The sequence below is a fragment of the Streptopelia decaocto genome, assembly GCF_964273445.1.
Source record: "Streptopelia decaocto genome assembly, chromosome: Z".
In the NCBI taxonomy this organism is placed as follows: domain Eukaryota; kingdom Metazoa; phylum Chordata; class Aves; order Columbiformes; family Columbidae; genus Streptopelia; species Streptopelia decaocto.
Window position 1 is genome coordinate 61,260,998 of NC_138657.1, and position 224,479 is coordinate 61,485,476.

The 224,479-nt window shown below is 36.9% G+C and overlaps 1 protein-coding gene and 1 long non-coding RNA gene across 11 annotated transcripts; one reads left to right on the forward strand and one right to left on the reverse strand.

Annotated features, from left to right (window-relative positions):
- Positions 1 to 3,227: 3,227 nt before the first annotated feature.
- NIPBL (NIPBL cohesin loading factor) lies at positions 3,228 to 153,689 on the reverse strand. Of its 5 annotated transcripts, none has more exons than XM_082074256.1 (47): positions 153,275 to 153,685; positions 95,759 to 95,902; positions 92,793 to 92,958; positions 91,487 to 91,617; positions 86,065 to 86,164; positions 84,504 to 84,655; positions 83,354 to 83,514; positions 79,421 to 79,514; positions 69,830 to 70,462; positions 55,458 to 57,050; positions 42,210 to 42,392; positions 39,148 to 39,345; positions 38,159 to 38,230; positions 37,983 to 38,072; positions 36,690 to 36,793; positions 34,324 to 34,410; positions 32,801 to 33,032; positions 30,904 to 31,055; positions 30,044 to 30,124; positions 28,117 to 28,217; positions 26,416 to 26,554; positions 26,139 to 26,221; positions 24,990 to 25,122; positions 23,937 to 24,080; positions 22,108 to 22,197; positions 21,684 to 21,898; positions 21,490 to 21,592; positions 20,518 to 20,616; positions 20,269 to 20,415; positions 19,009 to 19,143; positions 17,524 to 17,622; positions 16,282 to 16,335; positions 15,243 to 15,351; positions 14,530 to 14,666; positions 13,106 to 13,246; positions 12,693 to 12,786; positions 12,432 to 12,586; positions 12,068 to 12,158; positions 10,561 to 10,734; positions 9,946 to 10,136; positions 9,091 to 9,198; positions 8,349 to 8,549; positions 7,791 to 7,937; positions 6,052 to 6,347; positions 5,584 to 5,758; positions 4,806 to 4,991; positions 3,228 to 4,242 (listed from the first exon to the last, which is right to left on the reverse strand). In XM_082074256.1, exons 2-47 carry the CDS (start codon positions 95,820 to 95,822, stop codon positions 3,877 to 3,879), a joined length of 8,406 nt encoding a protein of 2,801 aa, XP_081930382.1. In that variant the 5' UTR covers positions 95,823 to 95,902; positions 153,275 to 153,685; the 3' UTR covers positions 3,228 to 3,876. The 5 variants fall into 5 exon arrangements, with proteins under 5 accessions (XP_081930382.1, XP_081930384.1, XP_081930386.1 ...); XM_082074257.1 differs by having other exon boundaries at positions 4,105 to 4,242; positions 4,765 to 4,991; positions 153,275 to 153,689; XM_082074258.1 differs by lacking the exon at positions 69,830 to 70,462.
- Positions 153,690 to 154,905: 1,216 nt separating this feature from the next.
- Positions 154,906 to 175,808, forward strand: LOC309450974. 6 transcript variants are annotated; one of them, XR_014186143.1, is made up of 7 exons: positions 154,938 to 155,074; positions 157,291 to 159,068; positions 160,258 to 160,315; positions 161,050 to 161,084; positions 163,885 to 165,051; positions 167,240 to 167,308; positions 173,953 to 175,808. It is a non-coding gene; the product is annotated as an uncharacterized lncRNA (long non-coding RNA). The 6 variants fall into 6 exon arrangements; XR_014186142.1 differs by having other exon boundaries at positions 160,258 to 164,501; positions 164,777 to 165,051; XR_014186139.1 differs by having other exon boundaries at positions 154,906 to 155,043; positions 160,258 to 165,051.
- The last annotated feature ends 48,671 nt before the right edge of the window (positions 175,809 to 224,479 follow it).

The window sequence follows — 224,479 nt, forward strand, 5'->3', positions numbered from 1 at the left end:
ATAACAATAACACTTTAACATTTAGTCAAGGAACCATGAAATCTAAAAACTCACTACTTACATTAAAATCTCACCCATTACAACTCAGTACTTTAATGACGACAGATTCTCTGAGGCACATGGAAACTCTGTACGGTTGTGGTGTGGCTCTTTGGTGAGCGGAACCCACCCGGGACACAGGATTGTGCCTTGGGCTGTTTCTAGGGCACGAGATTGAGGAGTGTTGGGCATGTAACAGAAGCATGAGGTGCTGGAATTCAATTCCACCAGTACCCAGGGTCTGGAGATAAAACATGTTATTTTTACAGTAAGGATCAGCTGAACTCAATCCACTTACTACCTGGAACATCATCAACACCTGCATTTGGGCAGAACACCCTGCTGTGCAATGAGCACCACAGGACTCGGTCTCCATTACAAACTTGTTTGTCATGAGCAAAAAACATATTTACGAACTATTTCAGTGCTACAAGGTATTTCACGTTAGAGCTAATGTTCAGCACAGCCTAATTATTCCATAGTAAAAACATTCTCACTAGTGACACCACAACAGCAAAACAAAGGTTTTACTCAAATTTTAAAATATTAAATAGCTTTTTTAAATGGCCACACCTCACTAAAATACGTATGCTGAAAATTGCCCATGCCTACCTTTATACATGTTAGAGTTGTTAATATAAGCAATAAAGAACCTCAAAAAAATACAAAAAGGGCATTACTGAGTCATTTAAAAAAATACTTATTTATAATTAAAGTTTTTTCAAAAACTATTGTGATCTTTTATAGCTGCAGATAATGAAAATACTCAAGAATTATTCTGCAATTTTACAGTACTGAAGTGGAAGATTAAAAATAATCATTTCATTCTTATTTAGATTGTGGAAGTGTCCGTGTCTTCTTAAAAAGTACAATATGGCTAGTGTTAGTTCTAAAAGCCTGTCAATATCCCTTTGATAGGTAAGCTACCACAAGTTTCTGTATGCAGAACTTGTATTCAAAGGGAGAAAGTAGTAAGAATAAAAAAATTCAATAATTGTTATAGCTATGTAGGTAAAAATCTATAGCCATACAGTGAAAAAATACTACAGAGCTACGTCAACATAAAGAAATAAAATTCTGTCACTGTATCCATTACTGCACTGCAGCACTTAAAAAGAAAAACAACAAAACCAACAAACCCAAACCAAACCAAAACACCAACCCAACCCAACCCAAACCCCAGAACACTTATTTTTTAATGTAGAAAAATCCCTATCTCGGTGCGTGCTGCTGCCAATAACGCGGCTGGTGCCGGTGCCGGTCACAGCTGCCACCTGGGGCTCTGTCCCCCCTCAGCCCAGTGACAGCAGGAACCCCCTTCCCAAAAACAAACACTTTGTCATTCACGGCAAGTAATCTGAATGTTTGTGACGCGCTACACAAAACTAGACATTACTCTAGTGCTACAGAAGGGGAAAACCCAACTCTCAACTAGTGAGAACCTTCTTTAATTTATTCTGTAATTAGTGTGTATTATATTATAGCCAACAGATCCCATCAAAGAGCACGTATCCCCTTTGGCATATCACATAATAACAGCAACGGTCCAAATCCTCTCAACTAAAACAACTCCAGACTTCAGGTTTCTATTGATTAATTATAACTTCTTTCTGATAATTTTATTCCCATAAATACCAAGCAAATTGAATTAAAAAAACCCCTTATTTGCTACTGGAAAGCCACATGACAAGGAAACAACTTGTTTATGAACAAGGAAATACTTGTGTTACCTATTTAAAATAAGACACTTTAATAGAAATAGCATCAGAAATGGCTAACAGACAACTTCATTTTAGACTCTATCTGCATTAAATCCTTGTTTCCATCATTTCGGAGTTTCCTTGTGAAGCATTTTCAGCTCTTTCAACTCGTAACACGTTACACGTCATACAATCCCTCTATTCTCAAAGTATGAATTTCCCACTACAAAAGCTGCTCCTGGCCCTGAGAAATACAGTATTACATTGTTTGCTACAAAAATGTTCTGCTTCCAGAGCTGCAGGGGAGTGATTTCGGATTCTTCTACTTCTCCCTACTTTAGCAACACCTAACTTAGCCTGAGAAGTGGCTTTTTATACAGTGATGAAAACACCATTAACAGTGAAAACAAAAACATGCTAGAACATTTCTGTTCAGAAAAATTCCAGTGGTAAAACAGCTAAAAGGCATTTCCCGTAGGAACAATTACTAACTAGATTCTGAGGAGTTATGAATCATTTCAGTTTAATGGTTTTGTGTTCTTTTTTTTTTTTCCACGTGAGAATATTTTGGAATACTATTCCTCACAAACTGAATAACATATTTGAATTCTGCAAGCTACTTTGATAAGAATAACCTCCCACCATAAATTAAATTTGGAAAAGAAACATAATACAAAGAATTATCTACCTATCGAGGAACACCTGTTTTAGACAAGTTCATCCGAATACACAGCAAGGTTTAACAGTCCCCAAAAAAGATGAACTTTTAGATCTTTTCTGTTTGCAAATGCTGCTTTCCTTACTCTCTAGGAAGGTGAACTGTTTCTGAAAGGCTGTGCCAACACAGTTGAAGCAAATGCTTCTGAAAGCTTGCATCGGACTTTTCTCAATTTACAAAATGCGAAAACATCTTCCGGTTAGTAAAAAAATTAGTCTAATGTACAAACATTTTTTAACAAATTCATTTGTGAAGGAATGTGGCGTAGTTGCCCAGACATACCCATTCACTCCTCAGATACTGGTAGCTATCTCCCCTCTCTGTGTGAACCCAGAGAAATGCAGACACGGCCAGTCAGCCCAAGCACAATAGTGACTCAGCTTTCCCCAAATTTAATCTGCCATAAATTGCCATTTGGACAGCACTAGAAAGAAATTGAAGCATACAAGGAAAAAACTATAGTTTCTTTTTATATCAAAATGTACTCTTGAAAATGTGTTTGGCACAGTGCTAAATCATATAGTTAATACTAAATATTGCAGGATACAATAAAAACCTGGAGTTAACTTGTGTTTACACCCTTCAAGGGATAAAAATAAAAAGATACCAATTATTCAGAAGTCAGCCTATACAAACTGTATAAACAATATTTTATGCCTTGTTTTGAAAACCACTGATATAGTAAATTTTACATAAAAGACTGCAAAATAATATAAATGGATTTAAACAGATCTTTACAATAAGAAATTCAAATGGAAACAGACAAGTAACAAAGAGAAGTAAAAAAATTTATTGCAGTATTTGTTCCACCAGGTTTGCTGGGGATCCCTTTTCTTGTATTATTTCAGGGTGACCTAATACATCAAAATCTACATTTACAAAAACTCCTCCTGCAGATAGGTCATAGATACTGCATGCTTTTTTTTTTTTCCTTTTTTTTTTTTTTGTTCTTTTTCCTTTTTTTTTTTTTTCTTCAACAGAATAAATTATATATCCAGGAGATTCTGCCATTTTACAGCCTGGAAAAACAATGCTTCCCTGGAAACTGGGCTAAGCTAAAGAAAGCCATCCGCTGCTAGGTTAAACTCCAAGAACACTTTATTAAGAACATTAACAGACTAATTTCCAACATTCACTTGTTTATTTTTTTTAAACAGAAAGTTTTTTTCCAAGATATAAACAATTCTTTTGTTAAACTATAATACAGTGGGAGTAAAAATGAACTGAGAAGTTTCTGCTGCACAACAGCGAAGGAAGCTCCCACAAAAATGTTTACCAAACATTTCCTTCTTTTTTCCTGCGTCGCAGGTTCCATTCTTACTCTTCATTTAACTGATTTTTTTTTTTTGCCAGAAAGTTGGTATTTCAAGTGTTTCTGTTATTTCAATTCCTGTAAATTTGGCTGCATGTACAAATTCATTAGCTGGAAGTTCCATCCTTGGCGGCATACAGCGATCGTAAAGTCTGCACAACTTTATTAGTCAGCTTATTAGCACTCGTTAGAGCAATTTTTTTGTAAATAATGTCTGACTCTTTAATAGTGTCTACCCAAGGCACCAGTTTGCGGCCATCACGGCGCTTAGCCTCAGTCCAGGAGCCACTGTAGGAGCCTGCCATCCACTGAACACTGAAGCCATTGCTGGTTTTCTGTACTACTCTTGCAATTTGTGGTCGGTCTTTGTACTTTGGACAGCAAATAGCGATGACATCCATGACATCAACACTTTCATTCATCTGTGCTGCCAACTCCGTAGAGTCTGAATTTCGTTTTGACCTTCTCAATGACTAAAACATTGGGGGGAAAAAAGACCAAGTGTTACACAAAAGAACTTTAGTGAAATTATTGCTTTTATTGCTTTTAATCCCTTGACGCCGGGAGTTGGGATTTCCCGGCACACATTCCATTGCCGGCAATGAGACGCACCGCGACCGCCAGCGCCAAGGGGTTAACATATCCTTGTAAAACCACATACTCTTAATTTGTACCCGTGTCTTTATCTCTTATTGATATATAAAATTATATATACACATGAATCATAAAGCTACATATAAACTTGGCAACAATAGAAAGGATAACACACAGTACATTCCAAAGGAAAATTAATAACTTTTTATATGGGATAAATCTCATTGTCTAGGTTTTTTTTTTTTTTATTGTCTTTTCTGTTAAACTTTCTACAAAAGTTGTATAAACGGTTAAGTAGAGAATCTCTATCTACAAAATGCTTTCTTTCATGTGGATTACATTACTTGGTGTACATTTAATATAATAGACTGACATTTATAAGCACATAAAAATCATTTTACGTAATACGCTGCGAAATACGTTGACTCCTCCTCCGCCTCACCCCTGAAGTGCCTCCTCCTCTATCCTCCCCATCACTTTCATCGTCCTCTGTCTCAGCTGCATTGTTTTTAGGGCTGCCTCCTCCAAGCAGCGAGGTAATTGCTTTGTTCCGAGCATTTGTGCTAGCTGACACCTCTCCATCTTCTTCCTCTTCATCAGGATCCAAATGTTCCATAAGGAGCTTGAACTATGAAAAAACATCAGATAGGTCCACATTGTAACTTCAAAAATAGACAGTTATATCACAGTTATACTAAATAAAAAACAAATGGAAAGGTAAACAAATAGCAGACAACTTAAAACTTCAATAGCTTATAGATTTTACTTTCCTCTCTTGTTGTAGTAGATATGTAAAAGCTTTCTTCCTGTGTTTCCAAAACTGCAAGTTTTCTCTAATTGATATTTAAAGACTACGGGTAGGTGAGGCGGCAAATACACTAGATCTGCTCTCAGTTCCTCTTATGGATACAGTCACAGATAAAGTGAACAAGTTTTATGGGAGAGGTATACAACATGGATAACACAAATTAGAAAACACTCCATAAAGATGAATATCCTTTAGCTGAAATTAATTTTCATTGTGTTTAAACTTATTAGAAGTCTTTGAAAGACATATCTGCTAAACATCCTGAAAAGAAGTGGTAGGTTACCAGTACATTGGGTAAGATTGCCAGGAAGTATTAACTTTTGAAACCTTCATCCAATACATCAGCACCTAATTTCACACTTATACTGTGTTACCTAGTTTTCCAGGGTTTCCACAAAGAAAGTTTACTTACATCTAAGTACTGTTTTACTATACTCCTCTTCACTTCTTCAGTGATCTTGGAATTAGCCATATCACTCCGCAAAAAATCCAGAGTTTGTTTTGGATGGAAATGCACTCCTGTCTTCCTGTTTATCGCTTTATCATAAACTTTTGCAGATTCAGATGGAGAATATTTCTGAATTTTACTGTTTAAAGAAAACGAAAGGGAAGGGCTTTTAAGGAAAGTTCAAAGTAGCTTCAAGGAAAAGTTTTTAAAATTCTATTCCATATACAAGAGACATCCTGGTAAGAAATGAAATAATTGCTTTTTTGAAGCCAAAGTTTCATTTCATTCAACTTAGCACATTTGTTTTTTCTCTTATACAAATGTATGGCTTAAACAATTCATTACAACCAACTATAAAAAACACCTTCCAAACTTTATCCTTACAAAGACCCCACTAGATTACAAGATGGACTATTACCTAAATATCCTTACCTATCAGAGAATCCACAGAGGTTCTTTAAATGCTGTTTCAGCATCAACAGTAACAATATGCCTTGGGAAACATTTGCAAATTCAATTAAAGGAGCTGAATTTTCTGGTAAACATTTCATCACAGAATTTATATCATTTTCTTCATCGGAATCTGAATCAGATTCTACTCGTTTCCGTAACCTCCGAGGCTTTGAAGCTTCCTCCTCACTTTCACTGTCACTACCACTGTTACTGTCACTCTCAGTCTCCTCATCTGATGAAGGTTTTCTTTCCTTTTTTTTGTCTTTCACCATAGACTGCGAGACAGAAATTAACACACATTCCAAAATCAGAGTAAGTAGCAACATATATGTTTCTAATTAAAAAAAAAAAAAAAAATCATTCAAAAAAAATTACTGGCTTGAATTAACAAGAATTCCCTGAACAATGTTATTAATTTATAACTTGATATTCAAAACAAAAATTATTTATGGCAAAAAGATACTGAAAATTTGATCCAAAGCTCATTTTTTGCAAGGTGGGTAGAGAAGGAACTGAAGCAATAAGTATCCACTGATAGGTTACTCCTAAAAAGGCTGCTCAAATTTGCTAGGGGTGACAGTAAAATGCAGTAGAGAGGGCCAAACACAATAAATCAGGAAGAATATCTATTTCTCTTTTAGCTGGATATAATTTCTCTGTGTCACATAGATTTCCATATGTACACTGGCACAGATAAGTCCAAGCTTGCTTTAATCCTTGTCTCTTAAAATTCTGCAACACTAAGTACACTGCTGACCAGAGAAACCTTCAAGTGACCATACACAGTAGTAATACTAACCAGTTCTACTACCTGTAGAGCTACAGAATTTCACACGTGCATTATTACACACATAGTGTGATTTTTCATAATATAGAACATAAGATATCTTAAGCAGGATCTCATTCTTTCTGTGCTGGATGGTACATACTGCTCCCCTATTTGAAGAACGTACTGTCTCTTTCTAGCAGCTTAAAATCAACTTGGGTAGGGTGAGAGTTCAAAGCAGTGTACTTTCCAGGCACCAACACTGACTCATACTTACTAGTCAGATTGGACATTCTAGAAACAAGTTTGCTTCCTGACAGTTTGTTACCTTCTATTGTTAAAGTTGTCCAGGAAATGAAGACATTGAAGTCTTTAAGCAGCAGAGGCCTTTTTGTTACAGGGTTGTGTATTGCCATAACAACAGATACCGTATTGTGATTTAGGTTCTTATAGTCTACCTTAAGAAAAGATATATTGGGCATTCTTTTCTTGCAACAAACAATGTATTTCAAGTCTCTCAGGCAACACACATGCAATTGTCATCAGCTACTTGATAACAAAACGAACATCCAACTGGACTTTATTATTAAAATTATAAAAACAATCACAATAAACTAGTATTTCACGATGATTCTGGGTTTATGTGCTTCCAGATGCATGCAATTACTTATTATTCAGCCATATCAGGGAATGATAATAGATTTGATATTAAGATCTCAAAATTAATAATTCTTTTTTAAAACTGTAGGCAGCAATATAACAAGAGTTTTTAACTACTGTCTACCAGATGCAGGGCAGAACAGCATGTGTTGCTTGTTTTTTAACTTCTTACAAAGTAATGCTACTGGTCCATATAATAATAATGGTACTGTATTCACTGAAAAATTGACCAAATTATATAGAAGCTTATGTTGCCACCGTAATAAATATACTGAAATATAAATGTACATACCTCTTTAAATGACTGTAGTAGGTTACTACCAGAAACTGATAGTGTAATGTCTATATGATGCATTATAAACAATGGCTCCTCCTGTGTTTGATAAGGAAAACAAGCTAGATTGTCTGCTATGTACAAGAGCATATTCACCTCTGTTTTCTGGAAGTTAAAAAAACAAAAGTACACATAAATACACATACAAATATCTTAGATTTACACACTTAACCTCTGTTCTTAACAATCTAGAGCAAAAACATGATCACAAAATTTATTCTACTTTCACTCTCAAACCCACTCTAAACAACACATGTAGATGCAAAATTCAGTCATACTTGAAGATGTATTATTTCTGATCAGTCCAAACTGGGAACAGAAAGGTACAGAATAATGGAAAAGGAACAAATGCATTATACTATATAGGTAAATACCTTATATTGCAAAGCAAAACAAAGCACACTAGGAAAATTAAGTTATCAATAATTATGTCATAAAATACATTGTGAAGGGAGAATTTGAGCTTGTAATGCTGTATTTTGGTTTCTTTTTAAGTGAAAGAAATGCCATGCTTACTGCAGTATCATCAAAAAGGTTGAGTAAAGAAATTAGAAATGCTCGTCTGTGTTGACGGTTCCCTCGGATCATGGAGTACAGGTGTGAACACAATGCACTGGATGATTCATCATGTCTAAAACCTCTTACAGGATCTTTTGGGCAGGTATTGATAGCCTGTTGTACTTGGTAAGACATCTTCATACCAGCCACCGCTTTCATCTGAAATGGAAATATACTTATTTTTATTTAAACTACTGTTTTCAAAGCAGTAAAATTTAAGAGGATGCTTACCTGAAGTTTAACTTTAAAACATGCACTGAGGTGATACTATCTTTTGAGTTGTCAAGTAGATTAAAACAGAACTTGTGGCAGAGATCAAAATGTATTGTGAATAGCTTTCACTGTAAATTCGTTTAGAAACATCCCACTGATACAGGAAAATCATTACTAAACATTATGAAACAGATATCCTTACCTCTTATAAAATAAATGCTCTTAAGTATTATTCAGTGAGGAAACTATTATTACGAACTATAAATTAAATTTTTGACTGGAAGAGACACTGCAAATTATTATGTCCTTTTTGTTTCCAAGAACAGAAATCTCTGAACAGGGGAGAGTCAAGATCTTACTTACAAATGCTTATAGTTGTTGTTTAGCTGTTACTTTATATTCTTTTTCTGCAGCTGAGGAATATTCAGGTTTAAACCACTAGAGAACATAACAACATTTTGTATAACATTAAATTAGAATTACTTACGTGAATGAACCCAGCATATTTTTTGTCTATTTCCACCAACTGCTGGTCAGCTTTATTTCGCATAGAGGGCTCTGGATCTGTGCCCATAGCAATTAAGTACGGCACACACTTGAAAAATAAACGAAATGATTATTCATTGTACCTCCTCTTTCTCAGTCTTCTTTCTTCTATGATACTGCTGTTCTTCCTATATTCTGACTACTGCAGAAACTAGATTAGGGAACTATGCAACTTACTCTCCGACTACTTTCTGCAAGCAAATAGTATAGAAGAAAGGAGAGACGAGCATGATGAATGACAGAAGTGTGTGAGGTTTCAGCTGCTATTTCCCTTTAACTCTAAAGTCAATTTACACTACAAAAAAATGCCACTAAAAAAACCCCACAATTATGACTGAACATTCACAATGGCAGCAGTATAAAAAAATAATTACAAAAATATGATGTAAGCAAGGAATAATGGAGGTGATGACTGAAATTCTGACAATGACTCTGGAATTCCACAGTGTTTGGAGGACATTGGGATTGAGGTAGAAGCAAGCTGATGTTTTCCAGGATAAAGAATCAAGTGAAGAAAACAAGCTGGCATACACCTGAAATTTATAACAGAAATATGCTCCAATGTACATTTGTACAGGGGTCTTTAGGCACTGGCTGGGTTTTTACATCTCGATCCAAAACCAGAAAACACAGCCTTTGAAATCTCATTGGCTAAACAATGTAAAACAGATTTAAATACGCTTTCTGTGAAGGCCACTTTTTACAATAAGAAATTACTGTAACATAGCTGGAAGAGAAAAACTGGATATTTATATACCAAGAAAACCTCTGAGAACCTGAGTAACAAATACCATACCTGAACAGGATGGATGAGACCCTGGTTTAACGTCAGTGCAATGACATTTAGAGCAAAGTGGCGTACATTGGACTGGGTATGAAAGAAAGCCTCAAGGACCTGTTTGAGATATAGCTGCATGATGGAACTACTCATCCCTGAGGAAATATCACCCATTTCTTTCAGGTCTTCCTGTTTTGCTACTTTTTTCCCTGTAAAAAGGACAAAAGCAATAGCACACTCAACACAGTATAATCATTTACTTTGCCACTACTTGACACATGCTGATCCTTAAGGTATTTAAGTTAAAATATTTCTTATGTTGTATTTATTATTGTCTATCTGCAAGTTAACCTCAGAGGAGCTTTTGATAAGAAGCACTACTACCATAATTACAGTAATTATGCATTCTGGATTACTTCCAGGATGTATACATCTCTGAAGTAAATAATGCATGTATAATGTGTATATACCTATGCACATAATGAACTTTCAAAAAATAATTCCAAGATACTTTGTGTGCAATATTATCGCTCATAGAACAATCTTACTCAACTCAGTTCACATATCTAGTAATAGTATGCCAGAAAGTTGGATTTTGTGTGCCTCATTAATACAGAAGAACTTGACACTTACAGTCTCTGTCTGCCTGCTGCATACGTGTATCCTCCTCCTGCAAGTAGGTCTGAAGGTTTTTTAATACCTGGATTTTTAAGTTTACCGAACAGTTCTTATCTGAAAGAATGCTGTTGTAGAGAGTCTTCACTTCCTGCTCAAACATTAAACTTGGGTGTTGTATAAATGCAAATCCTAAGGGTGGGGAAAAAAATAGGAAATAATTCCACGTTATTATCATTTAGAAATAGTATTTCTGCTTTTTAAGTCTTTCTTCAAAATAGAGGTATGAAATTTGTCTCCTCACAACAGCATAGCTTTTTTCTAGTCCAAACAGTATTGCTTTTCTACATGGACACCATCCATAGCTGTCAGCCATGACCATTCTATTAACCATGACTCTGATGGATAAAGATGGGGTGTTGACCAAGGGCAGCTGCACTAAGAAGAGTCACATGGGTCTGGGTGCATGTCAGGCTTAGTAGCCTGAACCTGAATGACTAGGAGTTCTCACAAGGACAAAGGAGTAACATTACTAAAAGTTACCCATTGTGGAGAAGAACATCCTGTTGAAACTGTGAAGAGTTATTCATACAAAGGCAGAGCAGATGTGGAAAAATTTATAAATATCACAAGTGTTTCTCACTGAATATCAAATAAAGATTCAGTCTTGGTCCTTATCCTCAGAGCCCTCCCCGCCCTGACCTGAAGCAGGATATCTAAAAAAGCCACTTAAACAGCAGGATTAAGAGGCAAGTTCTTGTCCACAGTTAAACTCTAGAATGCAAGCTCAGGTGCTGGGGAAACAACTTTCTTTAGACTAAGCCATAAACATGAACTGAATTTTTCCAGAAACTGAGGCCTATTTGCCCCAAAATGATTCTCTCATATGTACAGCTTTAGTCCATAAGCAGAGGACGGACATGATACAAACCATTTAATGGCAGTTCATGTACAACTGCAAGTCATTGAAATACCACACTAATGCCTTCAGATAAAGAACCTATTTAAAAGTGAAATATAGCTAAAATCCCAAAAGAAACTCTAACATCTAGACTATGACCATCTCAATGTCTTGTGAAATCTCAAAGCACTACCCGGCTGCTATAAACTGCCTGAGTCCCCTTGACTCCTGCAGCGTATCTGCTCCTACGCTTAAAATGTTCAAAGTTTTTCCAGCACTATTTCTAGGTTTATTTTTTTTTAACCATATTTTGTGGATAGAAAAACAAGATTTGGACTTACAAGATACTTGCATGTAGAGAAAAAATAACATTTACATTATTTTGGAAATCCACTACAATTTAAGACTTGGTCACACATCAAAAGGCATTCACTGTCAAAAGCATCCACTCTGCTGCAGAAGTATGCAACTAGCAACCTTTTGTATAGCCAGTTCTCAAAAAAAAATGCACAGTAAATTCTGGTTTTAAACAAACTCCCTTGCTATTAATAAATACATTAATTCTTACTGATATGCATGTATTTTTGCAATAGCAGAATAATAAGAGCTATTAATATTTCTTACCAAGGCCAATAATAGCTTTTGTCTGTACTTCTTCATCTGAATGCTTTGTAAAATACATCAGCAGCTCAAGTACTTTATCCTTAATGTTAACCTGAGCAAACGAAAACAAAAATAATAGCTATTTGAAAATGAATCAGGTGTTTTTAATCTCTTATAAAAAGTATATAAGTATCAAAAAGAAAGGGAGAAACACAATCTTACTGCATGGTCTTTGCAAAACCATGTATTTAGAAACCAAAAAAAGTATACTGTATGCATTATGAAAAGACACATAGCTTTAAGGGGCTAGGAATAATCTGCTTTCAAATTAAAGTGGAGCATTCAATACATCTAAGACATGGAAAGTAAATGCAAGTTATTTTACCTTACTGCTGCCCTTAAAATCTTCCTGATCAAAATCAAAATGCCGACACAGTGCTCCAACAGTGAAAAGTGATCTAAGGAGTGCTGGTTTATTGGCAGTAAGTATTGTACTGTTGGGGTCTTCTTGGTGTTGACTTTTTAATTTCGAAAGTGCACCTACAGTAAGATAAATGTTTTGATCACAGCAATTGTGGTTCGTCACCAAGATAAGACTTGTAGCCAAAACTGAAAAGTGACAACTACATGTTGCGGTTCTACCTACCATAGTATCTATTAAAACAGGCCCACACAAATTTATAGTTCTGGGTGACCTTGTTCACAACAGCCCCAAGACAGCTCACACAGTGCTGAACAACCTAGGAGGAATAAAGAACAAATGAATTATATGTTTAGAAGTTAAACTGAGATTTTTGTGAAGTTATGTAAGAAAAAGCTATGCTGAACTAAAGCTAACAGTCTACCAGTTGTACTGTCCCTCTCCTAGACCGCTCTGAAAACCTGCTCAAACTCATTAAAATATAGCCACAACACATACAAACTTCAGTAAAACAAGTACACTGATTTCTCATGGCTCGAAAGTTATCTTCATAATGAAGACAGACTTTCTTTAAACCAAAATCATGTATTTCACAATGTGAAATTGAATCAATTGAACAGTAGAAATTAAAAGCTTACCGTCATGCCATATTTGATGATGAGTTTCATGAGATCTTCCTCAATAGTGGCAAGAAAAGTCTCACTTGGGTGCTCCATTAGCGGCACTACAAGCTCTAAGATTTTTGCAACATTGCAGATCACCATGAAATCATTCTGTGTCTGAAACAACAATATTTGTAGCATTTAACATTTCTGGTCATGTAAACTATAAGCTAAATACCTGTAAGCATTATCAACATGCACTCATAGTCAAATATACCAATTCATGTAAGGTATTTGATAATGATCTAGAAGAATGTTTACAAAGTTTGCATCTGCTATGAAATTACATCCTATTATGACAGCTTGTTCTGTCTTCTACAGAACTTCTGGAAAGAAAAAAATCCATACAAGCAGAAATTCACCTTACATCAAGGCTGCAACAGACCTGAAAACTTGTCTGGATAATTTTTTGAAGTTCTACAATAAATCTAGGAACTCTTCCTGACACATGCACACTAGCGAACACACAACACCTGCGAACAGGTATTAGCAACAAAATGAAGTTGCATTATGACTCTATGTGCCTTAAACCAAACAGGCAATAATGTACAGAAACGTAGAAATTACAATTAAAATTATAACTTGTTCACGTTATCATGGCTGTGTATGTACTCTAAGCGAGTAATCTATTGAAAGAATTTATCTATTACAGATATAACCTGCTAGAAATCTACTTTTTTGACAAATCAAGCTCACTAATCAGGATAGGATAATTCCCAAATGCTACTATCAAGCTATTCAACATATTCAAGCCGACAGTGGTAATTCTACATTTTATCTCAACTGATGTAACCCACTATGACCGCAGCAAGTAAATTATCAGATAACCCTTTCCTATACTGTTTGATCAGAAGCAGCTCTAAAAGTCTGTTGCAAATGTGCCTAGAGAACAACTCAAGGCTCAGTCTGGAAAATGCTAGGCTATACCTACAGTCTAAGCTGTTAACAATGACTCTCAAGCCTGTGCAGCTGACCTAATGTAATGGATTGCTGCCACCCTCCAAGCCACGCTCCTCCTTGAGCTGTGGCTGCATGATCCTGCCCTGCTCCTTCCTGCCAGACCAAGGGTTCATCACAACCTCCACTGATCCAGCTGTGCTAATCAAAATGGCAGAATGTGCCACAACATTTCAGAGAATTGGGGACATTTTACTGGAGTGGGTGGTTCAGCATTATAGCTCTTGATCATTTTTGTGAGATAGACTGTCTTACAGGAGAATACAAAAACACTAGCCCTAGCGATCACCAAAAAGATCTAGTGTTTTCAGAAGCCATGATGCCCACAAAATAAACCCACAATTTTAATTTTTCTTTTCCCACCTTCAATTTCATCAAGTATACAAGACAGCCATTCACTTCCATGCTTAATTATAGAGGGAAAAAAAAATTTCTTTACTTACACTACATTTAGTGGTCAGGTATGGCTGCATGGTCATGGCATGTTTGACCATTAGCTGGGGCCTGATTTTGCTGAATAAGAACAAAGTGGTTATGCAAGCAACCAAGCGACCAGAATTCACACCTTTGTTGTCAGAATCTGTAAGAAATTAGAAAACATAAAAAGGATATTAAAACAAAGTAATATTTGAGCAATTAAAAAGACATGGCTTAAGCACCATATGAATATCTTTTTCATATATTTCAAAATCAATACAGAATATTCTTATTAGATTAGAGATGAGAACATAATGTCAATATTTGTATATGACTACAAAATATGTGAAATAAGAAGCAATGCTTTGAAGACATCACTAGCTTTTAAACTACTTACACAGGACACTGCTCCAGTCAATGATTTATATTACAACTGTAGAACATACTAATTTGAATAAAACCTGCCTGTTTGTTTTGGTTTTAGTGATCTAAAAGTTTGAACAAGCTACATTAAAACTAGTTTTGTTATCTGTGGTTAGCTAGTGACAATTATGGAAGCTTTATTATTATAGAGTTCTCAAAAGTTCACAATGATCTCAAAAGCAGTAATGCACTAGCATCAGTTTTGTGACAGGAATTCTGTAACAGTAACTTCTCCTGGTAGTAATGTGAACAACCACTGTTACAGTATCATACAAAATTCAAAGGAGTTTGGGTAAGGGGTTGTAAATAATATTACCTGATAAAGATTCCTCATATTTAAGAATGTGCTCAACCAAATTGTCAACAAGTTGAGTACAGGCTTTCTTCACAGGTTTATATGAGGCATCCTCTTCTGACTTCAACAGCTGTAGCAGATGAAATAGAAAATGATTTAGTATTAAGAGAGCTAACTTTGTGCTTAATGAAATAATGCCAAAACCAATAACATAGTCATACTTGCCAGCAGTAACTAATAGCATTTAGAAGGTTTTTTTGAAATGTTTAGGAAAAAAAGAGCAAATTCAAAAGTAATGTTGTTTTTGACACTAAGAAAAAAAAAATCAGATGAACATGAAACATAGTTTTATGAACATTTTCATCAGTTAGCTGCTTTCTGTATGACTTCAGGTACTGAAATTGTGTCCATGAAGATCCTTTAATACCTAAGAAGGACTGAGACCATACTATAGCCTTTTCTTCAGCACAGGCTTTACGAAGCTCTAGTTTACTTGGCTACCTATTTTCATGGCACTCCAGGCTAAAGTAAAATCACAAGGGTTTTTCGCTTAAAAATTAACCAGTGCATACAAGAGGTAAAGCAGAATAACAACATAGGCTAAGAGATAAAGACAAAGCAAGCTCAATTCTTAGAAAAAACAAAGTATACTATAGAAGCAACCTATACTCTGAAGATTCACTTCTTATATAAACCCCGTAACAAACACATTGGTTGTGAAACACGCTTATCATTTAAAAAAAAAAATTCTACACTACACTAGATGCTTCAGTTCAGAATTAAGTATCTTAGCTGTGGACTTCATGTTCTGTCATTATTGAGAAGACTATGAAATTAAAACCAACCAACCAAAACCCTTCCCATAACCAAGAAGTGAAGCATTCTTAAAACAGATCATACGGAAAGACAGAAACTGTTGGAGAAAAAATTGCATCAATGAAGATTAAAAAAAGGTCAGTATTTAAAGAGCATGAATTGAATTTGTCCACTGTAAAGGATTGCTTTTGTAGTCCTGTAGATATGTTTAAATTCTATCATACATTCAAAATTCATTACTTACATTTTGAAGAAGCTGTTCAAACCAATCATACCCTGTATCTCTACAAGCCGCAACCTAGGAGTATTTTCGAGAATAAACTGGTTAATAAAAAAACGTATCTGAAGGAAAATTTCTTAAATACAGATGACATTTTAAAAGACCAGTAAACAGGTATAGATATATATTCATATTCATTCAGTACAATGATTTTATCTCTTTGGACATACAAAACTGTCTTCTGCATTTGAAAAATATTTCTCACCATTTAAATGACTTCAGAATTCTTATTCTATACAACACAAGGCCTACACATTTTACTTGAGATCATAGAACATTTTGCTTACGTTAAAGCACAAATATAAGCCTGACATATTAAAAATGAACATGTGTGTGTATGTATATATATTTGCATATAAACAAAGCCTTCACTGGTATCATATGTCAGGAACAGCTCACAGGTGCTCCAAAGTGGAATTGGCAGGAGAACTGAAAGTTAAGCTGAAGTCAAATCAACTGACTTCTCAGTCTGGAAAAACACAAGCTGGACTACCATTTTGTAAAAATATTGAAAAGCAGGATGAAGTTTAAACCCATAAGTTTAAGTAGTGAAATGAGTACTTTAGTGAAATGAGTACTTTATTTGATACTTAAATCTTGGTATAATTGATATTAAAACACCTTCTCGGCACTGTGATTTTACACAACACATTTTCATTACAAGTTAAAACAGTTTATCTGAGATAGATTTTGTTATTTTGGAGACATGCTATTTAATTTGCTGCTCCTAAAAACTGCAGACAATTATGCAGATACTGGTTTATATCAAGTGAGAACATGATCCTGTATTTGTTAAAACAGCTTATTAACCTTTCAAAATTAACGTTATCAGTTGTTTAAGAAAAATGTTCCTTTAAGTGACAACTACTTAAGTTAGGCTCAACTATATGCTGCTACTAGCATTTCCTGGAAAAATGTGAAACGTAATAGAAATTTGTTGTGTTTTAACCAAACAAGTCTTTAATCCAGCCTGAATATAGTGTGGCCTCAGTTATCATTGCCAGCAGATTAGTGAGCATTTAAAGTTTCCTACAGCCTGTTCCATCACATGAATATTTTTGGCACATATTAAATGCCAGCAGATATAAAAAGAAAACCATCTGACAATTAAACCACTGTACTTTAAAAAACCAGACAATATTTCAAAGATACTAAAAACATAATCAAATTTTGTACACAACCTAACTCAAATTCATTAAAACATACCACATCAGTGATGTTTAGTATTTTCCTTGTCATTGCTTCCTTGTCATGGTGTGGAGTTGGAGTAAACCAGAGCTTCTGGAATGTCTCATTTACTAATTTCTGAAGGAAAAAAAAAAATATATTAGCAGAAATACATAACTTATCTTGGCATATAGGTATTATTTCTAATACATCCATACAATAGATTTGTTGATTATACATGCCATTTTGTAGGCAATTATTCAACTTAATTCAGACTGTCGTAGCAAATGTTATCTAAGACAGACACAGTTCTACTGCTAAGCTGAGATCTAAGCAATCTTCAGCAAAAGGACCACTTGGAACTTGTGCTACAGAAAATGGAGTTACCACCTTCCTGCATTGATTTGCATTCCTCAGGAAAACACAGCACCCTGAGACTGAGCACAAGTTTATGATTTCTACAGCAGAAATAGCAGCAATGGTAGGTTACTCTGGAGTTTTGAAAACAACTGTGACAAGGTGTGCAAGAGAGAAAAGCCAAGCCTCTCTACTCAAATGTAGGAAGTACATTCCCTTCCTATGTTTTTGGATGATGGAAAAAATGGAATTGAATGAAAGTGAACAAAATTATTCCTATATTACTTATAAGGCATATGATTGTAAGAAGCTCTCCTCATTCATTGAAGATAATGCCTAATTTGTTCTCACACTGTTAGAAAGGCAAAGGGAAGGGGGAGAGAGAACGTCATCTTCCTTTGACAGCAGAACCTTGCATCCAGCTGTTCATCTACTTCTTGATTAACAGTCTTCTCAGAAAGCTACTTGGCATCTCTGTACCTCAAGTAGTAAAAATATACGCTGCAGCTTTAAAGCTGCAGACTTCAAATACCAGTGAAAGTGTGATAAAAAATTATTACAGGTGTGTTCTTAATTACACCAAAATTTTAAAATTATTTTGCCAAATCAAACAAAGCCATCATTGTCAGGTTTCTGATTTAACAAATAATCTGAGTTCTGTGCTCTTCTGCATACACATTGCGCAAAGACTACAGTATGAACAAGCAAGTAACATTTCAGGGGGAATAACTGATTCACTGAGCATTCAGAATTAATGCAAAATCAGCACAGATAAATACTTTATATATTTTATATGCAGATCTTACAAATCTGGCATATACTAACATCAAATACTTAATTTTGACTTAAAGTTTATTTTCTTTGCAGAAAGAAGTTTTATATGCCAATGTTACTTTTTAGAAAATAGAAGTATCAGAAACAACAACTGCATGAAGGAAAAACAACTCTAGAAAATAACTTTTAAAAATGTCCTGATACTCAGTAAGAACTTCAGGAAAATAGAGAAGAAAAAGAAATAAAAAGAAGTTAAAGAGCATTTCAGAAAGCTAACATACTTGCTCTCAAAAAGTAAAAGTGAATAGAAGCAATGCAATACCTTTTTTGGTCAAAAAATAAAAACACTAAAATAATGATAATTGAAATCCTGAAAGATATATTTCATTTTACCTTAATGCCTTCTTCATCATTGACTCTCCGGATCATCTTGACGCACATCTCTGTAATTTTGGGAAATGTTGGTTGTTCAATGCAGATATCCCTAAGTATCTTTATGACTCTTTTTCTGACACTGATACCAGTATCCTGTGAAGAAAAAAAAAAACAAAACACACTCTTTAAACAGATCAGCCGTAGGAATTAATTTATGCATTATATGAATTAATATTTGAAGACCACCCAATCTGACTTCCAAAGTTTACTTAGAAAAGGCATCTAAAATATTCTGGAGTGCCTTTTTACAAAAGGTTAACAGCAATTCTATCAGAGGCCCCAGAATGCTGAAGTGCTTTCCTCCATTTATACCCTCACATCTAAGAGTTCAAGATGTTGCAAATATGTAATTCCACCTGTTAAACTGAGATCTTACAAGATAGATGTGATGATGCTTTAGCCACTTCATTAGAAAACAAAAGATTGTTTGTAGATCTGGACTGTAATACTGCAAGCGCTTTGATAAACATTATGGATAGATACGTGCAACAAATACTTTCCTAGATGGATGAGGAGCTTTATATACCTTATTCAAAACCTGTTGAATCGGAATCTCAGGATGAATTGCTTTACGCATGCTCATATGCACGAGAGGCTAATTATCTCTAAAACCCTTCACAAACATGTTTGATCATGTAACTACAGCAAATGACTAGTATTAGACTAAAAAACTGACACGGCTGTTAGGAGCTAGTGCTATCTTACAGCTAAATTAACATTGTACTTTATCTGAATGCCCACACAAAACCCACTTTTTGTACAAAGGCTCTGATAAGAAGCCTTTTAAAACACCAAAAATAGCACGGAAAAGCAAAGTAGTTTTATCCTTTTTTCTTTTCCTTTTGGATTACAAACAGAAACTTTAGATTACTGCTCTTCATCACCAACACTACTGAACTGCCATCAGTGACACATTGCTTCAGACTTCATAGATGTGGTGAAATTCCTCATTTCACCTCATTTGTGCCTTAATAATGGAATCAAAAGGAATATAATCCCGGTTCTGATGCAGTACAACTTTCTATACATGTTCACCTTTTGATGTAACAAGGCCCCACTGGAAATAAGTGTTCCATCAAAACATGAGTTCTCCATTAAAACAGTAAGATGTAATTTAGTCTTGGGGTCATCATTCAATATTATTAAACAAGTAAATTCAGTTGATGGCAAATTTTCCAATGCCACATATTTTATCATAAATACCACAAGTCACCGTACCAATATTCTTTCAATCAGCATGTCATAATACTGCTCAGCAAGCTGAGGACGACAGAGCACAAATCTGCCAAGAAGCTCTACAGCTGCTTCTCGTACACTAGTGGAATTATCCATTAACCGTCCATGAACACCTCGTTGCATATCCAGCTAAAAAAGAACAAATAAAACAGAGATTCAAAATAAGAAATGAAGATTTATTTTAAGCATGACATAAGAACATATGTGCATGATGGATATTTCATTTTTTACCCTGGCTAGAATACTGGGGTCTACAGCAACAACCTCAGACAAACACTTCATGGCTTTTGTTCGAACAGCAATTGCATTTTCACCAAGTACACGCAGAATCTATTTAAGAGAACAAAAAGATTCAGTTACTTTGGGAAGGTAGCAAACAATGTTTAACAGGCAAAACTGTAGCAAAATAACATGAAAACAATTTAAATAAAATAAGTATATCTGTCTACTAAAAATAGAATATATCTTCTCAGACAGTAAAAAGGTGCATGCATGGCACTCATAACTCAGCATAAATATTTACTAGGATTTCCTACAGGATTTTTACAGGGTCCTTATGTTCATGTTAAGTCCCTTCATTTTAAACTACCTTCTTCATTCAGTTACGGCTTTCACCATTTTTCTTTTAACAGGAGAGCTGGATTTGGGCATTCTAACTTTAGGAATGGCTCTGTATGCAGATCAATTAGAAGTAACACAACTTTACTATTGGAGTTAAGCATGTCACCATGCAACATATTAGTGTTCTACTCTCAGAAAAAGTGAAGAAACAACACTGGTCAAACAACAGCTTCCAAAGTAATAGTAACATGCACTGCAAGCAACTAACCAGCATGGCTTCTATTTTCAAATCAAGTGAGTTCCATGAGTTAGTATTACCCAATGCACACATTTTACAGAAACTGTGAAAGTGATTTCAACATTTTGTAACTATTCTCTTACCATATACATCTAATTATAATGATTTTGCCATACACATACATGGACAAGTAAAATAATGTAAGTAGAGTATGTCATATGAAATGCATACAAGAAACATAATTACTCATGTTGTCAATTCAGAATACAAAAAGCGTGGGGTACTATCATGGGCTGCTAAATACCTGTGCTCAACAATGAACAGATATTGCACACTACTGCAAAAGTGTTTAGAATCAGAAAGCAACTGTGTTTCACTGTTCTAAGACTTCTGGCACAGTTTACCTGTGTCAAATAAATATCGAAGCTCTGGGCAAACGGCCTCATAGAGGCCAAGTAGCGAACAATCAAACATGCATCTTCATAATCCACAGTATCAGAATTCATCCTGCAACAAATTACATACGTTAATAAGGACATGTTTTATTTAAAACATCAAATGTATGGCTAATAAAGAAATAAGTGGTACTGAAACATACTTAAATGCACCAAACTGTGATGGAACAGTTTTAATGATGCTCCGAAGGAACTTTTTGCGACTTTCTGCTCTATGCATGATTTGTCCTGTGGTCTCAACATCTTTTGCATGATGAGTTCCTTCAGATGAATCCTCATCCTTCTGAGATTTAATTGCTTTCTCTGTCTCCATAGTTGTATCGCGGAACCACTGAGCTATATAAAACTTCCGAGAAAACTGGAGAAGTATAGCAGGATGCAAAGAAAACAAAAACAACAGATCAAAAAATGAAAATTAACAGATTTATAAGGAGATTGAGCCAAAAGTATATGTTAGAGTGTGAATTTAACTGAAGCACTAATATGCATAACTGAAAATTATTTTATTCAGTACATGGTACTGAAATAGTTTTTATATACACTTGACAATAGAAAGCTGAAATTTACCACTAAAGATGCATCAGTTTCTGTGTTCACATCCAGATAATCTAGTAAAGCCTTTTGCAGCTGTTGAATTTCATCTTCTCCTCCTGAAACCTGTCAGAAGTTGAAAAAGAGTTATATAAAAACTAAATTGCACAGTAGTAATTATAATGTAAAAATCTGAACGTCCACATACAAAATACACTGATAGCAGTAGATTTGATAATTGCAGAACATTAACAATTTTTCAACAATTCATTATAAACTGCATAGGGACTAAAATAGACTGTGGCTTTAAAGTATAAAAAAGGTAAAGGCCAGGATAAGACTGCTTCCTCATTCTATGGCCTTGGTATGAAGACCTTCTTTCAGAGAGGAAAAAAGAAGGGCTGAAAACACACTTAGCAGACTGACACAAAGTTTAACCAATACAAGTCACTGTTAGCTCTCTCGCCAATACCGAAACAGTGTTTTCTCAGGTGAACAAGTGATAAAAGGTAAAAAAGCAAAATAAAAAGAAATAGGAAACAGCAATAAAAAGGTATGGGAATCATCAAAGAAATAAAAATAACTTATCCCTTTGTAAAAATATTTGGTGTAACTGTTTTCAGGGATAGAGCGCCAATACAAAGAAAATGCAGCAAGTGTGCATGAACTAAAAAAGAACTTAGAAGAGGTTGTTCCCAAAACCACCAGAGCTCCAGCACTGAAGAATCATGCTCTTTGAGATTCAACTAAGTTTCTATCAGTCAAAAAGCTTCTGAACAAACACACATTTATTAAAAAATGTCACCTACTGCATAAAGCCTATCTGCAGAACAGGGCAATATTGATTTTCCTGTGAAGTACTTTTAAGATGCACAAAAAACATTAGATATGAAATACTCATGTGAACACTAGTGGCAGAGACTATATATCAGATTTGCAATATCTAAACTATATGAATTTTAAAAACAGAACGTATTTTTTCCAGAAGGTTATTTAATAGGAAATATATAAGGAAATATATATTTCCCATACTTATTTAAGGCACACCACGAAATACAGGGAGGTGATTCAAGACAATCAGTAAGAGCTTCACCAAGGGCAAGTCCTGCCTGACCAACCCAGTGGCCTTCTGTGATGGAGTGACTACATTAGGGGACAAGGGAAGTACTGTTTAGTATCTTCATCAATGACACAGTGCATCGAGTGCAGATGACACCAAGCTGAATGGTGCAAGTGACACACCTGAGGGGCTGGATCCCATTCAGAAAGACTTTGACAAGATCGAGAAGTGTGCCCATATGAACTTAATGAGGTTCAAGATGGCCAAGTGCAAAGCCCTGCACCTCTGTGATTCCATGTATATCCTGATCAAACAATGATCTTGTACATGATCATTAGACAATGTACTTCTCCCCATGTACAGGTTATATATAGATATCCTTAGGTCCTTGCAGCTGCTAATGTTACAGCATCCAAAAGGATCTAATCTTACAGGTCTAATAGTTTAACTCTCTACATCTGTACATGAATGCCAGAAGCTCAGATATCCCTTTGAAAATACACATACCTATATATTTTTAAGGTCACTTAAGACAGAACCCAACTGTTGCTCTGTTATTTCCTCTGTATTGTCACAAGAAAACTCACTTAACCACTGTAATTAACCACTTCATACAGTCACTATAGAGATGGTGCAATGAAGATGAGCTAACAAATGTGATACTTAGAAACTGAGTATATTTGCTTCAGAAATCTGAACAATGAAGACTGATTCTCCACAAGGCCAGTTTTTCAAACTTATTTAAAATTTTCAAGTATTTGTGTGGATACATTTCAATCCAGCTGGCATGTGATCTCTTACACACCTGTTTGAGGATTCTGGCTATAGAACCTTGATCCATTTTGCTGGTGACAGCATCTTTCCTCAGTCTTGCTGCTACAGTTCCAAGATAGTCAAGTGATGCAACTCTTAATGCCATTTCTGTAGATTTGTTACTGAACTGATGAACCTAAGAAAAACAGAATTAACTGTTAAAGCCAAATATTTATTTATGCATTTGGGATTCTTCTCACAAAACATTGTTTGACCTTATTAAAAATTCCACCTAATGCCATGCTGTATAAAATAATGTAATTTCCTATTCCATCACAGATATGCTATTTACATTAATGTTTCTCCCTTTACTGGGTCTCTATCTCTCCTCCTCCCGAGTATGCCTGTTAGTTTTTTAAATATGTATTTTCATAAAAACTGCACAAATAGTACAGAAGATACCCTTTGCAATAACACAGAGTTTAAGCGCAGTAATGTAACTTTTCCATTATTCACACAAGTACAAAGAAAGCTACATTTTACCAGGAACGGGATCATAAAATATTTTTCCAAGAAACAGCTCAAATTACTGTGTTAATTATAATGTAATACTGAAGAGCAACTCTCAAAAACATGTTAACAAAAATATTCACATTCTGTAAAATGTAAGTAAATCCTATTATTAGTAAAAAACCAAACCACTTAATTGTTTTCAGGTTCTGCACTAAAGGAATACTCCAGAGAAGATACTTAACATAAATAATTACAGCTATTAGTCTGAGTTTACTCCAAATGAATATCTACACTTATTTGATGCTATACAATGGCACTTTTTCAGGTTGAAAATGTCATGGAATAGTCAAAGTGGACTTCCATGACGAACCATATACAGACGACCTCTAAAAAGATCCACATCAATGACCCTCTAACTCAAATCTCATTATCTACATATTATGTAATAGTGACACAGGTAAGAAAATCCTTAAATCCTACATTTGTGTCAACAATCAGAAAGCATTCCTGTAGTAAGTTCAGTTGAAATAAACAGGTCTTATTATAATAACAACTAAATAAATACGATTTGTTAAAAACAAGAATCCCTTACCAACAGCCTTCCTAATAAGCTAAGTAGCAACTCTGCAGCTGGCCATTCTGGCTTATTGACTGTGGAAAGAAGATCTTGAATGAAGTTCTCAAACAGTGGCCTGTAATCTTCTTCCCCTTGTTTACTGCCACATCTGTTTAAAAGAAAAATGCATTTTGTAAGCTAATTTAAGAGTCATTTAAAGCTTTCTTCTAACATAAAGAGAAGCAATCCTATGTTTAATCAGAAAAACTGTTTTATGCAAGTCTAAAAATGTATCTGAAATATTAGCAGAAAAATTGTTTTGTTAATTTATGGAGAAATAATTTAAACAGTTGCACTGCAAATAAAGCAGATAATTCCTGATAGCAGATTTTTTTTCCTACGTTTTTTGCATTTATTGCTTTAAGTCTACTTTAACACGGTAAAATTCTAAAGCTCATGCTGGAGTGAGGTATTTAGGAGGTGTTGTATCTATATTCCTGAAGATTAGCCTGATTTATCTGACAGTGATGTCTCAGTATTATGCCCCACAAAGGTTAAAACCAGAATGTAAAAAACAACCAACCAATCAAAAACAACAACACCCCCCCCCCCCACCAAATCCCCACACCATACCTGATAGCATTTCATTTTTATATGGTGTTCATATAACTCTAATGATACCAGAAGTATGGAGAGAAATTCCTAGATGACTATTAAATAGCCAAGAGTAAAAATTAACACAATAAAAACCTCAGGACTTATTTTTAGAAATCCTTTGGTTATTCAGGTATACTATATTTTTTTTCCTCTGTTGAGCTATTGACATTCCTAAGCTAAATGGAAGTCATTTTTAGATTTTTAAAAATATCTTGGTTATTCTTATGACCGAATAAATATGGTTTCATTGCTTAAATATTTACTCAGCCTCCTCTTCCAGACTTCAGATGAGTAAGAGACCCTTAATAAAAGGATCTTAAATATCTAAAAAACTCCCCACAAAGCTTCTGTTTCGTAAAATTTTTTGTCCAGATGGGTAGCTCTTCCAGGTATCTACGAAGTACACGTAACAAATAACTTTATGAGTAGGTATTTAGCATTGTGAAGAAGTTAGTTTTGTCTTAAGATATGACAGACTTTATTTGGAGTTGGTTTCATCAATATGCTAAAGAATGCAACTGTACTTACTTCTTAAGGAAAATAGAAAGGAAGTTTTGTGCTGTTCTCATGGCTGTTTCATATGAGTTAGTAATAAGCACATCTTGATCCACCTAAAAATAACAAGATACATTTATCACAGGAATATGATTTCCAGATCAACATTTCTCATGCATCAGATAATTACAGCAGACATAAAACTATGTTTGATTATTAGAGTACCATAATACAATACTATACCTACAAACACACAGACTGATTCCTACATTAAAAACAAAATGTATGGCATTTAAAAAAAAATTCTTACTTTTTTATTTGATTCCTCCTCTGAATGAGAATCTTTTTCTGCTGTTGGTAGGTGCACCACACACTGAATAAGCTGCAGAACTAGTGCTGTTACCATCTGAATATACATAGGCTCTCCATCGGTGTCACTACTGTTTAACCTGTGAATAGGAAAGACAGCATTAACACAAAAACTAAACAAAAAAGACAAGAGAAACCAAAAAGTTTTGGTCCTATATGATACCTTTCTAAAATTATTACCACAACTAGAGATCTGTATTCTAAACAGTTATCTAGTCCTTTGCTTCTCTCTTATGCAGTGTAAGATTTGGTCTAACAAAAGCAGTGTTATTCTCAAGCAGAAGAAATGAACTGAAACAGATCACAGATAAGCTATCAGAACATGTGAAGCCCATAATGCCACATCCTTTTCAAATGTAACACAAAAAAAAAAATTACACCAGACCGTTTCCCTAATAATTTATTAGTTATAGATTATTAAATGTATGTGAAATGTGCAGGACTTTCAAACAGATAGTGACCATGACCTGGACTGACTCCTACAAGAGTTATACCTATGACAGTATGAGGTAGCATGACAACACTATGAACTTCAGCATGCAAATGTGTAAGTGTATCTTAATTGTATCTTTAATTTAGTAAGACCAGTATGAACACACTCCACGTTTCTCCCCTTCCAAATTATATAACTTGAGCAACATTGTGGTATTTACTACTGACAGATACACGAACATCACCTATTGTTACCCTGTTACTGTTACCCAGGTGGTAAACCCTGATGTCATCCTCCCCAAATTATCAAAGTACTAAGGTCACATAAAACAGATAGTAATTATTATCTTTGTGAAGTTATCTTTGACTACTTTTTGAGAGAAAAACCTTTAATATCAAATTTTGTGTAAGCCATACCCTTCATGACTGTAGCCAGTTACAAAATGCCCTTTACCAGAGCGGAGTTAAGGCTTTATGAACAGTACAGTCATTGTTGCCTTGAGATAGTGACTTCCTTGTGACACAGCTCCTAATGCAAAAAGCATATATACCATTTATGCTCCTATTCTTACCACCTTCCTATTTGCTAGATCCCTCTGTGTCTATAACTAAAACAACAGAAAATAATAGGAACAAGCAGTCATGTTAATACTGGGGTCACCGAATTCAACTTTGAAGTTTCAGTATATTTCTTTTCCTGGATATTTCCTGTTCATCCACCCTGGAATCTTCAAAAACAGTTAAACAGAGTAGTTCCTAAATGAAACTAATTCAATGGGATATTAGATTGATTTCCTTCCTGCGAAGAGTGTTCTGTGTGTGGCCTCAAAGAAATTAAGTCAGAATTTTCCTATTGAGCTTTAGCAACAAAGAAATTATGTAACTCCATACAAACAGAAACAACAATTGGAAAAAAAAAAATCTCTGAATGCACACTAACATTACACTCATTTACGTCCTTAGTGAGACAAATAATAAGATCTTTCAATTACTTTTGTAAGGAGGCACAAATATGATAGCATAAAACCAGTGACTAGTACAAAACATTTGTCAGGCAGTTCTGATCTCACTGTTTTGAAATATCAACCTCTAATAATGCACAGCTTGTGGAACTGCAGATGAGAAGTAGTTAATATTGAATCCTAAAATCCCACAACTACCTAACTGTAAATAATACTGTCTAGGAGTTATTATCTATTTCAGAAATTACCTGAAGTTTCTCAGACTCCTCTTGCTAGTCGGTAGCCTTGCAAGGGAAGTGAAAATTTCTTCTAGTATTAACTGCCTATGTTTTTCATACCTGGAGAACACCTATTTAAGAGTTACAGGATTGTTAAAAAATTACTTATTGTTTTATAAAATACCACTTGTTAAATATATTGTCGAAAATTATATACAAAGACAAACTTTGCATGACAAATAAATATAAATTAATGCACATCTTGTTTTTTAATATATTACGTTGTCTTTTCAAAGCAAGCATTTCTTTATAAAAACATAGAAACTCTTAAAAATATAGATTTCTAAACATTTTCAAATAACATAAATGTGTAACAGCTCTTAAAATCCCTTAGGTTTTAAAAATTCCTGTCAATGGTAGAGTACATTGTAGAAGAAAGTCAAATGGTGTAATACGAAACTTTCAGTACAGAGCAAAACTCTGTGGTAACACAAATTCCGTGAACAAACGTATGGTTGTAGAGCACACTTGAGAAATCTGTTTTACTTCATATCCTGAGCTTTAGTGTTTGCCTGACATGACATATTCTTTCAGTTTACAGGATTAGGACTGTAGAGTTTGCCCCCCCGTTTCGTTCAGGCAGAATACTGGAGTATTTCATCCATACAAACAGAAAACTCTCAGTGGAACAAGCACATCTCTGTTGCACTGCATTTTTCCTGAAATAATATTTTACCTCACCTGTGAATTTTTCACACTGACACTTCTTCTGAGAATAATTTATTCCGTTACACAGAAGTATCCTACTTGTGCAATCCCAAGTAGGAAAATAATTTATTACAAAGACATATGCTATTTATGCACAAATACAGGCTGGGTAGAGAATGGGTTGAGAGCAGCCCTGACAAGAAAGGCTTGGGGGCGTTGGCTGTTGAGAAGCTAAACATGAGCCAGCAATGTGCGCTTGCAGCCCAGAAGGCCAAACGTGTCTTGGGCTGCAACAAAAGCAGAGTGGCCAGCAGGCTGAAGGAGGTGATTCTACCTCTCTAATCTGCTCTGGTGAAACCCCACCTGCAGTACCACATCCAGCTCTGGAGCCCTAAACATAAAAGGGACATGGACCTGTTGGAGCAAGTCCAAAGGAGGGCCACAAAGATGATCAGAGGGCTGGAGCACCTCTCCTACAAAGGTTGAGTTGGGGTTGTTCAGTCTGGGGAAGAGATGGCTCTAGTGAGACCTTATAGCCACCTTTCAATACCTACAAGACCTACAAGAAAGTTGTAAAGCGACTTTTTACAAGGGCATGTAGTGATAGGACAAGGGGCAATGGCTTTAATCTGAAAGAGGGAAGATTTAGATTAGATATACAGAAGAAATTCTTCATCATGAGGGTGTTGAGGCACTGGAACAGGCAGCCAAGAGAAGCTGTGGATGCCCCATCCCTGGAAGTGTTCAAGGCTAGGCTGGATGAGGCTTTGAGCAATCTGGTCTAGTGGAAGGTGCTCCTGCCCGTGGCATGGAGGCTGGAACCAGATGGTTTTTAATGTCCCAAACCATCCTGTGATTCTATGATTCTACTAGTTCTATACTTTATTCCATTGCATAAATTAAAATCTTAACATAGCAAATAAGGAAAACCACATTGCTAAGATTTATTAAGACAAGAAAGGATAGGTAAGAGCAAGGGGTTTGTGTTTACACTTTAAACAACATAATCAAAACTAAGAAGTTCCTTGCTTAAATAGAATATTACTTCCTATAGAGTGCTCTGCAGACAAGGGCAGCCCAGGTAGATTTAATACTGTTCCTAGATTATGATATCAAACTATAAAACATGTAATAATAACATTAGTTCTAAACTCCAATTCTCCACCAGAGAGAAAATACATCCTATGTGAATGCCCTAGTAACTCTCAGAAGTGCAAGAGCACGAAACCTCAAATTAAAAAGTACTTACTGCAGTCACTAATTTGATGGCACACAACTGTAGTTCACTGACGTTTTCTACAAAGAAAGGTGTTATTCCCATAGATGATACCTATCAATGGAAAGAAATTATTGTAAGTGTATTTGACTAACAGAAATGTAGGCAGTTTCACAAGTAGGTTACTCATTCAGCAGGTATTTAACAAGATTTATTACTTCACATCATTTGCAAATAAAGTTATTAAAGGATATTAGAGAACAAGACTCATGACGAGTACCTGAGGGAACTGGGGCTGTTTAGTCTGGAGAAAAGGAGGCTGAGGGGAGACCTTATTACTGTCTACAACTCCCTGAATGGAGGTTGTAGCATGGAGGGTGTTGGTCTCTTCTGCCAAGTAGCAAGTGATAGGACAAGAAGAAATGACCTCAAGTTGTGCCAAGTTGGAGAATTTAGATTGGATATTAGGAAAAACTTAACGGAAAGGGCTGTCAGGCATGGAAGCAGGCTGCCCAGAAAAGTGGTGGCATCACCATCCCTGGAGTTATTTAAAAGATGTGTAGATGTGGTGCTTAGGGACAAGGCCTAGTGGTGGACTTGGCAGCGTTATATTAATGCTTGGACTTGATGATCTTAAAGGTGTTTTCCAAACTAAATGACTCTATGACTCTACATTTGAATACAATCAGGTACAAGCAAAGCCATTAAAGATTTGAATATCAAAATGTTCTCTTGCTGCTATACTATAGAACAAACTAGTCACTCTGATGTTAATAATTCCAAAGTTCGTACTGACTTCATACTTCATGTCACTGAGACAAACATAATTCACATTCTTTCTGGGAAAAAAAAAGCAAACATTCTCAGACAGAAATTCTTCTGATAAAACATACCTGAAGAATAGTTGTATCAGTAAGAAGCTGTATCTCCAGCAATTCTGACAAGCTGTTGACAATGTCACAAACTTTGTTATACAACATCACTATAACTCTTTGCTTGTGGGTTGAACACTTGGCACGTTTTGCTTTGGAACTTAAAAGACCACCTAGAAAATAAAGAAAATCTTCATTAATATTTCCAATGTTTCAAATAAAATATCAGAAAAACCATCTTCCTCAAAAAGTGTCCCCAGAACAACTGCATGCCTACAGCTTTGTAAAAGCAACTGCTTACAGAAGATCAACTACTTAGTAGCATCTGCTGGAAAGCAAGAATTCCATATATTAATTTTACATAATTGCTCTAATTTTGGATCCAAGATTTTTAAAAAGGTTCTTGAAGTTGGATACCCACATCTAAACACAAAAATTTAAGTTTTCACAGAAATAAATACTTATATACACAGAAATTATAACCATAAATTGATGTATTCCTACATACACTAACTATATCATTCAGAGGGACTTGGGCCCACAAGAACTTCCCTATGTTGAACAAGGCCAAGTGCGAGGTCCTGCACCTGGGTGGGGGGATGAAGGGATTGAGAGCAGCCCTGTGGAGAAGGACCTGGGGGTACTGGTGGATGAAAGACTGGACATGAGTCAGCAACGTGCACTTGCAGCCCAGAAGACCAATAGTATCTTGGGCTGCATCAAATGAGCGTGTCCAGCAGGTCGAGGGAGGTGATTCTGTCCCTCTGCTCCACCCTGGTGAGACCCCACCTGGAGTCCCATGTCCAGCTCTGGAGCCCTCAGCACAGGAAAGACATGGACCTGTTGGAGAAGGGCCTGAGGAGCCACAAAAATGATCAGAGGGCTGGAACAGCTCTGTTGTGAGGACAGGCTGAGAGAGTTGGGGTTGTTCAGCCTGGAGAAGAGAAGACCTTATTGCAGTCCTTCAGTCACTAAAAGGGGCCTATAAGAAAGATGGGGACAGACTTTTTAGCAGGGCCTGTTATGACAGGACAAGGGGTGATGGTTTTAAACTAAGGAAGGGGAGATTTGGGTTAGAGATTAGGAAGACATTTTTTACAGTGACGGTAAATTATGGGAACTTGTTGCCCAGAGAGGTGGTAGATGCATCGTCCCTAGAGACATTCCAGGCCAGGCTGGACAGGATTCTGGGCAACCTGATCTAGTTGAAGATGTCCCTGCTCAATGCAGGGTGGTTGGACTACATGACTTTTGAAGGTCTGTTCCAACCCAAACTATTCTGATTCTACACACAAGAACTGAAATTCACACAGAATCACAGAATCGACTGGGTTGGAAAAGACCTCAGAGATCATCAAGTCCAAACCTTGGTCCAACTTCAGTCCATTTACTAGATCATGGCACTAAGTGCCATGTCCAATCTCAGTTTAAAACCTCCAGAGACGGTGAGTCCACCACCTCCCTGGGCAGGCCATTCCAATGCCTGACCACTCTCTCTGTAAAGAATTTCTTTCTAATATCCAGCCTAAATTTCCCCTGGCAGAGTTTAAGTCCATGCCCCCTTGTCCTATTGCTAACTGCCTGGGAGAAGAGACCAATCCAGACAAACTTCTAAATAAGTTAGTCTAAATACTTTGGTTACACTGACATTATTGCATTAACCAAGAGTTTATATGACTAAGTTATTCAGAGGACATATTTAATTCATTTTGGTTTTATGCTACATTTCATTATCCTCAAACTAACATAAAGCATTAATTCAGGATGCTCTATGTAATGTGGAAGAACTATCAGTATAAGGTTGCATACAAAAATCTTATTCCAGAAACTCATATCACTTGCATCATCATACAATAGATTATGTTTTGATTTTTTTTAATGTGGAAAGATTATTTTAAAAATTTCTTAGCATACTAACCACCATGAGGATCCACTCTATACACAGGATCATACTGAGGATAGAGAGTGTTCTGCAAATGAAATTTTGTGTATTGAATCACTCTTTCTATTACGTCCTCAATATATACAGCTTTAGGCATATTTGGTGATGTCATAATATTGATAGCAGTAAGACAAGCATCAGCAGACTTTGTCACTCTCTCCATAATAAGATCTCTCCATAATCTCTCCTCATCTTCAGTGTCATTGTTCTGTCACAGGCAAGAAAAATAGGATAGCATGAGCAAGAAGTCAAATTTTTATGCTTACCAAGTAAAAGATAATAACATTAGCTTAATATGCTTACATGCACTAAAGTATAAAATGTTGTATTCCCTTTTTGATACAGAAGCAGTTTAGTTTGTTTTAGAAATCAAACGTTTATTTTACTAGTAACCCATTTGTAATATGTCACTGCACTGTTAAAGAACTAAGCTTACTCCTTAGCAGAAGCTTTCTTTGGCGGAATGATTTGAATAATTTCTAAAATGTTTTAGGAAAAATCAAACTTGTTTGGCTAAAGACTGCTTCCTTTTTAAACAAGCTTTGTCTCTGAATTCTAATCATCGTGTAATTTCATTAGCTGCTTAATAATCTTGAGTTTTACTGCAAAATGCTAAAATAAAAATATCACTTTAAAAGCATTAGCATAAAGACTTAATCACAGTGAACTACAGCAGGTAAACCAGCAACTTACTTATTTTTCATATTTCTAAACACATTCGGAACCATATACTGAAACGTTGAAAACCCTACAAACTATCTAAAGTATTTAGTTACAAATTGTGTATCTCTGATTTTCATTTCCAAGTTCAAATTCTTCCTTTCCAATATAATGAATTAGTCCCTATTCCTGCAGACCAAGGCTTTTTCTTCCTCATAAAAATCAAAATAATGTTTTGACTAGAAAGTGTAGAAATAAATAAATACATTAATTGTGAAATATCACATATCAACGTCATAAAAACTCCAAAAGCCCAAGTAGATTCAGGTACATAAGGAAAAAAAACCCCTAAAATCTTAAACTTCCCATTGATTTTGTTTATGTTGATAACATTAATTTTGCAGTATAAGAACAGACTTAAAGCACTTTGTCCTGTCTCAATGCTCAGGAGAAGAATAAGCTCTGCAAAAAAAATGCAGTATTTCTTTCATTGTTTCATGGACACATAGCGAAGTAGCAAAGAAATGTCCAATGGTGCAAATTACACCAGTTACCATGAATATTCAGGATGAAACTGTGACATTTAAATTTAAAACAAAAGAAAACTCAGTTACTCACAATACACCGGCTAGTTATCAGTACTATTGCAAAACTTGTTTAGTATTGAAAAAAATCTATCAACTGAATTTTACTTCAAATCCTAAAATTTGGCAATCATATACATATCAGAAATTCCTTTCACAAACATACACAGTATTTGAAACCATCACTAAACAGGACTCAAGTGAACAAGACTCTATTCTACACATTGATGTGAAATTATGTAATTTGCAACTCACATGGTTAAGTAATGTAGAAAGTTTTGATCCATCCTGAATATTCTTCTCCAATATATTCAGGACTTTCACTGTTTTATCTGCTGAGATCTAAAACAAGAAAAGAAACACATCAAACACTGTAGGAACATAGAGGCTTCCAAAGTGCTAAAAAAAAAAAGTCCATGGATAGAGAATAGAACCCATTACATAATCTGAAACACTTAAATTGTAAGCAATTTGATATAAGGATTGGATCTTGACTTCTCTGGTTTCTGACACCACATGATTGAGAATATTGATTATACAAATAAATTAGGTGAAATATATTCTAAAATTGCAATCAAACTGCGTTTTCCAGCTGCAAATACATAGAAATAGATTTAAAATTGCATATCTGTCATTAATGTCGTATAGTTATACACTTCTGCTTCTAGAAACATAAATCTAACTGACTGCATAAAGCTTTATTAGGAGAAAATCCAAATTCCACAAACAAGCAGAACTAAAATACCCTGTACTTGAGTCCTAATAAAAAGAAGATGTATTCTTACTATTAGTGTTAACTTTAGAGAACCAGCATGTTGAAAAAATTAACTCAAACTTACTCATTGATTTTCTACAGAATTATGATTAAATAATTTATAGAATATGCTAAGCTCAAGGACAGCCAATTTCACTCATCCAGATGCTTTTGGCACTCAGCTTTAGAAGCAACAAAGTTCTGATTTTATACATACATACATACATACATGTATGTATGTATGTATGTGTGACAAACAGAGATTAAGGGTGAGAATTATCAGCAAAGAGAAACAGGTTGACAGGGAAACAGGCCACAAGTGAAGTCAGGGAGACGGAAGCAAAGTCCAGGAAGAATATTTGCATTTTGGATTAAAGAAAAACCTTCAGAGTGACTTTCATAATAACTGGCTTCACAGATGCTCCATAAACATAGTATGCAGTCATAAGTAGGCAAAGTTTTACATAAGACCGCCAGTGCTGGTTTGACTGAAAATGAGTTAATTTTCTTCATGGAGTTAGAAACCTCTCTTTTTCATAGCAAGCACAATCATTATTCGGACTTAGTTTGAGAACAAAAGATAACATGCCAGCACAGAGTTAATGTTTTTAGTTGCTCTGGTCTGAAAGCCAAGGGCATTCTGAGCACTCTGCCCACAGGTGTGAGGCATCACGGAAGGAGGGCCATGGATGGGGCAGAGCTTGACTGACATCCAGACTGGTCAATAAGAGTATTCTATCCCATTAGCATCATGCTTCATATTTAAGGACAGTCGGGATCTTCTGGTCTCACTCTCTGGCTCTTTGCTCTCAGAGCCCTGTTTATGGGTGTTCTGTTTGGGATGTTTAGTCAGCCTTTTGCCATTTTGCAGAGGCCTCTGGGCCTTTCTGCCTATTTTCCTTTTTCCTCTCTTTGGCATCAGCTGTTCAGGACCAGATGCTGTTTCCTGGGACTGTCTGCCCAGTGTGGACGGAGTTCATGAGGAATTGCATTGAGTATCTTTTATTTTATATTCTCTTATATATATATATTTACTACTAGTGTATATTAGTATTTTGTTATCTTATCAAACTGTGTTTATCTCAATTCAAGTTTCTTCCTTCCCTTCCAATTCTCTCCCATTTGGGAGGCTGGGAAGGTGGTGAGTGAGCAGCTATCACGGTTGTATTGCTAGCTAGGCTTAAACCGCTACACTGCCCAAAGCCAAGAGTTCCAGGAAGATAAAGCAAAAACATTGTTTCTAGAAGTGTGACGCCAACAGCCCGCACCAACAAACTGCTCCCTTGAACTAAAGTAGGGAAGAGTATGACAAAGAAACCACAGTATGTGGCCTACAGAAAATGAATCTTATCACCTGTGGTGTTACATCTTTTAAGTTTGAAAGGCCTTTTTGGAGAAATGGAGGAAGCAGGCAATTCAGTGTGATGCTGGCTGGACATCATACATTTACATTGCACTGATGGTGTATATATGAAAAGGTGGATTTGTCTACTTTGCCAGCAGGTTCTGATTTACTGTGGTTGCTCACCAGCAGCTGCCAGAAGCAAACACTATGGGTTGAGGTGCTTTTGTCAAAGTAGATCAATTATTTTAGATTTTATTGCTCAGCTATGGGTATTACATATTGATAAAGAGTCAGCATTGACACAGAGAAGGACGACTCAAAGATGTCTCAGCCTCAGAGACAGTAACAGTTAAGACGCGGTAACTTTTTAAGCACTTCAACTAAGTCAACAGAAGCACAACAGTTTGCAGTATCTGTCAGATGCAAACCTGAGGAGGGTGGAATGCTATTACAGAAGACATAAGTTTTTGTATGCTTATCAAAATTTTATGTTCAAACAGAGTTAAAACTACAGAGATGTACCTTGTCCATAATGCCCATTGCCTTGATTTTTGCAGATTCACTGCCCAACTCACTAAGCTGATGTTTTCCCAGTAGCAATTCCTGTGGAATCTCATCATCATCGCCTTTGAAAAAAATAAAATGAATAATCATATTTCTAATTAGACTTCAAGGAAATCAGTATTCTACAGCCAATATGAAAAGCTAACTGAAGAAAAAGAACTCATTTTCCAAATAGCTAGCATCTAATACTTCCACCTAGAGAAGACTGATGATGACAACTTTTGGTTGTGTTGAAACAATTACTACCTATTAAATATGACTGGTTTTGAAGTATCATTTAACAGCCTAAAATGAGGCATCCATTCCTGAAAGTCATAAACCAAAAATTTTTAATATAGCAAAACTAATTTATTGCAGCTCTTGTGCCATCACCTTCGTTACAGTAAAACGATTCTTAAATGTTTGTAGCCCTAATTTTAAATATCCAATCTAGGGAAGGGCAATAGATCAAAAACAGATATGAAATTAAGTACTTTGGGATACACTATCTCAATCGTATTTACCCTTATAAAAAATAAGGATGTTACCAGACACAGAAATAACTAATGACTTCACTTTCAACTTGAAGGTTGTAAACACTGTTGCTTTAAAAACTGCAGTGATTTGTTTATTATGCTCCTCTCCTTGTTCTAATCCTGGGACAAAGATGGTAGGAAAAAATTAGTGAATACTCCCTTTCAATAGAAAGTCACCTTGGTCAACCTGAACTAATTCCTCAGACACTTATGCTAAGCTGGCTGAATTTCCACTGAAATGGATAAGGAGTATATAGTGATTCAGTGCCTCACCCACAAATACATAAAGACTCTGCTGCTTGAATTGAATAATCAAGCTGTTGGGTCAAAGGCCACAACAGATGCAAAATCATGTGCCTCAAACATTACTACAGACAGTGACATCTTATGCTAGTGTTGTTTACAAAGATGTCTGACAGAAGGTAACGCTCTAATGACATCGCAAAGAGGTATCCTTTCCACTCCAGGAGGCTACTCTTTGTCTCATTATGATTTATGCTCCTTTGGATTCTGCAGGGATGAGGAAGGAGGATTTTCTTCCTGCAGCAGCAAATAAAATTGGAAAGGTAAAGGCCACGACTCGAGGTGCAAATGATATAAATGCACTATGCCCTAGCATGTACCACAGGCAACTAAATCACCAAGAAGGAAGTTCAAAAATACCGACATAATTTTTTTTGGTGTGTTTTTATGTTTCTAATAGTGGAAAACATTTTGAAAATTTCTGACATATTACCAAAAGCTGTAAAATCCATGTCTTCCAAGTTTTCCAAAATATTCTCTATTGAGGCAGTAAACCTCTTGAAAGTTGAAGAATCCATCATTTCTGGTGAAAAAAGAAATTTATAAGTAATTATTTTATATACAAAAGATAAAATAAAAATTGTATAAAAATAAATAGCCTAAAATTACCTTCAGGTGTTAGTTTAGGTTCATAAGCTCTCCTCCTCTTTTGTTTTTCCTTTTTCTTCATTTTTCTAGCCACTAATGAAGAGAGTAAAGAGTGAAACAAATGCTTTCTCAAAAATGAAACAAAGAATTATTTACATTTCTTACACTCGTACTCAATACTGCATGTAAGGATGTTTATTTTAAACTATTTAACATATTGTCCTGGTTTTGTTAAAAACAGGACCAGTTTCTCTTTTAGTGAACTTTCCTTTCAGCTAAGTTCTTCTAAGTAACTGCACTTTTCTGAATCTGTCTGCATGTTTTTCACACACTGTTTGCTCCGGAGGTGATAAAAGTAGCAATGGGATGCAGAAGAGACCTAGGTTTAGACTTATTGCTATTGCAGCCAAGGTTGCTGATAAATTTCGCATGTCCCGTAAGTGACAGGGGTGTATTTGCAAGGAGGGGTGATCAGAACAGGTGACTAAAACTGACCAACTAAGTATTCCATCCCATACATGTCATACACCCTAAAGAAGTGGGAGATCATGAGGGTCTCATTCTCTTTGACCATGGTTGGCATCTGAAGAGCACCCTGCCTGTCATGCCTGCGATCTGAGGCCTGGTTCCAGACTCTGAATCCCTGAATCCAGTTCCAGTTTACTGTGAAATCCAGCCCAGGACTTCCGGGTGCCTACCCTGCAGCCTCCGGAACAACCAGCTCCCAGCTCTGCCGCAGGCACTACCCTGGGAAATTCAAGATTGGTTTTGTATATTTTGTATTATTTTCTCTATTTATTAGTAGCATTAGTAAAGCATTTTTAACTTTTTCCAGCTTGCAAGTCTCTCTCCCTTTTCCTCCTATTGCCTTTCCTTAGTGTGGTGGGTGAGGGGTTAACAGAGAGCATCTGCCATGGTTTACTGTTGCTCGGCAGTAAACGGTGACACATATCCATTAAAAATGCACTAGTACTATAGAATAAAATTAAATTTTTTAAATGATCAGTTACCATCACTGAGGCTAGGGGGAGAAGAATGATCATCCATATCAGAGTCATCGGGACTGCGATTACGGTAACGGCCACTACCAGAAGTCCTCCTTCCTTCATGAAAATGACCACTTCTCCTATGGTCAACAGAACTTCTTCTGTCATGTTCTTCATACTCCCAAGCTTCATCTCTATCCCTTTTATGTCTTTTACGAGAAGCTGGAAAATAAATGCATTTTCATTCTAAGTACAAAAATTCTACTTTTAATTGCTCAAAGTGAAACATTTTTAAACATTTAAAAGATGTGCAGATGTGGCACCCTGGGAGATAGTTTAGTGGTGGACTCAGCAGTGTTAGGTTCATAGTTGGATTTGATCATCTTAAAGGTCTTTTCCAACCTAAATGATTATATGACTTGCAAGTTAAACAGTATTGTATAGCTATTCTGTAAAACACGTGAGCACTCTAAAACTTATATAAAACTATATAAAATTAAACCTGAGGCAACAATAATGCTCTGCATTGCTCTGCATTGCACTGCAGGTGGCTCCCACTTCTGAAAATGTAGCACAGAACTTCTGCACAGAGGCAGTCCAAGTCTTTAAGGTAATAACTCATTCCAGGCTTTGAGCCTGGATCAGACTTGCATCTGGAAGCATTACGGTCAAGATTCATGATGCTTGAGCTACTAACACTGCCTAAATGGCTAGAGTTAACTGCGACTGAAAAAATGGAGGGCCATCTTGGATACCTGGAGTGAGCGTTCAGGAGAAGAAATAAATATTTATGGGAAAAGACTTCACACATATTAACTGATTCTTTTTCCAACATGGGACAGTATTTTGTGGAGGCAGACAACACCTGTCTCTGCACTTTAGAATCAATTTAGGCTCCATAGGATGAATTCTGACTCCAGCTAAATCTCCATGAGAAAAGTAACTTTCAATATTGCTTTCCAGCAGAATTTTAAATTTACGAGTTTAATCAATGTTGCATGACAAACCAGAATGTGTTACAGTTGTGCTGGCTCTGCAAGGCAAATAAGATGAACACAGGAACACCTAGTCACAATCACTACTCTACAAAATATATTTTGAAGTAGATAAAATGGACTAAAAATGTAAGTATTAATAACATGTCAAGAGTTATTATAAATTTATACATAAATAAAGACTATCTGGAATATAAACACTCAATTTCCTTCTAAGTTCTGCTGAACATTTATGCAATAACACATTTAGCACTTATTGGATGAGCACTGTTTAATAAATTTTAAATTTCTCATAATTTATTTAATGGAATCCCCCTTCTTCATGAGATACTCAGAGAAATTTCTCTTCTTCTAAAACAATCACTATTTCAGAATTTTTAAAAATGGAGTTTGGACAATCAAAAGAATTCCAAAATACATATTTGTAACAATACAAATCTATTCAGTTTACTTGCCAGAAATCTTTCATTCTCTTAATCATTTTGTGTTGTTTTACTTCAACTCAGTTCTACAGTACTCCTTGAGAAATATTAGAATTTATTTTTAAGCCAGATGTCTTCACTGAATTGTTTATAATGATGGTCAGATCTCTTTGAGTGCATATAAGGAGCCTAGCATACCTTAAAACATATAATTACTGTGAAAGTTTTCCTTAATTTGCTTTACTTTGTATTTAAGAATTCCAACCGCCACAGTGGTTAATAAGCAGATTAAGATATCTGCTATTCCTGACAATCCTCTCCATTCCCAACCAACTTAAAAAAAATTGCTTTACTTTTTCTATTTTTTAAGTCACTGTTCCAGATTATAAACATCATGAACAGGTGATATGACATGGTAAACAGAGAATATAGAATCCTGAATGAAACAAATCATCATTAATCCTTTTCCATAATCAAGACAGATTACATATTACCTCAAGATCTCATACTCGTAGTCAAAGCAGCACTATTCAGTTACAAGTAAAAGGAAAAACAAACAAAGACATTTTCTGCTTCACTTATAAGGAGCAGAGGTATTTCTATTATAATTTTTATGTGTATGTGTGCATAAGCACTGCATATCTGTTGGACGAAAACACGAAAAATTAAAAAGCAGGACAAATAAGTCTTTTCTTGACCCTAAGAAAGACGAAAAAGCAAAACATTGCGTTTTACAAAAGCTCAGTAAGATCCTTATATAAGTGGAAAGACCCCAAAATTGAGAAAAGATCATTATAAGCAAGATGCATTCCCACGTAACAGTAATAAGCCCTTCCGTAGCGCTGCATGGGTAACACAGCTAAGATGTTCAGTCAGACCAAACTGATTCATTCAAATTTAAGAGTTTCTTTTCAGTGTTGACTAACTGAATGACCATGGAAACAAACTAAGAACACTCTTAATATTATGTAGAAAACCCATTCCTAGCTTAAAGGCACAGAACAATTTTCTGACACTCGGGAATTTCATTCAATCACACAGGAAAATTCTAACAACAAGCTTCCTCTCTTCCTTTGAAAACACTTCATCCAGGAATAGCATGATCAGCAAATGGTATTTTGAGAAGCCATCAAAAGCCACTCCACTTTTTCAAGCATTATATGAGAGAAATAATAGAAGAAGAAATATATTAAGAAACTTCTGTGCAGTAAGATTCTCGGTTTATCATATCAGAAAAATTCAAGAGGGAATCTTTCGCTTATCAATAAAACTAAGAATAGATTAAAATTTCTTTACTGAAATTTTTCTTTGCGTACCAAAGTATGCAAGTTTTCTGTGCTGCTTTAGAGAATATTTTCCTTAATCTGATTGGCTAAAAATGTTCCATAGCCCAACTGAAAAAAATAAAATCTAGGTAGCAGCTTCCCACAAAGTAAATAGGAAAAGAAATTTAACAACCAGCTGCTTTTCATCTTGAGTGACAAACTGCATCTAAGTTATTTTTCTTGTAAAAGAAGAAAAGGGTTCTAGGCCAAGCAGCTGTAAGGACAGCAAACTTGTTTTCATGTGTTTTGTATGTTCAACAACTTAAAAAAAAAAAGTGGACATTTTCATAAAAGCAAAATATTAGCTTTCTTTAGCATTAAGAACAGAACAATGTACTACTTACATTCAAAAGCTTCTTCACTGTCATTGTCTTCGTCAGAACTGATTTCAGCATATTTTGGCTTCTCATTAACTGTGCTACGTTTGCGCTTGTTCATTTTCACACGTTCACAAAGTGGCATGGTGGATTCGATTTCTGCCAGAAGCTCAGGAGGCAACTCTTTTAACACTGACTGATCTATGCTACCTATTAACGAAGAGTAAGAAGAGTAAAAGTGAACCCAAAGACAAAAATAAGGGCCGACACTATAGTCCTTCCTCAGGAACTGCTTACATTATATCCAATAGTAATACCACAGCTAGATGTACCTGGATGTATTCTACAGCCATTTCTAAAGTTGCTTTTATTGTTCAGACTACAATTAGAAATTAACATAATAAATTGCATACACACCTTCAATAAAATATTTTATCAGGTATATAAATATAAAAAATTTCAAACAGTTGAGTTTCCTTTGTAAGAATATATCCTTGCTCTGTTCCACAAAACTTAGGCTTATTTCAGTGCATGCTCTGAATTCAACAGGCTTCCTATTAGTGTAGGTAAATTAAGGATTCTTTGTGCATCATTAACAGTTCTGTTTACTCTCATTTGCATTATTTAGTGTACACAAGACAGTAATCTTCCATCTTCCATCCCTGAATACCATCCAAATCATCAACATCCCAACCTCTGCCTCAGAGTTTTTTCTTACCTCCTACTAGTAGTTTTATAATGCAACTGAGACTTTTGCTTCTTTTTGTTACAAAGCAAAGCTGAAATATTTTATTTAATATAGATGAACAGCAAGCTGGACCACATCAGGTTTCTCTTCCACAGAAGTAAACAGGTAGACAACATCAGACCATTCTCATCACGTGTTGAAACTGTGATTAGACCCACACGCAGCCAGTATCAAGGAGACTTGCAGCCAAAACTTTTACAGCTGACACAAGGAAGCCAAATTAACTCAGAAATATTTCTTGGGGTTTTGTTTATCTGATGTCTTTATCACATAACTTTCTAAAATTTATTTCCTTTTTTTCACTAATATTTGATCTTCTAGTCCAAGATCAGTCTTTTCTTTTTTTCTTTCCCTCTTTAAACATCTTTAACTGGAATCAGAAGAGACTTAATATGAGAAAATAGGTTCCGGCAACAACTTTTTAAAAAGGGATCATATATTACTGGTTTAATAAATATCTGCATCCAAAAAAATTGCCTACAAGCCATAAAACTAATGATCAGAAAATTATTTTTCCTATAATTCTGAAGTATGTTCACCAAGTCATCTGATTCAAATGCATTTAAAAAAAAACCCCACAGAATTTAAAATATTCACAATTTTGTAGGGAAATATCCATAAATAAAACTGATAGCAAAAGTTGTCCTTGCTTCCCCCATGCTGTGGTCTTATTTCTGCTTTAAGTTGCCATCCCTAGATAATCACCATCTGCCAACTTTACCTCAATTCTCAATATTGCTTTCAAAAAATCTAGAAAACACTCCGAGTGTGGTTGACCATGTTGCTGTGACAATTATTCTTTGTGGGCTGGGCACTTGATTGAAAACAGGCAGAACTACACTAGCACGGACAGATCAGGTCCTCTTTATGCACCACCAGCTGACTGGATGATAGTCAAGTGTAACCTGGATGCTGCACAGCTGTCCCTGCATGATGGTGTCCCCACACTGATACTTCAGGTCTTTCTGTATGCCTATAGTGCCTGATGAGTCTTCACCTACACCCAGCCCCAGACTACAGGAAAAATTAACATACAAACATTTTTAACACAATTTCTACAGGTGAAATCGCTAGGTGACCTCAGATCCTCGTTCTCTAAAACACTGTTGGTAATTTTATTGAAATCAGCAGGACTACACACAGAGCATAAGGCCCACAGCAAATCTGGCCAAACAAACACTTTGCAAAACTCAGCTACAAGTAAAGGAACAGAAGTTGCCTTAAATCCCCAAACAACAAACAAAAATCACACTCTCCTGCCTCCTAGGAATAGCTATTCTCGCATTCATTATTGATTTTGTTCCCAGGTTAGAACACTACCCAATCTTTAAAAATCAATCAAGTACCACTGTGTTAATTAGACATCAATGAAAAAATAAAAATGCAACTGCTTTAAATACTCAGAAAAATAACTTTATTTCCTTCTCAAATAGTCTGAGTTCTCTATGTTCTCCTGTGCTACATTCAATTAATGCTTGAATTGCACTCCTTCCTGTTACAGATATTTCAAGTAATAACATAAACTTCCCTGTTTTCTTTTATTAGGGAATACATACAGCTTTCTTTATTAAAGCGGGGAACAGAAGAAAAGAGAACAAACAGAATTATTGTAAAGTTCCCTATAACCTATCTTTAAAGTTTTTGTTTCTGTCACATTTTCTGGAGGAAGTCTGCTGCATGTCCAGTTTCCTGAGCTGCTGAGGATTGTAAAACCAAATCTGAAGAGTACAAAGGAGTTAAGCGTGACTGCACAGGTATCTACAGTTCTGAAATACACAGAAAAGGACTCCCCATCCTTTCTGAAGAAATCCAGGGATATTACTGTGGGACTCCAGTCAAGAGCCTGTTAACAGTTATTTTACTCTATTGCTTTGAGTCACAGCAATCCAATCTTCAATAGAAACATATTACTGACTTCCTTCTTTTATACCTCTCTATTTTATAATGAAAGTGCTGTTAATTTGTTCAGGATAGTAACGAAATACTTAAGGGAATACAGTTCACCATAAAAACACAGGGAAACAAACATTAGCTTATAAAATGCATGCTAATGCCTTTTCAGTTTACGGGATACTTTTCAAAAACAATTAAAAGAATATACAATACAAGCCTCTCTGAAAATATCCACAAAAACCTGTATGACCACCTCCAGTTTTTAAATTTCTTTGATAAGCTGGCTAACACAAGGTGCCTACTTCTATATCTTCACTTTAATCAGTAACATTCACCTCTAGTTTGCATGGGTTTTTAAATAGCTAAGGAAAAAGTAACTTCACTAACAAGTTACTCCACAGGTTAATAAGAATGCCCCAATACATTAGCTTTCTGAAGAGCTGTCCTCATCAATGGAATAACTCATTTTTTTGCAATGTGTGTAGTCAGTGTACACGATATGCCTGAAATGGGCTATAGGCAACAGTGTTCTTCAGGCATCACTTACACACATTCTCAAAGCTGTTGCATCTACTAAAATAAGCAGGAAACAAACAAACAAACAAACCAGAAGAAAAGTACCATCATAACAAAAGCTTTATCTCACTGCAAATAACAGCATGTTAACAAACTCCACATTAACAAAACTGAAGGGCAAGTCACAGAATGAGTGTAAGAAAAATTCATCTCAAAGAACTGCATACATCAGGGGTGTCAAACCCATTTTCACCGGGGGGCACATCAGCCTCACTGTTGCCTTCAACTACACCTACATTTATACAGTCCTAAAATTACATTTGCCCTTTGAAGGCAATGGCGAGGCTGATGTGGCCTGCAGTGAAAATGGGTTTGACACCCCTGGCATACCTGAAGAGCCACTTCTTCAGTGCTTCTCCAAACCTATGCAATGCTGTCCATGACTTACATAATAGTTGCTTGCTGGAGGAAGAACATGTTTTTGTTTGATTGCCATTACCAAAAGGTTTCTTAGAGAAGGTTTTCAAGCATCTTCAGTTGTTACTGAATATCCACTGGCCATCAAGATACTTGTTTTCTCACCACGCAATAATGGGCAAAGTATAATTCAGTTGGAGATCAGCCAGAGGATTTTAGCTAAAAATGAATTAGTCTGTGAGCCTCCTCCTGTATTCTGTTTTCACCTGGAAAGTTTGTCAAAGAGTTTTGCCATGTATAGTAGCAAGATTTATACAAATATCGGCTGGATGTAGTTTTTCTCTTCTTCATGTATGGCTTACAAAAATAATGGAAAGGCATAGAGCCAATTCAAATTTCAGCAATGATTTTTGTTCATAACTTGATGGGTAGTTTGAAGTTTGTAGAACAGCTTTTAGCAAATATTTACACATATCTAATCTTAAGAAGGATCCAAAAATCACCTTGCCTTGAATTTGCAAGTCAACTGTATCTCCCTGATTCAGGCAGATGAATGTCTTCAAAACAGGTTGAACATTAAGAAAAAATAACAACATTATGGGCTTCCACTGGATCCACTCAATACGGACAGCACAATTATTTCTTGACACAACAACCAGTGTGTTCATATTAGTTTCCCCTGGCTTGATATAACAACTTCAAACAAACAAGCAGCTACTGTAAGGGGGATGATGCTTGCTCACCCTTAGGTCAGCTGTCCAAGATCAGAGGGCCATTCCTGCCATAAAATCAAAACCAGCACTAATAAACTCTATTATCTGCTCAGCAATGACTTATCTTTGCTTTCCAAACTGTGGAAAACAGATGTATAGTTTATATTTTGGTGCAACTTCCTATGAACTAATAAGCCATCAAAATTCAAATACATTTAGAAACCTAAACACCAAATTGCTACTTCCATAACTATAAGAGACAGATAATACAGTGGAAACAGTTCTTATCAGTTTGCTTACATGGTTACTTTAAAAATCCTTGTGATGTCAAAATGACCTGTTTGCACATACATCTATTGTGGCAAATGAACAAGTGCTTCAAGAGAAACTGTCTCTGAAGTTCATTTCAAAACTGAAGTTTATGTTAATGAAGTCTTTTGCATAACTTAGCCTCCCACAAATGTTGTGTTTTCCATTTCTGTATGCTAGTAGATTGCAATAAGCAAAACTGCAGTTAATGCAATTTCATATTTGTAATCTCTCTATATATTTGATTTTAAAATGCAACTTTATCCAACTATCAAAACATATGAAAGAACTCACATGGGTCTAAGAAGGAACAACGCCACTTGTTTGAAGTGAGGACATCAATCTTAACTTTGCATTTCTCAGCATTTAGAAATTGAAGTTTAACCGCTCCCCACGTTCTAGAACTTATACAACTGTGAATTGCCACACATCTTCATTTTGACATTAAAAATAAAAATCTAGAGCTGCAGCTCAATTTTGCCCTCCTCTTCCTCTTTTTGTTTTGTCACAGAAGACACCACCTGCTTCTGGACTCGTTTTGCTGATAACTAATATATCCAATCTTGCTGTTATTCCACAGAAGCCAAGCTCACCTTCCTTACATATAGTCCCTGAGCATGTGATAGAGGATGTTCCAGCGATTTTGTGTATACCTCCCCTATGTATCACCAGCTTAATGTGTAACTTTCTCAAGTAATTTTTGGTCACCACTACAACTACACTGATAAAACCTCCTATGTCAGACGTATATACAGAAAGGAAAGATTTATTTCTGGATAAGCTCAAACAACTTTCAAACTCTGTGCTAAATCAAATAAAATACGCTCTGACTACATAAAAAGAGTGCTGCCTTCCTGTTGGATAGCCATGTCAATGTAACTACAACAGCACAGACTCACAGCTTAATTCTATTATGACCACTCATGCAGATAAGGTCCTCTTTTAGATAAAAAACTAAAATAAAAAAGAGGAGATAAAAGTACTTCTGGACATCTGGAAAATAAACACCTCTTTAGAACAGTTAAGTACTGTTACAACATAGCACTTGGGCACCACGGTGCAAAGGGCCACGTGACTACCTGTGATTGACGAACAGCTTACTGGTTAAAGCCAAAAATTTTTTTGCTATTTCTTGGTGTGCAAATTCAATTATATCCTTTCCAGCAGGCTCACCCTTAAAATGCTCCACTATGTTCTTTATATGGTGCTCAGAGTCCTTGGTGATCAAAGTCCCTTTCCCACCAGCTTAACACTCCTTCAAATAATTCTATGCCCTGAAAAGTTTCAAGAACAGAAGTGGAAGCACAGGGAAATGGCAATCCTTTTCTCAAAGAGGAATTCAAGGTATCAGTAAGGTACGTCTGCTCATAAGACTTTTATCTCAATAGCATATCTTCAGCTGAAAAAAACATCATCAAATGAATGCTGGTGAAAATAATCTGAGAAGCAGTGCATTTACTCCAGTGGCTTTCCTCTTCTCCCATTTTTTGCCTTAAAGGTTATAAACAGGATATAATCCTGGATATAAAGGTTATAAACAGGATATAATCCTCTACTGAGACCCTTACCCTCAACTTTTGACAATATCCATGAAGGGATAACTCCTGAGCTCAGCTTGCACACACATATGTCAGAAGAGGGTGGGAGACTGAGATGCTCTCACTATCACCTAAGGGACTGTGCCCATAGGATTCTCTACTGCAACAAATTGGGCAACAGAGAGAGAAACAGTGTCAGCCAGAAGTGTATCCTATATAATTCCATAGGATCTACTTGAAAACATCTTTCAAAAATCACTTTTCCTCATCTGTCCCAATACTGGCACAAAGCAGAGACTCCCAGCCTTGGGCTAAACAAAAGAAGAGGTTCAGACTTGCTGTTTATATCGCAGTCCGTACCTCTGATCTTGAAAAATGAGACCCAGCCAGGCTGGTGTGTCAGAGAAGAATCTGGACACAGCAATAGAATTATTTCATTATACAGCAGAGGTCATAATTGCCCACAGCTAAGCAGCACAGATTCAAAAATAATTGTACAATATTAAAAAATACTCTCAGAAGCAAGAAACATTTTTTGATGGAGGTAAGATATTTCCAAGAAAATCCTGAAAGATCCAGGCAGAGAGCAGGGAATATACCCAGCATGCACTCTCCGAGGATGCCAAGAGAACTCACATTTACGTTGGTATCAGTAACTTCCTCAAGCTACCTGATTGCTGTGGCAACTGTAGCCATAAGTTATTTTATTTCTTATTGCTATTCACTGTCTTTTTTTTTTTTTTAATAGAAGTTCATAAAAAGATACTAGAGCTACTAGAGCAGTCTAGTCTTGCAAGATACTTCACAAAAACCCCCTGGTACTTAGAGTGAAATGGAACAAGATTGGGAATTGAAATAGATGCAGTGGTGCACAAAACCCCTCACTTTTATGAATCAGTGTTGGAACACTGCTTTTAGATTTTGCTGTCACTGCTCTTGAAAATATGCATTGAAATTTAAGCTAACTCAATTTATTGTACTAAGAAGTTACAAAGATTTTTTAGAGCTGCAAAACCCAGAATGTAATTTTCTGTTACTATTAATGTTTGGAATCTGAAATTTACGACTGATGGATTTTCCCAGCCATGCATTCAGATTAACTTAAAAACTGAGCGATAGGGTCTCACCTAAGAAAAAAGGCCTTAATTAAATAAAATCAAATAACAACTCAATTTGTCTTCTCATTAAAGAAAAACTCCTGTATAAGAAATACAATACAATCATGATCTTTGCAAAGAATAAGTAAAACAAATGCCATGATTTACATCTGATCTGTGACTATAAAGTCACGAAGAAGATCTGTTTTCTCTTTATTCTATCACAGAAACATTCTCAGGCTTTTTCTTTGAAAATACTCCTGTTCTCCTTCTTCAAAGTAACTTAATTACACTAGCAACAACAACAAAAGATTGCTGATGTTTTAACTTTTAACATAAAATACTACAGGAAAGTGCTCAGAAGCTAATGAAGCAGTATGTGTATTTAAGGATCCTTTAATCGATACAAACAACAGTTTGGCAGTTTAAAGAAGAAAAAAGGTCTCACCCTTTTCTGTTCACTGCTAATGTTCACACAGAACAAAAATTAATTACAAATTTCAAGTAAACAATTTAAATTTTCTAGCACAAAACCAGTCACATATAACAGCTGAATATATCAAGCAACAGAAAAGCTATTTTATCAAAAGCAAATGTGAGGCTTTCCTTTATTTTAATTTTTCCAAATTTACCCTTTGTTTAGAAGAAAATTCAAACAAAATTTTGAACACATATCCCTGCACATAAGCCAAGAAACAACATGCACATTTAGACACTTGGGTGTATGAACAGGTCTGCATTGTGTATTGTAAGTGACGTAAGACAAATTGCTGGCCCCCATTTTTACTTACTGTAATGCATTGTTGCAAAAATGATTTATGTAAAATAGCCATAGCTATTCCCAGAAGTAAGAGGTACCTGATCAAGCATCCAAGTCTAGGAACCAAAGGCTGTTTAAGACTTTGGCACGTGATAGAAATTTAGTACCTAATTTGTCAGAGGAATTTGTTCACAGTAATTTTTCAAAAATGAACTAATTAAACAATGCACTCCTAAATCTGCAGACAAAGCATCATATTTCAGATGAACCAAAGTACAATGAAACTAGTGACTTTGGTCGAATTTACTGCTGCTAAGAACTAGATGTGTAAAATATAAAGTTCACTCTTATTACCCAGAGAAAACTTAACAATTAAGAGAGCAAGAATCAGAATATTTACTTTAGTTGCAAAGACAAAAGTAGTAAATAACTAAAGTGGCCTCCAGGCAAAGCACTGCGCTGAAAACGTGTCCTACTCTACTGCTAACAGATCAACACAAGAAAGGATTCCAGTATGCAACTGCAGGATTCATTCTGCCTATCAATACCAGTGTATCCAACATCTACTTCTGAAAAACTGGCAGCAAAATAACGAATGCCCAAGAGAGTAGGTACAATGCCCATACAAATCCCAAGAAGTTTTCTGGGATAGGACTGACATGCCATACCTAAAAAAACCCTGCAAATAGGAATGATCTATTTGGGTGAAAAGAATGCTAGAGAAATGAGATCTTCCTAGACTACTGGATTTAACAGGTTACACTTAGTTTGGTTTTGTCTTTTGACTAAACAATGCCTGGAATACTTTTCAAACTATGACTGTGTTCAGTTATTTTCTTGCAGAACAGCTGCTTGCCCCACTGACTTCAGTAAGTACAACAGCATGACTATTTCAGCAACAAGAGACTGGGTTTTTTGGAAATAAATTTGAGTGAAGTCTAAAATTTGCTTAATGTATGAATGTCCACGTTGGTTTGCCAATTTTGTCCTTACAGGAGTCCTATACATGAAAGATGTAAACAAATGTTTAAAACTGATTCTCCCTTTTTTCCACAAAACTGTGGATGGCTGTTTCAGAAAGTATTTGTGAGTAGCTCTGCTGTGCTAACTAGAAGACTGTGAAAGGCATCACAAGTTGGATCACGGACCCAAAACAATCTAGATACAGCTTTTCATCCTGGAATACTCTCTTTCTTGTCACTCCTACCTAGACAAAGAGCATTTATTGACTACGCTGCTTCAGAAGTGAGACTGTTTCCAGCAGTGCTACAGACTACCATGTTACACAAATGCCAAGTTACAGTTAATAAAGGCTCTGTTTTTTATTTTTAATTCCAGGTGACTTTTCAAACTATAACAGAAACACAACAAAATACACAAGCATAGAACACAGAAAAATCTAGCAGCATTGTTTTAACTCTGTGACATGAAGATGATTAAGCAGTAAATTTTTTAGTTCCTCAACACTAGATGCTTTTAAGATTCAGAAGGACAGGGTGCTGGGTTATCTTGTCTAGACTGTGCTCTTGCCAAGAAAGGTTGGACCAGATGATCCTTGTGGTCCCTTCCAACCTGGTGTTCTATGATTCTGTAAGAATATGTATGACGAACACCTTTGAAGAAATGGCAAATCTTGACTCAAATTTCACAGCAGCAGAAAATGCAGTATATTTAGAAAGAATTGTAACGAGCAACAAAAACCTGTGTTTCAAGTTCTGTGTTGACAGAAAAATGATATCCTAGACAATCTACACAATGAAGGAGTACCATTCAGATTTTTTTTTTGAACAACAAACTATTTGTTGGTGATACTGGAAGACCCAAAAGGTGTTTTTGCACAAGTCTTAAAAACACACACACTCATTTGTGCTAGAACTACAACTTGCATTACATACATGATGTTTATTTTTGATGTTTATTTTGGAAAGGCAATACTTCAAACATTAAAAAACTCAGACATCTCCTTGTACAGACAGTTATAACTTCTCTCATTCCTTTGTTAGAGTATGAAACAAATATGAGTAAAATTTGCCTTGGTCAGAATGCAGTAACTGTGAAACTGTTAAAAGCTCCCATTCCCAACACAGCTGATCAGTACAGCTCTAAGAAGCAGCAGACATGGTATTTGTGAAGCTCTGGAAAGCAAGGATAGTAAACATGACCTCCTCATTGCAGGTACAAACTCAAAGGGAAAAGTTTCACGAATTCACCAACAACATATATTTACAGTAAAACCACAATAAAAGGCATTCACAAATGTTCAAACCAAAGGAAAAAGCAATAAAATTTATTCTGATCCACAGGCCACAAAATTTCACCTTAAGACCCCTTAAAGAAAATACTATTTTTAAAAAATCCATAATTTTCATCTGAGGTAGAGTAAATCTTTCAGATAAATGCTCAAAGATCAGGAGAGAGATAAAAAAAGTCACTTCGGCTATCCCTCCCATTCATATATTAGCAAAATTTTAAACCTGTCTGTAAAATTGGATTAAAATGTTACTTTGTCTTTTTGCAGTACAGTTCAAGGCTTGTCCACACCCACAATGAAGGTATGATTTTCAAATTTAAAATCTACTGAAACAATGTAGAAATTGTATAGACTTTCAGTTTGCAAAGCTTTAATTTTACCTTAACACACGTCATAATGAATAGGCATTAGTCCCTTAAGACTGAGTGACTACTAAACTGTACTTTGAATTAGCTCAACCAATCCTATTTTAAACTGGAATCCAGATAAATCACAGCAATGATGTTGTGAGTGACAAAGCCAAGAAAAGACATTTTCTTGGGCGAAGAGTGGATGGAAAAGCAAAAACGAAGGTCAAGAAATACAAGGAAGCAAAATAAAGAAAGATGAAGCAAAATTCACTAAGCTATATGCAATAAGAAGGATGTGAGATGTGGAATAATGATGCTAAAAGGCAACACTAGAAAAGATTTGCTACAATCTAGTAAGAGAAATACAGGATGAACTAAATAGAGAATGTTTATTGAGATCACATTTACTAGTGTATTAAAATGTTTATAACTAAAAATGGCACAGAGTTAAATAGTGAACACTATTTCTCTCAGGTGGAGTGAGGACATGGTGGCAACTGCGTTAATAGTTTCTATATCAGTCAGCTGTTGACAAATAGGGTTTGGCTTATGAAGAGACACCTTTCTAAATTATGAACCTTTTCAAACATTGGCATTCACCTAGTTATTTAGCATAATATATCCTAGGAAGTAAGTCACCAGGAAGCTGAACAGAAAAAATGTACAACTAAAAATACATATGAAATATCTCAAGTTCAAAGACACTTTCTCCCATATCTGCCTGGTTGAACACTCAAAACTTGGCTTGTAAGAGAAACATAATTACAACACCATTCTTTCCACAAACGTCTTTCTAGAACCGTTGTAAGAACCTTAATCTGAATACAATAGCAAAGAGACTTATTTAATTAAAATATTTTCTTTCCCTGGAAAATATGTCCCAAGTAATTTGAGAGTATGTAAGAAATACATGACTTTAGAAAACAAAAAATACACAAAAACATTGCAGAAAAGTTATAAACCTGATCTTAAAATTAATGCCTTGTTCATGTGGCACAGCTACTAGTCATGCCAATTAGACAAAAGTCATTAAAACCTTTACATATTACTAAAATATTCCATTTAACTAACCACATACAATAGAGAATACAAAAAAGTACTTCAGAACATTTTAGAAAGAATACATGCACTGTGTATGGTTCTGAGAGGTCTAAAGATTATTGATTTTCTGCACAAATAATTGTGTGAATTCAAAACTTATCCTTCTGAGAACAGACCTGAGTTCCATCAGAAAATTTTTAGTATTTCCTATCAAGAACATAAAGGTTCCATCCAAAATCTTTAGATTAAACTGACGACAAGGATATAATAATTGTATGTCTAACTCTAGTTACCCATTATTTAAAATGGAATTTTTGCCTGTTCTGTATCTCAAAAAAGGACAGGGGAAATGACTGTATTTCCAGAATAAAGAGAAAATATTTAACAAGGAGGCTAATATTTTACAAATAAGTAATACGCATCCTGAATTAAGAAGTCTTTAAGAGTTAATACAAATGAGTTAGTAGATAAAGAACAGACACGGCACAATAAATTCATTGCACAGATATCACCTCTGTATATGTGCACATAACCACAGGTATACATTCATAAAGACAATTTCTAGGTAATTTCTTATCAGATCAACTACATAAGAAAACATTTTAATCTCAAATTCATGATATACCTGGAACTGCATTCACACATCATCCTGCATACAGCTGAAATGCTCTGCCCTACTGCTTGATTTCTCTATTTTCAGACATGATATGTCTATGAACATAACTACCCAAGAAATTTAAATGCTTTAAATAGTAAACATTAAAAGTGAAAGGAGCCCTGACCAGTTAGCAACATCGATTTCACAATGTGAAATTATCTACTTAATTCTGAAACCAAAGAACTGAAACTTATGGCACCAAAGAAAGCAATCTTATTTAAAAAGTATGAAATCTGTAGATGAGACAATCAACCAGATATTACAAACTATCCTGAATTATTTGCTGTCCATATGACTAATTTGAAAATGCCAGCCAATTGTTTACCAGTTCCTTTCCTCTTTCTGCATACTATGGACCCTAGAGACAATGAAGCCTGAATTCGCTCTCTTGAAGACAGAACCTTTTAGTAAGCTTATGGTCACACAGCCTCAAGTGTGGAGGCTCCCCAGAGCTGTATTTATAGTGTAAAAGAAGCAGATGGCACTCTGTAACTGTGTTCTTATTGCATCATGTCAAAACATGCCTTTGAAAAACACCTTTCAGTTCCAATTAAAAATATTAAAATCTTAGGGCTTGTATACATAGTATTTCCCACCACTTCAGCTATACTCATTTAGTTACAGTAGTATCGGTTCTTATACAGACACACTTAAACCAATTTAAATCACATCTACAACAGTTATGTTTTACTGGATAAAATACCAGGTTAAACTAATATAGCTGAAGTATAGCTTAAGATCATTTATTTAAGTGTTCCAACATTAGGTACTTGCACTGCAGAAAATAAATAATTTCAGGTACATTGTAGCAAGGTTTCCAATAACGAAAAGCCTGCAGATGCATTTCACTTTGTTCCTTAAAATTACCAAGCATATAAACTGACTATCAAATGTCCATGTTTCATTTCTAACCACAGAAGTAGCAAATCTAAAAGAACAGGAGTGTAAAAGATATAATGTAATTAATATTAAAAAAAATCTTACCTTTACTAGATTTTGATGACTTGTTCTTGTTAGGTTTAAAACAAGAGCCCCTTGATTTATCTTCTCTATCCTTAATAAATTTCTGCACATCATCCAAAGAAAGCTTTTGAAGGACAACTACAGGCTTAGCTCCTTTATTTAGATCTTCAACTAGACCAATCTTCTCTACTTTGTCCTTCTGTTCACCTCTAAATTCAGTTTTCCTTGACTCCTGAGTAACATTTCCATCTTTATCACGCTTGATTTTTGGAATGACAAAATGTTTCAATGCACCAGATCTTGCCCCCAACAAATAACTGGGAAACTCTGCTTTATTGTCAGCATGTGCTTTATTACTATCTACTTTACTCTTATTACCATCTGTCCTTCGTTCATCTTTGCTGTTGGGCGACTTAAAACCAGGTTTATCAGGTCGTGATTTACTAGAATCCCCTTTACACTCCTGTTTAATACGAGGGCTGTCAGGTCTTGATTTCTGATCCCCAGAAGAAAACCTTTCCCTTGATTCACCAGACTCATGCCTATGTTTCCTTTCAAATTTCTCAGGTTTTGAAACATCAGATTTAATACCATGCTTAGACTCATGTTCATTTTTGTTTGAGGACCTCAAATATTCAGGTCTTCTGACTTTGGATGGATCTGCTCTGTATCTCTCTGACTCCCCCCTATCCTCACATCTTTGTTTAAGGCTATCATGGTCACGCCTCGGTGTATCAGAAACTGAACGCCCATCAGGCCTTTGTTTTGTTGGATCAGCTCTACTTTCAGGTTTTACTCTTGAAGGATCGGATTTCACATCTAGTTTATTCCTAGATATTTCAATTTTCTTATCTGACAACGGTTTACTGGAGTCCCTCCTATTATCATGCCTATGTTTTGGTGTTTCAGGCCTGCCTTCACTCTTCTGTTTGGGTGTTTCAGGCCTGCCTTCACTCCTCTGTTTCGGTGTTTCGGGCCTGCCTTCACTCCTCTGTTTTGGTGTTTCGGGCCGGCCTTCACTCCTCTGTTTCGGTGTTTCTGGCCTCTGCCTTATTTCCTGTTTGCCATTATTTTGTTTTCCCTCATTTTGTTTCATCTCCATCTGCCTGCTCTCGTTTTGTTTTGATTCTGTCTGTCTGTTCTCATTTTGTTTCACTTCCATTTGTCTGCTTTCAAGTTTAGCTTCTAACTGTTTGTTCTCATTGTGTTTACTTTCCAATCGTCTGCTCTCATTTTGCTGAAATTCCATTTGTCTGTTTTCATTTTGCGGGATATCCATCTTTTGACCCTCGAAGTCTGACTTTCTCCTAAAAATCTCAGGATGGTTTTCAGGTTTAAATTTAAGAACTCCAACAGCGTCTTCTTGGGGAACACACACAAACCCGTCATTATACTGCTTAATTTCTTCAGGTTTTTTGATGGTGTCCAAATCCTGAGTTACCATTGCCTGAGAGTCCGCTCTTCCTGCTTGCTGCAGATCTATACTAACCATCAACGCTCGTCTTGCCCCATTTCCTGCAGAACCTGTCTCCTGAGAAGCTGCTCTATTCCCTCCAGTAGCACCTCCAGCCTCCTGTGGTTTGTTTTCTTGTTTTCGCTTCTTCAGAGGCTTATCTACAAGTTAAAAAAGAAAAATCACAAATTATATACATAGACTGGCAAATGACCAAGCAAACATGTCCATACCCCACCAAATAATCCTCCCCAGCATATATGCACAACACACAAACCCCACTGAATTTAAAATCAAGAATAAAACTTCTCTAGCTAATACTTTTTCATCTATTCAGACTATCATTCATTGTCAGTCTGCAACAGGTGTCAATTAATCATTAAAAAAACTTCACCCTCAAAACATATGAAATCGAAATCCCTGTATAATTCCCAAGAGAACCATCTAATACAGCAGCTGCAATACACAACAATCGAATCCACCTTCAAGAAAAAATAATTTGAAAATCCAAACTAATCAATTATGCTTGAAGCAAAAGTCTGCAAACATGATCTTATTGTACACCTCCACAACTACTTTTTGAGGAATACTACTATAAAAAGATTCTCTTCTGCAGATTCAGCCTGCTTCATTATGCATGAACTAAGCAAGGATCTGCAATGCCTAAGACAGAGGTTCTCCCTACTTTGTTCAGTCCATCAGTTGAACGTCAGACATATTTTAGAGTGGGAACACACAAACAATAAACAAAAATTATTAAAATAACTCCAACACTCCACGCTTCTATTGAAGCAAAGCAGTATACCAAAAGTTGGAGTCTACACCATAACACATATATTAGTGGGTGGCCACTACACACTTAATAGCTTGAGTATTTTCCCTTTGCAACCCTAACGTTTTTCATGGATGAAATAAAAATTTCAGTGATAATTTTATGTACTGTCAAGAGCCTGATCCTCTAATAAGCATTTCAGTTTATACTAAAAAATTATTAAGAGCAGAAAAAACAAAAATAAAGTAAGCCGCCCCAGCCCCCCCACCCCGTAATTTGGTAGAATTCATAGAAATGAGAAGCACACAGAAGTATCCAAAAGCGTATCTTCTTTTCATTTAAACTACAACCTATTTATGTTACTAACATGGTACTCTAAAATAAAATTAATTTCTGCCACGAAAACCAAACACCCTACCTGCACAAAGGTCATTTCTCAACTATCATGGTGTAATTTGTCAAAAAAACAATGACTTTCTCTGTAATCAGGGAATATGACTAAGTCTAGGGAATAACTAAATAGAGGTTGGAAATTCTGTTCTGGATCTATTGTCAAAATGTCTAGACCATAAATGGAATATAAGAAACATAACTTATTTTGTGCCTACATTTGTAGTGCCTTATCACCAGATGCAATGAGCCAGGTCTGTCTTTGGGAGCAGGAGAATGAATGGTATGGAGGATGCAATCAAGGAAAACGGAAATAAACTCCAAGGAAAAAAATGAAACAAAAACCAAAACAAATGCCATCCTCTCAAGTTGTAAACCAGAATTATAACATCTGACTTCTAATTTCTATATTTATAGAGGATTCTTATTTAGAAGAATGGAAACTTTTAAGGACCATCTCCAAAATTAACATCAGAATACAGTAACAAGTAGTAACATGGTCAATTCCAGCAATGTGAAGAGGCTTTTTCCCCCACCACTTTCATTCTTGAATCTATTTGTACAGCTCTAATTTCCTAAAACTCCGAAATTATGTGCAACATTTAAGATAGATGCAATAATCTCCATGCAGACACTGGTCAACTGCAAATAAGGAACTTTCCAAAGTTCAATAAAAACCTGTAGGAATGCCTGCCAACTTTATGATAGACCTGTGAAGCAAAAGAAATTTCCCATATCAAAGGCACAGCTTTTTGGCCTGAAGATTTTTTTTTTCTCTGAGAACTTATATAAATTAATTTCCCTACACTACTGATTAAAATGAACATTTTTTTTTTTAAAACCTTCATGCAATGACAAAAAAAATATTTTTCTCCCTATGACTAAAAGGGCTTCGACCTCATTGAGTTTCATGGGAGGTCTTAGGAATGGTCATGAACTAGAAGCTTTCAGACTAATAGGTTCCAAATTAGAATAAAAAGATCTATTTCTGTTTATATATATACATATATACACATACAGCCACACACATCGTTACCTTGCTTCACTACTGCAACTCTTAGAAACACAAATCGAGAAACTCGTGTTAGGAAAAAGTCAGCTTTTTCATCTGAACACAGCCACACTGAAAAAAGTCCTTTAAAGCTCTGATGGTGGATTTAACAGCAGCCTTTCAGACATTACTGTTATCTGCCCCATTCCTTTAACTAATGTTATCACCTGTAGCAGAAGGGAATACACATTTGTATTTCCACAAGTGCATTTCATCATCCAATGGCACAACCTTACGGCACTAATGAAGATGGCCTGCATTAATCTAGGAGGCTGAACAAGTCAGTTAAGCGCCAAGCAAATGTTTCCCTCTGCTACCCCTACTATAGAAGCAAGGTAGATGGCCAGGAGCTATGATACTTTAAACAGCTGTAGCTGGATGAACCAAAACTCACCTTTCAGAGCCCTCATGCGGAAGGCTCCAAGATTAAACAACCAAAACCATTCAAGTAGGACCAATTTTCTCGCTTGAACTTCTGTAACTGACCAGGCTCAAAATGCCGCTGCTCTTCATCATCCCAAACGTCAAATTGTAAGTTGAGAATATGTAAGTAGATGCTCACATCACAACTTGGCATATATATTCCCTCTAAGTACAGAGCTCTTCTGATGTACCTTCTTCATTTCTCTTGACAACTGAATATTGATGTTTTAGTAAGTTATTATAACCACAACCTATTGACATCTTATCTGAGAAGAAAGAGACACCTTCAAAGTTTTCTCTTCCTATATGGCAAGGTGATTGCAGAGTTACAGTTTACTCCTAGATGTCTTCATTTTCCAGTCCATCTTGATGGTGATCCTCAGAACTAGACTTGATCATTACTGTTTTGCCTCTATGAGATTTCTGAATCTAGGATAAAAAAAGCTGGCCCAAGTATATGAAAATATCAGGTTGTACTAGGGCACAAAAGGTAAGAAGAGTACCTACTATCACTGTGTTCATTGAGCATAATGAAAAAACTCCATCAAATGAGCAAAAAACGTTTTAAGTTGCCATGAGAGCTGCGGAAGTCTGAAAGATGAAATACACCATTCAGCTTCAAGGGCTTTATAAAATCTTGAACTCATTTTGAACTATACGAGAACAAGAATCAGAGAGCCAAGGAGAGAGTAATTAACCTCTGAAAACAGATGTCTTCATGTCTTCTCTTTTACAAACAAACATATGTTAAATTTACGTACATCTACTTTAAGGCATGAGTCCCAAGACTTTCTAGGGTTTTGATGAACAGATGAAGTTTGGAACTTTTACAATATCCATTCAAATATAATTCGTATCCTTCAAGGCATCAGTATTCAAGCTTCATCCACCACTTCATTCCATAGACAGTAGAATTTCTTTTTATTTTCAGGATCTAGGACTTAGCCAAAATATCAGACCAATGTTTCTCTTTCAAATCCTGCAGACCTAGATTCATAGCTTGCCACAATTCTGAACATGTAGGCTCACAAGCTCTTGAGACCAATAAAGTGTGATCAAGATCTTTTTGCTTTGTAACTGTTTTCATAATAAAAGGAACATATAGTAAGCCACAGAAGAGTTTTCTAACTATATTAGAGATCAGGTACCCAAGTTCTTTGTTTTCAGATTTTCTTTTTATGGATGTCTTTCACTCCTGCCCCCTGCCCAGGAATGTAGATACATCCAAAATATTTTTACATTTTGTTCAACTCTTCAAAAAAGTTTATGACAGTTTAGAGCACAGTCTGATCCCAGTTATTCTCTTATTTACACATCCTTTTGGCTTGGTAAATTCACATGGATGTAATCTTTACATTGCAACATGCTTACCAGAAGGCAGTACCTTGGTAGTCAAAGCAAGATCATAAACTACCTTATTCTAAAAAACATTAGGAGGTATTCTGTCAAATTAAATGGGTCATTGTGGTGCAACAAACAAAACTTTACAGGAACCACAAGTTTGAAATGTAAAAAAAAAAACAGATTAGCTGGATTTCCAAATGGTTCTCTCTCACTTGTCGTCTTATGAACAGCATTCCTAGAGACAGGTTGTGGCATTCATCTTTGGAAATATCCGTATGTCAAAACGGCAAGCAGTTTCAGATTTAGAAATTAATTAATTACTGTGGAATATTTGTGCAAAAAACCATTGCATTGGAATAACCACAGATACTGTGAGTCAACTGTGATTTGAAGAATATCCATCCTGCAATTTGATATGCCTGGAAGCTGAGCAAGTGTTAGGGACAGCAGCTGGATTAAGAGAGTTGTATTAAAGAAGTATCTCCATTCTTCCACTTAACCTGCAATCTCTCCAAAGCAGCAATGAGAACACCATTAGTGTTGAAGTCTCTGATGTTACAGTTTTCTTGCAAACCTGATAATTGCCTTAAATCTCAGATTAAACTTGTTCAACAAGTGTAATAGGATGATAGCCTAAAAATTTCTAGAACTGCTTGTCCTAGCAAACTCAGACAGGGCTTTATAAATTTATGTGAAAAGGCAACAAACCTAAATAATAACCACATGCCTGGTTGCTAGGCTCCATTTTAGCAGAATGGCAAGACTCCACTTTATTAATACTGTATGGTAGACTCTAAATTCCAGAGATTTCTGAATGATCTTGAATGATATCGAAGACACAAAAGAAATTATCACCTCCCCATTTAAACCTTGTAAGGGACTCAACTGAAGACTTAATATCCAAGATGGTTAAATGTGAATGTACTCCTTTTCAGACCCACAAAGAAGCCTGATCCTCTAACGCTGAATTCGGGACAAACCATTTTGATGATTCAAGTACAAACTTTACTTTTTTAAAGCATAACAATTAAAAGTCTTGTATCTTAAAGCCCTACACTTTTCAGAAGTGACTGGGATATGCCTCCACTCATTTGAACTATTGAAATCAGCAACAAATAAATTTAACCCAAATATACCATTCCTAGGCAGGTATTACTTATTGCCAAACCTTCCATTTTTAACATCAGAGAGAAGTCAGGAGAGATCCAATTACAAGCTTATCTCCTTTAAGCTAATGGCCAAGGTTAGGAATTTTCAGCAGATAACATATATGTCTAAATAACAAAATTTATGTTTACTTACAACTGTTTTATTTTCTTAGTTATTTTTCTCAGATCAAAGCACCATGTTCCCCACCTAACAGTATTTTGTAGACCACAAAAATCTAAAGCAATCTGGGTACAAAGGGGGTTTAATATTACTTTAATGGTACTGATGGATGACCTACCAATGGAGTGAGGGCAAATATCCATTCTTATCTTTCTGCTACTCCATGAACTTTCAGCCATGAGAGCTTGCTCTCACCTGACATCTCCTCAAAGTCACACTCCAATAAACAAAGAACTGAACAACCAAAAAGAACTCTTTTGAGTTTCCCACAGTACTAGGTCCTCCTCTTGAAGGAGAGACTTGGCAAACACAGGTCAAAAACTATTTTCACTGCTTGCTCCTTACAGAAGAAACTAAGACAGCAGAGTAATGATCCTGGTATAGGAAGCATTACAGAACAAGTCTCTGAAGCAGAGACCAGAGCACAGAAGGCTTCCAGTTGCTGCAGTTCAGAGGATGGGATTTTTAAGAATCTGAACAGAAACAGCTGCTAACTTTTAGTAACCCGTTAAGAGATTTTATCAAACTTATGGTCACTGTACAAAAATGAAAGCCCACCAGGAGGGATGCCCAAACTCCTTCAGGACAAAACACAGAAAGATACAGGAGTCTCTGACATGCCTTAAGGTGTAGGAGACTTCAGAACCTTAATTTTGGTTTTAGTTTTTTAGTTTTGCTTGCTTTATAAAATGTAATAATAATGTGATCAGGATAATGGGAGAATGAAACATGACCTTACGAATTTTTGTACTTAAGGATGTCTGGTAACTAATTATATACTGTCAGCTATAGTAATACAGTATAAACATTAGACTAGAAAATAACAAAAATAGAACTACGGAAAAGTATAATCAAGCACCTACACTTGTTTAGAGACTGGAAGCTGTAACTTAACCTCCCTGAATTTAATAGTACTTTTACAAGCAATACAATTTTAATTCATTTATGAGATAGATTTATCTGATACAAATGCTGGGGTTTTATCCATGTGATTACTTTCTGAAGAATTATAGTTTTGTAAACTCAATTGTTCAAATATCTGACCAAACCTGAAGTGCAATTACTTTTGAAATACATAACACCTAATTTCACAAGAATAATGCAATACACAAACAGCAGACTTAATTAAAGCTACTTATGTATCACTTGCAGATTAACATATCCAATTAGTTTTAAATTCATTTATATAAACAGCAAACTTCAGAAATAAGCAATGACTTTACAATCTCCCTTCCAGATGTTGATTTGATTCTGACAGCATACTTTGCAACCTTCAATTAACTAGATTAACATTTACACTGCATGGTAACAAATAAAAGGTCTGTGTCTTCTTAGGCTGATGTCAAGAGTAATCTTAGTGACTATGAACTACAGAAATGCTGGGCTTAAACTCTTAAGAAAGTTTATTACTTATACACACTATTTCTTTAGCAAGATTTAAATTCATTATACAGAAGTGACTGTCACAGAACAAAATGAAGTCATTACTAGGTAAGAAATATTAAAAACACCCATCAATCTAGCAGAGACAATCAGGGCCATACACTACCTTCAATTTATATTTAATTTTCTAACCTTAGTTTATGCTACAGATTTAAAAAAAAACAAACCACAAAACAAACAAAAAAACCCAAAAACCAAACCAAACCAAAAAAACCCCACAAAAATCAAGAAAACACCAAAACCTCCTTACCAAACTGGTAGGTTTTAGTTGTTTTCTATACCTGCTGACAAGAGCAGGTTGTCTGCACTACCCTCCATAAAGCACAGCCTGCGATAAACAGGGGAATTTGATTTCATGTTACACAGGCGCACCAAAACAAAGTAAATGCCATTAAAAATACACCTCTACTGTTTTTTTAAACCTGTTTTTCATTCAATCAGTATTTCATTCTTTATATAAAATAGAAAATAATGTAATTTTTTCTAGATAGATAGATAGAAATATTGCAACACTTCATTGCAATTTCTCTAGATTGCAGAGGAATTTCTTCCCCTTTTCTTAAAACACATCTGAAAACACACACACACACACACACGCACAAATCTTGCAAAGCTGCTTTTTTCTTGGGAAAGCTATGTGAGGTGCCAGTTTCATCATTCATGTCACACTATGAAAAAACAGACCTAATAAAAATTCATATACACAAAATACCCCATACATAATACTCACATCGTCCTACTACATAGGGCTACAGTGTAAAATATTAAATTATTGTATCATTTAATCTTCTGGTGTTAGAGACTGTAATCTTCTTCAAGATTACTACACAAATGAATACACTTGTAGATCCATTTTTAAGGACATAAAATCCCTATAGCATATTTTTTAAATGAATGCCAATATACTAGTTATAATTCCATGTTCTGTCATTTCTTTAATTGGCTACATAAAATCAGACAAACTATCAATTCTTAGTGTTCTTATCTTAGTTTCCTCTTTGGGGAACTTTTGAGGGGAGATCACTAATGGAGAGAAAGGGATAGGAACTGGATAAGAACTTAAAAGGTAAGAGAAAAAGGTTACTTACCTATAACTGTAGTTTTGAGAGTTTTGCTCCGGCAGATTCACACTCCTGGGATGTGTGTCTCTGCTGCTATGGGCTTGGAACAAACTAAAAAAGAAGGGCCCACAGCAGGCATCCAAATGCCCCCTAACTGATCCAATTATTGGAAATTAAGTTATTACAGCTTCACTTCTTCCTAATTCAAAGAATCCACAGTAAGATTCCAAAGAAGTGGGTAAAATGGATCCTCAGAGACAAAATATATAGAGGAAAAAAACCACAGATACGAGTAGGTTTGTCTCATTTTAAAAACGACTCTAAAGATTTAAGTTTAAAAAAAAATATTAGCCTCCCAACGAAATGGTTAGTGATTAATGATTTCATTACTCTTCTCACAAACTCCAGAGAACAGTGCCCTTTTACAAGTAAAAGTAGAACTCCTTAATCTGTTAAGACAGGTGCTTAATATGAAAGTGTCTTTGAAGTAGTGTAAAACGTACCAGTGAATACATGATAGTATGTATGAAAGAGTTCAAATTAAAATTTAACAATCTGAATAAAATTAAAAAACTAAAGCAATTTGAGAAAGAGTCTCTGAAAATAGGATGGGTTATTTTCTATTTTTTTAAGTAATTTTCAAGGTTTTCTTCCCTCTTCCTCTTCCTAGATAACTCAGAGCTCCTGTTAATATTTGTATCTTAACTATTTTTGATTCACAGTATGTGGCATTTTTAGAAAAACATGAAAGTTCTTGAGCTCAACTCAAACCTGAAAATTAATTCAGTAGCAGGTCTAAATCTTGAATAATAAAAAGAGTTTAATGTAGGAAAGGTTTAAACTGAAACTGACTGACTAGCTTTGAACTACTTCACTATAGACAAAAATAACTGACTTGCATCTGAACAGTGGCAAAGCAAGAGTTAAGGCAAAGAACTGAGGTTACCAAAATGAAATTTATCCCTCAGCATCCCTTCCCAGAGCCAAACAAGAACGGGGCGGGGAGGGCGGGGTGGGAAAGAAGATTCCTGAGAAAAACAGAAACATAATTTTCTAAAACTCAACAGGATTTCCTGTATTTTCTTGGAGTAGTCAACTTTAAAATGTGAACAAAGCACAATTTCAGTTAAGTGAACAAAATACATTCGGAATATGAACCTCTCCCTGTTTCTTAAGTATTCAACAGCACCAAGTACTACAGGAAATATGACTACTGATGGTGATGAGAAGAAAGTGTGCATGAAGCTTCCTTACCTTTCTAAAGGGATTATATAATCAATATATCATGATGCACGTAAGCAGAGGATGGTTCACTTGTTGACTGTTGTGGAAAAATACAATTCCTTTTCTGTATTAGCCCTTCTGAATAACTTTTTTCCAACTCAGATAAAGTGATTCTTTATAAATACTAGTTGGATCTATCTGTAGAACTACACATCCTTTCCAAAGAGAATATATTATCTAGTGTTGATCGACAGTTTGTATCTGATGAGAGTACAGAGGCAACTGTGAGGGGGCAATGACAACTGAAGATCTGAGGCATGCCACATTCCATGGACTTATTTATCTGTTCTGAGGCTATTAAACATAACAGATGTATCAGAAGGTACCATTTTGTGCCAAGTGTCTTGATCTCCAAGATCTCCAACTATTTCTTTCCTTAACAGATACAGACAAATTACTTGCAAAATTAATCAACAGAAAGAGACTTCATTGATGGAAGAAGTAGGAAGAGGAGATAGACTATTGTCCTCCCACACAGAGGACAAAGATGAAACCAGCTTTTTCAAACTTTACATCTATCATGATGAAAAGACCACATAATCCACTGAATTCAAGATCCAAATAGACCAAAAGGATAGAATTATAAAAACAGAGTTCTGAAAAACACTCAGATGTGAGGTAAAGATTCATATTATAAAGTTTCTCCTCGTGCATATCTGACATATGTTAGGACAAATATATCAGATTTTGCATTAGTGATTTTTGCACTAAGAATTTATTTTTCAGAAGGCAAAAGCATGACAATCAGGTTCCAGAAAGCTATGCTGCTCTTCAAAGAAGGTTCTTCTGCTAAACCCCATGTTAGTTTCACCTCTGAAACAGAGACTGCTTCCCACTTTGAGAGGCTTTGTTTGGTGGAAGCTAAATGTTTTAACTGCTTTGTTAGAATTAAGGATTTATTAAGAAAAGTTCTGTAATTACCAAATGCCTCCAGATCCCGATTTCCCACCTGTACCAAGCATTATAAAAGGAATTCAGCATTATAAAAAACAAACAAACAAACCAAACCAAAACAACAACAAAAATCTTAGCATTGCCTTAGGCAAATGTAGCAGTTGTGTAATTTTTAGCAAGAACTCCCCAAAAAATATCTCTGCCTCTCCTCTGGAATAAAAAGTTCTACCACACTACTGGTTCCTCAGACAGAACATGTCATATCATCCGAAGCCTTAAAAGGAAAGCATCTGAAAACCTTTGATGAAGTGCAGTACAACAGAGATTTCATGTCTGGGGTAGACAAAAAAAACTACAGCAGAGACCACTAATCTTCTACGAAAACCTGTGAGTACAAATCTACTCAAAGTAATTTATGGAAGACAACATCTGCCTACACAGAAAGTGTAATGTCACTAATATGTATTCCCATGCCTTACTTACAAAAGCAGTAAAGATGCTTTCATGCAGATTTTAGCATGTGCTGGCAATTCGAGTAAGTTCTCTAGCGGGATGCTTGCTCTTGTACAGCATTAGCTACCACTATGCATTCCCACCCTATTTAGTCTGAGTACATGCTACAGTCACACTATTTTTTTTGAAATAACGTGATCAAAATTTACAGTATATGTACTAAAATGCATAAATGTCAGACTTCTGCATAAATATAGGATGCGGCTTTGCAAAAATGAATAACGTATTAGGAGTTACTGGATGTGTTTCTAACATAGATATTCCCATAGGAAGAATAAAGGAAGCTTCCTCCTGAAGTCACACCAAACCAAACAGCTATAATGAGAACAACCCCAGAGTGCATCAACTTCTTGATATAGTACAAATTTACAAGCCATGACAAAAGTATAACTGAAAAATAAGAACCACGTGCTTCCAAAGACACAACTCTTCAGGAAATCTGCCCAAAACTGCTAAAAATCCTTCTACTCAATACCATTAATTCCTGGCTAAAACCTCAGTGAAAAGAGCTGGTTTCCAGCATACGGGCAATGTAAGTTGAATAAATAGTGATGATTAGTCCCAATATTATACAGCAGCTCTTGCACCTGATTCATTACAATTGGAGGAACTCAGAAAGAACTGAGACCTGGCAGAGGATGGAGGTACAAGGGAATCATAAGTTTGGAATCCTTATTTGGGAAGATGGTTATTACACAGTAGTGAAGGGGAGAGATTACACTCTAAAAATCACTCCTTTCCTCCAAAAGAAACAATTCAGAGTTTATCTGTGTCTATGTAATTAAGGCAAACAAACTCTACAACTAATGTTCAACATCTCCTGAAAGCCATAACAAAAGAGAAATCATGTTTTAGTCTTGTTCTAAGTGTTTGAAGGCTGCTATACACCATCAAAAATGCACTGTGTTTTTCCAGATGCTTCTCAGCTAAAATATGCTGGAGATTCTACTCACAATGTATCAATATAGAAGTAGCTTTTGAAGTACTAGGAGACAAACCACAAGTTTTCCATTAATAAATTTAGAATTAGTAGAAGAGATGTAAGCAAAGTAACAAATTCCCCACTTCATTACATCAAAATTTAAGACAAAGATCTATTTTGAGGTGATCACACATTTTCTTCATCTATTCATAAAAAAGGTTTCCTAGAAAGACTTGATTTAGTTTACCAAATAAGAAACATCTAAGAAGTTAAGCCTTTTACTAACTGCAACAACCACATTTACAAACAAACACACAAACACTCTCTCTTCACCTTCCCCTTCACTCCCCACCCCAGCATACTTAAAAAAAAATTGTTGAATAGGGAGAAAAATTGTGCTCTTTCTGCTGATTAAATACCCAAACTGTACGTAAATTCAGTTGTGTCCACATAAATGTGCAAAATTGAAAACTTTTTCCTATGAACTTTCAAAATAAGAATTTATGCTGTTTTCCACTGAACAACATTTTTCTTGGGAGTATCTCATAAATCAGCATTATGCTATAGAAGACTTTTTTTCTCAGAAGTTAAACACAGTGCAGAAGAAGCTTCTGAAAAATACTTATGTTAACCTATTAGTATCTAATATATAAAATACATCTTCTCTTCAAGACTTACATGGGACTTTGCACTTACTTTTGAGATTTCTGAAGCCTAAGACCTTCAAACCAGTTACCAACAGAGAAAAGTACAAAACAAAACAAACTCAAAGATGATAGATTAAATGAAATCAGTTAAGATGTTCAGTATAGCTACTGAAATGAAAACACTTTAGATGCTAATCTGGTTCTGTGCTAGAGACCATACAGATACATGGTAGTACTCTAAAGTTTCTAATGTCTACATAATAATAAATATCCAGTTAAACAGACAATGGAGACAACATAGTAGTATGTATTACCCAACCATTATACTGCCTTTAAAAGAACAGATATGATTTTGATCTAATACCTCCTTCACATTAAGTTCAAATGGGAATATGAATAGAAATGGGATAAAGGAGTTTGCCTGTATTTTCTCAAATCAGGCAACATGAGTAGTTAATTCATAATTCTAATACCAATACTTATTACAAATTTTGACTCATGGTACTTCTGGGATTTTAGACACTATAAACCATGTCAACTGTACTTCAACCAGTCACGTGGTTCAAAATAAGAGTAGCTTAAAAAGAATTTTGAAACAGAAGAGCTTCAATTTCCACCCATCAAGACCCCAAATAAAGAATAACAGATATTAAAAGTATGCATATATGGGAGATCACAGTTCATTGCTGGAGGGGAATGGAGGTGAATGTTGTAGAAGAACCTATACTGAATAAACAGATTTGAATTATGTGACAGTGACAGGAAGCTTTTACAGATATAGATATATATATATATATATGGGGTTTATATGCATATATATATTTATATAATATATATAGTGTATAAACACACACACAATCCTTTTACCTTTATCTTGCACTTCTTTTGAAAATCGCTCCCTTTCAATAGCTGATTCACGTTCTATCCGCTCAATTTCAGCCAATGCATCCAATTCTACTTCATCATATGACGTTATAGTTCCTTGTTGCGAAACCTGTTGTTGTGTCTGTACCACAGGAGTCTGAGGTTGTTTTGCAGCAACTGAAGTGTTCTGTTGTAAAACAGGCACTTGTTGTGCCTGAAGGAAAGCTGTCTGTTCATGCTGCGGCAAACACTGAGCAGCGTTTAGTGGGCGGTTAACATCCTGTGGAGTAACGGGTGTTTTAGAAGTCTGTCCTGGGTACTGCACATTAAAAGGAATATCACCCTCTGACACACTGCTGTTTTCCAAACCAGAAAGCATATCATCCTGCTGGTCCATATCCGAAGATCTTACACGAGAGAGTCTTAATGTAAGCTTAGTGGAGTCCTTGGAAGGAGAGCTAATGATATCATACATTGCAGCTTTTTCAGTCTGGTCTTTTTCATCCTTGCCTAACTTCATTTTCTTTTGTTTCTTTTGCTTTCTTTCTGGAGAATCTAACAGTATGTCTGGGGGAACATCTCTAGGTGATGAATAAGGTGGAGGCTGAGATTGTTGGATTAAAGGTTGTCTTGATCCTAGAATAATAATTCAGAAAAACTGAAGAGTTATGTTGTTTCAGGTTTATATAAAAACACACTAAACATAACCTACATAATTTTAATGTGTATTTCTATATATATCTGTGTTCACAAAAGGGCTAAATAAGATTGGTAGGAAGCACATCATTCCTAGATCAAGATGTAACCCAGATAGTTGTGGTGTTTTTCCTAGGAATTTTAGCAGTCCGCTGCAGGTAGAGAAGGGATCATTTCAGAGAAGATGGAACAAAAAAGTCCACCACCAAAAAAGAACACATAAAAAACAGTACCTGCATGTTTAGAATATCAACTATTAGAAAATGGTCAATGAAAGCAAATTGACTACAGAAAAAGGAAAGATCAAAAGGATTCTTAATAAGGCCCAGTGATGAAGACTTAGTGATCAGTGCATAGGCATTAGCCATTTCAGCCACACATTTTTAATTAAAGAAAAAAAATACCAAAACATACAGTCCTTAATGTTAATTCTGACAGTTCATTTTTGACTTAAAAAAAAATATATATATATTTTAGGTAAACTTATTCCAACCTCCCCCACTCACTACTATCTAGAAAACACTAATTGTCTTAGGCAAGAAATGGTAGAAAAATGCCTTATCTCCCCCATTCTTCGTATTTTTTTAAAACATATGAATTTTTACTTCTGCATGCATTCATTACAAGCTTTCAGTGTATCTAGAGAAATTTTTTAAAGAGGACATTTTTAATTAAGAACATTCTCCAATTAATCACAACTAAAATTTTTGTTCCTCAAATTAAACCAGCTCCCCATAACTGTCAGCCCAGAAAGCTCTGAAAAACAGGGAAGCTTTTCAACCTGTCCCAATTATAATTTTGAGCTATAATTTTTGGCTTAAAAAGGAATACTGGGTGAAGGGGAGGGTGTCGTGGTGGCGAAGAAAAGCCTGTTGCCTGGACCAATAGGGTCAGCCTCCTCTTGTCAAAGAAAATATTTACCAGGTTCCATCCACCCATTGGGAAACACTGGTCCTCGGAAAGCAGTGACTGAGATTATTATTATTTCCTCTTGCTCAGGTCATCATAGGTCAGTACTTTTAACAACAATCAAAAAAATAATTCGAATACAGGTGCCCATACACTTCCCTCAAGAAACACCATTAAACAAGAAGCATCTTCATTCTGGAGCTTAATTTTTCAACAGATATTTTAAGAAATATCAAGAATCATTAAGGATTTACTGACCTGTAGATGAAAAAAAGAATGGATACGTCTAGCAAAGGTATTCATATGAAAGATATGCCTTTACTGATGACTTCTTTGCATAGACCACTACACTTATTTTCTCTTTCTAGTACATTCTGTGCAAAGTCCTGTAACTTCCATGTGTAGAGAGCACCATATGAAATGGGTTTATGTCACCTGTTCTTGACCATGAGCAACAAATCCATATTCTGCCAATAACACCCACAACATTGGGAAGGCCTGTTTTGACTCATTCTGATTCTCGAGATCTTTCCACTACTTCACCTCCTCAAATTAGATACCACACTCAACCACCAGTACTGAAGTCCTGGCTAAGGTCTCTCACTTGCCTTTCACCACAGTTGCTATTCTTGTGATGCTCCCTCCCCCACTCCAATTACTGTCTCTTTTGGTAACTTACAAGATTATCTTAGTGTAATGTATACCAGAAATCATTAGCTACCGATTTCTTTTATGGTAACAGCTATCACTCAGGAAATACAAGCTACATTTTTATTTTTACAAACATTAGAAGCAGCTCAGAACTTTTCAAAGACATCTTACTGACATCTTACTCTTGAATTACCTCTTAAATGAATACTTCCGAAGTTGTAACAGTGGAACATTCACTGCTTTGCACAGCTAAACTTTTAATAGAGGACATGGATATGATTCTCCCTTGTCATAAACTTTTATGTAAGTATGACAAGATTGTTCTGATTTGGTATTAATCTGGTATTTGTCATGCTGAAAAATAAAACTGCAGCAAGAGATAAGGTGGTTCTTTTTATCTTTCAGTAGACTTGAGGAGGTCAGAAGGATTTCAGTGCATTCCATTGAACATATTTAGAATCCAGTAAATGAAGAAACAAGTAACGTTTTTCCTCTCCTAGGCAGCACTACGAATAGGTATTTGAAAGTATTTTGCTCCTGAAGGGAATTCCTGAAAGGTGTTCATAGTGAGGCCTATCAGCTGTATTTTAGGAGCACATGTTCTGGCAATAATTTCACATATTTCTGAAACGTTGTCTCTGGCAACAAGGAGGCTTAGAAGCTGCAATGCCTATGTTTTGAGGTGAAAAAAAATTGAAAAAGATGAAGCATTCTGGAACAGTTTCATTCTACCATAGACATTAGCATTTTTGAACAGGTATCACACTCTGAACACGTACCACGTTCTTTTGGATGCTTACACTTCAGAAAAAATGTCACCCACTATACAGCAGGAGTTGTGCCTATTGCTGTTGAAGTCAGTCCGGAATACTACCTATGGGAGAAGGCTTGGGCCATTTGTATCTGCGAACAAAACTCTTGCAAGACTTGTTGATGACAGAAGAAATGTTTTTGTGGAAAAAATTCACAGACGGGCATGTATGATCTGTTTGCTGAACCAGTCAAGATTCCAAGCTTCAGAAGGTTTGTTCTACAAAATGCTCTCAATGTAGTAAATCATACAATGATCTTCGGAAACGGTCTTTGGGAATGAACTGCATTTCAGAATATTATCTTAGAACAGAGAAATACGTAGGCATCGTTTGAGTCTACACCTAGGGCTGTGCAGTAATTCAGGAGGAAAAAAAGTCTGATTTTCTGTAGATGATCTTCCATAGTATCAGCAAAAGAAACACGTGCTATTTCTTGTTATATGGCAGGAATATGTAAAATTTGCAAGATATAAAGAGATTCTCCACTGATTGGGAAGGTCATTGTATCTTTACTGAAGAGCAAATACTGATGGTCAATGAGATAACACCAAACATAGCCAAGAAGCAAGTAACATCAACAGGAAATAAGGCCTCTACAGAGAATAAATACACCCATCAACAATACCTCCATAGTCTTTCAGTAACAGTCATTCTGATCACCCATTACCATCCTGGGACTGGTTTTCTATATTAATTAGTGTTCCTGATGGTTCCAAGTGGTAGGTGGCATTAAGTATGGAACAACTTTCATCAATTGCTGTATCAATTTCTAAACACCTTTCTTCTGTGACTCTTGACTGATTTTTTACCAAATCCTTTATAATGCAAGCAACTATAAAATGCATTGCATTGACAGTGACTCAGCCTTCTTAAAAATGTAAAGTTTTAAATCCACTTCTTGTTTACCCAGTACCTCAGTAAATTGTGTAGCAAACAAATAAGCTCCTGTCCAGGAGACTGCACAAATTACTGCCATCTCTATCTTATGGTTTTTGTCGGCGCGCTTTCTAGTTGCACCACAGTACTCGCACTTTATTTAAGCATTCATGATACTTCCACTGATCATCTTTGCGCCTCTTCAGATGAAAGACTACTTGCCTTTCAAAGCTGATGCACCAATGTCACACAACTGATCACATCCATCATTGTGATCCACATGGTTAAAAAACAACTATTAAGTTAACCAGGAACTTGGGAGTCACATATTTTACAGATTTTTAAAGAATTACTAGCTTTCCACATGTACACCAACAACTTCCAAAGCATCACTCAAAACAGTTTCTTCATATTCCTATAACTCCCTTGAAGGTAGATTCCCAGATGTTGACAGAAAGTCTTTCACTTATCCTATATTTTATTTGCCAAAAGTAGGGTTTCCTATGCATGAAAGCTGGAAAAATCTACTAGTGAATAAACGAGGACTAAGGGCTAATACTTGGTTCACAGCACACTGGGGAGAAACTTTAGGAACGTTCAGGTGCTACGCCTTTTAAAATCCATAGCAAAGTGATCCCTGAGACTCCAGGAACATTATTTAAGTGGGTACCAAATTGTTGTACAAACCTGGACACAGCATTCCAGACCTTTTACTGGAAAAGTCTTTGGAAAGAGAGACTTTAAGGAACACATATGTGTTACACATGGATTATTGGACTTCATAACCAAATAATTACAATGTAAACAAGTTCCCAAAGGCAGAAGCTGGGGAAGAAAGAAAAGAACCACAGCACCCATATTGCATTCTTACTGATGTTTGTCTGTTGGAAAAGCCGACAACCTGGTGATGACAGAACCTGAGGAACACACTACTACCAAAAGATTTTAAGAGACTGCAGTAACAATGTGTAATTGGAAGTGTCCCATTTTTTAAATTTAATATGATCCTATTCACCACTCACATAAATTAAATGTTTTCATGAAAATGGGATCAGATAAATTCACCCTGGAACTCTGGCTAAACCAATCTCAGAACTGGCAATAATCATCCTTAGAATCTGTGCCTCCAGCAGACTCAAAATGGGAAACAGTCCCTTCAAAATGATGGTAAAGGACTGCCCAGGGTACTATACATAGTCTGAATGATTTAAGAAGATACTAGAAGAACAATTTCTCTGTAACAGAGACAATAATAAAGAGGTAGTATTCCAAACTGATATTGTTAAGAACAAGCATCAAAGAAAAAAAAAAAGTATTCTCTAAAGTAGAAGGCTTTGTGGATTAATGAGAACTGAGTGTCACATCTGGACTTCAGCATGGCTTTCTATACACCTTCTCATAATAATTTCACTAACAAGCTGAGGAAGTAAGATCTAAACAAAAATACTGTAAGATTCCAGTATACCCTATTCCAAAATTGTGTCCATAGACTATTAATTATTCTTGGTAAAAATGGATTAAGAGAGTATAGATGAATGAATGCAGCTTTCCAGAGCACTGTCTTAAGAATAGTCATATAAATATTTGTCATTAACAACTTCTTGTGTAACAGAATTAAGAGTGGTTTCTTAATCTAAAGATCATAACAGCTTTTGGTGTTGTCTTAGAGAAAGAGGCACACAACTGCATTTAAAATCAGAATCAAAATTTACAATTGTATTGACTAACTTGAATAATGTTTTGAAAAACAAAAGAAATTCAGTGAGAAGAAGCACCAACTTTTCATTCATCTGAGAAACAACTATTGTAACAACATGAGAGGAAGATAAATAAGCTCTACAGAAAGACGGCAATATGTTCAAACCAAGCTGCAATATGAATCTGAGTTATCAACAAAGAGCAGCTATACTGTCATATACAACAATAGTGTCATACAAAGTTTGTGTACCATACTTTCCTGACAACTCATCCTTTAAAGTCTTCAAATAGAGTCATAGATACATCTTAAGACAGTACAACATCAAGACAAATGCAGACCGATTAGAATTCAGATAAAAACATCAAAGACAATTAGAAGCTCAGAAATTATGACTTATGTAAAGATGATGGGAAGAAACCATGCTGTTCAGTCTGTAGAAGATCAGATTAGTGCAAGACAAGATAATGCTCTTTGATATGTAAATGCTTATAAAAAAAAATGGACATTACTTCTTTTTCCTTGCCCATTGGAAAGAAGTCAAGAAGTGTCATGCCTAATTGCAACAAAAATAATTCAGGCTAAGCATTAGAAGAAAAGGTTGCTAGCACTAAGAATTCGAACAGGTTGCATGACAAGAGTAAGGAAACTCCATTACTGAAATTTACAAAAAAAAAGAAGATAAAAGAAGATGGAATTATCTGGAGTGATACTGGTACAGCTCACTCAACATGAGGCTAAGAAGATGGGAAGTCCCCAAGCCCTTTCCTGCTGTATTTTCTGAAAATCACAGAATCTTCCTCTGAAAATCTTCTCAAGTTTTATACTAGATACAAAGAAATTATTACTTCTTTTGACTAACAAACAATGTTGATATTCATTTCCAAAGAGCATAACTTAAATTAAAATTCAAACGTAAAGGGAGAGCATATGAGAGACAGAGAAGAGCATACATTTGGTGAGGGACAGATTGTATTCACTTTGCACATACTGTTTCAACAGTTTTTGGGAACAATCCCAGCTCCTTTCCCAGAGCTTCAAATGCCTCATGAAAAACTCAGCTTTGGCTGTATTCAGAAGCATCCTTGCATTAAAAAAAAAGAAGACTTGAAGAAAGAACCAAGAATGAAAGTTTGGTTTTGCCCTGTCAGAAAAAAAATCTTTGCATAAATTTCATCCACCTTTCTTTTGAAGGAGAGAGAGTGAGATGATAAATTTTCTTAACAAGTATCTTTGAGAGCACTGAAGTCAGCGCTACAGATTCTAGAAGATTCCTAATCTCCAATATACATTCAGAGATCAAGTGTAGAGGAATCCCTCTGCAGAAGTCCTATAAATCCCTAAGACAATGAAAGTAATATTTCCAAATTATTCAGAAAATAATCAAATACCCATTAACAATTTCTGGAGGGAATATAACTTATCTTAGGAAAAGAATGCAAAATTATATAGCTTCATACCGGTTGCTGCTAGTTCTCACAGGTATTTTCCCAGGAGTTTAGGAAACTGTATGGAAACAGGACTAGAAATTATGTGAACTCTTTAGAAAGCAGTGGGCTAAAAACATTGCAGAAGGATCTCCTTTACACTCATCTTTAGAAGTTGTCTCAGAAAAAATAAAATTCAAAAATAAAATTTAAAAAAAAAAAAAAATCTTTTTTGAGGTTCCAGAACAGTAGAACAAAGTGGAATAGTAGAACAAATGGATAAAGGCTTTTGATGAGTAACCAATCTTGAGTAATGGAACCCACAGAATATTTTTATGATATCAACAAAAGGAAAATACTCCTTGTTAATTTTTCATAGATGAATTAATAAAAATGAAGTTTTCAGAAGTCAGATGTGGTAACAGATGATAGCATGAAAGCAGGGTCACTATTCTGTTTACATAGCTAAAAATAAAAAATCTACATTAAAAAAAAAAAAAAGAAAGTATAAAGACCAGCCTATATAGTCTGCATAAAACTTCAGCTGCTCTGGTACCTTTACTGGAGCAGAAATGAAGCAAAGATTTCTATAACAGAGAAATTTTACCTCACCGAGTAAGCAAATAACCAACCAAAATTAAAAAAATGTAACTTCTTAATCTCTCAAATATTTGCCAGAGTTGCAAGCAGAATTTCCTCTTAATTCAGATTCTGTCAATCAGATGCTATGTTCAGTCTTAAAGTAATTCAAAACTGTGCAACCACATTCTCCAAGTCTCCAAAAGTCCTTGCTACTTCCATGTCAGAAGTACAGAAATACAGTTTACCTGTATCTTTGGTAATTGTCTGAAGTTTCTATATCTTTAAGAAAGCTTATATGCTATAACATCCTTCCTGAGATCTCTGTCTGGACTGATGATGTCTAGTGCCATTCTTTTCATCCTCCCACACAAACAATGAAATATTTTGCTAATTTTCTGTGATCTGTCGACCAAACTTTTAAGGGCCAATTAGAGTAGGAGCAAAAAGCTCAGCATAGACACTTGCTGTTTGTTCATCCCTGGAAAATTATCAGCACAACTTTCACTCAAAATCATAGGCCAAAAAACTCACTGACAAGGATCTCATGTTTCAAGTAACACTGCAATTATCCACATCTCTTCCATATATCACTAAAATATGAAACTAGAGGAAGTAAATGTCTGGCCAGATTCCTGCAGCACCCAGAACTGATTCTCTCTTAATTAATCTCTTCAACAAGGCAAAATGGTAGCAACACTAGTAAAAGTATTTCAGTTGTGTGCTTTGGCAATGGGAAAAATAAAGCTAACATACAGGTAAATAAATCAAAAAGCTCCTCTTGCACTTTTTCAACCTCTCTAAAATGCTGAAACACCACAATCTGAACTGAACAATCAGATTGTTTTCAGAAAAAAAAAAAAACCTGAAAAGGTATCCCTTTAAAATGGGGTTCTGAGACAGGCAATTGAAACAGCAGCAACTTTAATAACTCAGATATTCTTATGGCTGAGTGGTAAACGTGTACCTGAGCAGAAATAACTCAGAGTCACAATGTTGTTAAACTGGTGAGATTGACGAAGAGAAAAAAAACAACTAAATTTAGTGTTCGGCATTTACACAAGTCTCGCAAGCCCTTTATCACAAGACCTCCTGAAAAACTGATGCTTCTGGAATTTCATACATGCATTTCTAACTTGCCACTTCACCCACCTTCGCTCTATTATTGTTTAACATAGTATATGCCTACAGAAGATGAACCACAGAGATCATTTAGTAGTCACAGGATCACAGGATAACTCAGTTAAGAAGGGACCTCCAGAGGTCTTCAGTCTATCCTCATGCTCAAAGGAGGGTGAGCAAGGTCTCATTATGCAGGTTTACCCAGCCTGACCTTGAAAACCTCCAAGGATAGAAAACGCACAGATATTCTGGGCAACCTTTTCCAGTGCTCAACTGTCCTGATAGTGAAAGAATTTTTCCTTAGAACAAGCCAGAAATTCCCATTTCAATTTAAGTCCATTATATGTCATCCTTCCTCTACAACACTGAAAAGCCTCACTCAGGTCTTTCTGATAGTCTCCTATGCTATGTGTATTGAGTTAATTGAGCTGCTTTCTAATTTCATGTTCTTAAAATTTGATTATTGCAATTAAGACAAGCATTGCATGTTAAAACACTTTTGAGCCAGTTAAGAGTTCAATACTCGTAATGCTGCCTTTAAACCATTTCCTATGCAGAGCAACTGAAATCATTCTTACAAAGAATTTAATCCTCATATTGGAAAGGATTTAAAATCCTTCTGTCCTCCATGAATTTGAACTTTGTTTTGAAGGATAGTTAGTCAATTTTTGGACCTTCAGAAATTTTTTCTGGATCAGGGCTCAAACTAATTTTGTAACCAAAATGTAATGACATACTCTCTAGTACTACTTGAATACAAAAGTCAGAAGGAATAACTAAACACCTCTTTAAAATCTTTGTTCTTTAAAATGGGGAAATAGACTACCTTTAAGGGTTCCATCACTTCCAGCTGGAGAGCATACTGACTGTGGTGACCTCAAGGAAAAAGATGCAGCATTTCTTATTGAAGGATCGCCATCCTAAAGTGACAATGATAAAAAAAATTAACATTATGAGGATGAACACTTGGTAAAATAAAGACTGAAATAGTACATATACTGATAAAATGGATTGGACAAAAAGGCATACAAGAAATATTAGAAAAATATTTATTTACATTAAAAACTTCATAATTTAGATTCCTACTAGACTACTATATAGGCAATATTCCAAAGCACAATTAGTCCTAATAAAAATCCATAACCAAAACACGCACGCAAAAATAAACCTATGTACCTGTCTTTTAGCTAAATAAGCACTTTTGATTTACATTAATATTCCATTTAGATTTTTTTTTTTTTATTACAAGCACTCATAGTAAAGAGCTGAAAAGTAGATACATGGCCTCTATACAATACCAACTGAAAGAAATTAAGCATAAAATACAGATTTTTGAAACAAATACCATTTTTTCACTTAACCTACCCTTGAAGCTTATCTACAATGCCATCGTACTTTTACAGTTGAACAAGTAAACTCTTTGTATTTATTTTCTCCAGCACACACACATTAGGACAGAAAAAAATCTCAACCACTCCCATTGTAGCAGCTGAGATAGTTTTGTGTAAAACACAGCTGGAGTGACTTTAGCTTGTTATCTGCTTGTCTCAACAGTTAGACAGGAAATAACTCAATGGCAATATAAAGCACTTTCGCAACATGCAAAACATGTTCTCCTCTCTTCTCATTTTTGCACAGAACAACCTGCTTCGATGGAATTCATAATTTCTGACAAACTTCTTCATAATGTAATACTAATTACAATGCAGGGATTTCTGTGGTTTATCTTTAAAAATGTAAATGTGTCCTTTTTTTATTTCCCTGTCCCCCTTCATTATCCTAAAATTAAATATGAAACCCACTATTCAAATTCCCATTTAATGTTCTACTTGTGTTTTTTATTGCTTTAATGGAGCCCTCTGCTGGTCATGAGTACACTCATTCACTCAATGGTCCAACTAGATTCAAACTTCTATACAATAGTATTTCCCATTTTTAACACTGTTTTTTATACAACAGCTACAGCAATGTTTTGCAAAGAGGAAACTGACAACCAATCTATGAAGAAACAATTTCTATTATTATAAACAAATTGCAAAATGTCTGTTCTTTTAAAGACTAAGTCATACAAAGGAAGATTCCAAAGAACTTATATGGTTACTTAATCTGTTTCTTAATTAAATTGGTTATTACAGTAGCTAATATGCTAACATGGCTCCTATTAAGGTATTTTTTCATATAACTTTTATTCCCCAAACTTGAATTTTATCCTTACTTTTTTTCTTACTTTTATCCTTTCAACCTATTTCAATCCAATTAGTAGAATGTTAAAACGCTCAACTGTAATCATGTCTTTACATGTCTGTATGAAAAAATGCAGCAGCTGGCAGTAAGTTAAAAGGCTAAATTGGCATTTCAAGGAGATAGAAGCCAGCAAAGTACACACTCCCTCAGCCAAATAGCTTAGTTCCACACGCATAGCTGTAAACTAAACAATATAAATGTTACCCCTCGTGAAGACATAGTTCACACTGCTCAGGTAAAAGAAGGAGTTTGAATTTTATAGACTGAAGGTGCTTTCAAGTCAAAGACTATAAATCCATAAGAAACTAGATTTCATCACTCTCAACATCCATGAGCACTTAAAAAGCAATTCTATTAGATTTTTTTTTTCCCACAAGACAATGAAGCTAAAACTCAGGCTGTGCTATTAATTACAGTTATTTTTGCAGCATGCTTACAAAAAAGATTTGTTGCCTCACACAAAGAAAGTCTTATATGCAAAGAAAACTAATATTCAGATTCAAAGCAATAAAAAGAACTGTATCTTAAACATACATGTCGTTACTTTAAGTCAAAGTGAATTAATCTCCTGATGAGTTACTCATTTATCTACTAGACTGAAATTACAGAGTTGATTTTTTTTCCAAACCTGACTTATCTTCTATTTGTAATAGATCTCAAAAAATAACCCCTGATGTTCTAGGAATGCTCTCAAGTCTACCATCATCCTTAAATTGAGGGGTGTACTTGCTGGTTTTGTAGAATCATGTATCACAAATACACAATATCCTGTAACTGTTCACTTTTTTTAAAGCAATAAAATCCTAAAACTAAGAAAAAGAAGAAAAAATAAAGAGTTTAAGTTTTATGATTTAATAACCCTAATTCATTACTATCTTCACAGGTCACACTGCTTCTGAAAAGGCAGCCATGTTATGATTAAACTTGTTATTCATACACAGATGCAAAACTTTAATCCAAATTTGTTAAACTGTTTTCTGAATGATAGCTACTAAAATCAGATTTTAAAGATATAATTACAAATAAAATACATGTAACGCATGTGCTCCATTAAGAAAATGCACAAAGGGATAGAAGTGCAAGTTTACTACTACATTGTACATTCAGTATTTCTCCAATTAAACCAACCAATGAGGGTATGCTTGACGTTTTCATAATTTGTACACTTCAGAAGAGTTTCATTTCTAAGTTTTCATGAACTAGGATGTTGTTCCATTTCTTGGATCACAAAATTAGGGATTAATATGTTTAAATACTTCCTCTTTAAAAAATGTGAATTAAATTATCCTAATATTACCTTTTTCTAAAATCCTGTCTTCAACAACAGCAATATTCTCTTAATAGTGTACCTTTAACATAGCTGGGGTATATACATGTACATTTAGTGCCAAGAACAGCTTCCTGTTTTGAAGAATTTGCGTTGCTGAAGCAGAGACTGAAAAAACATCTGATGATTGTATATTATTATAGATTCCTTCATTACAACACCCTCTTGTTTAAGATACTACTTCTTAGCAAATATTTTTAATCAGCATAATTCTCACATTAAAAAAAAGACTATTAAAACTAATAATTCTTTTGACGTTCTACTGTGTTAATCCTGGCAAGGTATTTAGGTAGCCTGGTGCTAAAGTACACTTGTTGAATATAACACTTTTTACTTCTACAAGCTAATTCAGGAAGACAAGAGTTGCCTACAGTTTTTCTAAGCTAAATAAAACATAAATGCAATCACACACACACACACACACACAAAAAGCCTCCTTGCCACCAGGTTCTGACAAAAGAATACAATTGAAACTTAAGTACTCTCTCCCCTGTTAATAAACTGACTGCCCAACTTGTAAAGAAGAATCCCAACAGGCTTAATCTATGGGATGAGATGCTCATTAAGAAGAAAATTAATTAGCAGTTCAAAAAAATACAGGAGAAAGGTTTTGTTTTGCTTTTTCCCTTCAGATTCAAGCTTTATGAAAGAATTTCTCCCACATTAAATAGATTCACTAGGGGAAAACTTCTTACAAAGAAACCAGGCCATAAAAACACATAATAGACCAGTAAGAAAAAATGTCCATAGCAATTTTTGCCTTTGACAACACTACTTTATTAAGTAGGAGGTTATTCAAATATGTCAAGTCTAATTGATGATTGGAGAGATCTTCAGAGAGACAAGTTAACTATGCATCTATTCAGAATCTTGTATTGTTTGCATCAACATATTGCTAGGGTAGTTGTAGAGACACTTCACATTATGTGAAGATTTTTTTACTTTTCCTAATGTCATCAGAATTAATGTTACGGCTGGTTCCAAACTAAAGAGAGATCTAGAAAAAATTAGATCTCACACATTAAGCTTGCATGGTTGTGTGTACGCATCTGAAATTGAAATATATTTTCAGTGGTTTTACACATCAACAACAAAGTAAAATATTTACTTCTAAGGTAGATGAGCACATAGTTACTTTATCATACTAAATATTTGCTTTATGATAATGAATTGATTTAGGTAACATACATCACTACTTAGTCTGTGCACCATCTGTAGGTAGTCTTCACTTGAGCCATGTCTAGAACTATCAGCATGATGATTAGCTGAATTTCCAGACAACTGACTTGAAACTTTATTTTCATGGAGATTCCTCATCCCAGCTGTGACAATGGGACTGGATACTGAAGCTGAAATACAAAAAATATAAGCAACTATACTGATATATTCACATACTCATTAACTCTTAAAAAGTTTCAGAGAAAACACCGTAATAGTGGATATTAATATGCTGGATGCAAGAGGTCTAGAATCTGAACAAGAATTGGACTTTTTTTATTGAATCCTTTTCCCACAAATACCTTCAATAAAATTAGACAACAATTAGTGGATTTATAACCTAAATTCCATGTACAGATTAGTCAAGCTTCTCTCCACATCTATCCCAATTAGAGTCAGTACATACCCTTACTGGTTATAGAAAACTTTGTTTTCCTCTATATGATTTGTATTCAGTACCTCTAGTAACTTCCAAGGTATTCATGAGACATACAAGATTACATACATAACAGCTATATATATTTTAAGCATAATGCTAAACTTTAAGAACAAACTATTTAAAAGAATCCAATAAGAACTGTACTTATCAACCAAAAAATGCCTAGATACTTTAACAGTGTTCAGGTTGTTCAAGATGGTTTTCAGAAAAGTGAAGAACAAGGAAATACTTTCATTCTGAAGGTCATCTTTGCCAGTTACTGCATACCTTGAGCATAATTCTAGCCAACTGCTTATTTGGCCTTAGCAAAAATGAGGTTTTTGCTAGTACAGACAAACGATGTTCACAGCTAATAAATAAAAGTTTTTAGTTTGTTTTGATGTTTTCTATTGTCATGTATACATGACAACTATGCAAAAGGGGTGTACATAGGGGAGCAATGCCACACAAACAGGTGTTTCGCCTTTTCTTCTTTCATTTTACTTAAAAAAATATAGTATATACTACCACTCCGTACAGCCAGAAAAGCAAAGCTTAAACATACTCCAAAAAATCCTCTGCCAACTCAAAGATTTGTGTGAAGCATGTGACTCCTTTGAAGAAATTAGAAAGCCGTGAAACATACATATCAAGGTAAAGCTGATGTGATATCGGAGAATAAAACAAAGAACACAGAGTTACCTTGTTGCATCTGAGGATGTGGTGTATAACTTGGAGGATGTGAATATGGCATGTATCCTGCAGGACTTTGAGGAGCATATGGACTAGGCACTGGACTGTTCTGTTGTGCCAAGAATCTGTTACCAGAGCTTGTCTGTGGTGGCACAAACCGGCTAAAAATACAAATTAAAAAAGCTTTTAAAAGTTGGAAAAGCAAACGTAGACAAATATATCATTTCTTCTGGAATGTTGTCCATTCAGATCATTAGTTTCTTGAAGATACAAAATTCCAACACAATCAAGAATCTCCCTCAAAAGCAGTATTTTAAACTATCAATACCTTCCGAAATTCAGTTATTACTTAAGAGTCATAGCTTAGGTACTGCATTAGAAAAAGGAAAGAACAGATTAATAACCATTCATAAGACCCCCACATCAAGGGAAATGAAACACTGACACAAGAATCTACTAAAATAAGATCTGCAGTTTCCAAAAGTTAATCCTAGAAGTCTGAATTAAAGTGACAGCTAAGTTTTAATTAACAACTAGGTCACTAGGATTAACAAGGAGCCTTGTACTCTAAACATGATTTTTCCAGCAAGATTTTAATTATAACTTACATTCTTATAAATGTAAATCAAATAAACACTTCAGAAAGTAGATTACATGCTTTCACAACCCTCAGTTCTAGATAGCAACTCTATTAAAGTAAGCTTCTATAGAAAGAAATGGCAAAGTATTTAACACAAAAATTTTGCAAGGATTTTGAGAAGACTTTTTAATATTCATTGTAATGTTCATAATTCAGAAAACCTTCTTCAACATCCCTTTTAGATATAAAGGTAGAAAGGTGCAGATACAGAGCATTTAATCTGCTAAAACAGAGTAACGTGAAGTGAAATAAGTTTATTTTATAATGATATTATAGATGAAATCTGTTAAAGCCCAATAACTGCATTGAAACTACATGCAGAACTCTTTATTCTAGAGTATTTTATTATATTAATTAAGGCCTGGATTACAGGTACATGCTACCTGCCGACACTTGAAAGTTTAAAAAATAACCAGAAAGTTGACAAGGATTCTGCTGGAAGACTGGCCAAATTACTTGGCCTATCCTCCTCTGAGTTGCCATTTGTATAACTGTTACAGCAGTACTCCATGCCTTCACAAGCATTCTTTCCCACCTTCTTGTCACATTGGCACTGGTACACGTGCTTGAACACTTTAGCCTCTTCTCTCCTATCCCATGCCACGAGCCACAGCCCCTGCCACAGGCAGAAAACAGAAGGGTGGCAGGAGGCAGGGGAGTCCTTAAGCAGGAAAGAAAGTTTGCAAAAATTTTGGGAGGGAAAGAAAGTAGAGAATCATGACTAATCCTCAGAATACAAGGATTAATTCACAGAAAAAAATATGTTTATTTAACAGCTGAAGAAACTCACTCTGCTGTCAGACAAATGTAAAATTTGTCTTGACAGTGATCACCTTCCACCCACATATTTGCAACATGAATTGACTGTCACCATAGGAAGAATTTGCACTTTGCTGACTCTCTCACCCCATTTAAAAGAAAGTGTTTTACCTGGAAGGGCTATGTGAGATAGTGGTTTGTTGATAATTGGAAGATGCAGGACTACCACGCATGGAATTCTGAGAAATATTAAACTGTGACATCATCATCCCTATTAAAAAGAAGATAGTCGCATTACTTCACACACATTTCCTTTTTAATCAGTGAAATCTCATTTCAGCAATTATTATATTCAAAGAGATTATAAACTTTATAGACACTATCATCATCTGCTTGCAACTCTCAGAAAAATTAAAAATTATCAATTCCATGTAAGTTGTCCATTTTACATCATGACATAAAAAAGTGTTAATTCAGTTGTAAATATTAATAGTAGTTCCTTTCTTTGTTCCTTAGGGCTTCCAAAGCCCAAACCTACTAGCAAATAGAACCATTTTATAACAGGACATATATTCCATACCCCAGCCTGGTGTGTACAGTACTTACTGTGTCAATAAGTAAGAGATTTGGAAACTTCACAAGTCAGAAGAACACAGAAACTTATCTCCCATTTTTAGAGCAAGTACAGCAAACAATCACCTTGGGATGAATGCTTCAAGATATTCTCCTGGCTCCCATAATGCCTTAGTGGTTGCTTTCTACTAAAGGACAAAAGCTTTCTATTCCACAGCCACTACACTTACAAGGAATGTTATTAAAACATTTCAATCGCAAAGCAGAACCAATACCCCAACTGTAGGCTCCCACAGCCTTTAGATCTCCACAGTCGCGCTTTGAAAATTCAGGAGTGGTACTAGTTGGCAAGTCGCAAGTACCAATGTGCTTGAAATGAGCTAATTTAAGAGGCATTTGGACAACACCTTTAATAATTTACTTGAATTTTTGGTCAGCCCTGACGGGGTTAGGCAGTTGGACCAGAGGATCACTGTAGGTCCCTTCCAACTGAAACAGTCTGTCCTGTTCTAATTCACATCATTATTAGGGAGAACTTAAAGGAATCCTTTCTTTCCTCTCTTCAATAGAGGTACAAAGAATTCTTGAATAACAGCATGACACTGGAAATTGAAATGATGCAGAAACATAAAAACTCAGACAAACTTTAAGATATTTTAATGACAGAGCTGAATGTCTTGCAGCTAAACGTGTCAGAATTCATGTGAAAGCTGCTTGGGAAGTCACAAGCGATCCATAGCTGTAGGTAAAAGCACATCAGTGCTACAAATATTTTAAACCAAAGGTTAGACAGAGGGCTGACAGAAGTCCCCCATGCAGAATGTTTGGGAGCTGTCAATCCTTGAACCACTATCACTGAATTCAATTACTGCAATGTTCATACAAGTAAAGCTAGTTTCAGAAATCCTCCTTGTCACCCTTTTTCTCTTCCCCTCTCCCTAGCAGAGAAGAGATATGATAATCCCTCAGGAATGCAGCCATTACTGCCTCCTGGTAGGTGTGAAGTGCTGCATTCCACGTATGTGTGCACACCAAAACTAGCCTAGAATAGAAGTGAAACTCCATGTTGTGCTGGAAAAAAAAAAAAAAAAAATCAGAGATCTTCATACTTCAATAAAGAGCACATTTCACTGTCCTGAGTAACAGAAGGGGACTCCTCAACTCCTGCAAGATTTGTGTAAATGGACACTGGTTGCCTTGCATAGAGGCAACTGAAGAGGAAAGTCCAGGAGTTTTGTGTTGAAGGCAGCATCCAGCAGGCCACTGTCCACTCACCTCTCCCTGCCACTCTCAAGGAAGCTAGGTATGATATTTCAGTCATACTACTAACCCTTAACATTCAGGTACTGAAAGCTGAAGAATGTGCCTGTACAGGCATGAACTGTGAGACTAAGTTTCATTTTATGCTTAAAACACAGACTACACTTTAAAAATAGTTTTAAAATACATCTATTTCCTCCTGCCTACATTTAAAGCATGTTTCGAACCACAAATGTGGTAGTTTTTTGTTTCCAAAAGTAACAGAAATGAATAATTTTTTTAACGGCACTTAAAAACCCATAAAACTTATTCTGTGACAGACAGCTCTCACTTCTCTCTCTCTGTTGAGGTAGGTGTGCAACATGGGAGGCTCAATCTACGTAACTTAAAAGAAAAAAGAAAATAAATAAATAATCAACCAAAACAAAAAAAAAATCACCAACAGTAAAAACAGTGTATCCAAAGTTTCCAAACAGATAACAAGTATGCCTGATAATGATAATGAAAGAAGTAAAAATAAGCCAACATTTAGTTTGAAGAGGACTTGAAATTAGTCTGTGGCCATTAGCACTAAAATATCTTTTTGTACATTTTTATATTGTTGTGACATCACTAAGCAGCAGATTTATGGCTTCCATGTGTATTTCCATACCTTAAATATTTAAGAATCTCTTGAATGTAACCTTATGTTCAGGTTTAAGAAAAAGTCATCCTAGTAGTAACATTACTAGAATGATTTTACTTAACACATACTCCTAGTCTTGACTACAACTTTTTTGCTTGGAAAACAGTGATATGTATAAACGTATTTTATCAATCCCACTAAATGCCAAAGAATGTGCTACATCACAGATTGAGGCCACAGAAGAAATCTTGTATGATTTAACTGTATTACAGCATTATGCATGCTTAAGATAACTGCTCACCAACAGGTGATTTTTCAGTTATCAAACCTGTATGTCTGCAAAGTTGTTCCCTTTTACAAACACACTTGCACTTGACTCCTTGTATAAATGAAAATAATTACACAAGAAATTGACGTTATTGAAAGATGCTTAAGATCTTAATGCCCCAAAATCCACAAGTTCTGATAAATAGCTTAAAGTAAGTATTAAGTCTTTTCTGAACCCTAAGCGATGCTATGAATACTGACCTATTGCAATATACTATTTTAGCTGATATTCCAACACATATTTGCTGAAAGACACAGACAAAACACTGAGAGGAAAAAGTGCAAAAATTATAAAGAAAACTGAAACTAAATAATATCTTAATTTTAAATAAATAATTACAAAGAAATACACTTCAATCATCTACTACAAGATGCAAGACAGATGTAGTTGCAAGATGGCACCCATAACCTTCTATGTCATGTGATGAAAAGTTCTAAAATAAAATTAACATTTTGCCCTTTGTACAACATTAGGCCTGATGCTGCATGGTGATTTGACTCAGTGTATTCAGACAACCTGGTAACAGAAAACAGACTGAAAAATCTAAGTAAAAATCTAATCTAAAAACCTAAGCTTTCATAAGAATTGAAAACAGACTATTTAGCTTTCTGAAGATGTCTTTATTTCCTGACAAACTCTGTTGAACCTAGAATTTTATTCTGTGTTTAATGTAATTTTTTAGCCAGGTGATACTCCTGCTCTTGCATCAAAAATGAAGGCTAGGAGAAATCAGTTTGAGTTCTCTCTGTCTACAGTAATGCTGGAACTGACACTCAAGGGATCATGGTGCAGAGACCCATGCCAGGCTGAGTAAACAGACAGGGGGGATCCTGCTGCCCTCGCTCCTTCTCAGTTGTGGGTATTACAAATATGGGGTCACAGTACCTAGCACTGATTTCACCATATGCTGGACTCAAAGGTGGAAGGGCAACATTCAGAAGGAAGACAGTAAGAACAGCAGAAGACATGAATTTGAAACACTAGAAAAGAGCCTAATTTCATTCTTCTATACCTATGCTTTTCTCCTCTTGCCCCTTTCTTTCCACCTTTCAGATTTCACACTTACTTTCCAATGCTTGTACTGGTACAAGCATTTATAACAACGTAAAATAAAATTAAATATTTGAGATAATTTTAAAGTCTGATATCTTCTGGTTCTCTGAAACCCCTCTGTTAATTTTACTAAAATAACACCAACCATTATTTTAAGTTTCATGTTGAATTATCTTTTATTCTGAACTAATAACTTCCTCCAAGCACAGGCCAAACCATACTTACTAAAGACAGAGGTGCTTTTATTTCATTAAGGATTATTCTTAACCTACTGAATCAAGGTACAAAAGCATTTCTCCTTGTAAAGCACATGAAGAGCAAAAATTAGAAAGAAATTAACTTGCTTTCTCTTTCTTTCAAAAACCTCCGTTGGAACAGATAATTTCAAAAACGATGTCTCCTTTTTGCACTGGCAAAAATTATTCTACTTTATGAAACTGGTGGAAAACTCTAATTCGAATACAAATATTCTTTTGGACCACTCTGCAAACTGGCAGAACAATCACAACTCTTCCCACAGCTGGAAAAATCATAGTCCCCCCCCAGCTACCACCAAACACAGAATCTAGAGACTGTTTTCAGAGCTTGCATTTCAGGATATGTATATATGTATATATGTATATATGTATATATGTATATATGTATATATGTATATATGTATATATGTATATATGTATATATGTATATATGTATATATGTATATATGTATATATGTATATATGTATATATACACATATATGTGTGTTTTTGTGTGTGTGTGTATATCTATATCTATATATCTATCTATCTATATATATATAAAGAAATGAACTTACAAATATTTAGTACTGTCTTTCACATTTCCATTCCAGCAGGTTTCTGCCTTCTTTAAAGGAAAATCATATATTCTGTCCTTAGCAAGTTATTTTAAAATATTGTGTGATGAACAAACCTAATAATCTCATTTTATTATTTTTCGCCTCTAAAAACACCCAACACTTCCTATCCCCTGTGGACTCCAGTAACACTTCTTTCTCTATCACTTCAGTACAGAGACAGCAAAGCCTTTCCTCAGTGTGAGGATAAATCTGTAAATTCTCCTACTCATTTAATAGTTTGGTATTTAAAGAACATCCTTCAAGTACAAGTCTCCAGATCTACCCCTAGAACCTGTTCAATTAATCCTTTGCTTGGTTTCTCTCCTTCTTCATCTTTGCTGTCCAGCAGTGTATCTCACTACATCTGTCAAAACAGTAAAATCTGTAGGGCATCGCGAACTGCCGAGATGACGAATGACAGGGGCAAAACTCTTAAGTATGGGTCATTCAACTTTACTCCTTATCCCAGAACTATTAAGAACTACCACTGCAATGACACACCATAATGCTACAGATTTTCACTAAGATTAAGGCATATTTTTCCAACTTCAATCATTTACTAAAAACAATATATGAACCTAGCTATAAAGAAATTCAAATAAAATAATTTTAAAATAAAATCCAATCACTCATTCTAGAGATTAAATTTAGTAGTGAAATGAAACTTTTTTTTTTTTAAAAAAAAAAACCAACCCACCTGGTAGAGCTTATTTCCATGGTTATTCTAACACAATTGCGCTGAGAAGATGTCAAGGTACATAGCTTTATATAACTATCAAATACAAGGTAGGGCATAAATATCACAACTGTGCTCCATATATATTTGTGGTTAGTATCAGTACCCTAAACTTACAGAACAACATAAAATGCAGTCAATAAATAATCAAAAATCCTTACCGCTTTGTACCCCGTATCTGTTTTGCATGCTTTTCTCCCTGAAAACATTAGGATTCCTTGCCAGGATAGCCTGCAGCAAGACTGGTATATCTCCCTCTGGATCATCACTGCCAAGGTTATCTTTCAACTCTCTGGAATTGTGGAAGTAAGCAAATAAAGAGGCAAATGCATTTTCAAATTATAAGAAACTATGAGTCAAGTAGGAGAAAACAAAACAAAACAAAACCAAGAAACCAAAACGAAAATGAAAGAAGACAATTTACTATTAAAATGTAGAAAAAAAACACATCTGCAAAGCTCTGTTCCCTGCCTCAATTTCTGTTCCACCTTCTTTAAAGAATGGACGAAGAGCTCTTCCTACTAGTCTGCAAAGTTATTTTCTGAAACTAAGCACTTATATATACATGGCTGTCAGTTTCAGACTATTATAAAAAGTTTCCTATGCCCACTTTTATATCGCAATTTTCTCCACAAAAGAATGTTTTGGCATAACATCAAGAAAATTTTATCGTAGAAGTGAAAATAACATACGCATGAATGTGTAAGATTCAGGTTGCAGCTCAATGCTTTGAGAATCTTTTATTTTAAAAAGGGGAACTGGCATTTCTTTGACATGACAGGATTCCCCCTGAATCATTAAAAAAAAAAAAGCTATGAATTTGCTGTAAATGCATCCATGCTTTCACTTATTGTTTGCTTTGAGGACTTTTAAAAGCTACTTCCACTTGATCAAAACAATTGGTTGGAACATGTAGGAAAAATACAGAGTTGGTTGTTGACAAAGGACACTGGGGAAAAATACAAAAATTAAAAATTAAAAGAAAAAAAACCCCAAAGATAATACATTAACATATTTGCTGGTTCAATTCTTAAAATATTTAAGTTGAACTCCTAATCAGAATTGGCATGGGCTTTACATGGGCATCTCGGAAAATTTTCTTTTTCTGTAATACTGGGTATATAATTCGTCTTTGCACATTACTAACCAAAGTGGAACACAAACGAGTGTTGCACAAACACCACAAAGTCTGCATTCCTAACTTGGAAGAATGGACTAGCAGCAGATCTGTTAAATAAAATAACCCCTACAGTTATGAATAAGGGCTGCTGGACAATTAACAACATTCTCATGGACTGACCATTTGACACTTAATATAGTTAAGCAAGTAATCTGCTAAACAAGCCTAATAAAACCCCTGCATGTTCTAATTTTCAGATTCTCACAAACATCCTTCTCAATCCAGTTAATTTTGATTTCAAGGAATAAGGACAGTTATCTGATACAGCTGAAGTTCAAAATACATACATGTGATCTGTTGACACCTGATTGAGACTGTGTACAAGCTGTGAAACCAGATTTTCATCCCTGCAAGCCAGAAGGCAGTTCACCTCTTCAGCTATCCGTCCATTGAAAAGCAGGCTTTTCGTTGTTGTAGCAGGTAAAGGTGATGGAAGAGGCAGCTGGTTCAAAACTGTTACGAGAAAAGAGAAAGGAGTTCAGAATCATTGCATGAAACACAAGCATACAAAGACTAGCACCTTCTTACTCCCTCATGTGATTAAGACAGAAAAATTGACAACTACATTTAAAATATAGGGAAGATTTTTTTTTTTAAGTCATGAACACAAACACACATGCTGGACCCTGTTTTAAACAAAGTAATGCACTCAAGGCCACAAGTTATATTACTATATTATTGTAATTTTTAAATTGTGCTAATGCAAGTATTATTTAAAAAACACACACTTTTGTAAGTTATTTAATATGCTATGGCAGCTTTGGAACCCATCACAATATTTCAATCAGATCATAAAGAAGCACACTTTACTTTCAGAGGTTGTTCCTACATCTACAGATGTAACAAGGAGGTGTATCGTATAAAAAAAAGCCTTGCCCAGGTGACTGGCAGAGGTACACAGACAGGAGAGGCGTGAGCCAGAATAGGCTAAAATGATAGCTACCTACAGAATTCACCTTCGTGGGTCCCTGAAAACAAGTTGACTCTGACTTCAAGTTCCCAGGCTGATTAAAGCTCTGTGATAAAGGTTTTAACTGAACCATCAGAAATAGCTTGAGAAAAAAACAGCTTAAGTGAAACAGACTCTTTTGGCTCCTCTGTATTTGGAAATTCTTTCTTTTTTAAAAAAAAAGGGGGGAGGGGGGGGAAGGCAGTGAGGGAAGAATTCCATTATTTTTCCCCTCTATATAGTGTATAACATTACTGTATTTAGAAATAAATTGCAATTCAGATAGAAATGTAAAATATTAAAATAGCTAGCTTTCATTACTTTCATCAGGTTACCTTAAGTGTGCCAGAAATTTGGAAAAAAATGTCAAGACCAGCAAAATACATCTATTAAACCAGTATAAATTCAGCTAGACTATTCTCCTGCCTCTAGTCATCACGTCCTCCATGTTTTTAGGGCAACAGGACTTGCTCATTCCAGTTCCTTCTTTTCACGCAGAGAAAAATAAGGTGAAGCAGTTAAAAGCCTTTTTCTTTCAGCTGTTCCTGAGTTTCTAAACATGAGATAAATACAACAGATAAAGAAACAAATGCACATAGCACAAAGGCTAATCCCACAAAAGGTAGTTCAGTGTTTCAAGAAAGTCTTGCAAGAGGAATCTGGCCAGTGACTTCTACCAGTAAAGTATTTTGACTTCCTTTAGGACCTTATGTGAAAATACTTAATGGTGGAAAACAGCCCATGGCCCAGAAACTTATGATTTGCATCTTGATGGCCCATTATCAGGCATTCATAATGATACACATATACATTTCTACATACATAAGCAGCATCTTCCAATCTGATATTTCAGAATATCAGAAGGACATGAAATCTTTTTTTTTTTCCTCAAATATATCTGCTTTTTTTACTGTAGACAATTAAATTCAATTGCTGGGCATATACTTTCATTGTCTCCTGGAAAGTCTCCAAATTTCAACAGTATAATAATAAAAACAAGAGCTCAGAAAAAGTACCTGGGTCACTGAGTCCAATTATCCTCAGACAACTGAGCTATAAACTCATACTTTATAAACAAGATGCATCTTTGTCCCAGCTGTTCTTAGTGCAATGGTTGTTCTAGAACGTCATTACAGTAATTATAAATCTCCTCTTAGTTTTTGTGAGAAATGTATTTTTGGTCACATTATAACCATTTGGTTTCGTGCCAGTATCAGCTTTTAATGTAAACAGTGCTTTTCCTTTCCTTGCGTTCTGTTTCGTGACATATTTAAAGACAGTGCACACACCCCATCTGCTCCTCTGTAGGCTCAGCAGCTGAGAAAGAAGACTCATAGCTTCAGCTGCCTATTTCCATTCTAGCAGCCACGCTTTGTGTCTAAAAATGAGAATAACTTTTTTGTACCTTGTCCAAAACTAGGGAACTAAGTTTCAGGTATATTCACCATATTCCACAACTCCCTTTAGTTAGTTCAGCATCAGCTTAATCCTCTCTCAAACCCCAAGTGAAGATGGTGAGATAAATATTTTAGGTAAGAACTGTATCATTTGAGGGAACTGGGGCTGTTCAGCCTGGAGCAAAGGAGGCTGAGGGGAGACCTTATCGCTGTCTACAACTACTTGAAAGGAGGTTGTATCATGGAAGGTGTTTGGTCTCTTCTCCCAAGTAGCAAGTGATAGGACAAGAAGAAATGGCCTCAAGTTGTGCCAGAGGAGGTTTAGATTGAATATGAGGAAAAAATTCTTCATGGAAAGGTTTATCAGGCATTGGAACAGGCTGCCCAGGGAAGTGGTGGCGTCATCATCCCTGAAGTTCTTTAAAGGACATATAGATGAGTTTCTTATGGACATGGTTTAGTGCCAGAGTTAGGTTATGGTTGGACTCAATGATCCTGATGGTCCCTTCTAACCAAAATGATTCCATGATTTATGTTTTTTCCTTTTTTTGTGGGGTGCTCAGATATGTTACTGAATGATAGTCCAAGCAAGCAATTCCTATATTTTGTTTCAGGTTTTCTCAAGGTTGGTTTTTTTGTGTTTTTTTTTTTTGTTTGTTTGTTTTTTTTGTTTGTTTTTGTTTTTTTAACCTACATTTCACTTCATGTTTAAATTAGCAGGATTTGAACATATTTTTAAAATCCAAGCAATGGCAAAACTAACATTTGTAATGCCAAATCTGATTTTGAACAGACTTATCTATAAGAACTTATAAAATAAGACTATTTTTAGTATTTTGAAAATGCAGGTATCTACTAAAGAGGTAGAAAACAGCATAGCAAATACAAGAAAAAGAAAAGTACTCACGGTCTGTAAGACTAGCAATCCCTGCAAGAGTAGTGATGGGAACATGAGGCATATCCCCATTCATCCTGAAGTTCTGGGATAGTAGTGCCTATACAGATATTTTAGTTCAGGTGCCAGCTATCATTACTTCCCATCTCCCAAGCACTAAGGACAAAAGAAGAAAGAAAAAAAATTGTCAGTTTACTCTTTTAGAATTTTAAATGCAGTTACATAAATGCAACACATATAATAACCTCAGATGCATACCAAGTAAATTTTGTCAAGAGTGGGTAGAACAATGCAGATTTTGTATATCAAATGGTACTAAGGAATCAAAAGGCAAACTTCAGGTCTCAGAGACAGAATTCTTCATCAAAAAACATGCAACATAAGGCAATCAAAGGAAAATTTGTTCAGGTCTTACAGTACCAATTTGAATATTGGTAACAAAGCTTCTGTTAGTTCATACTGAAGTGGATAGCTCTTAGTCCATAACCAGCCTAAGTATCAGCTCCTATATTCACTTTCCAGTTTTGCAAAGGAAGTATTTTTCATATAAGACGAAGCTATAAACAAACAAACACAAACAAAAGGAATAACCTACAGATGTAAAATTCAAGGAGTAAACAAAGTGACAAATATAAAATCTTAGTATGTTTAATAACTAGTAGGTATTTCCAAATTGATCTGAAAATAACACTTTAATATTAAACACTGTCTGGTTAAACTACCAGAAACTGTATCACCTCCTCCACAAAAAGAAAAGGTTTAGACACCACTGGACCAACTCATTTCTTTCCTGTAAAACAGAACAGTTAACATTCAACTACTGAAAAAACTGTTTACCCTGTTACTGTAGTTCCAAACCAGCAAAGATTTACAAAGATCACACATTACAATCTGCTATTACACCAATGTAATGAGGAAAACTGAACATTATATTTTCTGAAGACAAACAAAATAAATTTTAAAAAAGAACTTGATATATAATGAGTTTAGCTATTACAGAGAGGCACCTGTGTTAACAGTTTGGAAAACAGTAAAAAGACTTCTTCTGTAAGCATTTATATTATGTACTGAAGATGGTTGAAATCATGATTTGCTGACAATTACTTCATAAGCCAACATTTTTGAGAATTACATATACAACACATACAAACAAAAGGATCACTGTCATTTCCTTAGTAATTTTTATCTCATTCTTTCTTATGTCCCACCAATGACAATACATAGGACACCACCGCTAATAAACACATATTGATTCCAACCAGCACAACCAAATGTTTCAAATATTTTTCCTGCTCAAAGTTGTCACAAAACACTGAAAACTTTTCAAGGCTTCCCTGTCTAGAAAAACAAGTGAATTATTTGAAAAAAATACCAACACTGAGGTTAAAGAGAACTGACAATGAGCTTACTTCCTTTGCTGCACCTGCCACAGACTCATTCTCACCACTAAATTACATTTGTTTTAAAAAAATAGAGTACGTGTACAGAAACCTGGTTAAGGAAACTGCTACAGATAGATATGCTTTGTGGGTTGTTGTGTTTGGGTTTTTTTTAATCCAGGAGAAAACGTCCTTCAAACACCCAGAAAAGTTTCAAATACTACTCAATACTTGAGGTTCTTTACCCCAAATGAATACCAATATACACAGAATTCCAGTGGTTTCTTAGTTTCACAAATGAGGAAAGGAAGAGCAAGCGAGAGTACGGGGGAAAAAAAGAAAAGATAACTTAATGTTTTCCACTATGAGCCTGCAAAAGCAACCCACAGGAGTGAATACTTTCAGCATTTAAGAATTCATCGAAAGGTTAGTAACTGAAGAAATTAAAAAACAGCTTCCACACAGAAATTATATGTACAATAAAAAGGTCATGTCTGCATCAAAGCTGACTATGTCAGTAGTCAATATTATGGGAAATCTTGTGTGTAACCCAGAAACAACAACATAAAAAATAAATAAATAAATAAATAAATAAATAAATAAATAAATAAACAAACAAATAAATAGATAAATAAATGGATGAATAAATAAGTGAATGAATAAATAAATAACTCTGCTCATTTTTCCTTCCTGATCACCTGGCAAAGTGGTAAGCATCAGGAGCAGCCACTACTAATTCAAGTTCTTTCCTGGGATTACTGCCACAATAATTTAATTATGCTGATACTCAATGGGAAAAAATCCTCCAAAGCCACACACTTAAGTTAAAAGCCTTCTCCACAGATACATGACAAGAAACCCAAACTGGTAAGATCGAGACTTGAGAGTGTAGCAAATGCAACGAGGTACGATGGTCAGGGGAAGAGTAAACTTTCTTTGTAAGAGGACTGTAGAAGAGGTTGCTTTGGTTAGCTAACAAAACAAAGGTCAAGAGGGGATGTGGTTGCTCTCTCTAAGGCAGTCAAAGAAGTCTACAGAGGAAGAATGATACTGGGAAATGCTAACACAACAATAAATGGAGGCATGAAAATAAACAAGAAGAAAATCAGAATGGAACTTCTTGCCATCAGAGCTGCCACTTTCTGGAACGGTCTTCCATTAGGACCAACAACAGAGATAGGCAACACCATTACTTCAAAGATGGATCACACAGATGTTACAGAAGGCAGAGGATGCGGTTGCCTGCACCAGCTGGGAACAAAGCACAACGGTTCAAGAAGTCTCTTACACTACAAAGTCTTTGTAACTATGACGATGTGAGTAAACAGATGAGAGTAAAACAAAAGACAAAGGGAGAGTGATGGGATTAAGTGATAGGATTAATTTATACAAGAAACAATACAAAGAAACCACATAGGAATATCTGGGTCCAAATCTGTTGTGTTGAAAGCAAATGATGTCTCTTATACAACTGGCAAACAAGGTGGGATTCAATTCCAGAACTAGAGACACAGATCCAGTTAAACTAGAACCCAAATTTGATGTCTCTGAGAACGTTAATAAACTCACTCATTTAAGGAATTTCAAATATGGCAGCTGAAAATTAGATACATTCTTTCTTATAAGACATCGAAACAGTAGCCAAACCAGTAACTGTTGCATGTCAGGGAAGTTTTGCTGCTTTGGTTGGTTGGTTGGTTTGTTGTTTTGTTTTGTTTTTCATTCTCCAGCTGTAACAAACACTACATTGTAGCAGCTCACAATTAATCAAGAATAATCAACATTTCCCAGTATTAAAATAATTTTACATTATCATCTTTGTACAGTAGCTATTAGCAGTAGTACAGCATTTCTACCTCTAGATTGAAAAAATAAACCTGTTAGTTAATTTTAGCTGAATTAAGGAAATGAAAGAACTGTTGCATCGGTAAGCTTGTAAACAATACAGTGTGTTATAGCAGTTCAGACAGAGAAGCAGAAATCCAAATTACGCACATGCAAATGAGGTCTTGCATATTCAGTATATATGTATTTTGGCTTTTGCTTCTTTGTAAGAAACAATGAATATCATAAAAAAACATTTCAGGGAAGAAGAAACTACAGTACACAAAGGAAGTGATACAAAGAACCCCTCAGTGAAAGAAAAACAGCGAAACGGCAGCATATATTGAGAATAAGTCATTCATAATACAGAATAATTAAGTAAAGCTAAGCCAAGATAGCAAGTAACATTTAAAAAAAATCATGCTAAAGATAATAAGCACACATTTGAAGTGCTATTTCTGTATGTTATCTTCTTCCTTTTTTTGGTCAGTAAGGTATATTCTCCTTTAGTGCAAATCAATATTTCAAAGAAAATTCTTATCAAAATGTTAAAGTGTTGTGGGTTGTTAGGTTTTGGTGTGGGGGGGGTTGTTGTTTGCTTTTTTGGTTTTGTTTTGTTTGAGGGTTTTTTTTTAAGAGGAAAGTAAAGATGTGGTTGGTAGAGCAGCAGCACAAGGTTTGGGCTGCATCATGTGCATCCTCTCTGCAATTCATCTCTCTATATATTCTGCATTTCTTCACCATAGTACCGACTAAAGGCAGAGTGGACAACTAACAAGAAAAAAAAAAATCTCTTTAGAGAAAACAGACAGGCACAGGTAAAATCAAGGGAGGAAGAGAGGATTAAAGTAAGTTGTGAACAATTTAGGTAAAGAATCTGTGATTGCCAGTGAAAAGAAGAGACATCACAACCAGGGAATGAAAAACAAACAAACAAAACAACAAAAAGTCACCACAACAAACCAAAACACAAAGCACACAACCCAAGCAAACAACAGATACCCCCCCCCCCCCAAAAAAAAAAAAATCCAAGAAAAAAAAGAAACAAACTGCAATTGCATTTTTTTTCAGATACTGCAGCATCTGAGTATCAAGAAAATGACGAGAGGACTCCGACCACTAGTTACCATACAAAGGTTAAAGCTCTGCATTTATGATGCTTTCCTCTTGGCTGAAAAACATTCTTGTCTCCTAAATGAATACACCAGTTCTTCCACAACTCAGCTATGTACATACATGAGAATGGTGGAAAACATAATAAAGGGAAAAATCTGTTTATGTGCAGTAATACAAAGACTCAATAGTAATGCAAAGATAAGTAACCAAACCCAGGATTCAGAAATTTCCTATGTACACTTAAATGTTTAATTCCCCATACTCCAGGATATTCTTTAATTTATTAGATCTTTGTACATAAAAAATAAACTATATATGATTGAATTATATATATTTCCAAGAAGAAGATTAAAGATGAAATTGAGTGAATTAAAGTTAAATTTTAGAGAAGGGCTATAGTATTAGGTCTCCATATTTTTCTTTTTCTTTTTTTTTTTAATCATCCTATTCAATAGAATACTTTAAACATAGTTATGTTTCATTTAGTTTATATTCTGAAATCTTTATTTAAAATAAAAACACTTTAACAAGTGGTTTTCATTTCTTATATATTGAGTAACATCATATTGATGTAACCACAGCACAATAATCAAAGCTGACTTCTGCAGCTGCACACTCAAACCACTACAACTCTCATATCAGCTATTTTATAATTCAGGGGAGCAGGGAAATTCTATTTTAAATCAGCAGTTATGCTATTAGACATTTAAGAAGCCTTTCCTCATAGCCAGTTTTAAAGCTCCGCATTTTGCAATAAAATACTTTTCTTACTAGTTACTACATGAATCTCTGCCAGTTATCAGGTCCAGAAACTGTCTCTAAAAAAAAAAAAAATTTAAAAATCTCTTCAAGAATGAGGCAGAGAAGCAGAAAGACAATGAATTAATATCCTGTAGTTCTCATTCAAGTAAGATACCATGAATGAGGTACATCACACAGATTTACCCACAAGAGGGCAGATTTCTGGTTTCCATACCAGAGCTAGAGTTTGATACAGTGACAGTAATTCTGTTACAAGTTTACAGAAGTAAATGCTTTTAAAAATATCTCAAAAACACTAAGGAAAGAGATCTGGTTGCTGAAACATAGTCTAACACTTAAGTATCTTTGGGGGTAATATATATATCTAGATATCTAGATATCACGCACACATTCACAATATTAAGCATCTTAACACTAATTCAATCCTAGAAAAAGTCTGTATTGGAAGAGACCAACTTACTGTTACTAACACTATAGTGTTACTATCACTGATGCAGCCATCTAAGGTTAAAATAGAAGCCAAAGCCACCTGGTATGAAACTAAATTTAATAACCAAAGTGGCATGGTGGCTGTGGCAGGTGGGAGAAGGTGAAGAGAAAGGGCGGAGAGGGAGGGAGACAGTGCTGGTGCTGTCAGAAATCCAGAAGACTCATTATTAACAACAACAACAAAAAAGCCCATGAAAACAGAAAAAAAAAAAAAAGTTTGAAAATACAGATACAGAAACCCCAGAAGCACAAAACCAGATGAAATTCTGTGCACTAGTGAAATATGTATGTTTTGTTCACAAAGTGATCAGCTAGCAAAATTGGTGAGGCTGACAAAGCAAGTGAAAACTTAAAGAGCTTTAGATGAAAATTACCTAGCACAATTTCTATGCCAATATTATCATACTGTGTTCTTCTAAAACTACTCCAATACCATGTGGCCAAATCACTACAAACTACAACCACTGTAAGAAAAGAAACGTTAATGAAAAATACTGTACTGGGAAAACTTTAAGTTGCTTCTCAACATAAAGCACCCTTCAGAAAAAAATTTTAGAGCAATCAGTTTCTTCCTCTGGCTACAGCAACACTCCCTTCAGTCCCTGTAACAGTGACACGGATGTCTCAGCTGCCTATGTGCGAGTAGAGGCAGTGACACCACAGTAAACGGCAAGAGAAGGCCCAGTGAAGATGGTGGAAGCACACACAGCCCAAGAGGCCTGTGGATTCAAGGAAAGATGCCCCCTAATGCAGGAGCACACTCATTTCTGCCAAGGTAAACTAACATAGAGCATAATTGTGCTTTACACCTGTAATAACTCTTCCTGGGGCAGAAGAGAAGGGAATTGACACAATCAGGCCACATATACACAAAAAAAAACCACCAAAAACCAACAACAAAAAAAAAGACAAGAAAGCAGATTAGGCCATGTGCAGAGGCCAGATACCTATGGGTAGTACGCAGCTTCACTGATCTACACTACATAAACATCTAGCAGGAAATGTTGACCTTTCTTGCTACCTTGCAATTATGAAGGCTGAAAATTCACTAGAACACAAGTTTCCTGGAAAGAAGGAATTGGTCCCCAGCAGCATTAGGACCATTTTTCTCTTAAAGTAATTTCCTTCTTTCAAGCCCAGGAATTTCTCCTTTTTATTCATTTTATTTCACATAAAAATTAAAAAGCATTTATAAACAGCGTTCTGAACTTTAAAACAACATCTCAAATATTTAATTTGGATGCTTTCACACACGGAACTCTTTAAAATTACCCCATATCAAGTCCTTTATACATAAATAAGACATCTAAGCACCAAGAAAACCCTATTCTTTCAGGCCATATAACCTCATCCAAAAAATTGCAGAAAATTAAATTACATTTACAAAGTGTTGTGGTGATCAATAAGTGTAGTTTATTTCAACAAAAGAGAAAAATATATATCTCAGAATTACTGATTTTCATGGGAAACACCCAATGCATCAATGGGCCTATGTAAATAACCAAGAATACTGTTCTACAGGAAAGTATTTCCTGATAATTTATTGGAGAACTAACACAAACCAGAATCTATTTAAAGAGCCTTACTGTTAGGCAGCTCAGTTGTCTTCTTAAAATATGGGGATTAATTTAAGTGAATGGAACAAAAATCTTGCACCTCGTTCCAAAATAAAATACTACTGGTTCCTTCTTCTTAGAAAAGTGATACAAGATTAAGTCCTACTGATGAGGTTGCAAAATGTAAACCTAAGAACTTATATGTTTTTAAAAGCTAACCTGTATAAAATACACATTATTTCTGCAAGTACAATTACACTGATTGCTATTAGACATTAAATACCTCAGTAGGGTAGTTATGTTCACTGGTTCTGCAAAATAAAGCAGCTAAAACTTCTGTCAGAGAGAATCCAATTATTCAGGGAGTTTGTTACTGTTCTTTTCCCAACTTTTTAAGCAATACGTGTTCTCTCTATGAGGTTCTCCTTTCATCCTTGCACTATTGAGAGCTACCGATTTTTTTTTTTTTTTTCAGCCTGCAGAAGCAAACACAGAATTAAACTGTAAAAACCTGACTTTGCCTGGCAGTAGTCACGACATTAAGCACAGTTGGGAACATCAAACATAAATGGACAACTTCAAGCTACTTCAGTATTTCATACATTTATTTCCTATCAGCACTACATATTCCACATGCAACTTCCAACAAAGCACAACTATAATTGTGCTCCTTTTGGTGGGCACAGCCCTTTTGCTTATTCAAGCACACATGCAACAGCTGATATTAAAGTTCATTTTGTTGAAAGAAAACAGGTAAGATGTGCAGAAGAGCAGGAGCAATTAAAATGGTTCGTTACATCAGCTCTGTCAAATGAAGATGCTTTAGGTTGCAACACACATCTCTGTTAACAGAACAGTTGTAACAGGTATGACACAGGAAGTAGTATCTTCGTTTCTTTCAACTTTTTTCTTGAATGTCTCATTTATGTTCACTTGTAGTAGTGCTGTTCTTTTCTAAAAACAGTTGTGTACTGACATTCACTTATATTTTAAAGACTTTTCGTTCTTTAATTAGGTTGGATATTAACCAGGCTAAAACCCTAGTGAGTAAACACTGAATCAAAACCTACCTAATTCAGGAGTCTTCTCCAATTTTTAACATTGCATTTCTGTCCTTGAACTCTTTCAAGTGATTTACAGCCTTTATAAAACACAACTGGGAAGAAATAAACCTGCTAAGGTAGCAACTTTGCACAAGTCTTCCGGTCACACGATATTTGCCTCCTTTTTGTCTTTGAAAGATAATTAAAATACCTCTAGGCTTCTCAAATACACACTAAAAAACCAAATGCACAAGAACAACATTACTTTGGCATTTATTGTGGATCTCTGAAGAAAAATTCTGTATAAACATACTTTGTGTGTTGCATTTCAAAAGCAGGTCACTGCCTTTTCATTTTGGAATTAATATTGACCTGTGATATGTTACTCCCTTTGTCCTAATACTCATCTTATTGTCTGTTTTTCAACTTAAGTGCCTCACACATATGAAAGAGATGCTGGGTAGCAGCAGGTGGTTAAGATGCTTTCCCTGTGGATTGTTGTATTACTTCCCCTCATCCTCTCACTACAGCAATGCAATTCGTCTCTCCGAAGGCTCCATAACAGCCCTCTGTAGCACACCCAGTTTCCTCCACTCACATCAAATCCATTCTCACACCTCTCAGCTGCTAGATGGAAGAAAGAGCATGCTGCAGCCTCTTCTTTAGTGGGTACATGGTATCTCCTCTATCCAACAATTAATTTTCACAACCGGAACTGTCTAGAGACTTCCAGCCCCTGTAAAATATAACTGGAATTAGGTGCTTCTTTCCAAAATTAGACTGAGGGACTTACAGATAAACAAATGCCATAACAATTAGGCAGATAATGATCAAATAAATCAGTGTTTTTACCAGCTACATGCAGAAACACATAAAGAGCTTTGGTTGTACTGTCCATTTGCAATTACTGGTAATGCAATTATTATTGTAATTTTATAGCATTCACTACACAAAATTTGTTCCATCTTGTTCATTTTACAAGAAGTAGTTTGTACTGCTCATGCGACACACAAATAAGATTGTCTCTAAAGGAAAATATGCTAACATTAAAAAAAAAGTAATTTAACTTTTTAATTAAGATTACTAACACCTTGAGAAGCATATTGCTTGGGAAGACTGAACATGAGAGCGAAAGTAACTTAAATGCAGTGTTAGTGTCTAACAAATAATAGACTTCATATATACAAAAAATTTAATCTCTTGATAATTGATTTTTATTGTTTATATTCTAAATTGAGGATAAGACAAACTTTTTGGCATATACCATCCAACCTAGCAATCCTAAAAACGTAGAACTCCATGATTTTGTGACTACAAAAGTATGATTCATGTCAGGAGTCGCTGACTCTTTCCTTTAAGGCATTTTTTAAAAATCACCTTCTTATCCTGTTTAACCATTCCTATTAACATTATAAACAAAATTATCAGTAAGCATGTAAAACAATAGCACTAGTCAGTCAAGATATTCCTTTTTCCCAACTGAACTCACAGTGTGGTCACTAAAGGCTTTTCTTCATATGAACATTATAGTCAACTGAACTTTTGCAGCACGATGAACTTGAAGACATAGCACGAGACTACAGCTGCAAAAATCACACATATTCAAAGTTATTAATAGGCTCTGAAGCATAGAGCACACAACACCTAGAGGTATCGTGTTGGAATTACTGTTAATCAGCTAAGCTGAAATTGTGACCAGCTCATCATGAACAACTGGGCTGAGATGGTAACAATCAGGCATCTCTCAATAGCTATGAAAGATACTACTATATTGAGGTGTGTTCTTTATAGGTCTAGAGATGGATTCATACAGTTACCTAGGAAAGTGCCCTATGTCATCCTGAACTTCTGCTGTTGCCAGTTCTCCTACGTCAGCAGCACAAACAAAAGTTTTTTAAGGTCGCAAACCATGCTGAAATTAGGAATGCATTTACCTAAACAGGTGTGTTTTTCACCTAGCTGATCACATTCCATGTGCTACCCTTGATAGGCTGCAGATGTTGCAAATCTAAAACAAAGCTACCTAGGAACTGAAGCAATTCATTTGAAAAACCGCTCACAGGCTTAGTCAAGTTCACAGCATCAGTCAAGCTTAAACTTCCCAACTTTCAAATTTTCCAAAAATACCAACATCACAGAATAAAGAAACATTCCATCAATAACAATCAGGCAGAATCTCAAAATTATGATGACCATGCAGAAAAAAGCTTGGGGATTTTTTATGTTTGACCAGTCCATGTTAAACATTTTCAACACAACTGAGAATAAAAAGAAACACAGAACAGTTGTCAACAGTGAAAATATACTTGGAGAAGTAATAATTTGGAGCAAACCAAAAGGTATTTGCATGGAGACAACAACAAGCACAATGAAGTACACTCCTTTGAAGAAAATCTCTTTAAGCATAGAAATTCCCTAGAACACAAAACTCCTTTTTTTTTTTTTTTTTTCTTCTTTGTTTTCTTTAAGAGACTTAACTACCTCAAACCAGTTTGGATTTTGTTTTTTTTTTTCATACTTAAGGAGTTCACTTAATGTAACTTAATCTTACAGTAAAATAAAAACAACTGAATCCAAACTCCTAATTCTGAAAGAGAATGTAAACTCAAATGTTTAATGTAGCTCAAGTAAACCACTTGAATACTTCCTGTCAATTTACATTAAAAGCTGTAAGTATGATTTGGTAGACAAGGTCTGAGTAATCCCTTTATTTCTAATTATTTGGACAGTCAGTCACACATCTTGAAATAGTTCAGCTGAACACAAACAATACATCTGTGAACTAGCTTCAATTTTGTTTTTTCTAATAAATAGGGAAAGTTTCACATTTAAGTTACACATTGTAAATGTCTGTTACAACTTCTGGTACAAACTTACCAATAAGAATAAAAGTGGGTAGGACAAATAAAAGAAAATATTTACTATGACATTTGAAGATTGAAACATTGTCAATCTAGAGGAAAACAATGTCAAAACCAAGGCATATCACTAGAGACCAAGTAGGAACACAGCAGATCATATGAAGAGATCAGACTGTGCACAATCAATAGCAGAATTTATTTTCACTCCAAAGAGCTAAGCAGAGTCATAGTCCATGCCACAAAAAGCTAAGGAACTTTCCCACTGAGGAACCACGCTAGAAATTTTCCCTTCATTTGCAGACTATTTTGAAAAACGCAGAATACGGCCGTTCTGTAGTGGCTACGTTTTCCTTGCACAGCAATTCCAGAAGGCACAAGGTTGAAGGAGCCATAGCAGGCCAAATATCCTAGAATCATTTCAATTGGAAGAGACCCTCGGTATCATCTAATCCAACCATCTTACAGAACAGTCTATGAAACTAATGTGAATACCAACCAAACAGTTTATTCTTCACTACCATTTCTCCAACTTTTTTTTTTTTTTTTTTTTTTTTAATATCATGCCTTTGTATTCTAGTCTGGTTTTGTTCTGCTTCTTCAGGTCTATGTTTTGCCAGCTGTCTTTCCCAGTTCCCAAGGATGAGGCTGAGTGACAGAGTTAGAAAGCTGCAGCTCAGTTCCTCAGACAGATGGGCATGCATACATGCATGCACACATAGAGAGCCTGGGGAAGAAGCTGGAGAATGAGTTTAGATACATGCAATCAGTAACTACAACTGGGATTCCGTCCTCTTATGGAATAGGCCTTCTGCTGACTCAGGGGACAGCACAAAGACAAATGAGTAACAAGGCAGACAGTTACACTTTTATGAACACAGCTTCTAGCTGACTGAAGGCAAAACACACAAACTTCCTGATGTGCCTTTCTCCTGCCTCAACAACTTATCATTTTCCTCATGTCCATGATTTATGTATTAATCCCATTCCTCCACAAAACATGTAATGCCCATGAAGATATTTTTATAGAGCTCTTCTTTTCAGTATGCAACACAAGGAACAGCACAAAACAAGTCACTTTAAATTTGACATGACTAAAGATTACCATCAAGCTAACACTGGAAGTACCCTACACTGCATTGAATAATGCCTTTCAGTACCAATGAGGTAGATAGTTCATAACAAGTTACCAAAGACACTGCATATACTCATTTTCTCTCTTCTCCCCTGCCCTTTGAGGGAAAAGGAAGGAATAGAGGATTACTTCTGTGCCCATGCATCCATGATTTTGCATATCTCAATATTTTTCTCCCAAAAATCACTGATGGTTGAGGTAGAAAGTGACTTCTGGAGATTATCTTGTCCAATCCCCTGCTCCAGCAGGGACACCAAGATCAGGTTGCTCAGAAAGTAGGGGAGGAGGGGGAGGATGCAAAAAGAGGAGGAGATGATAGGAAAAAAACCCAAACACAAAAATATCCCAACAATGTACTCCAACTGACTACAAATTTTATTTTCTTTAGCAGTAATCTTTATTATACCTGGCATATAACTACCTGACTTGCTCTTCAACAAAATAAACCCAAACACAATTAAACCATTCAGACAAAATATTTTATTAAACTAAGAACGTATTTCCCAAAATCTGAGGCTCCCTATTCCAAAAATAAAAGTGTAAACAATCCATTGAGCAACATTTGTTAATCATATTAACAAAAGTAATATTTTCAACAATGGCAGAACACTCATTTTTTTTTCATCTCCACTAAAAGCAGGCATTTTCTTCATTTTCATTTTAAAGAAAAGTAGCGAGACTCAGAGTACAAAGGCCCCAAGGAAAGTTGCATCTAACATTTATAATCTTGACATTGACAGCAACAAAGCCAAAACTTTCCCTGAAGTTCACCACATAAACCTATTTAGACCAAGTTATAATTAATACATAACCACCTATCAAGAGTACATACACTTTAAAAAGACATCACAAGGTAAAAGAGCATCCGTAATCCAGAAATTGCACTTAATTCTGCAAAGAATTAAGTCTACACTTAAGTTTACTTCTTTCCCAAAGCTATTCCATCTTGTAGATTTTACTTTTGGCTTGTAATCCTAGTTCTGTGTTACATTGATGGAAGGCAGAAACTAAGTTATTCCTTGAATAGAGTTGACATGTACATTGAATAGTTGTACTGAAAAAGAAACAAACAGAAAAAAAAATAAAAAAATCCCTTTTACTGCGAGTGAGAAGAACAACGAACAAAAAACCAAACCAAACACAAGCCACCAGCGGCTTTTTAAATGCATCTTGCAAAAAGAAATGGGTAACTCAACATCTCTAACTGGAAAAGTATTTTTAAACAAAATTAGAAATATCCACAATGATGAAGGCATTTTTTTTCTCTTATGTGGTTAATGGATGCAACAAAGTCTTCACTATTCTATTCACAGATTCATGAAACTGGAAGAGATTCAGCTTCCAGTTCCAGTTCTTGATAGGAGCCAAAGGCTTCCTATTCTTGCTTTCACAAATACGAGGACCTTCAGTCAAATAATCTCTCTGCAACCAGATGAAGTAGATGAACTTGAAGCACTGGATCCAAAGACCTAACACTACCCCAATTAGACTGTAGCTATAGTTTAGTACAACCACCACAGTTATTCAGGATGAAAAGCAGGTATGTTCATTCCTTAAGAAAAGATCTCCAGCCAGCAAAGCCAGGCCCTTTATAATTGCAGGAAAAAAAGTATTAAAATAGTTGTGTATGATCCTAAATTTCCAGTCTGCATTACAATAGTTCAGACATAAACCTTCAATTCTGTTTTGTTGAACTTTAATTTATTACACCTGCAGAGTTTTATTAATAATAAACTACCCTGAACAGTATATGATGCACTACAAAGCTGAGCCTTAAACTTAAACATAACATTACCATTACAAGATGTTATCAATCACTATCTAATCAAAGCTAACTGCTTCATCTGCTATTTCCATTGTACTTGCCTCCCATTTATTTTCTTTTGGAGAATATGCAATACAGTTTGCAAACATGCAATTATAATAAAAGGGTAAAAGCTTAACTACAATGCCCACAACTTTGCTATGACTGGTAAGAGAAATTAAGAGCTCCAATAAGAGTGAACCATTTCCAATAAGGTGCACTTTCAGAGAAAGATGAAAATCTACCTGTCCCTAAGATTTCTCCTTTACCACTAATCATTCTCTCAGATCACTAAATACAATGCCTTTGATTTGCTGAAGTAACCATTATTAACACTGAGCATACAGATTCCCAAAGCAAAAGGTTTGATTCACAAGCCTTGAAGGAACAGAACATTTTGGCCAATTGCTCAATTCTTCCAAAGTAACTTTTACTGCATGTGATGGGCCTGATTTTTTTTTTTGCTGGTTTCAAAGCAATGATCACAACTATTGCAACTGTTTTAGAAACATATATGGCTGCTTATAATGACTATCTGACTGCTCTTTACTGACTTCCTTCATTTTGATTCAATTCAGTCATCCAGCAGGACTTCGCAACTCTGTACCTTGACCCAAGGGAAATCATCGTTATCTGTCACACAGAACTTGACAGTACATCATCCAAAGCTTGAATGATGCTGAAAATTACACCCTAGTTTAAAAAAACAAACCAACCACGAAAAAGCCCACCACACAGCAACCCTCCCCCTCAAAAAACCCCAACACCACCCCACCTCCCCAAAACAAAACAAAAGCAACACAAACCAACACACACACAAAATAAAACAACCAACAAAACAAAACCCAAAACACAAGAACACCACAAAACCAACATCTTAAGACATTCCTAGAAATGCCTTTACTAGACCTCAGTTCCTTTTAGAAGAAAGTCCTCTGGGATCACTCCACACCACAAATTTTAAAACTAGATAGAAAAAGGACTGGAATTGCCCTAGCTCTTGAGTTGATTCCAAGGTCTCAGTTCAGCAGATAATTCTGTTATCCAGCCTTCAAAAACCATCCAGAATGTCTAATACAAGTGCTATTGTGCTATTTCAATGTCCATGACAGGTAATCTTTGAAAGCTCTAGGCAATCACTCCAATAAGATTTCCATTATGTTTGTCTACCTCTTTTGAAGAAAATTTAGTAAGAAATACCTCACTGCTTATTAATACATAATGAACAAAAAGGTTTTCTAATATCAAAGGAAAGCTGAATTCCACTGCATATCATACAAGAATAAATTCTAGCTGGAAACCAATTTGAGACAATAATTAGAGGAAACTGGAAAGGTTCACACTGCCAGTACCTAAAGTGACAATGTCCTCTGTAGTAATTTAGGGAATAGCTTTACTTTGAAAAGCATGTAGGAGACCTTGCTTTTCTTTCTTTCCCAAATTAAGAATGTCTATACTTACTATATCAGCAAGCACAAAAATTAGAGAGTAGAGCCACTTAGAAAACAGAATTTTTATCAAATGTTAAGCTCCAATTAAATATAATGAAACTCAAGGTACATTTCAACAGTTCAACAGCCATGTTTTTTCAACATTGTTCATGAGAAACACTCAGCAACTTTTCTTGGTTTTCATGAGTTATCAGTACCACCTTTTACAACTGTGTGTTTTCCTTCTAGAATTAATACCTCCTCTGTTAATGATGAAATTGGGCATAAATCTAAACCAAGTTTCTTATCATATTTATTCTTTAGAATGAAGTATCAATGTAGGCTGCATACATAAGAAAGGTAGGACATGGCCTTTAAGCTCAAAGCGCTCTTTCTTTTTGCTCTGTGGCAGAAAGCTGTCATCACAATTCCCACTAGTAAACCTAAGAACTTTAAACTGCCCCTAGTAACTTACTGAATACTTTTCCTTCCCAAGGAAAAATAAGAGTGAATAAGATACTTTTTAGTAAAATTAGAACACATGAAGGAGTATATTTTAAACAAATCAAGACATTCCATAAAGCTTCCTATATACACTAATGCAAAAGCCTTAAAAGTAAAAAGACAATAAAGTATCTAGGCAATAAATTGCCATTTCTGAAATATAAGCGGGACAAGAAGCAGATTTCACATTTCCTGGCAGTAAAATATATGTGAAAGATAAGTTACTTAAGTCAGGAAGTAATGCTATAAACAAATTTTGCAATAGATAGCTGGCATTTACCAGCTGTGGTGATTTGCACAACGTGAGTACTTTTTTCTGTCTTAAGAGGACAATTTATGAAAAAAAAAAATAAAAATCCTATAATGTTTGAGGTTGGAAGGGACCTCTTGAGGCCATCTAGTCTAACATCCCTGCTCAGAGCTGGGTTATCTACAGCAGGTTGCTCAGGGCTGTGTCCTGTCAGGTTTTGAGTAAATCCGGGGATAGAGACTTCACAACCTCCTATATTCCAATGTCTGTCCACCTTTAAGTCAAACAAGTTTTCCTCTAAATAGATTTTCTTGTATTGCAGTTTGTGCCTGCCCATGGTCTCTTGTCCTGCCACTGGACACCACTGAGAAGAGTCTGGCTCCATCATGTCTCTTAGCAACATATTGATAACATTGCCCTGAACATTCTTTGCCTGAGGCTGAGCAGTCACAGCTCTCACAGGTTCTCCTCAAACATCAGATGCTTCAATCCCTTAACTAGACTCACTAGACTCACTTCACTAGACTCACTTCAGTGTGACCCTGTCTTTCTCATGCTGAGGAGCCCAGAACTGAACACAGCACTCCAAATGGGTATCACCACTGAAAAGCAAAAGAAACATCTCCTGTGACCTTCTTACAGCTCTCTTCTTAATGAAGCACAGGATGCTGTTTGCCCTTATTTGCCACAGGCAACATCACTGGCTTATGTTCAACCCTATCCATCAAGGCCTCCAGGCCCTTTTCTGCCAGCCTGCTTCTCAGCTGATTGGTCCTCAGCCTGTACCGTTGTATGGGGCTATTCACTCCCATGTGCAGAACTCCACACCTCCCTTAGCTTACTTGATTTATGTTTCTGTCTGCCCAGTTCTCCAGCATGTTGAGGTCTCTCTGCATAGAACCACACTGATTTGGTGTGTCAACTGCTCTTCCTCATCTTGTCTGCAAACTGGTTGAGAGTGTACTGTGTCCCATCATATGAGGATGCTAAACAGTACCAGCCCCAGCATCAGCCTCTGGAGTACACCACTCATAACTGGCTTCCTGCAGCACTTTATGCCATTATTCACAATGCTTCAAACCCAGCAGTTCAGACAGTTTTATATCCACCTCACTGTTTGCTTATCTAGCCTATACTTTACTGATTTGTCTACCAAGGACACTATGCAACACAGTGTTGAAGGCCTTACTAAAGTAAAAGATCAACATGCCCTCATCCACGTTGCTAATCATGTAATCACGGAAGCTATGTAACAGGACTTATTGAGCATGATCCCTCCCTCCATAAATCTATGCTAACTACTCCTAATCACCTTCCCGTCCTTCATGTGTTTGGAAGGAGTTTGCAGCATGAGTTGCTGCATCACCTTCTCAGGGATGGAAGTGAAGTTGACTGGCCTCTAATTTTCCAGACTCCTTCCTCTTGTCCTTCTTGAAGATATGGGTGACATCTGTGTTCTTTAAGTGCTCTGGTGCTTCCCTCAGTCACAATGACCTTTCAAAGATTACTGAGAGCGGTTTCACAATGACATTGGCCAACACTCATGGATGCATCTCACCAGGTCCCATGGACTTCTGCATATTCAGTTCGTTTAACTGTTCTCTAGCACGATCCTCCTCTACCACAGTTAAGTCTTCATTGCTTCGGACTTTCCCACTGGCCTCGGTTCCTGGGATTCCTGTAGTCCCGTCTTACCAGTTAAGATCAAAGCAAAAGAAAACCATGAGAACTTTACCCTTTTTAATGTTCTTTGACATCAAGGCCCTATCCCCATTCAGCAGTGTGTCATCATTTTCCACTATCTTCCTTTTGCTGCTGATGTACCTGTAGAAATCCTTCTTTTTGCTCACCACATTCTCACAGCATGGACCTCCAGAAAGAGTGTGGCTTCTTGAACCCCATCCCTGCATGCTTAGACAGCCCTGCATGCTCCTGGGTCACCTGACCCTGCTTACGCTTCTTCTGCTTTTTTGTTTTGTCGGTAGCATCTTGGTCCTCCATGCAGACCTCCTGCTATCTTTGCTTAACTTCTTGCATGTTAGGATGGACCATTTTTGAGCTGGGAGAAGGTGATCCTTGAAAAAAATCAACCAGCATTCTGGGATTCCTCTTCTCTCCAGGGCTGTATCCCCAAAGATTCTTCTAAGCAAATCCCTGAACAGGCCAAAGCCTGCTCTTCTTCAGTCCACAGTTATGATCCTGCTATTTGCTCTGCCCCCTCCTCTTGGGATCCTGAACTCTACCACTTCATATTGCTGCAGCCAAGGCTGCCCTAGCCTGTATCCCCAACCAGTTCTTTCTTGTTTGTATGGATGAGGTCCAGCACAGCCTTCCTTGCCAGATAGTCTGTCACCAGTGTCAGGAAGTCACTGCCAAACTTTAGAAACCTCCTCAATTACTTGTACCCTACTGTGGTGTCACTCCAGCAGATACCATAGTGGTTAAAGTTCTCCACGAAGACCGGGGCCTGCGAATGTGAAGATTCATCCAGTTGTCTAAACAAGGCCTCAGATGGTACTTTTTCCTGACTTTTTAAATCCAGCAGCTATGTAAATGTGAAAAGTAATACTGCAGATGGTGCTTTTGAGTGTATAACTTACAACACATTTCAAATTGTGTCTAGAATGACCTGTAAGAGACTTCATAATAGAAAATGGTGATGGAGAGGTAGGCAGTTAAATTAAATCCTCAATTCTATAATAATATAAAATATCTAAATATACTTAGCCTTAGTGTCCTATACAGAAATATCAGGAAATTAAAACAACTCCAGGTATGGAAGAACTGACTATCACATGACAGATTACTAACTATATTTTGTACCATCATTAGTGTCTTGATAAGAACTTCTTAGCACACTTCTTAGCACATTTTATTGCCAAATGCAGGAGTCTATCCAAAATATAGGAGTGCTTTGAACAGTGTGATTAATGACAAGGATTTGGTGGCATTTCATCTAACAGTTCTGAAAGGACTGAAGATCAAACATCAACCTGAAAAAAACAAATGATCAAGAACAGGTGCCTCCAGGGGTGCACAGTGGTCAAAACTGCATAGCTCTTCCAAAAGGCACTGAATGACCTTGTGATTTTTATACTGAGTTCTACTTTCAGTATCTGAATAGGTGGCTTAAACACCCATTAAAAGATAAAACTGAAACATGTGACTCTGATAGTCAGGATCCAAACTCCACAAAAACTCATGAAGATTTTAAATTATGGCATTTTAACTGCAAGAATTATGGACACTTGAGAAGTATGACTACAGATGGTGTTTGAGAATCTATAAATTACATACAATCTATACAACTGATTTCAAATGGTTTCTAGAACAACCTGTAAGAAATTTTGCAAGAGAAACTGGTGACCAAGCAGAGGGAGGCAAATAAATTAAAAGCTGATTAACACACTCCAAAAAAGGAGTAAATGGTTAGAGCTTAGCATAGACACTTATCAGGAACTCAGCAATACTTCCAAAGGCGTTATCAAAATCTGCCACATGTTTTTTTCCTCATCTTGCTTTAACCACACATTCAGTATTACATATCTTTCCAAACTAGCAGACTGAGCGCTGGAGATCAATACAAAAGAATGATAAAAATAAAAATAAAAATAAAAATAAAAATAAAAATAAAAATAAAAATAAAAATAAAAATAAAAATAAAAATAAAAATAAAAATAAAAATAAAAATAAAAATAAAAATAAAAATAAAAATAAAAATAAAAATCATAAGGACTTTAAGTCCTATAGACTCTATTTCTACAAAATAATGATTAGGGGGTTAAAATGAGGGAGAAACTAAAAAATGACAAAGTTTACCTCTTTCACAGTGCACTGCAGAAGAGCACAGAACTTCCCAGCCTCTCTTTAACTAGCACAAGTAAGTACAAACTAGGGAACAGTGATACATCATAACAAAACGTTCAGAGAAAGAAAAAGAGCAGGCAGTGAGAAAGCAATCAGTTTCCCTCTGATTACTGCTTCTGTCTGGATTTAAGCTTTTAGCTATTTAAAAAACTCACAATTCCCTAGTTCAATGTCTTGTGTTAGGAACACATTTTTTCTGTATTATGTAACAATTCACTAACAAAAATTACCCATCAGCAAAACTGCACCTTTACTAGGTACTCTACTAGGACCACCAGGGAAACATCACACTTAAATTCCGACCAAATGTGTCTGCAAAAGTTTCTAGTGCATAGTGCACCCTAGTAAATGATATGGCACTTTAATATTGTCTCCTTATCTGAAATACTGCCTTCCATTAGGAAACCTAATTCTAGAAAGCAAAGAAAGAAAAAGGCCAAATTAATCAAAGCTATAACCACGATGAGAAATTTAACATATAGAGCGGGTGTCTGTAGATAAACCTTTTCAGACATAACCACTCAGGTAAAAAGTGAAAAGCAGCTGGGAACCTCAATATTCTTATTCCATCACAAGAAAGATGATCAACTAAAGTGTTAAAAGACAACAGTGCTGCTTTAATTCGTTTTTAAGCTAGAAAAGCAAATGTTACACATTACTGAAGGAGCTAGGAAATTAAAAGTTTGTACAGTACACTTAAATCTGCAATTTCAGTGTTCTTTCACATATTTTGGTTAAAAGAATTATCAGATCATAAATTCATGATTAAATGACTGTTAGGGCACAGCAGCTTACTACAAATGATTTTTAAAACTTGAAGGATAAATATATACTGAAACTTTCTGCCCTCAAAACAGAAACTTCCACACACCCTGAAAATCAGTAATGAAAGTCTCTCTTGAACAATCAGCTGCAGTAGGCACAGTTTTCTCTCTCAGCCTACCAATGTCACCTATGTGAATTAAAAAGTCCCACTTACCAGTCCACAGAACAGTTTTGGTAAAACTAGTAAACACCAAACACACACCTTTCATAGCTGTCTAACACAATACAGCAGCAAGAAAGTAGCAAGGGCAGTGCTTTTACAGAGAAGAGCTGGAAAGTAAGTTTAAAGACTGCAACCCACCCACCCCACCAAATACCCTGTCATCCATCATGTCTCTATCCACTGTTTTAAACTTGCATTGCTGATTGTTTAACATCTTGCTCTACCCATTCTCTGTTTTGCAGCTGAAATGGCTAGGTTTGACAGAGAGTGAGGTATTTTTTCTGTAGAAGTTAATATAACAGGAGGAGAAAGTGGTAGAGAGAAATGTGCAGGAACAAACACAGTTTAAACAGAGTGGGAGATATGTTTGACATGGAAATGCAGGAGCAGGATCAGCAGGACCATTAGATTTCTCAGAGATGTTTGCTTTTGAGAATGTACTATTCTTGCAGTAGGTCTCAGCTGCTTCATATTTGAATAGGAACATTTGGTATATATTTACCCTTAACATTCTTGTTGCCTCTTTCTGAACAGGTATGTTAACATTGCCATCAATGGCATGATCTATATTATATATGACACGATCTGATAGATAAACAAGATAAATTGCACCAGAAAGAGGTGAAGATGAAAAAAATGGGTAATGGTCAGTCATTCTGTAATTCACAGGTCTACATATATCTTCTCTGTGACACTAATTCTTGCAAAAAAAAAAAAATTCACACTCTTCTATATGACTAATTTTTTCACTTTTCCACAATATTGTCAAGAGATAGCAGGATATGTCCGCAGTGGAAAAAATGCAGCAAAGCTACCACATAAAAAAAGTCCTTAGCTCCATTAATAGCACATATTACTAAACTTACAGTCAAGAGTTTAGCAAGAGAAAGAACAAAAAGAGGTCAACTTGTTTCCTCTTAAGTTTTGGTTAAAATGACAGAGAGGCATTATGATGCTAAACAACACAACATACAAACAATCCTATCTGCATCAGTACAGTTTATTTAAAGCACATAATATTTTTAAAATACAAACTTTGTATGACTCTGCTTTCTAGAAAGCACCAATCTATCTTTTTTTTAAGCATAGCCGTTCTTGCTACTTCATCATCCATATTTTACAAGTTGTCTCCAGGAGGCATAAAAGCATGAACATACACTGCGTACCTCCAAGCAATTAAAACAATTTCTTTATCTTTCAAACAAAGTACCTTGCTTTAAAATCATTAATTAATAAAAGCCTTCCCTTCTTTCCCCCCACCGGAATTAAGTAGGGTTTTTGTTGGAGTTTGGAAGTGTGGTTTGGTGATTCGTTGTTTGTTTTATTCTGATGTTTGTTTGTGAGGAGTTTTTTTGTTTTTCAGTTGGTTGGTTTTTGATGTTGGTTTGCAGTTGTTTGTTTGGTTTGGGTGTTTTTGTTGTTGCTTGTTTGTTTTTAAATAAACTCTCTCTGGTGTCTTTCTCCCAAGACAGCAAATCATGTGCTGTGCTAAGACTTTTTTCATTTAAAACATCACACTTAAGTATCACTTGTTTGAGAAATTTGCTACTCCCTTTGCAAGAAAAATGCCATCAGCAGTTCCTGCAACCAGAAGTTCTGTGTTCCCAGTCCCACTGAAATTATAATATGGTACATGTATTGCACAAGGTGTTATTTCACACAGGAAAGCAAGAAGAAAGAAAAGGACAGGAAGAACAGACTAATCTTCTAATCAAGAAGAGGGTAAAGAGGCATTCAATCCTACAGGTCTCAGTTTCCATCAGTAACAGAAACTACTACTCTCTGTTCTCCCACCTACTCCTCTCTTACAAGTGTCAGACTTCTTCCTGATGGATTCCTGCCACTGATAGTTCCTCAAACCTGGAGAGAAGGGAAAAAAAAACAGGAAGGGGGGGAGGGGAAGATAATGTCTGCATGGTAACGCTGTCAGAATCAAATGATTAGACCAATTGAAATGGTACATGGAGTGAGTTTTACACGCCTTCTTCTGAGGTAGACACCAGTTGTATCATTATAACTACTGCAGGAGCTAAATTTTCTGACCTGGGTGGCCCTCATCAGTCCCATGTCACTCTAATTTCTTGGACAAATAACAGGGAGTGAAAGATACTTTTCCCTGAGTATCAAACCAAAATACACTGTCCCTATACAACTGAACTTTTTGAAAGTAACTTTTAAAAATGTCTCTGACTTCCACCTCTGCTGAGGCACCATGAACTTCAAGTATTAAATTCATTTGTGTACTGTATAATAAGGATTTTCCAAACATCCTTAGGGATAAGGAACAGACCATAAATTATGACAGCAGCCTGGCAGGACTGTGTCATGCAAAAGGTTATGGGGAACACTGCTGTACCAGGGATTAGGGTATATTCAGAAAAGCACAGGATGATGTGGGGCTCTGTTGAGTGTTGATGTTAAAACGCATGAAAATCATATTCACATACACCTTCCTCCCCCAAAATACCAGGTTTTCAACCTTGCATTTAAGTGGACTGAACTACAAAACTAAACAAATACAGCTGTAAATTAAATCACTAACATGTGTTTGCAGATGTAGATGTCGAGAGTTTTAGACCTCCTTTTCCTTCCAGCACAGAATGATTTTTGATCACAGAATCACAGAATGGTTGGGGTTGGAAGGGACCTTTGGAGATCATCTAGTCCAACCCACCTGCTAAAGCAACTACACCTAGAGCAGATCGCACAGGAATGTGTCCAGGCGGGTTTTGAATGTCTCCAGAGAAGGAGACTCCAGAACTTCTCTGGGCAGCCTGTTCCAGCACCCTCAAAGTAAAGAAGTTTCTCCTCATATTCAGATGGCACCTCCTGTGCTTCAGTCTTTGCCCACTGCCCCTCATCCTGTTGTTGGGTACCACTGGAAGGAGTCTGCTCACATCCTCTTGACATACACCCTTGAGATACTTATAAACAATTATGAGATCCCCTCTTAGCGTTCTCTTCTCCAGGCTGAACAAAATCAGCTCTCAGTTTTTCCTCATAAAAAAGATGCTCCAGACCCCTGATCATCTTTGCAGATCTCCACTGGACTCCCTCCAGTAATTCCTTGTCCTTCTTAAACTGGGGAGCCCAGAACTGGATGCCATACTCCAGATGCAGCCTCAGCAGAGCGGAGTAGAGGGGAGGATCACCTCCCTCGACCTGCTGGTCACACTTTTGTTGGAGAGGTGAAAGGTTTTACCTATACAGTAACATTCCAGAGCAGCATTTAAATGGAAATGTGTGGCCCATTGTATCTGTTACTGACTACTGGAGAATACAAGCTTATACCACCACCCTGAGGTTTTATTTACACATATTTTCCACAACTGAAAGGGTTTAACTTTGCAAGATGATAAATTAAGACTCAGTTCCTTCCTAGTGAACTGAAAGTGCTATGACTCTTCACCCTAAGCAATTCACCCTGTATCACCTGAATAGAGTTTTACATGCCTAATCTCCAACCAAATGGTTGGGTATCTCATTTAAATTGCAATAGAAGTTTTGTTTCTTCTTTAGATTTAAGAAAACAAACAAACAAAAATATAAATAAATTTAAAAACCATTAAAAATGTAAACTGTCAGAATAGGCAATATTTTAAAGTCAAAACAAATTCCTAGCAGAAAAACAGCGCACACAGCATCTGGAATAAAAAACATGTCTAAAACTAAATAACTGTTTCTCAGGAAATGCTCAAAACCAGTTCCAGCTATTGTTATGAAGTGAGCTTATGCCTTTTAAAACTACTTCTAATGAAGAGCTTCAAGTTGCCTCACCTTCACTGCCGAAGAAAGTGGGTTTGAGGGCTTCCAGCATGGATTTCAGAAACAGAAAAGAGTATAAGTAAGGCGATAGTGATGGAAGAAGTGCATCCACTATGTATGCACATTGTAATTTTCATTATTTTTTATTTAGCTTTGGAAGTTAATAGGAAGGAAGTAGGATGATTACAATGTTCTTCTCTCAAAGGGACTGAAACCCTCCATTAGAAAAAACTGCATGACAATAAACTCTAAGTACAGGCCACAACAAAACACGTGTTACCTAAACTATATTCAACTGAAGTTTCTTTCTGGCCAACAAATACAGTTGAAAAACAAGGAGCTCCTTTCCAGAAGCGTGTGCCAAGTTACCACAAACACATTTGCACAGGTCCATGTAAGCCTATTAAAAAACATCTTTAAACATGCACAGTGTAAAACCCTCCAGCTATCTTTCCTTACTTGTGCCCGTCCTGCACATCATAGCTCTTCAAAACAGCATGAGACCGAGTGCAAATATTCACATATACCTTCCATAGTGCTGATTCAGAAAGCTTGCTGACTGCAAATTATTTTTAAAGTCTTTATGTAAAGAGACAAGCAAAAAAAATTGCAATATGGATTACACGGGAAAGAAATTGCTCTCATAAATAGAGTTTAACATGTCTTCAAATGCACATGCCAAGTTCTCACAATTCCCTTTTTAGTTTAAGAATAACATCACAATTACTGGCCCTAGTGCACCCAGGCTCGGTAAGCTTTCTTTGCTCTACACAGGGAAATGACAATGCAAACTTCATCAAGACAGGGAAGCCACATATGAAAAGAACATTCAGTGAGCAGAAAAAACTCTCTTAAAAGGCTTGCTCTAAAGAGGAGAGGGGGAGGAATGTGTAAACCAAAAAGAAATTAAATCCAGTATTTTCAATTTTAATGTTCCTACTTATTCCACCTAAAACAAGGGCTTTGGCTTAAACAGAGTTAGTGAACAATCCTTCACTGTTTAGCAAAATGTAATGGGTAATTTGAAAGGAAAGAGGTAACAGCAACCTTTTAAATATCATTTGGGAAAAAAACAAAACAAAACAAAAAACAACTTAGAAATCTACTATTTTCCCACAATAAACTGTAACTTAATGAAAACACTGATCACCAACAGTATAGAAAATTATTATTTTGTCTCATGCTTCATGTCAGCTGTTATGTAATATATATACAATCTCTAATTGCAGGTAAGTCTAACTTCTCCAGTACTACTTGTTGGATATACAGGGTGTTTAAAAGTTTCACGGAAATATTACTATCCTGAACACTGAATCCGAATTAATAATGATTGTGAACAGCCAGGGTCTCAGTGTTAGATTTCTTCTGTGATGCTGAACCTTTTATCACAGCTTTTCTGTGTAACTAAAATCTTGTCTTTGAAAACCTCTATGAAATGGATGGTAGATCCTTTACTTTTTTGTTAGCTACTTGAGTTCAATTTCCCACCAAAGCACCAATTGATTCAATATCTCACCTGGTAAAGAATATCTTAAAGGAGGGAAATTAAGTGTCTCTTCAAGTTTGACGCTGATGGACTTACAGTAAGCTTCATTCTACATTTTTCAGGTATCAATTGTCTATGGATTAACAAAATGTTAAAACTTTCCATCTTCTGAAGACATAATCCCCAGGAATCTTGTTTTAATAAATACCTATCCTAACAATCATAGCACTGGCTCCTTCTCTGGGCATGCATAAAGCCATCAGATATAGTTTAAATAGGTAAATTCAGATAACCACTTATGACAGCACTAAAAAAAGTCTGTATGTATTGAGTGGTCAAGATTAAAACTATGCATTCTCCTCTGACACTTATTTGATACACTTCATGATGGTTTCAGTTGGATTTCTACCTCAAAGCTAAACAAACACTGGCCCTTGCAAAACTGAAGAATATGATAGTTCTGTGGTTGTATAGATTTTTTTTGGCTGTGTGGGGTTTTTTTTGTTTTGGTTTTTTGTTTGTGTGTTAGTTTTGTTTTGCTTTGTTGTTTTTTTGTTTTTGTTTTGTTTTGTTTTAACTTAACTACTCAGTAATCTAAGATTCAGTGTCAAATGTTAGCTACAGAGTTTCTGGATGCAAATAATTACACTTTCAGCTAAAGAACTGCCGCTTTGTACTACCTGTACAGATAGATTACCATCTTATTTTAGCTGTGAACACAACTGAACGTTTTACAAATTATTCTGTATTTTTGACATTGTTCAGCAATACTGTGCACAATTCATAAGGAACTACAGAACTGACCAGTAAACAGCACACACTGATAATTTTACATTTTCCCTCTTTACCAGATTACTGAGGACTAAATATAAAACAGTTGAACTTTTAGACCCTATAATACTGGTTTTCTCATTTTTTCCTGCAGCTGTTGCAGCAAGTTCCAGAGGTCTGTCCTTCATCTCAATCTGACTTCTGTTTCCATGTAGCATGTCTCTCAAGAAATTACTCAGTCAATCGTTACCTTGAGAATGTTCAGCTTAGTTTTCAGACACCTCTTTCTTTGTAAAAGATTTTAGTCACTTTAAATGAACTTTAAGTAAACCAGTAACATACCATTTAAAAACAGTAACTAATATAACCTTAAAAAAAAATTCAAATAAACTAGAGGTAATCTCACCATCTAAATTTACACATACTACATATACACACATACTACATATATACACATAGCATAACGGAAGATGATAGTCCATATATTTTATATTGATCATTTTAAAAATAAAACTTTGCTTGCTTGATTACTATTTCAAGGCGATAATGCATAAGCTACACATTGTACACATCATGAAGTTTGCACAATGCTAACTCACAGTTCTAGATGTCTGATCACAAGTCAAAACCAAGGAAACTAATGCAGCTCAAGATTTTAGTAGGTGGGAGGAATTTATAGTGGAAAAAAATAAAGACTAAACTTGCATACTTTGACCATAAAATTGAAAGCCATTTTCAATAAAAATGCCCAGGGGGTACCCCAGACAGATTAAAAACTAATGAAAATTATACATATGATCAAACCAGTTTAGAATATCATTTAATATGACCCAGAATTTTTTTAGAGTAACACTGTTGCAATTTGAATATTCTAAGATAACTGAAGATTTCAATAATACAAAGCAGCATTTTAATACAAAAACCACAATGCTGCATTTCCAATTCTACCGTACCCAACAGCTAAATCACATTTAAACCATGGATCGCACAGATGGCAATGACAGTGATGAGTATCTACCAATGATTCTTGAAGATTTTGGATGTAAGAGGAATCACTGTTGGACAATCTGCAACTTTTTAACTCTGCTCCTCCTCAAAGCTATTTTAGTTCTCCATTTCACAGCTAAAACATCTCTCAATCTTCACCTTACAAATGCCACAAGATTTATTCTTGCTGAAGCTGCATGGTAGGAAGTATTTTCAACATTATGAGGACCCAAAGCACTTGATTTCTACAACCAACACTATATACAGCATAGGAGAAAAAGGCAGGCAAGTCAAAGCAGCTTACCTTATAAAATACTCTCTGCTACCAATGAAAACTGATAGTAGTCACTTCCACAGATGTAGAAGAGAATGTAGTTTTATCATTCTAACACCCACTGAAGACCCTGATGCAAAAAAATCCCAATTAACCAAAAAAAAAAAAAACCCTGACAACCTTATGAAGTTGAGCAGAACTCTCTAGTGTAAAATGTAACCGGAATAATGGAAAGTAATGTCTTTAAAATTTGGGTCAGAAATGTTCCTTGATTATAAACTCACTTTTATCACAAACTATAAAGTATTTTTTAGGTTTTAGAAAGCATGTGAGAACTTAAAAACTGTATTTCAGCTCCACAAAACTGCTTTGGGGTTCAGGGGGCATAGAACTCTCTAATTCTTTTGGTATAAGTGTCATGCCTGGTAACAAAGTAGCCTAAAACTGCAAGGTTTGCCCTCTCAAAGAGGTGTCTCAGTATTGCCAGTGTGGTTTAAAACGAGTGATGTTTAAACCATAATCTGAGAATTCTAGCACACTTCAGAGTTAAAATATTTTGCCCCACAGGGAAAGAATTAAGACATTATCATTCAGAAGCTCTAGATATGAACCATAAACACTTTCTCTGTTTCTCTCCCTATCAGGGAGAAGGTTCAGGGTGATAGAAACAGCAAAACAAGCTGTTCCATGTGCAGCAGAACTGAGAACTGGTTTCATGGAGCTTTGTATCCTATATTCACCCTACTCCTAACTCAGTGCTAAGTGGATTATTTAAAGTGAAGTTATGATTGATTTTATTCTGAGATAACATAGCAGGGAGGACTAACTAGACCTTGTACCACATTCAGCCAAGACAGTCTCCATGCAGCCCACAATTGTCTTAGAACTTAAGACTTGTACTCCTCTTCCAGATACAGCTGCTACTGGCAGGGAAGATTCAGAATTTGGTACAACCGTCTCTTTCTCTAGGAAATCAATCTAAGGAATCACATAGCACTCATAATCTTAACAAACGGTTATCAGTAGATAGGGAAACACCACAGAAAGCAACATACGATTGTCCACAGGTCCGACATACCAGAAATTTAACTCTGAGTTAAGGGTGACGTATCAAATCCCTGATTCAGAAGAACAGGGTTCATAATGAAATGCTGTTGCAATTTAGCGAGTCATAAAATAAAGGTGGCAGCAGCAACAGTAACCTAAAATATTAAAGTAATATAATCAAAGTCTCATTCAACCTGTATGCATTTGGAGTTTTACTTCATGGATACGATTGAATCTGCTTGTATGAACTTCTAATCTAGTTTCATATGAATTTTATAAACTTAAAAAACTTTAAATATTTATCTTTCTCAATAGCTTTAAATATTTATATTTCTGTAACTGCTGAACTTAAAAGTTTTCCTTCCAAACCCATTTCTAATGATTTCCAACTAACCAAACACTTGTAAGAAAAAAGCACAACAGAATCACTTAGTACTCTGAAAGTTTTCATGCTTTTTCTATTGCCAGGGACAGAAATTGTGTACTGCTGACAACAAATGGTTCAGACAAAATGAGTAATAGCATCTGAAACTTCCATTTTATTAACATGAAGTAAAGAATAATGATATAACCAAATACCATTATGCTATTCACTCTATTTATGAAGTTCTTGGGATAGGGGAATTGGAGAAGTGTCTTTCCCTCCTCAGCTGAGGAGCTCTGATCTTTCTGGGGAAAGAAGGGAAGATTAATCACCAAGTCCTTCACCTTTGTTATAGGGGCTGCAGTTCAAGGTGGTGAGAAACTGTTGTGTTCTCTGATTTTCATAGAATACAGGTTTCTCTAGCTCACAGCATTTGGATTGAAATCATAGCAAAAGAAAAAGGCTGCAAATTGCATTAGAAAGACAAGTGTTCCTTTTTTTTTGGCTAACAATTAATTTGCCATATGATTTTGACCCAGTCAGATTCACCTCTTGGTACCTCAATTTTTCTTCAAAATTGGACAGAAACTGAATGGTAACCTACTCTAGGCTCTATGCACTTCTGCACTAAGATAAACAGGAAACAGAAGACTAAGCTTCTCAGACTCCCTCATCCCTTGCACACACATTTGTAAAACCTATCAAATATGGTCACTCACAAAAGTCCACTCTGAAATGTCACGAAGACAAACTAAAACTATTTTGGACTAGAAATTAAACAGACAAGCATATTCCTTTGAAACAAATACAGGCACCTCAGCAACAGAAATAGTTTTGGCAAAGAGAACTAGTAATATAATACGCATTTAGAAAGTAAGCTTTCCAAACCAGGGTCTTAACTACATTTCTGTAAATCACATAGCACAGTGCCATTCTCATCTCTTGAATGAAAAGCTCCTACAGCAGTAGGACAACTACAAATCAACACCACCCTTTATTGTATTTATTACAAAGAAAAAGGAACATGCAAAGCAAATAGGTTTGTTTCTTCAAGTGTTCAGCTACAACCGTAGCATCAAATCTGGTTCTTCTTTCAGACACGTCACTTCTGTAGCTTCTGCTACAGAAAACGGTTTGAAACTATACATGTTTGTATCATTTCCACCTTAAGACATCTGGAAACCTTAATCCTATTAGCACCAATACATTTACATATGAATAGTAACTTCCAACTGAGCAAAGTGAGGGAGACAAATTCATCTGCATTGCCTTCTGGTAGCAGCAATGACTCTACATTCCTAACAGTAAAAACCCACAAACAAACAAACAAACCAAAACAAACCAACAAAAACAAACCAGAAAACAAACCAACACAAAGCAGAAACTTTAGTTATCGATGTAAAAATACTATGTTCAGAATATACTTTAGTAAGCCGTCTGAATAAATTGGATATAAAGTTGCTTTTCAAAGAGACGTACAGCCTAAAAGTACCAGGAGCTGGAGGTGTAACAGCAATTCCATGACATAAAATATGGCTAAATATAGTAGTCCAATAATGTGATTTTCAGGTGCTTGTAACTTTTGCTATTTACAGATTTTACGTTTTCACATTAAATACATCAGATATTATTAAACAATTTATAACACTGCTTGCCTAAGAAATAAGGATTTCCCTGATCACAAAGTCCAGACCCTTATAATTTACACCACATACTGTATTTCAAGCATTTAGTAATTTCATAAATTTTTCTTTCTTAACTAGTTAAAAATTTTGCCCTCATCATTCTTACTGAAAGGCAACTCCTGTATGTCATTCTTCTGCATTTTAGAGCTTCATATCCAACTCCAGACTGGAATTATTCAGAAGCAGTACCTTGCATCATCTTTGCCTGTAGCTCCCTTCCTACCTAGATGTGAACCCTTCCAGAATGGAGAGCTCATTTGTACCATCCCTCAGCAGCCCGCTAAAGATGGAGCAGTAGAACACAAGCAGTTTACAGACTTGTCAAATTTAACAGCAGGAGCATCACTTCAGGGAAGAAAAAAAAAAAGGCAAAAAAGCATGGTCGCAACTCAGAAAAGGAACAAGAAAAGCTTGGGAATCATTGCATGAATAGGTGAAATATTAAGAGGCCCACTCAGTATTACTCTGAGCTAGTTGGACATGAACCAGATGTAGCCCAGAAGCCACGTAAACAAATTAATTCAGACTGCTGCACCTTAAGTTCTGATGAGTCTCCTCTTACAAAGTAAGTTTTCACATGAAGTAAGTTTTCACATAAAATAAATATTCTCAATGTTCTTACTAACCTCTACATTTTATACCATCTGATTATTTTTTCCTGAGCACAAAGGAACCATGCATCAGTGTGAACTCAATGTGTTTACTCTGATACTTTAAAACCTCTACACAGACATACTTCTCCTGATATATTAAAAAACTGCACATGCTTTTTAATAGTTTCATTTTACTAATGACCAACTAGGTATCTAGTATTAGCATTAATATACATGGATCTTATGCTTCCTCTGTCACACCCAGATAAAGAGATGTCTGCTTACAGCAGAAATTCTAGTAATTAATCTCTCCATGTACCAACATTCATCCTACTTCTCTTTCTGCAGCTCTCAAGGTTATCAAATTTTCCTGACAGGTATTTCTGTCCTTCCTTGTACTGATATTACCTAGCAACTTCAAATCTGCAAATGATACCATTAACTTATTTTTTTTATGAATGGGTTTTTAACAAATCTCCTATTTTAAACAGCTTGTAGATCCATCTACAGGACTTGCATTTACTATTAACAATCTTTTAATGTTTAACACTACTTTACAACAAAAGTGTGTTCCTTCTTGCACTTACCTACAAAATGAGATCCCATACCAGCGTAACTTTCCAGTAGCTAAAAGAATAAAATACATTCTCTATAGAAGATCAAATTATATTTCTCATACACCACTACTGTGAAAGAATGCTGAGTTAAAGCTATACAATAGTCCCTTATCTAAAAAAATAATCCCTCCATGGAATATGAGACAACAAATAAAAATCATTTGAAGAAACTGAACTTCTGACTGCTTTGAGTAACAGCCTGTAGGAAACACATCTACGCAAGATACTTTAGTACAACTATTCCCACTCTTTCCTTCATCATTTAAATACAGAATTTCAAAAACTGGATATGCAAATGCAGTATATTAGATACAGAAATTTGAAAATTCATTTTTAAAGCTACCTTTTAGATAAACATCTTAATCTGACGTATTCAACTTCATCAAATCTATTAGAGGTGCCATATAATTAATCTTAGACAGAAAATTTTCCAAGCTCTGTGCTTAAATGAAACTTTACATTCACGCTTGGATTATACTGAATACATCATCCAAGTAAGATTTAACTGGTCCAGTATTTTAACAATGCTTTCCCTCAATAACTCCTGTTGCTACCAGTATACATGGATGATCCTAAACTTATGGAAGTTGCCATAAAATCATAGATCTACCTAGGCTTAGACAGACCTTGGACCAAACCTCTGTTCAGAGGAGTAACTTCAAAGTTCGGTCAGGCTACTAAGGGCCTTCCCAGTCAAATTCTGAATACTTCCAAGGATAGAGATTCATTGTGAATTCTTCCCCATTAAATTCAATCAGTATTTCCCTTACTGGAACAGTAGCTGTTGCTTCTTTTGCTGTATACCTCAGAGGAGCTTGTCTTGTCCTATGTATAAATGCTTATTAGCTAAAGACAGCATTTCAATCTCTCTTAGCTTTCTCTTCATCAAAGTAAACAAATCCAGCTACCTCAGATTCTCCTACATTTCATGCTCCAGACCCCTAACTGTCTCAGTGGCCCTCTGTCACACAAGCTCCAGTTTGTCCACATCTTAGCTTCTTTGTTAAGTGATCACATCATTTACATTCTGGTTTCAGACTGATTTTGCCTTCATGGCCCACAGCATAATTCATTGTTAACAACTGACTTCAGGGTACTGAATGTACACAATTTGTCTCACATCACACTTCATTCCACCTTCTCCATGCTGTCAATAAGCCCATCTCCCTCTATCATTTGGCCCCTTCCCAATAACCATCAAATGTTTTGTTCTGCCTTCTGTATAGAAAGTACATTTCCTAAATTCACAAGTCTGTTGTGTTCTCCACTCTTTTGAACAATATTCTCCCTGAAACGCATGGAACACTTGCTGATTGTTAAACACGAGGAACAACTTGTACACCTTATTTATATAAACTTGTAAACATACCTGTATTTACCTACTTTTACGTACCCACAAATTATCCCATCTTTCCCAAGACTGAAACGTTACTGCAACTTTTGGTTTAGAAGGCAATCATGCAGCCAAGATAATGAGCTACACTTTCACCTCTTCCGAAACTGCTTATTTCAGGAATGGATTTTATTATTTTCCTGATGAATCGCTGCATGAGTTTTAATTCTAGTTCAGTACAAGAACTGTCATCATCAAGTTTTCCTCTATGCATGTATTGTCAATGTTCTGGCTTAGGGCTCTTCTTCAGGCTACTGGATCAGCTGAGCTACGGTAATCTAAAACATTATGCTATCAAACTTGGACAACAGAAGTTTGTCCCTAGAAAAAATATCCTTTATACATCAGGAAGCTTTCACTTTCATTTACTTTTGCACTAGTGTGGTAATTTTAACAAAAATACATGTTTCTTATTAAAGACACAGAAGCAGGAGTCTGAATCACCCCACTGTTATTCATATATTTTTAATTTAGACCATTCACAACATAAATTAATTTACATGGTTTACTGTATTATGTACATAAAAAAACTAGAGCAAGTAGTAGCATGATCAGTTGACAAAAGCTAGACCTATTACTTTCTCCAAAGTAATGCATCAGGAAACAGGACTAGTAAATAGAAACTAATATACAAAACAATAAATGCAGGACAAACACAGAATCAGAGATACTGAGTTAAAGTAGTAGCACTAAAGGTGCTGACATAAAGCGTGAGATAATGTTGCATGTAACAGCTGAACTGTTTCAGTGGCTTACTGCCACTGAAAGCTCCTGCTCTCACAGCACTGTCCCTGATTCATTATTCATTTCAACAAGAAAGGACAATATAGTACACAAATAGGAGGGTAAGAATGAGATGACCTAATCTTACAGTGAAAGCGGGTACTGAAAAATAAATCTATATTCTAAATTCCTAATGCAATTAAGAGCTGGATTGAGAAAGTGAAGAAAGGCACTAATCATTTTTGTATCTCCTTTTGCTCCCTGTGTATTTTCAACCGCTGAAGCAAAATCAAATATGCCTCTTTCCTACTACTGTTGCTACTAGTGACTATTCAAAATACTGTTTTGCAAAAATCTTTCCTCAAATTCAACTATTTTATGTCTTACTACTTTCCTTTTCTCTCAGTTTTATTCATTAGCCAAGTTTCCTTCCACACTGTCCCCACTGCTTCACGCAAAGATCATGAGAAACTGGTACTACAGAAACACCAAGAAAAACTAGGATTAATCCTGCTCCTTTTGTTGCCTCAGGAGAGGAGAACTGGAGTGTATCAATATAAGTATTAGTAGAAACAAGGGTGAGAAAGTCATGCAATTTTTGAGAACATAGATGTCCTGAATTCTTCTGTCCAGTCTGCCAGTATTTCCAAACTCTTAATTCTACATGGTAATAATTTAAACCTGAGATATGCACCTGACCCCAGACAGAGAAAAGGTACCAAAGAAAACAAATCAACCAACCAAAACACAAACAAAAAACCCCAAACAAAAACAGCAACCACAAACCAAACAAAAAACAGAGGAAAGTCATGGGAACTTCATCATCAATGATGAAAATGATACTCTAATGTAAGGCCTCTCAACTCCAAGTATAATGGAGACTATCTGGTGATCTAAAGTAGGTAATTTTTTGTTTCACCTGTTGCTAAACATCTTACCAAGAGCTGGTCTATATGGGTAAATTGGTCAAACACCCACACACCCATATTCAGTCCACTGTCAAGCACTCTCCTGGTTCCACACACATCACAAAAGCCTTCAATGCAATTCTAGCATTATCTGTACCTCTGGCAGGGTAATTATATAATGATAAGCATAGGTATGTAAAAAATAATGTACAAGAACAATGTAAAATAAGCTGGATTTAAAATAACACCATATACTACATCCACATCAAAATAAAGACAAAATCACTATCCCATCCACTATCAATAGACTCAGGTCATTGAAGATACTCTATTAGGCTGTTCTGCAGAATCCACATAACTTTACCTTATGCAGTTCTGCATGGCTCTGGCCATTTTCTTGGCAAAACTGTAGAGAAAAACACTGAAGACTGAACTGTGTTACCACTATAGCAGATTAGGAAGTCATCAAAATTACCATTGTTCCTACTTTTATACTGTACAAGAACTACTTATGGTGGTTTCTGAAGAACCAAACAAATTCAAACTCCACCTCATGTTTAACTTGCCAACAAATGGCTAGCAGTTCATTGGAAAGAAGTTTTCATCTACTAAATACATTGAGAACAATTAACAGCTGAGGTCTGAAACATCTGTATAAATGTGGATAGTTAACTGATTACGTAACACCATTGTGCAGACAGTACTCATGAATATACAGTATACTTCAAATTCAGTCCTCACTGTCCACTGAAAATGGCTGATCTTATTTCAGATATTAAGGGCAAGTTCTTCTTTAAGTTGAGTTCTATTCAGTGAACAGACTGACCTCCAACTCCAGATTATGCATACATGCCTTCAAAGCAGTAACAGCTTCTGGGTTAAACTTTAGGAATATTTTAGCAATGCTTCCATCACTGTCAGGTAATCCTCTTCAAAAAGCTTAATGACCCAAGAAGATTTACAATTCACAAATAACGGCACTAGTAAATACGTAGCACTTTCATAAAGAGGCAAGTGAAGCCTGGGCTTGAGCAGCAATATTTCTCAGAAATATTTACGGGTCCTGCAGACTTGTTCACTGGCCTGTCAAGGAGCAGAAAGTTTTCTGAGTTTTATAAGGCGGTAGGCAAAGATGCATGATCAACATAAAAGGTAGCGGACAGGGAGAGGCACCTGTCCATTAAACTGTAGGTAGTTATTTCCAGCCTTTAGCAAAGAAGTCTTATGCTTCAATTCTGCGAACCAGGAATAAGGCTTGTACAATGACATTATCCTTACTAACTCCCTCCCTTTTCCTTCTTTTTGGAAATTAACATCACAAAAGTAAATGTATGATCAAATTTACTGAGAACAAGGACTTCCAAAGTCTGTAAATTCTGACATGGTTTGGTTTTGCTGCTTTTCTTCCCCTTGATCACAAAGGAATAATTTTGAACACAACACGGGTCATCTGAAAGTTGTAATATTAAAATACACCAAAAAAAAAAAAAAATAGTTGGAGGTCTGGCTGTCCACTGAATAGAGAGGAAAGCTGAAGAAAACAGTTGGCCTCAATTTGATGCTGTTACTATACTTTGTGCTAAGATAGGCATTTGTGGTATGTATTTCTGTTGTACTGTTCAGAAGACACACTACAGGGAAAAGAGAGGTCATTTAAAAAAGGTGACCACACCAGTGTTCTGCTGGTATTTCACTACTCTCATATGATGGGAGAGGTATACTTCAGCCTTCTGTATGGGATGGAAGCTGCTGAGGTATTAACTGACCTGTAGAAACTAACAGGTCACTGAAAGTTTTGCAATACCTATGCAAGAGAATGGTTTCTGCAATCCCTTGGTCATATGGAGATCTTTGTAGGGGTAAACTTGAAAAGGATTTAAAAAACAAGGATATCAGAAATCGGAGAAGCAAAAAAACTGGCTCATGAGAACACTGTTTTAAGAATTGCTTCCAGTATTTTACTGTTACTGAATGTACTTCACATTTTTAACACTGACATTTTCAGGTGCAATATTTTGCTCTACTGTTGTCTTTCTTGAGCAGTAAGAATCATAGTCCATGTCAGTATTTATACTATTCATAATCAGACACAGTTCCACAAGCAATGGAGTTCAGTTAAGAATAGAACCCGCATTAGCTAATGCCCAACATGAAGGAAAACACCCTTCTTATCCAAAAGTTAATTTTGGTTTTGTTTTTTTTTTAGTTAATTCTTAAACTTATAACACTTGGTGGTTTTAATTCCCTTGAAAAGCAACTTCATTGCCTAGGTCAGCTAAGAAAGATCTCTCTCAGTTTTACTAGTTTCAGCCCACATGCTTCAGTCCCTGGTAATTCTGAGAAATTATGAACAAGCATTGTAAGTCAGTCTTTGGCTATAGAAACAGAGAGAATCTTTGAGATTGCCTCCATCAAGCACCACCAGCCACTCAGGATCTCAAAAACAACAGTGAAAGCAAGAAGCATATGCAAGCTTTGGAAGAGACTTTATGTTACTATCTTTTACATGTACAAAAAGATAAATCATTTGATAGCCACAAGTTTAAGAACATTATCCAGATTACATATATATATATATACACACATATATACACCTGTAATTACATACACACACACATATATATGCATATATATAAGACCCCTATATATAAAGTATGGACAAGAGACACTGGTGAAAATCCCACTTCCCTCACCAGTAGTTACTAGAGATAAAAGATTTATGCAGATCCTCTCTCCCAGACAGCTGTCCATTAAACTGAATGAGAGTTTTTTAAAATCAGAATGTTTCACTGAAAATTGTCATTTGTCAAAGTGGACATAATTAGAAAATCTTTCCACTTAAACAGACTTTATTCTAAAACTATAAAACGAATGTGTTTCACCTTTATACCATTTCAAATTTGTAAAATAACACTTCAGTTACACTCTGATTTAAGGTTTAGCACACTTTGATATTTTCCTACAAATATCACTCTGTTGTTTTCAAATGTCAACCTAAGTATTTTTACTGACAATACTTTTCCAGAAATTTGATCAGAGATGCCACATATTGTTTATATTTTGCTTTGGAGTAGAGTGCCATCAAAAACTGTACAACATACCATACAGAAAATTCACACTAGTTCACATTCTTTCTAAAACTAAACACAAGTAAGCAAAAAAGACAACATATTAGTGTATGCTAAATCTGTATGTCCCCAAAAGCAAAGGAAATAAGATCCATGCAGATTCATCTGTTCTATTATACTGAAATTTTTAAGTCATTAACATCTTCCAATCAGCCAAAATATTCCTCAGGATCTATTGTAGTAACATACTCTGAAAGTCAGTGTTCCTAAATCATGTATAGATACTTTTAATCAGACACTGAAATACTGTAAAACAAATTATGAATTTATTCCAGATCAGCAAGCATACTTGCTCAGAAATAAAATTTTCTCCTACAAACCTGCCCAAATTCACCCAAGCCAAAATGTGTCTCTTCATATTTTGCAAGGTGAGAAAGGGACTAAACCACTTCCATGTTGTTTACAGCACACACTTGCAAAGCTCTCATTTGCAAATCTGTTGTAATGGACAAACCAGAGAAAGTCAGTTTTATTCATACTCCACCTAATAAATGTCTTCTGCCAATGCTCGAAAGTAAAACAGGAACAGGTAGATTTCTATTTTTCCCTAGCCCCGAAGCAGTCTTCCATTATTTGGCTTCAGTTACTGAAGTATATAAGTGGCCTTTCCATAAAGCATATTCTGTCATATATACAAGCTCACTCACAAAAGCAAGGAGGTAATGAGGCTGACAAATGAAAACATGGCAAAAACCCCACATAGTAAAAGAAAAAAGTACTCTTAGAATTACTTCTTCAAAGAAGTGACTGGTAAAATCTCAAAGAGGATAAATGCACTGTTGCTACTTCTCTATTCATTTAATATGACAAATATTCTTTCACAATTTATGTAAGTCACACCCTCCAATATGAGAAAGTGGTTCACCAATTAGTGACTAAAACAGCAAAAACTGCATTTTCGCATTTATGAACCTTATGAGTTGCAGGTACCATTTTACTGATTAAATAAAAATCCATGTGTGTTCTACAAATACATCTTTAAATTTCAAACTGATACACTAAAATAAAAGAGAAGCACATCTTAGGCCAGCAAGACAGTTCCAAGTTACTGACCAAACTGCCAAGCTATGTTATGTGCATATGGAGAAAATCCAGGAACTGTTCCGTGAAGGTTAGATTAGCCCTCACAGAATCATGCCAAGACAATCCACACTGAATCCTTCCATCTCTGCCTGTATCCAACCTGCAGGTGTCCTGCTTATCTTCTGTGTGTTTTATTCTTCATTCCAAATGACAACCATCTTCTTTTCTTAAGGATTCAGAATTCACTACTGTGGAAGGGAGGATTAATTATAGCCCTCTATTTCTCTGAGGTTTTAATACAAACCTTTCTGCAACAGAATTCAGACAGCACTAGTGTCCTGGCTGTTGATAAGGCAAAAGTGAACTGTAGCCCATATGCTACAGACACATGAACAAGCACAACTTAACCATGCAGATAAATCAAATTAATAAATAAACTGAAGACTACATTACTCAAACTTGCTTAACATTTTAATATCTTTTACACAATTGCATGCTGAGCACCTTATTTTTCATAACTTGTTCAACAATTTCCAATTTCTAGTAATGCGATTTTAAAATCCAAGTTAAGTTATATCTGAAGCATCACAAAGGGTTTTACCAATGTTGAAAACACATAAAAACCCACTGAAATTGGATTATCATCCCTATATCTTTTTAAATTACTTAAAGATTAAACATGTAAAACTAACCTAGAAGAGTGCTATGTATTTCAGGTCATCCTGTTGTATGAAAAATACAGTTATAGCTGTTTGCCTACTATCATTCACTGATGACTGAAAATCAGTATGTACAAAGTAAGATGTAAACCACAGCACTGCTATAAATATGGATTTGTAGGGCAACACCTATGAGAGAAAACTAAAGCTGATCTTTGCAGTTTTCCTTGAGATGCAGGTAATAACATCCACCCTTTTAGAGAGGTAGCTCAGTCTTTCTAGTGTGAAACATTACCATTATTTCACAAGTCACAGACTCATTTTGGAGAGAAGATTCTCTGTTCTCTGCAGCTTTGCTATTGAAGAAATAGAACAGATTTGGGTTTTTTTCCAAACTGGAAATTGCTACAGCACAAAGGAGACCCAGAGGCTACGTATCGTTATGAAAGTATTCTGGAAATACAGAAGCATTAACAATGAAGCACAATACCCTCCTAATTTCATTCACACACCATTTAAACAGAAACCAGAAGTGGCTGAAATGGATCAGGCCTCAACTACTTCAAACGTGCATCAAAACCAACATACACACTGAAGTAGTAATAAGGAGTAGCTAGTTCTCAGTTTTTTCTTTTTACTTCAGATGTCAATGCACGTATACAGGTAGGGACATTGCCCTTTGCTAACTATTCATCCAGGCCGTCAAACTACAGAGTTTTTGTCCTGTTTTCCAGTAGTGTAATCACCAACTTACCACTCACCTCTGTGGATAAAACATACAACTGAGAGGAGAGCAGCTAAGTAGCAGCAACAAGGAAAACATCTTTCCTGTGGCAACAGGCAGTTCACCTCCACAAAAAAAAAACCCTCTTCACAGCAAACTCAGAGGACCCAGGGATGCACCTCGATTCATAATATCTTTTTCTCTTTAACAGTTGCTGTTGGAGACCATAAATTAGATCTTGCAGCACCATAAGTGGCCTTTCCACACCACATGTTTGACATTGTTGTCCACATGCTTTGGCACACATGATAATATTTGTGTTTGACACACAAACTTACACTGACAGCAGTATTCTGGATAGTACTAAACTGCTATCTCACATAATCAAATATTCCTTTACATTTGTGTTTTCCAGGTTCATATTACAAGGAACTTCAGCTCCCTCTCACTGCTAATTATTCCTGAAGTTTACACATAGCAAATATCCTCTTCCCATCTAGATCTTCTACGACACTGGTTGTCAAGTAGTTATTTCTTATTTCTGAAAAAATTTAAGGCAAATTTAAAAATACGACTCTGTCCTTTTCAGTGGACAAGTATCTGAGTTATTACCCAATCATATATTTAAAACTTTTCCACACATGTTTATAGAAGAAAAAAGAAGAAAAAATAAATATTTCAAGTTACCTGAAGCTAATTAACATCTACCTTAACATATCACTGACGAGTATGTTAGTAAGCTACATGAGTGTTGACTTTACCAAACTATGTTCAGAGTTCAGACAGTTATTGCAAACAAATCACAACAAGTGGGAGCCTAACATTACATCTTGGCAATAAGTACTCCAGGTAACAACCCTCTCCCAGCCCATCCCCCCAAAACACCTTTAACTTACAAAGATTCCTAAAATGCTTAACAATTATTATGGTAAAATCCAAATTAACCACAGAAAAATACTAAGTAACTATGAGAGAATCATTAAATCTACTGTTTGTCTTAATGGGGTAAATCTAATCTACAAAATAATTGTAATTACAGAAAAACAAGAATGCTTAAGTAATCTTGTGTGCACCAAGACTTTACTACTATAAACACAGAGTTCAGTAAACAAGTATTTTACTGTAGATTAATATCCTAACATTTAAGGACTTAGCTTTTTAAAGTCCAACTAAAATTCTAACTTATTTCAGGAAGTAAATATGTTGATATCTATCAATTTTAAGTAGCTATACCTGTGGAAACCTACTGAAGGCAATTCATTCACAGAAATATCACTTTAAAGCATTATTTGGCACACAACCTCATTAATGAACTTGTATGTAACTTGATTTACAGAATACTTATTTGTCATAATCATAGACATGAAACTAAACTGAATTCCTTCTATCAAGGTTAGCATCATTTTACTAGTAAAACCTCTAAGTTCTGTACAGCAAATTTAATGTCTTTGGCAATTGACGCTATTTCTATAGGGTCACCTTTAAAAGTAAAGTACATCTATCTTCTAACTTCTGTTTGATTTTCATTACAAAATAGCATAAGCATGTAAGCTTCATCATCATAAAACTGAAGAAGCTTTTCTGTTCTTGTTTAAAATAGTTATCTGCTTATATCTACAACAAGCTTTATGATATCTTCAAACAGGGTTTCAAAACGAGTGTATTTTACAATTAGATGTTTAACCCATTTTTACTATCCTTCCCAAAATACTTGTTAAAATTTACACCTCTGTCAGGAGGTATAGGAGACCTTCAACAGTTTTGCTCAAGAAAAATACTGTTCTCCCCCAAAATTCATACAGACACATAGAGTGTCATCTACATAATAGCCACCTGCATAACAGCCACCAACTCCATCCCTTTACTCAAAATCTCGGCAGAACAGAGGAAGATTACTTGCTCAGGATACCAGACACACAGATTCTAAAATCATCCTCAGTAGCAGGAGCTTCAAACACGCATCTGTCACTATCCTTTAGAGTCTTCGACTGGCTCTTATGATTTTATGGGGTAGTAAGCAATAACCTCCTCTTGTTGAAGGAGTAGTACATCACAGTGCAAAGAAAATTAATTAGACTAGGGAAAAAAGCATGAAAGAGAGAATATGATTATCCAATACATTGATTTTAACTCTCTTTCAGGAGGCAAAAGTCTCCTCAGTGTTTTCTGCTAACCAATATGGATTCCTTACTCAGCACCACAGGAGTTATGATTTCCATTTTGGACATTCACACATCTCAAACTTTGATTGACACTCAAGGACTGACCTACTCATCAGGAGTATCACAGTCAAAAAGTCCTTTTTTGATCTTACTGAAATTTCTTTCTATGATACAGAAACCAAAACTAAAACTTTTACTTACTGCACTGTGACAGCCAGTTTACAAGGCAATACTTTAAGAGCTACTATACTAAATGCATTTCTGTATGTTAAAATTCACATAATTAAAAATTTTGAAGATTTGACTTTAAAATCATGTCTAAAACAGAACATTCAACTCAGAGAAGCTGACATCAAAAAATACCCAAACATTACTTTTTCTGTGTATCACCTCAAAGCTTTCTACACTTCTACCAGGAAATCCTGCACCACAAGGCTGAAATATCACATTTACAAAGTCAATCAAAAGTTAATAAATGCCACTTGCACTCAAGAATTCTGACACAGTCCTTGAATTATATAACTGCGTAACACTCCCATCCCACCCCCAGGTCCAATCTTCACTCATCTTACAGCAGGGATCTGCTCTGGAAATGAATCAGAATTCATAAGGCTGTAAAGGTCTGTTGCATACATGACTCTTCAAGTAAAAATGAACAAGAAGTATGAAGGGAAGTAGGCTACAGATCACACAGCACAAACAGAAAGATGCCACTCTTGAGAAACTCATTCTATTTCTATTACTAATGGTAAACATTTCTGTGTTCCTTTTTTTCCTGCATGCTCTGAAGCCCAATTTGAAAAAGCACTGATTAATCATATTTGTAACCAAAATTAACAACATCTGTTCTAATATTATCACACGTTATGATGCAGAGAAATTCAAGTTAATTTAAAAATTAGGTCCTACAGTTGCTCCAGTTAGACTTCCAAAGTTATAAAGACCAACTTTCGTATCTCAGTTTCCCAACTTGCATGATTACATACTCTCCTCAAAAACGCATTTAAAAAGTAAATATTCATGAAACATTCCAATATTACAATACATGTCACAGAAAAAGCCCATGAAGAAATTAAGAACTCTATCTCTGGAGCAGGGCTTAATGATGTGACGTGATTAAGGCAAAGCACTACACATCGAACACCAAAGAAATAAAAACACTTACTCATAAAAGACAATACTGAAAGGAATCTCAATAGTCCAGCCCTTTCCCCAAGGCAGGATCAACAATATCTAAGGCCAGTACAAGGAGGCATTAATATAACCTGTTTGGGGTTTAATTTAAAAAAACAAAAACAAACAAACACTCCATTAAGGAGGCTACATTCCTCCACACAGTCAATGAAATAGGCAAACTACCATAAGGAAAAAAAAAAAGTGATAACAGAATTAAAGACTACCACAATGCATTCACAAAGATGCCAAATGCAGACTACACAGGTAATCTGAGATACAGAATTCCCTGTTGTTTGCAGTTACAAGATGTACTCCACATTTCTGAGCTTTTTGTTTGTTTTGCTATGTGATTTCCTCAGTTTAACAAAAGGAAAAAAAAAAAAAAAAAAAGAAACAACAACAAAAAAAGAACCGAATTCAAACACTGAATTCTGTGTGTGAAATGATGCTTCTTTGCCCAACCAACCCTTGTTTTGTACTTTTAGCTTCTCAGGCAATTTGTTCTTCTTCCCCTTTCTGGCCTCTCTCAGCACACACTTCCCACCCATTCCCATCCCTAAACTGCTTCCCTTGACCATACATCCATTTCCAGAGCACCCTTCTGTCTTGGCTTCTTGTGAAGCTGTTTCACAGCTCTTCCTGTATCTTTACTAACGACACTTGCATCTGCCCCACCACCTCCTTTACCCAGTCCTCTCAGTTCAGCCATTGCTTCCTTAGAAATTCCAAGCTCCTACCCTCCCACCAGTTCCTGCCCTTGAAACTTCCACTCCTTCCCCATTATGTGTGAGTCCACCACTCTTCTACTCCATGTGTTCACCCTTCCAGCCATCTGCAACCTCAGTTCTTGTCCTTTCCACGTTCAAACAAATCAGCACTGTGGATAAGCAGGAAATGGGCACCAGAAAACCAGGAATCTGTGTGGGATTACGATGGATCCTTGGATTCCCTGATGGAGGGCAAGGGAACAGAAATTAGCCTTGAAGATATTAAGGCCTACCCGTCAGAAAGATGGGAGTAAAGGAGTATCCGGAGATGTTAAGGATGTGCCTGTGAGAAAGAAGGGAGTAAAAGAGTAACATTGATGAGCAAAAGTAGCCAATGAGATGTTACTGCTGTAACTTGTAACCAATAGTGAAGAGACACATTAATGGGTAAAACTGTATAAAAACGCACTTGTGCCAATAAATGGCATCTACTACTTTCATCCTGGAAGAACTTGGTCTATGTCGTTTGTCCATCTAAACCACGACATATGGTGACCCCCATGTGATCCTGCATGAACAGGGCCTCGCATGAAGAAGAGACAGCGGTGAAGCTGTGGCAGCCGAAGAGCTGTGGAGATGGAGCCTGGTACAGCTGATAGAGCAGCAGGGGGGAGCTGCCAAAGGTCAGGATCCTTGAAAAGACACCATGCCAAGAGTTGGTGAGCTACTGGGGGGTGGAACTTATCTAAAGAAGAGGGTACTATATTATCTACATGGAAGTTGCTTCTGAAGAAGCAAGGTATTAGCCTTCTGGAATTGACTTTACGAAGGACATTACTATGGGGCAAAGCACTACCCAAAGATCCAAAGAAACAACTGAACTGTTAACGACATGGCACTTGTTGCTAGAGACTTTGAGAGGATTAAAAGAGCAATGGGAACAGGCAGAGACAGTGGAGAGGGGTGGCTTCCTGGGCTAGATTTGAAAAAAAAAAGTGCATTGTTTTGAACCCCCCTGTTACTAATGATTCTCCAGCACTGTTCAAGTCCGCGTTATTTGATTACTTGGATGAGGATGAGGGTTAGCATCATTTTCTTGAAAAGTTAAAAGGAAAAGGAGTATGTGTACATGTTGCCCCGAGATCAGATAAAAACCGTGAAACACTCGAGCAAAATTAGACCTATGCAATGTAATAGCTCTAGATGATTTAGGACGGAACGATGGGGATTCGTTGAAAGGGGCAGGTATCCCCCAACTCTTAGAACAGACACTAATTGACACACCACAATTACAGGCACTATTAGTTTCTGAAATCCTGAGGCAGTCAACAGACCTTGCATATTAAGGTATGATAAAGGTGCCTGAAACTGACAATGCAGCCAAATAATTTACAACTATTAATCAGGGTCCCAATGAGAATTACATGCAATTTATTGGTCATCTTCAAGAGGCCATCAATAAGCAGGTTGAAAACTTAGAAGCTAAGGATGCACTAGTGTTGAAATTAGCAGTACAGAACACTGCAACAATTTAAATTTAGGTATGCCAAAAGCTGTGCTGTTAAGAAAATCAGCTAGTGCAATTTACAAGGACATAGATTGCAAATTAAAAAAATCAGATTTAAATTTCACAAATGGTGAAAGTCTTTAACATCAGGTCACAGACCATACTTGTATCTGGTCTGGTCCTACATACTTGCACAGTTTTTGTTGATGGTTCTGGGAAGTCTCATAAAGCTGTAGTGGTCTGGTGTGAAGATAACAATTGGCATCATTCTGTAAAAATTACTGAAAGTTCAACCCAACTGGCAGAACTTGGCGCAGCTTTACATTACTTAGAGCTTTTTAAGGAGGAACCTCTAAATTTGATTTGTGATTCTGAGTACGTAGTCAAGGTCCAACACATGTATCTGATTCTGAATTTTTTTTTTTTTCAAAAACAAAAAGAAGGAGAAGTAGGGGAAACACCACAAAACCAATTGTCAAAAGCATTGTATGTGATGAATCACTTATATCTAAGTGGTGCAGCCCAAATTTGCCGTGTGATGAAACACTTTGCAAGTATGACCCAAAACCATGCTAAATCAGAAAGAATCTACATTATAGTCAAATCACTAGTTAATGGTCAACGGAAAAGGCCACATCAATTGATAACCTGGGAGAGAGGCTATGCTTGTGTCTTTACAGATCAAGGGCCGCAATGGTTGCCAGCACGAAATGTGAAACCTGTGTTATCTTCCTGACGATGACTGTGTGGTAGTGGTAGTCAATGGTGCGGAGTCTAGTTGGAGGCCTGTATCTAGTGGAGTGCCTCAGGGGTCAGTACTGGGGCCAGTATTATTCAGTATATTCATTAACGATTTAGACGAGGGAGTAGAGTGTACTATCAGCAAGTTTGCTGATGACACTAAGCTGGGAGGAGTGGCTGACACGCCAGAAGGCTGTGCTGCCATCCAGCGGGACCTGGACAGGCTGGAGAGTTGGGCGGGGAATAACCTGATGAAATTTAACAAGGGAAAGTGTAGAGTCCTGCATCTGGGCAGGAACAACCCCAGGTTCCAGTATAGGTTGGGAAATTACATATTAGAGAGCAGTGTAGGGGAAAGGGACCTGGAGGTCCTGGTGGACAACAGGATGACCATGAGCCAGCACTGTGTCCTTGTGGCCAGGAAGGCCAACGGCATCCTGGGGTGTATTAGAAGGGGGGTGGTTAGTAGAACGAGAGAGGTCCTCCTTCCCCTCTACTCCGCCCTGGTGAGACCCCATCTGGAATATTATGTCCAGTTCTGGGCCCCTCAGTTCAAGAAGGACAGGGAACTGCTGGAGAGGGTCCAGCGTAGGGCAACAAAGATGATTAAGGGAGTGAAGCACCTCCCTTATGAAGAAAGGCTGAGGGAGCTGGGTCTCTTTAGCTTGGAGAAGAGGAGACTGAGGGGTGACCTTATTAAGGTTTATAAATATATAAAGGGTGAGTGCCACGAGGATGGAGCTAGGCTCTTCTCGGTGGCAAACAATGATAGGACAAGGGGTAATGGGATCAAGCTGGAACACAAGAGGTTCCACTTAAATTTGAGAAAAAACTTCTTCTCAGTGAGGGTGACAGACACTGGAACAGGCTGCCCAGGGAGGTTGTGGAGTCTCCTTCTCTGGAGACATTCAAAACCCGCCTGGACATGTTCCTGTGTGACCTCACCTAGGCGTTCCTGCTCCAGCAGGGGGATTGGACTAGATGATCTTCTGAGGTCCCTTCCAATCCCAAACATACTGTGATACTGTGACTGCTGCAGCTGCTTCATTTTGGATGCCTGCACAGACAAAGACTAACATGTGGATTACTTTAGCCAACATGACTGACCAGGACTCCATATACCTAGCTATGGCATCTCAGGAAAACCCGTTCCACACATGCTTGGTTGGTATCCCCCTTGATTACTACAGCAGCATCATACAACTGTTTCAAAATAGTGGTTGGTGCAAGGGCATTGCAATGAACTATAAAAATACCAACATGGCACTTGGATTAATTGCCTCCCGGAAGTAGATGTTGAACCACAGGAACTGGAATTGCTGGCATCTATGCCCATGGACGCTTGTATCCAGCTGGTTTGTGAAAAGTGTCAGAACAATATACAAGAACATAAATGGATAAAACTGCAAAACGTTAATGCTACCCTTGGTGACTATAGAAATGAAACTCAATGACGTAATGCCTCGCAGAAGAATCCAAGGGGTATCATTGATAATGTGGGACAGTGACCCTAAAACCTCCTGTATGTTGTATTCTTTATCTGTGGAGGTAGAGCCTGGCCAGGAATTCCTTCTAATGCTGTTGGAGGACTATGTATTTTGGGATGATTAACTCTCTTAATGCCCAATGTATCTATGATAATAGATCACAGAAGAGCAAGATAGGAAAAACACTTTTTGCATGTATATGAGTCAATATGTAATGATAATATAGATTTTTGGGACTCGGGATTAAGGGTTTTAGGATCTCTTGTACCTGGTGTTGGCACAGCTAAAACTTTAAATACTTTAGAAAAATTAGGATGCTGGTTAGCTATGCAAACTTCTATGGCTTTAAGTGGACTTTTGTTAGATGTAGATTCTGCCAGACACGCTACACTACCAAACAGAGCTGCAATAGACTTTTTGTTATTAGCTCAAGGACATGGGTGTGAAGATCTTGACGGGATTCGTTAAATAAATTGTTTAGTGGCTGGGGGCTTTCAGGGTTGTTGTTATCAGTAGTGAAAACGGGACTGATTGTCTAGATGATTGCTGTGGTTGTGTTACTGATGTTGCTATGCATGATTTCTCTGCTGCAAATGGCCCTGCAGCAGACAATGAAGGCAATTTTTTTTAGCACAAATACAAAAAGGGGGAATTGTGGGACTACGGTGGGTCCTTGGATTCCCTGATGGAGGGCAAGGGAACAGAAATTAGCCTTGAAGATATTAAGGCCTACCCGTCAGAAAGATGGGAGTAAAGGAGTATCCGGAGATGTTAAGGATGTGCCTGTGAGAAAGAAGGGAGTAAAAGAGTAACATTGATGAGCAAAAGTAGCCAATGAGATGTTACTGCTGTAACTTGTAACCAATAGTGAAGAGACACATTAATGGGTAAAACTGTATAAAAATGCACTTGTGCCAATAAATGGCATCTACTACTTTCATCCTGGAAGAACTTGGTCTATGTTGTTTGTCTGTCTCAACCACGACAAATCTATACCACATCTCACTGCTTAGAACTGTACTTATTAAGAAAGTCCTATAATGCATACAAAATTTTTCAACATTAATGCCTACAATCAGAGAAGTCAGCTAGTTTTTCAGACACTAATAACTTCCTCAATTTTTGGACAGGTTTTCAAGTGGCAACAAAACACACATCCCTAATGCAAAAAGTCACCTGACCCTCAAATTTTAAATTCCTTTCCCAAAGAATGGGAGTGTTCAAATTACTTGAACAAAAGGCAATTTTTTTTTTTTTCCTCTAGCCTGACCCTTACGAGCCAGTGAACTATCTGGGTTTTAAGCTTTATTAAAAAAGTCAGTCAAAGGGCAGTCACCCAGCATACAAAATTTCAGCCCAACTGACTGAAGTTTAGTAAAGTCAGAAGTAAAATCAGTACCTTTAAACAGTGACAGGAAACTAAAGAGGAGTCACTACCAACCCTACCTGTACAAAACAAGCAGGGAGCAATGTGCATTCTTCAAGTCAACTAGTAACTCTGTTATGCAATGTTTCGATTTCTTGTAACTGCCAAATTTAAATAGGATACACTGACATTTTTCTGTGTTACAGGTTATGTCTCAACATGAGTTTTTAAGGAAACTGCCAGGAAGAACCAATCACCACTGAGCATGCTAGTAGAAGAAAAATCCATTTCTCATTATTTAAAATAGAGAGGGGAAGAGAGGGGGAAAAAAAAGAAAGAAAGAAAAGAAAGAAAAAAACCCAAAAAACACACCAAAACCTAGCATCCAGGTAGAAAAAAACAATCATATCTCCTTAGTCTGAACTAGAAATTCAACAAATTAATCATCAGGCAGATTTTTAACTTTTCTTTCAGGAAAACAATAATAAATTTTCTTTTAAAAATAAGTTAAACTGATTTTTACATCTCCACAAAGCACTCCACATGAGCTCTCATCATTATTAGAGTCTTACAGAAATTTTCCCAGCTTTTAGACTACAAAAAGCAGATTGCAGATCACTTTTGCTACAAGTGCTAAGGTAGCTGCTGTATGTAGCATCTGGTGAGGTCTCTTGAAATTTTCCCTCCCACCCTTAATATCCAGAAAGTATAGCTGAAGAAAAACAGAAAGCAATACATCCGAATGGAAAATAACGTGCACAGAAGGCCTCTACTAAAACCTAAGACTTGAAAATAAAATTTCAGACAAGAAGTATTTGTAACTTCATTCTGAATACCTAGGCAACATAGAGGAGAGATTCTTAGATCAAAGATGAGAGACAGGGGTTGCACTATCACAGACACAGGTTTACAATCAAGAAGCCTGAAGAACTACATAATATTAAAAACAAAAACAAAAGAGAGAAAAAAAGGTTAATACTATAAACACATGCAATAAAGTATTAAAAATTGTCACAATGATGGTTGCTTACACCTACAATTCAGTCTCTTGTGTATTATGATAGTCAATCATTAAATTATCATACACTGTTTTTTGTTATTCACAGGATCTCCGCCTCATATATGCCACATGACATATTATGTCATGAAACAAACTATTAAAAGGAAATGTCTTCTACGGAACATTACACTTTTTTTACTAATCATTTTGAATAAAACATAGTTAATAAATCCAAATGATTAAAAACACTTTTCCATCCAACAGATCTTTTGCTGGAAACTGCAATTTATAAAAATCAAATCTGAAAAAAAAACCACAACAAAACAACAACAACAAAAATCCAACAACTTATTTTCACAAAAAACTGCCATCACAACTGAAGAAAGAAATAAAAACAAAGGAAAAAAAGACTGAACACTACTTATTCTACCTGTTCTACAATATACTCGCAGCCTCTGGACCACACCCAGAGCATATAACACAAAAAGGCATATGGGGGGGGAAAAAAGCTCAAGAACTTCTCTGCCTGACACTGAGTAGACATTTGGACCAGGACTTTCTACATCCCAAAAGCAGTGCTTTGGCTAGGAATACACTTGCTGCACCTCAGAACAGTCTTGCTTTCCTAACAGAGCCGTAGAGCAGCTGGACAATTGCCTGACATTGCAATGAAATGGTCTGACCACTAAGCTGCAGAGGTTTCCGTTCAACCAGTTTACATCAGGCTGCAACAATTACCAGTTTAATAGACAGAGTTTTATCCCTAACAGCCAATAACCAATGCTGAGGATACCCTCCAGAGTTGCTAGTTCCTGTTGAAAGTTACAGAGTAACATTTTGAATCTCTCCAATATTGCAGGCAAATCACCTAATTACTTGTGGGATTTGGGTTATTATCTACTTGTTGTCCCTGTTCTTTCTGATAAACTTTAACCGATTTAGGGTTCTTCACAGTATGGTGGGTAATTCTTTTTAATTTTTCAGGAAAAGAAATCTATTATTTTCCAGCTGTTGGCATGATCAAGGCTGTTGAAACTTAAGAGAAGCTTAAGGCCATCAGCAAAAACACCATTCTGTACTTCTTAGGGATCCAGCATGAGAAACAATGAACCTGATATGTTGAAATGCAGGGTACTTGCAACCAGAAATAAACTCAAAGAAAACAATGTTATGAACTTACTAAGTGCTGTAAAGTAACTCCAAAATTCTGTAGAATAAAGGATGTCAAATTAAACAAGATTTATAAACACTTTTAGAACTTACTATTTTGACTCTGTTTCAGTCTTCCATCTGTAAAATGGAAATAATATTTTACAGATGTGCAAAAACAACTCTCTAATGTTTGTGAAATGCAGATATTTATTTGAGATCATTCCTACAAATTAACAGATAAAAACACTTCAGCATTCACAAAAGATTTGGATGATTACAGCAGGTAATAAGGCAGCATGCTGTACACTGAATGGCAAAGAAAAACAAATATATAGACTAGGTTATAACAGTATACCAGTCAGCTGGCATTTCCCATGCACTGTATGAGGCATTGAATTTGGGCTGCAATGGTAAGGGGGACAACAATAATGTAGTTAAAGGCCCAGAATATGGAGAAGGGGGGTGGATTATGTTTGTTTCTGTAATCTTAGTCTGCTTTTTCTTTATCTGAGTCCCTTGCTTTACAGGCTAGCGTTTTTTAACACTGCTTCTCTAAAATGCATTGCACATCTATACATACACACTGGTACAAAAAACAAAGCACTTCAAATCGAACCACAGTAATAATGTGAAAATGTAAAATATCTACTTATATAAAGAATTCTGAGATCTCTGATTGTAAAACCATTTAAAAAACAACAGATACAAATACTAGAGGCCATAAAAATAAACTTTTCTAGAACTTTTTCTAACATGAAAAAAATGGTCTTCAGTGTTAGGTTTTTTATTTCGAAGTTATTTGCATAAACCAAGTAGTCACTTTCAAGTACAGTATCAACAACCGTGTTCAATTTGACTGGAATTCCTTTTAATTTCTACATACATTTGGGCTAAAATCCTTTCTCCATTCCCTTTTGCTAGTGAAATTTTTCCATAGTGCACAGTAGGGACAGGAAGTCAGACACAAATCACAGGTCCTGCACAATCTCCTCAAACACAACTGCTGGGGTGCAGCAGTTGTCAATATAAAGCACTTCTCTCACACGTACTTTGGGGGTCAGGATCACCTACTAAGAAGTATGCTGGTAACACTAAGAAAATAAAAACACAAATACAGACGAATGATATTAAAGATGTTTAGCATGCAAGCCTTTAACAATTGTCATTTTAAGAGGGCTTCCATTAAAAAGGATCATTATTGCAATAATACACAGGTATTACCAATTTCAAGCATTTCCTTGTAGGTATCTCTGTGCAAAGTAGTGTTCATTACTCCTGATTCAAAATCAGAAGCTAACCTAACCTGTACTACTTCTACTAAAGTCATATGGAAAGCAAGATTGAAAATAAGCGGTATCATATTGACATGGCCAACTTTTCAAATGTTAAATATTTCTAGTGATGTATTTTGTGGCCCTACATAGCTACCCTAACACTGGATGACTCACCTCATACATACCAGAAATCAAATTCTAAATCTATTACTATTCATGATTTTCCAATTAAGTGTGCCCATAATTGTTGTCAAATGTCCACACATTCTATTATACACTCCTCTAGAATAATTTCTAGAAAGTATAAATATCTGAATTTCAGATTTAATTTCTTCCCTAGGCCTAGATATTCAGAATAGTGTATTTTTTCTAATTACAGCTATTATCCACTAACTTTACACTTCTTGTGCAATATTCACAAGGCAAATGTTAATACAAATCCAATATAATGACTTGAACACTTTGTAATATTATATAGACATAAAGTATCACACTTGCCATGAACACAAAGAAAATTGCAATAGAAAACTTTTTATATCAACGCCTGTCTCAAATCAATTCAGAGTTTGATTTTTTCATCTAGTATCCTTCAAAATATAGTTACTTATATTGCATAGGAATAAATGCATGAAATAGTTAGGCCTAAGGCTTTATTACCTTAACCACCATACAAACACAACAACAAAAATTGGTTCTATCCCAAGCAAATTAACTACCTATTGCCCTGTTTCTTCAAAAGTCATATGAACATTAACAGAGTTTCAAACATGCAAGAAGGTGACACAGGGGTACCTGTACACTTATACAAAACGGGTATCTGCAAATGGTTTTAGTAACGCAATTTTGCTTCTCTGATCCTTCTGCTTCTTCTACATCAAAATTTAAACATTTCAAATGTAAATATATATATATACACACACATATTTTACTGGTTTGCCTGTTCTTATGTCTTTATTTTTTTAAGTATAAAAACAGCTTTAAAAGACATCAAAAGGCCTCAGAGAAACATTTTTGATGGAATATCTTCAAGTAAAATGTTTAAGTTGAGAGGAAAAAAAATAAATAAAACTTGTATACAGGAAACAAACTCAAAATGTACAAGACAGTCAAAAGTAAAAAACAGAAGATAACAATAAAGTATTTCTCTTTCAGTTGAAATAATTATTACAACAAACGTCTTGAGAATAATTAATTTTGTATTTCTGCAACATTGATAAAATAACTACATACTCCTTAAGCAGCTAGCTGCTGTGATAAACAGTGGACCAACACTAGGAAAAAAATTACATAGTCTTGCTTCACACACACACTTAAACGTGACCAAAAAAAAAAAAACCCAACCTAAACCAAAAATAAGCCATCATATAAACACTTCCAGGTTAAATATCTCTGTCCACTAAATTTATTTTTCTGAAATAAAGAAATTTACAACTACATAAACTGTGATAAGGCAAGAAACTAATGATTAAGCACAGATGGCTCTGAAGAGCAAAACCAAAAAATTCATTACAAATCACAAATAGCATCTAAAATTTCACTCTATAAAGACATCTATTTTTCATACAAAAAAACTGCACGCTTTCTGACTTAAAAAGAAAAAAGTGTCATAAACACAACCCTCACAAGACAAACTTGACAGGAGCTACGTAACTACAGTAGCTTATTTCCCATTCATATCTGGTATATTTAAAGCAAAACTCCTTAAATGAAAAATAAGTCAGAGAAGTCTATTATTGTTAGCTTAACAAACCCATTTCTGTTAAAATGAGACCTGTTTGAAACAGACGACAAAAGAATTGCTAGAGCTCATGTCGCTTCCTGATGATGAAAACTACCCAAGAGCTACAACTAGTTCTGCACAGTCCTTTCTTTCCTGTGAAGCAGAGTTACACTCGGCCTGTACGCATGCTACAGACCAAAAGAAAACACAACAAACACAGCAATTCTGCTGCTGCACACTGAGATAGGGACAGTTAGAGACAACTAGTGGCTCCTCCTGCAATTCACAAAGTTTAAAAATAAAAAGCTGCTTTTTCGACAGTGTAAATGGTTCCTCTCTGCGCACGTAGGCCTGAGGCCCTGTTGCAAACAGTGTCTAACAGGACCAGGCAGCACAAAGACAGGAATGGGAGATTAGTGGGAGGGAGGGAGGCCGGGATTGGGGCTCAGCAGGATCTTGAGGCTTTTTAAAATTCAAACTGCTCCCTGACCAATACAAATCACGGACATGCTACTGACTACTACACGGATTTACAGCATCAAAAACACGCCTTCTACGTGACAGCTATATTAACTTCACCCTTTTAAACATGCATCAGGGCACTAGGAGGCATGATAGCACAGTTTTATAACAAAACTCTAACACAATACACGAGAAAGTTACTCTATTGGATACATTAACCATTTATTATTACAACATATCTAACTGAACAACTAAAAACCTGCTGAAAAATGGAAAAATTATGTAATGTGAATACTTGTTTGCCATTTACAAATTTCCTTTCTTTACCAAAGATTAAACTTTGTATCTTAAAATTTGCATAAATTATGTAATTTCTGTAGCAATAGTTTTACTAGTTCACAAGGTGTCTGCTTTAAATCTGCCTCAATTTTTGGTAACACTCACGACTCTACCACACATAAATCCGAGCTTTACTTCACTGCAAATTAGCTACCATTTACATATAAAGACCTGACACTTAATCAAGCACCATTTACAAAACACATTTGACCTGTTAAAATGACACCTAATTACATATTCAAACATCATGGACTTGAACAGCCAATAACAACCTCAGGATCTCAAAGTGAAATGGCCTGACAAGAAAGGATGACACTTTTTAAGCATTCCTCACTTTTGACTTTATTAAATTTCGTTTGATTTTCAAGTACTTTGAGTAAGAACTCATCTTCACCTTGGTCCCTTGAATGTCATAAACACAGCACTATACACACAATCCCTCTCGCGTTTTCTATTTGTTAGAAGCATAAAATAGTGTTTCTTCTGAATTTAGTATGTATTCCTGTAACACACACAGCACATAGACACTGAGATCGTGTGGAGCACCTGATACAATATATTTGCCTATCTGTATTTCCTGGGTCTGCAGGTGTCTGTGTTGTATCAATCAACCCACAATCTACTAGTTTTATGCTATAAATATACTAAGTGATTAACACACTAACCAATCGTTACATTATTTAGAGATTAAACCTCTGCACACTATAAAATCCGTATGCATTCGAACTTCTGAATGTTCAGAACACAGTTGGTTAAAAGAAGGCAACAGCAAGGAGAGCTGGTATTTTTGTTCCTGGGTATTTACATTGTCTCCCCTTATTTCTCCACTTACTCCTTCCCCACTTCAGAAAGCTGTCTGCGCTGGGACCTTCCTTCCTTGCCTCGGTGAAGTTGTAAATATGGCACAGGATCAGTGCACATTTGCAGCTAATTGTATTGTTTCCTCCTCCTCCTGCTCCTCTCCGGGTTGAGGCCTGTCACTGAGAAGCCGCTTCGTCTTTCTAATCCCCGAGCTGGAGTAAAGGCGCTGGCCGGCGGGCCTGCGCTCTCCACCGGGCCTGGGCCTTCCAGCAGCCCGGGAGGAACCAATCTCCTCCACCAAACCCGAGTGAGCAGGAAGGGGGGCTGCGAATAAACACCTCCGGTTGCCACTTATTCCCCTCTACCCCGGATAACAGCTAATCCCCTCTGCTCCCGGCAGTGCTGGGCCGCCTGGGCTGGGAGGCCCGGCCCGCTGCTGGAGAGGGCAGGGAGGGGAAGGGGAGACAAGGAGGGGGGATTACCTGAGCAAATCGGCGTCTGAATCCAACGAGAATCCGAGAGAGGGGGAGAGAAATCCGCCCCCCTCCCTCCTCAGAGGAGCCGCCGCCGCTGGGCCGCCGCCGCCGCCGCGGAGCAGGAGGAGGAGGGGAGATAATATAACAACAATAATCCGGGCCGGGAGGGGGGCTGGCTCCTCTTCCGTCTCCTCCTCAGTGCAGCGAACATGTAGAGCCGGGGGGTGAGCGGCCGAGATAAATCCCTTCCCCCTGATCCTGCTTCACAACATCAACCGGGGCCGGGCCGCGCCGAACCGGTTCCGAGAGACACTCCGAGCCGCGGCGAAGCAAGGGGGTGGCCGGGGAAGCAGCGCTGCCAGGGGGCCGCCGCCGCTCCCTCCGTGTGCGGGAGGGCGGGGGAGGGGGCAGCCTGGGCAGGGTGAGTCGGTACCGGGCGGGGGGGATAGGGGAGAGAGGAGGAGGGGGAAGGATCCTGTGTGTGTCTCTCTCGCTCCCTCTAAGAACAAAATGCCGACCGGAAGTGCAGCTGCAGGAATGACTCCCTCCACCGGCGCCAAACACCAACAGCCTCCCCCTTTCCTCCACTGCCTCCTCCTCGCCCGCTCTCTCCCTCGCTTCACCAGCGCCGCTTCCGCTGCCGCCACTGCGCTTCTCGGAGCCGCCGCAGCTGGAGCGGCTCCCTCCGCCTCGCCTCGCCTCGCCGCGGCGTGGCTGCCTCTGCCCTTCTCACCCCTCCGGCCGCCGCCCGAGTTTCTTTTTTTCACCTTCTGGTGTGCGGAACGAGAGCGGAGTTTACGCTTAGGCCTGCGCCGAGAGGAAGGCAGCCAGCGATTTTTGAAGAAGTGAGCGCTGAAAAAAACACACGTCTGGGGTTTTGGTGGGGAGGACTGCAAAATGCCGCGTCGCAGGAGGCAGACCTAAATAAGGCGCCTTAAAATGAACCCACAAAGGCGGCCGTCGCCCTCCGTCCCGGCGGTGAGATGTGTCAGCCCTGGGACACTCGCTGGAGTTACTGTTGCCGCTCACGTCCGTCTCCGAGGTGTAAAGAGGCGGTGTGGCAGGAACTGAAACACCCGATGCCGAAAGCGTTGCCGGGGCGAGAGATTTCCAGGTGGATGTACCGAACTGGAGCGGCTTTTGAAAACAACCTTTTTGGACGAACACTGGGGAAAATGGTGATGTTCAGGTGAAGGGTCGTTTGTTGGAGGCTGATGCTCCCTACTGCCACCAGATTTACTGGAAATATTTTAATTGTGGGTTGTGAAGCAGTGTTTGGAGAAAGAGAGTGTCCTAGTCTGAAAGATTTTCTGGTGTTCCTCCGTACAGGTACAATTGTGAATAATCATAGTACAGGATAATAGCGAAGAAGCGTTTATATCCAATGAGTTAACTATGTCTTTTTGTACTCACGTCGTTTTGCCGTCAGTAGTTGAACCAACATCCTTTGATTTTTCGCGGAAGCCTTGCTTGTCTGTGGACTTCAGGATTCAGCCGCAAGTTGGACACAGCTGTAAATACCCTGTGGCATGTAAAGACACCTTTTCAGCTCTGGATGGATATTATTTCCACAAAGGATTAATATCTTACACCAATGCACTTGAATATTTCCAAGTCTTAGGATTTCCTGAATAATGCTCTAACACAGATTTAAGTGCCTCTCTCAAGCTTAAACAACTATTAAATTTGAAATGTTGGATTAATCAAAGTTAGTTTTGCAAGTGTATATGTTTTTGTTTGAAAGTACGGAAATGAAGATGGCACTGGAGAATACGGTAATTCAGTACTGGACATACTAGTATCTATGTAAGTTGAATGGAGACAGAGTGAATCAGGCTCTGAAAAAACTGCATTGTATACCTTCATTCCAAATTAATATAAAAGGTCACAATCCTATAATTGTTTACGCATTTACAATTTCAGGTTATCCATTTGAAATAAAGGGAAAGAATTGGTGTAGTTCATCAAATGTGTTCGTAAGTCTTTGTGCTTAATTTAAGACAGTGTAGCTCTGTAACTCAAGAGTGAAAATATTTATCTGTTCTTGGTAAAAAACTAAAGTTTAATGAACTACATATTTGGAGTTCACCCACCTATATGTATGTGGATATATACACTTAAGAATTCACATGAAAATGCTATTCTAAAATGACAAAGCTGGCCAAGAAATCTGTTTCTAACTGGCTTACCAATTCATGTTGATGGAGTCTTTCTGTGATTTTAGTAATTCATTTATATAACATTTTATTTTCTTAATTGGTGACTTAGTATGTAATTAAAATGTTTATACTGAAATTTTCATTTTCAAATGCCAAATATGGTTTAGCCAGTACAAACATAATGGTAAGACACAACACATATTTGACTACTGTTTCAGTCAGAATTTCCCTGTGAGAATGTCACAGAACTGTCTTATGCTTTTAAAATCCTGTTCAAGTAAATGAATTTGTAGAAACAGCTATTTCGCTTGACTACTAGGATGTTACTACCTGCAGAATAAAACAACTAATTTAAGCCATTAGTTGTTTTAGAAGGTGGTGCTGTAACACAGATGAGCAATTTTTTTTTTCCCTTAAGGGGAATTAAACATGTTTTATTCCATTAGATATTACTGCAATCCACTTTTAAAAAGGAAAGATCAAATTATTCAATTGCATTCAGCCAAGTGGTTCTGTTTATTCCTTTTGTCTTCAAAGGTCCACTCACAATTTATTGCAGAATGCAGTTTCACCATGTTCCTAAAAAATACTTCGGTATCCCTGGGGTTCATCTCATTATGTCTGAAATGGTCTGAAAAAGGGATACAGCAAGTATTTTAGTATATTACCTGAAAGCATACCAGGATACTTTAAACCTTATATAAGGTTCCAGGCCTTAGTCATGGGGTGGAGATAGCCCTAATCTGTATGGGCGGAGCTATGCAGTCACATAACCATAACGGTGGCAACAAGGCGTGTGTACTGTGCTGAACAAAGCTGGTGGCAGTGCAGAGGAGAGCAAAGCGCTCTGAATTCCCCTGATAAATCACACCGATGTTGTCCTGAAAATGAACTGCAAATTTCAGGGTAAAGCTTTAGAACCTAATCCTCCACCCTTTGATGTCAAGGGAGAATGTGTCTTTTGCCCTAAACAAATGACTGGGCTCCCATAAATCTAAGTTATTTGCACAGTCAGTGATTCTGAGACCTGTTTCTTGTTCTCCAAAGAGTATTTTAATGCAGCTTTAAAAGGCAGGAATGAAAGATCTTCATGCAGACAGTACTGTTTTAAAAATATGTTTCCCAGCAATTTTCACAAAATATATGTTAACGCGTAGGTACCTCCTGTGCTGCTGCTTACAACTGTGTACTGAGATAAGCTTTCTAGATGGAAAGATAGTAGTTGTGTGTACACTGTTGAGAATAGTGAAGAGACCTCTTTGCCCACCTCATTCTGATGCTAACTTCTGTGACAGCTACATGCTGTTATTTAGCTTCATAAATTATGGACAGCATGTAATATTACAGTAAAAACAGACCTGGCACCAATGTTTTGTTAGAGGTTGCTTGGTGTCATTTGATTTTTTTAATCTAGAATTAATGAAAAGTGTGTTGTACATTTCCTTTTTTGTCTCTTTAAGGGCTGGTATAACATACAGGGTACCTGATGTTTTAAGTTGTTAATGGGGTACACAAACGTTTTTATATTTACATTTTAGTAATCTATAGGCAGTATGTATTTCTGGGCAGATTTTTTTAAAGAAATGTGATGTGTCATCAAAAATTTTTAAAAAATAACATGATTGTCTATTTTTTGTATTTTTTCATAATTGAAAAGAACTTTCCTATAAAATTTTGGGAGCTCATTATCTGAATGCAATACAGTAATGCAATCATTAGCTATCATCTGAAATTTAAGTATTCAAATTATTTAGAATCTAGTGTTAAGGCTGGATTACAACAGTGAGTAGAAAGAATATAATAATGAATGCCATATGACAAGTAATATAAATTTATGTTCTTTGCATTGACTTTTGTTCACAGGAGCAAATAGTAGCACCATGTAATTAATTCACTGGGGAATATTCATTGTGAGAAGTAAGCAACTGAAATATCAGATGAGGCCTTCAGTGGTACAGGTAAAATAAAAACCAAGGAAGCCTGCAGATTGAGGACTAAAGTATTTGTACAGTTACCTGCTCTAAGATTACAACTTGATGATGACTACAGATATTTTTTTTTCTGGTAAGCCATACAGAGGTAATATTTTTTCCCCTTCTAATTTTCAGCATAATTTATCAACAAGAATTTAATATGAAACTAAATAATACTATTTCATTTTATCTAAGTGACAAACTTCCGGTATCTCTGCCATGTTAAGAATGTGCTTCTGTTTGTATGAAGACACGATATAAATTCTATGGCAGATACATCTTTTAAAATGTGTAAAAACCAGATCTCTTCGGAGGAAAAACTATAGAAGGCAAAGCTTTAGTACTTTCATTTGAATGTTACAGTGAGTTCTTTATTATGCAAGGCACTAGAGATTTTGAATAATGTTAAAATATCGATAATGTAAAACATCTAATTTAGACAATAAAACATCTAACAATAAAATACTTTATATAACAGAAAAATAAGTCAGTGATAGATTGCTAGAGAAGACTGTCCCACTATTGTTATATTCGGGCTGTAAGAATAGACTGAATAGCAGTTGTTTTTGTAGGGAAGATAAATTATCAGCTATACATTGTCATTTAAAGAGGTCTGAAATCTGGCTGAACATGCTCAGTAGGCTGTTTTCTGTGAATTCACGATTGGTGAACTTCAGAGGGGAAGCAGGTACCATTCCTGCTATCACTACTCCCCCTTCCCCGCCCCCGCCCTGGTGTGTTTTTGGGAGCTGTTTGTTATTTGTGGTTTGTGTTTTAAAATTTGCTTGTTTGGGGTTTTTTTTTTGGTTGGTTGTTGTTGGTTTTGTGTGTTTGTTGTTTTTTTTTCCTAATTTGAGCCTTATATAACTCTATCCTTTCAAATATCTTGTTTTGGATAGGCCCTGGGAAAACCATTTACTGGCATGTTTTACAATAGATACAGAATTTATAACAGATATAGAATTGTATGTTAATTACATAAGAAATCCTGTGCAATTTCATACAAAAGCTGTGTTACTATAGATTATTTTGAGAGATAAGAACACTTGTGCAATGTTTTGTTGTTTTTAACTTTTTAAGGTGTAAATCAGTACAGCTTCATGGGCCAGCAAGTCACTGTGGACATTCATCTTCTGACAAAGGACAAGAGTTAAAAATTGGCCTTAAGGACTGTTGTATTCAGTGCAAACTGAAAGCCGTATTTGTATGCATTAAAGAAATCTGAGCACCTCACATCATGCTTAAAATGCCTTGCCACTGTGTTTTTAATGATCTTGCCGATAAAAAGAAGATTTATGACAGAGATCTAAGTCATGTATGTTAGAAAAGCTTCTCGGGCTTCAGCTTTTAAAAACTGCGTCTTTGAAAGCAAGCAGAACTTCTCCATTCTTCACATACTGAAGCGTTAACCACCTCAGCCAGAAGAAGATTCAATAGCAACATCTAAACTAGTAGGCTAAATGTGGCTGGGACTGTTCTCTGGCGATGAAGCTGGCAGCCACGTAATGTTTCATGCCTGTATTATTAAACCCTTTTATTCTTCAAAACAGGATATTCATATGCATCTACTGCCCATTGGGAATGGTTCCTGACTCACACTAACTCCCAAACCCAGCCCAGGAATTGTTTGGGAAAGTGCTAGCTGGCGTGTTTTTAGCCTGTGCCAAGGTCTGTTTGAACACTTTAATACACAATTTTTATACAAATGATTTCCAACATCCATGAATGCTTTGTGGTGGTTTCATTTTCATTGCATTTTATAGACAGATCTAAAGCAGTCTCCTTGGAGTGATTAGACAAAAGGAAGGTAAGAGGGAACTGTGGTCCCCCACCCAGAGATAAATCACATTTGTATTGCCAATCCTTTACTGAAGCAATTAATCACCTAATTTTTTATCCAGAAACCTGACAAAAGAAAATTGATTGGAATTTGGCTGTCAAGTTAGCTGTTTGTTCACATGAAGACATTACAGAAAGTCCTATACGGTGGCTAAAACAGCCCTCCACCCTGTAGCAGATGTCTCTTTTTCTTTTAGACATCCTGTGGCCCTTATGAAAGGATGTTACAGTGAGAACAGGAACACAAAACACATATTGTGCAATAAAATGAAATAACCACAAGTAACATTTGCACTCCATTAAATTATGACTATTAACATAAATTTGTAGTGAAAATAACTTTTGAAGTGCAATTTACTAAGATAAGAATGGAAAAGGATTAAGGATAAATAAAACATCATTGGGCATTTTCTGAATCCTCTCACAACTTCTTTTTTTTTTTTTTTAAAAAAAAAAAAAGAGATTATTCCATTTTGTACCTGGACACATGCTGGCAATTTGCTTCTCAGTGTGGCCATCAGGACAAACACCAGTCCATCTACTTTGTCAGCACTTCAGAAGAAGCGGGATTGCTCCATTAGTGAGACAGAAAGCACTATTAACTTGTCACAGATCTAATTTCTCATAGCCCTGCAATGCTATGCATTCTGAAGCACAAAGCCCTTTCTTTTTTTTTTTTTTTAAACTTTTTACAGGGACAATAACTGGTCTAGAAAATTGAATTGTTGACTTGAAGAAGCTGCCTAGGCTTTTATAATGCAATTAAATACAAATAAATGTCTCTGCCTCAGTGGTGCAACTCGGTTGCAATAGAAAACAAAAAGGCCAAAATAAGAATGTAATTTTTAGGAATAGTAAGCACGGAATTCTGAAAGAGCCATAACTTAAAAATAAAAATAATCTATTTATGAAAAATATATTTTTCTGTATTATGATGTATATAAATTCTAGTTTTTGATGTTTAAATTTCTGCATTTGTCCTCCCACTGTTTTTAAGTACCTACATGATTTCCCTCAGGTTCTCTAAACATCATTCATCTTTGAAGAGAAGAGCATGGAAAATCTTCGCTTAAGAGGTATGTTATTTGGAGAAATAACAGGATAAGCATGAGCAGTTTTCTTAGAGGTAAGTAGAAATTATTTACAAATCCTGAGTGTAATGAAAGAACACTACTGTGCACAGTATTGTTAATTTATGGTAATTTATAGTTTTGAGTTACTATTGAACATTTTGTAGACTTGGTAACATTCTCTACCATATTCTCACTAAAAGTTGCAATTGAGTGCAAGTATTCATATGAAAGACAATGTGACTCTTTTGTGCTTTTGCTAGTATGTTTTCCATGCACGGTTCAATTCATTAACGTGGCCTGTTATCCATAATATTGCTGTTAGATAAAACATATTGCAGCTAGCTGTCACGGACAGTGCTCTTTAAAATCACTGTAAGAAGTGCTTAAACTTTCTGGAAAAAGGACAGCCTCCATGAGAACATGGGTACATGTCACCACCCAAAACAAAGACACATGTGGCTGGCACATGTTTTCTTGGATATCTGAGGATAGGCATGTGTGAGAAAAAAGATATAAAATGTCATAAAAACAGATGAAGACACAGAAACCCATACACAGGCTGGGGCAATCACTAGGAATATAGCTCTTAAGAAAAATGGAACAAGAGAGACTCAAGATGACTGTCAACCAAAAAGCACTTGAGACTTTCCCATGGTTTCAGAGGAAAAGAATGTATGTGCAATCTTTCTAAATGGAGTTCATCAAAACATCTGATGCCGTCACCTTTTTTTTTCTAGCAGAGACAATGCACTAGCCATTCAAGTCAAAGCAGGTAAGAATACATTTCAAATTTTAAATACAGTTGCCTTCTAAATAGATCCATAAATTACAATAACCTGGCAGCATTCAAAATATGAATTTTTCTGACAGGAAAATATACACGTGTTATAAAATATTTTTTATACTTTGTTTCACTAGATTTTTTCTTGAACTTACTGCCATTATCTTCCATGGTTCCATGCCTGTTTCCGCTCATTTCCAGAATTAAGTCAGTCTTGTGCTTAGTCCAGGCTACAGTAGTGATGACTCTCTTCTAGTCACAGTGTTTGCTTTTCCTGCACTTCCTTGGGTAATGTTTGTCTTTTCTCTGACGTTAGACGGTATTTTCCTTCATATTTTGGATTTTTCCTTCTTACTTGCTCCCAAAGATAGAGGCAGCATATAAAAGCTCTTACTTTCACTCTTTTCCTATTTTGACTCTTATTCATTCAAAAATAATCCAAAATATGAATCTCCACCTGTTTTTCTTAAAGAATCCACTGGCTTAAGAGGGGATCTCTCTATAAGCAACGATCTTACTGTTTTTATTTTTTTCTGGTAAACACATTTACAGACTAGTCAAATGGTCATAGAGGCAAAAAAAGAATGTACTATGTCTTTGAGTAGATGCTGAATGTAAAACTTGCTTTGGTGGGTATGCCATTTTAATACTATAGAAAAGGTATTTGTGTTTAAATAATGTTTGCATTTAAAAAGTCAGTTAAATAAGGGATAATCTGTTGGTAAAGAGATTAACTGTGAAAACCATGCTTTAAAATTTAAAGCATAGTATAGCACAGAAAATACTTGCATGAAAATATCGTTTCACAAAATTTTTTTTATATGCATACACTTGACAATAACATCTTTCCAGTTTTTTCAAACCTACTTTCAGAAACTTCATTCAGAATGCAAATGTTTCATTTACTTTATTCAAGATGTGAATGCTGTGCTATGTTTATGATTGTGGATGATTTATAGCACATTGCTTATACTATGAAAACTTGGAAGTTGCCTGGTAATCTCCACTACAGAAGTTGACTGTCCAGCCCAGGGGCATGTTAATTAGAGCTGTACAGGCTATGTATTTTAATGTTACCATCCCCCCAAATTTTCCTTAAGAATGCAGTTTCATTAAAAATTTGTCATATAAACAAGTACTAATATATGTTTGGGGTGTTGGTTTTGTTTTTTAAACTAGATTAATACAAGAAATGCAGCTTTTTCTAGTCCATTTGAATTTTGAATGGGAATCATCAGTTTTTATTTACAGTTAGTCATGATATTCTTATGATCCCTTTATCTTCTATACCTTCTCAATAATACCAGCTAGAGCTTGAAAAGTGAGATAAATGCTTAGTATCCCTACATTGTTGATGATTTACAAAATATTTAACATGGCCTACAGGTGAAAGAGTATCACATACATTATCTTATAGCCTGTCTGTGAGACTTTGTTTCATTACTATGGCCATTGTGTTACACAGCATTCCGATAACCTTCACAGTATTACGAAGTTAGTACAAACTGTTTCAGTGTTGAACATTCAAGATCTATCAAACTGTCTACCCTTAGCAGTTATTTACATGTTTTTTCTCTTTCTCACTCCTTTAATAATCTTCCCTCCCAACAATAAAAACAAATGTGTATATTTAAATGAAGATATTTCTTACCAGGCCTGTACCAGCTTTGCCCTCTTCTAAAAGCAGTTCAGAGATGTCTATATGAAACTTCTCTATGTTCGGTGTCCTTCAAGTGTAAGAGATATAATCTGTCCAGTTCCCCAAAATCTCATTCAAAATGCTATAGACTGATGCCAAAATGCCTGGAATACAAAATTTCACATGTAATTTCAGGGAAGTTATAGATCTGCAATAATCTGGCTATAGGAATACAACTACATGTTTAGGTAGCTCTATAGTTAATTTTTGCCCTTAGGAATATGTTTTCTTTTCATCTGCAGAAATATAAAGGACAAGTTCTTAGAACTGTGTATGCACCAAATGAAAAGTGATGGTACTATTAATCTAATAGGTTTCCTCCAGCATACACACTTCCCTTTGATTGCAAAAACACAGTGCAACTTTCTCTTAATTAAATGCTATTTTTGGATATGTGTTAATGTAGAGCTCAAGAAAGGTTCTGGATTGCTAGCTTAGTGCACTTTAGTCCTTACTTCTCGACAAACAGCGCAGAACAATGATTAAAGCAAACTTCCTGGTGCTGTTTCACTCATGTGCCCCAGAGGGACCACCATTAAAGTTATAATATAGATCAGTCTCTTATGTCTTTCTCTGGAGTATGTATATTCTCCATATACACTGTTAGCATAGTATTACTGCTTATACTTTTCAGCTGGTACTGAGGAGTAATTGGGCAGACAAGAAATGTTTTTATTAATCATACAAAATACCATGTTAAAAAATTAATTTGGCTTCCCAAAGATGATACCCCTCCTATTAATCTCATTTTATGCTCCTTATTTGTTTATTCTGTGTGGTTTTGGTTTGCTTTTAAGTTTGAGAGTTTCTCAGAGGAAGTGGGCTTGGCATTTTGTAGTTGCCTAGGAAGCACTGCACACAGTTATGATTCTGAAGAAATATTTTTAGTACGATGGAAAGCCTTGTTTATCAGTAATAGCTGCTCTTAAACCACCTATTTCATTAACATTTTAAGCGCCCTTGGTTTCCTTCTGTCTATATGTATATCAAAGAATCCAGTTCCTCACTTTCTTGAGAAATTATTATGGGCATCTAAACCAAAGATGGCACTGTATAATCTGTTAATAGCAAAATGGGTTTTTTTTTATACAGTGACGTTTTAAATCGATCCTGAAGAACACAATCGATATAACCAAGATACTCCAAAACGGGTGTAATCAGGTGTCTGGAGAAGCCCTCAATGCCCACGCGTGCTTCGAGAGCTGCCTGCGGTGCATCTCAGCCCCCAAGTTCTCAAACACCTCCCGTGAAACCCGGCAGAGTTACTTGCATTTATGCTCAGGACTCTCGTTAGCCAAGCCTGTTTATTATACCTCTTCTGCTTAACAGTTTTTGGCTCAGTATGTCAAATAATATCGTGGTTTGCACTAAAGCAAGCCGCTGGATTCCTGACTGAGCGGCACCCCGGGCTGCCCAGCACTGGCCGCTTCCCGCGCCTTTGTCACTCCCGGCACCGCACCCGGGCCCTCCCCTTCTTCTTCCAGTCCCGGTCAGGTAAACAAGGCCTGTTATGAGCAGCCACTCCGCCAGTCAGGAGGGAAGCTCTGGGGATGCTGGAAGGAGATAACAAAGTGGACCTAAAAGCTCCAAACCACCCTACCAGCCCCAAACACGCTAGCATGGCGCAAACTCGCCTCCTGCCTCGGACCCGCCTGCGACACCGACCCGGCTGCTGAGTGGAACTTGCCCACGCAGGAGAAAGTAGAGAGGTACCCACAGGATTCCACCTCAGGTTCACCTCTTTTAACTCGTAGATCTCCTCCTCGTGCTTTATAAAGTCTTCTTATAGCTCTCCTTTTAATTTTTTTTCATTAATTTTATAGCGACTAATTAACAGTGTGTAAGTAGCTTCCCCCCTCCCCGGCTAATGGAACAGTCCACTGGGTTCCTCCGTGCGGACGCTCAACTTTTAACTCCTCTTCTGCCAAATCCCAACCACAGACTGTAGAAGGTTTTTTGGGTTTGTTTTTGGTTTTTTTTTCAGAGGCTTGGATCCTTCCTCAAGCTCTGCCACACTTAAACACCACAGAGAAGTCAGAGCTGTAAGAACTGCCTCATATTAAACGCCATCAGGTAAAGTCATCCAACATGTTTTCTTCTTGGCAAGAAGAAATGTCCAGAAACAATTTTTTTTTTCTTTCCTTTTTTTTTTTTTTTTTTTTTTTTCCCTTGAGCAATAACTGGAGGCATAGAGGTGTCCTGACCCAAGACCTGGGGTCCTGAACTGCATTTCTCAATTTAAGCACATAAATGCCTATGGTAAGATGGTATGGATTTTCATATATGGTCCTTCACAATTTCAATATCATGAATAAAAGAGTGTAAAAAACCTGTCCACTTCTTCTCAGTTCTGAGTCTCCTGAGTCGCTTGTCTGTATTGAACATCAGAAACCTCATTTTGCTTCTTCAGATTGTCTCCCAGGTTCACATCACACTGGATGTCTTTGGAGTTTCCCCTGACCTTAATGGCTGCAATTGTATGTTCTTTCAGTATTTTCCACCTTTCACATCTTTTCTAGATCAGCCTTCCTTCTTTGGGCCACTCTTTTTCTTTCCATTCTCTTTTTATCCTGTGGGGATTAGAGACTAATGTTCTGAACCACACTGAACAGTAAGAGCCGTTTACATAATTTAGGAAAAAAGGGAGGCCTATAGCTTAAAGTAAATGCAAAAGAAAATTGTTACTTTTAGTCCAAGTTATTAAGTTATTATTAGGCATGCGTTAATAGCTGGAAACATGGGGAAAAAGTTCTGGTTGAAGAACTTCTGCAAGAAGTTCACGTCCACTGTGCTAGTGCAGGAGAGCTTTATCCAGGAACTGCTTCTATGAATGGGTGTATAAATTGCAGCTCCTAGATGGCTTAAGGCCAAGAGAAGTGAGTTACTTCTGCTGGTGTCTGACGATTCACGCATATTGGTTTCATATTTCCTATAAAAAACTAGGCATTAGAGTATCTTTTTTCAGCTGTGTAACTACTTGTCCAAAAGGTGTTTTGCGCCTGTGGTTTATATTTCAACATTAAGTGTAGTATTCTAATCTAGGAAGGACACATGGTGCAACACCACCCCTTAAAAATAAAAAGAGAAGGGAAGCATTTTGCAAAATAACAACAATTGATTGCAAGATTTTATTTAATAGAAATGTGAGAAATGTGTGTTTCTGCTTAGAGAACTTTTGCAAGTTTCAAAAGTGTGAACTAAGGTACCATATTCGCTCAGTGAATTTCACTTGCTTCTCTTCAGTCAAATGCAGAGCTTTGCTTTTCATATGAGGAAGTGCTCAGAGCCCTGAGAACTTTTGAAGTGATGGTTGATTCTGTTGACCTCCTGATCTCCTCTCCAGTTAAACTCCAGAAAGGACCTCCTTACCCTCACACTACAGCCTATTGCATCGCAGATGGCTACTTTTTGTTTGGTTGTGGTTTTGTTTGTTTGGTTGGTTTGGTTTTTTTATTTGTTTGTGTTTGTTTGGTTGGTTTTGTTTGTTTGTTTGAGTGTGTGTTGAAATCCACATCTTGTTTTTCTTCCTTCAGAAATAAACAAGGAGATAATATAAAAGCTTTGTTTCTGCTTTTCTGCTCTGGGTTCAGTTTGTCAGAACAGCTATAAACAGCCATAAAAAAGAACTCAACTCTGTATTGACATTTGATGAGAGAACTGACACACTTCAATAGTTGAAATCTAGTTAGGAAGCATGTACACTAAAGTACCTCAGTCCCAGTAAAATTTTCTGAATGCTTACCATGTTGCTGTAAATGTCCCTGAAAATATCAATGTAGCCCTATTTGATAAAAAATTGTCTTGGAACCCATTTTTTCCTTTACTACTTTGCTAGAGTTACTGCCTTAAAGTTGCAAAAATTGAATAGAAATGTGGGGCCTCTTCCTCTTTTCTTTGAATTTTTACCCCAAAGACATCCTTTTCTACCCGTGTCCTTGTTTCGGGGTTGAGCAAATTACGTTCACTTGTTTCATTTTCCTGAAATAGTCTCGCCAGTTTTGTTGCTCGTTGACTTACGCGCAGGAGCGCCGGCCCGCGGCCACTTCCCGGAGCGTCCCGCTAGATGGTGGCAGAGTAGCAGCTCTGGCTCCTCTCCGCAGGACAGCAGGTTCCTCTCCTGCGGGCTCCAAAAAGCAACACATTCTCACTCGTGCAGTGCCTCTTAGATGTAAACGGGGAATTACAAGTACTTTCAAACACACTCCTTGCCTGTTTCCTAGCAAGTGCAGCCTATGATAAGATTGTAAAGAAGGACGAGCTTTATCAGGAGAGTAATTAATGTGTAAATATGTGTGGTGATAATACTGATGTCCAAAACTTAGTAGGGCACTTTGTAGGAAGATAGATTCTATAAATTTGACATGCTAAACGTCTTCAGTCATAATCTTTTGCCTAACTCAAAAAGAATGGCTTAATTCAGCACATTGCAATCTATCATTCCATACAGCATAAACGATTCTGTGGACGGCCTTAACTGTATCAGAGAGAGCGGTGTGTGGAACTACATATCATACAGGTACCTGTGTGTGTAAAGACAGCAACAGAAGTTGGAACTATTAATATATTTAGAAAGACAGGTACTTATAACAAAAAATATGTGTCATAAACATCAGGCAACTGGATGTTACAGAGCTGGATGTTACAGGATGTTACAGAAAGTAACGGTACATATGGAAAATAAGTGGTAACAATTCAAAGTCTCACATGTGGAACTTCAGTTTCCTTAAAATAAACAGGCAAAAATCCTCTTCACTTAAGCACTTTTAGACATGTGGGCTGCTTACAAAAGGTTTACTCCACAGCTGTTGTTCCCCAGTATTTTTCCTGCTTCTTCCTTTGATCTTCTACATGTTATCTGAGTGCTTGTTCTCAAGGCCTGCTACTTCTGAAAGGTTCTGAGTTATCCAAGATGCAGCTACAACTTTTAAAATATAATGCGTGGTATACAGGAGCACTGAATAATAAAGCTAGTTTGGAAAGCTTGAGTTTAGGGCCAGAAAGAGAATCTTGCATCCAAGTAAATCAGCTAAGTAGAGGAGAAATCTCTAAATACAGGCTGAAATTCAGAAGTTATCATAGTCAAAGGGCACTGGCACCATTGTGGCAAGGATATAATTAACAACGAAGACAAGGATATAAATAACATTTTTTTAATGAAAAAAAGAATCTGAGAGATTTTACAAGCCACTGGAAAGAATATTTGAAATGCTACACCACTGTATTACAGTTTCACTGAAAGAGGGAACGAGGTTTTATTCCAACTTCAACTTGCTCTGGTTGAAAAAGAAAGTTGAAAACATCTGACAAGTTTTCACATAAAAATTTACACTTTCAGCATGCTGCTATCTGAAAATTGGTGGGTTTATTATTTCAGAATTAGGCATACTCACACAATTAGTGGTATTTTAATTAGCATCTTCTATAGATAACACTTTATCTGTGACTCCAAACCAGGTTTGTTAATCATTAGTAAGAAGTTTTTACAGAGAGGCTAAATGAATTGCTCCGAGTAGTTAAATTAATCAAACAATAGCTTCATTCCCTACACGGAAAAATTTATATTGGGCTTCGTAGTTTTCCTTGCCAGCATCCAGTTTTATTTTCTGAAATACTAACAATGATTGAAAAATGTTAGAAATAGACAGAAATTGGGACATTCTAGGAAATAAGAGATTTTTCCAACATGGATTGTTTTGTTGTCAGTATGATTATTAACATCAGATACCAACACATTCTGTCTCAACCTCACCAGTTCAGACCTTCTTTTTGACTGTCTTGAGAGGTATATTGATGTTATCCTTCATCCTGTCCTACTGTATCTCTTATGAGTGTTAAAAAGTTCTCTTCACAACATTGATAATTTTTATCTTTGCAGGCAGTAAAATGCCTCTTTCTAGAGAAAACTGTAAGCATTTTTCTGTACTAATATCGCCCTGGGTAGAGGCAAATGACATGGAGACAACATTTCCATCCTGCCTACACTGTAACTTCCACTGTTAGAAACACCAATAGAGTTGCATTAGTGGATGGAAAACAAAGAAGCAAAAATTTGTACAGACATTTATCTAAGGTTGTGGCATGTATTTGCTGGAATTGCTACATACAATTTAATTGCCCTTTTTACCTTGACTGATACAAGTGGTTGGACATCAGCTCCTGGAGAATGATCCTCTCTACCTTCTTACTCGGGGAACATGTAAATTTTAACACATATTTTTTCTAATGCCCTGTTTACTTCCCACAGTAATTTCTGCTTCTAATTCAAAGTTTCTGTCTTCATTTTTACAACATACCATAGTCTTGCATTTAAGAAAGAGCATTTCAAGAGATAGCTAGATACCCTCCATTAAAAAAAAAACACCAACAAAACAAACAAACAGGTAACATTAATATTCCACAGTCTCATCACTGAAGTAAATTATTTTTGGAACCACAGTTTTAGACAAAAGATTTCCAAATTTGAAACAAACAGATTTAACATAGCAAAAAAAAAAAGAGGGAAAACTGAAATGTACATCAGCTAGGTAAACAAAGTAGTAAAGCAGTAGCATTAAAAAAGTAGTCAGTGTTGAGTAAATAAGTGATTTTTCTTACTTTTAGTTACATGTATTACCTGCTGCCAAATTTGTGATTGTGCCAGGAGCTAGCTGTCGTTTGCAAGTATGTTTAGTATAGTGTAAGAAATGATATAGGACCATTCTGTATTTTATGCGCCAGGGAAATCTGGATCTGAGAAGATCACGTGTAATAGAAAAATTAAGAGCCGAGATATACCTAGAGTGGTCTAAAAGATTTGTGAAACAATGTTTGCCTCTAAAAAGCCAATTTCATGCTTCCTTCTCTAGTAGTATTTTCTACCAGTTTCCTTGCAGGGAACATCAGACTTTCTAGGCTGTAGTTCCAGGTATAGTGGGCAAATTGTTAATAACAATGATTTTATTTTATGATGGTTATGTTGTGATATGGGAATTATGGGAGTTTACAATGTGAAAAAAGAAAAAAATAGAATTTTATATTGAAATAGATCAGATACCATCATTTTAATTAAAGTGATGAAAATAATAGCTTTACACAAAATTTTATGGAAACAGACTGAGGACCAAGCCTTAGTCAACTGCATTTAGTGGCAAACTTACTAATAGATATGATATTGTAAATTGTGGTTACCAATCATAACAGAGAGGAATACTATCATTCAGGAGTAATAACTGGTTTCTCCTCTTCTACATCGTGTTTTACATCCTGTTTTTTAAGACTGACAAATGCAAATTTTACTTTCTGAATGTATTCTTACAAATTCCATATTCCATATTCTCATACTGTGTCTGTTCTGGTTTAGATCTTCTATTTGTGTGAATGGACAACTTCTCGATCATGTTTCTCTCTTAAGTAGACTCAGTACATGCCATTGCACACATAATTTTTTAAATTCAGTTCATAGATTTTGATAATCTATTGATTATACCATGTCTTCAGTGATAAACACACACATATTCTTCATTTGCATTTTGAGTGAAATAACTTATTTACTAGTACTTTTGGGTAGCCTTGACATATTCAATTTTTCCATTAAAAAAGAAGAAATTAATTACACTGCAAATAGGGGTGTCTGTAAAATAACTGTGTCATAGCTTGTGTGTGATATTGCTGAACTGGCCACTGGAGAAAGGTCACCCCTTGTTTCAAACCCAATCATTGTTGTCTCTTGTACAGTGTTACTGTAAAGCTTGGAATTTTTGTCTCAACAGCATTTTGGCTTGGGCAATTTCAAGTGTCTGGGAACTATATAATATTGGATTTCTAGTTAGAAACATCCAGCTTTGTGAATGAGACTCATGTTCATACCACAGTGATTTCCCTCATGCCTGATTTTCAACCCTTTATGTGCCTTCGAGTCCTTTAACATGAGCTTCCCCACTGTCCTTTCAATGCTTCCTGTCGCTGTTGGCACTGTCAACTTCTCTTCCTTAACTCCTGGGATCTGGATTATTCATCAATTTAATCTCAGATGATTTACAGTTTTCTAGGCTGAAGTATGGAATCTATTTGCTAGTCCTCTTTCTTGTTAAAAAATCTAGTGAGTTTGTATGAAAGCGAATATATGTTGTTTTTTATAATACTTACTTGTTAGCAGAGAATGCCAGCAATCTTTACTGACAAATATAAGAGTCAAAATACAACCCCCTCACCCAAAGTAGCTTAGAGTTTAGATAAACAGCCATGGGAAGAAGGGCTGAATGACAAAGAATGGGAAAGTAGAACAACTGAGAACTTCAGTTGTATCTTTATCTTATTATGCTCTTTGTTCCCTCTTTTTTTTTTTTTTTTTTCTTGCTTAGAAGTTTAAAAGTGCGGAGTATTTTGTTTTTTATCACTGGTCTGTGAACATTTCATTGTGAGGGGATCTAACATCTGTAGGCCTTTAAGGCCCGCATAAGGATATCAAACAGGAAAATAATCCTCTTATTTGTTTTTCCTTTTCAGTTTTTTTTTTCTATTAGAGAATTTAAAATATTTGCTTAGCAAAAGAAAAGGAAATGTATTTATCAAGTTTTTATTTTTATTTTGGAGGACTAATCTGTAGATGTCAGTACCCCAGACAAACCTTATTTATACAGATTGTTGTAGTATTCAAACTTTGGAGTGGAGCAACAGTTACTTCAGTGTTTGTTATGAGATTTCCATTTTTCCAAAGAAAAATGCTCTTTCAAATAAACTTGTTTAGGATTCATGTGCACTCCTAAATTGTGTAAGTTTCTGCTGATATAATTTAGAGCAGATGCATTCTGATAATAGAAGGTTTTACAGGAAAGGGTAAAAACAGTTTACAATTGTTTTAAAGCATCATTTAGAGTCTGTGCTACACCCCAAATGGATAAGACTGAGCATATTGGGTCCATGGCTAGTACATATCCAAAGCTGTTTCTATTTAGAGCAGTTTCCATACCATGAGTCTTATGTAATCACATGAAAATTATGAAGAAAGCTTCCCACCCTGAAAAATCTCAGGGAAGGTTAACGGTGCAAATACGGCCTGCTGTCCTGCAAAGATGAATCGCTCAGTGACCATAGTGCAGTCTCAGCTGGAGCAAGCAAGTTTAATTTGCATGCTGGATGTTTGCAGTGATGAACAGCTCTCAGAATCTGGAAGAACAATGTGCTGTGTCTTTTACCCAGGAAAAAGCTTATTTGAAAATTTTATTGTTACATTTTAGTAGCTACTATGGACAATGTGATTCCTCTCTAGTCTGATCAACAAAAGACCTTTTTAAAATAGAACATACTGTTTTAGTTTCTGTTTCACTGATTAAGTTTATATCCTGCTAGGTAATCTTATGGATTGAAATGTGCATTTTCAGAAAAATTTCTTCCTCACAGTTTTACAATCACTTCATTTTCCTGAGCTTCCCTATAAATCTGAATAGCTATTGCTTCAGGCCTAACAGATATACTGTGCTATTATTACTGAGTCATATCATTTATCTCTTAGAATGTCCATAAATGATTCATTGGACAAGACATAAAAATAAATACATTAAAATGAACAATGCATTAAAATAACAGTCAAATTAAGGTGCACTTTCCACAAAAGATACATTCTAAATTATATTAGTTAGATATCTTACTAAAATGGTAATTAAAGGAACCCTCAAAAAGAACCAATGGGCTTAAAAGATTTTCTTCTGCTGTGAGGGATCTTAAGGTAAATTAAATGGAAGTGTAAGAAAACTTTTGAAATGGTACCAGACAGCCCATTTGCTGATATATTTTAGAATTACAGGTCTATAAAACAAAGTACTTTTTTTGATAAGGTAACAACATCATAGGAATATAAATACATTCTGCTACTGAGATAGGCAATTTGTGATAGATTGATAATGACATTACTGTAGCTTGACATCTGCCCGATATTATTGAGCTCTTGGAAACTTTTGCATCTCAGATTTGCATCAGACATTTTCTCATTTTAAAGAAGTTCCACTACCCTTAATAGATTTTTTAAATGTGGATTATTTGTTTTATTGTTATGAGTTATGAGTTCGTCAGGTTTAAAAAACATGCTAACATTTTGCAGTGTTTGGAAACCTAGTCAGTGAAGCATCATTTGTACAGAGAGAACAAAAACAGACTAAGCAGATAAAAACTAACTGTAATTAAATTCAATTTAATACAAATAGGAACTGAGTTTATTTTTTAATTTACAAACCACCACAATAAGTAATTTCTTCTAGTATGGTATACTTATGCAAAAAGTATCAAAATAAAGAGCTGGAAATCTTATTGCCTAATCAAGATTGTGGTCTCTGGCCTAAGTAACTTCATTGGAGCAGTCTCATGATTGAAATACGGATATAGAAAGTTAAAACCTTATTAGGAAGGAAAGACAGAAAAAGAGAAATAAGGTATATTAAGGCATACATGCTTGCTCTGAGATGCAGAATCTGTCAGGAGATGAATGTGTTAAAAGCCCATAGTGATGACAAAAGAGAAAAATAATAGAGATGTTTCATGGTTAGTCAAATATATAACATCAATCCAAGGCGATGAGGTAGATGAAGTAATTTCAGACTAGGCTGAACTTCGGTAGAAGTAAAGCATGTAGCAGGATGAAAAGTATAAACAAATTATTGGAATACATTGGCCAAATTTTTTATTGCGGCACTTAAGAAGGAAAACAGGGTGAAGTGCATCTGACATGGAAATCATAGGTATAGAGTTGTTGGAGAATTTGAAGGCAAAAAGCAGCGTTGACGATTGTGGCAACAAAATTATAGACGTCATGATTCCTAGGCAGAGAATAAAAATACCATTAATAAATAAAATCTCCTAGGGAAGGATTCTAATGGAAAAAAAAAGAGCTCTGAAATGCCAGCAAATACTTAGGAAAAAAAAATTAAGCGTATAAACGAGAAATATTTCAAAGTGAAGGAGGTTGGAATAATAAGATGCAAAATGCAGAGTGGAGAACGACAGATTTGTAAAACAATATTAGGGAGTATTAGTAACTATCTTGAATATCTATCAGTACTGTTGTGATACTGTCCCATAATCAAGCATGATATTTAGATGCTTAAATAAAAATATAATCTGTAAGGTATATGAAGTAGTATGTCCACTGTGTTTGAAACTGATAAAGTTAAACTGGAGTATTTTGTTCAGTTTAGATCACTGCATTTGAAGAAAGTTTTGGACAACTGGGAAAAATCTGCAGAGGACAAATGAGAATAATCTCCTGGAAGACATGACCCACCTATCAACTTTGAGTGAAGTTGGGCTGATCATCCAAGGGAAGGCTTGAGGAAGCTCTCAGAACCATGTTCAAAATGCAAAGTGTATCTGAAAATGACAAGGGGAGCACCGATGTTTGCTCTGGATGGGACAAGAAAGATCAGCTCAGTTTGTAGCAAGGAAGATTTATGTTAAGTATTAGAGAAAAAAAAAAAAAAAGGCTGATATTTTCTGACACAGATGGCCTGGACAGATTGTAGAATCTTTGTTGCTGAAGGTTAAAGGACAGGTGGTGTGAATAGTTTAGATCTTGTCTTTGGGCAAGAAAATGGACTAAATGTGTTTCCTTCACATTCTTTATGATTTTTAGATTTTACAACTACCTTAGAGAATGAAATCAGCTGTGAGAAGAAGGTGCAGAGTAGTGTCAGGGTAAATAAACATAATTTAAATCTGAATGATTGTCCTCTGTTAATGCAGGTAGAGATTTGCATTGCGGTTTTAAAAGCAGAAGACCTTGCATTTTTAGGTTCCAGATGGAATGTAAGTTTGCAAGAAAGAATATAAACAAATTTCATATTTCTAATGAGACATTGATGATAAACATGTGGATTTTTTTGGTAATAATTCATTGTATTCTGGAGCTAATTGGATTTGTATTGAAAGTATTTCCTGTAGATCTGCAGTAGTATAAGGAAGGTAAAGCAAAAATTCTTTATTTAGAAGGACCGATGTGATCTGCTCTTTTGATTTTAAACCCTTCAGATTATACCTATTATGAAATAATTTCTTTCTATTGGATCCGCATTATGCAACAGTTGCAGAACATCACTTGTAGGTCTGATCTCTGGCCACTGCCGTGGCTGTCTTGAGGTTGGTCTTGACTGTGGCACGACATTTAAAATATTAAACTATATTAAACAAAATTTAAGGTATCGGACTGCAGTCAAGAAGCTCTTTGGCCATTAACACTATGCATGTTAGTGAATAATAAATTTTATTGTCATTTAACTTTTAATTGTTTTGTTTTTTTCCACTGACTACAGTAACTCATAGATGATACAAGTCTTTCTCAAGTTGAAAACAGTAAGGAGTTTGCTGTCAGAAATTATATTTGATAAATTGATTTGCTTTGATAGTTTCTGCTTTGTTATTATATTGACTTTATTATTCACGAGCTACATTTCAGATATTGTAAGAGTGGTGTGATAGCTGTGATGGTTTAAAGAGACAAGCAAAGCTGAAATTGTCCAAAGTAATCAGGGATTGTAGATTTTAAAACCAATTAAGATGATGAATTATTTTCCTGTATATGTGTTGGAAGTAGCTCTTACTGGTCAGTCTGCTCTCTTTTCTTGTTTGTATTGGGTGGATTTTGTTCCAAATACACATTTCAGTGTCTTCTGCGTTTTAGTTCAGGTATGTATTATGGTTGTGGTATAGTTTTGCTCTGTGTATTTGACACATTTACTTGACGAATCATTCAGGGATGATGGGCAGCCTGACTTAAAATCCAGTTCTGTCAGTAAGAGAGTCTCAGAGAATGCTGAACCAGAGTGTGCATGCCAGCACACCCTGTGCAGTCTAGCCACCATTCAGTTCATGGGACTGAGCCCTGAAACACAGACAGAAAGGATGTTGGTCCTCAGCACCACTGCACAAATTGACTCCTCTTGCCCTCTACTACTTGTTAACACAGACAGTACATGTTTCATTCTTTGAAATGTTATTATTTGAAGGAATTATTACTGTCTGATTTAAGCAACTGTCATAGTAGTTTATGAAAACTTGTGGTCTCTTGTGACAGGAGTCCAAAGTAAAACTGCACTTTAGAAAGTGCGTGAATCAGAAATTTTGGTATTTAATATTTTTTATATGTTTTCTTTTTTTTTAATGCTCTTAAAATTAGTTTAATACTACTTAACTGATGCTATACTTTGTTTGAAAGTAATATTCCAATGCTTTCCTGTTCATCTATGCAATAATTCTGGCTACTTTGAGAAAAAAATGTGTGACAGTCACTAGGACAGAGGAGACTGGAAGGCTGTGAGCTGAGAGGAGGAAATTATTTCAGGTCCCAAACTCTTTGTGTTCCATAGGCATATACTGACAAATTTGTAACTCATGAAAGGTGAATTAATTTTCACTGTAAAATGTCACTACTTTCGTTGTTACATCACATTTGAAATATAAATTCCACCAATATATATTAAGCCAAAGGACAACCATTTAAAGTACTGTATTTTAATGTAGAAAACAAACTTCTGTTTTTGATGACTGTGTTTTTTACAGTGCTTTGAAGTGATTTTGGCAGGAAAGGTACTATAGAAATGAAGGTAGCATGTTTTCCTTCTGTTACTGTACTGTCATTTCAGTACACCTGCACTGGTGTCCTTGGGATTGTGGGATGGGAAACAAAATCCCTTGAAGATAAATCATGGAACTGATGTAATGACAAATGAGGTTATGCAAAGTAATTACTATTTATGTTTTTTCCAAGTTGTATGAATAGTATGATTTTTTAAACACAGGGAAATGGCTCCATCTATTAGCTGCTTGAAAATTTTACTTCTTAGATCTAAATTCAAAACAGGAAAGGATTATTTTCAACTCAGAAGGAAGAAGCAGGAATCTATATGCTGTTTTTAGAAAAGAAAAAAGAAATATTAATCTTTACTAATAGCATATTATTCACAAAGCCCCAGGCTGTTTTAGAGTGTTGGAATATTGCAGACTGCATTGTGGACTTTAAAATAGAAAGTCAACCCAGCCTTGATTGCAGGAGCATTCCGTGCTTTGTTATAGTAACAATTTAATCTGTGATTCTCCTGCCAGCCATCAAATCTGTCAGTCTATGGCAGCTGAGAGTTGCATTTATAACAATATACAACTTTTATTTAACGCATCTAAACTAGAAAATACTTTTCTTTTTATGAATGGACAGGAGTAAGTTCAGTGGCCATGAATGTGGTCACCTTTGGGGTGAAATGAGACAATGTAACAAAATGAAGTCATGCTCCTTAGGTATCTTTAATATGAGAATGAAGATGGTTGTAACACACATCAAAAACTGCAGGAAGTCTATTTAATCCTCTTGTAAATTGGTAGAGTATGAATTTTTTGAATCTATATAACAAACCCTCCCTCAGTCCACTTCTTGTATCCATCTCTTATTTTGATTCCCTCAGCTGCTCTGATCTTACCCTCTTCTCAATGATTCTTGTACCTGTGAGAAAGGAGATGTCACTAGTGACAGTGGTTTGTCCCCCAGGAAACCAGATCTTTGGATCTCACCTTAAGGCCTTCTGTTTATCTTTGGCCTTTCCTTTTTGTTTCATAATATCATACATACTATGAATATTAAAAAACAGCAGGGAGTGGGTCAAGACCATATTGTATTACAAATCAAAATTCAATGCTTGGACACATAGAAAGATTACATCATACATTCAAAAAAATGAGGGTTTTTTGTGTGTTGTGTTTAAAAAAAAAATTGACATTGACTGTCAGCTCTGATAGTGTCTGATGCAAAAGCGTTGGCTAATGAAGCTCTGATATTTCCTTTGTCTCTTCTGTTTCTCTCTATCAGTAATGTAATTTTACTGTAGTTCTTTTATTATATTTTAGAAGGAGTTTACTGCAAAGAAATTTTGATTTTTTTGTTGTTTGAAAGGATTAGTTTTTTTTCTACTATCTTTTTTCTGAGAAATGGATTTCTTCAGGTCCTCCTTCTGAAAAGAGAAATGGCTATTTTATTTTTAAAGACAATAGCAAAGAAAATATGAATTTTCAAATACAAGCTGAAAGAAGAATCCCTTTCTTCTGTTAATCACTTATTTGGGGAAAGACTCAAAAGTAAGAGTGAAGTAACATCACCTGCAACACTTCACCTCTACATAGCAGTTTCAAGTTCTCTGTAGAGTTGCTGCTTACTGGTTTTGCTGGAGATCAGTCCCATTCCTTCCTACCCTCTCACACTGGGAAACACTGTATGCAACCATAATGAAACAGTGGTCTCCATTCTTACAGTTACAGCAGGATAACATTGGAGACTGAGTTAATTAAGAATAACACATATGAGAGGCACTTTCAGTTAAGAGCTGGGAAAAGCAAAAATTGTTTCTGGACAAGAAAAATTAAAAATCATGTTTATCTTCATTTAAATTTGGTTTTGCATCACTAAAATTAAAAAGTCAGTTTTTGATCTGGAAGTTTAGGTATATTCCCTGATTACCCAGCTTTCTCACTGTTAACACACTTCTGTCAAAAATTTCAAAGGACTTAATGAGCTTCAGGTAAATATCATGACAGACCAGTGTCTTTGAGCTAAAATTCTGTGGCAGCTTCTGATCCTGCTCGTTCTAACCAGAATGACTAAAGCTCCATGAACTTCAGTGATGTGAGTTAGAGGCCCCAAGACAACATTTAGGATACCAGTGTGCTTGTTGATTATGAACATGGCTTTGTGTTTAACTCCACTGAAGACTTGCATACTCTTAACAGGATATTTATTCTAGTAGAATTTTATAGGTCATTATGTATTTTGAGTGAGAGCTCTTCTAATGTAGTAGGACGGTTCTTTTTGAAGTTCTTCTAAGACAAGTAAGATAGGAAGTTTTAACTTGATATAATTTTATTATAAATCTTACTACATATTGCACTGTGTTCACTATCTTTATTCCATAAGCCAAGAAGGTGACATTCAAAATTCTTTATAGGCAGAATTAATATGTTCTAAATACCTTAGTCCTTTGCAATAGTGTTGAGAAATAGGTTAGCTTTCTGTTTATATTTACAGTTATAAAAATCTTCAATACAAATCAACAAATTACAATGTTTCTGAAAATTCTGTAGCTGAGCCTGTAATTCAGTGAAGGAAATAATTATCAAGAATAAAATCATTCTATGTATCAGCTGTATGAAAATTTAGAAGGCAGTTAATAAGAATTTCTTTTATTTAGTGAGGCAGGCAGTAAAAAGATCATCACTTTGAGAATGGAAAGAAGAAATTATCATGAGACACTCATATGCTGAAATATGGAACACAATAAATCCTATCACCAGAACAGAGCATTGGATTTTTAATCAGAGAAGATTAGGTACATTTCAGTGTTGAAACTCCTGATTATGGCTGCAAAACTCATGTAATCTGCCTTAAGTGGAAATTGCTGAAGAGATTTAAATAGAAGGTACCATGTCTATACAATCACACATAATGTAAATATATATACCATAAAACCAATGGCAAAATAATTGCTGATAGCAATAGAAGCAGAGCTGATTCAATAACTTTTGAACAACAAAATTTATTTGTAGATTTTTTTTATATGTAACTGCAACATGCATTTACAAAGAAATAAAACTTACAGAAAGTATGACAAACCAGTAAAAAGTTATCTTTGATCTAGGGTCAAAGAAATTTGAACAAAAATAAAAATGCTTTAGTCATGTCATTTTCTGATGTTTTGCATTTAAAAAGTATGACAATTCTGTTTCAAAGTTCAAAGGGAGACCCTACTTTATATTCAGTGTACATCTTGTAATTTCTAGGCAGAGGAAAAATACCAGTGCACATTACAATACTACTAAACCAAAGTGGCAGAAGAGTAATCTGGTGTCAGTCTTAGCCATGAAAAGAATACTGTAACTTCTCAATATCTGTTATTCTTTCGGAAAATAATTGGGATGATGAAGCATTAAGATTCTGAGAGGGAACATTTTTCTTAGGGGGATTGGCTGAAATGCTTTGCCTTTATACTTTTTGCTGCAGAGGAGAGACACCATTTAATCTGAGCAGTTCTGCTAATCAATAGGCAAGCTGTCAGAAAAAAAATAAAACATACACTTTATGATTGGCTACTGAAGAATTATATGCTTATCTTAGTAGCTTTTGTATTTAATGAGTTAGTTGATTCACCGTGTAGGAGCATATAAAACATAAAATCTGCTAAACCATGTGTCTGAGGACGTTGTCCAGTCTCTTCTTGAACACTGTCAGGCTTGGGGCTGTGACACCTCCCTGGGGAGCCTGTTCCAGTGCTCCACCACCCTCTGGGGGAAGAACCTTTTCCCAATGTCCAACCTAAACCTCCCCTGGCACATCTTCCTGACATTCCCTCGAGTTCTGTCATTGGTCACTAAAGAGTTCAGCGCCTGCCCTTACTGATCCCCTTGCGAGGAAACTGTAGCTGTGATGAGGTCTCCTCTTGGTCTTCTCCAAGCTGAACAAACCAAGTGACTTTAGCCACTCCTCATACGGCTTCCCCTCCAAACCCTTCACCAATTTCATAGCCCTCTTCTGGACACTCTCCAGTAGCTTTATATCTTTTTATCCTGTGGCACCCAGACCTGCACACAGTGTTCCAGGTGAGGCCGCACCAGTGCAGAGCAGAGCGGGACAATCACCTCCCTGCCCGGCTGGCAATGCTGTGCTTGATGTGCCCAGGACACGGTGGCCCTCTTGGCTGCCAGGACACACTGTTGGCTCATAGTCAACTTGCCGTTGACCAGAACCTCCAGAACTTTCCAGCATCTCGTCCCCCAGTCTGTATGTAAAACCAGGGTTGCCATGTCCCAGGTGCAAAATCCAGCACTTGCCCTTGTTGAACTTCATGCGGTTGGTGATTGCTTAGTCCTCCAAATTGTCCAGATCCCTCTGCAGGGCCTCTCTGCCCTCGAGAGTGTTGACAGCTCCCCCAGTTTTGTGTTGTCAGCAAACTTACTTATTATTCCCTCAAGTCCTGTGTCAAAGTAATTTATGAAGACATTGAAGAGTGCTGGCCCTAAGATGGATCCCTGCAGAACCCCGCTAGTGACTGGTCACCAGCCCAACATAACTCTGATTACTAGAACCTTTTGAACCCAACCTTTGAGCCAATTGCTCACCCACTGCACTGTGTGTTTATCCCTCTGTGTGCTGGATGTCTTGTCCAGGAGGATACTGTGAGAGACAGTATCAAAGGCTTTTCTGAAATCCAAAAAGATCACATCAACAGGCTTCCCTTGGTCAACTAGGTGGGTAACCCTGTCATAGAATGAAATTAAGCTGCTCAGGCAAGACTTTCCCCTCATGAACCTGTGCTGGCTGGGACCAATGGCTGCATTGTCATTCAGATGTTTTTAATAACTCTCAGAATAATCTTCTCCATGATTTTGCCAGGCACAGAAGTGAGGCTGACAGGCCTGTAGTTACTGTGGTCATCCCTGTTGCCCTTCTTGTAGATTGGGACAGCTACAAATTCCTAAATCAATTCCCTTTCAGATTTCTCACAGAGCTTCTTCAATTCTTCTAAAGACATTTCCAGAAAAAATGCCTGGTATATAACATTAAGCAAGAAAACTGTGTTATAAAATTGATGTATAGGTGATAAAGTTGTGAGGAAGGCCAACCTACCTGTATTCTGAAAAGAGCTTTGCATTAATTTGAATTTAATTAATATTTCACTCTTCTAAAACATGACTAATATTTCTCACTTATGTTTCTGTGGATGTTTTTAAATGCAGTCAGTCTGATTTGGATCTGTAGTGTAACTGCACTTCGTTGTTTGTTGCTCTGTAGCACTCTTGTATTTTGGAGTTAAGGAATTTGTTCAACATCACTTCTGTGTTTATAAATTCAGTTGATGATCCTTGTAGATTTATTGTAATTGGACAGGAAGACACATCTTGACAACAGAAGCAACAAATACTCTAAACTTAACAGATAGCTTACATATTTTTAAGACATTTTAAAAAATTATAGCAAATATTTCCAGAATTAATCACCTGGACAAGGGCACATTTTTTTTCCCAAAGAAGACAGACAAGTAAAATGGGATACCTTTCGTAAGTGTAGATGACTTGCTGAAGTAAGCCTTTGGGAGAAGCAAAAAACTTTTCACTTTTTACATACTTTTTTTTTTTTTTTTTTTTTTTTTTTTTTGTGAAATCCCTTGTCAATTAATCTGAAACTTTCCAAGAAGCTCATCTGCAGCATATTGTGTTGCTCAGGAATGAGGCTACCTCAACAGTACCTTTGAAATGCAGTATAAAGTTAACACTAAAATAACTACACTACCACCATGGTGTTTGGGGACTAAAGAATATTGTTTGTGTCATATAGACAATTAAAGAGTAAAGTTCTTAAATGATGAGTGGTCTTGTTTTTTTGTTTGTTTGTTTTCTTGGATTGTTCTGTTTAATATTCCCATGTGTGATAATGTTACAAAAAATACAGAGAGTGCTGACAGCACTTGCTTACAAATTTAACAGCAAAAATGTTTGGTAAAATTCTTAGATTCACTGGTGATGTAGAAGTTGGTTATAAGATGACTGTGCATTGCACCCATGAAAAAGATAATAGCCCGCCATGGATCAGATAAAGCATTGCCTATAGCAATAATTACTATACAAATAAAAGGCACTTATGAGCCATGATCTAGGCCAGTCTAAGCAAGACAGGCCTTCTGTACTTAAGGAAAAGGAACTATTAATAAATACGAGTAAATTCCAAGGTTTCTAACCACTAGGGAAATGAAGTTTCATGGCAGCATTCTAATAGTAGAAATGGTAGTGAGCAACCTGTCTTTCAAAAGTGGAGCTCAGTAAAGGTATGAGAGAATATATTATTAATAACATTGAATTTATAATCATACTTTTAAAATGGCATCACCATTTCTTTAATGCCTGGACTGTGGTTGTGGTCTCTGTAGAGCTGTCATTTTTCTGTAGATGTCCCTGAGATGTACCCAGCCATTTTCAGTTCTGAAGCTTCAGTCACCTTAGGCGGTTATTGGTGTGAATTGGTACAACTGAACAGGAATCTGTTCACTTATGCGTCTCTGAGACTTGTACAAGTACAAAAGAAATCTCTTTGAACTGGGCACAAAGGCAGTTTCAAAGTTGTTATATGACAAATTTGAATAACTAACCAATTTATCATTGCATTTCCCTGTAACAACTTTGAAAGATTCTGTCTTTGTCATGCATTCCAATGGGAGATGCATTCCACAAGTCCCATGCACTCCATTAGTCTGTCAAAATGGCACTATCCTATTTTATTGCTAATTACTCTTTTTTTGTTAGAGTAGCAAAGACACTTTGCAAGTGGTTTTAAAGTGATTTACTCTTCCTTGTTTTTAGATGGTGTGATTAAAATACGCTTTATATTATGTCACTGTTTTTTTCAAAGAATGACATTTATGTTGGGGAGAGAAGAAGCTCATAAAATGACAACCTACTTGGGCAGGATTGTCCCTTTAGTGAATTCCTATGCTATCAAAAAGCCAATAATTTTTCTTTGCTCAGAAGTCACGCTGTAAAAAGGCAATCTACATTTAAATAGTATACTGTAAGTTATTTGAGAGCTTATAAAAATTATTACAAGAGACAGTCTTTATTATCATTCTCCAGGAAAACATGGTTTACTAAGGGAACACAGGAAACTTCTTGGCATTCTAAGACAGTTTGCATGGTAGATCTTTTCCCATGAATTACTAATTTTTCTGTATTTGGAACTAGTTCACCAATATTAGAGATTAATGAAGGTATCTGTTAGGTAATTGTACTCTTTGTCATTTATTATTACATTTATACATTTTTCATCATTCTGCATGTGCTATATACAAGACATTTCATTTCTCCCTCCCACTTCCCCTTTTGCAGTAAGGCACTATGCTTAAATTCAGACAAAATATTACTAAAAAAATAATATTATCATACTCCTACAGAAATCCTACTGAAGATATCTGTACTTGGATTTTAGACTAAGATTTTCAGACATTGATTCAGTTACAGTCTAGTGCAATCAGTACACTCTAGACAACCTGCAGTTTTAGTTGCTAAGGCATTTGTTGATACTTGTACTATGAGAGCAGAAGCTGGCAGTGCAGTGGAAAAAGGTGTGTCAGAGTTTCCTCTCTTACCAAGTGACTGGAAGGCATTCTGCCAGTTAAGTACACCACAAAGAAAAGATGAATGGGTATCTCAGGAAAGAACTAACCCTGTTTTGGAGGACCATTCCTGTATCTGCAAGGCCTTGGGTGTGTCACTCAGAGTGGAATCTGTAATACTTGTGAGAGTTTCTTGTTAAGCTTCTAAGTATACTGTTCCAAGGGGAATTAAATGGGTCCTAGTCTGGAGAAATCCAGACAGGGACAAGAAGCTAACACATCCTCGTTTTCTGTTGCTATGCTCATGATTCATGTGGTCCTCAGCAAATTTGACTCCTTGCCTAATATAGTTCTCCAAGAGTAACTCTGCAGGCCCTGTGGGCTGCTAGAGGTCCAAGTCCTCATGTTCTTACCAGTTCTCCACATCTGCAGGCCACGTATTCCAGAAGGCTCTATAAAAGGCTGTGCCTAGCAATACACAAAGCAGTTATTTTTAACCTCATCTGGAAGGAGCTATAGTGCTGGCACAAAGTAGTACAAGCTATGACACCTAATGTGTGATTAATGTTTGTCTGGACTGTTCCTAGATGTAGGTCTCTGACTTCTGGGAAAGCTCCTAGGCAAAAATATGAAGATACTGGGTTGAAGCTGGGCATCCTCATGTAAAATGACAAATAAAAAATTCAGGAAACTCAAGGCTGTATTGTTTCTACAAAGAAGACAAGAACTCAACTTGCCCACCAATTCTATGATAAACCATATGAGATACTCAGCAAGGAGCTGAACATGAACTTGACGGTCCAAAGCCCTGTGCTTTTGTGACAGGATGTCTGTCATAAGTAGCTGTCATCAAGGCAAACAAGGAAATAAGAGAAGGGCCCTCGTCGCTAAACCACCAGAGTTCACTTTGTTGACTTTTTCACTGTCAGAGTGATTGGCTAGTCTAGAGCAAGTCTCTGATCTGTGAGGAGCCTAGATTTAATGTGTTTTCTTAAATGTCACTTATGGATCCTGAATGTAATCCTATTAAAGAGAGAGGATCCTGACAACCATGTTATGCAGCAGACTATTCAAGACAGTCCAAGATTAGAGCACACTACTCTAAGTCCAGCCTAAATAGGGAATTTATGTCAAATCACCTGCCACAGTCTAGTGGTCTCAACTATCAAATCTGTTTTCCAGAAAAGCAAGTAGCAGAAAGTTTTCAACATTCATAGCTAAGCTGTAAAGATGCAGCTAGGGTGCAGTAAAGATGCAGTGTGGTACCTTGCAGAGGAGGTCTCATACAGGAAGTTAGAAGCTATTTTTTTCAGCTAAATACCTAGATGAGATGATACCACTTCCATTAAGAGATAGAGGAAAGAGAGACAAGTTTTCCAACAGTATATGGAGAACCAGCTCTAGCTGGTGAAACATAGAGCCTTATGTCTGTTGCTGTAAATCTTAGAGCTAAATGCTGAAGCAGCAGTGTAGAGAATATCACAGAATCACAGAATGTTAGGGATTGGAAGGGACCTCAAAAGATCATCTAGTCCAATCCCCCTGCCAGAGCAGGAACACCTGGATGAGGTTACACAGGAAAACGTCCAGGCGGGTTTTGAATGTCTCCAGAGTAGGAGACTCCACAACCTCCCTGGGCAGCCTGTTCCAATGTCTGTCACCCTCATTGAGAAGAAGTTTCTTCTCAAATTTAAGTGGAATCTCTTCTGTTCCAATTTGAACCCATTACCCCTTGTCCTATCATTGGTTGTTACCGAGAAGAGCCTGGCTCCATCCTCGTGACACTCACCCTTTGTATATTTGTAAACATTAACATGGTCACCCCTCAGTCTCCTCTTCTCCAAGCTAAAGAGACCCAGCTCCCTCAGCCTTTCCACATAAGGGAGATGCTCCACTCTCTTCATCATCTTTGTTGCCCTGCTCTGGACTCTCTCCAGCAGTTCCCTGTCCTTCTTGAACTGAGGGGCCCAGAACTTGACACAATATTTCAATATGGCTGTTGGAATTAACAATATGTATTGTCAAACCTGGACATGCCTAAGGTGCCCTCATACGTGATGTGCTACAGTGGACACAAGCTTCCATGTACTCAGGGGTGCTAGCTGCTCATGATTCTCAGTGAAATGGTGTAAACAAACATGAGTAGCAATAGCCTCAGAGAGAAGGTAGCTGTTGACCTCTCTTACAATAATTAAATTGCTTGATATTATAAAACCCTTAAGACTTTTGAAAGAAAAAAGTTTCTGAAAATAGAAACGCATATGGACAGAATGAATTGAAGACTGTCTTTCTGAAATGCTGAAGAGGATGAAATCTTATAAATTGAATGAAGTCTGCTGTGAGACTTAAGTATTTATGTAAAAATATAATGTATGGGAAATATGGACATGAATTTGGAAACAGAAAGTACTTGCAAGGATAGTAAAAATTCTGTTTCACTAATACAATTCTGGGAGCTATAAAAATGGGGAGTAAATCTAATTATAATAGAAAATGAAAGAAAGATGATTGGATACAGGAACCAACATTTTTCATTAAGAAATAAAGAGATGACAACACAAATTAGTGGTGTCAGTCAAGAGGGTTGTCCAGTCCTTCTTTTAATAAAAGGAACAAATACATAAAACTGCCTACTTTTCTCCACAGTTTTTCAAGAACTACAGAATCACTTTTACTGAGCAATAGGACAAATCTCTGATAAGCCTGCAGCATCAAAGTCTTGGTTGGATTTCTTGATAGATGTGCAAAGTTTGACTGAAGAGTCATTTGTAACTCCAGAAATAAACTAATTGAAACTGAAGTAGATTGTTTAATTAGTATAAACTAACATTGCCAAAACAGAGTGGTTCACTGCCGCTATCAGCCCTTTGTCCATCTAGCACAGGTGTTCGACAGTCAGGTAACCCCGTCAGCCTGTGAACTGACATTGCCTTTTGGTTGTGCTAGTTTCGCCAGGTGCTTTGCTTTGTGACTGGGAAAGCACTTGTGCCACGACAAAGAAAATATTGCAGAGGTGGGAACAATGAGAAGGTGCTCAAGACATACGTAAAATATTAGGCTGCATTTCTAGACAGGTGCCCAACCACAAAAAATTAGTGGAGGGGAGAAGATTACAGTTGCCCAGGATGAAAAGGGTTGTTTTAAACAGTTACACAAAGACACCTGCATCTCAAAGGGATTTGAAATTACTTCTGTGCAGAAATACCACACTTTTGAGTAGAAAAGCTTGGACAGTAGGTTGAAGCATACAGTATTATCCCAGTATTATCCAACAGATGTAGAACTTGCCTAGTTGCCCTGTACAGGATGCAAAATATAAGCTTTAAGGACTGGATGACTTTACTAAACCAGGATACGTTATAGATGATATCTCCTATTGGTAAGGATTCCAATAGGATATAGAAAGAATTATGAATTACATGACTTTTACATAGCACTGAGAAATTAATTACTTGAGTTTCATGTGGCAGCAAGAAATGAAAACACTTCCATGTTTCCCAAGATAGTGAAATTGCTATTAAAAAAATATGCTGCTAGGTTACTGGACAATCATTATGATAAAACCAGATAAGCTCAGAATTATGATAGGCTGAAGTAAGGTCCTTAAATATCTGCATTACATCATGACATTTGCTCAGGGAGAGATTTTCAGCTATGCATGCAAGCAAAAAGTTTTGGCAGCATCAGATGTATTGAAAAAACAGCAGCAACAACAAACAAATACAACAAAAACAAACCAAACCAAACCCAATCAAACAAAAAACAACAACAGCCTTCCCCTCCCCACACACAAAGACTGCACTTCTCTTTGCTGTCTTTCCGTTTATGTGACTTTCCTTTAGTATTGCCTGAACAGCAAGGCACAGTCGTCTGGGTCTTTCAGGGTGAAAATAAATATCAGTGAGTTCTTAATATGTGGTGAACCTGATGACAATTGTGGGCTGTGTAATGCTCTGCTAGGTGTGAAAGAAAATAACTTATCAATGAAGAGGAGCAAATGCCAGACAGGACTGATTGTGGTTAGTTTGACACATGCTGAGTAACAAAGGCACAGCAGAAAGATGAAATGCATTGTATATGTGAAAAATGAGAGATTATAAAAGTTTCACAATACCTATTAACTTCTTTCAGTTAATTCATCCTTTATTTGCTAAAATAAGAGTTCCCCTCATAATTCCTTGGACAGACTTTACAGGTAGAGATGAACGAGGTGAGGAAGATGAACACTGGAAGAAATGCTGTTTTAAAAATTAACAGCAGCAGTGGACTCTGAATCTATTTTGAAACTCATCCTATAATCTTAATCTATGTAATCATATGCAGAATGGAAGTTCTTTTTGTAACATTGTCTAATTGTTCATGTTTGCAGAGCACTGTGTAAAATGGAAAAAAACAGCTGAAACAGGAAAACTGACAGTTGTTAGATTTTCAAGTGGCTTCTTGGATCTGTGGCCATTAGGAGTCCCATTACATTTGTGTAAAGTTACCATCTACATTTCAGAAAATGATAATTCCATTATATAATTGATTGTTACATATGAAATACCTGGCTGCAGGACTGGTGTTGCCAGCAGAATTTTGAGTTTTTTGATCATGAGTTGGTTTCCATGACACCTGGTCTGCTGGTGACAAATGGGATGCACCTGTTTTAAAGGGGGAAAGAGATCCTTGAGCAGGAGTTAGCATGAATCATTGGAGGGCTTTAAACCTGATTTTAATGCAGAAGGGGAGAAAACCAGGCACAGCAGAGGCAAACCCAAGGGCAGCATGCCAGCCTTTGAGGGATGGATTGCTAGCAAGGCCCTTCGGTCTGCTGTCTCAGCAGAGGTAGGGGGTGGAGAGCCATGCAGTAGCAAAGACACAAGGGTTACTGCTATGTTAGAAACCACAGAAGTGATTGAGAATGGTCATAAAGGAATTAGGGCTTCTCACTGCAAAAATGCGGCAGGATCAATAACCCAGCAAAAGTGCATGTATACCAATGCATGCAGTATGGACAGTAAAGAGGAGGATATGGAAGCCATTGTGCAGCAGAAAAACTACAATATAGTTGCCATCATGGAAACATGGTGGGATGACTCCTACAACCAGAGTGCTGCATTGAATGGCTGTAAACTCTTCAGAAGGGATAGACAAGGAAGGAGAGGAGGTGGGGTAGCCACTGTATGTTAGGGAGTATTTTGATTATCTAGAGCTTAATGATGATGATGACAGGGTTGAATGTTTAAGAATAAGGGGAAGGCCAACAAGGCAGACATGATAGTGGGAGTCTGTTACAGACAAACCAACCAGAATGAAGAGGCAGAGGAAATATTCTGTAGGCAGCTAGGAGAAGTCTCACAGTCACTAGCCCTTTTTCTTGTGGGGGACTTCAACCTACCACATGTCTGCTGGAAATACAACACAGCAGAGAGGAAACAGTCTGAGAGACTCCTGGAGTGTGTGGAAGACAAGTTCCTGATACAGCTGATTAGTGAGCCAGCTAGGGAAGGCACCCCACTGGATCTGTTGTTTATGAATGGAGAAGGACTCATGGGTAACATGTCAGCTGGAGGTTGCCTTGGGCATAGAAATAATGAAATTACTGAGTTTTCTGTTCTTGGACAAACAAGGAGAGGGGTCAGCAGAACTGCTACCTTGGGCTTCCAAAGGGCAGACTTTGATCTGTTTAGGAGGCTGGTTGGTAGAGTCCCATGGAAGGCAGTCCTGAAGGGCAAAGAAGTCCAGGAAGGTTGGTCACTCTTCAAGAAAGAAATCTTAGGAGTGCAGGAGCAGGCTGTCCCCATGTGCTGAAAGGTCAGCCAGCAGGGAAGGAGACCAGCGGGAACTCAGGATTGAAAGGAGAATTTATAACCTTTGGAAGAAGGGACAGGCTACTCAAGAGGACTACAAGGATGCCGTGAAGTTATGCAGGGGGAAAATTAGAAGGGCCAAAGCAGCTAGAACTAAGCCTGGCTACTGCTGTTAAAGGGAACAAAAAATGCTTCTATATCAGCAACAAAAGGAGGGCTAAGGAGAATCTCCACCCTCTGGTGGATGGGGTCAGAAATCGTGAAAGAATGAAGGAAAGGCTGACGTACTAAATGCTCTTTAACTCAGTCTTTATTAGTCAGACCAGTTGTGCTTCAGGTACACACCCCCTGAGCCAGAAGACAGGGATTGGGAGCAAAGTGTAGCCCAAATAATCCAAAGGGTAACCTGCTACACCACTTAGACATGCACAAGTCTATGCAGCCAGGTGGGATCCACCCAAGGGTACTGAGGGAGTTGGTGGAGGTGCTCACCAAGCCACTTTCTATACTTCATCAGCAGTCCTGGCTAAACAGGGAGATCCCAGTTGACTGGAGGTTAGCAAAAGTGACACCCAGCTACAAGAAGGGCCAGAAGGAGGATCCAGGTAATTACAGGTCTGTCAGTCTGACCTGGGTGCTGGGGAAGGTCATGGAGCAGATCATCCTGAGTGACATAACGAGGCACATACGAGACAACCAAGTGATCATGCCCAGTCAGCATGGGTTTATGAAAGGCACATCCTGCTTGACCAACCTGATCTCCTTTTATGGCAAGGTGACCCACTTAGTGGATAAGGGAAAGGCTGTAGATGTTGTGTATTTAGACTTCAATAAAGCCTTTGACACTGTTTCTCACAGCATTCTCCTGGAAAAACTGGCAGATTGTGGCCTGGGTGGGTGTACTCTTCACTGGATAAAGAACTGGCTGGAGGGTGGGGCCCAGAAAGTTTTGGTGAACAGAATCAAATCGAGTTGGCAGCCAGTCACGAGTGGTGTTCCCCAGGGCTCAGTATTGGGTCCAGTTCTGTTTAATCTCTTTACCAATGATCTGGATGAGGGGATTAAGTGCACCCTTAGTAAGTTTGCAGATGACACCAAGTTGAGTGGGAGTGTTGATCTGCTGGAGGGTAGGAAGGCTCTAGAGATGGATCTGGACAAGCTGGATCAATGAGCTGAGGCCAATTGCATGAGTTTCAACAAGGCCAAGTGCCAGATCCTGCACTTGGGTTACAACAACCCCATGCAACCCTACATGCTTGGAGAAGAGTGGCTGGAAAGCAGCCTGGTGGAAAAGGATCTCGTGGTGTTGATAGACAGCCAGCTGAACATGAGCCAGCAGTGTGACCAGGTACCCAAGAATGCCATCCTGGCTTGTATCAGAACTAGTGTGGCCACCAGGACTAGGGGATTGATTGTCACCTTGTACTCATTGCTGGTGAGGCCCCACCTTGAATCCTGTGTTCAGTTTTGGGCCCCTCACTACAGGAAAGACATTGAGGTGCTGGAGAGAGTTCAGAGAAGGGCAATGAAGCTGGTGAGGGGTCTGGAGCACAAGTCTGATGAGGAGCAGCTGAGGGAACTGGGGCTGTTCAGCCTGGAGAAAAGGAGGCTGAGGGGAGACCTTATGCCTTTCTACAACTACCTGAAAGGAGGTTGTAGCATGGAGGGTGTTGGTCTCTTCTCCCAAGTAACAAGTGACAGGATGAGAGGAAATGACCTCAAGTTGTGCCAGAGGAGGTTCAGATTGGATATTAGAAAAAAATTCTTCACAGAAAGGGTTGTCAGGCATTGGAACTGGCTGCTGAGGGAAGTGGTGGAGTGACTATCCCTGGAGGTTCTTAGGGACATGGTTTAAGTGACAGAGTTATATTATGGTTGGAGTCGATGATCCTGAGAGTCTCTTCCAACTGAAATGATTCTATGATTCTGTTCTATGAAAAGGAAGCACAGACAGGAACATCTGAGGCATTTTTTTTTTTCTGACTAAAAACAGTCGAAGCAAGGAACTGCTTGAACAGGATTCTGAAAGGAATGTAACTCAAGACCTCTGTGGTTTTTTTTAGAGCAAAATTTGAAAACCTTTAAGGCAAAACAGTCCAGTCTGAAATCTTATGAGAGAAATTACTCAACAGAAAAATTTCCAATCAGCTGGAAGCAGAGAAAAGTACTGGAGTTATTGAGATGAAATTGCTCCCTACAATGGCATTCTGTACAAAGTAGTAGTCATATTTAACAATTCCCAGGGAATGATTGTAAGGTTATGTTACTCCCACAAACAACATCATTTCCATCAGATTTAGGCAGATAATTCAGAAATTTTCTGTAAGAGTGATTAGTTTGGGTGTGTTGATCCGGTTTCTCTAATGCATTCTTATCCATTCTGACACTAAGACTTGGAAAACTACTGTATCTCCAGAAAAGAGGATTTTCTGTTCTCAAGGTGCGCGGCTAATCATTTATTACAATTTTGGTTTGCACTCTTTTGAACAGACATACCCAATCTCTTGTGAAAGTTTCAGGAAATCAGTCTGACTTTCAAGTTTCTGTGTTAGAAATGTTCTTTCAGGGTTACTACTAGAACACATTTACAGCAATGAGCCATTCCTCGCAAACAGGAATGTCATTTTCATTGTCAGGGTCTTGTTGAGAGGATTTTGTGAGCACCAAAATAATTCTTTTAGTACCCAGTTTTGCCTTTATTAACAGTAAATGTTTTATCTAGATATAAACCTGACCTGACTGAGATACATGGTAGCCAGTGAGATCTATTGTCATCAGTAATGCCTCCTGTTTGTTTTTTATTTTTTAAAGATGAAAATGCCATTTTCTGTTTATTTAAATGGGATCTACACTGTAGTGAAGAAAATCCAGTGAAAGAGCATAGATACTCTTCTGGTCTATAAGATACTCAATACAAATACTTGAACTCACTTTTTCTTGCAGTGGAAGTGTTTGAATATGGCACCTCTCTCTTTTGCCATGTTTGCACTTCAGAAACATTAACTTCATTTTCCTCACGTTTAACTGTTTTTCAGAAAATGTTAATGTTCTCGAAGAAGGTTATTTTCCCAATGCCTTTCCTCTGGATACCATGACACTGTGACAGCAGTGTGGAGAAGCATTTCTGTGTTTTGAATGTATTAAGTCCATCCTGCAGGTTTGTATGGTTAAGGTGTTTAAAAATTATCACAGTGTACAAGGAGCAGCTACAGAAATAACACGTTGTTTCTGCAGATGGGGCATCAACTACTGCTTTTTGTTTTCTCACAGCTATGGTGTTGTAGTACCAGTACATACATATCACACACTCCCAGGTCATTTTGTAAATTAGATGTTGATATATTTAAAACCACAGTATCACAGTATGTTTGGGATTGGAAGAGACCTCAAAAGATCATCTAGTCCAATCCCCCTGCTGGAGTAGGAACGCCTAGGTGAGGTCGCACAGGAACACGTCCAGGCGGGTTTTGAATGTTTCCAGAGAAGGAGACTCCACAACCCCCCTGGGCAGCCTGTTCCAGTGTCTGTCACCCTCACTGAGAAGAAGTTTCTTCTCAAATTTAAGTGGAACCTCTTGTGTTCCAGCTTGGTCCCACTACCCTTTGTCCTATCATTGTTTGCCACGGAGAAGAGCCTGGCTCCATCCTCGTGGCACTCACCCTTTATGTATTTATAAGCATTAATAAGGTCACACCTCAGTCTCCTCTTCTCCAAACTAAAGAGACCCAGCTCCCTCAGCCTTTCTTCATAAGGGAGGTGCTCCACTCCCTTAATCATCTTTGTTGCCCTACGGTGGACCCCCTCCAGCAGTTCCCTGTCCTTCTTGAACTGAGGGGCCCAGAACTGGACCTCTAAGTATGTCAACATTTATTTAAATGGTAAGTGGCCTACAACATCCACATCAGCCCTCCACAAAGGCAACATTTTAATATGCTATTCTCAGGAGATTTTGCAGTGAAATTTCTGCTTCCAGACACTGCTGCCATCTGCACACAATGAAATGACATACTGTTGATCACCACTGAGCAGCCTGGATATTTGCAGGTCATTTGTGATAGGAGAGGAAGGCAGCATCATCACCAGAGTGAATAATGAAAGAGATAAAATGTTATCTTGATAGATAATCCTTGTAAGAGGGAAATTAGAAAGTATTTAAACATTCTGCTCCATACTAATAGGCTATTCTGTAGGATTAGATCTAAGATTAATACTCAGTATTCATAGATAAAGCTTCCTCTGTACAGTTTCAAGCTTCTCTTGGGTCTTAGGTGACATGCTTTTTTCCAGATTATCTGATTATCAGAGCAAAACTACATATGGTTTTAAGAAAAAATAAGATTTTTTTTAAAGGAATGTCTAACATTTTATTCTATTTGTTATTTAATTGCAAAGACAAAATTGATATTATTTTAAATTTTGATCTAGTTAATAATTCTATTGAGAGTCAAAACCAACTGGAAGTTGTTTCTTTCTTCTAGTTGTAATAAAGGCAAATTATCTTTCTTAGGGAACAAAATCTTCAGGTTCTTCCTTGGAACTATGTTCTCTTTTACACACGAGAAGGGGAAGGAATGGCTCAGGAGTTCTCCTTGCCTTGGCTTGCTCATGAAGGTGCCAAGTAGAACTGCAGCATTTTAACAGATGGAGGTGGAAAGGGCTCCTTGGCATTCCTGCTCTTTCCAGTGGAATGATACAGATCTCCACTGCACTGTAAACTATGTTTAACAGATTAACTCTCAGTGTTGTATTGGGACTATCTCTACATTTGAACTATGCTAACAAAGAATTAGTAAATGTGTAGAACTGACGTTGTTTGTCAGCATAATTCTTAATTCATTACTAGCATAAGAAAGATCTCCTTATTTGGTTGAAGCCTGAACATGAGAATACGGACTTTAGATCATTCAATGCATCTGTCAGACATGTAATTAGACTATATAGTTGAAAAGAAAATATTTAGGAGCAACAGGAAAAATCTGTTAGTTCTTTCAATCTGCTAATTTTTATGAGTTCTAAAAATGAAAGTAATTTTCATATTTTAACTCCTCTCTTTTATTACCTCAGTGAAGAATTGAGAACTAGAAATTTTTGAGAAACAAAATACTTGCAAAATGACATTACTAGTAGTAAGTATCACATCTTTTAATGGAAATCTGATAAACTGAACTTTGAAATATGCCTGTGAAATTAGGGTCAGATTTTCAGAAGAACAGTCATGTGCAGGTTTTGTATTTGAATTTTGAAGAAGAATATAAACATCTCTGCAATGATGTCTGGATATTGAGACAATACTGTGAGGGCTGATTCAGTGAAAACCAGCGTACATATTTGACTCCATGTGCTTTGACTTATTCATGATAGACTGTATTTGTTTTCACTGTGCTGGATTAAGGCCTGTGTTACGAACAGAGCAGTAAGAATGGAGATTCTGTGAAGACTCTTACATTGTTAGAAAAGAGATCAAGAGATTCCTGCAGCAAGAAATTGAAGAATGAAGTGAGAGCTTGAGAAGAAAAGAGGGAGGTTGTTTTACATCTAGAACCAGTGTAATTGATGTCATGTCGCTATCCAGCATGGATAGCTATCAGCATTATGAGTGGAAAATATTAAAATACTGAAAATGAGAAAAAAGCCTGGAAAAAGAGATCACAACATTAAGTGAAACTACTTTATATGACAAAACATTGTATAGACTACAAATTAATGGAAGAATAATTTAATTATAGATGTTTACTGCTTTTGTCTTACATTCATAACTAAAGAGTTTTCTCCTCTTATTTTCTTCTACTCCGCTCCTTCTTACTTTGCTTCGCCTTTTTGTTTCCTATTTAACATCTTGCTAATACATTTACTGAAACTTTGTGTGCATTTGTATTGTAAACAGAGGAGTAAAAAATATGCATTGAGATACACCGAGGCCTACTGGAAATTATATGAGATTTAGAAATTATTAAACTTCGAAGGTTCCAGATGGAAAGAATGCTGTTATCCTGCCTGAGAGAAACTAGCTGTGGGTCCTGAAACTAAAGCACCACTGTAGCCTTCCACTTTGAAACAGGAGATGCAATACAGAATCCTTTCATTAGGTTAAGTGTTATGTTTCCTGCAGACTTGAAACAAAGAGGTATGCCTGGGTGAAGAGAAGAATAATAACAGAAACTGTAGACTTTCAAAGAGGCACCAGTGTGTGTTTACTTTTGTGACTGGAGATACTCTGCACTTCCACAGGCTATGCAGAGGAAGACTTAAAGATTAAGACATATGTAGGACAGCAAAGAAATATTTTCACCAATTCTAATATCCTTACTATGACTCCTTCCAATTACCAGGTGTGAAACTAAGAACAATACAGTTCTTCTGATGACTCAGGTTTGTATGGAAATTACAGTTTCTTATCTCCTAAAAGCTAGTTGCCTTTTGCAAAGCAGAATAGAAATGGTTCTTTTCCTACCACTCTGGGGAAAAGAGAGGTAAGATTTAATGTGTATTTTGAAAGAGAGGAGGAGAATTTTTCCACATGGGAAGTGAGTTTTTTCCAAGCACTTGGGGCAATATGAGAGCAATCACTGAATTTCAAAGTAGACAAAGGAAACTCTGAAAAGAGGATGGAACAACACTTCAGTAACACTGAAAAAATGAATGCAAATAAATTATCTTGACCTGTAGTATAAAATAAATTGATTAGGCTGCTTCTACCATGTATTTTTAATTTCTGAGTTGAGGTCTAGAGAGAGTGTCTATAGCACAAAGGTAAAAGGACCAAAACAAAACAGCAGGTATAACATAAAAGAAAACAATACAGTTAAAGAGGTATGTAGACATTTTTATTTCATTGTGAAACCTCATTCCTAACACTTGACTTAGGATAACAATCTCATCAGTGATCAATTGAGAGCTTGCCATGCCTGCTAGCTTTACAGGCATTTTTGAGTATTCAGGGTGGAGACGTTTCATGCATAAGAGATCTGATACCCTTAGGGAAAATGGACACAGATGTAAAGGGTAGGAGTAATCTCAGGTTCTGATGATTATTTACTGAAAACAATACTTTGGTGCTGAAGGTCTCATACTAAATGAAGAAAATACTGTGATCGGGAATGCCCACCAGAGGTTCACAGGTGGGAATACAGAACTAATGAGCCATTTCTAATAATACACACCCTTGGCACACTGACCTGCAGTGCAATCTAAATATTCTCAAACCTGACAGGCGACAACAGCTATTGTTAGGTTTTCCTACCAGTGTCGACCTCTTCCACTGTAGCTAGAATGAGACTATTTTACCAAAATGCACAGATTGCTAGCATCTTCTGCAGATTGTTTGGCAATACTGCTACAAAAACAGATTGGAAATAAATATGTATTCCTTTCTTCCATACTGATCAGGGAAGATAAACTAGGGCTGGCTAGTGGGAACTTCTCATTTTTTCTTTTCTAGCCATATCAGACCAAATCCTCAGTGTAAATTGGCTTAGTTCCACCGAAATCAGTGACACGATACAAAGGCCTTGGCTGCTGTATATAGATAATGCCAAAGAGTCTGGCAGTGTTGCTTGGTTGTTTGAAGTGTTTGCTTTTGATGAGTGATATACAACATTTCCTCCCCCCTCCAGGTGGTAAACAGTGAACCTACACATCCCATCCAGCCCCTGAAGCCATAGGCAGTCAGAGATCAGGACTGGCTAAGTGTTTGTTTGAATCATTTACAAAGTGTTCCACAGTGTTTATTGCTTGAGCTGTTTTTTGGAATTTCTCAGATCCTCTTTCATCAGTCTCAGCTTGAGATAATTAAGCTGTAAGGAGTGGCTTAAGCTTATCACCTATTATTTATATATTTCAATAGCTTCCTTCCTTCCTTCCTTCCTTCCTTCCTTCCTTCCTTCCTTCCTTCCTTCCTTCCTTCCTTCCTTCCTTCCTTCCTTCCTTCCTTCCTTCCTTCCTTCCTTCCTTCCTTCCTTCCTTCCTTCCTTCCTTCCTTCCTTCCTTCCTTCCTTCCTTCCTTCCTTCCTTCCTTCCTTCCTTCCTCCCTTCCTCCCTTCCTTCCTTCCTCCCTTCCTTCCTCCCTTCCTTCCTCCCTTCCTTCCTCCCTTCCTTCCTCCCTTCCTTCCTCCCTTCCTTCCTCCCTTCCTCCCTTCCTCCCTTCCTCCCTTCCTCCCTTCTCCTCCCTCTCCCTCCCTTCCTTCCTCCCTTCCTCCCTCCCTTCCTCCCTCCCTTCCTCCCTCCCTTCCTCCCTTCCTTCCTCCCTTCCTTCCTCCCTTCCTTCCTCCCTTCCTTCCTCCCTTCCTCCCTTCCTCCCTTCCTCCCTTCCTCCCTTCCTTCCTTCCTCTCTTCCTCCCTTCCTCCCTTCCTCCCTTCCTCCCTTCCTCCCTTCCTTCCTCCCTTCCTTCCTCCCTTCCTTCCTCCCTCCCTCCCTTCCTCCCTTCCTCCCTTCCTCCCTCCCTCCCTCCCTCCCTCCCTCCCTCCCTCCCTTCCTCCCTTCCTCCCTCCCTCCCTCCCTCCCTTCCTCCCTCCCTTACTCCCTTCCTCCCTTCCTCCCTCCCGTCCTCCCTCCCTTCCTCCCTCCCTTCCTCCCTCCCTTCCTTCCTCCCTTCCTTCCTCCCTTCCTTCCTCCCTTCTTTCCTCCCTTCCTTCCTCCCTTCCTTCCTCCCTTCTTTCCTCCCTTCCTCCCTCCCTCCCTTCCTCCCTCCCTTCCTTCCTCCCTTCCTTCCTCCCTTCCTTCCTCCCTTCCTTCCTCCCTTCCTCCCTTCCTCCCTCCCTTCCTCCCTTCCTTCCTCTCTTCCTTCCTTCCTCTCTTCCTTCCTTCCTCTCTTCCTTCCTCTCTTCCTTCCTCTCTTCCTTCCTTTCTTCCTCTCTTCCTCTCTTCCTCTCTTCCTCTCTTCCTCTCTTTCCTTCTCTCTTTCTTTCTCTCTTTCTCTCTTTCTTTCTCTCTTTCTCTCTCTCTTTCTCTCTCTTTCTCTCTCTTTCTCTCTCTTTCTCTCTCTTTCTTTATCTCTTTCTTTCTCTCTTTCTTTCACTCTTTCTTTCTTCCTCTCTTTCTCTCTTTCTCCCTTTCTCTCTTTCTCTTTCTTTCTCTCTTTCTCTCTCTCTGTTTCTCTCTGTTTCTCTCTCTCTCTTTCTCTCTCTCTTTCTTCTTTTTAATAAGTTAGATAAACAGTAACATAATGTACTCAGTAGAATTAATTTCTATTTGTTAATGTATTCTGAGTTTGCTAAATGATTCTGTAACCTGATTAGCTGTAAACCTTCAAATTTTAAATAGTACAAAGAAAATTCATCACCTATGATAGAGTCCAAAGACATCCTCATAAAACATTAGAAGCTGATACAGATGCTTTAAATACTGCCAAACTGTAAGTGTGCTTGTTACATCTGAAGTATAAAAAATTGGGAGATAAAAGACACACATAACTTTAAATTCAATATTTTGTTTTTCTCTTTCCTTCTCCCTGTTGCAGAAAAAAGGATTGAAAAAAAATTGTTGTAGAAATGCAGGCATCTCAATTAAAAACTACTGAAGTTACAATGCAAGCTGAAAAATCTTTGAATGAACTTTCTGTTCCTCTAGTTAGCTCCCAACTAAACATTGTTTTATTATATGTGACTTCAGTAGCATTCATGATAAAGGGTGGAAGAATCTGCATCTTAACTAGTTTTGAACAAAAGACATGATGAAATGAATTAATCTCAAAGATGTCATAGAGATGCTAAACAACCTATTAGAGCATGACTATTCCATCAACTTTTTTCAAAGCACATCATGAAAGTAAATAAACAGCAACTAATTCACTAGGATTATAGCTATATGCAACACTTATTGCTGTAAAATTAATCACACAGGAGAAAGTTTCAGAAGCAGAGCTTGGAAATGGACCTGTCTTCACACACTATGTGATATAATTGGGTATAAAACTGATCTTTAGACCTTCTAGAAGAAAATGGGGACCATTTTTTTATTAAAGATTTGAGAATAGGAAACTATGAAAATAAACATCTTGGTTTTTACTAATACTAGACTAACAGTAAACTAGCCATTTGAAAAATATCTTCAAATTTTCTGGAGAATCTGATGGAGCAGGATGAGAATATCTGAAAAATTACTATCTGCTATTCAGTTTGTAATAATTCAATTTATTATAAACATAGTTCTTTAATATTTGCTTTACTGTGTTGGCCATAGACCTCATTCAGTACTCAAATCCTATATACTTTATACCTATATACAATTTACTCTGGAGGAATTAAAAATTCACTGAGTTAAGAGAGATGACATCAGCAAGGATTTTCAGTTTCTTTCTATGATTTTTCTATAATCACAATAGTGCTTATATAGCCTTTTAAATCCATAGATCTTAGAGAATGATTAATAAAATTATCTTACATAATTAACTATGTGGAAGATATGCTTAGTCAAACACAAATCACTGGGCTTAATGTTATGATCCTTTTAGCCTTAAAAATCTTGAGACATTTGTTCTTAGTTCACAAATGAAGGTACAGAGGATGGAGATGAGTCAGCGGAGCGAGATTCAGTAAAGCAGAACAGAGATAACACGTCTCCTGTTTCTGCATTGACGACCCTCTCAAGCTCTTGCAGAATTTAAACAGAAATCAATTAATCTAACAAAAGTTAATGGCATGATTAGGGTCTCTGAGTGACATATGCAAAACCAGAAAATCTCCTACTTAGCAAACTAATAACTCTGAAGCTGATAAACAGCACTTGCTACAGTCAATTTTGTCAAAGTCCACTTTGACGACATTTTGTTTGCAGATCAATAACTTGGAAAGCCATGAACTACTCAGAAGCCATTACAGTCAGTGGATCAATAGAAGTGTTGTTTACCGACAAACTATAAGAATTAAGCAGGAGATGTTTTTTTCTTTTTTTACCAAAGATGATTGCATCACTTATAAAAGCCCTCTGAACTGTAACAAGCTATCCAGTCAATGACAGCTGAATCATGATTTTGCTATTGTCCATAGAATAAGAGAATCATTTAGGTTGGAAAAGACCCTCAAGATCATTGAGTCCAACTGCTAACCCAATACTGTCACTAAATCTTTAAAAATGCACACTATTTAATCTGTACAATATGAATGCATGTTTGTCAGGCATTGGAACAGTCTGCCCGGAGAAGTGGTGGAGTCACCACCCCTGGAGGTGTTTAAAAGATGAGTAGATGAGTTTCTTAGGGACATGGTTTAGTGCTAGAGTTAGATTGATGGTTGGACTTGATCTTGAGGGTCTCTTCCAACCAAAATGATTCTGTGATTCTATTATCTGCATGTACTGTGAAGAATATTTCTATAGTTAATGTCTTTATGCATGTAAATGGTTGTAAGAGCAGCAAGCACAATTTGAGTTGAGAACAAAAGTAAACAATATGTTTATAAAAGAACTAAAACTAATTATTTCTCTCTAATGCTTGTCAAAAAATGTGCAAAGCCATCATTTTCTGAGGGTTCTTCTGTAGGAGTAGGAAATGCAAGACACTTGCATTTTTTCCTGAGGCTTTTTTCCAATTCATTCTAATCTCATTCTGAAGGTCTTGCTCTTACAGCCAGTAGATGCATATTTGCTTCAATGTTGCTAAATAACTCGATAATTAGTTTAAAATACTAGTCCAGCCAACTGAATTCACATCTATACCCTGGAGAACTAGCTACATTCCTCTAAATAAGATTTCTTCTGTTGATTTTTTTTTTTTTTAAACTTTGATAGTGTGTTTTTATAACAAGCTCTGATTTCTCCAGCCTCTGCCTTTTCTTAGTTGGTTTGCACTTGATGAAACAGAGCAACATTCTTTAGTAGCTGTGCTGGGTCATCAGTATAGTTCAGTATCATGGCAGCCTTATCATCTAAAGATTTGGGAGGGAAGAAAAGCAGGACTGCATATCAATGACAGAGAAGGTGGGGAAGCTAACAGACGTGCCAGGATCAAAATGGATTAGAGAATCTGGGTAACCAGGGTCTTTTCATTCAGGGAAGGAATAAAACCTCAGTGAGAGAACATCCTTTGCTAAGGGAGAGGTGCCATTTAAACAGTGAAGGGTGGGTAGTTCCAATCACATTACATAGCCAAAAGCTGTGCCCTGGCAGGGAGCAGGTAGAACTTGGTTACTGCCTAGAAGATCTATGCTGAAGTGCTTCTTTGCTGGAACTTTTGGAACTAGTGTGTTATTCTGGTCCCTTCACTGTGGTGAAACCCAGGCTTGATATATTTCCAACTGTAGAGAAGTTCCTGCTTCAGTCGTGCAAATAGGGACCTCAGTGCCAGGAGAATGAATCTAATGCATCATTCATTGTGATATTTATAAGTTCAGTATCTGGACTTTTATAAGACTTGCCTTGTGTCTTAAAACATACTAGGATCATGTGAACTCACAGTATCTAAAATAACTTATTTAGGCACTCATATTGTCTAAAAGAACCTGTTTAAATGTGCATAAGACTTCAGTTACTTTCCAGTATACTAGAAAACCAGAATTATTTCCATTATGAATGATTGATCAATGACACAAACAAATTATGGTAAGATAGGACATCCCAGGATGACATCGATGGGAAGGAATAATGCAAATATGTGTCTACTGTCTATGTTTAACTTTGCATAATTTTAATATAATATTGCTCTTCAGAGTACTGGACATCATGTTCATTATCTGAGATCTATCTGTTCATGACAAAAACTCAACAAAGAAAGACTGAGATCTCCTATATAACATCCCTCTGACTTATCTGCTGAAAAAAAAAAGGTAAAATTGCTGGAATTTGTCTGCCTTTGTTTGTGTAGTAAGGGTCTTTGTGGCTACACTTTGAACTTCAAATGCAAATTCATACTGTTTGGTATTTAGGCTGCTTCTCAGCTCTGTTAACTTGTGGAGTCCAGCACATACTTTTGTTTGTGCAGTAGATGTTGACAAAACATCTGAGTGCTAACTGTAATCTACATCTAATTGTCAATTTTTGTTACTTAGCATATTTCCATTCTCCCTCCAACCTTTCCTCTTCACAGTAGGATTTAAGCAAGCACAGGTGAAAACTAAGACTGTCATTTACAACTAAAAAGGCATATGGCTCTTGTTGGCACCGTAGAAAAACAGTCATTAAAATGTTCTTAAGCGTACAACACAAAAACTGGGAAAAAATATACAGGTTGGGCAGCTGGAGCATTTGCAACGTCTTTGTAGTAGCTTCAAAATCTCATTACTCTGAATGAGAAACTGTCTGTAAGAAATCCAAGCATTGAAATCAGCATATGCTGTAAGCACACTTGGCCATGTGGCTGAACCTGATTAAAGATCAACATCTCTTTCTTCTGGGTTCTAAATCCAAAATCTATTAAAAAAACAGCCATGGGCTACCACACATCACAGGAGTCTCAAGCAGCATTGACCTTAGAAATTCTGGGGCCTCAGGCAAATCCCTTCCATGCTTTCTCCCTTGCTCTCATTCTCCTATACACTATATATAATTTTCTATTACATTTTACAGAAGTTTTGGGTTTTTTTTTTTCTTTTTTTCCCAAGTTAGAGCTACATGTTTCCTTTGTGCTATGAAGAGGAAATCTCTTGCAACTACTAAAAAGTGCTGTCCTGTTATTTAGTGGCAGGCCCCCCATTCGGTGTTCCCGAAACACATTACTATAGCGACAGGAGGTGTTGCTAGGAAGTTTTTCTAGTGGTTCTTAGGATGCTGACCTGAATGTTTAAACCTTAAAGGGGCCACTAGAGTGTGCCTTTCAATGGTAAGTAAAATAAATCAAATGGTTCATTGATATTAACAGGTTGTTCTATAGTGCTCAGCAACGAAAGCAGTTTTGTAGCAGGAGTCCAGCAGTTCTCCAAGGTAGTGGCCTTGCTTTCTGCTCAGGTAGCCTAGAAGTTCATATAGCTCAGAGGCAGAATTTGGATATTCAGAATTCAGTTGTCAAATAAAAAATCTTTGCTGTGGTACCAAAGAAGATTTTCTATCACCTGTCTATGAGAGGGAGCTGGAGAGTCTTGTTCCCCCTGTAGAGACATTAACCAAAAAGCTCATTACTGTGTTTGTGTCACAGCCTGAGGCCCGTATTCAAGATGAGTTTGTCTAAGGACTATTTAAGGGCTAAGCTGAGAAAAGACTGAGATAGCAGAAGGAGAAGGAAGCAAGAAAGCTCATTAGGAGCACCACACATACTTTCCCCTGTGTTCCAGACCAGCAAAAGGACCTGTTATGTTGGTTACATCTACTCCCCTGGTTTTCACCTTTGTTGCTGGTGGTTGACTCTTCAGAGCTATTTTAGTCACAGGTTAAATTTTAAAACCAGAATATTCCTTTGACTATGTTACTTAGAAAATCAAAACTGGAAGAAGTTTCTGTATGATGCTAGTTCTGTTTTGGATATAGCCTAACTCCCGAGAAAATATTTACTTAAAAAGAAATCTAGTGCATGGGTTGCAAACCCTTCAGGGATTGTATGTCTTCTTTAAAAAACTGTTATTCCATTTGGAAATCAAAATATATTTGAAACACTCTGCTGGATTTTGAGATATTAAGTTTTATAAAACTCATAATCTGGGATTCAGTTTAGCTCAACAATTTCTCATTAAAATATTAAATAATACAGGTTTGCAAAACTACTTGAGAGCAGAGGAATCTGATTGTTTGTTCTTTATAGCATCAATGTAAATGTGCTGGTAACATTTACAATAAAAGCTTCTGGGCTTGCAGGCATGTGGAGAGCAACGCTACCTGAAATAACAAGCATGGAGGCTTGCTGCTGTTATATGCAGATGAAAAGTAACAGACAGATATGCTATCACACTGCAGAGCTCAAAGCTATTATGTCAGAGAGCTGCTACTAGAAAATGCATAGATTTAGAAAGAACAGTGGATCATTTTTCTATGCCTCCACTCTTTTCTTTGTGTAAAGTTCTGAACAGAGATGTCTATAGAGCAGACCTATGTGACATATCCCACACAAAGATATCTTTGCCTAAATGTCATCATGTCTTTGTAGTTCCCTTTTCAGTCAAGTCATTCATGGTTACAATGACACAACTCTGCATCATTAACTTCTAAGGCTAAAACTGGGAGAGAGATTTGAGAAGAAGGAATGGGTACAGTCAGGTTGTCCAAGTTTAATTAAGCTAAACTGACAACATGGGAGAGTCTTAAAAGTGCAGTTCTTAAACTCTTACTCAAATAGCCTTTAGAGGCAGTCCCCTTGGAGATGTGGCTATTCTACCAAGGTTACAAGAAGAGATTGGGAGGGGTACCAATACTAAGAAACTCAAACACCAACTGGTCCTTCAAGCAAAGGAGTTCAAATGTGAGTTAACTCATCTTTAGGGCTACAGGTAGAGTATTTTTGTGGATTTAAAATACCCCTTTTGAAAACAAGAAGCTGAAATGTCTCCTAGTTTAGACATTATTTATTATAAGAACAGGATTTCAAAATTAGATGTGTTTTTAAGAACCAGGTTCCTAAGTGAAAAAGCAGCAGAGATCTTTTTTATACCTGGCCCTGTGTTTGTACTCCTGGTTTATTCATTGTCACTTTTCTAAGTAGTTTTCTAGTTTGAAGTGTAGTCCAGAGAGGTACATAAACTCAAGTTTGAGCCACCTGAGCAGTTGTACTAACTGCTGTGCATAGCTTACCTCAGTCCAGCACCGTTTAGATAACAGTTGATTTTGTGCCTGGGAAATTTCTAAACTTGGAGCCATAAATATGCAAGATTTGTATAGGGCTCTAAGTGTTTGCTAATTTTCCTTTCCTGCTGTCCTCACAATATTTCTGTTACTAACATGTGATCTGTCTTGGTGGCACTTGCCTCGATTCCAGCTGGTGATGTGACTCAAACTACTGCAAGGCAGACTTTTGGGAAGAAGTGTTCTTTCATGTGGCAGAATTTTGTCTGTATTTATAGCTAGTAAGTCCTGTACCTTTCTGATGAAATTTTCTATTCAGGTGAGGGACTGCTCATATGGAAAGAACAGACAATAATTTAGGGTCCAGACACCTTTTATGAATTAATGGTCTACTGTGTGTATGTTTACTTAGCCCTAGGTGCCCAGGCTATAGTAAACCTAGCACATACTTCAGGAAAATTGAGTGCTTCAAGTTAAGAAACTCTAAACAGTATTACAGTTTTCTTGTCCAAACAGACTTTAAAAATAACAAAAAGTAGATCCTGTCAAACATGACTTATGCAAACTTAGTAACACTTGGAAGTGGCATCTATTGTGCTCTATTGTGTTGTGAGAGGATTCCAATCTACTTTAACTGTCCAATACTGCGCCCCAGAGGTAAGAGAGCGTTGCCAACTTTCTAACATGAAAGAAAAAAAAGCATAGTGCTTCAGTGCCCTTTTGACCTTTAATGCTCATTTTAAGCACCATCTAGGGCAATTCTGACCTTTCATGATCACTGTGTGTATTGCCATTGAATTTCTTGTGTCTGCATTTGAGAATTACTCTAAGTAGCATGCTTTGTCCAAGATAAAGGACTTATCTGCTGCAGGTGCTACTGCACTCCCAGTGAAACCATCACTAACTGGTGCCTGATGATTAGAAATGAGAAAGCAGTCGAATGTGTCAGCAGTTTTTCATTGCAGTGTGTCCCGAAGATGCATCTTGACTCTATTTTGACCCTGGCCTGAGGTGGAATTCCAGCTAGACCACATGTTTCTAAATGGCTTTCCTATTTTCTCCTGTCCTGATCATGTACTCTTTCATAGCCATTGAATTCTGCTAAATTGAACTGAAATCTGAAAGAAGCCAGGATCCCAGAATATAGGTCAGGTTCATCTTGGAGTTGCAGCAAGTTTTGCTTGCTGTGCTGGGCTTAGCCATTCAGTGACACGTGCGTTTTCCAGTCATGGCACTGCAGATCACTTGCAAGCCTTGCATTGAACATGGTATTAGTGTGTGCAAGCTTTGTACAAATCTGCTAAAGCCTAGGCAGATTCTGAGTTTCAAATGACCCCTCCAGGTGCTAAATGCACCTGTGCGGCCCCCACAAATGAATGGAATATAGAGTGTGCACATACTACAACTAATGGCTAAGCAGAAACTCCTGATGGATGTGAATTCTGCTTGCACAAAGATAGTTTTAGATCACGGAGTGCAACACACTAAATATAAGCAGAACAGTATGGAAAACACTCACCTCTCAGTATAACTGACAGTCTGGTATACTCTGGTTTGAGTAGAATTAGCCTCTCTTAGTGACAGAAAAATAAGAGTCTCATGTAAAACCAGTGCTTTTAACAAGATATGTAGTAAACATTGTCTGGGAAGCGGATCAGGTGGTTGTAGACACAGATCTCTGTTCCTAAATCTTTGATTAATGATGTGGCCTTGGCTAAATCAGATCCTACCACTTCATTTTCTCAGATGTTCTCCCACCTTTTGGAAAATGCTTTCCTTAGATGGAAGATAGCATCTCAAAGCATCAGCACTGCTGCAATTCTGTTGCATTCTGACCAATTTCTCTTCTGATTGTCTCTGATGAGATACTTCCACTGCACAAAGCTTGCAGTCATTTTCATTATCTACCTGTCTTTCTTTTGATTGACAAGCCATTTTCTAGAAAGTCCTGTCTGTCTGTACAAAATAAGTGCTTACTGTATCTGATGTTTACAAAATGAAGCTGATTTTACAGGCTCTGGGAACAGTGCAACCCCACAAATGGAATGTGCCTTCCATCCTCACTGATAACATACTTTTCCTGTATCTTACATTGTTCATTTTGTACTGGCTACCCACAGGTTACATTTTCTTAAGTTTCAGTGAGGGATCCCAGCCAGGTCTTTGGGCCTTCTTAGTTTTATTAGTATAGATGTTACCATATTGAAACCAGGGAGAATTTAATTTCTGTAACAGTTTTCATATGTCGGAAAATAGTAATTTCCTTTTGGAACTAAACAGTCTCAGACTTTGAAGAACTCTAAGTGGGGCTTTTGTTCATAGACTGGTATCCCTGTGGTTTCAGTCTTACAAGCCTAGAGCTTCTGCTGTCATGGGTCTTGAGGTAAATATCTACCTTTCCTCATTCAACCTGGATGATCTTAGATCGATGTCAAGACTGTCTAGATACAGGTTCTGCATAAAAGTTCATTTTCTGGATTATGTCTACTCTGTCTTTCTTAGAAGCATCCTCTCACAGGAATGCTTCCAAATGGAATTTAATTGTAACTCGGGTCTGAGTTTTGTTTAAAACCTAAAGTGGAAAGCCAATTACTCTGCAAGCAAATGACACGAAATGAAGATTCCAGTCTCAGTTTTGTGAGAATAAACATAATCTTTGAAATTGTCCACTCCTTTTTAGCTATCAGTTGCCCTGTAGTTCTCTCCCCCCATTTTGATCAGTAATTCAGTCAGTTACAAATCAGCTTCCTTAGTGAATAGTTAGATCTACAATAAATACAGTTTTGGGTTTCTTCTGCAAGGCAGTATTTGTATGTACATGATTGGAAGAGTTTCTGTATTTAAATTTCTTGCCAGCAGTGGTAAAGGCATCATGTGTTGTTATACCTGATGTTTTCACATAAAACGATGTTAAAAATTAACTGAAGCTTGCCCTTACGACAGTTAGTTAAACGCCTTTCTCTGCCTGAAAATGTACTGAAAGATCATAGCTCTTTTTCCTAGAGTCCCAGCATCCCACACCACCTCAGAGTACAAATTCAGTGAGTCAGAACAACAGGAATTTTTACTGATGCTTGTTTTCTCATTTTCTCTAAAATATCCTTCACACATTCTATTCACTCCTTGGAATTTTTTCTTTGGCATATTTATGTGCAATATGTTTTCTTGTTTTCTATGAAAAACAGAATGACAAAAATGTTGAATAAATAAGATAAAGTATTTTGAGTTTTGTAAAAAGTTTTTAATATACAAGCAAGTTTAACTTAGACCCCACTGTTTCTTCCTCATGAACCTTGTAAAATCAATCTTACTACATTGCCCTCTGGTGGAATGAATTGGTAGTTTATAATACTTTTTATATTGTGAGGGAAACCCTGCCTGGAGGAATTAAACAGAGACAATTCAGTTAATGCAGGAATGATATTACAGTTCAATATCAGTGTGAAATTAAACAGCATTTGCTGCTTTGGTTGAGTACATCATCTGATAGATACAACTGATAGAAATTGGTTCAGCTGGAGTGTCACGAAATATTACACGGAGGCACCCCGAGGTTAATTTAAGGGACAACAGAGTCCACAACAACTTTTATTAAACCAGTGAGAAACAGGGTTCTTGCACTCCACAAGTGACTTAAATACAGGTTCGGATATCAGTTGAGGAAATAATTTGAAGGGGCAGCAACTAATACAACAGGCGGTCCACAGTGTGCATGCACGTGGCTGCACCAAAACAATGCCGGAGCCGGCCCTGGGTCCCGGAGGAGCACACACTTGCCAAACACGGTGCAGGATTATTTTTTTTAAAAGAGAGATACGCGCACTCGTAGTGAGTACGGGAAGTGTACATTCGCGATTCCGCGAGGGTAAATTTATAATACACTCGCAATTGTGCGAGGGGCTCTCGGCGGCCACTCGCGATTGTGCGAGGATTTAAAGTACCCGTGCACGGGAGGAAAATACACTCGCGGTTGTGCGAGGGGCTCTCGGCAGCCACTCGCGATTGTGCGAGGATTAATTTAAAGTACCCGTGCAAATGTGCACGGAAAATATATGTGCAAATGTGCACGGAAAGTATAAATATGCTCGCAATCCGCGAGAAGTTTTACTTACACACGTGGTGGCAGGGCAAGTGGAGTCTCCATCCCGGGGAGCGGGGCGGGGGGCCTGTGGCTCCCGGCGGCAGGGGCCACGCTCGTGCTCCAAGGGACCCGCACAATGGGCAGAGTCGCCGACGAGAATCCCATTTTTATAGGCTGATCAGATCTGACCTGTAGGCATTCTAGAAGCTTCTCTGCACCCCCACACTGTTTGTGGGATGCCCCTGAAGCCTCCAAAACATCCCCCACACTGGCCGCAGGCACCCAGCGGCTCAGTGGCACCTCGGCACTCCCTTCTCCTAATGGCCCTGGCCAGGGTGCTCTGGGGCCAAACAAAAGAAGCTGTTAGCCTCAAGTACCAGAGAAAGAGGGAGATGCGCCCACTCCTTCCAAACAGAAAGGGGGGAAGGGGAAAGAGGGGGGTTGCATTCCACCACATGAAGCAATTGCAAAAATAAGTTTGAAATAAGCTGTAGTCATTTTACTGTCCTAATAACTTCCAATATAATCATTTGCTCTAAATGTTTTCCAATATGATGCTTTACAAGAGCGAATTTAAAGAACAAGATAGCAAGAATAGTCATCATTTCTGATAAGCACAAACCACAAGCTTGCAATAAAGCATGAATAGATACAATGAGAAGAGTTTTGTGCTGTTGGTATAAAGAGCTAGAAACTGTGGTAATCTATCTGCTGCAGACAGATTTCCATTCTCATGTGGAACTCACTGTGGATTATTGCTAAAAGGTCAGTATTTTAAGTTGTTTTATTTTATCCAGAACCCTTTTTGTCAATGTGTACCTTTCTAAAATGCATAAACAGAAATAAATAATAAACAGCCAACAATAATGTGCTGCAATCCTCGTCAAACTGCAGTTTCTTATCATGTCATGAAGTTCTGCACAAATATCTAGGAATATGCATCCCCACCTCAAGCAAATTACCTACGTTACTTTCTGTGAGAAAACAAAGTGCAATTTTCTGCTAATTATTCGATCTGTAAAAATTTGTCTTGTAGTTGTGTTCAAATTACTTGGCATGAGTTTACTCTCAGTGTTACTGGTTCCGTATCTGCATCTATACACCATTTTCAGGGGGTTTCCCACTTTATTTAAAAAAAGAGAAAAACTAATCTGTGCCGTTTTTTTTTCTGGCATAGCATGCCAACAACCTGTAGGTGAAATGAAAATTTATTTTCTCTGTCTCTCTCCCCCTTGCAAAAACAGGTATTTCATGGTGTACCGACAAAGCATCCAGTGAAGGCCTGATTTCTCATCACACATGTTCGGGTGACTGAGAGCCTCCATATGCAGACCATAATTATGTGTGACTGCGGTCATTCTGCTTTTTAATCCGTGCAGATACTTAGCAGTAGTAGACCATATTTTGACACATGTTGTTTCTTGTTTATGCTATGAAAGGAGAAAGTTGTCATCAACTGCTGTGCCAGGGATTCTCCCAGGTGAGGCAGATGAGCCTGTCAACCTCCTGCTTTCGATGCAGAGATGCAATTTTGTAGCTCCCACCTCTCCTCCTGCTGTGTTACCCACCTCTTGCACAGCTACCGTGTGGCACCGTGTTTCCCTCCCCTCCTGCTTCTGTCAGGGCTGTGTGTGAGCTGTAGACCTGCGGTGTCTAATGCAGGGGATGGGCAGGGTGCAGGTAGGAGCCCTGCTTCCTCCTTTTCCACCACACCCCTGTGCCTTGATTCAGATCAGGCAAGGCTGTATCCATACCATGACATCCTGTGGCCTGGTCTGCGAGCTTGGCATGCCAGTGTTGTGTTCTACAAGATCTCCATGTGTTATTGCTACAAGCAATATGTCGCCAATAGAGAAGAAATGTAACTTGACCACTGGCTATACCAGTTAGATAACAGCAGACTTGAGAAGACAAGTCATAGACAGGAATAACTAAAATTAGCCTTAAGATTGTTCTTGGCATGGAGTCTTAGGTCACAGGGAACTAAAAGTTTACATAAATGTCAATTAAGCCACATCCTCAACTGTTGTTTTTTTTTTTTTTTTTAGAAATGCATTGTATTAAAACAATATGTTGTCAGTCTTTCTTATTGCTCTTGGCATTTCTTTAGCATTTTAAGATGTTCATTTGCTCCAAGCAGTGGTTTATTCTTTTTCTCTGGAAAGAAGAACCACAAATGGTAGGGTTTAAACATATCCGAGCACAGAACAGTTTCAAAACATTTGGCTCCTAAAATAATCCCCAAAAAGTCCACCTGGGAATGAAAGTGAAACCATCAAGGCACTCAAACAAGGCTGACACTGAATCTTAACTCTGATCAAAAAGATGACATGGCCAGTTTGTACATACTTCAGATATTGTGTACAGAACCCAGCAAGTGAGTTTGTTTTTCCTAAATATGAAATGAAAATTAATGTGTCATCTAGTAGAAATCTCATTGGATTATTTATCATTCCTCTTGAAGTCAGTAAAGTGTGAAGTAAAAAAGCATTTTTTTGAGACTTTTTAGAGATTTTTCTCTTTCACTGGCATTTATGAAAATATATTTCAAGTCTCACTTTTAAATTACAGAAAACAGTGTGAAGCTCACAGGATGCTGTACCTGCAGTCAGACTGGGAGGATGGAGAAGAAGGGAATCAAGTGATATTTTGGGGTTTTGTCCTTCTCTTGTGTTTCTCACTAGTTCAGTCATCACAAGCCTTTGCAGCGGAGATACTGTCAGTGGAGCCTCGTGGTGGGTGGAGATAAAAATGCTTCCATCCACTGATGGAGGACATGAGCACCAGCACAGGGCTTCTGGCCAGCTCATGGCTCCCCTTTGCCATGAGCAGCCTCAGAGACTGTAACATGCGAAGTCAGCAGAGGCCATTGTGCTTTCTAGAGTACTTCCAGTGATATCGTTAAAGGTTGAAACTCTGAAGAAAATTGAAATAACCACAAAGATGCCATATGTTTTTGGGAGAGAGAAGGTCAAGTCTGTTTACTTTCCTCGTAATTGCTTTAGTCTTGCAAAGTAATTCCTTTCTACCTGTTTTTATTTGTAATTCCAGTGTATATCTGAGGTAGACAAAGGACCTCAGCAGTGTTGCATCAGATACAACTGGAAAAAAAAAAGTTATCTTAGCATTTGCCATAAAGCTAGGCTTTTTGGAAGACTGTCTTAAGATTGCTAGATTCATTTGGATCAAGTCTGAAGATCTGGCTCTGATCCTCCAGCACCTTACAAGCAGGAAGCTTCTAAACTCTTATTGGAAAGAGACCAACCACTGGCTTACATCATTACTCAAAAAGATCAAGGATTATTTATTTGAAGTAATAACTACAACAGCTAGACCAAAATAAACAATTCTCTTAGTGACAGTCATTCCTTTCTCTTAACATCCTGCTACCTCTGTCCCATTTCCTCTCCTGAACATTAGGACCACGGCTGCTGTTGGACTTAAAGCCAGCAGGAGATTTCCATTGTACCAGTTGTCCATGTTCTTCTCACTTACCCTCCTGTCTCTCCACTCTCCTCCCACAAGTCTTACTTATTTTTAATAAGTTTCGCTTGGCCTGCTGAATGGTCAAAGCTTCACTAAATGCACTTTGTTGTGTCTGTGACTATGAAATCAATGATTAGAATAGAGAATAGAATAGAATAGAATAGAATAGAATAGAATAGAATAGAATAGAATAGAATAGAATAGAATAGAATAGAATAGAATAGAATAGAATAGAATAGAATAGAATAGAATAGAATAGAATAGAATAATAGAATCATTTTGGGTGGAAGAGACCCTTAAGGTCATTGAGTCCAACCATAACCTAACTCTGGCACTAAACCATGTCCCTAAGAACCTCATCTAAATGCCTTTTAAACCTCTCCAGAGATGGTGACTCCACGACTTCCTTTGGCAGCCTGCTCCAAAGCCTGATAACCCTTTCTGTGGATAAATTTTTCCAAATATCCAATCTAAATCTCCCCTCTCCCAAATTGAGGCCATTTCTTCTCATTTTATCACTTGCTACTTGGGAGAAGAGACCAACACCCTCCATGCTATAACCTCCTTTCAGGCAATTGTAGACAGCGGTAAGGTGTCCCCTTACCATCCTTTTCTCCAGGCTAAACAGCCTCAGTTCCCTCAGCAGCTCCGCATCAGACTTGTGCTCCAGATCCCTCACCAGCTTTGTTGCCCTCCCCTGAACTCTCTCCAGCACCTCAATGTCTTTCCTGTAGTGAGGGGCCCAAAACTGAACACAGGATTCAAGGTGGGGCCTCACCAGCAATGAGTACAAGGTGACAATCAATCCCCTAGTCCTGGTGGCCACACTAGTTCTGATACAAGCCAGGATGGCCTTCTTGGGTACCTGGTCACACTGCTGGCTCATGTTCAGCTGGCTGTCTATCAACACCACGAGATCCTTTTCCACCAGGCTGCTTTCCAGCCACTCTTCTCCAAGCGTGTAGGGTTGCATGGGGTTGTTGTGACCCAAGTGCAGGATCTGGCACTTGGCCTTGTTGAAACTCATGCAATTGGCCTCAGCTCATTGATCCAGCTTGTCCAGATCCATCTCTAGAGCCTTCCTACCCTCCAGCAGATCAACACTCCCACTCAACTTGGCATCATCTGCAGACTTACTAAGGGTGCACTTAATCCCCTCATCCAGATAATTGATAAAGAGATTAAACAGAACTGGATCCAGTACTGAGCCGTGGTGAATGTCACTTGTGACTGGCTGCCAACTTGATTTGACTCCATTCACCACAACTCTTTGGGCCCAGCCATCCAGCCAGTTCTTTACTCAGCAAAGACTATGGCCATCCAGGTCATGAGCTGTCAGTTTCTCTAGGAGAATGCTGTGGGATACAGTGTCAAAGGCTTTACTGAAGTCTAAATACACAACATCCACAGCCTTTCCCTCATTCCACTAAGCGGGTCACCTTGTCATAGAAGGAGATCAGGTTGGCCAATAGACTAGACCAGGCTAGAATAGAATAGAATTCAGTTGTAAGGGACTTACATTGATCATCTAGTCCAACTGCCTGATCACTTCAGGGCTCACCAAAAGTTACAGCATGTTGGAAAGCACATTGTCTAAATGCCTTTTAAGCAGTGACCTGCTTGGGGCATCAACCACCTCTCCAGGAAGCCTGTGCCAGTGCTTGACCACCCTCTCAGTAAAGAAATGCTGCCTAATGTCCAGTCTAGGCCTCTCCTGGTGCGGCTTTGCACCATTCCTAATGTAATTTTTGGTCCCGTTAGAAGTCTTTGGTTTGGAAGAAAGTGTACAGTGACCTATACAGAGAAGCTGAAGTATTGTGGAGTTTACCGGTTTGTGCAAAGCAAATGTCAAGTTTGCAATTTCCAGCTGCTGCCAAACACCTTATTAGCTGCTATGTCGAACCAGGATTGTGAGGGGCAGCATCTTCTCTTAATCACTTCAAGGAACCATTACTCTGTTTTGTAACATGATGAGAGATAAGTTTTTTAAAACAACTTTTTTGCTCTATGGGCATGTCTTTGTATTAACACTGGTTTAGCAGTCCTCTTTCATACTTGTTCAGGTTGTGAACATCATAAACCTTGCTTTTCCAGTATATGAACTTCATAACACCTGTATAAACGCAGTCTGCAGTGAAAGAAAGACTGAGTCACTTTGCCTTACAAGTGCTATACACCCAGAGGACTCTGACAGTTACTTCCTGCAGCTTACCCAGTGTGCAAAAACCTGTTTGCCTTTTCCCACAGGAACAATGTTACTGTAATGTTGATCTAGATGCAAAATATGAGTTCTGTTTTCTTGCACAAAGTCTGGGCCAAGGATCTTTCTGGGAGGTCAGACCCATAACTGAGAAGCTAAGCACAGAGCTGCACAACAATAACTACATATTCATACTTGTTCCAGCAAGGATTTTAGTTTTGTTGTTAATATTTTTTAACAAGAAAGTCAGACCCCCAAGATGATTGTCTGTATAGTTTGCATCCCCAAGATTCTCTCTGATGTGAAGCATACTGCAGAATCAATCCTGTGTAGAGGTTGATGAGTAGGGACAGAATAATGCTTAAATCATTATTTGAACAAAAGAACTGATCAAACATCTCTCAGGGCAGAATATATACTGTAACTCCAAGAAAATCAATAGAGGCTGGAAATGAGCTAGACTTCAGACGAACTTGGTGCTTTATGTTTGCAACATTCTAATCTCTTAACTAACATGATGTTCTTAGCTCCATTACTTCACCTTTTGGTGATCTCAGCTGATGTCTTCAGATTCTATCTTTGTATCAATAGATCACAAACCAACCTGAGTCCTTCTGATCCATGCTCCTTTCATCCTCTCATTTCTCTCCTTATTCTCTTATGAAATCAACTGTTCACACTCTCTTGCCTAAACATCTTCATCTTTGTTCCCAAGCCATTGCTGCTCCACATGTTTTCAGCCATTAACATTACCACCTCCCTGCTGTTTAACCTCTCACTGAGTGGCGTAGTTGGAGACTGCTTTTACTCTGCTTCCAGGGCTTGTTTTCTGAGCCTGAATCAGAGACGGCTCCATCCAACTGAGAATGATCCTAACAGGTGGATATCACCAACTGTACAGCAGTTCTGTTCTATGGTCATCCCTACCCTTTCCCACAGCAAGTACTTTGTTTGCTCCAAGTAGAAGTGATTGTGCCAGCTCGTTGTTGTCTTGTGTTTCCACTTGCCCTAAAAACCCCATTTGGTCTGCACCTCGGCGAATTTTGAAGGCACCAGCTGAGTTTTACCAGGCTTTTTGCATAATTTGGAGTAAAGGAGATCGATAGGATCTCCCAGCTAGAGATCTGTAGGATGCAAAACAGTTGAATGCTTGGGGAAGGCTGATTCCCATGGTTGCATTGTCTATAGTTTCTTAGCATTTAATTCTGAAGCCAATGATATGTTTCCTGCCCCACTAGGGTAAGAGGCAGTGCTGTTGGAACCATAAACCTCCCCAGGGCTACAGGGAAGTTTGCCAAAGTTATGTCTCTGCTCCCTTTGCTCATAAGACCTCCGTATATCCTGCTGGCCCTGAAAGTGCCAAGGTAATCCCAGAGCAACTTTTCATGGTGATGAGAAGAGTTATACTGCAGTTACTCCCTGTGTCTGCCTCATATTTTGGTTTTGTTGCCCTATTTGTGTTTTGCTTTGCGCATTTTCAGAGTTCCCAGAGGAAGGGAACAGAAAAGCCCAAATTAATTCTTAATGTTCAGAAAGCATTTCAAAGATGTCAACACATGACTGCTATTGCCATTGTAAAAACGTCATGCATGACGCAATCAGCACTTGCCTGTTCTGAGGGTGCTCCCACCAGCACTGGGCTCTCCCAGGTGGCCATGCAAGGTGCTGCTGCCTTTCTGGGCCTGCTTACCCAGCCATCCCTTTTTACATCTGGCTGAATAATTACTCTGTGAAATTGAAATGGTTCCAACCTGCATAAGGCAGAGATTTCTTACTTCAAATTAACATTACCGCTTGCATACATGAATCCTGGAAAGGGAGGGGTGGGGTTGCTTTGTGGCATCCAGTTCCCACATCAGATGATATGAAATTAATAGGTTGGTGCCAGGAACTGCATTTTCACAGACTGGCCAGAGATGCAGTAGATCTCCACTGTGGGGAAACCGCCTGCAAACATGACTTGTGCACAATGACCTATGAAGATACTTACTTGAGTGAGCCTGAAAGGCTTAGAGTGAGACAGATTTGCTGTTTCTGGCAGAATTAGATTCCCCAGGAGAATCTGGCAATTTCAAGACACCTGCTTGCAGGTTCAGACAGGGGATTTTCTTAGCTTAGAGAACTCTTCACCTGATCTCTCCTGTTATGAATGCCACTTACTTCAAGCAGAAAAACAGAAGAGCTGTGAAATGAGCAAACAACCTGTTCACATAGCTAGTTAGTGCTCAAGAGCACAATAAATACTTCATCAAAAATCCTTGGATCCATGCAGAAAACTGAACTCACTGTGCTAGCTTAAGAAAGGATGCTGGTGCCTTTGGCACAGGAGCTATGTCTGGCCACATTTCTTTCCAGTTTGCTGACGTGCTGAAGTAAATGCTTGACAGAGAGCAGTTGACTACTTCCTTTGGAAATTTACAGGTAGATCCTGCAGGAACATCTATAATCCTTTGTAGGCTGGAGCATGGTATCCTATGGTCCACTCAGCACTTTACAGGAGTTACTCTGCTGCTGAATCAAGATGATTTATTTCCCTTATAAAGTTACTGAGATGTTAACTGAGAAAGTACTTGATCATGTGAGTGGAATTCAACATAGTCCACTGCTGGCACTGACTCTCTGACAGAAGATAAACACACATAATTTTGTACCTTGTTCTTTCCCATGCTGGAAAATGTCATGCAAAATATTATGGCATTCCCCTTCTCACTTTCCCATACTCCCTCCCTTTTCTTCTTCTCCCTCTGCTTAATACTAAACCTGGTTATAATGAAGATGCTGCTGCCAGTAAAATGGTGGCTATATTTGTTTAATGAGCCTGTTCCAATGTGTCATTTAATTATTCCATTATTTCTTTTGTCAGCACTCTGAATAACAAAGTTATTGGTATTTGACTAATTTTTCATGCTTGAATTAAAATATATCAGTAAATACAATGTCATCTGCAAAGAGGAACTGCCAGCAAACTATGGGGATTTAGGGATTTTATTTTTTTTCTCTCTCTCTAAGCAGTAATTACTGAGGTAAATGAAACTTCTGGGAACTGTTATTTCAAATTGAATTTTAACTGCTTCCTTTCTGGAAGGGAAGACATCAACCTTACTTTCTGAATAAAGCATAAACAAGAATAAATAAGGAGATACTTAGTGAAGGACTCACAGGGAAGGCAGATAAGTGGAGTGTTTATGCTAAAAGTTTTGACCCTCATTTTAGGTAACAAAAAATAAAGTACCTCAAGTGACTGTTACCAATGTAATGTTTTTTATCAGAGACAGTAATCTCCTTCCCTGAAGACATATCCTTAAAGGCATTTCAGGTCCATTTTCTTATTTTCCTTTCCAAAGAAGGAGGGGCTTATAGCATGAACACTGGGATATGAGAGCACAAGTCTCCAACAGGAAAATATACTGCACTCCCTATGGTTGCTGCTGAAAAGGAAAGACTAGACCTGGCTCCTACAGTATGGCTTGCTTCCCCGCAGCACACCTTTCTGATCTGCATCCAGCACTCCTGTTCCTTCTGAGAAGGGAAGGCTACCTGGAACTGGACCTACTCCCTCATTATAAAACCTGTGATTGTTGCAGAATGACATCGTTTGTAGCTGATTTCATTTAAGCTCTGGGCAGCAGAAAGAGAACCTCATGAGGTTCAACAAGGCCAAGTACGAGGTCCTGCACCTGGGTCAGGGCAATCCCCAGTATCAATACAGGCTGTGGGATGAAGAGATTGAGAGCAGACCTGCAGAGAAGGACTTGGTATTGGTGGATGAAAGATTGGGCATGAGCTGGCAATGTGTGCTTGCAGCCCAGAAGGCCGATGGTATCTTGAGCTGCATCAAAAGCAGCGTGGCCAGCAGGTCAAGGGAAGTGATTCTGTCCCTCTGCTCTGCTCTGGTGAGACCTCACCTGGAGTCCTGTGTCCAGCTCTGGAGCCCTCAGCACAGGAAAGACATGGACCTGTTGGAGAGGGGCCAGACAGGCCAAAAAAGTGTTCAGAAGGCTGGAACAGCTCTGCTGTGAGGACAGGCTGAGAGAGTTGGACTTGTTCAGCCTGGAGAAGAAAAGGCTCCAGGGGGACCTTATTGTGACCTTTTAGTACATAAAAGGGGCCTACAAGAAAGTTGGGAACTGACTTTTTAGTAGACCCTGTTGCAACAGGAGAAGGGGTTATGGTTTTAAACTAAAAGAGGGGAGATTCAGACTAGATATAAAGAAGAAATTTTTTATGAGGGTGGTGAAATACTGGCCCAGGTTGCTCAGAGGGGTGGCAGATGCCCCATCCCTGGAGACATTCAAGGCCAGACTGGGCGGGGCTCTGAGCAACCTGATCTAATTGAAGATGTCCCTGCCTATTGCAGGGGAGTTGGACTACATGACCTTTGAAGGTCCCTTCCAACCCAAACTACTCTATGATTTTATGAGAGCAAGTCAGTGCAAGTCCTACTGCCAAAATATGAGCAGCAGAGTGAGCAGCAGAGGAGCAGAGGAGAGTGTGGTGGGATTGCATCATTCTCTGAGAAAAGTAAAGAGAGGGTTTCGTGTTAAGATGTGGTTCATAAGGTACAGCTGCCACTTGGGGACTGCGCTCTCACATCAGAGATTCAGGCACTTCTGTCATGGTTGTTCTGACAGCAAGACTGCAATTCAAGCCTGTAAATTGATGTAACAGCGGTTGCAGAACTGAACAAGGAATTAGTTACCTCTGTGATGAAAAGTGGTGAAAGAAAAACTTCTAAACATATAGTTTAGTCTCCGGATTAGAACACAAAGGAGGACCTCGAAAATAAATCAGTGCTGCAGAAAGAAAGTTTGAGACAGATGAAATTATATCTCCTGTCAAAATGATAAGTTGGTCTTTAAAAAAAGAAAAAAACCTGGAAAGTGCTAGTACTTTACTAAGGCTTCTATGTGAGGAAAGGCTCCATGGGAAAGCCTTAGGAGCCCCTTGCAGCAGAGGATGGGAGATACTGGAGCACGGCAAGGCTCAGGTTTCCAAAATAAGTCTCCACGAGCTTGTATTCTAGTGATTTTGTATGTCTGCATTTATATGGTTGGTCTCCTGAGTGTGGCAGAGCAGTAGCCATTTTTCAAAGATCTGTGTCTTCCAGAGAGAACAGCGCACTTTGTGACCAGGCAGGCAGCCACTGCTGCGTTACTCTGCGATGAGTCCTTGCTGGAAGATGGGAAGTGGAAAGTTACATACTGACTCGGGTTTCATCCGAATATTTTTTGAATAGTTTTGAATACTGTAGAAACTTTGTGCAGTTCATAGATATAATGAGTCTATTAGCTGTCTTATGTACTATTTACAAAATGTAGATTTGTATGTGTTAATAAGTAGTAAGCAAAAACGATAGGCATGAACTCCGTAGAGTGACTGAAGTGACTTTTGGTTTTAGGCCGCTAGTTTCAGGGCTTCAGGTATGTAGCGGACTGGAAAAAATAAAATACTTGAAATAGACAGTAGGTGCATTTATTTGACTGATACACAGTGAAACATTTGCTCCACTGATCACCAGGCTCAGTCAGATCTTGCGTATGTTTGTGTGTACAGGGACTTGTGTCGCTGTGTACATGTTATACAACAAATACTCACCATACTGGTTACCAAGTTCCATTCATACTTGAAACAGGAATTACAGGATTGCAAGGAAATTATACTGTAAGTTATAATGAATAGGTTAGAATATATAATAGTCTAAATACTATGAAATAAACTGGAGTGAGTCCCAGAGAGAACACGAACAAATGTAAAAACATGTTATTAAGAGAGGCTGAGAGAACAAAGTTTGTCTAAACTGCAAGAAAGAAGACTGCAAAGCAGACACAGTTTATCCATATAGCAAGGCTCTTATAAAAAAGGTGATAATTTTCTGTTCTGGCTGAGAAAAGAACAAGAAAAAAACACCATCTTTTATTGCAGAGAGGGCCTGAAGTGAAGAGTAGGAGACACTTCTAACTGGAATGTAACTGAAAATTTTCACAGCCATGTTACTTTTTGGGAATAGTTTAGACAAACATCTGTCAAAGACAGTTTTGGTTGCACCTGATCTTGCCTCTACACAGGCACTTAGACTGTTCATTTCTCTCTGAAGTCGTCACTGCTGTGATACCAGTCTAGCCTGAGCTTAGTACAATGTAAAGATTTGTCAAAAATCAGAAGGACGTGAGATATGGGGACTAAATGAAACAGGTTAAAATGCAGTGTAGATCCACAAGATCAAGCCAACCTTGCCAGAACATTTTATTTCTAAACACAACTAATTTTCTTGACAAAAATAATTTACTGGATCTCATTTATTTGGTATTCAACATAGTGTTTTGTGTGATGTCTTGAAGAAAATTATTAACTGAATTGAAGAAGATTGGTCTGTATAGAACTGCTCAGGAGTTTGGGACATCAGTTAAAAAAGAAAAAAAGCAGCATGACATTGAAGGTGGGGCTACTAGTAAAGTTCCCCACTTGACACAAGTCTTAATAATTCTGTTAATGACTTTGATATAAAAAGAAGTCAAGTGCTGATTGAATGCAGTGGAATTCATTTGTGCAGAGTGCGAAGTCATTACCCTTTGGGGCTAACAACAAGAATTTTTGCTATAAACTGTGAGATAATTAGTTGAAAGTATTTAAAGGATGACTGCATGTAGAGAGAATGAGATTATAGTAAAGCAATAAATGACATCTTGGAATGTACCAGTGAAGTATTTGGTAGCTATCAGGAAGAATTAATGTTTCTGTGCATCCGTAACTTCGTCCAAGTTAAGGTTAGCAATTCTGTTCGCTTATATGCAAGAAGGGTAGGGGCTCAAGTGTAGAAGAGGAGTGCTAGCACAACCGGGGGTCAGAGGTACATGGGAATAGACTTGAAAAAATTTACTCTTAGTCAGGCCAAAAGAAGGCTGAGAGCAACTGTAAGTCAACATGGGGAGTGAGACAAGCTACTTACATGCTAGAAAGTATCTATCTGGAATAAGAAGAAATGCATATACAACACTTTTATAAAACGTGAAATTAAAAGGAAATTCCTAACCATTGGATAGGTTAATAAACAGCTTCCCGGTTATAATGATAGAGGTAAAAAACCAAATCCTAATTGTTTTTAAAATGGAGCTTGTTAAATTCATGACAGGAGATATATGACTTGGTATCAATGAGAAGAGGGCATCTGCTTCACAAGCGCTTACATTCTTGCTCTCCTGTCTTCCACTAATAAACATACATCTCTTGCTTTCACATGCTGCTGTGGTAATTGGGGACATAAAAACTGCCATCCTGGATCAGACCTCCAGTTCATTTCATTTGATAATTTGATTTTGGCAACAACAGCAGCCAAAGCTTCAGAGAAAGTGCAAAACTGCAGAAGGCATGTGATCTAGCACGACTCTGGGGGATTTTCCTCCTCTGTACCCAGAGACTGGTGGCTGTCTGAGGCATGAGAATTTCTGTCCCTTTTAAAAGTTTGCACGTGAATTTATCTGATGTGAGTAGGGATGTTCTTATTGTCTTTATAAACATGGAAACTCTTCTGGATTCTGCTGGAACCTTCACCTGTGTATAATTTGAAGTAACTAACTGTAATGTATAGAATTTCAGCTTTTCATTTTGTGGACAGCCACTTGGCTTCTTTGCTAGAAGAAACCATAAATGTCACACCTTCTTTCCACCTTATGGAGATCTTGGCCGCTTAATGTACTCTTTAACAACTAGTTCTACCCCTTCTATGCTCCTTTCAGCTGGGAAGTTTACCATTCTTCCAATATAATTTTTCTTGCCTTTCTTGGAATTCCTTTTTGCTCTTGCCTAGTTTTTTAAATGATGTGGCCAAAAATGAACAGGGAGGTGTTACTATTCAGCCCATTAGAAACAAATGAACAAAAAAATACAACTGTTTTCTGCTTTTATCCACCCTTTCTGGATATGGACTTTTTTGATACTGCATTTCCTATCAGTAGTTCTTGAGTTTCTTTTTTAAAAAATTGTAGTTGAAAGAGACATACAATCCCTAAATCAGAATAATGACCAATGACAAGTAAGGTACATAAAATCCAAGATCAATTTCAACGTATCACTTGTACTGAGTGCCAGGTGTAAAGGTAACGTGGAAAAGCCATATTTTGACTATAGTAAAAACCAGGATCATCGTGTAGCATGGTACAGTTATTCTACTGGTCATGTATCAGAGCTGTTCTTCTTCCACAACATGCTTGTGCACATTAGGAAGACCACAGCAAGTGATTCGCTTGAGTATTGATTGACATCTCTATACTTCTATTTAAGTATTTTGCCTCAATTGGAAGGTAAGCAGACTTCAGATTAAAATGCTGATTTAAATCATTTTTAGGGGAAAATGCTAGTAAAGGCCATAAGCTCTGCATCTTAAATAGTGAAGCTTAACATGATATTAAGGCTGTCTACTATCCAAATGGGAAACTTGAGGGGAAAGCTGTTCAGAGATCCTGAAAATGTTTTTGTGTATGACCACTAGATGTCAGGCAGAACAAATAATTCACCCTGCTTGATTAGTGGTGAATTTCAGCCTGGTCTAAGGGTTCACTGCAAAGCCTATGAATCCACTGGAGGGAGTGAGGAGGAAACAAGCTCACAGTCCTTGGACAGGCTTCCTCTGAAGGACTGTATGTCTCACCCGTTGCTCAACCTGTGTCTGCATGTCTCTATATGGTGGACTTCATCCTTATGAAGGCTGAAATTAGATATAGGAACAGTATGCCTTCTCGACAAAAACACTCTGCAGAAAAGTCTTTAAACTCACCGATTTAATGCAGCTTTTAGGTGCAAAATTTCTAGTGTGTAGGACCTAATGAATTTTGTGCTGCTTCTTGTCTCAGCCAGTCTCTTGACATGAGGATAGATGGCCACTGCCCAGTCTCCAAAGGGACTCAAAGGAACTCTCTTGCATTACAGGCAATGTACGAAAAAAAAAAGTAGCTAATTGGGCCAATGAATGATGACCCTGTGATTGGGCTATAACTATTTACAGCCCCGATATGTTAAGGGGAGGAAATTATGAGTTTTGTATTCCCTCATGCTTGGCATGCTAGTAAGAATAGAGACATCATGTTATCTGGAGCCCCTATTATTTTAATATGAATGATATATTTGTCTATCATGAATTCTCCCAAATGAATTTATTAGAGGAGGGCAAAATCAATTCGTAAAACTGCTTTTCCATATGGAACAAACTTTTTGCATTCTTCTTTTTTCAGAACTGCTTTTCAGCACAATAAAAACTTCTAACGCTCTGTACCTTGGAGGAAAGAGAGAAAACTTAGCAACTTGATAGTATGCCATTTCTAAATATCCTTATGCTGGGTTTTCTAAGTGACATGCTTTTAATAAAATGCTTTCATAGATTTGCTAACCAATGATGAAAATCCA

What these genes read in the sequence shown, in the direction of transcription:
- NIPBL (XM_082074256.1), bottom strand. Translation starts at nt 95,822, where the DNA reads ATGAATGGGGATATGCCTCATGTTCCCATCACTACTCTTGCAGGGATT. An exon ending in ACCTTTTTGATGATACTGCA is followed by an intron (nt 7,938 to 8,348) that starts GTAAGCATGGCA and finishes TTTAACTTCCAG; the next exon opens with AAAACAGAGGTGAATATGCT. An exon ending in TACTACAGTCATTTAAAGAG is followed by an intron (nt 6,348 to 7,790) that starts GTATGTACATTT and finishes TCTGTCTCGCAG; the next exon opens with TCTATGGTGAAAGACAAAAA.